Source organism: Chrysemys picta, chromosome 7 (assembly GCF_011386835.1).
Source record: "Chrysemys picta bellii isolate R12L10 chromosome 7, ASM1138683v2, whole genome shotgun sequence".
Classification (NCBI taxonomy): Eukaryota; Metazoa; Chordata; order Testudines; family Emydidae; genus Chrysemys; species Chrysemys picta.
Window position 1 is genome coordinate 56,195,178 of NC_088797.1, and position 264,820 is coordinate 56,459,997.

The following is a 264,820-nucleotide window of genomic DNA, read 5'->3' on the forward strand; positions in this document are numbered from 1 at the left end:
CAGTGGAAGGGTCAGATAGAGCACTCAGGTCTGCTGATGGATGCCCAGTCCAGGATCACTGGACCACACTACTGGGACTTACTCCCGAAGGTTCCACTGCCCATGTCTTTTCTGAAGGTCAGCAACCACCTCTTTGTTATGCATGTAGACCCACATGTACATTAGGCGAAGCATCACATGTGATCACAAATGCCACCTATAGATCTGCTGCTCCAAAAACATAGCTCTGAGAAAAGATTGTGTCTCAAAAGCCTCAAAGCCACATTGTCCCATGGTACACAGAAGAAAGAAATGCCATTCAACTTTATGCCCTGTTTAAATGTTATTTTATTAAATATTTTCAGTTCAAGGTTTCATTGTAACAAAGCTATGAAGGTTCTACCAACATTCAGACCAAACAAACACTAGCTAACTTTGTTTTAATTATTTCTATATCATGCAAAAATTCTGCATCAAACGCCTTCCATTTCCTGTTTAAAATGTGATATTTATAATATATATTATATAGATGCTTATATTAGCCCCGTAAGAGAACATTAAGAATGCTAAAGGTGTACAGCTATGTCTGATAATGGCCATACCAAGCTAAGGTTCTCATTATCTTAAAAGAATAAACAGAGAGCTTGTCTCCAAGACTGTGCAAAACCAAAACAACCCAACCATTTAAGTTTTCTCTGAAAGATGCAGTTACTAAATACAGAGGGTCTTTTTTAATCATTAATAATCAATAGGTAAAGAGACAAGGAAAGATCAGACCCGAAGGCGGCATGCATAACTTTTTGTATTTCTCTTTTTAAAACTGCATAATTGTAATGTCCTGTTTGCTCTCTGCGTGGCTTTTTTTTTTTTTTAAATCTGAATAAAATATCAAAGCTTTTCCCCTCCGCCTGACTCACTAGCTTAGTGCCCTCCTAAAAATGTTCTGAAATTATGAGAGACAGTGTTCACCCCCTCCTGTCTCAGTCCCCACACCACACCCACACATGCAGTTGGGATGGTGGAGGAAGGAAGAAAACTATTTGTCCAGACAAACCCTGGGAAGTATGAATGGTCTTTTCCTGCTTCATGGATTAGCTGCTCTTATCATGGTGTGGGATTGACTTCAGTGTCTTCCTTTAAAGGGGAGTAGAGGGATTTCCAGAGCAAGGCAGTAACTCCACTCAGTGCTATAGTTTACGGGTCCTTCCCATCATTCCACTGAAAAAGGATCAAGATAGAATTTAGCCCTCCTTTTCCCTTAGAATCCATTACAACGTTGCCTTCCTTTTAATATACTGACTAATCTGTCCCTCAGGAGTGTAGGGATAACAAACTGTAAAGCCCCAGGACCAAATTTAGTGATTTGTAGTTGGAGGCACTTCAGCTAAAAGCTCATCCAAATATCCCACAATAATGACCAAGTCCCTGCCTCCCTCTTGATCAGGACACAGAAATCAGGGGGCCTCTCAGTGCTAAGAGAGCCTACTAAAAAGGCCTTTTGCTTCTCTGGGCCAGGATTAATTCATGACAAGTCACAAAATAATTCAACATTCCTCTTCTAGAAAATAAAGGAAATAGACAGCATTCCCCAACAAAGGAAGGAAGATGAATTTGCCCAAAGGACAAGCATCAGAAGGTCTGTAGTAACTACCTTTCCCCTCTGTATCATGAGGCCTGAAGCCCTCTGTCTAGTTTGCTGAGATTCTGAGCAGATTGTTTTATGAATTACATCATCACCATGAAAAAACAGAAAAGCTAGCCAAAAGAACACCAGGACACATGACACTTACAAAACAGATGGGGGGAGGGGAGGGGAGAAGCACCTGCCCTGGGTTGCTGGCTCCCTCTGCTATTTTACCAGAGAACAAACAAACAAACAAAAAATATATCAAACTGGAACCCAGTGAGCCCCTTAATTCTATGGGTGCATATATTTCAGTATCAAACACAAGCTAATGATGCATCATATAGAGGTGGATGCGTGAGTCTTCATAAAAGAACATAACACTAGTTTTCTCATCTGCTTCCTAAGGAACATGTGTTCTGCAGCACTGCGGATCCCAGCTACGCTACAAGAAAAAAAAAAGCAATAAAAGAAATCCCATACACGTACCCTCTTCCTCTAAAAACCTTTGCTCTTAACGCTTCTTTTGTTAGCTGGCTGCAAACCTTCGTGTTTGGCCAGGGAGTGGCCACTTCTAAAACCAGGATCTCTCAAGAGCAAGCTCCTATTTATATTTTTATTTAAACCATTTTTTATAGTCCCCTTTTCCAGCCTTGGTTTTACTCGACATCCCGTTTCGTTTTTAGGAAGTCTGTGGGCTCCGGCGACTGAGCAGCCAGCTTTCTGCAGCATCCGCACCATGCTGAAGACTTAAGAAGAAACTTGGGCTGAAGTCAGTCCGCTGGGCAGTGGGAAGTGGAGAAGTGTCATTCCTTCACCTTTCCCTCCCACTCTTCATTCAGGCCCCTCCAGTGTCTCCTCGCCACCTCTCACGGATTAAAGTCACAGCACAGCCTGAATGCAATGTTAGCTTCCACCTTGCCTTTGTGGAGCAGAGTTCAGCAATCCGCTGCTCAAGCTGCCACCTCCTCCTCGCGCTCTCTCGCCTTCCCTTTTGCTTTCCCCCTCACTCGGTTTCTGAAAGATGCTCCAGTTGATGCCATTTCGTCAGCCCTGGGGGAGGGGGTGTTGGACAGTCTGTCATTTATTTATCATTATTCCGGTTTATTTTATTTTTTAATACAAACAACATGTCTCTCTTAGATTTAAAAAACACCTTCGTACAGCAGAAACAGACACGATGGATCCATGGAAAACAACAGAAAGGCGGCAGCGCCCGGAGCATCAGATGCATGCAGGGTTTCGTGCATTTGGCTGCTGCCGGTTTGTAATTTGTAATTTTTTTTAAACGTCAAAACGGACATGACCGTCGCTGTCACTCAGGCACTCCAGAGCTGCTTGCTAAGAAGATATTGCCCTCCAGCTGAGTATCTCCAAAAGCTGCTGCAACCAGGAGGTGGCAATGTCCACCCAGAAAGGAGAGAAAAGAATGGGGTGGGAGAAGGAAGGGAAATAAAGCCAAAAGTTAGCTGCACAATTTATATAGAAACTCTCCCACAGCATACCAGGCAGGGAGAAAACACTACAAGTGATCCAAGAGAAAGGAACACCTCACCACACACAGTGCGCACCAGAGCTGGGCTGGGAAGGTGCACCCCTGCCACACACCAGGACGGGACCCTTCCTTCCCACCCACCCCCTGTACTCCAGGCTGGGAGGACGAATCTCCACTGGTACGTTGAGAAGGGACACCGCTATTGCAGTTGCTGCTTTGCTATGAGGTTGTTATAGCAGAGGGAAACTCTCCTCACACGGTGCTTTAGAGGAGGGGAAGATGAATCCCAGCACTCCAGCGACAGGGGACAGCGTGGAAGGAATTGTCTGACTGGACCAGACCAAACCTGGGGTCCAAAGCCCAGCCCCAGACGCTTCAGAGGAGGGTGTGAGACACCTCAAAGTGCATGGTTATGGAATGACCTGCCCGTAGGAACAGTTGCTTCCTCACCCTGAGTTACAGGTCAGCTCCTGCCCTGGTGGAGGTTGGTTTATAACCCTGCATATTGTTTTGTTTTCTTTTTAATCTTGTCCCATGTAACTCTGGATGTTCCCCCCATCTGTATAAACCACCTGTCTCTTTCTGGGTCCTGCTAAGCTGCTGGCCTCAATGATGTCTTGTACAATCAATTCTAAAGTCTGTGTGTTGTGCTAAAAAAATGATTTCCATTCAGCAGTTCTAAATGTGCTGCTTTTTATTCTTGTATCATGGAAAGGTAACTAGGACTATCTGATTTACCTCCTCTCTACTACTCCCCACCTTGGATACCTTTATCACGTCCTCTCTGACTCCTCTCCGCTCTATGGTAACAGTCCAGTTCTTCTCTGCCTCTCTTTACATGGAGGTTCTCATATGTCTAAATTATGCTCATCACTGGACTCTCTGTAATTCTGCTATATCCGGTCGAAAGTGGAGTGACCAGAACTGAACTCAGTATTCCAGGAGAGAGTGAACCACTGATGTATATTATGGTATTATAGTATTTTTAGTATTGTCCTCCATCCCATTCCTTCTCCATCTTAATACCTCAGTGTGTTTTGACCATTGCTCCATATGGAGCATGTTTGCAGACAGCTGTCTACAATTCCGCAGCCTTTATCCTGGGGGGTTACAGTAAATGTAAAGCCCAGCAATGGGCACAAACAGTTTATACTGGTTCATAATTTGTTTCAATATTGTTTCAGCCAGCGTGACCTGTTACCAAAGGGAGAGTCCCAGGGCTATCCTTTCCAGGAGCACCTTTTCCAAATATAGCTATACCATTTGCTACCCTCCAGCCCAGCAGCTGATTTTAGTGAGAAATAACCCAGCCTCCACATTTACTCCTAAGGGAATTCTCCAAATATGGAGGCTCCAGCATGGCAGTGGGGAGCACAGGCTACTGGCTGCACAGAGGAGGGCGGTCACCCTGCAATCCTCCCCCACACTTCTCCTCCAGGACACAGACCTCTGGGGCAGGCCCAACCCTTGCGCTGTGTCAGGGTTGGGTGCAGCCTCGCAACCGAGTCTGTGTTCAGGGAATGGGGGGAGGGCTGCAGGGTGATCTTCCACCTCTGTGTAGCCAGTGGCCTGAGCTCCCACTGCCACGGTGGAGCCTCCACATTTATTGACAAATAAAATTTGCAGAACTTTAAAATATTTGGCACAGAATTTTTAATATTCTGGTTCAGAATTCCCTCAGGAGTAGCAGGTGAAGCATTTCACCAGGGTTAGCAGCATTGCGCCAGGAACACCAGGTGTAGGCAGGCAGGCTGGCTCAGTCCAGCAGGATCCAAGTGTGGAGGGATACAGGTGTGGGGTGAGGGGTCTCTGTGTAGGACAATCTGGGTGCATGTCGCTCAGTGCATGTGGGGGTCCGGGTGAGGGGGAGCATCGGGATGCACAGGGGCTCATGGGGGTGGGGGTGCTCTGGATCTGGGTCTGGATGGCTCAGTGAGGGGGTCTGGGTGCTTGGTGGGGTGGGGGTCTGGGTGCAGCTGGGTGGGAGTCCAGGTGTGGAGGGTCAATGGGGTAGTCCAGGTGCATAGAGGGTGGGGCTCGTCATGGTGGGGGTTTGAGTGCAGAAGTCTCAGTGGGGGGGTGTCTCTGGATGCAGGGGGTGAGACTTGGTGGGGTCAGGGTATGGGGAGGGGGTCTAGATTCATGGGGGTTGGGTGGACAGGGGGTGGGTCTGACCTGCCCCAGCCCAAGTGTCCCCAGCCCCACCTCCCCTCCCCTTGCAATGATTTACCTCTCCATCGACTGCTCCAGGCACCTGAAACGACATGCCTGCACTGCTGGGGAGGGGGCATGTGATCACTCTTGCAGCTTCCCTTTGCTTCTCCGTCAGAAAGTCATTTTTCCGCAGGGAAGCAAATAAATCTGCATGGGACAGGAATTCTGTGTGCGCATAGTGGCGCATAATTCCCCCAGGAGTACTCCGTCAGAATTCTTGGGTGCAACCCTCTGGGAATGGTGACCTGTTGCTCCTTAATTTATCCAGTTTGTTCCAGCACCTTCTCTTTTGACACCTCAGTCTCTGACAGCTCCTCATCTGTGTTACCAGAAAAGAGTAGGTGCAGGACAGGGCTCATGCCCTGTGGTGAAAACTGATGCAAAGAAATCATTCTGCTTCTCTGCAATATCCTTATCCTCCTCATTTTCTCCCTGGTAATCCAGTGGATCCACCAATGCTCCTACAGGCTACCCATCTCTGATATACTGAAATTGTTATTACTTTTGTATATTTGCCTACTTGTTCTTCAAATTTAATCTTAGCCCTCCCAGTTCCCATCAGACATACTGCTTGGCATAATTTATGGTCCCTTACATTGTCTTCATTACAGCTGAACTGTTCTAGAACACACTGGAGAAGAAGCTATTCTTGATTTAGGCCTGGTCTACAATAGGAAATTAGTTTGGTGTAACTGTGTTGCTCAGGGGTGTGAAAAATCCACACCTCTGAGTGATGCAGTTAAACCAACCTAACCCCCAGTGTAGACAGTGCTAAGTCGACAGGAGAATTCTCCCATCGACCTAGCTACTGCTCTCAGGGAAGTGGGGTACCTACACCAAGAGGAGAGCCCCTCCCGTCGGCACAGGTAGCTGAAGCAGTGCAGCTGTGCCACTGTAGCATTTTAAGTGTACACAAGTCCTTAGTCCTAAACAATACACCGGACTACATTCAAGACATCACTGTAGTTGAGCCACTTAGTAACAGTGACGGCAGTATAATGAAGTTCAACATCCTCTGGGAAGAAGTCACAGAGAACCTCACCCAGTGATACTCAATTTAGAAAAAGGCATTTTAAAAAAAGGGAGGAATCTAGGCAAAAAGGTTCTGACGTTAGGAAACTTAAATTCTTGGACTCAACATGACAGCTACATAGGCACACATAAGAACGGATGCATAAGGCATGCACACATCTCAACACAAGAGAAAGCAAGAAGATAAGTAAACCAGCAAGGCTAAATAATAAGCTTCAAGAGGTTATCTGAGCCAAACTGGTATTCTTCAGAACCAGCTGTTCCAAGAAGCAATTGTTTGACAGTGTCAACAAATTGATTAGTCAGACTTAGCTCCATTGTGATGTTTGGCCATTTTGTATGTGGCTAGTTCAAGTTGCACAATACTACCATTTCATTAGCTTTATTTGCCTTTGATCTCTGTCTCAGTACATTCAAAATCCTTTTGCTGTTTAGAAAGCCAGTATTAACACTCTTAATATATTTGTATTCTTATGGCTTGGGATTTGTATCCCAATATATTGTAGTCTATGGTCCTCTCTACTTTGACACTGCCTCATTAAAACCCTAGGGAATTGTTAAGCTCTGGAACAACTTCCCCAGCTACCTCTCCAACCTCATCTGTCCTTCCCTGTATTGTTTATATCCAGGTATTAGAGTACCCCACTGACTTAGCATTGCCTCATGCTCCTGGAGCACCTGTCACCTCAAGCTCTCTTGCACTGCCAGGCAGTCTCATTCACATGTTTGCTTTTATGCTCTTCACTGCTATGCAGACGTTTATAGTTTGCATGTGGGGCTGAATACCTATTTGTATTCAACATCTCAGTCTAACTCCCTGTTACTTTCCTGCAATTTTACCTCTGGGATCTCAACCTGTTCAGCTGTAATTTCTGTCTGCTCTTTCCCTGGTTCCTTGCCTTTGTGTGACAGACACTGTTAGAAAAGATCCGTGTTTGACCTACTTGCTCTTCGGGCAACTCTCCCCATGTTCCTACCTTAAATAATCTCCCAAAACCTCATTACATTTTCTGCCTAGCAATGGGACCCGCCTGCACCCCAGAACCAGAGAGGCAGAGCCCAGCACACTACAGCCACGAACCCAACCCCGCCCCAGCCCCAGAGCCAGGCATATGCCTTCCCTCCGCAGTCCAAGGCCAGAGTGCATAACCTGACCCAAGTGCCCCAGGTTAGTGCCTGGCGGCCCTGGGAAGGCTGGCCCAGCAGTAGTGTATCCCTTGGAGGCGGCTGTAGCACTCTGAAATCCTTGGTAAGGGGCTATACCTGCAAAGTGAGACTCCCATCTGCCAACAGAGCGAGATCATCACCTCCTTATGGCGCACGCTCAGGGAAAGGAACACCTGAGGTGGAGAGAGGGCTGAGAGAAATGTTTCACTATCTTAGCTCCACTCTGCCCGCAGTCAGTTAGTAAACGAGCATCCCTCAGAGCCTGGTTAATGGCCTCTCAACACTCTGGCCTTCCGATACTTCATTGCCACGTACAGCCGCCATGGCCCCGTGGTAAGTCATCTGCCCTCCCCGCTGGAGCGTACCTGTGTTCGATCCTCACTGGAGCGGAGCGGCAGGGGCCCCAGAGCAGTGATAGTGGACGTTCAGCCACTTGCCATCGCGACGGTGCCAGACGCGGGTCTCTTCAGACTGCGTGGTGCGGGGCCGGCCCTGGCCATCGATGTATTGAGTCAGGCGGATGTAGGCAATGCAGGCTGCGTCTTCGCCGATGACATGGACATGGGGGTTCAGGATGGTGGTATGGATTGGCTTGCTGTTCTTGGACAGTACTGGGGTGACACACAAAACCATCAGCTTCAAGGCCTTGCACACTGCTACATCTACTGTCCCCGTTTCCTTCTCCTCCCACCTGCATCCTAGGTCGCAGCATCTCCTGCTCCCAACACTCCCGAGGCACAACCCAGCCACCTCTCTTCCTCCCCGAATTCAACCCCCTCATCCCTAGTTTCCTGACCCTTCAGCTCCCATTTGCTCTGCACAGAACACGTTCCACACTCCAGGCATCAGTGTTGCCAGCGCCTCAATTACAGGGCCATTCTCATTCTCAGATGTTACCTGCAGCACAGCTGTGAACGAGGGCCTTCAAGGCTAGCCAGGACCTCCCTGGGCACCAGCAGGCCTCAGTGAGTGACAGGCACTCCAGGGCTGCCATGCAGACAACGAGAAAGAAGTGACCAGGCCCCCTTCACCTCACAAGCCAAGGATCAGTGTGTGCTAAGGGGGCCCTTTCCCCAAGATCAGCCACATGCAGCAGCTCAGGATAGCAGCTCACTTCCCTCGCCCCACACTGTAGTGACTCCTGGGGATGGAGGTGGGACAGGAAACCACAGGGGTGTTATTTAAAGGAAGGACAAACCCACACAAGGGCATTTGCTGGGTTTGCCTTCCCAGCCACACGGACAAGGTGTCCCCCCTCTTACCCAGTTACCAAAGGGTTCACCAAGGTTTGGGATCTGAACCAGGCGTGTGGGACCTCAACTTGGAGAAATTCTGAGAGAAGTACACTGCAAAGAGCTACGTCCTGGCATGTGTGACAGGGAGAACCCTCTCACACCTATGACTGGGCAGGGTTCTCCAGCTGAGCTGGGTTAGCATCTCTTTCCCCTTTTACACTGACTGGAAACCCAGTGTCTTGGTCCCTTTGAACCACCGGTTCCCACTCGGACAATGTACTTTGTGCCAGACTAGCCCCTCTCAGGGCGAAGAGAAACTAGGGAAACAGAAACCTCAGTGAGGGAGGACAGAAAGTGCTGGATCTTAATAACCCTTCACAGTTCACCCACATTAAACCCTGGTGTCCATGGACAGTCTAAGAGAACTGCAGCCATTTCCCAAGATAGGGCAGAGAGGTGTGGAGGAGGGGGCTGCTGGCATTGCTGGAATCTACCCACTCACAGTTCTCAAAGTAAAACTTATGGAAGTCCATCCCCTCGACTAGGTTCCCCAGTGCTTCGGGTTCAAACGAGGTCAGGCCTGGGTCACAGATCTTCCTGCAAAGAAAAAGGAATATTCTTGCCCTAGGGATTTTACCCCTTTATCAACCTCTCAGAGCTGTTGCCCTTTCTCGGACTAGCCCCAAAGTCCAGGGGCTATTTTGTGCCATATTGCTAGCTCCTTGTGCTTATTCAGACACGCCACTCGCCTGGGACTGAGACCCATGTTGACTACCCAGAGCTGGTGTGTTTCCTTCTGTTCTGTGGTCCAGTCAAGCATCCAAGCATGTATCACACACAGTTTGTCCCTTAATCCTATCTCCTTCCATCCCCTACCAATCATCCCCATCTCCCTCCGCTCCTGCATCACAGGGTTTCCAGATGTGCTCCTCTGACGGTAACCCTTTCTGCTGCCTGGAATCTGCCTTATTCCTGGTACCAAGTGTTCATTTAAAGAGCCCCCTTGGCTCTAACCCCCCAGCTGCAGTTGTCAGAGAGTGAAGTATAACCCTCTCCACCCTGTTGCCTGGACGGCTCCCCACTGCGCTGGACAACCTGTGTGACTTGCTCGTGGGCAGGGGCCATGCTGCCTCTCGCCCACAGGCTGGCATGTAGAAACTGAATGCCCAGTGACACTGTACTTACGTGTATGCCTCAAAGTCTCCATTGTTGATGGCTTCAATCAGCTGCTCTGTTATCTTAATGATCTCTTGTTTGCGCACTGTGGGCGAGAAGTAAAGGCAATTTAACTATGCATCTGTCTTGACTGGGAGGAAGTGAGACAATCAAGCACCTCCTACTGGACAATTTGCAGCACGCCATTGACCTGGATCTCACAGGAGGTGCTCCTTGCACTCCAGAGATGCGTGGTAATGGCAGCCATCTACGTGGTCAGTGGTATGAAAGGGAAATGGTGACCCCAGGATGCAGGGAGAAGGGGAATAAAGACATTGTCTCATACTCATTTTCTTCTCCAAACCAGGCCTGTCCCAGGAGCCTCATCATCCCCTGACAGCCCGGGCTGCTTCCAGGGACTGCAAGGAAGGGCTCCTGGTCACTGAACAGGCCAACACAAAGGAAAACGTAAAACCTGGTACCAGCTGTCGGAAGGGAAGCCCCCCGCCCACAACATCCTCGTATAGGAGCTGCCACAAGATCAAGCCGGCCAAAAAAAATCCCTCAGCAATTTACCTATGACCATCACCAACACTCCCCAGATGGCGAGTGCTGCAAACATGCCATCGGGACACACGCAGGGACAGATTCCACAAGCTAGTGAGGCAGCTAAAGCAGAACAGATTGCTGGCTCTACGGGGCTGGGCATCATCCCCCCACAGTAGCCCATGCTTTGCACACAGCTCCCTGTAACTGGCTTCGGGGAACTCAGCACTCAACTAGCACTGCCACTTCAGCTAGTTTTGCTCAGCTGACATTCACGTGGCTGGATCTACTGCCTGTTGCTGTCCCAGTCCTCTCTGGCCAGCACACCTATTTTCTCCGGTCATCTTGCCATCCTTACCACTGATATCAAAGCACCTAGCACTGCAGCAAATCCTCCGCAATTAATGGACTTTATTACAACTCTCAGTAGCAGTCCCTAAGGGCTCACTAGAACTAATCTTTCCCTTGGAGTTCACATACCTGAGTGTACACTGATCCCAGCGCTACATCCGTATACACTGTACACACGCATGCATCTACGCATATACCCAAGGCCTCTTACACCTGCCTCCCCCACGCACACTCTGTAAATGAAGGTATTGTATGAACTGCTGGCACTATCTAGGATGTGCCAACGAGGTGATATCTATAAAGCTACAAAATAAATAACCTAAGTATTGCTATTGTCACCAGCTATCTGAAGCTACCCATCCCCCCCACCGCTTCTAACACCAACTGCCCGAGTTAGGTAATCTCAGCTGGTGTGAGAGGTGACCACACCCACTTCTGAAATCCACCAAGGAAGTTCTACTATGCAACTCCCCACAGATGCATTTTGGCCAGTAGCATAAGCTCGTCACACTAACTGAACAGGTCCTGGCAGTGGGGCTAGTGTACTGTAGCGTAGTGTGTTATTTGTGCACTGATGAGCATGGGAAATGGATCAAGGGGGAGCACTGGGTTACACGGGCTATGAAATGATGCTTCATGAGCAAGTCATTTGGCGTCTCTTCCCTATGAGGACAAATGGGGTCTCCCACCCCGTACAGAGAGTACAGATACATTCAGCATCTCGAGAAGGAACCCCAGGGTCCGGGGGGGAAGAGCAGAGAAAGATTTTCTTTGGGATGAGTGAAGAAGCCTAAAGCTACAAGAGCCTTGGGCTAGCTCATCTCAGAGGGTCTCCAGCTCAACATGCACAGCAGCATTCACTCCACACAAAGCCAGTACACAACACTGTGCCTTGTCCCGGTGTTTACTGTACGCTCTGAGCTACCACGGCGACAGAGGTGGTGTGTACCCTTACCTCCGAGGGTGGGCACCCCCTGGCTTTCACACAGCAAGGCACTCCTGCCTCCCAGTCAAGATGGAAGTCAGCATGGCCTCCCCTGCTTTCTCTTCTAGGAAGGGTAATTGAGGACCAAACAACAATCGTCTCCTGAAACCCTCCCCGCCATGTATTGTCTCACACACCTTAGATGATACTGTCTGGGTGCTGCCAGTGGGAGGCTCACATGGCTGTATCTCCCCTAGTGTTGCCAGGTAGTATCTCCACAAGAGAGGAACACAACACAGTAACTAAGGCCCTGCCCACACTACAACTTTTAAACAAGTTTGTAGCCACTTCAAGGCACGGTTGGCTTTAAACATGGCTTGTGTACACACACACAGAGCATGGTTCACATGCGGCTAGTGACCATGTGTTCCACCACATGGCTGTCCTCCTGCAACCGGTTCCCCACACTGGTCTGCGGTGTACCTGAGACCCAATAATCATGCCTATGTAAGTGGTTTGGGCCAACCCTCTTTCCAGAGCACGTGGCCCCACGTGCTGCTTGTGCCGCTCTGCGTGCATGTCCTTCAGGCACTGCATCCCCTGCTGAGGAAGTATGGGACATCTACCTGGAGTCTCCCAGAATGCACTCACACAAGTGCAGTTGGCAACACAGCTGCAATGGGAGAAACAATTGTGTGTGGACGTGAACTGAGACATGTTACTCAATGTGACTGTGCCTCTAGCCGGCTACAAGGGTCACCCCTGTAACTGTAGCATGGAAGGGCAACTGGCCCCCTCGAGCAGGGACCAGGAGTACAGGGGGCATAAGGGTGAAGAAGAGGAGGGTAACTAGACGTCTAGAATTAGTTGCACTACTCCACTACTGCTAGCCAACCGCTAACTTACACGCTGCACTGTTAAGTACAAACGGAACTACAGGAGTTAGCAAAGGCTCCGACTGAGCACGCTCTAACTCCAGTGTCTGCCCTGGGCTGTCCCAGGCAAGAAGCTTCTCCTCACAAGACTGCGTGGCTGCAAAACAAACGTAAGCATTAAAATAATATTAAAAAACCCAACAACAACAGAATGCAAAATAAAACCAACAAAGAAGCACACCACACAGCCCCAGCCAACCATCTCCACACAGATACCCACCCACCCCCCCCCGCATCTTCCAGACTGGTTCCTGTCACGCCATGTGGGCTGCACAATGCTCAGGGCATTGGCAGGGAAAACCCTTCAGAGCACAGTGGAAATCTCACTGATACCAAAGGGCTTGGCATGCCCTGAAGCAGCCCACCCTCTCAGATCAGTGACTGAGCAGCACAGGGGAGAATGGGGGGAACGAGCAGGAGATCCAAATCACCACAAATCTAAGGCAGGAGGAGCGGGAAGGGAGAATACTTCCTTGCTCAGCGGAGAGGGGGCTAGGCACTTCGCACTGCACCATGGCCAGGGCGGCTGGACACAGGAGGAAGCCATGCTGGAGGGGGCACAGCAGTTTGGAGTTAACAGATCAGCTGGCTACGGAGGACCCTCTCCCTCAGTCACTGCACCTATCAAAGCCACACATTCTTGAAGATGCTTCCAAATGGGAGGTGCAACCACTTCACCAAATGAGCTAACGGGGAGGTCTGAGTGGGGGCAGCAAAGGAGGGACAAGAGGAGAGGGCAGCTGTTCCCTCCCACCCATTACAGACAGCTTGATAGGAGGGCTCCCAATACCCCCAGGCATGACTACACTTGTGGCCTTTTCCACTACGGTCCCCTTTAGGTAGGCCGTGAGGCCACTACGAGAATGGACCCAGACAGATTGTTCCGGGACATGCCTACAGGGAGGGGCATAGATAGCCAAGCCACCTGCTCTTACAGTGTCTCTGCTGTCAGGACGCTACAGAGCCGACAGATTCGGGGAAGACACGGAAGAACACGCGATAACGGACGGGATTTTTCAGCTCCAAACCCACTGAGGCACTGAGCGACACATACAACGGAGACACACACGCAGAGGGAAAGCCCCTCCAGAGTCAAGGCTACACAAAGAGCTCCAGACATGGCAGAAGGCACAGAGAAGAGGTCTTCCAGCTGCCACAGCCCTACTCCCGGAGAACCCTGCAAGGCGACTCACCCTACTACTGGTACTCAGCACTACCATGGCACCTTCCATCTGAGGAGCTCAAACCTCGTCACAAACAGGAAACAATTCAGCCTCACACCACCCCGAGTGTCAGGCCAGTCTCATTCCCATTTTACAGTTGGGTAAACTGAGGCACGAGAGGCAACGTGACTTGTGCAATGTCACCCAGCGAGTGTCACTACAGAGAATGCCATGCCTTATCCACAGGGAAGCAGGGGAATGGAATTATCCAGGATGAGGGTCCACTTTACAGAGGGCTCTGGAGAAATTCAGCATGTGGGGGAGGGGAGATGGATTTATTTATATGCTGAAGTACTGAAAATGAAAATCCACCCTCTGGAAGGGAACTGGGGAAAGGAAGGTCATGGGGAGGGTGGAGGAAGGGTGGGGAGGATGCTATGGAGCGCTGCACCCCTGGACTTACTGGCTGAGAAACAGAGAGAAAGCTGGGACTGCATGGACTCAGTCTGTGTTTTGCTCTCACTGTGCCTCCGTCCTTCAAGCACTGAGCTGCCATCCCCGGTGGAGAGAGGGGGAGCTAGCATGGCAGGGAATTAAAAACACAAAAAACAAACAAAACACGCAGTTCAGTAAATAAAAAAAGAGAAAGGAAGGAGAACATTAAAGAAACCACATTGCTGGGCACAGAAACCTGCAAAGAGCACCCTCCAGCACAAAGGCAAGCAGCCTGCACTACGGCATGGTCCCTCAGTAGAACGGCATGCTCCTTTCAGCCCTTCTACACTCCAACCAAAGGCTCACTGAGGCATCACTGACCACGTGCTTAGAAGCTGTCTACTGCTCCACTGGCATCAGCCTGTCCTCGTACACCTGCCTAGTCTGTCTCATTCAAACTCAGCAGCAACAGCAAAGTAGCTCCTCGTTCCCCAGGGGCCTGGCTGTGTAGGGAGCTGAGGACTCCAGGCTTCGCATAGCAATGGAGGAAGGATGAATTTCTTGGCTCGAGTGACAAATACGTTGTAAACAGGGAAAAATACCCAATAGAGAAAAGGGGGCCCTGCTTCTGAGCCTCTCATTGGATTTCAACTTCTGATGAGCTAACTGCTGTGGGGGAGGAGTTAAATAAGGAAGCATTTGGTGAGTGCTGGCACTCTTAGAAGTAAAGGGATAACAGTACTAGCCAGAACTAAGCACAGTGCAGACAGTAACTGTGCAAGCTTCTTCCCTGCCACCACCCCTTCACCACAGCATCTTCTGCTCTTCCAAGTCCTAAGAAGATAACGCCAATTCTGACAAATTGCCAATGCTATTGGACTTCAATAAAGAGTGACTTCAGAATGTGGACAGTCATCTATTCGAGATTAAAGAGTCCAAATTGGTTTCTGACCCATGTCTCCAGGGATCAGAGGCTACATATTCCACTAGCCATTACTAATCTTCTGAGTCATCCAGTCCCCAACCCTCAAGTTGGCTTCATTCCATCCTCACTTTGGAAAGAAGTGAGGGCTACAGTATTAGCATGTGATGAGGTCAGGTCTCCCCTTGAAATTGGACCTGTATTAAGAGAATTTGTCCAGCCAGCAGTGTGTGTCTCTGGTCCCCATGACTCCTCAGAACAGCTGCCAGCAGCTCACTGTGCAGCAAGTCAGGAATCACCCCAGCTGACTCGTGTGGTATCAGTGAGAACAGCCCCCTGAGCCTGGCAGGGCTAGAACTAGTGCTGTCCTGGGTGTTTGATAGAACAGACTTTGGTTGTAAGGGGGGAGAGAATACCTGTGCCTCACTGCTTCCTACTGCCTCTCCCCCGCCCGAGAGAGAGAGACTTCAGAATTTGCTCCCAGGGAAAGCACTGTCTCCTCCACCACATTCCTCTTCAGCGGGGCAGGAATTTCCCTGACCTGCTTACACCTCCCAGTGTACTGGGCAGCTGCTGAAACACTGCACTCCAGGCCAGGGAGGTCTGACTCATGTAAGCCCATCACAGGAAGGAGAAAGGATTGTACAATGTGGTCCTGGAGAGGTATACAATTTCACCCCCCTCTTTATTAACATCTCTCTCCACTAAAATGCCCCAACGCTGTGGCAGTCAGGGAATTCCATTTCCATCTGCAAAGGGAAAACAGAACAGAGAGAGCAGAGTCCCTTTGCCCTGGACCAGAAACAGTACATCCATCCAAAAGACATGGGTGTGGAAACAGAGAGCTCCTTGGAGAGGGGTGAAACAGGGAGATCTCAATCCCCTGCAAGCTGTGTCGAAACACAGAAAGGAACAGCTAGATTCCAGATCTGGAGAGGGGAAGAAAGAGAGATCCAGTCCTGTAAATGATTGGGAATGGAGAGATTCCAATGCCCGTGAGGACAGAATTCCCACCATGAGACTAACAAGACACACAACTCGGGGCATGGAGGGCACACACACCCTAAAAGCCAGGCTGGCCACTTCCTCAAAGCAGACTGAATGGTGCTGTGATAAATGAAGAGTGAGTGAGTGTGTGTGTGTGTGTGTGTGTGTGTGTGTGTGTGTGTGTGTGTGTGTGTGAGAGAGAGTGTGTGAGTGTGAGAGAGAGTGTGTGAGTGTGTCGTGGGTGAAGCTCCCTTTGATGGACACCCAGCCAGCCAGTTAGCTATAGAATCCCTCTTGGTAGCTGTTCTCTGCTTGCTTTACCTGTAAAGGGTTAACAAGCCCACCGGTAAAAGAAAAGGAGTGTGCACCTGACCAAAAGAGCCAATGGGAATGGGAATTGGCTCTTTTGGTCAGGTGCACACTCCTTTTCTTTTACCGGTGGGCTTGTTAACCCTTTACAGGTAAAGCAAGCAGAGAACAGCTACCAAGAGGGATTTTACAGCTAACTGGCTTGGCTGGCTGGGTGTCCATCAAAGGGTGCATACCCATGACCCCACTGCAATAGGCATGGCAGACAAAGGCATGGCAAACTCAAGAACCAAATCAGATGTACAGCTCTGGGGATGTTAGACCACGATGACTGAACTCTGCACCACCAGTGGCAGGTCAGACCTCCAGAGTCTCCTTCCCACAGCCCCACAATATCACCTACCTTTCAGATCCTCATCTTCAGTGGTGGTGTTACAGCTCTCTGTGGAACCCTGCATGGCACAAGAGAATGTTACTAGATGGCAAAGTCAGTAGATTGAAGACACTTCCGTTTGTCTGTGGAAGAGGATGGGGGAAGTGCAAAACAAAGGAAGGGACAGGAACGGGATTATAGAAGGAGTACTTCTAAGAGGACTGGGATGAAACGGCCAAGTATTAGTCAATATCTAGAAGCAAGATCAATTAGGCTTTGGAGTAGCCTCTCATAAGAAGTGGCACAAGCCCTCAAAGCTGGGGCCATTCAAGAACGCAGCACCAAGCCCTGGGAGTATATACCATAGGGGACAACTCTCCTATGAGGTGAGAAAAGAGGGAATATGGGTCACCTACAACTTTACCTTAGGGTGCACTGAAAGGAACTGGTCTCCAACTCCAGGGCCCACCAGAGGCACACAGGACTCTCCCATCTTGCCCACCATGAGTATGCACTTAGTGAGGATCTTGCCCACTGGTACAGGAAAGGGACAGTGAAATCTGACTTGGGATCTATTATCCCTCCCTGCCCAACTGTTCTAGAGGCCCACAGTCACCTAACACAACCCTCCTAGTGCCAGAGCGACTGTTCACAATCATCCTGTGATGCATCAACAAAGGGGCAGGAACTAAGGTCACGGATGTTTCTCTAAGGAAAAATAATAGCGACGCGCCCCTTACCTTTATGCCATCTGTGGCATTGTGGACAACAGTCGTTTGAGGCTCCTAGGAAAGGAGGAGGGAAAAAAATTAAACTCAGATTCTCAAACCTTTTCCCCCTGTTTTCACTCTCCAACAAGCACAGAACAAGTGACCAACATGGAAACAAACCACAAACAAACTCACTCCAAGCTGCCGACGTGTCTTCAAACACACACTCCCTGCACCAAGGGCTTCTTGAAAAGAGATGCTCAACTAACAGCTACATTCACAAGGAGACAAAGCCCCCAAACACCCACCAGGTCCCAACTCGCCTTTTAAGAACAGTGTTGGCACAAACACCTTAAACCTGTGACCAGCTAGCAGCTGTGAGTATAAATCTCCACCCTCTAGAAGGCAACTGACTAAGCAATGAGCCCTCAGCAGGTTCTCTCTCAGAGAACAGATTTTTGGGGGAGGGAGGCGAGGGGGATGGTGGTGGGTGGGGCATGGGCCTTTGTCTCCCAGCTTTCCATTGAGTTTGCCAGATTTTTTTTACTCTGAAAAGGGACATTGATAATTTCCATAAGAAAAAAGGGGATAAAATAAGCCAGTGTGTCCCAGAGAGGAACTGCTCAGGGAACTGGGCTGCAAAGGAAAATGCAGAATTTGCTAAAACAAACATCTCCCAAATGAGACATCTGTAACACACAAAGGCATCAGAAAGGTGCCTTCAGCACCAAAAGAGTAGCAGGTAAAGCCAATCTGGGGGAAGCTTAAAATTATGACATGTCCCAGGAAAAAAACTCTCTGGAATGTTACAGAAAGCAGCTGCCAGGCCTCCAGGAGCACAAGCTAGTTTCTGCACTCATCCCTTTGCTCTGGAAACAACACGTGGAATCCTGCCCCATTTCACCCACTGTCATCACTCCTCCAGGTAGATTGGCAAGGGCACCAGGGCTGCAACAATGCACACACACCCATCCATCTCCACTACCTACTTGACTGCTGCCTGATCTTCCAAAGGTATCCAGGTAGAACGCACTTGGGCTGGGGTGCTAAACATACCAGGCACAGCGTGCCCTACAACCCCATTGCATGCTGCAGAACATGAATGGGTGATGACAGCACAGAAGGTGATTAACCTCACAGCCAATAGGGCGAGTGGGCCACAAAGGGGGTTCCTTCAAGATGTATCTATCTGCCCACTCCACTCGCTCACGGTGGCCTGAAGTCCATGCTTCCTTTTCCTGGGTGTTAGAGAGTGGCTCCATCACTACATCGTTATCTTCTTCAAAACCAGCCTCCCCCAAGTCAGAGATGAGAATTACACAGGGATGGTGCAAGGGGTAATCCAGGCCAGCTGCAGTCCCCACATCCAACCACCACTCCACTCGGCTTCCGCAGCCCCCTACGGCTGTGACTAGACCCCACAGCAGCAGAGGAACAGACAGAACTAAGCCAAAACACAAGCTCAGACAGAGCAGAACAAGCAGCACTCAGGGAGGTAAGAGTCAAAAGTAACCCAAACAGGAAAGACAAGGAAGTAGTAGTAGTCAGGGAAGATACCATGGACGTCTGCACTGGGGGAGTTTCTTTTGCTGGGCTTACTAGACTGGTTTTGTTGTTGCTCTGTGACTGAGACAGAAAAACAGATTGTTTTAGTTCCTCTGCTGGGTAGCAGTCAGCAAATCTTTACAGTATTGTCCTTGTAATTCCCCGCCATCTCCTCAGCCCCCCACCCCACACACTCATCTTGCACCAAGAGAGGAGGACAAGGGAACCCATCCCTGGTTGCTAGAGACCATCCTTCCCCCAGAGGTGACCAGGTACAAGCAGATGTACCAATACTCAAATATGCATGGATGGTTAGAGTGATGGGAAAGGAGAGCAAAAGAGGCAGCAGCCCAAAGGGGAAAGGGAGGTAGAGAGAGGTGCAAACAAGAACCTCTGGGGCAGGAGGGCTGGGAGCTGACAGTGACTCCAGGAGATGACGACCCCGGGCTGTGTACAGACAGACTACAAGTGTGATAGGTACAGGAAATGAGTGGGGAAATCTCAGATATGGCTGGTCTGGGGTTGTGCCTTTGGGAACTCAGGCATGGGACGATGCTGGCAGGGCCCCAGAGGTGGTGGTCAGGTGGGACAAGGGTCGATGGGGATGTGTGGAGCAACTTTAGGGCCAGAGCATGAAGGAAGCTTCCAGGGGGTGAGCAAGTCTTGCAGGCTGCCTTGCTGGTTTGTGTCTTTCCCCAGCGAGTCTCTCATAGACAGGGCAGGTGAGTAACGCCTCTGTCCTCCTCATTCACACAGCCCAAAGGCGAGGCAGAGTTGCCAACTCCCCTCCTGCTTGCAGCACAAAGACCTTCTGTTTGGTGAGAGTGGCCCTGCTGAATCAGGAACAGGCCCGTCCCCCACACAGGAGACGGGGCTCTCGTGACTGAGACAGTTTCACCCCTTTCCCCTAAGTCTTCCCTTCTACCTGATGCCAGCAACAAGGTAAAATCAGCAGCACCGCAGGCTACAAATCAGACTCATAGGGACTCAGACTTCAGAGCTGGCTGGCCTCTTTGCACCTCCTCCCTTCCCCCCCTTTCAAAAGCAGCACAGAGAGAGGGTGACTCAGAGGACCCCAGTATCTCCACCCCCTCACCACCCAGGAACCAAAACAGAGGCTGGACAATGAAGAATTCAAATGCTAAATCATAAAAGGCCTGGCGAGAGTTTAACCACACCCACTGCAAGCAGATACCATGGGGCTGAGGTTCCTGTGCGGCAGCCCATCACTCTCCTCTCCTCTGGCTTTCCTTCCACAGCCACACACCCTGCTGGAGCTCCATTCAGGTCCCATGGGGACAGATCATGGGGGGCCCAGCCCCCAAAGCTAGGAAAGGAGCAGCATTTTCATGCCACACACCAGACACTCCCTGCATCTTGGTCTGGCCCCACATTACTCTGCTCTCCGGCCTTCCATGTACATACACAGCTTGGGCAGGGGTGTTTCTACCCTGGTGGTGCCAGATATGGGGAGGAGCTGCCGTGTAGGTGAATACCTGACTCAGCTCTGGAACGGCTTCACCCACAGGGTTCAATGAAAAGAACCTCCGAGGGAGTCACTACAACCCCGAACCTCGCTGCAGAACAGCTAATAATCATCCTGGTCTCAGGGCCAGCTGCCTCACTCAACTCAGCCCCACAAGAGTTTTCGAAACGCATGCAGCAGACTCATTCTCCACCCGGTTGCCCACCCCGACCCCACTGCTGTCCCAACAGAACTGAAGGAAGAGGTAGTTCTGCACGGCATATCAAGGTCCCCAATGTTCACCAGCTGACCAGATCCACAGTATCGTACTTAATTCCCGAATGGAGCCATTACGAAATCAAGGACACAGAAAACGTGACTGGTGTGCTCCACATCTCCATACCTTGTAGGGAGTTGCCTGATCTAGTGACTTCTGCTCATTGGGCCTCTGTGGCCATTTAACCAATTACTCTTCACTTTCACAGGCAGGCACCCAACATGTGGACTCCGTAAGCATACAAGTGAGCCACGTGCATGCACACCCCCGCCCCCTCATTGAAACCACTGGGCACCAAGTATCCTTACAGATTCATGCAGTACAGAGGAAGAGCTTGACTTTTAAAAGAAGACAGTCCACCTAGGAAAGTATCAGGCCATTGAGAAGAGCTACCGGATATGACCAGTTTTGGAAGAACCACTGAAAGTGCTCTCTGAGCTAGACAATGAGGGACAGACAGACAGACAGACAGACAACACAGAGGGTGCAAGAGAGAAAACAGACCAGTGACCATAGCACTAAGGACACACATGTGCCAGCCAGCTAGAAGAAAGGAAAGCCACCTGGGCTTGCCCTGTATTCACTGGTTGTTTTTCCAAGCTTCACTGCCCCAGTGATCCCTGAGACGTTGTTTGGTTCTCATTTCCCATCTGCCTTGATGCAACGAGCTGAGGCTAAGGGTAGGGGTAAGGGTAGGCACTGACGTTGAGCAACAGAGAAGAGGACAGATGGACACCAAGAACTCCTACCCCTACGTTTAATACTTTGGGGATTGAGAGAAGGAGGGGCTGCAGCCCCAGGAGTCATATTTTGCCCTGGGATATTCCAAGTGGTACTTTGGGATTTACCACCTGTAAAGTTTTAATGTGACAGAGGGAGGGCAGAATTCCTAGGGAGTAACAGAAAAGCCGACTCCTCTGCTCTGGCATCACTCAACTTTGCTCCCTTTCCTGCCTTAGGAAGCTCCTGTTCTGTCTGAAAGGAGGCAAGAGCTGCAACGCAGCAGATGATGATACAGTAGATTCCTGCATGTTAGTTACTACCACATCTCTGAGACAAACATGGGCAGTAGCTACTGGGCTGCAGATCATTCACTGAAATATGGCACTGGCTGGTTTTCTTTTTGCTCACTTGAGATATCAGCGCATCACCATTTATCCAACATGTTCTAGAGACAGCAAACACATTCGAATGCATGAAGGGGGAATGGATACAGTGGGGAGAGTGTCACTGGGTACTTGATTCATGCTGGGAGACATAACTGAGATCTGGATAACAGGGAGTTCTGGATTACAGGGCTGACAAACCTTTTCAGTATAGAATTTTAAAGAAAATAAATTAAGGGCAGCTTTCAGCCACCAGGTGGTGCTGTGCCCGCACCTTTTATTGTGTGGGCCGTGGAGCTCCATGAGAGGCCTCTGCCATATCAGGGATGACTCCTATTCGTTCCACACTGCAGGGCTACCACCACTTGCTCCTCTTTTGGCACTTCTATAGCAGAATGACAAGCCCATGTTCAGACAACACGCTTTGCTGAGACCCCCCGGGGAGCTGATAACTTCTCCAACTGTTTCTCCTTGGATCAGCCACCAATGGCAGAATATATTAAACTGCATTTTAAGTAGCCAGTTTTCTGTACACAATAGAAGCTGGTGACTGGCCAGCTCCTGATCAATCATGTGTCCCTTTCTGTGAGGGCAAAGACCTTTAAAGTGCAAGATGACTTTCCCCCCACAACCCCCGCACAGACATGCTATGTAGGGTGATGAGCACAAGCTGAACGTGCATGGCATGAGAATGGTGGACGCACGGATCACAGGCGGCTTACGGGAGGTGCTCACCATCAAATGCACACTGGAGCTCGACTTCCTTTTCTGGACACACCATTGAGAGAGGGGAAAAAGAAGGAAGAGAGGCGATGAGAAGAAAAGCACAGAAACTATTCACGCGTTAGTGCCACCAACACTCCCCTGGGGCAGGAAGGAGAAGCAGAAGAAATGCAGACTCACGGAAAGGGTGCAAAGTATAGGCAGTGTTAAAGAACACCCCACCACACATGGGAGGGGAAGGACCAGGGAAAAGACACCCAACATGTGCAGAGATGGGGGCGAGGAAGGAGGCACCCACATGCATAGAGCTGGAGGAGGGGAATGTTCACATGCAGAGGGGTGCCTGCAGATGCACCCAGACTGGGGACGAGGGAGAAGCACCGCTTCCCACAGAGAAGGGGCAGGCAGAGACCCCCCATGCATGCAGATGAGAGGGAGGGGAGCCACGCACTCTGAGGGCAGGAAAAGGAATGCACCTGGGAGGGCTCGGGGCACCTCCGGGTGCAGAGAACAGGCCAGTCCCCCCTCCCAACACACTGCAGACGCTACCTGCCCCAAGCCACTCCCTTCTCCATCCTCCCCTCCCCATACCCAGGACAGAGCCCCACTTCTCTGACTTCAGACCAGCATGACTTTTATGGTGTTGCACTGCTGCCCCCCAACCCTCGTCACTGCGTAAGCCGAGCTACCTCATACATGCTTCCCACCTGCCTGTCTCCTCTGATACCATCCAGTCCCGTCTCTCCTGGCTTCTGCTCTTTCACTATGGGGTGCTGCTCCTCTCCATGTTACGGGCCACCTCTGAGCATGTCCCGTAATGCACAGTACCACAGTGCACCCAATTCAAAGGAGAGGAAACGGTGGCAGGGTTCAGTCGTGCAGACTAGGGGCCCTGCACCACAACACCTCCCACCTCCCCTGCTGTCTCCACATTCTAGCTTGTGGGCCCTTCCATGGATCACTAGACCCCTGCTTTGTTAGCTTATGGGTCCCCATCTGGCCTGGGCATGAATCCAACCTTAATCCATTGCTCTGCCAGTGCTCTCACACATGTACGGAGGAAGTCATACCGACACAGTCATTCAGAGAAATAGATGCTCCCCCAACACACACACACACCCACACCATTTTCAGACACTCAGCATGGTTTGGGACCAGGTAGGCAGAATATGAACAACTGCAAACCAGAAAGCTATTTCCTGCCTCATTCTGAGCCTGTATTTGAGAGTTTGGGGCTCTTGAGTAGTTGCAGACCTGCTCACATGTGGCCCACCATGCGCCCATCTTCACAGAGGCAGCAGGGACTGGCCCTCATTCGGCCTATGTTCCAGGGCTTCTTCTCCCAGGGCATGTTAGCATCTCCACAAGCTTTTCTGAAACTTGCAGGGCCACCCAAAGGGCTGCAATTAATGATCTCAATGAAGATATAACCCCCAGGGAAGAGCATTCAAAGGACCATTTTTGAATACCCACACACCACATTATGGGCTTCAGAACAGGGATGGTCCTTCGGCTAAATCAGCCAGCAAAATCCAGTCTCATTTTAGGCCAAGTCAGAGCAAAGCGATGGCCTGAGTTGGAAAGCCAGCAGCAATGACCTAAGCATCATTGTAGAACATGGTAGTGAACCCTGGGGCGACCAGAACCAAGAACACCTGCAACCGGCAGGGACACCTCTTCTTCTTTCCCCAGGGAGCTCTGTGTGTATTCTGTCATAGCTCCACTGGAGCCAAAGGAGCCATGACCATTTACACAAGCCAAGGAACCACTCCTCAAACTTTAGGCTTCACCCTCTTCTACAAATCTATGGAAGTGTATGGCAGACAGAACTCAGTCTGAGCTGCACCCACATGCTACAGGGAAGCTTCTCCACAGGGGGAGTGGGGGGAATCAATCTCATTCTGAGTTTTGATACATTTCCAATAAGAAGAAAAAAAAAGAGGGGTGGGGAGGAGAGACAGAAGAGACGAGAAATACAGATCTTTCAGGACAGTTTATATTTGATTCCCACCTATACAGCATTATCAAGAGCACTGGCACAACAGACTTAAATAACCAGCTCGTGAAAATGGTTAGCAAAGAAACAGTTGTCTGTCAGATCACAGTATCAATGCAGGGTACAACCAAGTAATACAAAAAATATAAAAACAACCACTCTCTACCTCTCTCCCCAGGAAGAGGGAAGAGGAAATCGCAATCTCTCTGCAGATCTGAATGTTAACCCACTAATCAAAGTACAGCTTAAATTCAAATACCATTAACCGAACAGGAAGGACTCTGGAAATTTGGACACCTCATAATCCCCACCCCATATAACAGGAAAAAAATACCAGATAAACAATAAGAAGTGGATGAACAGATTTTTAACACACACAAAAAAAGTAAGGAAACTAATTGGAATCTAAGATTGTTCCACAAGACAAACCTAGGCATATCTTATGATTAGATACTACATGATTAATCAGTGCTCAAAAACAAGTATCCATGTCAAAATATACTTGAGATCGTGATGACACTTGATAATACTGTCTGGCACCCATGGAGAGAAATGCAACCCATCACAGCTACACCAAATTTCCCTAGTGCAATAAAGCATTTCAAGCAGGGCCAGAATGATATCCAAATCCAGAGCCACTCATTCTCCATTTACATGCACTTCCAGAGGGCCCCTTGCAGTAGTATGAGCACACACAAACAATAATGGTAGGTAGTGCTCTCCATAGAAGTTAACTTATCAACCATATTGCTCTTAAAACAGCCAAATAACCCCTCCAGAAATTATAAAATACTTGCAGTCTCCAATAGAGGAAAGCTTGCAGCCCATATCAAATTCTATGTTTAAATATCCCGACCCTCTAATTTAAAGGTATCGATTAGAACAACCTCCCAATGGTAATTAGCAAAGTTACTAGAGGAGGAGCACCTGTATATTAACAGATGATAAAAAGCAGGGAGAGATTCCTAGTTTGACAGCTAAAGGTGCTTTCTTCTGTTTAACGACAGGGGGAAAAAAAAAAAAAGTGTGTTTCCAGATGCTGGAAATATGCCTCTGAGCCAGTGATGATTGTATTTACCGTTTTCCCTGACCATGTGATTATTCTTATGAGGTAACACTACGTCCTAAGAGACTGCCATAAAGTATCCCCAAATCTCTTTTCCTAACCCCTGAGGCCACAGTCAGGATCAGGGCCCCTTTGTGCTAGGTGCTGTGCACCAGATAGTCCTTGTCCCAAAGACCTTAACATCTAAGACAACAAATAGCCAGCAGCAGGAGGACCAGGATACAATCTACAGCAAACTGGCCATGGGGATGGGAGGCGCTAAGCTTGTTAGGTAACTCCTTTCTACAAAACAGAGGGATTTATCAGCTACACACAGCAGTGCCTTTACCAAATCCTGGGTTGGTCAATTCCTTATCCATCTCCCAGGAGACGTGAGTATTGAGAACGATCTGAAGGAGGGGGCTATGGCCTTACTGCCCTATGGAAAGCCAGGCTGTTCCATGAACAAGGGAATATGCGAAGAAGCAGACAGTGGCCAGCCAAGTCTAGAATCACTGGTGGACTAGAAGATGCCAGGGGCAGGCAATGGGATAAGGGACAAGACTGAATAAGTAGGGAGGGGAAGAAACGTGAAGGGCCTTGAAGAGCCTAACAAGAAGCTCAACCTTTACATGGTGAAAACTAGAAACCATGGGGGGATTCAGAGGGAGAGGTGATGTGGTCAGATTTGGAGAGAGGAGGATCTTAGCAACTGCCTTTTGACTTGATGTATTAGGCATGGTATTTGCTAGTACATAGCTATAGAGGGAAACTCTCTTAGCAGAGAGACAGTTTATACCATTAAAAGATTGCTTTTGCCAGGACAGCTTTTATACAGGTTCCCTGAACAAAATAAGCTATACCAGCAAAAGCACTTTTTACAACTAGGGCTTTGGCTAGTATAAAAATGTCATAAAAAAAAAATCACGCCTCATAGACATCCCTATCCATCAGAAGTCTGACATGTTGGCCTAGCTTTAGGTGGGCTGAGAGTTTTCAATGGGAGGATGAAAGATAAAGAGGCCCAGTCTGTCACTGCCTTATCCCTCGTATCAACACTTGCAGCGGGAGCACAATACAGGTTATGACTGGAGCAGAAAATTGGTCTTGTGGAAGGACACAGGACTTAGGAGACCTAGGTTCTATTCCAAGCAGAGTCCAAGGAGAGGGACTTATGGCAATGGTTTACCCAGTGTGTCCGATGAGTTGGGGATGAGGCGGTGGGGGGGCCAAGGGTTGGCCTTTGGGGATAGGAGAGAGAGATGAACAGAAACATATGTATTGTGATGGGAAGGAGAAGTTGCGGAGGAAAAACAAGCAGCCACTCATAAAAGGAAAGCATAATATCTACATTGGGATCTGAGTAGAATTTTGCCCTAGGTAATCACAAACAAATCCGCAGAAAACAACACTGCCTTATGAATCACCCCCACCCCCACGGCACAACAGCAGTAATCTTAGAAATGGCAGGCAGAAATCATCCCAAGCCCCACAGAAAACACAAAGCAGACTAGACGATGCTGCAGGAAATATACAGTGACTCCAATCAAGTTAGCAAAAGTAGTTCCTGCTCTGGAGAAGCAAACTGGGTTCTGGGGACTTAGCACAATTATTTTGTGCGGCTTCTTGCACTGCAATCATCTGCAGGGAATTTTCTCTCAATTTGAGACTGGAAAGAGCATTCTTGGGTATTAACAACATGCTTACTACAAAACCCACCACTGCACAAAGTGTCATTATTCCGGGGTTTAAAGGAGGGGAATATCATGACACTGATATTGGGCACAGAGCAGCTCACTGAGCAAATCACTTCAGCTCTCTATGCCTGTTTCCTCCCTCACCCTCCATCTGCCTGTGTCTTTCGACTGGAAGCTATGTAGCTAAGATTTTCTTGCTATGTGTATGTAATGTGCCGGGCAAAGTAGAGCCTTGATTTCAGCTAAGGCCTCTAGGCACTACTGTAATACAAATAAATAAGAAAATGGAGCAAGTTTCCCCCATTGATGGCTGGAAGCATGTATTCCTGGACGTTGATAAACTATTTACTGTGACAGATCTAAAGTGTTACCCAAATGCTTTATACAAGAATCTTGGAGATCCCAGGGTGAGAGGTTAAGCTGGACTTTGATTCTTTTTATTTGGTTTTCCTCAACAATCCCTAAATAGCATGGCTTCAACCTCATGCTTTTTTTCCTGGACTTTCCACAGGATCTTTAGATCTTAATTTTCCAAAAATGTAAACTGCACGGAAGGGCGGGGCGGATAGCTCAGTGGTTTGAGCATTGGCCTGCTAAACCCAGGGTTGTGAGTTCAATCCTTGAGGGGGCCATTTAGGGAACTGGGGTAAAAAACTGTCTGGGGATTGGTCCTGCTTTGAGCAGGGGGTTAGACTAGATGACCTCCTGAGGTCCCTTCCAACTCTGATATTCTATGATCCTTGTAGATCTTAAGGCTGAGTATATCATAAGAATTCCTTAGGTGGTTCTTGCTTTTTTATTTATTTATTTATTAATATACACATGGTGTGCCTCCCACGTCAATTGCTGTATTGATCCTTAAACATTAGCAAAAAATTAAAGCAAAAGACATTGAAAAGACTGAACCAGGGGTGTGCGGAGGGGGAGGGGAAGGGGGAAGAGGAGAGGTTGGATCTGCAGCATAAGCCCCACCATACCAAATGCTGAAACTTTTAATACTTTTTAGCCCAGTTCTCCCTTAAGCTACGTACACACAACTGCCATTGACAACAGTGGAAGATACACATGTGAGATATGAATGATGGTGTGGCGAGTTTGGGATGGGTGCAGTATGCATGAGTGGCAGAGCCATGAATAAAATTATGTAGTTCATTCTGAGCACCGCTGAAACCTCCAGTGCCCCCACTATCCCATATATGCTGTATGTGACAGAGAAACTGTTTTCAGACTGGTTGAGAGCGTTCATTAAATGTTAGTGGGACCATTTTTTGGTATCTCCCATCCGGAAAGCAAGGTGCTTGTTACCATGAAACCAAATGCAAAGAGCTCAGAGGCAAAAAAATATAAATAATACATTTTAAACTGCTAAAATACCTCAAATAGCATTTCTACGCATAAAAATGTCATGAGCGTGTAATCAGGTCTCCCAGGGCCCTCTAGGGCTAGGAATGAGTGCTGGACCACGACAAATCAACAGGACTGCCCTTGCTAAATGGGAAATGCTACTGTTTGTAACCATGGGCAGTGACATGATCAACTTTAAAACTGTGATGTATTTATGTAGACAAAGACAATCACTGATGCAGGAGAGAATCAGGACTATCCTTGGTCTGAGCCCAGTGGTTTTTTTGGGGTGGGGATTCTGTATGAGGAAGGAGAGAAGGGGAGTAGAAAGATGCATTAGTGTGGCAGGTAGATTTAAAAACAGCAGCTGTTTGGGATGTTCTAACAAGCCCTGGGGAAATGCAATGCAATGGTTGGCAGAGGGCAGGTGAGAGTTGAAGGGACATGATCCATTTATATTACATGGCGCAGTGATTTATCACACTGATATTACCCTGTAACCAGGTGGTCACTCCCTTCAATGGCCTGAGAACAGCCACCCCTATTCTGGAGAGGTGGCCAGCAGGGAGGCGCTAGGAATCAGCTAACCCAGCTGGGCAGCAGCCAGTGACTGGGTCTGAGTCCCAGCTGGAAAATATAAATGGGGGCCCAGCTCCATGAGGGAGCCTGGGGCAGGAGAGGCCTGAAAGTACACTCTCTGTGGCCTTCTGCAAATCCCCTTCGGCTGGAGGAGGACTCTAGCTACCAGAGGGCTTTACAATCGAAGGCCTTGTCTACACTACAGAGTTTTGTCGATAAAAGTTATGCAGATTTAAAGTGCTTTAATTAAACCGCTGTTGCATGTCCACAGTAGCTCCTTGTATCGGCAGAGTGCATCCACACTAGCAGCTCTTGCATCGACACAGAGCAGTGCTCTGTGGGTAGTTATCCCATTGTGCAACTGGCTGCAGGGTGCTTTGGGAAGGGTTTGCTGTGTCTCATGGGGCAGGTACAGTGTCACTTGATGCAAGTTTCTCAATCCCATCCTACTAGATTCCATGGGCATCCTACTAGATTGCCAGCTACTTTTCAACAGAAGTGTGGGGGAGGAAGCGGGGAGTGTGTGTGACAGGGAGACTGTGTGTGTGTGGTGCATGGGGTGGGGGGGGGAGTGTATAGGTGAGAGAGACAGTATGTGTTGGGGCGTGTGTTGGGGGAGAGTGTCTCGACATGCTGTCTATTTAAGTTCAGACAGCCGCCTTAGCAACCAATCCTGAGATGGGGGAGAGGGGGACATCCACATCAGCCCCCCAGTTCTGCACAGCAGTCTCCCTCCCCTCCCCCCCCCAGCAGCAGCAGCCCACTCTGCCTACCTGCCGCTGTGTGCCCAGGAGAGAAGGATTCCACATTAATGGTTCTCTGCTTCCCTCAGAGTTCTCCCACAGCCTCGTCATTTCACATAATGTTCGATCAGTGCAAGTTCCGCTTGCTGTGCAACCTCTATTGCCATTCAAGTCCTGAATTCAGCCCCCAAACACAACCACAGCACACAAAAAGAGGCAAAGAGTGCATCGATATAGCTGAAATGTAAAAAGTTCTTTCCTCTTGTCCTCAGTTTTGCTAAAGCAGCAAAACATGGGGCACACTGCATCTTATGGCCACTGGCACGCCTATACTTGAAGCTGTGAGTAGGAGCTCTGTAACCCACCTGAAACTTTACAACCTTTATTTCAGTGTGGTGAGCACCATTTGCCATATGTTTCTATTGCCCTTGTGGAATCCCGAAGGAGCCTGGTGATGGCCAATGTCACAGCTCTAAATTCTGCTGGCTGACCAATGCCCCAGGGATAAAGTGCCTGCCTTGACAGGAGTTCAAATCCTGTTCAAGTGTTTAATAATGGAGGTTGGACTGAAACATCACATTGCTTCGCTCAGCCAGATCTTGCTTTTGCTCAGTGACCTAAAACAGAGTACATTAGTTCTGTGCTAATGGCCTCACCATACATTTCACAAAGATGCATGTGGAGGTTTGTTGCTAATCCGGAGGAGTCTGGTCACTGCAAACTGAAAGCCAGGGGAGAAACAGAGATTTTCTCTCTCACTTAATAAAAAGAGAGAGAAAATTATATGTCCCCAAGGAATCCAGTGGCAGAGGCTTCCCAATGGGGGGTAATGTGAGGGCAACAACATTCTGAGGAAGTGTCAGAAGCAGCCTAAAAGTGGGACATTCAGGTACCAGACTAGAAATGCCAACTTCACCAAGCAACCACGTGAAACAAAGTTCACACCTGTTCTAAACCTGTATCTGATGTGCCAGACTCAGCAATGCTCATCTAAAACTTGTCTCTTTTAGAAGAAGGGGACATGGGAGGGACACCCCAAAGCTGACAGGATATTTAGATAGTAAAGAGGACAGCGCTGAAGTTGAGCTATCACAATAGGGGACTGAACGATAAACAGTCAATTACCAGGATCCAGGAACAGACCCTCTACGCATTCCCATCTCCAGCTCAGATCAGAAATGGGCAAAGATGGCCAATCCAGTGGCTAAAAGTACAAACCACACTAAGGAAGCTGCAGTAGGAGACAGTTTAAAGGACCACATCTGTTAGGTCACTGCCACCCGCTCCCTGGTATGGAGAGGCAGGCAGAGCAACAATGGAACCCATCTTTAGGCAGGTGGATCTGATAAAGCCAAAGTTCGGGTCGCAACCCAGTAATGGGTAGCAGCATGTCATGCTGGATCGCTCTGGTCAGCACCGCTGACCAGGATGTTAAAAGTCCCGTCAGCGATGCTGCCCAGCTAAGGGAGGCTAGTGGCTACCTTCTCCAACACCGCGCTACGCCCCGGAAGCGGCCAGAAACAGGTTCGGCTTCTAGGCGGGGGGCCACAGGGCTCCGCATGCTGCTCCCCCCCCCCCCCCCGGGGTGTGTGTGTGTGTGTGTGCCTGTGGGTGAGGTGTGTGCCTCCGCCTAGGAGCTGGACCTGGTGCTGGGCCGCTTCCGGGGCGCAGCGCGGTCAACAGTGCCAGGACAGGTGGGAAGCCTGTCTCTGCACCCCAGCTGTGCTGCTGACCGGGAGCCGCCGGAGGCAAGTCCGCACCCCAATGCCATGCCCCAATCCCCTGCCCCAGCCCTGAGCTCCCCCAAACCTGGAACCCCTTCCTGCAGCCCAAACCCCTCATCCCCGGCCCCACCCCAGAGCCTGCACCCCCAGCCTAGACCGCTGACCCTCTCCCACATCCCAACCCCCTGCCCCAGCCCAGAGCCTCCTCCCATACCCTGAACCACTCATTCCTCGCCCCACCCCGCAGCCCTCACCCCTGCACCTCAACCCTCTGCCCCAGACCTGAGCCCCTCCAACACTCCAAACCCCTCATCCCCAGCTCCACTGGGTCGCGGGCATCAACAATTTTCTTCAACTGGGTCCCCAGAAAAAAAGTTTGAAAACCACTGATCTAGGAGACAGAGGAGTATGGGACGAGAAGGCACCAGCTGCTGGTCAATCAATATAGCAGCACTGAGGTGATCCAATACAAAGCCTCCACTAAGACCAAGATGAGGATGGTATGCGAAGGGAAGATAGGTTAAATCTTTCACGTCAGAAGCCTCTGAAATGGTGCAACTGCGTGGCAATCAGATGTGCCAACCCAGCTCTGAGGGCAGGACACAGATGGATGGCAATGTAGCCTCACTCAGCCAGCCTGTTAGCTGAAGAGAAGAACCACTGCAGTAATGGACACCGCTGGAAGACAGAGAGAGAAGCCACAAAACCCCTAGTATGGAGAAGAATGTTCACACCCAGATAACGTGGGAGAGGAAGAGGTCTGCCCCTAGCCAGAGTGCCTCCAACCACAGCATCAAGGAAGAAGTGATCTGGGTTGGTCAATGGAAAGGCTTCCATGATATTTAGCATTAGACCCACACAAGTAAAATACATTACCAAGCAAAAATATTTGTTTCTCTCTCTCTTTAGCAAGTTTTAGAACTCATGGAAGTAAGGAACAAAGCACCAGCTAGAGCCAGACAACCTTTGGGAAAGGGCTGTGAAGGCTCCAACAGCTCTCTGAATGCCCCTCAATCTTGCTTTAGAGCACCCACTGTCATCTCAGTCCTGCCCCTCCTGTGCACTGCTCTGCTGTTCCCCTCAGTTCTGACCCTTCCCCTCTACTGGACTGCTAAGCTTCCTTCACAGCTAGAAGAATGCACCTTAGCTTTGTTTCTGTTGCAGAGAAAGGAGCATGCTGGTGTTTGGGAGGAGGAGGAGGAGGGAGTTCACATGTGGCCATTTGATTACAGTCCCCAGATATGACACAGTGGCAGAAAGGAGGCTACCCGTTTTCTGTGCATACAGAGCAGTCTGTTTAAGAGAACAGAAATGCCCCTCCTGCACATTCCAGGAGCTTCATTCTCTGCCTTCCCAACAAGCTCATTTGAACTTTAGGGGTTATAATTATTCTGTAGGGCTGATGAACCCTCCATAGTTCTCAAAGGTGAATCCAGTTTTATTCTTTTCAGGGAGAAAGGTACCCAACACCTCAGGGGAACTGCTCAGCATGTACACTCCATGAAGGAGTAAAATCTCTTCCAAATATATGTCTCCTCCCTACCACAATGCCTCCAAGTAAAAGGCTGCATGTCAAAGACTACACAGGTCCCACTTCTGCAAGGGTTTGCCCTAGAGTAATAATATTCACCCACCCTCCCCCAGGGAGCCAGGGTGATAGTAAAAGGTCTCTGAGGACAGCATGATTTCACGAGCCTGAAAGATTCCAATAAGACACGCAGTTGCGTGATCTGCTTCTTTTTCAGCTTTTCCTTTGAGCTGCTGGGAGACGCTGAAGCAGAGCCTGCTGTTCCTAAGTCCACAGCTTTACAGGACCAGCCCTGCCTCCTCCCTGTTTTGCCATGATGTTTTACACCGCAACCAGTGAGAGACTCCTCAGGCTAGTAATCAGCCTCCTTGCATCACTGAACAAGAAGAGCTGGTGCAGAGACATGTGTCTGGTAACAGAAGCAAGAGCATGTGTTCAGACAGGGAGATTCCCCCGTGGAGATGTTTCATCAGCATGCGCTCTAGAGCAGTGGTCTCCAAACTTTTTTGATCGCGCACTCCTATCAGTAAAAAATTTTACCGCAGGGCCGGCTTTACTATTTTTGCCACCCCAAGCAAAAAAAAAAAAAAAAACCGCCTGAACTGCCGAAGTGGTGCTGCTCCGGTGGTGCTCCTCCTGCCATGCACCCTGAAGGATCCTCTTGTGCACCCCACTTTGGAGACCACTGCTCTAGAGAAAAGACTTACTCATTTCATGGTCTTTTTGGCTGGGGGGGAAAGAAGCCTAGTCTTTCACTCAAATCTCATCGGGGAGGACACCCCCAGCCACAGCAATGTTGCATTACACCAGAGCACCTACTACAGCAACACCAAAAATAAACATATCTCCACTCCTCACCAGCCTGCTCTGGGTAATTGCGCCTCGGCTGTGGAGCCTTCCAGAGGCCAAGCCTCACCACTACCTCAGTAAGGCTCAGTCAGTAGACGAGAACAGGATAATTATTGCCTTAGCATGCATGGCATAAAACCCCCAGCAGGAGGAGAATAAAAAACAGTCACAGGGTAAAACAAGGAGAGAAACTGTTCCAGTTACAGAGCAGCATCAGAACATAGCAGCCATACTGGATCAGACCAATGGTCCATCTAGCCCAGTGTCCTGTCTGCTGACAGCAGCTGATGCCTGGTGCCCCAGAGGGAATGAACAGAACAGGCAATTATTTAGTGATCCATCCTGTCATCCAAATCCCAGTTTCTGGTAATCAGAGGCTGAGGACACCCAGAGTATGGGGTTTTATCCCTGCTCATCCTGGCTAGCAGCCATTGATGGGTCTTTCCTCCAGGAACTTTATCTAGTTCTTTTTTGAACCGCATTTTAGTTTTGGCCTTCACAACATCCCCTGACAAGGAGTTCCACAAGTTGTCTGTGCGTTGTGTGAAGTAGTACTTCCTTTTGTTTGTTTTAAACCTGCTGTCTATTTATTTCATTAGGTAGGTTCTTGTGTTATGTGAAGGAGTAAATAACACTTCCTTATTTATGCTCTCCATATCAGTCAAGATTTTATAGACCTTTGTCATACCCCCCCCTTAGTCGTCTCTTCTCCAAGCTGAAAAGTTCCAGTCTTATTAATCTCACCTCATTTGGAAGCTGTTCCATATCCTTAATAATTTTTGATGCCCTTCTCTGCACCTTTTCCAATTCTAAGGTATCTTTTTTGAGATGGGGTGACCAGAACTGCATGCAGTATTCAAGGTGTGGGCGTACCATGGATTTATATAAAACTGTTACCTACCTTCCATAACTGTTGTTCTTCTAAATGTGTTACTTGTGTCTATTCCATTCTAGGTGTGTGCGCGCCCACACACGTGCGGCTCGAGATTTTTGCCTTAGCGGTATCCATAGGGTCGGCAATGGCACCCTTTTGAGTGCCGCGCTCATGCATTGGTGTATCAGGCACCGCCAGCCCTATGCCGCCCCAGTTCCTTCTTGCCAGCAACTCCGACAGAGGGGCAGGAGGACGGGTAATGGAATGGACATGAGCAACACATCTCGAAGAACGACAGTTACACAAGGTAGGTAACCATTTCCTTATTCAAGTACTTGCTCATGTTGATTCCATTCTAGGTGACTCACAAGCAGTATCTCTGTGGCAGGCTCAGAGTTCACGGTCATGCGGCTTGCAACACTGCTCCGCCAAAGCCAGCATCGTCTTGGGCTTGCTGGGTGAGCGCACAATGAAACGTAAACATGTGGATAGACAACCAGGTAGCAGTCCTGCAGATATCCTGAATTGGCACCTGGGCCAGGAAGGCTGCCGACGAAGCCTGAGCCCTAGTTGAGTGGGCAGTCATGGTCGCCGGTGGAGGTACCTTTGCCAGGTCATAGCAGTAACAGATGTAAGCCATGATCCAGGACAATTGTGTTGACTTACGAAATGGCTTGGCGCTGTCTATGTAGAAGGCAAGCGCCCTCCGGATGTACAGGGCATGCAATTTGCGCTCCTCTTCTGATTTATGAGGCTTCAGAAGACAGGTAAATAATATGTCTTCGCCGGTATGAAACTGTGAAACCAGCTTGGGCAGGAACACTGGATGCAGCTACAGCTGGACCTTGTCCTTGTAGAACACTGTATAGGGTGGCTTTGAAGTAAGCGTCCTGATCTCAGAGACCCTACGGGCAGACATTATTGCGACCAGGAAAGAAACTTTCTGGGAGAGGAGGAGAAGGGAGCAGGAAGCTAGAGGCTCGAAGGGAGGCTCAATGAACCATGACAGCACGAGATTCAGGTCCCAGGGAGGGACGGGATCCCTGACATGTAGGTAGAGATGCTCCAGAACTTTCAAAAACAGGACCGTCATGTCATGAGCGAAGACCGACCTGCCCTGGAGCAGAGAGTGGAAGGCCGAAATAGCGGCCAAGTGGACTTTGATTGAAGACAGGGCCAACCCTTGGAGCTTGAGGTGCAGAAGATAGTCCAGGGTCACCTGCAGTGAGGCCAACTCAGCCCAGATACCCCGGTCCGAGGCCCAGCATGTGAACCTCTTCCACTTGGCCAAGTAGGTTGCTCTAGTGGAAGGCTTTCTGCTACCCAATAAGACCTGTTGGACCCGGGCCGAGCATTCCGTTCTTCTGCATTTAGCCATGCAGAAGCCATGCTGTCAAGTGCAGCGCTGCCCGGTTCAGATGCAGAAGACTGCTATGGTTCTGGGACAGCAGGTTCGGCCAGAGAGGCAGCTGCAGCGGGGCGAGCACTGAAGGTCCATCAGCGTGCTGAACCAGTGCTGCAAAGGCTACACAGGAGCTATCAGGATAATCTTTGCCCTGTCCTGTTTGTTCTTCATGAGGACTCTGTGGATAAGCGGCACTGGCGGGAAGGCGGACATTAGAATCCCCAACCACGGGAGCAGAAAGGCATTTGACAGGGAGTCCCTGTGCAATCCCCAGAATGAGCAGAACATGTGGCATTTCCTGTTCTGATGAGATGCGAACAGGTCCACCTGAGGAGTCCCCCACCTCTGGAAGATAATACCGACCGCCTCTGGGTGGAGCAAGTAATTGTGACGAGACGAGAAGGTCCTGCTGAGGCGATCTGCTACCACATTCTTGGCCCTAGGCAGATGCGCGGCCTCCAGATGGATGGCATGCTGCACACAGAAGCCCCAAAGGTGGAGAGCTTCTTGGTAAAGGGTCGACAACCTGGCTCCACCCTGCCTGTTGATGTAATACATCACTGCAGCATTGTCTGTCAGAACCTGCACTACCTTGCCTTTCATGTAGGGCAGGAAAGCCTGGCAGGCCAGGCGAACCGCTTTGAGCTCCCCAATTGTCCCGCGACCAGCGGCCTTGCGTGCTGAACTCCCAGTGGGCTCCCCAGCCCAGGTCCAAGGCATTGGAAACCAGGGTCAGCAATGAGGATGGGGCTGTGAAGGGAACTCCCTCCAAAACCGATTCGGGGCTCAACCACCAATCCGGGGACTATTGGATGTGAACTGGCACCCTGATCACCTGATTTAGATTGTATCTGTTGGGGATGTAGACTGATGCCAACCATGCTTGCAGTGGCCTGAGATGGAGCTGGGAATGCTGGACTACGTATGTACATGCAGCCTAACAACTGCAGGCAGGTGTAAGCAGTGGTGAGTGGGTAGTTTTTCCACATGGGATATCAGGTCCGACATGGCCTGGAAACGTGCCTCTGGAAGGAAGGCTCTGGCTCACGTGGAGTCGAGAACCGCTCCAATGAACTCTATTCATTGCTCCGGCCTTAAGGTCGATTTCTTTTAGTTTATCGTCAACAGGCCCAGATCGCGGCAGGTGGAACGAACCAGTTCAAGGCTCCTTTGCACCTGTCTCTGAGATCTGCCTTTGATGAGCCAATCGTCGAGATATGGATAGACCTGAACCCCTCGACGCCTGAGGTAAGCGGCCACTGGTGCCAAACCTTTTGTAAACATCCTCGGGGCAGACAAGAGACCAAAGGGCAGCACTGGGAACTGGAAATGGCGCCCACCCACCACAAAACGGAGGAATCATCTGCGACCTTGGAAGATGGATATATGGAAATAAAGTGTCCTTCAGACTGAGGGCGGCGTACCAGTCTCCCAGATCCAGAGAGGGGATGATGGAGACCAGGGAGATCATGCGGAACTTCAACTTTTTGAGAGACTTGCTGAGGCGCTGCAGGTCCAGAATGGGTCTTAGACCCCTTTTCACTTTCAGGATTAGGAAATAATGGGAGTAGAACCCTTTTCCCCTCCTGTCGCAGAGGACCTCCTCCACTGCCCCCAGCTGCATGAGGTTCTCGACCTCTTGAACGAGGAGTTGCTCGTGAGAAGGGTCCGAGCAGAGGGACAGGGAAGGGGGGTAGGGGAGCAGCCGAGAATTACAGGGTGTAGCCCTGAGATACAATCTCTAGCACACAACAGTCCAAGGTGACCCACAACCAGGCCGAACGGTAGGGATGAAGACTGGGGCGTCACCTTTGAGTGCACCCTCAAAACAAACGCTTCTGGCTCTCGTGAAGCTTCGACAGGCCGGGTTGTGCAAGTGAGTGGGAGGAAAGAGGGCGGCGATGACTAAAACTCGTGTCTCTATTCCTTCTCCTTGCAGGCCCCTGTCGAGGCTGCCAAGGCCTTGGTGGCAGAGGTGGCTGGAACTGTTTCCTCGCCGACTGCAGCGTATGCAGACCCAGAGAGTGAAGGGTGGCCTGAGTGTCCTTCACTCCGTGTAGCCTCATGTCAGTCTGCTCTGCAAAGAGTCCAGTCCCATCAAAGGGAAGTTCCTGCATCGAGGTCTGCATTTCCCGGGACAGGCCAGTGGTCTGAAGCCAGGAGCTGTGCAGCATGACCACAGCCAATATGATCACCCTAGCTGTCGAATCGGCCGTATCCCACGTCATCTGGAGGGAGCACCTTGCAGTGTCGTACCCTCCTCCACCAGGGCCCCGAATTTCTGGGCCGAGTCCTGGGGCAGCGAGTCCTTGAACTTACAGAGGAGTCCCATAAGTTGAACTGGTACCTCCCCAAGAGAGCCTGGTGGTTAGCCACCCAGAACTGAAGGCTGGCCGTTGAATAAATCTTTCTCCCAAAAAGTTCCAGCCTCTTGGCCTCTTTATTCTTGGGGGATGAACTGGTTTGCCCTCATCTGTCCTTCTCATTGGCTGCCAAGATGACCAGCAAGGTCCAGAGGAGGGTGGGTATACAAATATTAGAATCCCTTGGCCGGGACAAAATACTTTTTTTCCTGCCCTCTTGGAAGTGGGAGGGATGGAAGGAGGAGTTTGCTAAAGGGCTTTTGCTATTTTTAGGACCCCATCCTGTACTGGTAACACAACATGGGTGGGACTAGAGGTCAAGAGCACATTGAACAGGTTGTTCGCCTTTTCGGCCATCTCCTCCACTTCCAAGCCCAAGTTCATAGCCACCCTACGAAACAGGGCCTGATGTTCTTTAAAATCGTCCGACGGGCTGGCACGGGAGGGGCCCGCCACAGCCTCATCTGGGGACAACGACGACAACTGGGTCACCAGGGGACGGGAAGAGGGTTTTGGGGTGGGTGCTTGCTCTTCTCCCCCAGCCTCCAAGTGCGTCTTGAGCACCGAGCTCAGTGCCGCTGGTTGCTGCTCTGAGGCAGTGGCCAAGGAATGGACTGACTGAGGCATCAGCATCACAGGCATGCCCCACATGCCCCAGTAGGGCCATTGCATCAGCCACTGGCCTCGCTGCCCTGACAGCATCATGGAGGTTGAAGCAGCCTCAGGTACCCATCACGCCGATGCTGTCGTGGTGAAGGGTTGAATTCCCTTTCTGAACCAGAGGAATCAGATTCCAGTGACCACGGAGGGGACATCGAAGCTTGTCTCTCACGGCTAACCGTGGCCGCAGGAGACCGGTGCCTCGAGTAGGTGGATCGGGGACAGGGGGATTGTTACTGCAACGCAGACCGCTCCCATGGTCTAGGAGACTGGGATCTGCGCCGAGGAGACAGCCGGCGGGAGGATGATTGGTGCCCACAATACTGTGACCGTGCCTTCCTCTAGATGACCCGCATTAAGAAGTTGGAGATGGTGAGTGCGGTGTCTGTGATCTAGGACATCCTGCAGAAGACGGAGACTTTGAGCATGCAGACGGAGAGCGCTGTCTCGTCTCTGGAAACCGGCGTCATTCGCCTGTACTCTGGGTGGTCTTTACGGCTGGCTTGCCCTCACCAGAAGCCTTTGCTTGTGACCTGCGACACATGCGGTGCTGGTAGAGGCCTCTGCTCTTTGGGCGCTGGGAGAGCCTGGCATGGGCCGTCCCCATGTGGCTCCGTTGTGGGCTGCTGGCCCAAACTGGGTCCTTTGCCCTTCTTGCTCAGTGCTGGTCTGTCGCCCTTCTTTGACCTCCTCTTAGGCATTGGGGCCGCGGGTGTGCTGTGTACCGAGGTGCTCAGGGCAGCGTCTAGCCAGGAAGGCTCAGACGCCGGACAGACAGCAGCCTCCATGAGAAAGACGTCTCACTCTTTCTGAATTCTGGGACGAAAGTTCTTACAGATGCAACACTTCTCCTTCAAGTGCGATTCCCCCAAGCATTTGAGGCAGCTGCTATGGGGGTCACTAATAGGCATAGGCCTGTTGCAGTCAGAGCAGGGCTTAAAACCAGGAGACGGGAGCATGCCTACTTAACAGCTACTTACTAACTACCTACTGTAAACAAACTATTTACAAGGCCAAAGGCTCAAGCACTTGTGAGGCAAGGGAGAGGCGCTCCGACTAACCACCAGGGGCGGTAAGAAGAAACTGGGAGGGCGTAGGGCCAGCGGCGCCTAATATACCAACGTATGAGCACAGCACTCAAGAGGGCTGCACAAGTGGCCGCACACACACCTAGAATGGAATTGACATGAGCAACACATCTTGAAGAAGAAAGTGATTATTTTCTATGTTATTATCTATCCTTTTTCTAATGATTCCCAAGATTCTGTTCCCTTTTTTTGACAACCACTGCACATTGAGTGGATGTTTTCAGAGAACTTATCCACAACTATCTTTGAGTGGCAACAGCTAATTTAGACCCCATCATTTTATATGTACAGTTGGGATTATGTTTTCCAACGTGCATTACTTTGCATTTATCAACACTGAATTTCATCTGCCATTTTGTTGCCCGGTCACCGAGTTTTGTGAGATCCCTTTGTAACTCTTCGCAGTCTGCTTTGCACTTAACTATTTTCAGTAGTTTTGTATGGTCTGCAAACTTTGTCACCACAATGTTTACCCCTTTTTCCAGATCATTTATGAATATGTTGAATAGGACTGGTCCCAATACAGATCCCTGGGGGACACTGCTATTTACCTCTCTCCATTCTGAAAACTGACCATTTATTCCTACCCTTTGTTTCCTGTCATTTAACCAGCAGGGAAAGTCTGGGGCTTCAACTGAAAGCACAAGCCTGGATGAATAAAGTGCTCCCTTCCTGGGAGAGGAGAAGAGTTGCACTTAGTGACAGGTATGGAAGTCCTCATTCCCTGGACTTTTCTACTCATCCTTGCTCTAAACAGCTGGTTACCAGGTATAAGTCGCCATCTGGAGTCATGGCCTATGTCCCGGGGAATGGACCCTTTCTGAACTCCAGAACCAGAGGCTGCACACTATAGCCCATAGAGCTAACATTTATTTTATTCAGCAGTAATGCAAGGAATTTACAGGCCTGTCTCTTGTGTGCCAAAACAGACACACATGAATATAGGCTTGAGGCCTATACACTTTGGCACACATGAATGGCCTGAGTTTGGGGGAACTGGGAACAGAGTGTATTGGGGGGGGGGGGGGGGAATTGTCCATAACACCACCAGCCAGCCACAGGAACATGAGCTAACACTGGCTTTTGGATCTGTTAGGACGGGAACATCTGCAGATGTGTGACCACAAGAGTGCCATGGCAACAAACTGACATATATGATAACAAGTGGAGATCATTAACATCCTAACCTATAGGAGAAGGGCCCCCCAACATGAGTAATATGAGGAATACAAATAAGGAAGAGGGGAGAAACCCTGACTGAATATGCATTAGACAAAGTGGTGTCAGTGTAACATGTTATACAAATTGTATCCCAGCCTGGGGGCAGGAGGAGAGCAAGATGTAGCCCTTGGGAGGTGCCAGGATGATGGCCACTGGTGATGATGATGAGGAAGATGATGGATAACATTTCAGGTTGTTCTACAAGGGATGGTGTGAGTAAATGGATGTTCTGATGCACGTTCTGTATTATCTCTAGCTACCTTGCTGAGTTAAAGTGTTTGTGACTTTGCTAAATGTATTAATAAACTATTTCAAATACAGACAGGTTCCTAAAGTGGGAATGTTGCAGCTGTGCACTTCGGGGTTCCCAACTGACCAGTAATTCTAACAATACTGGGCCTGATCTCGGGACAAGAACCCGTCAAACCTCAGAGCAATCACTGGAAATTCTTAAGTAACCAACATAATGAATATCCGATTCATAGATCAGGCTACAAGACACATAAGGAGAGTGAACTAAGGAAACAGTGATTTCCTTCAACAGGGAGCACAGAGTCCCTGGCCTGTAAGGGTGGAGAAAGCAGAACTGCTTTGCCTTTTCGCCACTCAGATGTAACCGACACAGTGAAATGGTTACATTCTGACCCAACAGATCCCTGATGGGTGGAACTCCCCCTCCCCACAACCCCTAGCCCTGTCAATGGAACGAAGGGGTGAGATGGGGAGATTTCCATGGGTGCTGCTGGCCTTCGTCATCCTCTGACAATAGCTCTGCAAAAAAGCAAAATCTTCCCATGCTCAGGAGCTGAACCGCACAGGCCAGGGCTTGGGTCAGACGGGATCAGATCTTTGGTCCCTCCAGCCCGGTGTCCTGCCTCAGGCAACAGCTATTACCCAAAGCTTCGGGGGAAGGAAATCCTATAACACACCTTGCTAGTTGTATGTTGTGCAGGTAAGAGGTGTAGGGAGCTGCTGGGTCAGATCCCCAACAACCCATTCTTCAGAGAACAGCTCCAGTCCTGGGGCAGCCCCAGGGAGACAGCTGCCTGCTAGTAAATGGACTGAAAAAGGAGCGGGGAGGTAGAAAAGCTTGGACCTACCTTCACTCCATCCGACTTCTTGTTCAATAGGCTTTTGGTAGCTGCAGAGAAAAACATGACAAGCTGGTGAGGGTTTGGTTTTAAATCTCTCTTCCCTTCCCAATTGCAGGAGAATTAAGGGGACACCCCCTGCTAATTTCTCTTGGTAATGATGAAAGCAGCAGAGGTCAAACTGTTGTGTCGCTACCCATCACAATCACATTGAGAGAGGGGAAGGTAGCCTGCCCTTTTTATTCAACAGTCAGTGTTAAGCCAGCAACGCTCCCACCCTCCATCACCTTACTGAGATTCAGTGTCTAACAACAGTGCAGAGCTCCCGAGGTGATTTTACTTCAAGTCCTCTACTCTCTCACAGCCTCCCCTTCCTCCAAAAATGACAGCCATTACAGAGAAAAAGCTGAAGACATCTGCCAGATTCTAATATCCGGACAGAGATTTGCCCTCAAGAACAGCCATTTACATAAGGGAGACTTTATGAAGGTGGGGGAGGTGTTGATAATGCAGAGAAATCCTAATCACTACCAAGATGCAAAATTAGCCAGAGAACGTCTGGGATAACAGCAAGGAATAAAACGGGAGCGAGGACTTTGGTGGGGGAGGAGAGAAGGCAGTGCTGCCAGCGGGTAAAGAGAGAGTGTGAAAAAAGAGAAGGGAAGGCTGAATTTCTTCATTGACTGTGATGGAAGCTCTGCCATGCTTGATCTGAACAACTAGAGCTAGAACTGAGAAACCAACACAGACAGACAGACACACATATACAGGGAGGAGTGTTTGGCAGTGCACAAGAGACAGTGTCACCCCCCCCCCCCCCCCCACACACACACACACCCACCCACCCACAGTGTGCGCATCTGGCCCCGTGCACATATGCGTGATCAGGGTAGGCGGGGCTTACATATGCAACAGGAAAGTGACACATTAACAATGGTTGTCAGCAATGGGCCTCCCTGCCTCCAGTCTCAGTGGATACAGAACAGTTTGGTTAACTCATGTGGACGATGCCCAGCTGTATCCGCTCCCTTGGCAAGAAGCACATGAGGCACCTGCTGTGACAAGGAGTTGACATGCCTTTCCTAAGCAGATATTTTAAAATGTCTGGCCTCATCAGCACAAACAGGCACCAGATTGGGATGCCAACCCCAGTGAGGACATGGACAAAGAGAGAGAAAGATAGAGGAAGAGTAAGTGACAGAATGTGCAACACCAAACCTGCCTTGCTTAGAACCTCTGATGAAACACTCCATTGTCCTACCACTCCCAGAAGACATGCTGGTAAACCGGCACTCAGAGTGTTGTGCTTTTCTCAGGATTTGTCTACAATTAGACAAAAAGGCATTGCAACAAACCAGCAGCTGCAAGGCCTTGAGACTGAAATACCTGTGTAACTCCTCAACTCCACACCCATACACCTCAGTTATCCCACATGGCCGACAGACATCAGTTATACTGTTTAGACAACACTTGGGACAAAACTTTTAGCTCAGCTCAGGCTGAAATGGTATTGGAGAGAAGCAGCTGTTGTCTGCACCAAGAAAAAAACACCATAAACTTGGCAGCTGCCATGGCTGAGCTGGTCCTAACTGTACTCCATAATGCAAGCATCTCATGTCTGGAATTTGCCTTAAAGCTCCAGCTCCCAAAGAGAGCACAGAGCAGGCCTGCACTACTGCTCCATTTCCTGGGGGCCCAGGAACAAGCTGCGAGTCTGCTGATTCTTCACTCTCCCCCCTTCCAGACACTCCCATTTACCTCTGCAGACAGGTAAAACATTATGAAGTTACCCAAGGGACCATGGCTTCCGCAGACAGCTTCCCCACCTGCCTACACTAGCTGGGCCTCTAGAGGAGACAGTCTTCCCACCTGCCCCAGGCATTGTGGATGCCAGCCTAGCCTCTAGCAGAGAACACCTCCCACCCAGCCCAGCACCCTGCAATACCAGCCATGGCCCTGGCAGATACAGCTTCCCCTCCCACCCCTCTGCTGGTACCCACTGTGATCTCAGCATTTCAGTTACATACAATTCTCTCACAATCCAGTTACTGGTCCAGCAGTGCAGAAAGAAATTCAGTTGGTTGCTCATTTAGCTCATGCATCATCATGCTTTTGTGACCAGGGGCTGCTAACAGGGAGTTTCGCAAGGGAGTTCTCCAGGTGAAGGAGGAGCAAATACAGGACCCTTGGGGTAAGTGACTGTCTGTAGTATGTGTTTGTTTGTGTTTGGGGGTTACTTGCTGTGTGCTGAGCTTGTGTTTGTCAGTCTGTTTGTTTGGTTGGTTGTTTGAAGGACCGTGTGCTGTGACTGGCAGTTGGAAGCTGTGAGCTTCAAAGGAAGGTCTGATGGCTAGAAGCCTCTGGTAATTGGCTGAGCCTTAATCAGTGGGCGGGGCATTCACCCAGGCCAGGGCTTTATAAAGCAGCGCACAAGCGACCAGGGAGCTTTTGCGCAGGGAGCTTTTGCAACCAGGGGCTGCTAACAGGGAGTTTCGCAAGGGAGTTTGGAAGGGGAGCAGGAAGGGAGCGCGGGTCTCTTGCTGGTTCTATCTTATATCCTTTATTCCCCTTAAAACCTATAGCCCAAACTACATTCAAAACTTCTTGCTTTAAACAACCCCTTCATTAACTAGGAGACAATGCAGGCAGAAGCCCAGCTGCAGAGTGGGGGCTATCCAGTTTATTGCACTGAGTGTAGCATGTATGATTACCTGCCCCCTGGGCGGGTGGCGTATGTGTGCATTCGGTGCAAGGAGCTCCTGGCCCTCAGAGACCACGTACGGACTCTGGAGGCAAGGGTGACGGAACTGGAGGAGCTAAGGGAGGCAGAGAGGTATGTTGATGAGGCTTTCCGGGACACTGTAGAATTGTCCCACCTCCGGTCAGACAGCCCCTGAGCTGTTGAGGAGGATGAAAGGCCCAGGGAAGCGGAGCAGTCAATGGGAGCAGAGGGAAACCTTCCCATAGTTGGGCCCCTCCTTCCAGACGGTTCTGGGGTTGCCTCTCGCACTGAGGTTACCTCTCCAGGGGAGGGAACTCCAGTTGCTAGGAAAAGGCAGGTATTAGTATTGGGAGATTCGATCATTAGAAACATAGATAGCTGGGTTTGTGATGACCGGGAGAACCGTATGGTGACTTGCCTGCCTGGTGCGAAGGTTGCGGATCTCGAGGCATCTAGACAGACCTATGTGTAGTGCTGGGGAGGAGCCAGTGGTCATGGTACAGGTAGTTACCAATGACATAGGGAAGGGTAGGAGAGATGTCCTGGAGGCCAAATTTAGGCTGCTAGGGAAGAGACTGAAATCCAGGACCTCTATGGTGGCATTCTCAGAAATGCTCCCAGTTCCACGCGCAGGGCCAGGTAGGCAGGCAGAGCTTCAGAGTCTCAATGCGTGGATGAGATGATGGTGTAGAGAGGAGGGGTTTACATTCATTAGGAACTGGGGAAACTTCTGGAATGGGGGGAGCCTATACAAGAAGGATGGGCTCCACCTAAACCAAAGTGGAACCAGACTGCTGGCACTAAACATTAAAAAGGTTGTAGAGCAGTTTTTAAACTAGGAGATGGGGGAAAGCCGACTGCTGCAGAGGAGCATGTGGATCGGACAGAGACTTCTCTTAGGGGAGAACCTAATGATAGAGAATCTCCAGGTTATAGTCAGGAGCAGAGGATGGATGAAGATAAAGTAGGGGCCAGATCAGATGATAAACATTCATATAAAAAAGAATCTGATACATCAGAAAAGGGCAGACAAATAAACAGTGACAAGTTTTTAAAGTGCTTGTACACAAATGCTAGAAGTCTAAATAATAAGATGGGTGAACTAGAGTGCCTTGTGATAAAGGAGGATATTGATATAATAGGCATCACAGAAACCTGGTGGACTGAGAGCAATCAATGGGACACAATCATTCCGGGGTACAAAATATATCGGAAGGACAGAACAGGTCATGCGGGGGGGTGGGGGGGGGGGTGGCACTATATGTGAAAGAAAATGTACAATCAAATGAAGTAAAAATCTTAAGCAAATCCGCATGTTCCATAGAATCTCTATGGATAGAAATGTCATGCTCTAATAAGAATATAACATTAGGGATTTATTATCGACCACCTGACCAGGACGGTGATAGTGATGATGAAATGCTAAGGGAAATTAGAGAGGCTATCAAAGTTAAGAACGCAATAATAGTGGGGGATTTCAATTATTCCCATATTGACTGGGAACATTTCACTTCAGGACGAAATGCAGAGATAAAATTTCTCGATACTTTAAATGACTGCTTCATGGAGCAGCTGGTACTGGAACCCACAAGGGGAGAGGCAACTCTAGATTTAGTCCTGAGTGGAGTGCAGGAGCTGGTCCAAGAGGTAACTATAGCAGGACCGCTTGGAAATAGTGACCATAAGACAATAGCATTCAACATCCCTGTGGTGGGAAGAACATCTCAACAGCCCAACACTGTGGCATTTAATTTCAAAAGGGGGAACTATGCAAAAATGAGGGGGTTAGTTAAACAGAAGTTAAAAGGTACAGTGACTAAAGTGAAATCCCTGCAAGCTGCATGGGCGCTTTTTAAAGACACCATAATAGAGGCCCAACTTCAATGTATACCCCAAATTAAGAAACACAGTAAAAGAACTAAAAAAGAGCCACCGTGGCTTAACAACCATGTAAAAGAAGCAGTGAGAGATAAAAAGACTTCCTTTAAAAAGTGGAAGTCAAATCCTAGTGAGGCAAATAGAAAGGAGCATAAACGCTGCCAAATTAAGTGCAAGAATGTAATAAGAAAAGCCAAAGAGGAGTTTGAAGAACGGCTAGCCAAAAACTCCAAAGGTAATAACAAAATGTTTTTTAAGTACATCAGAAGCAGGAAGCCTGCTAAACAACCAGTGGGGCCCCTTGATGATTGAGATACAAAAGGAGCGCTTAAAGACGATAAAGTCATTGCGGAGAAACTAAATGGATTCTTTGATTCAGTCTTCACGGCTGAGGATGTTAGGGAGATTCCCAAACCTGAGCTGGCTTTTGTAGGTGACAAATCTGAGGAACTATCACGGATTGAAGTGTCACGAGAGGAGGTTTTGGAATTAATTGATAAACTTAACATTAACAAGTCACCGGGACCAGATGGCATTCACCCAAGAGTTCTGAAAGAACTCAAATGTGAAGTTGTGGAACTGTTAACTAAGGTTTGTAACCTGTCCTTTAAATCGGCTTCTGTACCCAATGACTGGAAGTTACCTAATGTAACGCCAATATTTAAAAAGGGCTCTAAAGGTGATCCCGGCAATTACAGACCGGTAAGTCTAATGTCTGTACCGGGCAAATTAGTCGAAACAATAGTTAAGAATAAAATTGTCTGACACATAGAAAAACAAACTGTTGAGCAATAGTCAACATGGTTTCTGTAAAGGGAAATCGTGTCTTACTAATCTATTAGAATTCTTTGAAGGGGTCAACAAACATGTGGACAAGGGGGATGCAGTGGACATAGTGTACTTAGATTTCCAGAAAGCCTTTGACAAGATCCCTCACCAAAGGCTCTTATGTAAATTAAGCTGCCATGGGATAAAAGGGAAGGTCCTTTCATGGATTGAGAACTGGTTAAAAGACAGGGAACAAAGGGTAGGAATTAATGGTAAATTCTCAGAATGGAGAGGGGTAACTAGTAGTGTTCCCCAAGGGTCAGTCCTCGGACCGATCCTATTCAACTTATTCATAAATGATCTGGAGAAAGGGGTAAACACTGAGGTGGCAAAGTTTGCAGATGATACTATACTGCTAAAGATAGTTAAGTCCAAAGCAGACTGTGAAGAACTTCAAAAAGATCTCACAAAACTAAGTGATTGGGCAACAAAATGGCAAATGAAATTTAATGTGGATAAATGTAAAGTAATGCACATTGGAAAAAATAACCCCAATTATACATACAATATGATGGGAGCTAATTTAGCTACAACAAGTCAGGAAAAAGATCTTGGAGACATCGTGGATAGTTCTCTGAAAATGTCCACGCAGTGTGCAGAGGCGGTCAAAAAAAGCAAACAGGATGTTAGGAATCATTAAAAAGGGGATAGAGAATAAGACTGAATATATTATTGCCCTTATATAAATCGATGGTACGCCCTCATCTCGAATACTGCGTACAGATGTGGTCTCCTCATCTCAAAAAAGATATACTGGCACTAGAAAAGGTTCAGAAAAGGGCAACTAAAATGATTATGGGTTTGGAAAGGGTCCCATATGAGGAGAGATTAAAGAGGCTAGGACTCTTCAGCTTGGAAAAGAGGAGACTACGGGGGGATATGATAGAGGTATATAAAATCATGAGTGATGTGGAGAAAGTGGATAAGGAAAAGTTATTTACTTATTCCCATAATACAAGAACTAGGGGTCATCAAATGAAATTAATAGGCAGCAGGTTTAAAACAAATAAAAGGAAGTTCTTCTTCACGCAGCGCACAGTCAACTTGTGGAACTCCTTACCTGAGGAGGTTGTGAAGGCTAGGACCATAACAGCGTTTAAAAGAGAACTGGATAAATTCATGGTGGTTAAGTCCATTAATGACTATTAGCCAGGATGGGTAAGGAATGGTGTCCCTAGCCTGTCTGTCTGTCAGAGGATGGAGATGGATGGCAGGAGAGAGATCACTTGATTATTGCCTGTTAGGTTCACTCCCTCTGGGGCACCTGGCATTGGCCACTGTCGGTAGACAGGATACTGGGCTAGATGGACCTTTGGTCTGACCCGGTTCGGCCTTTCTTATGTTCTTATGATTTGTAAGGATACTCCGAGGATACAGGAGATGCACTCTATCACTGTGACAAAGAGGCGGCAGACATCCCAAGCAAAGAAGAGACTACATAATTTACCCACTGGTTAATCTGTACACGTTATCCGACAGAAATCACAGAGGATGTAGGTGGGATTTCTACAGCTAGCGACAGACAGACAGGACTTACTTTAATGAGAGGAGCAGACAAGCAGTTTGACAAAAGGTCTTGTGCACCCATACTTCGCTGGTTTCCAAGCATGGGACACTGACCATCCCTCCCCACCTCCTCTATGTAAGGAGATTCAAAAACCCCTTCCCTCCACAGTGCTGTTAAAAGCCCCTACTGCAAGTCCTATAATTTAACGTGTACTTCTATTCCTGGTTTAACATCTCTCCATTAATCTCTGATGAGAAGCACAGAGCACAACCCCCACTCCCTCTGCCGGTCAGGCATGTCTTGTATTAGCCTCTGAGGAAAATGAAAGTCAGCCCCTTAGGCTCACAGTCGTGGCATTAAGAGTCACAAACCCCTCATGCTGAACTCATCAGCAATGAACACTGGACACTCTGGATGTGCTGAGGGGCAGCGTTTCACATGGGACCAAAATACCAACTCCAAACAATGCCATAGAATGCTTCTCTGAGCCCCATTCCTCTCACTCTTCTCTCTCAACAACAGTCCTTTGGTCTGTGTGCTCCGCAGTCGCCTCACCTCCGGGTGGCAGGCCTCAGGTCACGCCACACGTCAGTGATTGCCAGTCTCAATTTGGCCACCCAGAATTTCATGGCTTTTACCCCTACACTTAGCTCACTAGCCAGCACTGGCTCCCTCAGCCCTGCAGCAGTGCAGGGCTGAGACACTGTTATGGTCTCAAGGCATTTTTTGGGGGTGGCGGGAAGGAAGAGCACTGAATTCAGCTTTGTGAAATCTGACTGCCCAACAGTAGCCTAACAGAGAGCCTTTCCTTCTTGCTTTAAGCCAATACTGTACTGGGAACAGAGACTCTAGGGCTCTCTACTGTCCTAATTCACCCTATTTTATAGAAGAAATGGAAGCAGAGGGGAACCCAGTCCCATGTCATCCTAGGACATAGTAGCTGGTTATTTCAGAGCAACCTGCCATTGTAGGGTAACAATCAACCCGATCCATCTTAGTACAACAGGGTTCTGAAGAGCGCAGGTAAACAAAGCCCTTTAGTTTGGGTTTCCCAAAGTTTTAAATTCAGATTCTTGAGCTAAATCTGCCCAGCCCCATCTTCTGAAATAGCAGGCACTAGCCACACACACGTCAATTCCCCCTCCCAACTCTCATGTGTAGGTCTCGCTGCAGGGCCCTAGACATGTCTGGCCTGCAGATCTGGTTAGTAATTCAGTAAGATCAATGTGGTGATGGTTCCAGATTAGATGAAATTTGTTCTGCATGCCAATTTCTCAGCCAGCAAGCATGGATGACGTCTCACTGGGTGCGCAGGCACTGCATGCTGTTTTTTATTGGCAGTGAGTGGGTGTGGGCTAGGTTCAGGCACTCAGGAGATAACAGGACTCATGCCACGTACCTTGCTCAGCCAGGCCGGTAGCACTCATAGCGGCTGAAGCAGGGGCGGAGCTCTGCCTGCCAACTGATTGGTCAGAATCATTCAGTGGGAGGAGCCGTAATAAAGCAATAAAGGCCAATCAACAACAAGAGAGAGCAAGATGCAAGTAAATTAGTGTTAAAGAAAGGTGGGGAGAAAAGAATGTAAAGTTCTGAATTAAAATTTATTTATGTCCTTCAAACAAAGACAAAACCAAACTGGACTACAGAGACCAGTCTGGGGGGATTCCAAGGACCTGGGAATGACGTTTGGAAAGCCATGGATTTAGTCATAACAAAGTTTTGAGAACCAATTTTCAAGCTATGGATTTCAATGTCAGCGAAGCCAGAAGGAACAAACAGTGGGGTTCTGGTCTGATTTGTTTATTTTAAAGTCAATGGGCCTGTAGTGAAGTGTTTTGGGAGAGGCTTTGGAGAAGGCTGCAGACATCTAAATCTTGTCATGAAGTTATGTATTAACATACAACAAAACCCAACAGGAGTAAGAATAGATAAACATATCAAATAGAGGGAGAAAGGAACCTCTCAAGCTGGAGGGCATCCATGACAAATCTTTCTGTGGTAGAAGAACTAATTTCCACAAGAATAGCTAACACAACCAACCCTCTGGCAGCCTGGAATTCTCATCCCCAAATGTGTAGAGTTTGGGAATGAAAAGCTCTGGCCTCACCCAGAGTCAGGGGAGCTTAAAGGTGAAGTCAGACCCTTCAGACACAGCATATCCAGAGACAGATCCGGGACTGTAAAAGAAGGTGGTGGTGAAGATAGAGCTACACGCTGGTATTTAAACATGGCACCACAACTTGTCTAAATGAAGGAGCTTCAAAGATTTTTTTTCAATATAGAGATTGCCTCATATCTCAAATTGTGTATCACTTGGAGCTGGGACAAATTCCTCTGATGTCAAGGGACAGTGACAAAGGAAAGACAGGCTGGGAACAAATACACTTTCATGGAGGAGTGAGACATTTGTTTCCCTCCATCCTGCCACCAGGAATATTCAGAAATTTGTTCATAATCTCATAGGGAACAGGACCATCTCAAAGAGAGGAGACACAGTGAATGCTGGCTGTAGAAATACTTTTTTCACCTCTCAGTTTTAGCACTGATTTTCTAAAGGAGCCAGGAAGGAATCTTGGTAAGAAACTTCTAGACTCAGAAATTCTACAACAGGAAATCTCTTCTCTTTCAAAAACAAGATGTCAAATGGACAGTTAATTTAGCAGCTTTTTATAAATCAAAACCACCAAAACCCCCACAAAAACTCACCCAAAGACTGTCAGAGATGAAGCAATTCCAAATTTGACAGACTAGCACTAAAACAGGAACCAAAAGCACTATGGGGATTTGAGCACCTCTTTATCAATCCCTTCTGACCTTGCCTTGTAGTGCACTTCTGTAACACCACTGACTCCACTGCAAAGCTCCAAGAGGTTGTGCACCCTCAAGAATATTTATATACTAAGATCCATTTGTGATTGAGAAAACAATTGTCCTGGCTCATGCCTGGGGCTCCCTACATGCTTCCAAGAATACAAATAAATAATAATAATTTCTCCCTCTGGTGAACACTGGTATTTTTTCTTCCTGTATTTCAAACAGAGTAGAAGAGCTCTAGAAATTCTCTGGTTCAGTTCTTTATCTGTGTGCTAGGATCATCAATGTTAGCAGCTGCAGGGAACACAGATGTGGAAACCATATGTGTTAGTTAACTGCTGCTGCAACACTGACAGGGAGGAGACATCTGTTATTTGTCCATACTATAAAAGTTTGATTTTAAAATAAACTCCTTTGTGATGGAGTGGGGCAAAGAGGTCTTTAAAATAGAGATATTTAGAATCCAGAGGCCATTTCTAACTAGATCTTAATATACACAAATATCTGAGGCCTAAATTACTTGACAGCATCCTCCTTAAGAGGAAAATTAGTGAGGGAGAAGTGGTGGGGAGTGTTGTCTATTGTACACCTGTAACTCTTGAAGGAATAGGAGCCTCCGTGACTACAGCTGGTGGAATATGCATTTCAGGAAGTGTGATCACCTTCTGTGATCTCATAGGATGACAGCAACCTTCAAGAGATGCCCACTAACACCAATCTCACCTCAACTGGCAATGCTCAGCATAAACCAGGGGGTGTGCCACCCAAGTCTATCACAGGGCCTCTCAACACTGCTCCTGGATTCACAGGGAGAATATCCCTTCTGCCACTGGATCAGAAACCCAAGGCCTCCATGCGTCGGACACAGGAATACAAAGACTGGGGCATCCCATGACTGAACTGAAATAACCTGTGTAACCATCTGCCATGATGGCGACTGAGGCACAATTACTCTAGTAATTGCCATGTAAAGTTGCAGTTATTTCAAAGAATAAGTATTCTCCACTGCACTCTAATCATTCTATCTGAAAGTCTCTGACCTTTCCTCTGGAAACATCCACTGACTTGCTATTGAAACATGGCTCAGGAGTAACAGCTCCCAGCGATTTACATAGAATCATAGAATATCAAGGTTGGAAGGGACCTCAGGAGGTCATCTAGTCCAACCCCCTGCTCAAAGCAGGACCAATCCCCAGACAGATTTTTGCCCCAGATCCCTAAATGGCCCCCTCAAGGATTGAACTCACAACCCTGGGTTTAGCACGCCAATGCTCAAACCACTGAGTTATCCCTCCCTCCCTTAGCGTTTCATCTTCCTAAGGTACCAACAGGTCGCTGGATGGGGTGAGTTATCTGTGTGGGACTCTTCCCCCTTATGAAGAGGTATTTTCTAACTCCAGCCTTGCTGTAACAGTCACATATTCAGGCATTAGACCAGAACATCGGAGCGCTTAGGAAAGCGGCAAGCACGTCAGGAAAAGTCAGCTAGACAGAAAGAACTGCACTCAACAACTCCCTCCTCCCCGTGAGGGCAGGGATGGAGGGGGGCATTTATTCCTCAGCACTACTACATTCATTCTGTAGAAGAAACTAATGAAGGCGAGAGAGAACATGAAAAGCAGCCAGTCACTTCGAATGGACAGGATAAACAAGCAGAGGATCAGGGAGAGAAAAGGGGAGGGTGAAAAGGAGAAAAAGCTGCTTATAAAAAGGAGCAAACCTCTCTGTTAATATATAAGTTAACCCTTTTATTTGGATTTTTCCCCCACCTGCACAGGCTACTGCAGTTAGCAGGGGGAAAATGTGCACCTGCATTTTGCCCATATGCTTCATATCGTCAGCTTTCCAAACAACTAGTCCCAGGCACGCACAGGTCTGCAATGCAATGTGATCAAATGGCACTTTCAGAGGAATTAATCTGCTTCAGCTCCACAGGAAAGTCTCATGGGCAGGATCTGAGACTGCCTTTCCATCTCCCAGATGTACCTTGCTTCTCCATACTTCGGGGCAAAGGAGGGGAGGCAGAATTCATTGAGGCTCAAGATTCGAGTACTCAACCCAGGGGCATCCTCTTTAGCTTCTATCATCATCAACCAGGGAAAGTCTGGTTCTCTTTCGTGTGGCTGTTACTGGAGAAGGTGTATGGAGCAGATAGCCCTGTGGTTTTTCCATTAGCCTCTGCCGACCCCACACAGAATCAAACATCCTTAAGTCAGGTTAAGACAGGAAATCAGACATGGAAGACAAAAATTTAGTTTTTAAGGGCCAGGTTTGTAAAGGCATTTAGGTGCTGGTATGTTCAGTATTGCAGTGCCTACCTGATTTAGGAGCCTAAGTGCCATTTTCAAAAGCGAGCCAGGCACGTAGGAGCCTAAATTCCATTGACTAAGTGCCTAAATCCCCTCTGAAAATATTTGGGCTCCTAAATCAGTTAGGCATTGCAATGCTGAGCACAGCAACACCAAAACACCTTTAAAAATCTGGACCCAAGTCTGTTTCAGAAGATGTTTTCAAACATCTCACTACTGCTGCAGAAATCCACCTCCTAAAACACCTACCCCTGTGCATTTATGTGGCACGCAACATGAGAGTTAAGACTTATAAGGTTCAGATGGTCTGACTGCCCCTTGGGCTGGAGTTCTTGTCAGACGCATTGAGTGTTCCAGCCTGTTCCTCATTCAGTAGATTGAGGATACTGCAAGAATACCCTTTTGTAGCATTTCAGCACTCCCCACTTCCTGCCGTAAGCAGGTTGGGAAGAGGCAGGAATGCAAAGATGCCAAACAAAAAAAGTGTTAACGGACTTTTTGTGAACCTCAGAGAAGTTTGGGGGTTGGTGTGACAGGAGGACAAAGGCCGGTGGTGGTCCTCATTTTCACAATTTCATTTGCCCTGCCGAAGCATAATTTCACTCTTACACCAGAAAAAAATGCACAGTTGAGAAAATAATTAAATCAACAGGATCCAGAGATGGGAGTAAAAGGGAAGTTTACTCACCAGCAAGTGGAGTTTTCAGAGTATGTTACCATAGCAGATCCACATTCTAGAAGTCCTGCGCCATTCCAGAACCTTTCTAAAGCATTTTAATAGTGATGGACAAACAATTCATAGCACTGTCTAATTTTTCATTAAATTTGACCTCATTTCCTGTTTGGGAAGTATCCGCAAATAGATCACATAGCTCTCAAAATCTGTTTGTTGTTCAAAATTTCTTGTCCAATTTCCCACTTCATAATCCACCTTCAAAATTCACTTGAGCTGGTGAATTACTTCAGACATGTGGTCTCATTTCAGTTCCATGAATGGACGCTTACATAACACAGTGCAGTATGAATTTCAAATATTAATCACGTACACAATTCAAACTTTGCTTTTGCTAAATAACGGAGTTTAAAATTTAGCCTCCAAGTATTCCTATTAGAAAAGCTCAGCCACTCAAACTTTCATGGAAGGCAAACACAACATGCTTGGGGAGTATTTAATCATATTTGGATTTGGAATTTGAATATTTATTTATTACCATTTGCTCAGGTCTACAGCTTAACATTTATAGGCGCACACACTGTCTGCAATCCAGTCTCCCTGTCACAGTTATAAAGGACTCTATCCTTAGAGCTGTCCTCTGCTCACCTCACCCTCACCTAAACTATAGCTATAAAAATTTCAGATGAGAGGATGAAGGCGGGTCAACATGACTGTAGAGGCAACACATGGAGAACTCCAGTTATTGCCAGGTTAGCTTTCTTTCTCCCTCACAAAGCTGCCTCTGCTCCTCCTCCACACAGATGAGCAAACAATAGCAATTCCCAACAACAGGGCTGAGAAGTGAGTGGTTAAAGATGGAGGATCAAGCACAAGGTCGAAGCACCACTTAAATCCCACTTATGGTCTATTTTGAGAGTTTAAGTGGTGCACAAGACTGGCGATGGCCCACTGCACGGCAGTGAATTTCACCCTGAATGACAACTACTCTACAAATGAGCATCCAGTTTAGATCCAGAGCTGGCAAGTGATGTGAATTGAACTACAAGTGGCAGCCTTACAAATCTTGGTGATAGATACATTATGGAGACAAGCTGTGTAGATGGCCACTCATCTGACAAAATGTGTTCCAAGTTCTCCAGTCTAGAGCTCATTTGGTTGTAGTCGGCTTGGCTACTGAGTTTCATCCATTTGGATGATTTCTGGACATATCTCACTTCCCTCAAAGGCTATAAACAAATAGGATGACTCTCAAAAGTAGTAACTCAGTTTTTGACATCTAATATATGCAGTCTAGCCACTACCCCAAACCCCCATGAGTGTGTTATGAGGATGTAGGGGACGAGCCCAGAAGAGAGAGATGGTTTGCTTCAGATGAACGTCTGAAGCCAATTTGGGCAGAAGTTTCAGGTGAGCAACACAGCACTGCTTCATAAAAAAGGTCCAGTGTCAGAGTTTGGATTTCACTCACCGCCTTGGCAGAGGAGATAGCTACCAGGGAGCTAACAGTAGCTCCCAAGTGGTTCAAGGGACGCAGTCATAGGCCTAGTACCTTGAACTGACTGATAATGTATGGCTGAATGAGGACAAGGTCCTTTGAACAGAATAGTGAAATGATGAGATCAAGTTAACTACCTTAACTGTGGAAAGGGATTAGACCAAGATCTCTCTAGTAACTGATTGAGGATTAGAGGAGCCAAGCAGTGTGAGGGGTAACACATTATTATTACTACTACACACCTAAGAAAAGAAATGTATCCATTTACAAACACATGCTTTTCTGGGGGCAGGAACATGGGACTGCGACAAGCCTGCTGCTTCACCCTTCTGAATACACCATCCTACCAGACATTAAGGGCTCAAGACCCAGGCCTCCAAGCATCGTGACTGAACTGGAGGAGAGTTTGACCTTTGGGAGTAGTAAGACTAGCCAAGGCTTGAGACATCACAGGCAGGTCAGAGCATGACACCTAGCCCTGTCCCATTTCAATCCCTCCAATGGGAAAGGGGAACAGGGTGACTCCAGTTGGAACTCTTCTCCTAGCAAATCCAGGACCCCTGCCTAGTCTCACATGTGAGAGGCACCTGAAGCATTGTTTTGAGAAGTGTACCATCAGGTGACCCTGCCTCCTCTAGACCAAAGACTGGAGGTTCGGAAGAAAAACAAGACCTTGTTGTGTGAAACAGAGTCAGGTCTCCTGGCTGGCAAGGAGGAGGCTGAGCATTGCCAGCCAGATCCCCCTGGCTGGATCTATCAATCCTTTGCTTATAGGAAGGGTGCCTTCTTCATCTCCAGCAGGCCAGCGAGTTTGTGCACCTTCTCCAGGACTGCAGCAATTGGAAAGTCTAAGGCCTAAGCTCAGCATCATCTCTTGTAATGCCTTATTGTTGTCATCACAGCGAGGAGACCAACTTAAACTAAATTTCATCTATTCTTCCTCCTCCTCCAATGCAGAGAGGTCACCTCTCAAATAAGCCTGCCACTGCCAAGAGATGGTCTCATGCCCCAAGAGCCATAAGGCCCAATTAGTCACACAAACCAAGACTTGGGATCCCCACTTTCACTGAAATGTTAGAGGTCTGACCTCTGACCAGGCAAATATAGTAGGGAAGTAGGAGCAAAAGCTAACCAGATACCGGACTGGGTTGTAGATCAGTAAGGCTGCACATGAAGGGGAGACCTCTGTATCAGAAGTATTAAAGTGGCCCAGGCTGGCTCTGAAAGCTCTTCTTTAGAGGAATCTCACATTACAGCAGCCCTTGAAAGTCTGATCTTGTGGAGTCTCCCCCATCAATGAATATGGGAGGATTGGAACTAGGAGACCAGCTCTGTAGCACTTCTTTCAGGCCTCTCTCTTAGAGTATTTCCAAGTCTCTGAATCGAACAGTACAGGGGCTCAGAATAGGCCACCAGACCCAAATATTTCCTCCTCTTTTCATTCAGTGATGAAACCAAAATCTCTGGCTCCAACAACTGGCTCCTGAGATACAGACGAGTGAGCAGACCAAGCCTCCTCCAGCATGCGTCTAGGTCTGGGAATAAAGGATGCACAGCCAAGCACCACTGACTTCTCCCAGGCATTTCAGGTACCCAACATGTTGGTCTACAAGGGATATTTTCTGACCCAAAGAGAAGTGCTCCAAACCCAAACCCTTCCCCAGTCGCACCATAAGTAAATCACACAATTAGTCTTACTAAAAATTAATTCAGTACTATTATTTATTGTAAACACTAATCTAAGAATTAACAACTACGTTAACATTTAAACTAAACAAAGTTGTGTCACTGAGCGAAGGAAACCAGACCCACAACCGCTTGTACCAGTGGGAAGAGGGGAAACTGAGGACGGTTATAGGGGAAAGGGTTTTCACAACCTTAGCTGATGCAATGGCTGCATGAGAGCACACAGGCCCTCCTAACAATTAACCTGCTTTAGAATCACTCTAGGCCCACAAGGTACAGCTTTCAGCTCCTGCAGAGACATTTCTCGGGGTTATGTGCACACCTCAGCTGGGAGGTGCGATTCCCAGCACAAGTAGACAGATTCACGCTAGCACACTAAAAATAGCAGTGTGGATATTACCGCATGGGCGGGGTCGCAGGCTGACCCGAACGCCGACCCAGGGGATCAAGAGGCCTTGGATTTTGGACAGCTAGTCTGAGCCACTGCCCATGCTGCAACATCCACACTGATTTTTAGTGCGCGTCTGTCTCCACGCGCTGGGAATCACACCTCCCAGCTGCAGTGAAGATGGACCCTTTGCACAATTACCAAGGAGTGTGCGTAAAACTGCTGCTATAGCCAGCCTGATCTTTCTCCATGTCCTGACATGCTTACACAGGCTGAATTTATAGCGGGGCCAATAATCAATTCTCAAGCTCCTGTGGGCTGCCCCGCTACAGTTCTGGGGTTTGATGCACAGGTCTTCTATTTGAATAACACCACCAGAATGACATGAATCCCAGCTGGAAGGGAGATGCCACCTAGATTTCACGAGTGAGTGTGCATATGTCCTTTGTTGTTGGCGTAATTAGGAGTTTCCTGCATTATACCATAGATAGTATGTACCTGGTGCCCACCATTAAAGCATTTAGCAAAGGGAAGAGGGATGGAGGAGATTCCATTACGGCTGCTTTTCATTAACCATCCCTAAATTACGCTCCAAATGGAGAATTGGTGTATGGACTAATACAGCCAGGCTCAGTAAAATTTCAATTGAATTACTGCCCAGACACTACCTTTTAAAGAGGAAAACATGGCTCAGGGTGAGTGAGTGGTCTAAGCTGTGACAGGCACATGGGCTCAGAAAGGCCACCCACTTGAAGAGGTGTATCAGTTGGGGATAAACACTAATGATAGCACAACCCAGCAGCTTAGCAGTTTTAACAAACTAAATGTACCTTTCAAAACACTCGTTTGACTGAAATGTTTGGATCTGTGTTTTCAGTAAGTGCACAGAATGTTCAGCAGGCAGCCAAGCTAATGGTCACCGAGCCTCACAGCCACTTCAGAGACAGAGATGGAAACACCTAATAGCTTGCACGTTTGAGACTTTCTGGTTGGGCCAGGGATACCCAGCACCCTAATGGCTATTCTCCCCTGAAATATCATTCTTGTCCAGTGGTGGAGCCAGGTCCCTGGCTAAGGTCTGAGGGAATCATTGTTGCAGTTATAGTCCCTGATAATTAGGGTTTCCAAAGGGAAAACTGATTGATGCCGACTAGAACATCCCAAACATGAGCCTGCAATAAAACATGAGGGGATTTTGGTAGCAGACTGGATTTCCCTCTTGTTCCAGATGCAGGCTCCTCCCCGAATTAGTCTAATGTTTCTCCCTCTTGGTCACTGGCCAGGGCAAAACTAATGGATTTTGGAATGCTAAACAGAACAAGGCCCCTCTCTTCTCTGACTCACCCCTTAAGGGTTAAAATGCATCCAGATCTATGTAGAAATAAGGGGGACGGGATAAGGGTAGGGAGAACTTACCAGAAAAGTTCCGTGAGACCAGCATTGTTGTGAGGATTGCACCCTGCGGGGGAGAAGGAGAGAGCAGGGATAAATAGCGATAAATCTCAGACAGGGGATGCAGAAATCCCAGTGGTTCGGGATTAGACAGGCTACCAAGATCCTCTCCATCTCCCAGCAGCTGCTATTGAACGGTTACGTTACTTTGGGGCTGGGAGCCAGAAGACCGATCAGCATGGTAGGTAACAGGTCTTAAGCATGGAGTGCTCATTTGGTTATTTCAGCTCTCTTTAAGTGGGGGCCAGGTGGGCATTGGGCATGGAGAGAACAGACCCTAAGGGAAATGAATTTCTGTACCTACAGAAATCTCCCAACCCGCAAAGAAACTTCTAGAGCACTTTATATTAGAGGATCTCAAAAAGCACTTGACAAACATTAATGAGCTAATCTTCAAGCACACCTTTGGCAAGGCAGGTATTTGCTCCACAGCACAGAGGGAGAAACTGAGGCACAGAGAGGGGAAGTGATGTGGGGCACACTTCAAGTCAGAGGCAGAGCTTGGAAGAGATCCCAGTTCTCCCAGCCTTGTGCTTCAGCCACTAGACCACCACCCTCCCACATTCCCCCTCCCAAAAAAGGCAAACACCTACTCACCTTCAGCTTTCTTCTGGCATTGAACTTTCTCAAGCACTCCACAGTCTCTTGTCTGTGCATCATGGAGGCCACGGTGGATCGTTGCTGGAAGACCGGAACAAGGAAAGATTGTTAAATAATTGTAAACAAATCAGCAAGTTGAGTTCTCCCTCCAGCTCTCCGCTCACACGCTACAGCCAATATGCACACCAACATGACTGAGCAGCTCAGCTCTGGGTGCCCTGCTCCTAATGGACCCTGCAGAGACCTGGCAGCAGAAACCAACTGCAAGTTGACATTAACCATCCCCCTGTGGCGAGAGGTTCTAAACAAGGTGGGTTGTTATCACAGACCCATGTCTGAGAAAGTGAGTCATTCAAGAGCAAAGTTCTCCATCATTCAGACACTAAAGAACAAAAACAGATCTGAGGCAAAAGTGCATAACCAGCAATTACGCTGGGTGGGAAGAGGGGAGGGGAAGAGGCGGATCTTGTTACTAAATCTCAAAAGGAAAATTCAAGCCAGTGAGTGAAGACCATTGTCTGGCTATCCTGATGCCTCTTGGACAAGGCTGCTCTTCGAACCTGCGAGTACAAAGACAGCCCCCAGCACCCTTGCATCAGATGCGGAATATGATGTTCAGCATACAGCTGTGGAGTCATATGGCTCAGTCAGATAGTTCTACCGCATCAGCTGACAGCCTGAGTGCAGTGTCCAGCCAGCGGGGTGCACTTGTCACCAGCACTCGGCTGGGGTCACATCAGCTGCAAGAGAAGCACTTCCCAGAAGTGTTGTTAGAGAGTCAGGGAACATTCGGAAACCGGAGGCTGATGCCAGACTGGCTCTTGCTCTAACACAGATCTACTAGTCTGCATTCGCTTTACAAGGACAGTGGGCGATGGACTATCATGCTGACCCGTAGGCATTACAGCCCTGCCGTGAGCAGCTCTCTTGGTTCAAACAAATTCATTAAGACCTGGGAGAACAGCATGCACTGTGCTCAGATTCTACAAAGTTACGCAGGGAACCTCTACTGTGACCTCAAACCTAGCCACCCCTGCTCTCAAAGCTGGCTACAATCTGCACTGCTGTTGCGGGGGGTGGGAAGTCTGGGCCGTCCCCTTTGAAAGAGCTTCTTGCTGTCAATTATACTTCAGGATCCTCTTACTAGCTCTGCAGAAAATGTGAGAACCACAATGCTCCTGGTCTGGAAAGGAGAAAGCTCTCAAGGGAGAGAGCTTGTCAAAGCTGCTTCATGGCCACTAGCATTACACTTATGGCTAGTGGCAATATGGAATGTTTGTAGGTGTTACGAAAGCACTTCCACATTTTCCTGTGAAAAACAAAGAGCCCCTATGACAAACTGGGGCTGGGATGCAGAGCTCAGGATACCCAGGGGCCAGGCTATTCAAGCTGACGTTTCCCTAGATATGGCACATGACAATGATCTGCATTGACAATCAATGGCTATTGGATAAAACAGCCTTGAAATTAAAAGCCATTTGTTCTGCATCTCTTCAATATAGCAGTGGTTACATAATGCTATAAAATAGGTGGGCTTTTCCCATGCCAGCACCTACAAGCTCACAGTTCAAAGCATACAAACATGCTTGATTAGACAGCCCCTGATTTCTGCCCCTAGCTCTGCCCTCCTGCTCTAGTAGCCTGTCCTCCTAGCACATGGCTTCAGCATGCACAATGGCATGACCTCCTAACAGGTGAGGAAGGAGACACTTACACAGACCCATGGGTGTTTGAGTGCTTGATCGGCTGTGATGCGTTTAGCCGGGTTTATCGTCAGCATCTGATTGATCAAGTTCTTTGCTTCAGGAGTCACTGTGTCCCACTCAGGTGACGGGAACTAGGAGGGAGAGAGGAGAAGAGATGAGATGCTGAACACAATCCTCCTTTCCCGCTGGAGGAAATCCATTCCAACACACCAAACCCTGATCAGGCTTTAACCCCTTCGGCACCACCACAGCTAGTTTGTACCTGGGGGACACAAACTTTTGGGTGACACCCACAGTGTGAAAATACTATGGGACTTGACAAATACATGCACCATTTTGATGGCTGTACAATGGATGTCCACGGGGCAGCCAAACAGTTCAAGGAACCTTTCAGGATTCAGTCAGGCCTTGGGCTTTTACTCAAATCTGTAAGTCAATTCAAAGATCTGTAGCTTCCTTCCCTTCTTGAGCATTTGGTGCAGACATGTGAAAACAGATGCACAGTCTCCTTTAACCCCCGCCCCCGTCCCCCCCCGTCCCCACACACTAAAAAGCTGTAATCATGTTTGTAATATCAGAAATTGTTGCCTGGGGAATGGGAGACACATCAGAGGCTGGAAACATGTGGTTATGGAGATGAAGGGCAGAGATCTGAAGTCCTTGAACTACTAACACTCCATGTGCAGTTCAGCACATCAGTATGGATGAGGACAGTGCCCCCAGGTCTTCTGGGGTGTTACAGATGAAAGCACTGTGAAACTACAGGCACGTCTGCACAGCAGCTGGGAGGTGTAACCCCCACATCAGGTACTCTGCTCATGCTAGCACCTAAAAATATCAGCGTGGCCACGGTGGTATGGGTAGCAGCTCAGGCCAGCTGGCTGTGTATGTATTCAAGGGTCAGGCAGGACTGCACTCAGGTGCTTAGCCCGAGCCGCCACCTGGGTAGCCGCAGCTACAGTGCTAATTTAAAAGTGCTAGCTTGAGCGGAGCCAGCGCGTGCACGTCCGCCTGAGCTGGGATCCAAGACATACCCTAAGTGGACCATGGCTCAGCCACCTGAGCAGAACATACAGCTTCTGAACACAGAGACGACCCAGAGGGCAGTTAAAGGGTCATGGTCGCTTTAAGTGACCTGTGTTTAAAAACAAGATGTCCTTCCCTGTGCTGTGAACATTTTCTCCAAGTATTAGAGCTGAAAAAAGCTTAAAGAGCTCCTTGACTTTTCCCATTCACAGTTAGCTTATGCTTTGTGCTCCACTCAACACGGACCACAAAAATGCACTAGTCAGGGTCACACTTGCTGTGTGTCAGTTTCACATCCCAGGTCTCAGGCACAGCGCTGCAATGTCTGAGCTGCAAACATTGCGGGGGAATGCTTAAAAACCCTCAGAAAACCCTGAGCTTTCATTGGGAGGTTATTTCCAAACAAAAAAGATTCCTGGTCACATTTCACAAAACCCAGGTACTGAGACTAAACATACCCCATGGGCTTCCTCTGAAACACAAACAACTTGTTTTCTGGAGATTGAAATTCACAATGGCCACTTCCCATTCAGTCAAGAGGTAAAATGGAGTAGTCCAACATACACACCCCTCCCCGGGCAGGGTGGGCTACAGGAGATATTTTCTATTCCTATTAAAGTGGAAGTTGCTCCCTGCCATACATGACACAGAAGGGGGCTGCAGGAACTAGGGTTCATGACAGATAGACACTTGAAAATCTGAAGGGGGTTGAAAGTCAATGGGAGTTAGGGGGGTTGGGCTCCTAACTCCCAGTCACCTGCCAGAGGAGTTAGGTGTCTAACCTCTTAGGCGATTTGAAAATCCCACTCTGCATTCCTGCTGCAACACAATTTAAACATAGCATTTAGTACAAGAACCAGACACACAGAAGAGAAGGAGCCTACGAACAAAACGAGCAGTAAGACAGAGCAGTGTCCTCAGGCCTGGCGGCAGGGGAGGTTACTTGATTCCAGCAGAAACATCCTACCCCCACCATTCCATCTCTGACTGCTCTGAGCTAAGTATGGGCACTGTGACTGCCCACAGAGCGAACCCCGCATCTTCCCTGCAATGCGTATGCCAGCCACTCTTGGATCAATAGCTCCAGGTTTATTTCCCACTTCAACAGACTCCCCTCACTCAGGAAGATTTAGTGTCCAAACTGCTGCAGTCAGAGAACAATCATTAATGCTTAACCTCTCTGGCTCTAACCTCCCCACCAAACCGTTACTCGGTCTGGTCAGACATCACGCTGCACCCTATGACCACCTCTCTGGCCACAGTCCCAAGAGCAGCGCCATGCTGATGCCTTCACCCTCACAACAGCCTCTGATCCCTCATGCCAGTCCCAGTTTCCCCAGTCACACACCTCAGAGCCACCCCCTCCAGCAGAACACTCACTGCTGGGCAGATCAGGACAGTTTTTCCACAACTGCAGGCAAATTCCACTGTGAGGTGCAGGAGGCCATGGGCCACAGGTCAAGCTGTCTCTAGAGAGCGTTTCCCCACATTGTTCTATAAGGCATTGGTGGGATGAGATCCTTCCAGTTCATGCTCCTTGCGTTCCCCTTGGAGAGTCAGTATCTGTATCTCCTCCAGCACTTCACTGCATTAAGCCCACGAGTGTAGAGCAGCTGAGTTTGGTACTTCTTTCCTGACCCAATTATCTCCCTGTACCCACAACAATGACCCCGCCCCCGCAGACCCCAATGGTAGCCCCACACAGTATCATGCTAAGCATGCAGCAAAAAGAAAGCCCAACGAACACAAGGCAGACACTCCAAGCACCACCTGGCACAGCAGCCATGTGGCTGACACTAGTCACCAAGTGAAACCATGCCAGATTTTGGCTGACTAGATGGCACAGGCTTTCTACACCATGCAGGTACTCAGCGAGGATATGTCCTTACATCATAGGCTCCAGCTTTGATCTGCTGATAGAGCTTGTGCTGATCTTCATCCCAAAAGGGAGGATAACCCACTAGCAGTATGTACAGAATCACTCCTGGGGGGGAAGAGAGAGAGACACACAGATATGCTGGGGTTAGGTTAATTGGCTCCGATTACTCCCATCCTCCATCTGTACACCCATTTCAGAGCTGAGGAGAACCCCCTTCCTGCCCTCTCAACATTCCTTTTCCAGCAGTGTCTGCGCTGGGTCTTTAGTACCTTGGAGGTCTGAACGTGATGATGAACAAGGAGCAGGAGCAGCCCCAGGAGCCTCCATCTCCCCTCAGCTGCTGGACTTGGTCCTGGCACACCAAGATCAGCTCTGATCCCCAGCTCCTAGGACAAAGCAGGCGCATGCTGCCCTTCTACCTCCCCATACATCACGGCTAGTGAGCCACAGCTTCCAGCTGCTTCCAGAAACCAAGCCCAGTGAGGACACTGCACAGCAAGGTTCTACAGGTGTTTTCAAGATTCTTCCATGCTGGCCTCACGCGCTTTTTGCAGGGCAGGAAAGCCTAACACCCAGGCCTGCAGGAATAGGTCTGCACCACACATCAGTTCGACATCCTCCATGTCCTAGGGCTTTAAACTGATCAGTCTTCAATTATATGTACACTTATGCTTCCCTTTTAGGGAGGTGCACCCATGGAGCGAACATTATAGAGCTAAATAATGGAGCGCTGGCTCAGTGAGGCAAGGATGGGTTCTGACTATTTAGCCCCAGCAGAAGGCTCTGATGGCTTGTCTGAGCACAGGACTAGGAATTAGGAGCAACTGAATTGCAATCAATGCTCCGACATCAGCTCCATCTGCAACCTTGGGCACGTCACTTAACCCCTGTGCCTTCTTTTCCCTGTCTGTGAAAGCGGGATGAGGACCTTTCTAACAGGGGACTGCAAAGAATGGCTGCTGTTTGTAAACAATGCAGTGTCAGGGCAAAGTGTTATCACTGTTATGAGATCTTACCACATGCCCATATGTCCACTGGTTTTCCATAAGGATCTTTTCTCAACACCTCAGGGGAGAGGTAGCCTGGAGTACCAGCAAACCCTGTGAGGAGAGGAACGACATGGGGCATACACAGTACCCAGCTAGAAAGATCTGCTGGCTCCTACCACAAGTTCTGAAAACTGTAACATTTAATTTTCACAAGCCCATGCTTCCCCTCTTGCCTAGACTTCCCTGAGTTACCTCTGTGGAGGCCAATGGACACAGGAAAGGGAAGGCAAAGGGATGGGTTAACAGTCCACTGGCTCAAAATGCTATAAGCAAGCAAGAGCGAGCAGTGAATGGGATCATGTCACCCTCTAGAGCACAAGCCCTTGTGCCACATCTTAGCCCATGGATACCTGTGTGGTTTGGAGTTTGAAAACAAACCCTGGCACATGGCTTAGCCAAAGGATGTGAACAGACCCACAGCTGTTGCCATCTCTCAGGAATTTCCAAGACACTGATCACTGTGAATCTCAATGCCAATGTTCAGCCAGAAAAGATCTGGTTCCTAACTCTGTTATACCTAGAGAGAGACAAGCCCAGACCCAAACACACCTGAGGAGTCCAGATCAAGGCCTGGATTTTGCAGCTGTCCCCATTTATACAAAAAGGGGAAACAAAATCTGCAGATCCCAACACTCCTGAGCAGTGGGAAAGTTTGTATCAGGGTCTGGACTTTGCAGCTGGGGCAGCCTCTCAGGGCCGGCTTTAGGAAGTGCGGGGCCCAATTTGAACATTTTTGGCGGGGTCCCGGCAGGGATGACTAACAAAAAAAAAAAAGCCTTTCATTTCTTCCATGTATTATTTACTTTCCATAACTATATAAATAATAAAATTATATATTATGTACATTGCATCATATATGCTGTTTATCGGTTATTAATGAGCTCCATTTCACACGTGAGGGTCCCCGCCAACTCCCTTGGGGTGTGGTGTGCACATGTGTGGGTCCCAGCCCCCCTCATTGAAGCAGGTGTGCAGGGTTACTGCCCTGGGAACTGCAGGGCACCAGTGGACATGGGGCTGGCTGAAGGCAGGGCAAGGGCTGACTGGAGATAGGGTCTGGCTGCAGACAGGGCAAGGGGTGCGGGGCTGGCTGAAGACAGGGGTGGGCTGGCTGGCTTCAGGCAGGGCCGCAGGGGGGTACGGCATGGGTTGGCAGGGCTGGAGACAGAGGAGTGCGGGACTGGCTGGCTTCAGGCAGCGGGGTGCGGCAGGGGTTGGCTGGAGACTGTGCAGGGGGTGCGGGGCTGGCTGCAGGCAGGGTGGTGGGGCGGGGCTGGTGTGGGCAGGACAGGGGGTACAGGGCTGGTGCAGGCAGGGGGTGCGGGGCTGGAGCCAGGGCAGGGGGTGCGGCAGGGGCTGGCTGCGGGCAGGGAGTGCAGGGCTGACTGGAGACAGGGGCTGGCTGCAGGGCTGGTGTGGGCAGGGGGTGCAGCAGAGGCAGCTAGAGCTCCGGCCCTTTAAATAGCCCCCAGAGCCCCCCACTACCCCAGGGCTCTGGGGGCTATTTAAAGGGCCCAGGGCTCCCCTGCGTCTACTGTCCCGGCCCTTTAAATAGCCGAGGGAGCCCTGGGGAAGACTTTTTAAATAGCTCCCAGAGCCCCGCAGCCCTACCCCAGGGCTCCAGCAGTGGGGCTCTAGCGGCAATTTAAAGGGCCTGGGGCTTCAGCCCCTGCTGGGAGCCCCAGGCCCTTTAAATTGAACCCTGGGGAAGCCAGGCCACACCGGTACACCGTACCGGGGCTTGGGCACAGGGCCCGATTCAGGGGAATTGGTTGAATTGGCCTAAAGCCGGCCCTGCAGCCTCTGTGACTAACTCCTACTGTACATTTGGGAAGGAAAACAAGAGAGGAGATTCATCCTTAAGGCTCATATATGGTCATATTTTCTCTCTTGCTCCCATTTTACCCAGTCCAAAGGCCCCAGAAGCAGGGGTGCTGGGCAAAGAAGGTGTGGCACTGAACTCGTCTAATAGTTAGTTGGAAGAGGTCAAGCCCAAATAAACTAGACCCTTCCTAAGCCCAGGCATGTACAAAGGAGGCTGGAAGGGGCAGCTAGAAAAGGAAAGGCTCAGATCTTCTTCTTACCAAACCAGGCCTGCTGCTCCCCCTGCACTTCTATAGCCAGTCCAAAGTCGGCCAGTTTGACAGCGGCACTCTTACACTTACTCGCCAGTAGCAAGTTCTCAGGCTGGTGAAAGGAGAGAGAAGAGAAAGGAGGGAGGGGTGGGAGAAAGAAATCCACATTAATCTCCTTTCCTCAGTGTTTCGATCTGTTTAAATTCAGGCAAGGGCCCTGTGTGAAAGCAGCCATTCAGCCTAAGGCCCAGCTATCGCCAATGGCCTCAATGATGGAAGGGCTCATCTAATCTCCCTTTGCTCTCATGTGCAATGCAAGCGCCTCTCCCAGCCCAACCCACACACCCAGCGCTGACACCAGGTGGCGCTGACAGCACAGTCCCTCCAGGACATGATTCCAACACATCCACGCAGAGAGAAAATGATGCAGCAGATACAACAATCTGCAGTGACGGGGCTCCCCACGAACATCACACAGTTCCCAAGGCAGTGGACAAGCAAATATGATAATAAGGACTGCCAAAGAGAGATCTAATGCAGGAAGGCACAGTCTAGTCAGGCAGTAGCTTTATGGAGAGTGCCTCTCAGCATAGCTCACTGCAGTGCTACTGATGCTGCTAATGAAAGCTCCATTTGTTCGAGTGGTGAACCCCCGTCTACAGGAGTTTATTAAATGCTCCCACATCACCCTCTCCACAGATGAGCGACAAAACCTTCCCTGTGCCAGGGATGGGATGCTGCTGTTCTCCCACCTCCCGAAAACACCTTATACCAGAGATGGGACCCCACACCCCCACCTCTGAAGTATTAGGAAAAAGGATGTCACCCAAATAGAACCTCAGGCATTCGAGGAATTCAGTTGTGTTCTGGAGGCTTCAGCTGGAGAAAGCAGTGAAGGGGTTAAAGTGGCTGCAAAACATTCCTCCAGGCTGAGGCATTGCCTGCCAGGGCAGTTCTCAAAGGGGACCCTGCCTCTAACACACATGCCCTGAAGACACTGGCTGCAGCAGCTCAGCAGGAAATGGAGTTCCCACTGCACTTACAGATAGGGACAGGGGTGTGCTGGAAAGGGCAGGAGCGGGAGGAGCCCAGAACCTCACCCATGTTTGTCAGGATATAAAACTATGCAGACTGGAGTCTTCAGCAGGCACCAATGAGAGGGGGGAAAGGTGGCCTCCAGCAGGACAGAAGGCTGGAAATCCAGGAACTGGATTATCACATTCCTTGGAGGTCATTTGCACAGCAGGGCATCTGTCTCCCATGGTGACTTATAACTGCAGTCCTGCTGGGTGAGGGAGGGGGTGTGGCTCAGTAACCTGCACAGTGGGGATAGGGTAGGTGAGGCATGCACACAAAGCCTATCCCTGCCTGCACTGTGCAGGTGATGGTTTAGGTGCATGGGGGGGGGGGGCGATCTGAGGGTGGGATAAGGAGGCAGAGAGGGAGGTCAGATATGCTTAGCCCTCCACTCTGCCTGTGCTGCCAGGAGGTGGTGGGGAGTTAGAAATACATGTCCCCTCATCCCTGCCTGAGAGTCAGGCCCCACTTCACACTGGAGCCAGCACATTTCCCTGGGCCGGCGGGGACAGTGCCACTGCAGCTATCACAGAGACAAGTCCAGTGGGAAATCTAGGATCTCCCTCCCACCCACAACTCACACTGCATATGTCTCAACTAGGGACGGTGGTCACGCTTAGGCTGGGCTCAGCAATTCATGCTAGCTAAATCCCTCTGAAACTCCACCTGTTCCCTGCAGTAATCTACATAGAGAGAAACCCCTTAAGTGGGACTCCAGCTGTGTGCACATGCATATCCACCTGCATGTTCTGTAGGCTAGAATCCTGCTGGCTGAAGTCAAGCTCAAGCTGTTACCATTCCCTAACCCTAGAAACAGGTTGAGTGTAGGTGGGGCTTAGCTCACGTGAGCCAGACCTAAGCATGACCATTTTTCCTAGGCAAGACATACCTGCTGTGATAGCACCTCCTGAAACCATCCTGCTTCTCCTCTCATTAGTTAATTCATGCCAATGCAACACTGTGCTCATACTGCAACAAACCGACTGGAGTGCAGGCCTACAGTGGAAAATGACTCTGCTATCCTGTGGCACAAAGAACCACCCGGGCTTCCATAGTCTCCCTGGCCTTGAGCATTAGCATGCCCAGTGGTCACCTTTTCCACCTTTGAGGGTGCAGGCTTCACTGACACTGTATAGCTTCCAGACGTGTTTATATTGTGCCCTCTGGAAGGTATTTTTTTATATCATGCTTCTGCTGAGGCTGCTGTCTTCAGATTCCCAGGCTCATGTAACCTTCTCACCATAAAGCAGAGCAGTGCCAGAAGGGGGGCGCCACCTTGTAGTAATCTAGGGTATGTCTAGTGTAATGTAGTGTAGATGCAATAAATCGATCCCCGATCGCTTTCCCGTTGACTGCTGAACTCCAGCAGTGCAAAAGGTGGAAGCAAAGTCGACAGGGGAGCCGTGGCCATCGATCCAGCGCCGCAAGGATGTGAAGTAAGTAATTTTAATTCGATCTAAGATACGTTGACTTCAGTTACGCTATTCTCGTAGCTGAAGTTGCGTATCTTAGATCGATTCCCCCCCAGTGTAGACCAGGCCTAGCAGAGCAGCTTCTGGCCATCACATTCCCATGCAAGACAGAGTATGCTGCTGGACAGACAGGCCTCCTGGTGCAAAACTTTCACTTTTTGGAGTCAGATCAACTCCCAGTACAGCAGCAGGTACTCCATGGGAAGGGAGTTGAAAGCTCTCCTGTGAGGGGGCTCTGGGGGCATAAGTGTGCTGTGGCATTGCAGAAGCCTGATTCAGCCAGTGCTTAGTGGATCAGCTATTTGATTAAACTTGTAAGTAAGGCTACATTTTAGCCATGGGTATTTTTAGTAAAAGTCATGGACAAGTCATGTGCAGTAAACAAAAATTCACTGCCCGTGAACTGACCATGACTTTACTAGATACCCCTAACTAAAACTTGGGCTGGGGCACCGTGGGTGCTCAGGAAGGGCAGGCCGGGGGCGCCTTGGGTGCTGGTCTGGGACTCCCGCTGGTGCTGCAGTGGAAGCGTGGGGAGGCACGTGGCCAGGGATCCCCATTGGTGCTGGGGGGGTGGGGGGAGGGGGAGCAGCGATGCGCAGTCAGAGATCCTGCTGGTGCTGCATGGGGGGAGGGATGGGGGAAGGGTTAACGAGGCTGGCAGGCTCCCTATCTGGCTCCAACTGGCATGTCCCTGTAGCTCCTAGGGGAAGGAGTGGCCAAGGGGGCTCCGCATGCTGCTCCTACCACAAGCGCTGGCTCTGCAGCTCCCACTGGCCACAAACCATAGCCAATGGGAGCTGCGGGTGTGGCGCCTGTGGGTACGGGCAGACATCAGCCACCGAAGCTCCTGCCAATGACACCGACTGCCGTCCCCCTCCTGAGTAGTGGAGGCAGCATTACCTTCAAATCCCTGTGCACGATATCATGCTGGTGAATGTGATTCACGCTCTCCAGTATCTGGTGAATACAGTGGCTTCAAGACGAGCAGAAGGAGAAAAGGAGAGAGACAGGGTTACACACACTCTCCGCCTCTAACCTCCACTTCCCCACCCTTCCCAACCGTTGCAAGGGGAGTTCAGGGACTCTGGGTCAGGCCCAGCAGTTACCTGCCCCCAAACAGCTCCTCCAACCCCATCATGCCCACCAGCTGCTGCTGCTCCCAAACTACCACAGCTGGAATTTTGTTGCTTAGCAACAGGGTTTCAAAGACAGTTCAACAGTGGGCTTAGATAGCAGGACCTCACTGCCCCCTCCTACCATCCCACTGACCCCTTTCCCTGCCCACCTCCTTCCCCTCTCCCTGGCATTAGGCACCGTGTTTGTTTTATCAGCTGAAGACATGCGCCCGCGCTTGTGTAAGCAGTAGCTCAGGGTTGGGCTAACAAGGCCAAGCCACAGAAACACGCAGCTAGGCCCGGCCCAAGCTTTCATGAAACAGCAGCCTGCTCCATCAAGCTCAGGACGAAGAATCTGGGCGCCTGCCAATTGACACGGCTTTCAGAGCAGCATTTCAAGCACTTTACATACACAATGTGCACGCACTCCCCCCCCACACACACACGCACCCGCTAGCCGGGCGCCTTTTAAGTACAGATCCCACTTAGGGAGTTAGAAGCTGAAAAACAGACTTGCTCTCTGCTGAGTGCACCGTGCCGCACTCCCCCAGCCCGCAGAAAACCAGTGCCATTCTCAGCACTGACGCCACAGGGAGAGGAGCAAGATGTTATTTACACTTGGCTTGTCAGGGACAATGTTACACCCACAGAGCGCGTGCACCAGACACACACACACACACACACACAGCTGAGATTGCTGGAGGAGGCTAGTCAGCCGGATAGCGGTTCCCAAGCTCTCGGGCTGGAGCAGATGCAGCAGCATTTACGTAGGTGTCATACTGAGAGAGGAAGCCTCTTTAAATCTGTGCTCCTTTCCACATCAAACAGCTCCTGAGGCCAGGCAGTCAGAGCCCATCTGTGGGAAGTGGGGGTGGTCGGCCTCCCTTGACAGTTCACTCTGGAGAAGCCAGAGCGGCCGCCCCACTGGGAATAAGCAGATGTTTTTCCAAGTCTCAGGGGCCCGGGGTTTCTTTATGGATCTTACAGATTGGAAATGCGTGAAGTTGCTGCACTGTATATCGTTAACCCACCAGCCCCTCCCACTGGAATTGGCAGCACAAGCCACCAGGTCAGATTCTGTGAATATCTCCCCGCTCCCAAAACAAAAAAAAAATGTATAATTAGAACAGAGCCAAGCCTGAGCGAGAGACTTTCTGGCCAAAAATGGCAAAAGTGTGAGGTGTCCCAGGCGAGCCAAGCGAGGCGGATTGGCACGAACCTCGCTCTCCCAGCCTGCTCTGGAATTCAGCTCAGCTTGGCGTGCGGCTAGAAAGGGAGGGCTTTGTACTTGCTCAGCAAATGCTGGTCTCCGTGGGCACGGTTCGATCAGCCCAGCTTGAGTTGGAGGGATCGAGCACCCTCAGAGAGGACAAGAGGACATTGTGTAGGCACAGACAAGAAGCAGCCCCCCATTCTCTCCTCTTCCCTTAACCTAACCAGGGTCCCCCTCCTCTGCCACTAGTGGTGTTCCTCACTACTGCTCCTCATTCGCATCCCCCTCCAGGGCACGGGGTGGTTGTGTGTAGGTGGGGACAATCCAATCACCTCCCACCCCGGCTGGACTGAATGGGATGAGCCAGGGAACATCACTTGGTCTGGGACAAACACGCCTGCAACAGCCCCAGAGCTGTTAAATGCATCCCAAGGGCTCCTGGCTCCTAACATCACCCGCTCCCTCAGAGAGCACCTGCCCCGGGGACTTCCTTCACCTTCAGCACACATTGGCCTGTCGCAGCACATCCTGCAGGGGAGAGTGATGTGTAATGCTGCACTTCCAGAGCCAGGCAGCAGGAGGAGGCTCTAACTGAGCCACAGTAGGGGCAAACGAGCACCCAAACATTGCCCTGGAAATGCCTGCAAGGGCCACGCTCTGTTCTTTTATGTATGCCACAGAGCAGCTCCAGGAGTGCATCTCACACCTGAAGGGCCGCACCCTGTCACTCCAACCTAGGCACCCCAAAGGTGCTCGCTCCATCGCTGCCGCACACCGGCTATTCCCGTCTCTTCCCAGGCTCTCCTCAGCTCCCCCTCCAGCCAAAGGCAGGCAGGGATAGCTCGCAGGGGCAGGGCGGGGTTCCATGAAACTTCACCATAGGCCTCTGCTCCCCCCTTCCCATCTCCCCCAGACCAGAGCTGGAGATCCCATTTCAAATGCCCCCATCTCTGGAAGCAGACTAGGTATCCAGAGCCCACACCTGGACTGATGTGAAATGGGATACTGTCAACCAACAATTAAGGGATGGCCAGAGACGTCAGGAGCGAGCCCAGTCCAGACTCGTTTAGGGAAGCCCAACTCTTCAGGGGTGAAGGTGGGGGGGACACAGAGGGGGGACAGGACTTAAGTCTGTTTAAAGTTGAGAATCAAAAGCTTCCCTTCCCATACTGTGCTTTGTGCTTCTAAGCACCTATCAGCAGAGGCTGTGAATGCTTTACACACACTGGGACAAGAAGCACCCCCATTTTACATATGGAGAAATTGAGGCACAAGTCAGTTGCACAGAACTGCCTGAGGCGAGCACGAGTTCCTGGTAGAGCTGAGATAAGAAGTCAGTAGTCCAGGTTTCCAGTTCTCTAATATGACTGAAAACAATTCTTCCTCTTGTGCTTTACCCTTCCAAACACACATCACTGCTCCCCCTTCAGCAGCCAGGTCAGACAGACGCCGGCAGCAGGCCCTCCAGAGACAAGCAATGTATGCAAAGGGGATGGGCCAAACGCCACACTGAGTCAGCTACACTGAATCTGTCACCGCTACAGCTGAAAGGCTGCATTAGTGATGGGATGCGGAGGAGGGGTTTCCCACATGGGGAGCATTTATTTTACAACATGGCCATGTGCAGACATGCCGTACTCTCTGACATGATCGGCATGTGACAGGGAGAGTCTGAGCATAGATTCTTACCTAGCATCAGCTTCACTGTAGTACTCTCTGGCGACAATATCTTCAAAGAGCTCTCCACCAGTGACCCTGGAGGAGACAGACCAAGGGAGGTTAGGAGACTCCCACGCGCAGCGAGGAGGCACAAGGGGTAACACACTCGCTCCTGGGGTACCAGGCTGCCCTCTGCCAGCCTGCCTGAATCTTTGTCTGAGATTATCCCGAGGGAGGGCGAGCCAGGGCCAGAAACCTCAGAGCACCAGCTCCCCACTCACGTCAGAAAGGGCATCGAGAGCAGCAAGGGATCGTTACCCAAACAGCGGGGCATCCTTGCACTCACATCCACAGTGCTCTGGGTTCCACTTCCATAGCAAATAAGCATGGTGGGCACCAGCATCTTGAGCCACATAACTGTAGCCAGTACACATGCCATAAACACACCGGGTGCCCTCCCTCCCCCCACCTATTGTATCTGTGGCATGGAAAGGAAACCTGTCCCCCTTGGAACAATCTCATCATTCCCTAAAATTAGATAGCAGACACAGGTCAGAAACTGCCATACTACATACCTCTCACCCCTACATTTGCTGCCAGGCAGTTCCTACATCCATCCCCACACACAGGACCCCTCTGTCCTACTTTCTGACCTCTCATACAAGCACCCCATCTATTCCCCCCTCCACACCCACATCTTGTACCCCTGTCCACCTCCTTCACATGCAGAGTTCACGCTGCAGAAGAAGCTGGGAAGGCTCAACACTACACACAGAGTCATGCAAGCTAGTACTGTACACCAGCCAATATTTCCAACGGTTTAAGGTCCAATGAGTCTTTGGCTCTAGGATACACTGATCTTCAGCTCCTTAACCCAGCATGAAACCACCTGTGATTTTGTTGCACAGTGACTATTATCCCTGGAGAGAAGACCAAAACCCTATTTTAGGAGGAGGTTCTTTGTCAGCGGATTATAGCCTTGTTGTCAAGAGCTGGGGTACAGGTCCTGGTGGGGAAAGGAGGGGGGAAAATAGAGGTTCAAGGATCTTTTATTCTGCTCTTAAATCAGCACTCCACAGCTTTGTCTCAGCCACGAAGCACCAGAGCCAAAGGGAGGAACTTACAGATCAAAGACGAGGTAGTGGAAACCTTCTTCTGAAATACTGTCATGGAGCCGCACTGCAAAAACACAAACAAGAAACAAGGGACACTTAACATTTTCCAGATCTGATCCACTCCGCTTGGAAATCCACGACCACATTTCCCCAGTCCCATCTGGCAACCCATTGTTCCCTTCAGCCCCTTCACCTTCACTCTGGAATCTAGAGCTCTCCCTCCCACAATACCTTATCCCAAATAATTTATGAGCATCCTTCACCCGCTCCCCCTCTAGCACCAGATCCAAGATACTGGTGCTATTGAGGAGAGAATAAAGCAAAGGGTTCAGGGGACACACCACGGTCCTCAAGATACGGGGTCTCTGTTTTCAAACCTTATGTTTCAGGAATCCAGTTCAGCCGGTTGCTCTTCCTGAAAAATCTGTTCAGACTGTCTGCTAAAGCAAGTCTGCTTTTAAAAGTATCTGTCCTACCAACTAGCCTCAAGAGTGCTTTGCGGAGTCGAAAAGAGTTAACAAAAAAATTACTGTGGGGGAGAGCAATTTCCGGGGGGAGATTTCCACCTGCAATTGGACATGAGAAGGCAAGTTGACAAGAACAGGACAGCTGGCTCCAGATGGCAAGAGCAGCAGAGGAGAAGGCAGTGAGACAAGCAGTGAGATCAATGGGAGCAAGTCAACGGCGGGATCTTACAAACAGCAAAGCTCGGCCAGGATTATGGCATGAGAAGGAAAGCTCCGTTCATGACGCTGTGCGACAAAGGTGGGGCCCCAGAGATGCTGCATGTGTGGGAGGGCAGGCACCGGCAGTCTCCATGCACTGGGGTCAGGAGCTGTCACGGACAGGGTACTGCAGTAGTCCAAGCAAGGAGAGAGGTGGAGGGGTGAAAATTCCAGCAGAGCTGGAGTGAAGCCAGTGGCACACAAAAGGGCAGTGCTGCAGAAGTGGCAACAAACAGGTGTTCAGGCCCAGGAGAGCGGGAAGGAGAAGGAAATTCAGGATCAACGATGATGCTAAGGATGTAGTAAAGAGATCTGGGAAGTGAGTCACAAACACATATAAAGGAGCTAGGTTTGTGGTTCACAGTGCTCTTCCTGGCCAAGGGCAGCACTTCTGCCTTTGATACATTTGGATGAAGGAAGTGGAGCATCATTTGGTCAAGACAGAAAGAACACAGACAGGGATATCTCAAAGATACACACAGTGCGGTGTCCATGCCTATGGTTAAAGGGAAGGCAAAGATGGCAAGTGACAAAGGCAGACAGGAGGATAGAAGGGAGGGCCAAGAATGGAGCTTTGCAAGCACCAGGTAGCACAGGCTGTGGAAGAGCCACCTTCAAAGACAGCCGAAGAGCAGTGTGATCAGTAAGAGTAGAGTCATGACAGGAGGGAACCAGAGATGCCTGCACAGCTAGGAAGATGGAATGGTCCCCAGCATTAAAGGTTGCACAGAGGAAAAGAAGAATGAGCCTTCCCCACCAATCCAGGTCGTTAGCTACACAAAGAAGAGCCATTTCCCTGCTACGGCCCCATGGGATCTCAGGTGGAAATCAGCCTGGAGTCTGGTCATTAGAAGATGACTTAGGAGAGGAGAACCCCTTTTCTAAGCAGCTTGCTGAGGAGACGCACTCTGGGAGACGCTGGCAGCTGGAGCCTCAGGGCCGAGGAAGGGCTGGAAAGAAGAGACTGGACGCTGGCAGGCTGACTGGGGGTGACTGACAATGGCAGTAACGTAACAAGCAACGGTTGGGAGACAGAAGAGGGAAGGGTCCGGAAAGAGCAGGAAAGGAAAAGGGGGACAGGAGGAAGACCATGAGGAGAAGTGGGGAATATACTGAAACTCTCTACCCCTTCAATCCCAGCCCAGTACCACTCCCCCGGCCCACGAGTGCCACTGGTGGGTATTGAGTCTGCTTCTTCCCAGCAATGCAACAGCAGAAGCACTCTTTCAAGGTCCATCTTCACTGGGGAAAAAAAAAAAAAAAAGGTGTGTTCTTAACTCAGGTTAGCCAACTCCAGTTAGGACAGCAGTGAAGACAAAGAAACTCTACTTTTAGCTCAGGTTTGCAGTTCAAGTGAATACCTGCAGAAGACCCGGGGGTGAACGTGAGCTGCTAACCGGAGTTAAAAGCAAGGCCTTTGCTGCTGCTTTAGCTGGAGTTAGCTAATGCAGTGAGCTAATCCGAATGAAGAGAACCAGCCAGCCAGACACAGCCTGTCACTCTGTCCTGTGCATTGCCCACCAAACTGACTCGTACTTTGCAGTCTTGCCATCAGAGCCAGGCTCCTGTTTTGATATTGCCATTAACCTCCACCCTGCCTGATTACTGCTTTGACGTAAAGATTAAATGATTTACTCTCAACGCAACTCCAATTACCAGAGCCTATCAGCTTAACAACATTATCTCCCCTTCCCGCCACCACTCAGCATGTAACCGGCAAATATCTTCCCTGCCCTCCAGGTAGAGCATGGGGGGGGTGTTGGTTACTTAGTTGGTTAAAAGGGTCTCTGAATCCCCTCTGCTTAGTTCACCATGACTTTCCATGCATCTTGCAATCTCCAGATGACCAACAACTCCCCCTCCTTCCAGCCAGCTGTAGCCCTCTCCTCCACATCCATGGCCTGCTAGAGAGCAGATGTTGCATACCAGCAGATGGGGTCCTGGCTCTGACCAGCTCCAAACATGTCCAAGAGAGACCAAAGTAGAGCAGTTTCTCAGCTTCAGACTTCCCTGGGTAAGGGGCAGATACACAGAAGTTGCAGGGAGAGTGGAGGTTTTTCTTGTTCCTAACCAGGTCCACGTGTCCTGTAAAGGCTGCTAGCCCCACCACCCTTGCCTAGTGCTCTCCTCCCCCACACACTGGGGAGGCCTGACATACCATCTTGGGACAACTGCGCAGAAACCCCAGGACCTTTCCCTAACTCCTGACATGGAGTGTGACAACACTGCAGAGCAGATGAAGGGAGAAATGCATGTATAGCTGCTGGGGGCAGGCGGAGCCAAGAAAAAATTCCAGACATGATATCATAGACAAGAGAGATGGAAAAGATGGATTAGTGCATCCAGGCCAACCCCCTGCAATGCAGGATTGTTCCCTACACAGCATTCAATGGTGCTTTAATTATTCAAGCAATGAAGCTTCCATCGCTCCCTTTGAGACTACCGCAAACCTGCAGCTCCTGGCCTCCTACATCGAGCGCAGCAAGCTATCCAAGTGCCTGCTCTGCAAACGGAGCTTTGAGTTGCATTAACAAGGAACCAGGGCACCCAGGAAATTACTGGAGTCCTGCAGACTAGTCATGTGAATGCCTAGCACTTCCCTGAGGAGTCCATTCTCGCTCCTCATATCACACTAACACAGAGGGACGATTACTTTTATTGGCAGATACAGTAGCCACAAAGAGTTAATTCAAACCATGTTCCTTCCCAACAGGGCTGTTTTAGCCAAAGGCTCTTTGCAAAACAAGGGAGGGGAGACGGATGGGGGAAGCATATGATTGCCTGCATCTTGCAGCTGTAGAGAACCACCACCCTGCCAAGGCTGCGTGCTCATAGGCCGTCCCATGATTGCATCTCAGGGTATGTTTACACTGGAGCTCAGGCAGACATACCTGTGTAGCTTGGATCAAGCCAGCATGCTAAAAACAAACGCAGACGTGGCAGTGTCAGCAGTGAGGCAGGGCAGCCACCCGCCCAAGTACATACCTAGGGTTTCAGATAGGATAGTACTCAGGGCAGCTGGTCCATCCTGCTGCTTGCGCCATCACAGCTATACTTCGATTTTCCACATGCTCACTCAATCAGAGCTAGCGCGTGCCTGTCTACTCGAGCTGGAAATCACACCTCCAGCTCCAGGCGAGACATGCCCCCAGCGAGGAGGTCAGAGGTACAGCTGAAGAGACACCTGAGTGGCAGTGACAAGAGGAGGTAAAGCAAGTGAATGAACCTACCACTGAACCAACGGGGGTGGGGTGGAAAAGAAAACAGGAACAAGCCACTGAGGCATTAACCTGGCTACATGACATGGTAAAGGACCTCACTCACTGGTTACAGAATACTGTTAGAAGTCTTAGCTTAAGGTTACTATATTTCAGCAAGCAAAAAAGGATGACGGGAGGAGACCCACCCTAGCCCTGCCCCCATCCTGCCCTAGCCCCGCCCCTGCCCCTCCCACTTCCCACCCCCCTCAGAACTCCCAATCCTCCCCCCCGCTCCTTGTCCCCTGACTGCCCCCTCCTGAGACCCTCCCCCATCCTAACTGGCCCCCTAGGACCCTACCCCCTACCTGTACTCTGATTGCTCCAACCCTTATCCACACCCCCACCCCCAGACAGACCCCTGGGACTCCCACGCCCCATCCAACCACTCCCCACCCCCTGACAGTGCCCCCCAGAACTCCTGACCCATCTAAACCCCTCTACTCCCTGTCCCCTGACTGCTCCGATCACTCTCCCCACTCCTGCCCCCCTGCCAGCCCCGTCCCCAGAACTCCCAACCCCCCGCCCCCCGCTCCTTGTCCCCTGACTGCCCCCTCCTGGGACCTCTGCTCCTAACTGCCCTCCAGGACCCCACCCCCTACCTAAGCCTCCCTGTTCCTTGTCCCCTAACTGCCCCCTCCTAAGACCCCCCCACCCTAACTGCCCCCCAGGACCCTACCCCCTACCTGCACCCTGACTGCCCAAAACCTTATCCACCCCTCCAGAAAGCCCCCCCCCGAACTCCCGACCCCCCCCCAGTCTCTTGACTGCCCCCTCCAAAACCTCCCTGCCCCTTCTCCGACCCCCTGACCCCCTTGTTGTTCGCCTTCACCTAATGTCTCTGTGAGCTTGCTCAGGAACGGCCTGAGCCGTTCGTCCCGGCACGCTGGGCAGCAGTGGAAGAGGAGCGGGGGAGGAGCTCCAGACTGCCGGAGGCGATCTGCAAATGCAGGGAGGGAGGGAGTGATCTCTGCTGCAGGGGAAGTGGAGGAGGGGCTCTCTCTGGCTGTTGGAGCCCCATGTAAGTGGTACCATCTGGCCAGCTCCCCTGTTAGCCGCGCGCGCTCTGCATGGGGGGGGGAGGAGGAGGAGGAGTCCGGACATTTACAAATTCCCCCCGGATGCTATTTTTAGCTCAAAAAGCCGGACATGTCTGGGGGAATCCGGATGAATGGTAACCCTATCTTAGCTACAATATAAATTGTACCAGCATTGTAACCAGGTCCCTGGACTGGACTGAGTTTGTAGAGCGCACAAGTCCAAGGGTACCCTCAGCAATCAAAATACCATAGGTTAGTGATGCACAAACAACCCACAACCAAATTGCAAGGATAACTTAAATGCCTGGTTACATTGCTGTCTGCAGCCATATCATCTGGTGCTGTGATCCAGCAACCTAGGCAGGGCCTGGACAGGTCACTACATGGAGGAGAGCCCTCCAAGGGACATCTAGATGCTCAGATAATTACAACCTGCTACCTGAAACCACCTCTGCAGTTTCAACTGTATACACTATTCTTCACTTCTGGTCCTGTCTATATTGTAACCTTGTGCTATGCTGTTAAACTGCTGCCAGGCATTGCTATAGTTAAGGCTGGGACTAGCTTACCGGTTTTTCAATGTGCTCTAAAATCTAATCTACATGCTTACTCTGTCTTCAATTGCTCTGTCTCGTGGCAATTTGGGTCATTTCAGCAAACGGTTTCTGCAATACAACCTTCCCTAAAAAAGGCCAGGACAACCTGATGTTTCTCCCATTTTTAAACACATTCCTGGAGCTCAAACTATAGCTTTGTTCCCCCCAAACTGATATCATCTGCTCAGAATTGAGCTCAGATAGCATCTGGTGCCCATTGCCCTTTCAGAGAAGCAATATTTTTAAAAAGTTATTCAGGGAAAAGATGGATCTTGGAGAGAGAAGGTGAATGACCAGTATGCAACCTTATTAGGGTAATGTGATCATGCCACAGGCTCCTCACCCCTTTCCTAAACACTGGGAGCAAGTATGATCAAAGAAAAGCAAGTAGCTGCCATCTCAAATGTTTGCAGGATCAGAGGCGTGGTTGAGTATACAGATACAGAACTACTGTTGGGAGCCCTATTTCAAGGACTGGTGTAAGGTCGACACTGACCAAGGTGTGTGTGCGTGCAACTTCACCTACGTGAATAACATAGCTGAAGTTGACATACTTAGATCAATTTACCGTGGTGTCTTCACCACGGTGAGTCGACTGCTGCCGCTCTTGTTGCGGTGGAGTACAGGAGTCGACGGGAGAGCGCTCGGGGATCAATTTATTGCGATAAATCGACCCCTGCTGGATTGATCGCTGCCCGCTGATCCGGCGGGTAGTGTAGACATACCCTCTGACAGGGTCAGGACACCGCTCACTCAAGACCACAATTTACATCAATCACAAAACACCAAAACCAAATTTCTCCTTTCTACAATAATTCATCCGATGAGCACAAACCAAAGATTCTCACGCCTAATCATTTCACACATCCCTAGCCTGTAGTTTCTGTGAAACTGGAGGCTGACAATTCTAGCCCTTTTAAACACAAACCATCTCAGTGCTGGGACGCAGCACGCAGGTACAGTAGGTGTATCTGCCAGACTGTGTCCTCACTAAGGCACCAGCTGCGTTTAGGGTGGGCTGAGCAGGCACCAGCTGGCTATGCCTGGCCTACACTCAATCACTTCACTCAGCCTGCACAAGCCACCGCCAGATGTGACCCTGTCCCTAAGGATTCCCTCTGGAACCTACACTTGCCCCTGCCTTATAGTTCACCGTCATGCACACGACCCAACAGCTACAAAGCCCCACAACAATACGCCGTTGGGCTCCTGTTAGCACAACCCACATGACTCAGCACTGCGATGAAGGGTCCTGATGCTCTTCTCAGAGCACAGCATGAGCTCTGCCAGCCTGCTGCAACCAATCCGGGCCATAGCCAACCCTAACACAGCAAAGGGCGACTGGAGCGCATGCAGATGAGAGAGAACACAATTCCGTAGGACGCCACACGCTACCGGAAATGAAACACATCTGTAGCAATTCCTCATGTCTGCTTATTATAGGACTACACAGGCTATCCCCCAGGGACTGTTGAAAGCTCCAGGGGGCAGAGTTAAGGTTGTAGGACAACGTAGGGCTACACCGTAGCTCTCTATTTCCTGGCTTTTAAGTGCATTCAATGGTTACGAGGCTACAGGCACCGCCAGTCATCCCTAACTGCGTTAACCAAGACTGGGTAGTGATTACAACCATTCAGGCTGCTGAACCATAGATGCCTTTACCGCAGTACCCACAGCAGAGCCAAGATACTGTAATGGAGATTCCTGTCCCATGTCACGGTAATTGCAGCACAGCAACTCGTTCAAGCAGTCGTAGCGGTACAATCTCAAAAGTGCTCTGGGATCTTTTGGAATGAAAAGTGCTGTATAAATATCAGCTGCTCATTCGAATTGGCAGCAGCCTCACCTCTGGGCAGATTCCAGCCAAGCATTAGGCAGCATTTGCCTCCCTCAAGGAGTAAGCAATGTCTTGGATTTCTCCCTCCCCCAGGACTAGCGGGGGAGATGTACTGGAGTGGTGACTTTACTGAGCTCGGTGGCAAAAGAAAGACACTGCAGGCAAGCAGCCAGCAAACCGGGAGAAGAGGTGAAATAAAATGAGTTGTGAAAACTTGCCCCACTCCCTCACCCAAAGCAATGCTCTCACATTAGCCAGAAGATGCTGAAGCTACAAATACAAATACACATGGCTTGACAGACGGCAAACTGAGCACTATCATCTGCAACTACGCAACTAACAAGTGAACTGACACAGATGGCTACCACCCACGCCTCATCTCCCCACCTGCTCACCATCCTAACAGCCTGAGAGAGAAACTGTCCCACCACCTCAGTAACTGTTGGTATATCGACACTCCCAGCACAACTCCCAACATGCAACACACCTGTCCATGGTGAACCTGGGGCTGCTGAGGCAGCTTAGCTCCCACTCCAGCTGTTTCCCTAATTATATTAAACACGCAGAATTCAGCTGCAGCTGCTCAGGCTGCTTCCAAAAAGACTTTCCTTTTAATTAAAAATTTGCTATTAAAAATCATTAAAGTGTGTAATACAAATAATCCTCTGGAAGTCATCTGTTCCAGCAGCTAATGACCAGCTTCGTTAGAGCAGTAACTAACAGGAGCAGGATGGTTAGCTCCTGCTGCTGCTAAGCAGTCCCCTAGGATGATGGCATCTCCCCTCCGCCCCTCCTGGCTCTGACAGAGAGGTTAAAGGATGCTGTATACGTGACAGCTGGTTGCACACTCCCCAAGCCCCAAACATTTCACACTGACTGAATTTTTAAAGCCCCAGAGAACAGCAATGCATTCCCATCTCAACCCACAGTTCCCCTCAGACAGGACCAAGCCTCTGTAGATGCAGCCAAAGGATCTCCACTGAAAGAGCAAAATGAGGTGAGCTAGACTAGTATGAAAAACTACAAGGAAGATTCCACCATGTACTTCTTGTAATTCTTATGGCCAGAGAAATGTGTAACAACTCCAGCCCTGGAAAGTGAGGGCAAGAGAATGATATCCCTGCCACGAAGGGACTCTGGCAAGAGAACGTTCTACAGAGAATAGAATCCGGTTTTCTAGGACACCCCGCTGCACCACAATTTCCTCCCTGTTAAGTATCTGTTCCCTTTCACAGACACATTTAAAAGTAACAAGAGAAATGTACTTCATTGAATAGAAGTTATATTCATGACATTTCAGTTTTAGTTAGCCTTTATTTCCTCTTTTAGTCTTTATTTCGCAACTTCTGTCTTGACAGACTAGAGCCTAACATCTCCCACCTAAACCCTGCTTAATCCCAGGGAACCGGCCAAATGAGTCTACATTAGCTGGGACAGTAGCAAATGTTCTGGTTAAACTGCACTCATTATTTTTCATGAGAATTAGCAACAGTTCCCAATTATCCATGTACCAGCTAAGCACAGTACCTTGCAATTTTCAGAGAGCATGTGAGAGCATGAGTGTATGTATTTAGAAAAGCTGGACACACACAAGTCCATGGGGACGGATGCAATGCATCCGAGGGTGCTGAAGGAGTTGGCTGATGTGATTGCAGAGTCACTCGTGGTGATCGGGTGAGGTACTGGACAATTGGAAAAAGGCTAATGTAGAGCCCATTTTTAAAAAAGGGAAGAAGAAGAATCCGGAGAACTACAGCCTCACTTCAGTCCCTGGAAAAATCATGGAGCAGGTCCTCAAGGAATCCATTTTGAAGCTCTTGAAGGAGAGGAAGGTGATCAGGAACAGTCAACATGGATTCACCAAGGGCAAGTCATGCCTGACCAACCTGATTGCCTTCTATGATGCGATAACTGGCTCTGTGGATATGGGGAAAGCGGTGGATGTGATATACCTTGACTTTAGCAAAGCTTTTGATATGGTCTCCCACAGTATTCTTGCCAGCAAGTTAAAATAGTATGGATTGGATGAATGGACTATAAGGTGGATAGAAAGCTGGCTAGATCATCAGGCTCAACAGGTAGTGATCAACAGCTCCATGTCTAATTGGCAGCCGGTATCAAGCAGAGTGCCCCAGCGGTCTGTCCTGGGGCCGGTTTTGTTCAACATCTTCATTAATGATCTGGATAATGGGATGGATTTCACCCTCTGCAAGTTCATGGATGACACTAAGCTGGGGGAAGAGGTAGATATGCTGGAGGGTAGGGATAGGGTCCAAAGTGACCTAGACAAATTGGAGGATTGGGCCAAAAAAAAAAAAAAAAAAAAAAATCTGATGAGGTTCAACAAGGACAAGTGCAGAGTCCTGCACTTAGGACGGAAGAATCCCATTAACTGCTACAGGTTGGGGACCAAATGGCTAAGCGGCAGTTCTGCAGAAAAGGACCTGGGGATTACAATGGACAAGAAGCTGGATATGAGTCAACAGCGTGCCCTTGTTGCCAAGAAGGCTAACGGCATACTGGGCTGCATTAGTAGGAGCATTGCCAGCAGATCGAGGGAAGTGATTATTCCCCTCTATTCAACACTGGTGAGGCCACATCTGGAATATTGCATCCAGTTTTGGGCCCCCCACTACAGAAAGGATGTGGACAAATTGGAGAGAGTCCAGCGGAGGACAACGAAAATGATTAGGAGGCTGGGGCAAATTACTTATGAGGAGAGGCTGAGGGAACTGGGCTTGATTAGTCTGCAGAAGAGAAGAGGGGGGATTTGATAGCAGACTTCAACTACCTGAAGGGGGATTCCAAAGAGGATGGAGCTCGGCTGTTCTCAGTGATGGCAGATGACAGAACAAGGAGCAATGGTCTCAAGTTGCAGTGTGGGAGGTCTATGTTGGATATTAGGAAAAACTATTTCACTAGGAGGATGGTGAATCACTGGAATGGGTTACCCAGGGAGGTGGTAGAATCTACATCCTTAGAGGTTTTTAAGGCCTGGCTTAACAAAGCCCTGGCTGGGATGATTTAGTTGGTGTTGGTCCTGCTTTGAGCAGGGGGTTGGACTAGATGACCTCCTGAGGTCTCTTCCAACCCTAATCTTCTATGATTCTATGAACTAGCACAAAGCTGGAGTTGTGCAGCAGACACATCAACCAGCAGGGACTAAGAGAGTCACTGTGCAGCCCCCAAGATGAGGCAGTAATGGGGAAATATAGTTCCCAAGATGAAAGAACAAGACTGGCGGGGAAAGGGATGAAGGGAAGAGGAGAAAAATCAGAGAAAGAAAGAAAGTGAGGAGGAGAGAATCCAAGTCAGGAACACGAAGGGATGGATTGGCCAATTCTCAGCACACACCCCCGCCCCCACTGCAGTGCACACAGATAAGCATCAGCATCCCTGTGCAACTGGAGAAAGGGAAACCTGCAGCTCAGCTGGCACAAACTTAAGGGAGGGAAAAGCTCTACTGCTGAAGTGGTGTTTGGCATTTTCGGGAAGAGGGGTGGGAGGAGGAGGGAAAAATGAAGAAGGGGAGACATTGCTATTGTTACCCTACAAGCACTCCCAGGAACCATAGCAACCCACTCAACAGCCTGAGCCTGTTCCAAGGCAGAGCCATTCAAACTGGGAGCTGGGAAAGCAGTGAACTGAGTCTCCTGCTACAAGGACGTAACACAGGCCGTCCCTCCCCCTCCCACCAACAGGTTCTCACAGGAACAAGGAACACGTCCAGCACCCCCACCTCCCCCAGGCAGAAGCAGTCACATGGCAGAGACTCATTTAAACATAGAGGGCCAAATTCTTCCATGGTGTCGCACCAAAGAAGTCAACTGAGCTCTGCTAGGGATGAATTTGGCTGAGCTGCTGGAAAGTACCCACAGCCAGCATTTTAACTATTCTCTACACACATATCATCTTCTCTAACCCAATTTCTAAGGCAGCCTAGATCTCTGCAGTCCACAACATCTGAACTTGCTGCTTATGGCAAACACTGTCCAGAGTTGTTTCTTGCTAGAACGGGGGCAGTTGGAGTTATTTTGTTAAAAAAGGTGGTGGGAAAACATTCCAGAGCACATAATCAATGAGGATCTATTTAACAAGGAATGTGCTTCTCAAGATAAGAAGGCCTGAAGCTCTGAGTCAAACCATTAGGCCTTCAAGTCTGGTCTCCTGCCTCCAGAGGTGGTCAGTGCCTAACCTTTCATAAGCAGGTGAAACTACCCTACAACATTCCCAGCTAACTGTGCAGTGCTGTATAAACAAGAAAAATTTACTTCCTGGTCCCTTCAGCAATCCTCGCATTTGATCACCATAACCTCAGCACGCAGAAACTACAAGCATTATTTACACAGCCACCAACATACGATTCCCTGGGGAATGGACTTCTAAAGTGGTACGCCAGGTGATAAAGGAATATCAAACTGAACAAGATCAGAGAAAATTAAGTTTATCCACAACTGATTTCTCTAGATCTTTCCCCAAATCTTAAAAATAGAAGTGCCCAAGACGGAGAAGAACACAGGGAGACAGCAACAAGATGCAAAAGTTACACTGGGAAAAATAATCAGGAGCACAGATATTTGAACGGAGGGAGAAACCTAGACAGCACTAGTTCTGAAAGGAACTTAGGACAGCAGTTTGAAGGAGTTTGGAAGAGCAGAGTAAAGTAAGCCTGGGACAGTACTGAAGTGTATAGAAGTAAAGAGCCCATGTCATGCAACAGGGAGCCCATTTGGCGGGGCCACACCAGCATTATTACTTGTATTACCACCAGCTTCTTAGGCAATCAGTTCTGGAGGCCACAATTAGCAAAGAGCACAACAGAACAGAAGAAGGCAGAAAACAACAAAAGTGATCAGGGCTCACTTAGTAGCAAAGATTTTAAAAGCTACATTTGTGTAGTTTGACTAAGCACTGTCAAAGGAGGGGAGGACATGATAGAAGTCTATAAATAGTCAAAGGGTGGATACATCAGATTCTAGGAGCCCTTGATTTCTGGGGTAGCGCTTTCAAAAAATTTCCCACCGTTGTAGCTTTAAGGAGTCCTAGTGCAGGCAAGGCCACATTTAGCATCAGGCAGTTGAAACCTGCCCTGAGCAACACAAAGATTCTGGTGATCACCTGTAGCTTTGTCTGCACTCAGGACCCCAACACTACATCTCATACACTAGGGCAGGGATAGGCAACCTATGGCATGCATGCCAAAGGTGGCACGTGAGCTGATTTTCAGTGGCACCCACACTGCCCGGGTCCTGGCCACCGGTCCGGGGGGCTCTGCATTTTAGTTTAATTTTAAATAAAGCTTCTTAAACGTTTTAGACACCTTATTTACTTTACATACAATAGTTTAGTTATATATTATAGACTTATAGAAAAAGACCTTCTAAAAACGTTAAAATGTATTACTGGCACGCGAAACTTTAAATTAGAGTGAATAAATGAAGACTCGGCACACCACTTCTGAAAGGTTGCCGACCCCTGCACTAGGACATTCTGACCTCAGAGAGCTGCACTGCAGTTAGCAAGGGTAGAAAATGGCTGAAATCCCTTCTCCCCAGAACAGAGTATAGACAGTGTCTGAATTAGCAGGGTTTGTTAGGCTATGCCCTACACTACAGACTGTACTGCAGCTGCACCACTGTAAGGTCTCCTGGATAGCCACTCTATGCCGATAGGACAGAGCTCTCCCGTCAGCAAAATTAAAGCACTCCAACGAGCGGCGGCAGCTATGTTGGCAGGAGAGGGTCTCCTGCCAACACAGCACTGTTCGTACTGGCGCTTTTGTCGGTGAAACTTAAGTTGGTCCGGGGTGAGGGGGGGGGTGTTTTTCCACACCTCTGACCGACAGAAGTTTTGCCGATAAAAGTGCTAGTGTAGTTGTAGCCTTAGAATGAACACACCTGGACTAACTTCACATTTGGTTTGACAGCTGAGCTACATGTTAAAACAAGCAGGCTTTTTGTTTGTTTTTAAAAAGGTACATTTTATCTAGGCAGTCTCACAATATTCAGTGATGAGAAGGGAGGAGAGCCTAAATATCCCTCCTGAAGAGACTGGCTAGAACTCCAGCGAGGGAGGCTTGGTTCTGCAACTCACAGCAGGAGACAGTATCTGGTTGTCCCTCCCATTATGTTAAAAAACTTGTCTCTGGTTTTCAAAGAAGTGAAAGGGCTTTGCGAGCCTTTGATGCAGACACAGCTCTGCAAAGCTTTCGAGATCTGTCTGAATGGCAGATCAGACAGCGAAAGAAGAAATCCAACATCCCCTGTGGAGGAAAGGCTCTCACTGATCTCCGTGGGAGTTTTCACTGGACCAGACCTCTCCTGTGTATTTCCTTGCCCTCATTATGAGTCAGATAGATTTGCTTTCCCTTTGAAACAAAGGATGAAGGTGGATTGGTCACCAATTAATCCCCATCCCATTTGACTGCACTTAACTGCCACTCCTGGCCAGCACAGAGCAATGGGTTATGAGAGTGAAGTGGGAATCTGAGTTTGCAAAGGAACTCCAGAATACTACAGACAAAGCATTTAGCCCCTCTGATGCATAAAGCAGTGTGGATAGACTTCAAAGAGTCTCCCTGCCCCAGCAAGGCCACACCCATCGGAAACTGAAGGGCTGGGGAAGGAAATCCCAGAGGATATCACTCCTTTCTCACTGAAAACAGCTAGGTATGAAATGGTAACAAAAAGCCAGACACATTTGGATGGCAGCCAGTTGACAGCGCTTGATACACTGCATTAGAGCAATTTGCCTTTGGAAAGCAAGACTTTCTAGAAGTTGCCTCAACATCAGTCTCTTCCCTCTAGAGGCTGACAGTGTCTCTGGACTGCAGAATAACTGGACCAAAAACTCAGCCCCTCAAAGCAGTATACTGCTGAGGTTACCTCGGCCCCAGTGTGTAGCCCCGGACACAGCAAGAAAATTGCCAATTACATAGCAGTAGTCCATAATGAGTGCTGAGATTTGGTGGCGGCATTTCCAGAGAAATGATGGGTGGCCACAGCACAAAGAAAGAGAAATATAGTAGAAATAGACACACCATCTGCACGCCCTGCAATTGTTTTATACCCAAAATAACCTTTATTTTAGCCATTTTTGGAAAACAATTGACATATGCTGTGGTCATGGTTTTGCACTCTGGAATTACCACACCAGAGCTGGTCTTTTCAGACCCAACAGATCACTTGCAAAGCCAACAACGATGTGTTGCATGCCCCAAATAACCAGGAGAAGAGGGACAGCAAACATACATCCAACTTTAAAACCTTCACTCTGTAATAGCCTGCTTCAGCTCACGGCAGTATCACAGTACTTGTCAGAAGGGTGTTTCCAAACAAAAAGACTATGACTTAACCCACTTCCTTATATGCAGGCTTCAATCTGCAGAACTGTTTGGTGGTGGTGCAATGTCACCAGGATAGTGCATATTGGGGCAATGCAACAAGCAGAAACCTTTAGGCCCTGGCAGGTCCGAATGTCATGGATTTAAAGCTGGTGGTGTACTGAACGTACCCTGTCCCTAGTTATTTGGAGTCTTCAAATTAATTCTATAACTGCTAGTTGCCTTTAAAAATTAAAGTTCTTTCTAGGACAAGAAATCCTCTGCCGAAAGACTGTTGGTCACTGGCCATAAGCGTCTTCCCACATGCGTGGCAAAGCTCACTATACCAGGTAATTGATTACAAGACTGGGACACACCCAATACCAGCTGAAGTCCCTCACACATGGATCCAACTGCAAAGAGAAACTAACTAGGTTTTTGTGATCCTGGTCAGTTTCCATATGCAGCGAGTTTCCGCTTGTAGAGTGTTTCTGTCCTTGAGTGCAGCCTTACAATCTCCTGAAAGCCTGACAAGAGAAGAGATTAGGGTGACCAGATGTCCCGATTTTATAGGGACAGTCCCGATTTTTGGGTCTTTTTCTTATATGGGCTCTTATTACCCCCCAACCCTTGTCCCAATTTTTCACATTTGCTGTCTGGTCACCCTAGAAGAGATGTAGATTAATTTAAAGAAGGAGAGAGGAAAAGGAAGAAAAATTCACACCAGGAGAAAGATATTGAGACAACCTTGATGGCCATTTCTCCTAACATGATTCTCAGTGCAAAAATACTGCAGGTCACCAAAAGTTTGGACATTAGTGACTACCAAAATGAGTCACTGCAGCTTATTACATTACTATGCAAGAGAGCCACAGACCAGCTTATTCACAGAGGCTAATCACTTAAAAAAGGTGGGGTGGGAAGACAGGATCAAGGATCAAGTTTTAAAGCCTCCCGGTGAAAGTCCTCCTGAACTCCCCAAGATATTTCCTCAGGCTGGTGGCATTCTAGAGACATGCACGGCTGGGCTCAGGCACATACTGTCCCATGCATGCTGCAAGTATTAACTGTGTGAGTGGGTGCCCTGACTCGGCTGCTTTTGTACTAAGATGGCCCTGCTGAGTTTGGTACCACTAACCTGGCTCTTTGTTGCTGAGCTTCTGCTCCATTTGTTTCCTGATGGGTTTGCCCTGACAGCATGGAAGCTCAGGGTTTACCTGTGATGCAGCTCTAAACAAAGCTTGTTCAAACTTGTCACTAGTGACATGTATCACATTTTGGATGCCTCCGTTTTCTGTCTATTTGAGGCACCCTCTCTCTCTCTCTCTCACCTATTGCCCATGCCATACTGCCAGAGCCACAGTCAGCAGAGTTGGAGCAGCCTCTGTCAAACCTGCTGACAGTGCATTTTGGATGAGGGGCCCTGAATAATGGAATTCACTCACCACCTCCCTCAGTCTGAAACAGCCTATACCTGTGGGCTTTCAGAACATGCTGCAAGGGCCACCTCCTTTCCTTGGCCTTTAGGGAGGGAGTGGGGACATGTGCCGTGAAGGAAAGACGCTGCACCTAGTGATGGGGGCTTTCCCCCCTCCTCCTGCCTTTTGGGAAACCTGCTGCCTTTTATTTCTGTATTCTCAGAAAATGCCATGGGCACCCAGAGCTTTGGACAAGCACTTTTTTAGTGATCGTATAAATCTAAATTAAGACAAATCTCCATGTCCCAGCAAGGGCCATTCTGTCGTCTCTGTTAGCAGTCTCAGCGAAGAGGCCACGGACTGGCTGGGTCATGCAGACTGAACTACGGCCAGAGCTGCTCCATCCAGGTCAGGATGGAAGCGCCCTGGTGCAGCAGCCTGGGGGAGACTTGTGCAGCTGCTTCCCAGGCAGACCCTGTTCTGAGGCTATTGGGGTTAGTCGTTGGTGCTGTCAAACCTGGCACCATGGCTCCAATTCACTTTTTATAAATATTTGGGGCGAATGGGGGGGGTACAACACCACCACCGTGGATACTTGTGTGTAAGAAAACCCATGTTGTCCCCTAGGGCAGCTGTGACAAAGGTAAGCCTTCCCTATGGCTCACAGCCAGTGATGAGCTACCAAAATCTTAACAACCGGTTCCGCGCTCTGGGTCATCAGCGGCAGGTCCTTCAGTGCCGCCGAAGACCCAGAGCGAGTGAAGGACCCGCCGCCGAAGTGCCACCGAAGACTCGGAGCGCCGCCCAGTGAGTACAGGCTCCACGTGTTTTATTACATTTTTTTTTTAAATAATCCCTGCCGGGGCCCCATCGAAACTGTTTGAATTGGGCCCCGCACTTCCTAAAGCTGGCCCTGCACATCGGGGTTGCAAAATTGTATCAGGGGCTGGGTAGGGAAGGCTGTGCCTCCCAAAACAGCCTGTCCCCCCCCACTTCCGACCCCCACCCATGTCCTGCCCCCCTCAGAACCCACAAGGGCCGCAAGCAACCCATCAAACCCCCCGCTCCTTGTCCCCTGACCACCCCCTCCCGAGACCCCCCACCCTTACTGCCCCACAGGACCCCACCCCCTCCCCAACTTGCCCCGCTCCCTGTCCCCTGACTCCCCCAACCCCAGCCACCACCAACCCGACAGACCCCTGGAACTCATGCCTACCCGAACCCCCGCACCGTTCCCCATCCCCTGACCACCACCCCCCAGAACCTCTGCCCCCTCCCTGCCCCTTATCCACCACCGCCCCCCAGGCTCCCTTACCCCCGCTTCCCCCCTCTCTTGGAGCCTCAGCGCGCCACGTCCAGGAGCGGCCCTGGGCAGCGCTGCAGGGGCATGGCTCCAGCGGGACCTGAGCTCCCGCCACTCGGAGCCCCGCCCCCTTACCACGTGGCTCTGAGCAGGAGGAGCTCAGGCCCCGCTGGAGCCACGCCGCTTTAGCTCCGTCCAGGGCTGCTCCTGGACGTGGCACGCTGAGGCACCAGGGGATGGGGGAAGGCAGAAGCAGGGGGCAGCCTCCAACATTCTAGTGGGGGCCCCTGCGGGGCCCGGGGCAAATTGCCCCACTTGCCCCCCCTCTGGGCGGCCCTGCTGCGGACCGGAGTTGTTTGCCCACCCGCCCAGCCCTTTAACAGCCGGTTCTACACCGGCTTCAAATTTAACAACTGGTTCTTGCGAACCGGTGGGAACTGGCTCCAGCTCACCACTGCTCATGGCACTATGGCTCTACAGGAGCGATATTAGAGTCTGCCATCTGCTCGAAGGTGTTACTCCGCATTCTGCCCCAGAGATGCACAAGCACCTCAGATTAGTTCCGAGGTAGGCTCCAACACCTCTTTAGATCACAATAAAATACATTAATAAAAGCAATGAGTAGGGTTCAAAGTTTTTGCTCAAGGCAGTTTCTAGCAAACAATGGCAAATTTCACTGGAGCGGGACTGACGGGCAAACTTCCATGGAGCTTTAGAAGGCAAAACAATCCCGCTCCTGTTTCTGCAGTTTAGTAAATAACGTGGTTTTTTGTTAGAAGTTGAGTTATTTTTTTCCCCCTCCTTGTAATTCAAGTCAAAGTTGTCCCCGTGACTCCATCACTTATTTTTAGCCCGTCACTAAAGCCTTCAAAGCGGGCAATTCTCTCTCAGTCTCCTCATTTCGCTGGGAGAAAGAAAATAAACCTGCATGCAGGATAACCATGGAAACCAACCGTGCGAGAGCCACACTCAGCAGAAGACAAAACACTTTCAAGAACGGAAACAAAGCATCAGCTCTTTTGTTTCTAGAGCTAGTGACCGCTGTGGTGAGAGAGCTGACAGCTCAGCCCACTGTACTTCAGACTTGGGGATCTCACTGAATGCAGCCTTTTCAGGGGTGTACAGAGGAAGCACCAAGAGGCGGAAGTGGGGTGAATACAGCCACCCGCTCCAGGTGCAGAATGCCAAACAAAAAGGCTACAGAGCCGAATCTGGGACAGTTCTGTGCACAGCATGGAGCACCATGTGTGCGCACTTAAGCCAGGAGGTTCAGGGTTCTATCTTCAGCATCACAGCAGGGACTGGGATGGCTCTGCATGCAGGGACTGCAGAAGGAAGGAATAACTGATGAGGCTTCACTGGCAAATAAGGCCAGAATTGAGCAGGTTAGCAGTGAGCATTCACCATCCATTCCCAGGAATAGTCTAGCAAGCACTAGCCACACCCTCACAGGGGTACTTACCAATATTTGGATGTTTTAAAAGTCGGCAGATTCGGGCCTCACGTTCCAGTTTCTGGTGATCTGGAAAGAGAGAGCGAGAAAGAGGGTGTAAGCTGGCAAACTGCAAACTAGACTCTTGCTTAGATCCGATGGGATAGAGAGACAGTGAATTGACGGGTCAGTGGAAGGCTGAGTGAGACTAGAAATGGCTGGAATGCAGCAGTCTCCCAGGAACTCACCACTGTCACGGGGCGAGGCTGCATGGGGCAAAGCATCTGCAAATAGCGAAGGCTGTGGACGACATCCCCCCCCCACCCCCCGCCACGGTCATTGCTGGGTGGGTTTCCCAACTTGTCTTTAAAGCAAGTAGTGCAGGGGTGGAACGTTTTGGTCTCTTGTCTCTGCCACAGATGTGAAATACCAATTTGAGTTCAATGGCTTCTGAGACTGGCCCGCTTTTCAAGGAGGCGTGAGTGAGTAGATACCTGGGAACTCTTATGTGAAATGAATTTTGCCAGGTCTCAGTGCAAAAGGAACAATCACCTCAGCCACCTTCCAGAAGAGACAATAAGATACATTGAGTCACAGGAATGCACAGCCATCACATGGGCCGAAGGAGCAGAGGGGGGAGCACTGCCAGTTGCGCTCAGCGCCCGTGCATGGGCTCTGTGGTGGAATGCTGATCAAGCACTCAAGAAGTGCTTGCTAAGTGCTAAGCGCATTTATTGCAACAGACAGGCAATGTCAGTCCAAGCAGGGCCGTCATCTGGATTAAAAGAGAAAATATCAAGGCGAGGGGAAAAGGCTTCTCCGCCCCTAAAATTTAACACATGTGGAAGCAGGGAAGGGAGCTGTAGGTGCTTTGCCCATGTTAGCCAGGGAACAGAGGGTTTTTCCAGTCACTGAGGAGCCAAGAGGAAGGAGATGTGTCATTAAATTGACTGAGTCTTGGCTCTCCCCAGCCTCATCTTCCTCTTGCCCACCTCTGCCCGGAGGGAGCAACACTCACCTGAGGGTGTGAGGGGAGAGCAAAGGCTTCACAGAGAGGGCACGAAAGAGCCAGATTTGGAAAGGAACTTTAATAGCTGCTAAACCCCAGTTCTCCCAGGGGAGCAGACCCCCAGAAACAGAGAAGTCAGCATTGTCCCTCTTCCCCGCCCACCAACACAAGGGGAAGGTGGAGGAAACTGGCACTGACCCCCTCTCCCATTCCTACACTTCTTCCTTTCTGCATCTCCATCAGGCTGAGTTGAAAATGTGTGTCCTCCCTGGCCCACTCTCTGGCAAGCAAATCTTCCCCCTGGGAATAACATTGCAGCATGAGCGGCAGCGGCCTGGATGGCTGGACTACATGGTGTGGTCAGTGGCAGGAATGAAACATGCTCTAATTGACAGGCTTCTCCCCAGGCTTCACCACCCTGCCTCTTGCCCCTGAAAGCCTCAGGTAATAACACAGCTGCAACACAGGGAGAGCAAGGCAAGGCTCCACACACAATAGCTCCCTCTTGGGTTGGGAGCAGCAGCCCAGGACCTGCAGGATTTTTGTCTTAGCTTTCCCACTGCTCCAGTGTAGCAAATATCCTGATTTTATGGGTTGAGAGATGCTCACATCCTCATCTGCTGCCGTTGGGAACTACGGGGAGGGAGGGGAAATCTTTTTCTTACCCTTCCCTCCTTCCTAGTCCTAGCAGTTATGTTTTCACTGTTCTGTTCCAGAATCACCCCAAAATAAGGAGCAGAAAGCAGGAATGCCTGGAGGAGCCCTGTACTGATAAAAGAGTGGCTTGGTTTCTGCCTGTAGCAGTATCCCTCACAGCAAAAGTTGTGCAAAGCAGCCGCAAGGTAACCTGCTGCTTCCAGATTGCACTGAAAACTCTGCCCTTGGAAGGCTGGGGTTAGCTATGTGAAACTGTGATGGGTGGGTGGAGTGTAGACACACTTATACCCCCACTTCAATGGGTGGGACCTCAGGAGAAGACATGAGATAAAAATATTGATGCAAGGCCCTCTGAAAAGAGACTCCCAAGTTCTGTGTAACTCTACCCAGAATGCCTTGCACCAGTGCACAGTATCACAGCCTGACTGCAGCTGAAAAAGGAACTGAACGCAGAATATTTCCAGAGGGAAACAGGGCCCAAATGGCCAGAGACTGTACTAGCCTAAAACCATGGCCACAAGCAGCAAAGGGATCTGAGACAGATTGCTGCCTCCCCCGGGCATGAGATGGAGAGGCTGAGACACACCAAAGGCAGAGCATTCCAGAGCTGCAGACTCTCTCCAGAGAAGGCCACACTCCATTGTGCCTGCTGGGTGCCTAATGCCATTCAAACCGTAAGTGAGCAGAGCACCAGGCACCCTTTCCTATCAGCCTCATCTCAGCGGCCAGAGATTAAGATAAACTCTCTCCCCTCCCACCCAGGGCCTCCCAACTCCACATGGCAGCACCTACAGATCAGGGGGCCCTGCTGCCCACACGGATCATGCTGCCCTCGTGAACAAGCGATGCCTGTAGAGAACCTGTTGCGAAGTGTAAGGACACAGGGAAGCCAAAGGCCAAACAGCTGAGCAAAGGAGAAGGGAGAGAGGTAGGAGCGCACCACGTGCTACTCAGCTGCTGGGCCCTGACAGCCAGCTTACAGCATCACAGCCTCAACAGATATGACATAACCACTGAAACACCAGAGGGGACATAAAATCAAGTGCAATTACTCCCCTGAAACCTTACACTGTCACTGCAGGGGGCAGGAGCAGGGGACCAGGCTGGTGACTGTGACCTCACCCGCACCAGAGCTTGTGACATGGGGCCATGGCCTGACACCCCTATCTCCCAGCACACACAAGGGCTGGCTCCAGACCAGGGAAGGAGGAGAGCACTCCAGTCACAAGGTACAGCAAACTATTTCTGGTCCGAGAAAAGCGTTCCACAATGCTCTGTCTCCAGGGTAACCAAACAGGCCAACTCCAGCACAGCTCTGAGAGGGAAGGCACCTCCTGACCATGTGCAGCTGCTCCAACCCCCAACAGCAAGAGCCTTGTTCAGCCTGCGGGACAGCAAGCAAACACAGAAAGGTTGACTCACATGGGCTCTGGAGGATCACAGATCTGATTCCAGGTGGCAGCAGAGAGCCCTTCAGCTTCAGACTCGAGAAGGGCCCCACCAGACAAGAGGGTTCTTTTAAACCCCTCTTCCTTGCCACACACAGTACACTCAATCTCTGACCAGAGATCAGAGGTGAAGAGGCCTGCTTGGTCCTATCTAGTCTAACACCATACCCTGTAATACAGCGTGGCTTCGTATTGCATCTTTTCCTAATGCTCCTAATTTTTATTGGCCTGTTTATTGTGGTCACAAATAAAGCAAGATTACATAAAACCAAGAAAGTAAGAAAAAAGGTAGGCACAGGGATCAGCGTCAAACACAAGGTACTAAACAAATAGTGCATTCATGGAATCTTAAGAAGCCAAGGAGAGAAGTTTGTAAGATTTGCTGATTGCTAAACTAGCTCGTAGCTTCAGCAGGAATGACGAAAGGCAGCCATGTGTTCAAATATCTGTCTTACCAACAGTTCAGAAGGCCAGTCATTTTTCCCATGGATCAAACTTCACAGATTTTCACACACCATCTGTCAAGTGAGGAAATATTCCTTCCCCCATACCCCCCAAATCTCCAGCAATTGTAACTCTGCAGCTAACAACAAATGAAGCAACACATCCTGACCTGGGTTGGAGAAATTCATATTCTACAGCCAGTAGGGACCATGGCAATCATCTGGTCTGACCTCCATAACTTCTGATCTGAGCTACCGCACATCTTTTAGAAAAGATCCAGTCACAATGTAAAGACTTCAAATGATGGAGAATCCACCACAGCCCTAGCTTAGTTGTTTCAAATATTAATTACCCTCACTGTTAAAAATTTTCCCTTAATATCTAGTCCGAATCTGTCTAGCTTTCCAACCAATGGATCTCATGATGTCTTTTTTTGCTAAATTAAAGAGCTATCTACTCCCAAATGATTTCTAATACCTCACAAAGCTAAGGTAGAGTATCCTCTACAATATCTTTCTAAGTCAGCTGCAATGTTTTCCAGCCATAAACCAAAATCTTTTGATTTTTGGACTATTCCACAATCTATGAAGCAGAGAGCACAACTTTATACAATCACGGATGGAAAAGCCCATTCTAGATAGACTGCTTGTGGTGAAGTAGAAATTATACAAAATTTGGTGTTGAGTAATATTATGATTAACACAAAAACTTTCTTGCATGTACCTGAAAACTGAAGGACAAAACTTATTTATATTTAATGTGCACATTAGGACAGTGAATACTGAGATCCCTTTGCCAGGCTGCTTTTAAGCAAGTACAGTTATTGGAATTTTGTTCAACAATTAGGAAGCTGTAGATAATACTACCTCTCTTAGCATTACTATTCTGAAAGAGCAACTCCAAGCTAACAAAAAAGCCTTATGACTACTGTTGCTCTGCAAAACATTGCTTAATAACCAGATAGTTAAATAACTGGTTGTTTTAAAAAAATGTTTTAAAAAGACAACATTTAAATGTTAAAATTATTAATGCAAATACAAAATCTGTATTTGCCCTTCAGTTTTCAGGTGCTATCTAGAATGAGCTTTTCCATGAGTGATTGTGGAAAGTCGTATCCTCTGCTTCACAGGAATTACACATACACGTAGTCTAGGATTACCATACGTCCGGATTTTCCCGGACATGTCCGGCTTTTCGGGCCTCAAATCCTCGTCCGGGGGGAAATCCCAAAAAGCCGGACATGTATGGGAAAATAGGGAGGGAGGGCCCGGCGGTGCAGGGACGGGGGCGCGGGTACTTGGCCGGGGCCGGCGCGGTGCTCGGCCAGGGGCCGGGGCCGGCGCAGTGCTCGGCCGGAACCGGAGCCGGGGCCGGGGGCACTTGGCCAGGGGCCGAGGCCGGGGCCGGCGTGGTGCTCAGCTGGGGGCGCGATGCTTGGCCGGAGCTGGGGCCACGGTGCTCGGCCGGGGCCGGGGGCACTTGGCCAGGACTGGCGTGGTGCTCGGCCAGAGCTGGGGGTGCAGCCACTTGGCCAGGGCCGGCGCCCCAGGGCCCGAGCCAGGCGGGAGACGCCGGGGCCAGAGCCTCTTGGCCTGGGCCGGCCGGCCACTGGAGGGAGCCGCTCGGCCAGGGGGGCCGGACTGGGCCGCGGCGCACCCCGCCCCAGCCCCAGCTTACCTGCTGCCTCCCTGTTTCAGGCTTCCCGCGAACATTTGATTCGTGGGAAGCAGGGGAGGGGGAGGAGCAGGGGGCGGAGCGTTCAGGGGAGGGGGCAGAGTCGGGGCAGGGCCGGGGCCCCATGGAGTGTCCTCCTTTTTAAAAATTAAAATATGGTAACCCTAACGTAGTCTCACTCAACTGAATGGGACTACTCGCAAGTGTCAAGTTAAAACAGACACTTGTTGCAAGACCAGGGTGTAAGGAATTTGGTTGTACACTACAACATATGGACCATCTGCTAGAAACGGCTAACCAGGCTGGGGAAACACACACACACACGAAGCACTGTGTATGGAAGACAAAAGGAGAGAGTGAGCTGAGAAAATTCAAGATCTTAGCAATATGTTCCAAATATATTACATTCAGTTAAAAACCAAAGGGAATGAGTTAAACGAAGTTAAATTAGATTTGGGAACAGATAGAACAATGTACAGCTGATTGTTTTTGCTATCAATTTTTAATAATCTTCAACCAGTGGTGTTGGGAACATGAATGGCTTTGAACTAAGCTGCTAAATAAATAAAATACAAGAAAATACTAATTTTCTCATATTTGATGGCGTATCAAATTCCTAATTTGTGATTTCTAATAAAGTTCGAAGAGCATCTCTGCAAACTTTGTGGGGAAATTAAGGACCACAATGGGGAAGTCTCATTAGTGAGATCTTGATGCAGACCATCCAGGAGAAACATCCAGTAATTTCAAGTAAATCATTTGAAATTTCCAGGAATGGAGTAAAATTAAGCTAAATAAATCTTTTCATTTAGTAGACATTAACTTCTAGAGGTAAGATCTAGACCTTCGCCTACTTGAAGGAAATAACTCAGAGAAAAGAGGCCTCTGGATTTGTGATATCAAGCCTAGAAAAGCTGGATTTTTAAAGACTTGTTTCTCTCTGTGTAGAAGCACATGGACATCAGCTGTGCATAGGAGCCTAATACCCTGGAAGAGTCATGTTTTGATAGGAATAATCATTCAGTGGCAAAAAGAAACAATGTGCAGTTAAGGTTGCATGGTGGCATGTCACACGCTTGCAGAACATGGGAGCTGAGCAAAACTCAAACTTCTGTAAAGCAGGAAAAGCAGAGCTGAGGTTGTGCATGTAACCTGACCCCCACCCTCTTTCAGAAATGCCCCATTAACAGACAGCTCGCTCCCCCACACCTTAACATCAGCAGAGTCCCACCAGCCCCACTTGAGCACATGGCCCCAGCCACATCCGTGACACATTCATTACACTCCCCACTCCAACCAGCCCGCTCTCCTGTGCCCAGCCCACACGTCCCAAGGAGGGAAGGTCTCCATGAAGTCTTCACTCCCAGATACACAAACGTTTCTATTGCCATTAGTTCCCCCTTCCTATAACGCAACTAACCTCCAGTGCCTGGAGTGAAGGACAGCTACATAATGCAGTGGCATAGCCTTGGGGCGCAGGGGGTTGGCAGCCACTGGCAGAGTTGCGCAGCACACAGGGACTGGCGTTTACTGGCAGAGCTGGGGGGAGGGATCATGCCTCCCTCATCTGATCTCCCAACCGCTCCCCTCCCCCACCATCCACCTCCATTTCCCCCCTCCTCAAACCCCCTCATCTCACTGCAGCCCCACAGCCCTCTCACCCTATTCTCCTAGTGCCCCATTCCTCTGCCCTCTAATGCACCTCATCTCCCAGGAAGCACTATGTCTAATCCTCCCACCCAAAGACTTTGATTACATTCCCTCAAAATACAATTGCCACCCACAACTCACAAATTGTAGCGTCTTCCAGCCACGCCATCCAAAACTCCTTTTGGCCTAGGTAGGGGCTTGTGACTGACTTATCCATATATACGTTACTTGAAGAGTGAGTTCACAGCCCTGAAACAGGGCTTTTGGGGGAAAAGGGGGAGTTTGGGGTGGGCCTGTAACTCAGGAACCATTTGGTCATATGACCCCAAATTTGGATCATTAATGCTACCCCAGCAACCCCATGAGGCACACCGAATTTCAAAGTAGCTAGACTAACCACTCAGATTTTAGAGCACTTATAAGAGTCAAGCTTTAAAGCATATAAAGTAGTAGGAATGGAAACCCTCTAGCTGCTTTTCTGTACTGGTGCATGTGCAGTGTAAAAGTGTACATTTTCCTAAATACTGTTCTGAACTTGGATCCCCCAAAGACTTAGTGAGTGCCATGCAATCCCGGGCGTAAAACTCAACAGATTGAGACCATTTTCACTCATAGCTCTTCAACAGTTTGATCTCTGACTTTGCAAAAAGTCCCACCTAGGGACTTATTTTAAAATAGTTATTCTTTTGAGGGCTTATTCTCTGGAACCCCTGGCTCAAATGACTCCAAATTTGGGTCACTACCTACCCTTCATCCTCTTGAAGCACACCAAATTTAAAAGAAATCCAACTAAGCCTACGTAGCATGTCAATATTCGAAAAATGAGAAAGGTCAACCTTTAAACAGATGTCATGATGCAATCTTAACTACAGTGACACTCCTGTACCACTATAATGTGCATTTCCCCAGTCCCAGTCATTTGAAATGTTCAGAAGACAGAACTTCTATCTAGCTTCACAGTCCCCTTGTATTAGATACAAGTAATATGTAAATATTCCAGATGAGGAAACTGAGGTACAACAGGTTTGTCCAAAGTCATAGCTAGGAACAGAGACCAGGAGTCCCACCTCCCTGCTCTAGCCACTAGCTCAAAATGCTTCCCATGAGAATTATAATTAGGAAGCTTTTTCTTGCAGGGACGTCAGTGCCTGGAGGAAAATGCTTTCAGACACATTGTGCACAGGACATCTGCAAGCCACAGCAGTCTAGAGCTGTCAACGGGGAATGTTTACGTAACACAAACAAAAAGATATGATGAAAAAGGTCATTGTGCCTAATCAGCCTGTGGGGGTGAGGGGAGGGAGGGGGGAGAGACAGACGAGAAGGAAGGGGAAAACCATCCATGTTGTGTTTCCTTCTGACTCCAAAGGGCAGACCTGAATGATTTGGAAGCCTGCCATAAACCTAAAAAGGAGCTGAGTCCCAACTGAGCTGGGGTGGAGGTTTGAGAACTTGAGAGGAGGGGGTAGGGAACATTGGAAGAGATTATTAGTTGTCAGGTGCATTACGGCAGCATGACATTCCTGCTATGCACATGCTGCACAATATCAACTCCCTCTCCCAACAGCCTCATCCGTAGCTGTGGATGCTCTGAGCGCCTCTCACTCCCAGGAGACGCAAAGAGGGTCTTCATTACAGCTTTAGGCAGCTGTAACCGCAAACACCACTTTCCAGTCAAAGTCTTTCCAACAGCCCGCAAGGGGATATACTCTGACCCAGGAGATTTCAAGAGTATGTGCACATTTCTCATCCCATCCCCACCCACCTGTCCAAGAGCTCTCTCGATTGAAAGTCCTAGGAAAAGCACAAACAAAAACCACACCAGCTTACGAGGATTCCCACCCTTGACAAACACAAGCAGAGGGCGACATTTAAAGCTAAGCCATTAAATGACTCTTTCAGACCATGAGAATAAAAATTAAGAGGACAGAAAGAATAGGAGAGATTTTGCAGAGCAATCATAAAAAAAAATACAACATACACCTGCAAGAAGATGGCAAACAGGAACCAAGGCAGGAGATTCCAGGGACAAACAGGAAGCCTACTGCTGTCAGAACACACATGCAGTATCATAATAAAGAAAAAACATTGTGCACTGATTGAGGGATTTTGTGTTTCTCAGACTAGGAGCCAAACCATAAAGATCCATTCTCTCATGATGTATGAACTTTCTACCAGGCAGGTAACCCAAACCATTCAAAATCAAAGCAATAACATCTAAGAGCCAGGGTCTTTTTCTAGTGTTCAGCTCAGGACCATCTTGAAACTTATTTCCCACCTCTTGGTAGTTGCAAGTTTGTCAGCAAGTTGGTTCCTTTCATGTTAGGGAGAGGGGGAGGAGATGAGAGTTAAAAGTCCCAAAGAATCCAGAGTGAATCTGGGGTCCAGTAACCTCAAGAAATGGAACCAGGATTTATACCCATCAGAAGTGTGTGGGAGAATCATAGAATCATAGAATATCAGGGTTGGAAGGGACCTCAAGAGGTCATCTAGTCCAACCCCCTGCTCAAAGCAGGACCAATTCCCAGCTAAATCATCCCAGCCAGGGCTTTGTCAAGCCGGGCCTTAAAAACCTCCAAGGAAGGAGACTCCACCACCTCCCTAGGTAATGCATTCCAGTGTTTCACCACCCTCCTAGTGAAATAGTTTTTCCTGATATCCAACCTGGACCTCCCCCACTGCAACTTGAGACCATTGCTCCTTGTTCTGTCGTCTGCCACCACTGAGAACAGCCGAGCTCCATCCTCTTTGGAACCCCCCTTCAGGTAGTTGAAGGCTGCTATCAAATCCCCCCTCATTCTTCTCTTCTGGAGACTAAACAATCCCAGTTCCCTCAGCCTCTCCTCATAGAAGATATGTCTGTTCCCACACCTTCTCCAGAAAGTAGCAAACACCATTCTAAAACAACTTCATAGCAGAGAGAGTGAGTGACCACTGAAAAAACACCTTGTAGCGACTGCCTCTAGATGCAAGTAAATCCAGTAAACAAATGGCACCTCTGCTCTTTTCTCTTCAAATTAGGAACTTCAGGCTCAAGAGAAGTTTGTTTTCCAGTAGATAGTTCCCATTGTGTCAGGAACCCACACTTACAAAGATGGCCATGGAAGGTGAGCTCTATGTGGAAGTTCCAGGAAGGCCAACACTCAAAAACTGGGGTGACTAAAAGTTAAGCATGCAAGAGTATAGTAGGCACCTACCACAGCCTCCTTTTCAGGCACTACGATAATACCCATAATTACAAGAAGAGCTATAGGTGCTGGAAATGTTATCAGCTTTAACAGAGGTGCAGGTGCTCACACCCTCAGGGGCGGCAGTAGAGGGGAAGGCACACCAGAACAGCATCTTAGCCAAAAACCAAATGAAAAATAGTCCAAGTTAGTTTAGATGTATTTTGTGAAGCTTCCGCATGCGAAGCGTCATCCACTGCTCTAACTCCATCCTTCTCTCAAAGTCTAAATACTCCCGAGGGAAGCTAGAAAGGGGCAGGATCAGACTGACACTTACTCTGTCACACACTAAGGCCATGTTTACACTTACAAGCGTACAGCAGCACAGCTGTACCGATACAGCTGTGCAGCCGTAAGATTGCTTGTGTAGCTGTGTTATGCCAATGGGAGAGAGCTCTCCCGTTGACATAACAAAATCAGCTCAACGAGCAGCGGTAGCTATGTCGGCGGGAGAGCATCTCCCACCATCATAGTGCTGTGCACACGAGCACTTATATCGGCAAAGCGTATGTTGCTCAGGGGTATGAAAAAAACACCCCCTGAACGACACAAGTTTTGCCAACATAAATGCTAGCATAGACATGGCCTAAGTGTTATAATTAAAAAACACATGTTGTGTGCCTATCCATGGAAGCAGCCAAAGTCAGCCAATCAAGGAAATCTTCCAACTCTGTTCTGTACCAGTGTCTCACTCTTCCTAATACCAACTAGAGTACATAGTGGAGCTAACCAGTAATGCCGCCTGCGTATTGCCAGTCCTCCTGCACAAGACATATACATGTAATTGTGGTTGTTGTTGGAGAACAGTATCTTCATTCTAGATTACCCTTCTGAGAAAAAGAATGGGAGTAGTCCAGAAGAGGAAGCAAATTCCAGGCAATAATTTCATTTCAATTGCTGTCATTGTGCCAATCCAAGAGACAGTCAATTTGTGCCAGCTGCTAAGATAACTTCTGAGTTGCTTTAAAACGGGAATCAAATTAGCATCAAATAGATTTTGCAGCAAGGGACTAATCTCCACCTCCAAGTCTTCTATGCTTTTCTTCATCCATTTAAGTTTAAACTCCCACTCTCAGGAACCCTTAAACTAGCTTCATCACACTGGACTTGAAACCAGAGATTTCCCCAAGTTCCCTGATTTCTTACATAATGTTGGTGATCAAAAGTATGCTCTTAGTTATTATTAATAAATCAGTAGTAGCAAATTATGCTAGCTGCAGATGCCACTTCTACTGACCAAACTGAGCTTCTTGGTCTCTCATGCAGTACTCTGATGGCACTGAGCAGCAAGTTTAAATGGACTCTGGACACCATAGGATTTCCCTCCACCTCTTATCAGACCACTCCCGGTGGCGTATCAATACTGCACACTGTGTGGTTTTTTGAAGGGAAGGGGCTTCTGGCCTGGTCAAGAGCAAAGAGTGGTCATACCCCCCCACCCCCACCCCCCCAAAGAGGTATTTGAAAGACAGGCAGGTGAGATTTTATTTCACTCTGCTGCTGGCTACAACATGCACCAACAAAACCAGTATGGCACTAATGAAGTTGCTTTTGCCACTCACAAACAGCAGTTTCATGAGGAAATGCTGCAAAACCTTCCTCTATGACAAAGCCTTTCTACCATAACACATGACAATAACAGTCTTCTATCTACCTTCTCCCCTCCCAAAACCAGACAAAGAATACCCCTCGCACACAGTGTTTTATACCTTAAGAAGGGGAAAGGGCCAAAAAGACTCCGTGAAGTCTTTTAGGGACTGCACTTTTGCTTATCAATTATGCATGGAAAGTGCTCAGACACTACAGGGCTGGGCAGCAGTATAAAGCCTGAGGAAAGACAAAGCCACAGCACAGAAGAGCTAGCAGGCAGTTTCCATAGTTGGGTGCGAGAGCTGTACGAACAGGAATACCACATCGCACCATGCAGACAGAGGAGCAATAGCTACTTGGCCCCCTTTACAAGATGGCCGCTGGGAGCAAAGATAGTCCACTGGCTCAGGCACTAGCTTGGGACAAATCATTTATTCCTTTGGTGCCACGGCTCCCACATGGAAAGTGGCAATCACAGCACTTCCCAAACCCACAGAGGGGAATCAAGGACAGATGATTAAAAATTGTGAGGCATTTTAGGAATGAAGGGGAGGAGGCTATGAAGCACCTAAAGATAGACTGATCAAGCAATTGATCCAAAAAGGTGTTCCCTGAGCCTTGCTATTGACACGGCTACCTCAATGCCACAAGCCGCATCCTTACCCATGTGTATATTTTTGTTTCCTCTCTCAGCAAACTTGCTAGGTGATGCACTGGAGGTTTCTCCCCCTCGGGTGGGGTAGGGAGGTGGACTGGAAACAGGAAAGAGAATTCTGCACATGGCACCCTGCTCCTCCATTTCCAGAAGGAACCTTAACACTGAACATCCTCTGCAGCTGGGAGTAGGGGGAAAGCAATGTGATTGTGTTGGAGGAGGAGGAGGAGGAAACTAATGTCTGGGGCTCTCAGACAGACGCAGAATGCTACAATAGCAACTTGCCAGGAGCCTCCGGGGCGAAGGAGGTCAAATTCCTCAATCAGTGCAGAATCGCAGCACCAAGACCGACAGCACAGTCAGGGTTAATTGTATGACTAAATTAATATTAAAAAACAACACTGGAAGGAGGCTCCAGGGAGGAGACAGATTTGCTACATGTCACCCCCAGTCATCGCTGATCTTTCCCTACAGGGGCCGTAGGCCGGAGAGGCATAGATGGGAGCTCAGGAGATAGTAGGGGTGACACTCCTCACAGGTACCCAAGGTGGGGAGGCACCTTGCTACCACCTGCTCTTAACATGAGGGAGCCTCATCTGTGCCTGCCCGGGGTCAGCTCCCTGACACCACTAGCAGCTACCGTCCACACAAGCACTCCCTTCCAGGCCTCACTCTCTCTTCAGGCTAGCATCAGGCACACCCCGATCTCTCCAAGTGTCCCCTGCGCTGTCCAGCCCCTACTCCACTGGACGCTCACAGAATTACCAGCCCCGCTGTTCCCCAATGAACAGTACATCGCTGCCTATTAACGCCCCTTCAAACACAGCTTTGCTCAACACACGGCACTAAGACTTGTTTATAGAGAAAGCAAGTACACGTTTATTTAACAGAGACCAGAGAGTCATGATAGCAAACAGAACGATTGGAAACAAAGGGTCACATATAAAACAAAATCATAACAGGCTTTCTGTGGCCTAAGCTCAGCGGACAAGTTATCCCCCTGTCTAAAGAAGTCTCTTGCCCAAAGCTCTTCCCAGCATTTTCAGCCGAGCCTGGCTGAGAGCCCTTTCTCAAGAAGCAACCCCACTGCTTACGTCCTGGTGAAGGATCCCATGGAGTCTTCTTCACCCCCAGACAGGACAGACCAGATGTTTGATCATCACCTGAAAACAGGGAGCGTTTCCCCACACCTGTCAATTTTCTTCTGAAGTCCCACAAGGTCTTCATTAGCATTTGACTCAATATGCTAATAGACTTCTATTGTGAGACACAATACACAGTGGTCCCCCAGGAAGATAAGTCTGCTGGAGAAGTATGCCTCAAGGCATGCTGCCTTTGACTGACCTGCCTTTAACTACAAGGAAATTATGTTCTTAAGGCCAATAGACAGACAGACACGACAGACACACACGACACACACACCTTCTTACATGCCATCCCCACATGCCTCTTGACATAGGTTTTCATATCTATTCCAGTGACATCATCATAGGACCTAATCACATCAGCCATACCATCAGGGGCTCGTTCACCTGCACATCTACCAATGTGATATATGCCATCATGTGCCAGCAATGCCCCTCTGCCATGTACATTGGCCAAACCGGACAGTCTCTACGCAAAAGAATTAATGGACACAAATCTGACATCAGGAATCAAAATACTCAAAAACCAGTGGGAGAACACTTTAACCTGTCTGGTCATTCAGTGACAGACCTGCGGGTGGCTATATTACAACAGAAAAACTTCAAAAACAGACTCCAACGAGAAACTGCTGAGCTCGAATTGATATGCAAACTAGACACAATCAACTCCGGTTTGAATAAGGACTGGGAATGGCTGAGCCATTACAAACATTGAATCTATCTCCCCTTGTAAGTATTCTCACACTTGTTATCTAACTGTCTGTACTGGGCTAGCTTGATTATCACTTCAAAAGTTTTTTTTCTCTTAATTAATTGGCCTCTCAGAGGTGGTAAGACAACTCCCACCTGTTTATGCTCTCTGTATGTGTGTATATATATCTCCTCAATATATGTTCCATTCTATATGCATCCGAAGAAGTGGGCTGTAGTCCACGAAAGCTTATGCTCTAATAAATTTGTTAGTCTCTAAGGTGCCACAAGTCCTCCTGTTCTTCTTTTTGAGGTTTTCATTAGAGACCTCACATGTCGCTTCTGCAGACTAATGTCACTCATGCTGCCCAGAACCCACCCCCCAAAAACTCCGCCCCCCGCCTGCCTAAGGCTCTGGGACAGAGTTTGTGTGGGGGATGAGGTCTGGGGTAGGTAGGGTGACCAGATGTCCTGATTTTATAGGGACAGTCACGATTTTTGGGTCTTTTTCTTATATAGGCTCCTATTACCCCCCACCCCCATCCCGATTTTTCACACTTGCTGTCTGGTCACCCTAGGGGTAGGGGATTGGGGCGCAGGCTCTGGGAGGGAGTTTGGGGGTGCGGGGGGTGTGGGGATAGGACGCAGGCTCTGGGAGGGAGTGCAGGCTCTGGGAAGGAGTTTGGGGGCAGGAGGGGGTAGGTGGGGAGGGGGAGGATGTGCAGGCTCTGGGAGGGAGTCGGAGGTGCGGCGCTTACCTGGGGCTCCAAGGTGGGGCGGGCTGGGGGGGCCTCCATGCGCTTCTTCCCCCAGGCACTGCCCCCGCAGCATCCCATTGGCTGCAGGGGCGCTCGGGGCAGGGGCAGCGCACGGAGGCACAGCCCCACCCCGCCCCTGGGCCGCAGGAAGGGGCCGGCAGCCACTGGAGTGAGCAGGCAAATGCCACCCAGCTCCACTGCACTGCCAGCTCCACTGCACTGCTGGGACCCCTGAGGGGGGAGTGCCCAGGGGTTGTAGGTGGGGCCCAAGGGAGAGACGCGGCCCCAAAACTGCTGGAGCTCCACGGGCCACATTGGGGAGGCTCATGGGCCGCAAGTTTAAGATCCTTGCTCTACAGCGTAACTGCTCCACTGATAACGCCCGGCTTAGTAAAAATCCCACTCCTCAACATATCCTGGGGGCACATTGGTGCTGTGCCCATCACCTCCCAGGAGAATGCCAGATTCTCCATGTGCCAGACACCTGGATCCCATTTGCAAGACCCCCTGACCCATTGCTGTGGCATAGGACACGCTCCCCTCTTGAAGGTAGAAGGGAAGAGCTGGTCTGTAGCAACACATGCAGGCTGGATGATGAGATGCTGGGGCCACAGTGAGGAGACATGGGTAGGAGAAAGCACCCCCAGTGGACACCCCGGCATAGGGTTCCCACAGATCAATAGGTGCATGAAACACCTTCCCAGGCAGACAGGTGGGAGAAACACTGCAGCACACAGAAACAGCCCATGCGAGTGACGCCGAGGCACCAGAGCAGCCACCACCAACAGGGCAGGGCAGCCAAGAGGAGCTGCACCCACACGTTTCAAGAGGTAAATGCCTGGCATACTGTTTGCTCACAGCTCCCGCAAGGCACTTCCGGGAGCACTAAAGCCGCTCTTCCGATGCTACGGGGAACAGGAAAGGGAAGGAGAGAGATCCCCAGAGACTGGATCATGTGTCTTCATTGTTCAATGCGTTTCCACATTCAGCGGAGGGAGATCATGGCACAAGCTAGTGAGCACCTGACTGTGCGTCAGAAGGTGAGCACGTGCCCAGTGCTCAAAGGGAAGAGGAGGGTCACCTGTGGCTGTGACTCTGGATGACGAGCACAGAGGATGAATCCCAGAGCCCACGTGAGGAGGTTACTTCTTATCCTAAGTCTGGGGTAAAGATCTCACGTCAGAGTCCAAGCATGCCTAGCATTCAGAGGAAGGGAAAAGCCTCTGGAGGCCAAAACACACATGGGAGGGCATTGAATGACCTCAGGGGGCTGGCCCCCATAGGGCAGAGGGCACAGGGAATATGTCACCATTACCTTGGGATCCACAACACATGCCCAGCATGGGGGGGGGGGAGGAAGAGGGGCGCCACGGGGACCAGAGGGCGCTAACAAAACTGGGGGGTGGATCATCTGTAAAAGCCGCAAAGGGGCTTGGTCTCCACCAGCCTCACAGGAGAAAGCCAGCGCCCCTTGTGGGATAGGGGATATTCCTCTGCATTTTCCCCACCCAGCAACACCAGCCATGCAACCTGCCCATCTCTTCTGAGTGTGTGGCCTTCATGCACGCTCACGGTCCTATTCCGTGCCTTGCTCTTCCCCACGAGCTAATTACTGTAGTTGCCATAACAACATAACAAGTCCCTCTGACTGCCTGTCTGACTTGGATTCCTATTTCGATAGCTGAAGCAACTGCTGCTCGCACAGCTCGGAGCTGCTCAGCTAGGCTGCGAATGCTCGGCTTCCAGAAACACCCAAGAAATGCCAGGCAAGCAATCTCCCCATTCGGGTGGGGCAGTCATGGGACTATGAACACTTCCCCTTCAGGCTGGCATGCTAATTACAGCCCAGATTGGCAGCACCCAAGATCCGTGTCCATCTCTGCTGTTTGGTGGCCTAAAGAAAGAGCCCAAAACAACTAACCACCAAAGCCGCCACCATGGCTCACAATGGCTGGCCACCCCCTTGACAGTCCGGGCAGGGAATTAAGGAACTTCTGCCCTCCAGAAGGAGCCCCTTGGGTGCAGGGGCCAGGCTAGGCAGCGCGGGGCGCTAGCCCCGCTGCGGCACATACTGTGCCTCCTCTGGGGCCAGGCAAGGGCCATCCATCGTCCACAAGCATAGACACAAAAGACACGCACTCACCCCTCCCCAAACATGGCCAGACAAAGGGTCAATTAGCACAAAAGCACATGAAGGACAGGGAAGTCCGTGTCACCGTGCCGGTGCTGCTCAGAGACGGTGCAGCTTCCCCCTTTGGCTGGCAGGCTGAGGGGCTTCCACCATGTCTCTCGGGTTGGAGGGAAGGGTTAACTTAGCACCAGCTGGGCACATCTGGTCAGTAAGTCAGGAGCTGAAGGGGCTTTGCAGTCCAGAGGGTTATGTGATTGGGGGATGACAGACAAAAGGTGTACGCGTTTCTGAGTAGAAGATCCCAACCTCTACTGCTAAAAAACCTCCCCCCCTTCTTCCCCACAAGCACTGGATGGGTCAAGCAGGCCTCTCAGTGCACTGCAGAGCAGAGCCAGTACTCCCTTCAGCCAGACTTCGCATCCTGCAGTGCCATTCATTGGTCGAGCCCCCATCCTGCTACTGCACTCTGCAGCGTCACCCCTCCCCACCACATCCTGCAGCACAGAACCCTCCCCCATCAGCCCTACCATGTGATGCTCCCCCCATCCATGTTCTGCACTCCTGCAGCACACTGCCCTCCCCTGCGATGCTGGGCTGCTCCTGCATGCTGCAATCCAGCAGTACAGGCCCCCTCCCCAGCCCAGAGACCCCCTTGCGCATTCAGCAGTGTCAGTGCTGAAACCTCCTCCCTGGCCCACTCTGTAATGCCACCCCTTTTCACACTGCATTTTATAAGCAAGACCATGGTGTTCAGCTGCTAGGTTGGGTACAGAGCCAAGAAACCGTTCCAGTGAGTAGGGGGAGGGGAGCTGAGGTTCTTTTATTGTTTGTTTTGTGTGACCAGCTTACCAGCCACTTCAAGAACAAGAGCGGGACTTCCCCCTCCTGTCCCAGCTAACCTCTTTTCCCAGGCTCCTCCTGACAACCTTCACATCCCTCCTCTGACCCAGGCCAGACAGGACAAAATCTTCATCCCCTTTCTTTCTCCGCACTGTCCCTTCCAAGCTCCGGGACAGGGAGCAGAGTTATTCAACAAAACGGAGAAGAAGATACTAGAGATACCTGGCCCTGGGGAGACGAGGACTAAAGAGAAACACCATGACACAGAGGCAGGGCAGAGGGGAGGGAGTGATGCTGGGCTCCCATTGTGTTTGGGCATAGTCCCTCCCTCTGTTTAGCAGGAGACTCTGCTCACAAGCGGCTGGCAATAAGAGCGAGCACCTGAGACAGCAGCATGCACAGCCCCCCACAATGCTGCAGCGTAGATGAGCCCCTATCCCAGGACAGCAGACTCTCTAGGTTTAGCAATGGGCTCCCATCCCTTCCTCCGCCCAGTAAAATGGAAGCTGGTTTGGAATGAATATTGCAGAAGGTTTGATCTGGCCTCCCCCCTCTCCAGACCAAGAGGAAGACGGGGGGTAGGTTATGGAAATGTGGGGCATGAGGTTTGGACTAAAGATTCCAACTTCCCACACACCACCACCACCCCTGAGCCCAACTGGGTGTCTTGGCCAAAGGCCTAAAGTGTTCCCGAAGGAGAGGACAGAACAGTTGTGGAACAGCCATGTATGCATTTCAACAAACAGCAATCCCAGTCTGTCCCTGAAGATAGAGTGGGAGGAGAAATGATGATTTGGGAAGTAAATTATGCAAAACAAGCCATGCATGCCAACTTCTAGAGCAATGCAGAGGGGTTCTCCACCAGCCAAGGAAGAGCTACCTACAGCCTGACAAAGTGGTGATTTAGGGAAATTCTGGCAACCTTTTACAAATAGCTGAAGGGTGCAAATCCCATGGATGTAGAAGAATGGTTTTGGGGTGCACAAGGAAGCATAATTAGGAGTAATAATAAATTGCACTTGTAAAGCACCTTCCATCAGAGGATCTCAAAGCAAGTTACTAACATTCATTCACTCTGACACTCTCCCGTAAGTTGATTATCCTCTAAGGGAGGAAGAACTAAGAAAATGAGGTGTTTAGGCAGGTTCTCAGGAAAGCCACACCTTCCAACCATGAGATCCATTAGTCTGTGGAACAGTTTCCCAGAGCAAAAGGGGACAGCAGCAGCCCCAAAGCCTGGAACACAAGGACCAGGTCAGACGGGACACTGGGGAATGTGCTATAGGGAACAATCCTACTCTGGGACCTAACAGGTCTGTATCCTAGTGCTCACCATTCAGGAAGTGTGTAAAAAACCTGTACTAAACCGTGGCTGGGTGGGGTGATCTCCCCGGGAAGTCTGTGTCCTTATATCAGAGGGGTAGCCGTGTTAGTCTGAATCTGTAAAAAGCAACAGAGGGTCCTGTGGCACCTTTAAGACTAACAGAAGTATTGGGAGCATAAGCTTTCGTGGGTAAGAACCTCACTTCTTCAGATGCAAGTAATGGAAATCTCCAGAGGCAGGTATAAATCAGTATGGAGATAACGAGGTTAGTTCAATCAGGGAGGGTGAGGTGCTCTGCTAGCAGTTGAGGTGTGAACACCAAGGGAGGAGAAACTGCTTCTGTAGTTGGATAGCCATTCACAGGCTTTGTTCAATCCTGATCTGATGGTGTCAAATTTACAGATGAACTGGAGCTCAGCAGTTTCTCTTTGGAGTCTGGTCCTGAATGGGTTGTAGATCACTGATGATGCGTTGGAGAGGTTTAAACTGAGGACTGTTGTGCGTTGGAGCGGTTTAAACTGAGGACTGCACCTACAGTCCTCAGCTTAAACCTCTCCAACGCATCATCAGTGATCTACAACCCATCCTGGACAATGATCCCTTACTTTCACGGACCTTGGGAGGCAGGCCAATCCTCGCCCACAGACAACCTGCCAACCTTAAGCATATTCTCACCAGCAACCACACACCGCACCATAACAACTCTAACTCAGGAACCAACCCAGGCAACAAACCTCGATGCCAACTCTGCCCAAATATCTACACCAGCAACACCATCACAGGACCTAACCAGATCAGCTACAACATCATCGGCTCATTCACCTGCACGTCCACCAATGTTATATATGGCAGCAATGCCCCTCTGCTATGTACATTGGCCAAACTGGACAGTCACTACGCAAGAGGATAAATGGACACAAGTCAGATATCAGGATTGGCAATATACAAAAACCTGTAGGAGAACACTTCAACCTCCCTGGCCACACAATAGCAGATGTAAAGGTAGCCATCTTACAGCAAAAAAACTTCAGGACCAGACTCCAAAGAGAAACTGCCGAGCTCCAGTTCATCTGCAAATTTGACACCATCAGATCAGGATTGAACAAAGCCTGTGAATGGCTATCCAACTACAGAAGCAGTTTCTCCTCCCTTGGTGTTCACACCTCAACTGCTAGCAGAGCACCTCACCCTCCCTGATTGAACTAACCTTGTTATCTCCATACTGATTTATACCTGCCTCTGGAGATTTCCATTACTTGCATCTGAAGAAGTGAGGTTCTTACCCACGAAAGCTTATGCTCCCAATACTTCTGTTAGTCTTAAAGGTGCCACAGGACCCTCTGTTGGGTCCTTATAGCAAAGGAGAAGCTGCTGGCAGGTCATTCATCACAAGGCACTCAAGACTCGCCCTCCCTTGGTCAAAACTAGCTTTTGCAGCAACACTCTTAATAGGCTTTTTGGGGGAAGTTAAGGGTTTCCCTATAGGGAGGAGGGAAAGGGGTTCTTCTGTTGCTTTGATTTACTGGCTAGCTAAATTAATTTGTGACCCGTTTACAATTAGCTGATGCTGCTGGCTGGCTGGCTAAACATCTCACCTGTCTAGGAGTATTTAAGGCTGCCGGGTGGTAATTACTGTGTTATTGTAAGTCTAATGACCTGTTAGGGTGCGTAGAGCTTTTGGCATGCGTGTTTTTTATTGTTTAGCTCCAATAAATAGTGCATTTAAGCATTAAATTCCACAGGACTAGATCGGGAAGGAGATAATCATTTGCCAGATATTGAGACCAATGGTTGGAATTCTGTGCATAAAAGAACAACGTACGCACAGTGCTGAAGGGTGATTTTAGTGAGGACCCAATACTTTCACACATGCCCGGATGGATGGACAGATAGATGGAAGAGAGTAAGTGAGCGAGATACACAGCACTAAGCTGGACTCCAAGTAAGTGAGCAGACCTTTCATTTGTTGTCTACCCCAAATACCGTATAGACAGGGGAAGGGAAAAGAGGTGGCGTCTCTGGAGAAGAAAGGAAGTGAGCCAGAACAGCTACCAAGCAAAACACTAACACTTATTCACTGGCACTGAGCAATCTTCTTTCATCTAGGTTGTTTGTGAGCTTTAGTTCCAGAGAAGTGTTCAAGTGACAGGTCCAGAGATTAAAGTCTTATTTATTTACAGGAAAAGCAGTACATAGACAGAGATAGTGCAAGCTTTCCCCACTATGCCCAACTAGCATGCCTCAGTTCGGCCCTAGAACAAGTACTTCCAGGATCATTGGTCACAACCTTCAATGCCTATCCACCTGGGCTGCATTCCAATTAGCAACACAGGGGGGAAGACCGTATCCCATGACCAACCCCGAGCCATCCCATCCCTTCCATACCCCAACACGTACCGATCTCATCCAGGCCACACTACCAGAGCCGTTCCCAGAATACCTAACACCCAAAGAAACAGAAAGCACCAGATAAGTGTCTTTGTCCTTTGTTTTTGCAGTTTCAAAATCTGGATGCCTGGCCTGGTAGCCAGCTGGCTTCCCGCTAGCATTCTTGGTGGCTAGATGAAAAGGTGGTCTCCCTCCAAGACAAATACTGGCAAATGATAGCCACTCCAACCTGCTTCCCCTTCTCTCCATTAAAGACCTGTTGGTCCCATTTTGCTGAGGGCCATTGAAGTCCAGGAAGTGCGGAGTGGGGAGTATAGATAGGTCCCTGCTCTGTACTCCATGCAAGTATGTGTTGCCCTGCAGCACAAGCAGACCAACAGGGACTAGGAATCAGGAGACAAAAGGGCAGAGGCAGTGGAGCTGTGTTTTCATGTTCCAAGGACAGCAATCCTGCGGCAGCGAACATACCTCCAAGCACATTCAGAATCTTAAGACTCAGCAAGAGGGCGGCCCAGAATTTGTTCCCCAGAGATCTTGGAAATATTAACATAATGTGTTTGTTTCTAAGATAAAAACACCTGCAGGGACTTGAAGGCGAGAGGGGAAGGAGACCGGAGAGTGTCCCTGAAGGGGAGCCAGAGCAGAAGAGAAAGAAGAGGAAAAAAGAGACGGGAAAGAAAAGGAATGTGGAAGGAAGAGCAGTGCAAAGAAACACTGGGTTGTGAAGAAGGGAGTAAAGAAAATCCTTGGTTTGAGGAAGATGGGAACGAGGGGTAAGGACAGAATACAGCTGTGACCAGCCGCCCCCGGTGAAGGTAAAGAAATTCCAGCTTGTGGGCAGGCTGAGGTAACCTGTCACGTCCATCGTTCAATCAATAGGAACTCTCCACTGCTAGCAGCAACCAAACAAAGCTGCCAGTTCCCAAACGGCTGATGGCCGAGCCACAGTTGTGACAGAGACGCAGCATCCTAGGGTGACTCACTCATTCTCTGAATCCCTGCTGGCCCAGATAAGTGCTGCTGCTGCCATTCAGTTGTGGGTGCCTCCAAACAACTCTCAAGCCTACAGCATTCCTGCTGCTCTTCTCCCAGCCAGCTCGATGCTCACGTCACACATGGCAGCCTTCACACCAACAAGTGAGGCACAACAGCCAACAGGCTTTCTATAGGCAACCATGGGCTTTTACCCAAGTCCCTGCTGCAGCTTCTGAAAGTTCTTCTCAAGGGCTGGGATTTCAGGGCAGGACATGCCAGGGGCACAGGTGATGCAGGGAAGCAGTTAAAGAGGGGAGGGTGACAGATGAAAAAGGCAGGAGAGGAAATCCTGAAAGATTTGTCCTCGACACTGATTAGAAGGGCATTCTTTCTCCTTCAGAGTGACACTAGCTTATTCACAGCCCGCGCTCTCCACTTCCCCCATGTTGTCAAGGCAGCGGTGTGATCTTTCAAATCCCTTATTTCAGGGCAGAAGTTCAGGAAGGAGGTGACAGTGAGGCCATCAAATCCCCCAAAAGCAGAAGAGGCATAAAATTTAACCTCCAACTCTAAACCACACACACAATCTGTCTGCACTGCAAACACAGCTGTATCAGGGACCCAGTTTATAGCTAAGGCCCTGCTTATCCTGCAGAAAGTGGGGGGGGAAATCCCTGGATCCTGCAGCACCTTGGTGCCACAAACTGCCAATCCTTCAGGAGCTTCATTTAAACGAAGACTGGAGGGTTTTAATGAATTAACCCCCCAAATACCACACTCCATTCAGGAGCCTTTGTACTATGTGTTGTGGTGTTCAATTCAATTTTACACTGTCCCCACACTTCAGCTCTGAGGTAAACAGGATGAAGTTTAACAAAGACAAATGCAAAGTGCTCCACTTAGGAAGGAACAATCAGTTTCACACATACAGAATGGGAAGAGACTGTCTAAGAAGGAATACGGCAGAAAGGGATCTAGGGGTTATAGTGGACCACAAGCTAAATATGAGTCAACAGTGTGATGCTGTTGCAAAAAAAAAGCAAACATGATTCTGGAATGCATTAACAGGAGTGTTGTGAGCAAGACACGAGAAGTCATTCTTCCGCTCTACTCTGCGCTGGCTAGGCCTCAACTGGAATATTGTGTCCAGTTCTGGGCACCACATTTCAAGAAAGATGTGGAGAAACTGGAGAGGGTCCAGAGAAGAGCAACAAGAATAATTAAAGGTCTAGAGAACGTGACCTATGAAGGAAGGCTGAAAGAATTGGGTTTGTTTAGTTTGGAAAGGAGAAGACTGAGGGGTACATGATAGTAGTTTTCAGGTATCTAAAAGGGTGTCATAAGGAGGAGGGAGAAAACTTGTTCATCTTAGCCTCTAAGGATAGAGCAAGAAGCAATGGGCTTAAACTGCAGCAAGAGAGGTTTAGGTCGGACATTAGGAAAAAGTTCCTAACTGTCAGGGTGGTTAAACACTAGAATAAATTGCCTAGGGAGGTTGTGGAATCTCCAACTCTGGAGATATTTAAGAGTAGGTTATATAAATGTCTATCTGGGATGGTCTAGACAGTATTTGGTCCTGCCATGAGGGCAGGGGACTGGACTCGATGACCTCTCGAGGTCCCTTCCAGCCCTAGAATCTATGAATCTATGTGCCATAGATTAAAAACAAACACACAAACAAAAAAACCCCAACTACACAAGTGCATTATAGAAGCAGGTGGGGGGAAGCTGAAGGGTCTGGAGATAGGTTGGGGGTTTGGCCCCTAGGGAGGTAAGAAAGGAACCTGGGATCCTGGAATAAGCACATTAGCTGCTAAATTCAGCAGAAGAAGTTAGCCAGGCCGCTGTTTAGATTGTCAGCTTTATGCTTCAGAGTCCTTTCCTAATTGAGATAAATGGGGCAGTTCGCACCTCTAAGCCATGGCTGACATCTCAGAACACCAGTTCCATACAAGGAAGAGCCAGAATCAAGGGAGCTTCCCCTTTCGCAACCTGGTCTCCACTACCACCAAGTTTAAAAAGCAAAGGTCCAGGTGCCCTCGAACAGGGAGGGACAGCCCTGCTGATCATGTCTGAAGGGATATGGAAATAAAGGAAGTTTCACAGGTCTCTGTCAGATGACTTGGCTCCTCCAATCCCAGCCCAGTTTAATCTCTGCTTAATTTGCCTGCAACATGTGGCTCAGGATCACAGAACCCACATCCCATGTCCCAGCGGTTATACATCTGTGGCTAGAGGCAGATTCAGATCAACTAGTTGAGGTCCTGTCTGTGTAATCGATCACCATTTGTCGCATCTGCAAGTGGCGTCTTTATAGCCAAGCTCCCCACGAGCTGGGGCGCAGGAATCCTCAGTAAGCCATCCCTGAGCACTAGTATTCAAAAATACCAAGGCTCTAGAAGGAGAAAAGCCATCTGAAATAGATTGCTGTGCCTGCATGCAACAGGCTCTGCTGCTGAGCACAAGGGGCAGCTCAAAGGGAACCGATGCTGGGTTTAATGGTACATTGCTTTTGTTCTAGTAGTCTGGTTTAAATGTCTGCTCACAAAACAACACATGAGACTGAGCTGTTCTCTGCTTCTCCCCACACACCTAGACACTTGCAGGAGAAAACCAAAGCTTTTCCCCTCAGTTAACTGATGCATCACAGAGTGCTCAGCCACTCAGAAGAGGTGTTATGAGGAGCACTCCAGGCACTACAAGTGGTACTTTGGCTTTTGACCACAAGGTGGAGACATAATTTAGCTCAAACGTTAGAGGCTGTAATCCAGCCCTCTAACGCAGAGGTTCCTGAGCTGTGGACCAAGGAGTACAGCTGACAATCTGTGAAAGTTGGCTGGCTCTTGTTCCCAGCTGTTTGTAAGGGGTCCCAGGTGTTTACCACAAAGATAATCTTGGAGGCCTATAAAGCAGCTGTATGCAAGGAGGGGCAGTCATCCTACTACAGCTGTCTCAGCTATGAGCCAGTGCTACACAGGAGGAGGAAAGCAAAGCCACAACCATTAGGAACTGGAGTCTCTGCATGGACAGGAGACATTGGCAACCAGCAGAAGGGAAGTGTCCTGGGAAAAAAGCAACAGGGTAACACATCCAGGGAAGCAGGGACTTATCTGCAAGGGAGCAGCAAGAAGCTGAGAGCTGAATCAGATGGTGAGTTTTTTTTTTTTTTGGGGGGGAGGGGAATGAAACACGAACAACATTTCTGGCATCAAATAAAATAAAGTTAAAAAACAAACACTTCTTTCCCATCGTTATCACTGCACGCAAGCTACTGCTGTAGCAGACACAGGGGAAGCAAGGAGACTGGGGCAAAGGTGGGTCTGTACAATCGGAATGGGGTGGGAGGTGGAGCTGTCGGACAGGCTTTGAATATGGCACATGAATACATTCATTAACACCTGATCGAACTGATGCTTGCTCCTTCCAGGAGGATCCCTAGTGCTCTGACAGCAAGCTGGGGTGAGAGGGGTGGGATTAACTTGCAGCCAGGGGCTCTCTGGTCCTTCCAGGAGGTGGCAATATGCTTACAGGGCAACAGGGGGTGACAATCCCCAGAGCAGCTAGGCTGTGTTCCTTCGGGGTAGCTTGCCAGCACTGGCGGTAAGCTCGTCAGAAAGATGACAACAGGGCACTTTAAAATCAGCAAACCATTCTCTCCCCCTTACTCCCCAATCAGCCCATCATTGATTCACTTGCAAATCACCCACAAAGAATAAGAAGAGCCCTGGGAACCAGTCTGCAACCTATTTCCCTTCCCTAATACTACCAACACACAGGCGGGGGAGCCAGGAGGGAGCAAGAGCGCCCAGGGACTGACTACAGCCAGTTTCCCTATCGACACCACCACCATGCAGACAAAGCCACCAGGAAGGAGTGATTTGATCATGGTCCAAACACTTCGTACTACAGCCACGTTGTTAGGTTTCTACTTAATGGTCAATGCACTTAGCAGGAAAGTTGAAATAAGATTTTATCCTCCTGAGAGTACATACATCTGTGGCAAGGATACAGAAATCGATATAGGAAGAAGCAGAGATCAGAACGTGAGACAGGAGATCACGTCGGCAAGCAGGCACTAAATGAAAGTCTGCTTATGCGGGCACAGTTTACAATTCAAACTCAGTATAAAGTCCACCCAAGCAGCCCCTCGTGAAGCTCCTGACCACACTGCTGGTGAGGCAGAGGGGAAGACTTCCCATCAATACACACGCTCACACTAACATTTTTTATTTTATTCAGTAACAAAAAACAAACACATTAGTCACCGATAGGGTAAGTTATAAATACAAGAAGTACGGTAGTCAGCACACAGCTAATTTAATTCCAGAGGGACCAGAGGCCTCTGTTTTCCTGGCTTCCAAGGGAGAGGAGACCTCTGTACTCAAAGGCACAATCTCTACCCATGGTACGCTCATTCCTGAGCGTGCTTAGTATCAAAGTAACATCCATACTTCTTTTGCCAGGGACTGCTTCCTGCTCTCAGACACTGACTCAGAAGCTGCAGGTGGAAAACGATCCCCCTACATCACCATCGTCCTACACTGGCTCTGGCAGCTCAGACTATTAAACATCAAAACATACAGCAAGTTCCTTACTGAGGAAAGCAGGGAAACTACTGCGGCTGCAGCCTCTCTAGCAGCTGCTGGAGCTCACATGAAAATCTATCTACAGAGGAAGGCAAGGATGGGGGGCAGGCAGCTCTGAAGCACTCCAAGCCAGGCTGCTCCTAAGACTGTTCCTAATATACTACAGCATGCTGCAGCAATAGACCCAACCACTGCAGTGACCCTACTGTAAGCCAGAATGCTTGGGACGAGGCTCGTACTGTCACATACTTTCTAAAATGGGTGCGCCTACAGATTCTCCCGCCCTCAAAAGACGACTCTCTGGCAGGAGGCAGGAATTCTAGCTCCCTGCTGCACATAATGTGCTTTCCTTTTGCTGCAAATCTCCTTGTGTCACACGGGACGGGCAAGCAGGCCACACTGTGCAATACATAGAAGGTGCAGAGGTGACAGAGGGGCTTTGGCCTGGTCCACACTAACCCCCCACTTCGGACTAAGGTACGCAAATTCAGCTACGTTAATAATGTAGCTGAATTCGAAGTACCTTAGTCCGAACTTACCGCGGGTCCAGACGCGGCAGGGAGGCTCCCCCGTCGATGCCGCGTACTCCTCTCGCCGAGCTGGAGTACCGGCGTCGACGGCGAGCACTTCCGGGATCGATCCAGGATCGATTTATCGCGTCTAGACCAGACGCGATAAATCGATCCCAGAACATCGATTGCCTGCCGCCGGACCCAGAGGTAAGAAACAAAGGGTAAGTCTACACTATCTGCACTTGCAGAACGGTACACGCACATGCCAGTTGGGAGGGGGGTGGGGGTGGAAGGGGCAGGGTGTGTGGCAGGGGGAGGTTTCAAGCCACCAGAGGCAAGCAAGAGTTGTCACAGGATACATATTTGGCCCCCTGGAATCGTGAACCTCATTATGCACCGTTCAAGAGCTTCGGGACTGCAAAGGTTCCTTACATTCAAATCAACTTCTCTCGAAAACTCCAGAGGGCTCTTGAAATCTCCTGGGGAAAAAAACCCCACTTAACATTAATTTCCAATAATGAATTAAAAGGTATTCCTCCCTCATGCAAACCAAACCTGATAACAACGTTTACTTCTCTGTCTCCCCGACTCATGGCAGAGCAACTGGCTTCACGCAAAACAGCAAAGGGATTATGCATATGCTGCCCTGAACTTCTTAACCCTTGTTCCTGCTTCCATTTGTCACCAGCGACACAATGCCCCACAATCATGTCACCTCTATGGCAGAGGCCATTCTCCCTCACTCAAAGGCAGAGGTAGCAGTTCCTTCTCTTGTTGCACCTGTCAAGTGGGCAGAGACTGCTCTGAGCTCCTGCTGCCCTGCCTGAACAATACGGAGCTCTATGGCTTTAAGCCCTCATCTTTGTTGGATGGAAGCAGGAGGACAGACACAGGGGACCTGGGAACTGTGGCAGACAAAGACAGCAGGAATGTTATGGAAAATGAAGGGCTCAGCTGGTGCCTGCAGTGAGGTCACAATCCTGGGCGGGGGATGCTGCAGTCTGTGGCTCTGGAAGCAAAGGAGATGTCACAAACTGAGCACCGCAGGACCCAGCAAAAGGGGAAGCTAGACTGGGGCAAGAAAGCCATGGAAGGGGGTTACCCAAACAATTTGCGTAGAAGCTGTTCTCTGCTCCTGCATGCAAGTCCCTCTCTAAGCCAGGGAGAGGCTACACAAGTCCAGCAAAACACATCAGCCAGGTTCTTGCACCAATCTCTTAACCACACTGCAGACTTAGGGGAGGTCACATCTTGCCCCATGGCCTGCTTCAGGGAGTCCAAGAGGTCCAGAGAAGCTTGAAGCAGGGAGGGTATCATACTGGGATGCAGTGGATGGGGGAGCCAGGGGCAGGGAGCCATCTGCCAAGGATGCCCTATGTCTGATGGGGTTTTCCAGTTCAGCGTTTAAGCCACGGATGCCAGTGATGGGGAGATGGTTAGCTGTCAATCACAGCTCCTGAGGGGTTGGTTCCACCTTCCTCTTCCCGTCACCGGTGTGTGCTAGAAATTGGCATGTCCACCACTTTTCCATACAGCCTCAGTTTGTTAACCTGGTCCGAAGAAGCAGCAGAAGAAATCCCCACCCGTGCCTGGAATTCCTCTCCTGCCGCACCTCAGTGCATGCCCCAAGCACTGCTCCTGGTGTGAGAAAGCTAGGTACACAGCCCCTAAGCACCTGACCTAAGGAGTTGTGTGGCATGTGAGCGCACACATACAAACTATGGAGAGTGTCTCTCTGGGCCTTCAGCAAAGTGGAGCCTCCCCATACCCACTTCAAGTCAAGAAACAATGCGGCTGCTGGGATTTAGGAGGGCCACCATGTCTAATGGCTCTGAGCCATTTCTACTCTGTAGAAAGGTGGTTTGGCACACACCTGCCACAGCTGCACTCAAATTCCTTTGGTTTAGGCAAGGAGGAGAAGTTATGGCACACTGCCACGCATTCAGGGTCTTCGGTATCTCGCAATCCCACCCTTCCCCGTCACATCAATTTCAACGCAACTCCAGACACTGCTCAGCCAAAAGACCAGGGATCATACTCTCCTGTTCGGGTTGCGTCTTGCTCAGCACCATAGGACACTCCCCACCGTTGCACAGTGAGGAGGACCATGTGGGTGTCAAGTAAGCAGCAGAAGGCCTAATTTCAGAAATTGGGCTCCACGGCAGAGCAGAAAGAGGGGCAAGGCTGGTTCTAGGTCACCTGGCCAACTGTGTGGTGGCTCATGCCAAACCCGTGAGTTAGCTCAGTCAAGTCTGACCTATGGCTATGAGAAGATTGAGGGATTTGCTAATTGAATGCAGTGGTTCTGTAAGGAAGCGGAGAGTGAAATACGACAATTTCTTTCAACGGGAAAGATGCAAAAAACTTAACCAGAATGAGGCAGACCCCCATGTTCTAATCCCATCCCCACCATCCACGCAGTCTGTGACTCTGGGCAAAGCACACAGTTCTATGCCTCAGTGTCCCCACCCACACAATGGGGAGAATACCACCTCTCAACAAACAGGTGTTAGCAGTTTGGGAGTCTGAAGACTGGAAGAATTACCCAAGTGCTAAACATTATCACCTCCAAGGACACACCACTGCTCCCTCCACTCCTTCCTTCTGAGCTGACAGCAGTGCTGTCCCTATAGCACCTTTGCTATAGGGACAGCTGGGGGTTTCCCTGGTAGATTTGGGGGTGGACAACTTCCCAGGAACCAGGCTTCAGTGAACGAGACCCTCTGCAAGAGAGCACCGAAGACTGCTATTCTTCACGAAGCAGAGACCGTCACTTTAAACTGCAGAAGTAAACTGAACACTAGAAAAAGAGGGGAGGGCCGAACAAGCTGCAAAATAACTTCCTTTGGAGATGGCGCTCTCTCTCGGGCAGGAAATACAGACACCTGATGTCTGACATCATTCCCGCTGGGCACTATCAGTCCTGAACGGGAGGCTTGCAACCTCGCTTCAAGCCTCGCAGGAACCCAGCTCTCAGTTCCATCCCCTGTAGCACCTCCACGGAGTCCAGCTCTTGATTCGACACAAGGATTCGATACAACACGATGCTCAACTTCAAAGTCAAACCCTGTTCCCACCAAGCAGCTGCGAAGGGGAAGTCACCCTAGAAATCTACCCCTTCAACACCGAACGTCCCCTTGTGAAACCAGCTCATGCTAAATCCTCTGTGGGCAAGAGAGCACAGCACACTCACCTGCAGCCAACTCAAGCGTCAGTGCCACGAGCAAGTGCAGTGCAGTGCAGTACGGTGCTTATAGCAGCACATTTATCGAGTACCCATCACTATGGTATCTGGTCATGAAAACTAATTGCATTCTATGCAAAAGCCTTACTCCCTTTCCCCCTCCACCTGTGGGATCTCAAAACACCATGCACGGGCACACAAATGGGACACAGCTGCAGAAACATTGCACTGTTGAATAGGGCTGATTCTACAGGGAGGTGCCATTAGAATCCAGAAATATGCAACAGGACCTTATCCAGCTTCCTTCCCACACGACTGGTTCCATCCTCAACATGCTCACAACACTGCCCAGTATCTCCTCAGCCTGTGGCTCATACCACAAGGTGAGCATTGTGGCCAGGGGCTCCCTGGAGAACAGGGTCCTACGCTGCCACATAGGTCTAAGGGCACCACTGCTGGTTAGCACTATAGCCTGTGTCTTTCAGACCTTCCGTCATCCCCCTCCAATAAAACAAAACCCAACTCCAAACACACACAGCCTTTAAAACTCATCTGCCCCCACAACCAGAGGAAAGCCAGGTGGAATGCATTTCCTCTCCAAAATCCATGTGCAAAGGGCTCCATGAAATCACACCTGTGCAAAGGCTCCATGAAATCACACCTGGGCATGCAATCAGAAAGGTGTGGGGGAGGAAAGAGACAGCCAGAATCCCAGGGCCTGGAAAATGATCCTCCGCTCATGCTCAATGGCCATTTAGGGGGCGGATGCTCTAATCAGTCTTGCCCCCCATCCTCCCAGGAAAGCAGATGGTGAAGTGGGAGGGGAATGAAACACATGCCTTTTAACAGAATGCCCTATAGAATTTCACAGAGACTGATTTCCCTGCTGTAGACTTCCACAGGATGCTTTAAACCCAATAGAAAGGTGTAAGCGTCCTTCATTACATTCCATAGGTTTCTGTTCCAGCCCTGTTAAGTTATACAGGATTTCTCCAAGGGAGGAGGGAAAAGGGAGATAAAGCAAGGGGAGAGCTCAGGCTGCTCCCTGCCAAATGGGGGGGGAGAGGAGGGGGGAGACAGGCTGGGGAAGGATGGCTGATCTTCCTGCTGCTAACGTGGAGGTCAGAATAAGGGGGCAAATTTCCCCCCCTTGAACACTACAAAATCACACACTTGAGGGCTCCAGCAACTTTGCTGAGAAGAGACTTGAATGACATTGTGCCAGGGGCCCAGGCCAGCCCCAGGGCCCAGGAGAGCTGCATGTCAAGATGCACAGAGAAGCAGTGGCAGCAGATGAGGGGGAAGGCCTAAAGAGATTAACCTGTTTATCTCTTCGGTTAAGTCTCTTACTGGCTAATGGCCACAGACCGATGGCAGCATCAGGACTAAAAATAAGAGCTCAGGCATTACCAGTGACTTCCTGTGCAGGCGATGACACTGGGAGGGGTCACAGAGAAACCTGCTCCCAGCTCCTGAGGCTCAGCTGTAGGCCGGTAGGAAAACCTCTCTCTGAGGCGGCAAGAGGAGGGAAACATACCAGACAGCTCTCACTGCTCCAACAGCCCAGAGCCTGTGCAGTCTCCTGCTCCACCACTGCCACTCCCTTAGGGAAATAGACCCTTCGCACCGGATCCAAATTCTGCAGCAGGGACCCAACAGCAGAAGTGAAGCTCACACAAATAGGACCTACCAGATCACGTCCACAAGGCGGACCAACCAAGGCCCCAACCATGCTCAGCTCAGTCTCCACTTTCTAGAGGTGGTGTGTCTGTGTAAGAGACATTCTCCTTTTGACATACCTGTACCATGGTGAATCCAGCCCAGAAGGCCTGACCCATGGAGGTCACAGGAGGATCCCTGGTAATTACAAGACACTTTACTATTATTCACTATAGTGATTTCCCAAACAGCAGGAACTTGAGAGGTATCTGGGGGAGGGGGAACGGTTCCTCACAGTTCATGCTACTGTTCCCCAAACCTCAAATCCCATGTACCAGAGGGAAAGTGTGGCCCTTAATGTAACAGCTGAGCACCAGCTATCTATCAACCAGCGTTGAGGCTACAGGGCTCCATCAATGGAAATAGAAGCAGCAGAGCCATGGAGTTTGTGTGCACAATAAAACACAGTTGATTTCCTAATTGAACAGAATATGTCCCAGGCAGGGGCCTCCAAACCACACTGGGCTGGGTCTGGGAATGTTTTGGATAATTATTCTTCAGATGTGTTTGGGGAAATTTTGACCATTTGGCTCTCTGTACTGTATGGTCTAAAACCGCAATGAGCAAATGGCAAAACTAGGATTAAAACTCAGGAACCTCTAGTTCCTGTGCCCAAATTCAGTCCTCTACACCAGGGCTGTGGCGTGAGAGCTGGAATAATGTGAGGGAGATGTGGCATGGATTCACTGCTTTAGACATGGGCTACTTAGCCAGCCACAAGATAAGTGATTCCAATACAAAATTTACCCAGGTATATGCATAGCCGCTGATAGTCCAAGTGTATCAGAGACAGTACATATGAACAGTCAGATGGGGTTCACACACCCCTTAGGTTGTCTGCTGCCACGACAGGTACAGCCAAGAATACAGTATCCTCACTCCTGAGCCTACACAACGACTCCCCTTTTACATGTCCTACATTGCTAGTCTCTCATCTTATGTATAACTCACACTGATTTTCTAACTATTTCTAGCTGGTTAGGAGAATTATCAGGCCAGGATCTTAAGGAATTTATCACATCAGAATTTGGAAATGAAAAGGACTTGTTAGAGCTCCCAGTCCTTCACCCTACAAGGGCAGGTGGAGTCCCGTACCAATTAGAATGATATTCGACTGGACTCCATGACTAACAAAGATGGAAGTTTTGGGGAGGGGGGGGGGAACAATAATTGAAGGAGTGACTGATTTAGAAAATACAATATTGAGTACTGGTGGTAGAGACGAATTAATCAACCCAGCGCACAACTCTCGTGAGTATGAGTGGGAAATGCAAATGCAGGAAAGCTGGCATTAGTCATGCAGGATTTACTGAAGGAGCAATGAAAGTGGAAACAGGTCCCACAGAAGTCTCTCCCTCCAGCTGGTCTGTTAAAAAGGGATATTTTGCAGTGGGTCTTAGAGCAAGAAATGATCACTGAGGGTTCCACAGGTAAGGACCAGGAGCCAGCACAGAGAACAGAGCCTTGCAGTGACATGCACCATCAGTCTTAAGTAGCAAGCAAGCTGCAGCATGACAGGCTAGCGATAGCTTGTGTGGCCTTCCTGGCCAGTACCAGGCAGGGAATGCTGCAGGAGTTTAGCTGGAGAGGATAAGTGCATGGATCACTGTTGCTAGGGCTGCATTTGAGAGGGGGATGCAGTCTCCTAGCCCATCACAGATGCAAGGTAGTATTTTGGATCAGTTTGGATGTCCAGGAGTAGCTACAGAGAACCCCGAGGCTGCACACCACCTTAGAAGTCAGGGAATGGGGACGAATGCCCTTTGCAGATAAGCAAGGCTGGAGCTCCTATGAGTTTTTCCAGTCTTCTCTACTTCCTATCACCATGATGTCTATTTGCCATGTCTGAGCCAGCTCCTGACCCAGGAGGCTGTATTTATTTTAGGCCTGCTGGCTATCCTCATGATGCAAATGCACTATATTTGTGCCTTTCCACTGGATAAAACTTGCCTGAACACCACTCCACTCTAGTGATGCAACATGCTCCCAGGATGATTAAGGCACGCTAAGATGGTGGGTACAGTCTGACCCAGACCTGGGCACGAATAAACAGCCCAGCCTAGACAAGCAATTTTAATTTTGTAACAAATTTATTGTAGCAGATTAACCCAACTATTTGCCTTCACTCCTCCAATTTCTGAAAAAGAGGAAGTAACGGGGCCTTATTGAGTGTTTTGGTTTTATGCTATAGCATCCCATCTCTCAGAGCCGTGTTAGTCTGTATCAGCAAAAAGAATGAGGAGTACCTGTGGCACCTTAGAGACCAACAAATTTAAAGGTGCCACAAGTACTCCTCATCCCATTTCTGATTCCAATATGCCGATTGCCTTTTCGCCAAACCTTGTCACTTCCAGCCCATAACTGTTACGCAGCATTGCTCCGTGCTCCTTCCCAAAGGCAGCTCCTATCACTGGTGCTACATGCACGGTCTATTTAGTTTGTGAAGTGCTTTGGGATCCTACAGGAAGAAAGGTGCTAGTAAAGGTAAGATGTTAGAGAAATTCCCAACTCTAGCAATTCGCTCCCACCACCCGAATGTCATTCTGCTAGACTACAGCTCTGTGGGCACACTGTGTCGCCCCTGCATAGCTACCGGAACTGAGATTGGAGTTGCCCTGCAATAGCGGCTATCACTATTAGCAAGGCTAATACACTAGGGGTATGGCTACAGTGCAATCCTGGGGCACAAGGGCAGATAGACCCAAGCTAACTTTAACTAGCTCAGGGACTGGAGCAGTGAGACCATGGCAGTGTGCGTTATACAAAGCCTGTTCAGAATGCCAGCTAATTACTCGCCTGTGCTACCAGAGCTTCACTTTTCGGTATCCAAGCTAGCTAGGAGTAAAGCTAACTCGGGTATCTCTGGACGTGAGTGCAATGTAGTCATACCCTAAGAAGTCACATGGAGAATAGCAGCATCTTTTCTGTAATCTGGACAAATTCATTTCATTTCCCTTAACTTCTGGCCTTTGAGAAGTATTTACAAAAGGGGTGGGGAGGGGTGGGGGGGAAGAGGAGGAAAGGTAATAGTCAGGTTTGTTGTGACACCTAGCATTCTGAAAAATCCCTGGACTTTCTTCCACCTGGAGAGGGAAGAGCGTGTAAGTGCTTCTTACTCCATATGTAAACATCCAGCCCGTCCTATGACATCTTCCAGCTGAGGATCTCACCAGTGCTCTATAAATTACTTTAAATTAATCTCAATATCCCAGTGACAAAGAGGTCAGTTTACAGCAGGGGAAAGTGAGGCCCAGAAGCATCCATTTACTTGAGAAGCCCAACCTGATGCTCCTGGGCCCAAATTTCTGTAAGTGCTGAGCGCCCAAACAGCTCCAATGGACTAACTGGAGGTAAAGGGGCTCAACACTTCTAGAAAAAGAATCAGGTGCAAGTAGAGCACCCAAAATTAATGAAACAGTGAGATGCCCAAGGCCACAAAGAAAACCTGTGGCAGAGCCAGAAACAGGCCCACCTCCCCCCACAATTTCCAACAATCTAGTTCCCTGTTTTAAGCCTCAGAGCTTGGGGCATCTGTCTGCTGCAGACACTATGGTGGCAGCTAAGCAAAATGGCTCCAATTTACCACTCTGCAGTTTTCCCTCCCTCCCCACCACATCCCAATAAAAGACTAGACTCAAAACAGGGAATTCTTTGCTGTTTCAACACATTTACCCTTTTCATTTGAATATTAACATGGGAGCCTGCACTGACCTCGACCCCTATATTTAAGTCCTCCGACTCTTTCCAGTATAAAGGATTTGTGAAACTATGTACTGTAACACAGAAACCTCCATTGCATGAAGCAAAGCTTTGAACTTCACCAGGGGAAGATCCCTGGGGTCAGGAAAGTGCCTTTTGCTGCTGTGGTACAATCCCATTCAGTTTTGACTGAATTAGAAACTCCTGAAACATTACTGTTTCTTTTCTGTAGGTTGTGGTGTTACTGCTCCACCTTGAAAGACTGTTCAGGGTTTTTGCCTTGCTAGGTTTGGGCCCCTGCTGCTGGAGCAGGTGTACCAGACCAGGCATGCAGAGGACAAATTGGGCCAAACTCATCCAGGACACAGCATCTCTCACTTTTTTGGGGTAAGGGGGAAGATGGGCCACCGGACTACAGCACAGAGCAAAAGGGTTCTCTGCCCAAATTCCCCAGGGATGCGGGATGAGAAGCGCCGGAGGAGAGAGAAAATAATGGCAAGTGGGAACCAAGAAAGCATGAATTCTAGATTCACTTCTAATGACTGGTGTTGATTTTTTACTCTTTATAGCTCTTAAATCAGGCCTCAGATGCCCTGGAGAGAGGTTATATAATCTGGGATTAGAATCCAGCTCTCTACAGCAGTCCCAAATCCCATCAATTTAGCCCCACTGCCTCTCAAAGAGCCTACCATAGCTTTGTCCTTTCCTATGCTATCTGTTACATAGAGCTACTTGTGCACAGGGTAACCCATTCTCTCAGTGTGTTACGCATCCTCCTTTAGTGGCTGGTTCGCTAAAGGGGGTGAAGGCCTGCTGCTGCCAGCCAAGCTAGTTATTCCTGTAGCTCAAGTAATAGATGTCTGGCTGAAGAGGCAGGGTTCAAACTCTACTGACACTTAATGAACAGTTGGAGGGGGGGAAAAAAGGCTTCCCTGGGACCATGTATTTGCACACGGAGTTTGTTTTTAAACCTTTTTTCTGCAATTTTAAATATATACCAAAAACAATGTTAAGTACGTTTAGGTTGGTTAAACACTTGAAATCTAGGCTATGCGAAGTTTAATGCTACCTGTGCACTCTTAATTCTATCTCTTGTGTGTATGCATTATGACAGTCTCATTCCACGGTCGGACACTGGATGCCTGGGGCCTGACTGTCAGAAGTGCTGGGCACTCATAACTGCAACTAAAGCTGTGAATACTCCGTGCATCTGGTCATAAGACGGTGTAGTCTAGAGAGAGGAGCACAGGGTTGGGTGTTCGGAATTGCCTATGCTAGTGACAGAATTTGGGATTTCCTAACTTCTGGCATTTCCTGATTTTAAAGCGTTTGACTTTGCAAAAGGTTTTTGTTTTGTGTTTAATGTAAATATTAAAATGCTTAAGTCAAATCCCAGGAAGATACTGCAGCATGTTTCTAATTTCAGCATAAACAAATTTTCCGACAAGACAAATTGAGGAAGCAGAATAAAAACATCCTCTTGATTTGGAAGATTCTCATGGGCCCAACTCACAAAAACCTGGTTCTGTGCATTCAGGATAGTGGCACCACTTACTGGTAAGTAAGACCCACCAAACCGTATACACAAAAGCAGTGGAGGAAGTATTAGCCACGCTTACTGTGCCACTCAACTAACAGGCCACAGAATATTTTGCTCCAAGGGCTAGTTTCTTCTCATCTGCACACTAGTGTCCTGGACAACATCACTACAGGGGTTCATTTCCTCTTTGACTGACAGCCACTTCCTTCTCCACACAACAGGCCACTTCCGGCTCTACACTTTTGCTGCCCTTCAGCACTATGGGGGATACATACTGTAATTCACCAGAGAGCTTTGTTCTGGTTTCGGTATAGCTGAAACCACCAGCCAATCTGGCTGCACACTTCAGGCGTCCATCAGTTTCTAATTTCCGCACATAAAGGAGAGACTTCAAACCACAGACGTGTTTTCTGCTCAGGCAGCTGTGCCTCTCTCAGATGGCTCCACAGTCCCTAGAGTAGGATTGTGGTGTCCTGTGTGCAAATACTTCCCCCTCTTTCCATAAAAGGCAATTGTACACGTACACAACACTGAGAAGTTACACGTTCCAAAGCCCCTGGGCCCCATATGGAAGACGCAATGGGTCCAAGAAGAGGAGAGTCTTGTTTCAAAGACTATCCATATATACAGAAATTTTCCTCGAGCATGGTCTAGAACACAGCACTGCTGTTTATTATTGGTAAATCACCATTCAATGCTAGTCAATGTACTTACAACATTTCAGTTCTTTATTTCACATTTTGGCCAAGTGTGTCAGCGTTAAAAGGGGCAATAGAGAGGTTTTTATTTTCAGCTTTAGCTTTTTAAATGTGAGCCAGGTGGTGAGGAATGACAATCCATTGTGAGGAATCTAAAGTTACACTAGTCCAAGACTTGGCTTTATTTAGTCCCTGAACCAGTGCCAAAACTGACAGATCAAGATCTGAGAAGCAGGTCAGAACTTCAGAAACAGAAGAACTGGAAAGAAACATTTGATAAATAGCAACAGAGGGTCCTGTGGCACCTTTAAGACTAACAGAAGTATTGGGCGCATAAGCTTTCGTGGGTAAGAACCTCACTTGCATCTGAAGAAGTGAGGTTCTTACCCACGAAAGCTTATGCACCCAATACTTCTGTTAGTCTTAAAGGTGCCACAGGACCCTCTGTAGCTTTTTACAGATTCAGACTAACACGGCTACCGCTCTGATATTTGATAAATATACATTTCTGCAGTGCATTCCACCTGAAGATCTGAGAGCGCTTTACAAATATGACAGTACTCCTGCCCAAGGCCATCCAGGGACTCAATCACAGAGTCAGGCATGTAACAGAACTCCTAGACCCAGCCTTTAATCTTCTCAGGAAAGTCTGGAGCAATGACACACAGTATTAGCACCTATGCATATCAAGTCCAAGATATCAGACCTTAAAACTGTGTCAGGTTGATAGCTGTCATATTTCCTCTCACACAATTTTCCATTTAAGTTTAACAATTGCTGTCCCAGGAACAGGACAAGGCAATGCTCCATGCAGCCTGAAACTTGCAGAACTGTTTTTCACAGCTATGAAGTATTTGCTCTTTAATTAGTGATTCATTAACTGCTCAAATCATGTTGGAACTGAAGGGGCAGAAAAAGTAAAATGGCAATCAGAGTGACATTTTAATGTTCCAATACCTTGGAACGTCACAGTGCTGGAAACACTTTGGCAGAGCCAATCAGTCTTTTCCAATCCCCCTGGACCTAGACCAACGACACAGAAAGTCTGCTCTGCCTACCATACAGGTTGGGCCCCGGAAACTTAAAATCCTTCCTTTCATTTCCAGGCTAGCAGAAACACTGCACTGCAGGAGACAGCAGAGAGGTCCAGGGAATGGTGGAAGAACCAGGCAACAACCAGGCTGTTTCCCGAGTAACCCTGCTGAGCTCTGGAGAGATGAATGCCAGGATGAGAGGACTTTGGGGAAGGGGAGTGTGCAATTCAGGGGGGATTTTATAAAGCAAACCTCAGAGGGAAAAGCCCCCCCACCACGCATTTATAAAGGCTGCAGCAAGTTAGGCAGCCAGCAGGGCTCGGATCACACTGCAGCAGGCTCTGGAATTGCCTCAGGAACTGGTTTCAAAGCCTCATTAGCCCACAGGCACAGTTTGTCAGGATTCATGTGTCCCAGGTTTCTTCCATCCCCATGCAGGGGTCTGACACGGTCTGTCTTCATTAGGAGCAAACAGCTGCCTGCTCCTCACACCAAATGGGGAAAGGCCGGAGCTGCCATAAAGCTTCCCATTGCTCTACCTACTGCAGTATCTTGCCACAGGCAGTGGCTAATAGCTTGTGCTTCAATGGAAAGTTGAAACATAACACAACTAGCCCAACAGATGTGGTTGTGCTTGGGGCAAGAGGAAGGGACATTCCTTCCAAACCCTCACAGCTTATGCCCCCAAATGGGAAAACCAATGCACCTTTTACCTCTGAACACTCACTCTCCACCCTAGAGCCTCCCAGCATCCCCCAGGCTCCCTCTTGAACGTGGGGATTGTTCCCTTGGCCACACTCTTTACCACACTTGTTAGAACAGCTCCAACATACACAGGACCCTACACCCGGCTAGGTGGGGCAAATAGAGATTGGCCCCAGATTCTAAGGAGCTTATGATCTAGAGGTACAGTGGGTGGCATACAGCTGTAGATCAATTTCTGATAATTTTTATATGACTTTACATTGTGCCTCTTCATATAACCTTGTGGTGGGTCTACCCACGTGTGACCTCTGTTTTCATGGGACTTTGTATCAAAGCCTCATTTAGAAACTTTGCATTCCCCTTGGTATAATATTATAGCCCCTAAGGATAGAATAAGATAGAAGAAAAATTTCCTTTTGCTAGCAGTAGAACAAGAGCTCTCCCCCCCCCCCCCCCACGACTCTTAATCAATTGCCCTGTTGAATGAATGAGGTGTGGATGAGCAAGGCATGGAAGGCAGCACCTTCAGACAGCCTCAACTATTGGAGAGGGGCTGGGAGCCAGACCCAAGGACAATAAAACGTGTCAAGTGGGCTCATTAAAGACAAGCAGACATACCTACGGCCTCGGGGGGTTAGAAGCAAGCACCTTCTTTTGGAAACACCCTCTTTGCAGCATTGGGACAACACTCAAAAGAAAGCAGCACAAAGGACCAATAAACACAGACACAGAGTTTAAATCTGGTATAGATTTGCATGAGAGGGAAGCTGCTATAAAAGTAAGGTGTCTTGCAGAGGACCCCGGGTCTCGTCTTGTCAACATGGGAGCATCGATCCGGATCGGCAGAAGCCCGGCTCCACCCCCTCCCCCATCTAACTCACCTGGCCAGTGAAGTTAAGGGGAGCAACTAATTGGTAACAACAAGACGGAGTGTGTTTGTGTGTGTGTGTGAGTGTAAGTGTAATATATTATATGCATATAATACAGTGTTAAGGAATACATGTATTACTAATAAATGTGGCGTTTTGCCTTATTCCCCCTGAAAAGATCCTGTGCAGTACTTTAAGTACAACACAGCACACTATCAGACAGAGGAGCAAAAGAAAGAACAAGCTCCATCCATCCTCCTCAAAAGCTTCGTTATTAAAGGAGAAGCTATTTTAGGCCTGCCGTGTGACACAAAAGGCTGCACTGTCTAGAAAGGGCTACGGAAGTTAGGAGAAGGTATCTGGGCACAGTGCAAAGAGAAGAAGGGTGAGAAATGGAAAGGAGTGCTCCTACCTCTCCAGACTCTCCCTGTGGTGTATCGTAGCCCTCACACGGTACTATTATCTGCATGACTAGACTAATCTGTGCAGCCGTTTCTGGGATACCTCAATATCTATTTTTAAGAAGTATAGTACAGCACAGGTTGCCAATCCTCCTCTCCTCAGGCAGAACTATTCATCCATTGAGGAGTAACACACATCCCTCCCAATGAACGTGGCACACCATGTGGGGGTGGCAACACATTAAAGCATGAGTGTAGTCAGATGAGTAATTATGTAAAAACAGCACCTTCTTACCACTGCTCTGCGTTGCTGAGTCAGATCTGTTCACACTACTGACGAAAGCTTTTACTACGGGGAGTCCTGCAGAACCAACACCGCTACAGGAAAGGGAGCTCGAGCATATTTTGCTTCACACAGCAAGACTGTCACCCGGGTTCCAGTGGCAAAACTTTTCACTGCCGGTGAAGTGGGAGCCCAGGAGAGCAGAGCTGGATTTGCAGATCACAAACAGCATTTGCAGCAGAGCAATTCGTATACAAGTCAAAAGGTGGCTTTTTCCCTGACAAGTAAGATCAGTAGGGGTCAGACAATAAATACGGAGCCCTACAATGTCATTCTTAGGGAATCACTTTTCTGACTAGATCTACAGTTTAAGGACTCCCATTTTTCATTACTGTTAATTAACAAGAGGTGCTTAAGCACATGACCATTACTGAATGCAGTTTACACTGCACAAACGCAATGCCCTCACCAAAGCAAGGGCAGGAGAAAGGTGAGAACTGACTTTATGGGAGGACAGAGGCTGATAATTGAAGAACAAGTGTTATTTGCATTTTGTGCGTGTCCACAGCACAGTTATTCAATGTAACTGAAAGGCTTTTAAAAAGGGACAGTTTAAGATCTCCGATCAGCAATTAAATAATACCTGTGTGGGCTTAAATATTACACGTATCAAAACTATTTCAGAATCACCACTTTCTTCTTTATCTGCCTTCTAAGACACATGTTCAAAAACTTCCAAGGGACTCACTTCTGATAGCTGAACACAGACCTTTGAATTCAAGGGTTGGCAGGCAAATAGGAGGAGGAGCCCATTTTCAAACAGACAGAGCCTGGATAACAAACTCTCAGCTGAAGGTCTGAGAGGAGCGCTGCAGTGGTAAGCTGTGCAAGCACTTCAGTCCTGCAGAGCGTCTGGGCCCTGGGAATCTGGCACACTCTCTATAGTCACAGGAGTTACCCCAGCTGATGCTTAAAGTCAGCACTTAAGAATCCAGGAGCTGGGCTGGCTCCCCAAATTATCTGGAGGTTTCAGGTGTCCCACAGAGACTGCAGGGTAACGGGGGCTGTGCTGTACTTTTTTAAATAGTTGAATTTGTAATTTAAAGCTTGCATATTGAACTGGCTAGTGATTCAGGGTCTTACTTTATTTGCAAAAAAGCTGTGCAGTGCACTTTTAATGCTTCAGACTGAAACTAATTAAAACTAACTGGATTCCTACTCCTATGGCTGAAAACAGGGTAGGTTGTTGATTTCAGCGCAGCTCACATTAACGAGAACATTGCTCATATTCACAGTGTAATAATTACTTTGATCCATTTATCATGTCCAGCTACTGTACAAACTTTTATCCTGGGAATATTGCTTTTCACTTCTTCCTTCACCAGGAGAGAGCACCTTCCCATGCTGGGAAGAGACTTATATGACAATAAGAACCACAATTTCTTCACATGTAGTCATACCTGGAAGTGACTATATAAATGTCACAGTGGGTTCCTATGTATGTCCCAAGTCAAACCTGCTCAGTTTCTAGCTAAAGCGAGTTTTCCTAACTGTCAGCCTGCAAAATCCCCCTGGGAACGAGCAGACAAACAAGCTGGGTTCTTTTTGGCTCATACATAACCACCAAAAACAGATTCTGAGTTTGGAACTTGGCTAATAATTGATGACTGGCATTCCACTACACATGCCTGCTCATGCTGTCCTATAAGTCTTGTTGTGCAGTAAACCACCACCAAAGCTAAAACAACACAAAAACCTTGTTACTAAAGTCAACAGACGACTCTGAAAACACAGAGCAGACTGGTAAGTAATTAAGGGATCGTTACTTTGCAGTTACTTTAATTACCATAACAAAATTAATCCTTTTATAATGTGGCAATCTGAAGTTTTCAGCTTCTAGTGCATGAGAGAGTGCTCTTGGGATTACAAAAAAGGAGTCTCCAGGTGGAAAGCCATTCCTTTCAGCCTGGAGCCCAAAAAGCAATGGTCAGTAAGCGTACTGTAACCCCACATGTGTGCATTAGCCCAATAGGGTCACATGCACTTTACAGACTGCTGGAGATGAAATAAATAAAGCTCAAAGCCAAGTGAAGACAAATGCAACTTCTCATCCACAGGTGAAAAAGTTGGCGAAGCTTTGGAAGTAAATATGAGCTCAGTGCCCGATCCAAGGGTCCACTCGGTCTACGATTCTGCCACCGACAGAGGCTAGAGCCTGATGTTTCAAGCAAAGGCAAAACCAGACAAGCCACAGTGTGTAACATACCATGGCATAGGGTAAAAAGGGGATTTCTTCCTGGCCCCGATGCTATGACCCAAAGGGAGAGGATTGAGAGCCCTTTCTACTTGCATCACTGGACATGCTAACTTTAGTTATACAGAAGCGTCTCATCCTTCTTCCTGATCCAAGGAATCTGCCTCAAGAGACTGACAGCAAGTTCTACAAGTTGGCTGTATAGAAGAGTTAATTTTTATGGGTCTCCCCAAAGGTGTCGCTCTTTATGGGACAGGCCAAAATGGAACACTGGCTTTCACAGCACGCTTAATTTCTGTCACATCTTCTCTTACTGTTCTCCCTTCCATTCAATTCCCCCTCCCTCTTATGGAAGCGCCTTCAACACCTCTACATTACTTTTTCTATTGCCTTTCCACTGCCCTCTATGGGGAGTTTTAGAACAGATAATCCCAACTGAATGCAGCATCCAAGGCACATGTAACAAAGTGCACAATGGCTTTAGAATATTTTCGTCATTGTTTTCTATCCCCATCCAAATACCACTTGGCATCTTATTCTTGGGTTTTTGACAACGCACGCACAATGAGCAGATTCACTGAGCTCCAACAAGGCCTAGATCTTTTCCTTGAGAAATCAGAACCAATTCATAACCCACTGGTAGTTAAATTGTTGATTGTTACCTCATATCTTCTTGTCCTTTTGCTAGGTCCCTCTGCAGTTCCACAAAATTTCCAGCTATCCTAAATAACTGTGGAACCAACAAATTTCACCTACCTTTGCTACTCATCCTATCTTCCAGATCATTAACATGTTGAACAAAGCTCCCAAATACTGATCCCTGGGGCCCTTCACTACTAATCTCTTTCCATCCAAGTACTGGCCATTTCCTCCCACTTTTCATTTTCCACCCGACTAGTTTTTAACTTACAACAGGACATCTCACGTGTGGTTACTAGATTCTCATAACAGCTACTTGGAAAGAATTTTATTAGAAATCCACATAAAGTACAGCCACAATTCTGTTAACGATCACAAAGTTGGAAAGGAATGACTTACCTTTAAAGCCATGCTAGTTTGTTAGTATCATAAAATCAAGGTGCTTTCTAGTAGTATATAGCTACTTTCCAGGATCTCAAATGCGTTTTCCATAAGGTCAATCTTTTCAACCACCCCGGGAGACAATACTTCCCTTTCTCCATTTTACAGACAGGCAACAGAGGCACACAGAGACCAAGGCATGATCTACCCTCCATTTAGGTTGACACAACTATAGTGCACAGTTAGGTCGATAGAAGCTCAGCGAGGTGAAATTCCTACAGCAACAGAAAAACCCCTTCAGTCACTGTAGGTTGCGTCTACACTATGGGGTTACGCTGGCATAGCTACAGTTCCATAACTAGACCACTGTAGTCCCTGTAGTGTAGACGTGGCCTAAGTGATCTGCCCAAAGACACATAGCAAGGAAGAATTAAAACCCAGTTTCCCAATTATGCCATCCAAAGTTTCTGTGATTGACTCAGCTACTTTTCCTGGTTCTGAGATAAAGCTATGCTTATAACGCCTCTGAGCTTTTTTTAGTATATGGATGGGGAATATGGCTGTCACACTCAAGTACAGTAGCTTGAATTAGTGACAAATAAGCTTATAGCTAGCAGTTCAGTTCCTTCAGATCTCACAGATGAAGGTTTCCCTATCTGCGTGATTTATTACATTTCAGTTCCTTCAGCTAGCTGTCTCACCATTTTTAAAAAATGATTTGCATCAGACAGGGCCTTCCCTTTCGTAAAGTAGCCCCTGGGTAGGTATTTCCTTCTCAGCCTCTATAGTGATGACTGATGCGTCTATGCAGTCTCTTTTACCCTCTTCAGTAACCCTTCATATCCCACGGGTCCAGCATATCCACATGCTTTTTACTCCTCACACGTACAAGAACAGATTGTTTCTCTCAATATCTTCGAGTTATCTCTCGTCATCTGGGAGAGAGGAGTGTGGAAGAGAGTCTAAAGCTACATGTGTGAGGTGTAAGCCATCCCAGTAATAGGGTAACAAAAGGAATTCCAAATGTTTATGTGATGAGAAGTAACGCAGCAAGGGAATAGGAAGAGGATGGAGCGATATTCCCCTGCTCTGGCCACTAGATTACAACCCCTCTCCCTTCTTCCCCCCGCTTACACACTCACGTATGTTCTTAACCAGATGCCATTTTCCTTACAATCTTCATTTTTTGCATCAGTTTCATATTGAGAAACTAGTCCTGGATTCTCTAACATTCATGGAGTTGCTGTGAGAGCTCAGGCACATCACTGAGAACTGCTGCATGTCTCAGTTTTCCCATCTATAAAATAAGGCTGCTAACACTAGCCTACCCAACAGCAGTACTGGGAGGATAAAATGTTCGTTAAGCAGTTCTGAGCTCTTTGGATGAAAGGCACAAGCATTAAGTAGTCAGTGAGAGTGAGCTATTGACAGAACAGACACTGTTAAGAAGTGATATGGACTCATGTCTTGGTGTTCTAAAGGGGAGGGGCCGGTGCCAGAAGCAGATATCTCCTGAGGGGATGTCGGGGGCTGATGGCCCGTGGAAATGCTGAAGGAAATCATGATTGAGAGAGAACAGATGATCCAGAAACTAAATACTGATAACTGGAACAAGGCAGTTGCCTCCCGAACTTCCCCTAATGGGCAAAGGTTGCTCTGCAATTCCCTGCCTCTGTTTTGTCCCCATCATCAGGATCCTGTAAGAAATGATTACCCCTTCTGGGTGGGGTCCCATTTATTTAATCTTGCACAAAGTCTCCAGTGGTCCTCTAAGCCAGTGGTTCTCAACCAGGGGTACATGTACCCCTTGGGGTACTCAGATCTTCCAGGGGTACTCAACTCATCTAGATGAGTGTTTATCAACCTGGGGGTTGCAGCTCCCAGGCAGGTCATGGGATGGGTTTAGGGGGTGCCAGTGCAGGGCCGACATTAGGGGGTAGCAAGCAGGGCAATTGCTAAGTTACATGCTTCAGCCCTGGGCGGTGGGGGTTTGGCTTCAGACAAGGCTCATATGTGAAAGACCGCCTCAAGCACCACACTGAAATGTAAGTACACTACTTATATTCCAGTCAATTTATTTTATAATTATATGGTAAAAATGAGAAAGTCAGCAATTTGTCAGTACTAGTGTGCTGTGTCACTGGCATGCGTCTGACGAAGTGGGTATTCACCCACGAAAGCTTATGCTCCAATACATCTGTTAGTCTTAAAGGTGCCACAAGACTCTCTGTTGCTTTTTACAGATCCAAACGAACACAGCTACCCCTCTGATACTGTGTCACTTTTGTATTTTTATGTCCGATTTTGTAAGCAAGTAGTTTTTAAGTGAGGTGAAACTTGGGGTACACAAGACAAATCAGCCTCCTGAAAGGGGGACAGCAGTCTGGAAAGGTTGAAAACCACTTCTATAGGCCGCAGATCTTGGGCTTGGGTTGATCTCCTCCCTGGTGCCTTTGATTCACCCTTCACCAGTTCCACTCAGGCTTGCAACAAAGTCTGTCATGAACAGAACTCAATGGTCTCTCCCCTGAGAGTACAAAACAATCAAAGCCTTTACACTGGTTTTAAACTAGGTCCAACCCTTCCTTCCTGAGAGACCTATCTTCCATCCTCTGATTCAATCACCATCCCCAAGGCTTTACTGGATGGGAGCTCAGCGTAGCTGGTAACAGGGTTTTCCTTCCCTGCAGGAGCCTGTCTCACTCTCTGCACTTTCCTGTGCTTTCCCATGAAGGACACCTGTCCTTCATTACATGGCATAGGCGCCGGGCACCCACGGAGAAAAATTAGTGGGTGCTGAGCACCCACCGGCAGCTCCCCATGACCCCGCCCCGCCCCCGTTCCAGCTCACCTCCGCCTCCACTGCGAGCGCGCTGCCGTGTCCTGCTTCTCCCCCCTCCCTCCCAGTACTTGCACCACGAAACACCTGTTTCATGGGGCAGGGAGGGGGGGGAGGAGGAACGCAGCGCACTGGGGGAAGAGGCGGGGCTGGGGCGGGGATTTGGGGAAGGGATCCAATAGGGGCTGGGAGGGGGCGGAGTTGGGCGGGGACTTTGGGAAAGGGGTTGGACTGGGGGAGAGGCTGGGGCAGGGAAAGGGTGGAGTCAGGGCGGGGGGGCGAGCCTGCACCGGCGCCGGAGAAAGTTGGTGCCTATGTTACATGGCCTTTATTTCCCCAATATGGGGATGTGAGTGAACTTGTCACAGGTGAACTGTGACCCATCTCCCTTTAAGGAGCCAACCACCTTGTGACAGCATCTCTCCAGAATCCATGACAAAACCTTGGGTAGATACTCCAGGCTCCATCAAAGTATCTTTAACAATGTGTAAGTGTTAACCTGGCTGTCTCACAGAGGAGGGGCTATGAGAGTTCTTTTCCAAAAGACACTGGCATTTTTAAATCTCAGAAAAAAGAACAGGAGTACTTGTGGCACCTTAGAGACTAACAAATTTATTTGAGAGTTACTGTTTATCTGGAGGAGATGCAGCTCTGGAGAAGGGGTGGGAGTGGGATTCAGATTCAAAGGAAACAAAAGCAGAGAATCCTGCACATTCTAAACACATCCAAGATGCAGCAGAACATGCTTTGCTGGGTGGGATGAGCAGAGATGTGGTCAACGAAACAGAGCCAGTGCTCACTGCATCCCCTATAAAATCTCCTACAAGGAGACAGAGCCACCAGAAAAGCTCCCGCTCTTCAATATTTCAAGGGGTGGGAACTAAAAAGAAACTGGAAGGGTAAGTTAGACATGTAACCCTCTTGGGACCAATGCACAGATGAAGCACTTCTATAGCCAACTGTTAAGCATCCACTCTCTGAAAGGGAAGGAAAACCCTGCCAGAGCATGATCTGGAGGAGGAGGAGAAACTCACAGACAGAAGTCTCAGGGGATCAGAGCAATTAAAGAAAGTCTCAAAAGCTGACAATCTGGCCTAATTTCCCTGAGCAAAAATGGGATGGTTTTAAATTAAGCAGACACCCCTGTAAGTACAGATCAAATTCCCTAGGAATTCAAGTGAGTGAGAGAAGGCTCAAGCCTCAAATCACCTGTAATTTAGATGTCACTCATATCAGCCCCCGCAAAATGCATGTTATATTGAAGGGCAAAGGACACCATAAGGGATTCTTACAGATGTTAAACCCTATGCCACATGCCAACATTTTTCAAAAGCACCTTCTTTCGTAGTCTAGACTCGACCTTAAATTTCGCTTTATTGTCACTAAATTCACCTGGCAGAGGAAGCCAATTGCCAATCTGGGACAACCCTGAATACCACGTACACCACTCTGAAGCATTGACTTTCCAACGCATGGAAACTGGATGCCCTCCACCAACCCTGAAGAATGATGGGAAGAAATGCCAAAAGAACCATGGCAAGCCTTTCATTTCCCTCTACAAGTTCAGATGCAACACAGCACACTGTAATGCATTTCCCTAGAAATGCAGGATGCTACTGGAAGTCTGGGCACAGGGGCATGCATCATGGGGTCCTAGTGGTTGTCTCCCTATTCATGGGAGTGGGGAGGCAGCGGTGGAGTAGTCCCTGCCATTCACCATTACAACAGAGAAGCAGGGATGTTCGCAATGGGCTTGAAGTCCTTTCATCCTGTGCCTCAGTGACATTTTTATCACCATAGCCAGACGTGGGCAGAATATCCCAGGAAGCAGACCCTAAAAATAGCTTCTTGCAGCCAGTTAGCCAACCAGCAAAGGGGGAGGGGCACGGTTCATACATGGTCATAGCAATTCAGTCAGGACAAGAACAGAAAGAGGATGAAAGCCCATGATGAAGGCAAAGGGAGGAGTAAGAGTTTGCCTAATGGGGGAAAAGGAGGGAGATTGGTTGCCCTTTTACAAAACACACCCTCCTGCATTGCCAGTGCTAGCACTTAATCAATAGAGAAGGAGTGCAGGAGGGAGGTGCAAAAGCAGAGGAAGAAAACTCAGAACAAAACTTCCCAGCAGCACTTCTAACCATAGCACAGAGGGTGGGAAGGGCACAGGCAAGAGTGCGCTGCACGGGTAGAGAAAAATCAACGACTTTTTTTAAGAAACAAAAAACGGATTATTTTTATTTAAATTCAATCCACATTTATTATTAAAAATAAAACTGTTTAAAATCCAATTTGAAATCTATAACCCGTGTTCAGGCCTAAACGTATTAAATTTATTTAAATTCAATAAAAAAATAATATTACGTAGTAGATCTTTGCTGCCAAGTTTTAAAGAAAGTCAAATACTGAACTGGTGGAAGTCACCAGACAAACACCTGGAGCCAGAGTTTACTGAAGTGCTGAACCAGCTTTTGATATCAGCAGCCTCTTCTGTAGGTGCCTGAGAGAATACTTCCTTCGTGTCAGTTTATTCAGCTAGTTCAGTTCAATGACTAGTTCATTCAAAGTTAAATAACCAATTGGGAGTTGAAAAACAGGAAAGCTTGTTTTTCTCTTCCAATCTATGAATAAAAACTAGGTGTGAGAATAAGATCTATTAGTTATAAATTCCTGAAGGACATTGTGACCAGGAACAAATCAGTTCAATTCGTTATCTACAGATAATGCTTCCTTTGTTTGATAAATCAGTTACGTTTCAATGCAAAACATGTTTTGATAAACATTTTCTTTTCTTATATATCCAACACTTTTAAGGTAGTTTTATTTAATAAAAAATTAAAATACTGTGCACTGTTAATTTAATTTGAATTTCCATCCAAAGAGTGACACAAATCACAAGTAAAAAAATTAATCTAGTAAATAAGAAATGCAGACACCATTTTCTAAAATAATAATGTAAAAATTAAGAAACTGAATAAATGCAAGTTAAGCTATATAACTACTTAAATAAATGTGTATAGATATAGTGCATCCTCTTGGTCAGCAAAAAGCAGCATCAAGTTTAGCAGAAAGACTATATTTTGTTGTAAATAACATGCTTTAATGTTGACCACATAACCTTAGGAAAATAACTGAAAATTATAAAAGCAAAATTTGATTAAAATCTATAATTTAAATCCAGATTTCCTCCTTACTAATTTCAATCTAATTAAAATTGGTGATGCACGTCAAGTGGACAGAGACAAAGGATGCAGATGCTTGTTCCCCAACTCTCCCCTCCCCAGGCCACAGTTCCAGGCGGGGTCCAGTCTAAAGGTAGCAACAGCCCCAACCCCTCTGTGACAGATACAGCAATATCCTTAGGAGACCTTAATGAATTAAGTCTATTTGAGGTACATTGTATTTAATGCAAAATTTATGTATTGCTGTGGGCTGGATGATCACAGGACTATATTGAACAAAGTGCCAGACTAGAATGGACTTTGGGGACATGTGTGTGAAGTGAATTTCCAAGGAAATATCTAGGGGAGGTGCATGTATATTCCCCACCTCCAGTTACGCAAAAACGCAGCCTTTTGAAGCTACGCCCTGAGGAAGGGCCTTTGTCTGCTGGTTACCTGTTATGTGAGGCCAAGATCTAAGGCCGAAGCTGAATAAGGAAAGACTGAGCTATTCACAGTGGTTCTGGTTCTGAAACTAGATTGTGATGAACTGGTAACCTGGGGAAAAACCCCAACTGTGGGTTTTGAAGGACTGACACCTACCAGAGCCTGAGGCTGGAGTTGGGGTGACCTCTGGTAAGCTTGTTAGCACACGCATAGGTTCTTTTAATATGGTTTCTCTGTGATGCTTTCACCTTAAGAGTAAGCGCTTGCCTAGAAAGAGCTGGGTGGTAACTGTGGCAGTACACTGTTCACAGCCTTTGGAGAAAAAAGCAAAGTGCAGACATTGGCCTGTTTAGGCAGTCTGGCTTACTACGTCATCAGGTAGACAGGGAGCTGTACAGCCTGGAAATATCCTGATCGGGAGAGAGAGACACACCTGTCTCCGCCCTGGAGAGAACAGCTGGAGAGCCAGAAGCCTGAGGGTGGGTCCCCTTGGTGGACACGGAGGGGGAATACAGGTGCAGTTGCTCTGAACTGACACACCCTTGACTCCAGAAACCATGGAGCACTTTTCTCCTTGAACATGCAAGGCAGCCAGCCTCCAGTTGGAAGACCAGGGAGTTCACTCCAAATGTGATACCAGCCCACGCTGATGCGCTGGGCAAAGTCTTTCACAATGACTCAGTTGCTTGTGTGTGCCAAATGGGGAAAGGAATTAAGCAGGAAACTGAATACTGAGTGCGCCTCCTGGGTACATGCCCCAGACCAGTGCCCTGTCTGTTGGGCTGAGGTCCCAAGAGCTCCCTGCAGCCACTGCATCCTGCCCACTGGATGTGCAGCCCCCACAGCTACCATGCTACAGCTGTGCCCTACCCACCCCATTCCCCAGGAGCCCTCAGCAGCACCCTGCTCGCTGGACACACAATTCCCACCCCAGAGCTCCTGCATAGCAGCAGCACCTCAATCCTGCCTGCCAGGTCCCTAGCACAGTCCCCACTTCAGCAGCACCCCACTCTCCGGCCAGACTGTGCAGCGCATGATGGAGCAGATGGAGAGATTAGAGAATCGCAGCCCAACCTGGATTTCCAAGTTTGGGATCAGAGTTCCACACTGAAGCTCCCAGGCCCTTTGTTGTAACAGGTCATCCTGTGTGAGAAGGGGGTGGGGGCGGGCAGGCAATAAAGACAGCAAGACATATCAGTTCAAAGCAAACACCTGGTTAGACTGGAGGGGGGAAGAACGTGGCAGGATTTTCTAGTTCCATGGCTGTTGCCCATTGTGCTTTTCATGCAGCCCCTGAGCAGCTGGTGCACATAGAAACATCAAAGGAGGCTTCTATTATCTGCATCATTGTGTCCCTCCTTCCCTCCCTACTCTCTCACACAAAGCCTCTCCGAAGGAGTTTCCCTCTGCCAGGACAAGGACCCAACCACAACTGCAGGCACTGGACTCGCTTGTGCTCGCTCCCTCTTGATTTACAGAACTTCCCTGCTAACAGCTGCATTGCAGATGAACCCTCTTAAAGTGGACACACTGCAACTGAGACAGCAGGGCACAGAGCTATTCAGAAACAGATGCAGATATGTGGGCTGCCTCTCTTGAACAAGCACAGTGACCTGTTTGTTCCAGGACTTCAACCTCTGCCTCAAACCCACTACCACTTCACGAAGAGGGTCCTGAAGCACTTAACTAGATACAGATGCCTCCAACTAAGTGAGCTCATTTCAGGCCCCAGGAGCGCTCTCCCATCGAATGAACTCGAGCTAGGCTTGGCTGAGGGAATTACGTATCAACCACTAGCTTGAAAGAGGAGATGGTAAAAGCTACTGGCTTAGCAGGGACGCACGATCACTTAGAGGGACCCACACTCTCAGAAAACTCACGCTCCACATTTGTTCAGTCCAGAACGTGCCCCTCTGCCAAGGAAGCCCCTACCCCACTCTGGAGAGTCACGCTTTCCTATACATACATTTAGGGCCTGAACCTCCTCCCACAAGGCTTTGCACTGGTTTAATGCCACTGAACTCTGTGCAGTCACCCGTTTTTCTTAAGCAAGAGAGGGAACCAAGCCCACAGCATCCAGTGTCTCTTGAGTTTCCGCCACACTGCTTCATTTCATCCCTGAGCTGGAAGAAACCCATCTGGGCCAGATCAAAGGCCACAAGGAGCTCTTCACTAGTACCCAAATCCATTTATTTAGTTGCCAGCAGAGAGACAAATCAGCAGAGAGCTCCAAGTCACTGCAAAGCAGCAACCAGGAAGTCAGAGATGCAGGAGGAAGGCAAACTCCCATGTTCTAATCATTCAATTCTGCTCTCCCCTTAGTCCCTCTCCAAGCCACGGCCCTCCCTCTCTCCAGAGAAGTTAAAGGTGTGGATGACACTTGAATTTAGTGCCAACACAGGGCAAGAGTATTTCTGTACAGACAAGTGAACTTCCAAAGCAGAGGTATTCAGCCACATGCTCAAAGGCAACAGAGGAAGTTATGAAACAAGTCATCTGCAAGCCTAGAAACCTTTCCACGTTTATCTGGTGCTGTAGATAAGCAGCCTATTGCATGGTAAAGGCACCAGCCTAAGTTAAGCGTACCAGACAGATACAAAGTGCTAAGGAGGCAACATGTGTCCAGAAAGCTGGGTCACCTGCTCTGCAGCAGCTCAAGATGTGACCAGTGACCAGAATCACCTATACCTTTCAGCAGTATTTGACAGTGAGTGTCAAACATGGCTGCCACGCTCCTCCACCCGATATGATGAATTCTGGGCGGATGGAGAAGAGGGTCGGCTGAGTTATCCCAGATTAACAACGCACAGCGGACCCCACACAGAGGGTGAGCCATGTGTTAGAATTAGCACTCGACTCAGCTGACACTGCCCACAGTAGCTGAAAACCTAGTTCAAACATATGTTGGGGGCAAGGAAGGCCAGTGCTCTCCAGCACTGAAAATTGTGCTAGAATTTTCAGTGCTGTAGCAGAAATGCTAAAACATGTTTGGCAAGCACTGGAGACCTATACAAGAGAAGGTTTAACAAACTGCTTTCCCCAGGAGAGCTTCCAGGGGATCCATGCTATTTGCGACATGCATCTAACAGGCATATCCCAGAAAAGTTGGCTCGGAACAACCATCCCTTCTGAAGTATGAAGTGTGACTGCAGATCAGGTGCATGACATCAAGTCCCAGGCAGCAAGCGAGCCAGAAGGTTGAACACACACATCATCTCCGTGACGGGGGAGAACTTTACACCCATACCACATTCTGCCGCACAGATAAGGAGATCCCTCAATTAGAAGCTCAGCCGCCCATTGCAAACCCCTCTGGAATGTAAGGCGCATTAAAAACAGAACTGTAGTGACAGGAAATAATCCAGGCTCCTCTGCATGAGACCAGCCAGGGGAAACTCCCCTCCGTGGGCTAGTGTGTGCTCAGTCCCACCTGGGAGGGGAGGGGGAACAAGTGCTTTCTCAGATTATCTTTAAGAACATCTCTCTTCACTCCCCAGTCCATCCAGCACCTCTGACTCTACCCAGGGAACAGCTGCTCCCCTTTTTCTCAGAGTGTCCCTGGGATTGGGAAAACCCTGTCCTCCATAACAGCCACCATCTCTAAGCAATAACTCCTCCCCCTCCACCAGCATCACCTGTCAAGAACCCCCATACTGCCAACCACAGCTAGAAGAGAGTTGGAGTAAGAGGGGCAAACAACACCTCCTGCTCTGCTGGTCCAGGGCAGCCTCCACAGACAGTACGTTGCTAAGGACTGCAAGCATCAGCTTCCCTGCATCTTGCAGAAAGAGAAATGGAGGTGAAGGGGTGGGAGCATGTTCCCCTGACCCCTTCCCCCATGTCCCTAGTTCTCACCAGAAGGTCTTTGAACTTTATGATTCTTGTCCTCAAGTCAGGGTACCCTAAAGAGGCCGAAAACCCCCCTCATGAGTGGGGAGACCTGTGCCACAGTTTCTATAGAAACTGTTCATGCTCGCATTTAAAAAGTGAAGTAAGTTTCTAGCTTGTATTGTGAAGAAAGCCTTTTGGGGACAAACCAGGCTTAAGCTGATGCAGCGTCACCTTCCCCAGTCTGCAGGCAGATGGCAAAGCTCTGAGCAGCAGCTAAGCTGGTTAGCTTTGTGCCTGCTATTCTGAACCCTGTGGACACCAGCGAAACTCAAGAATCACACCAATTTCCCAGCATGAGTACAAGGTAGGCAACTGGAGCTATTCTGGTGGGGAGGAGAAAGGACCCCCCCCCCCCCCCCCCACACACACACACACCCCAAAGCAAAGAGGCTGAGAGGAGAAGAGTAGCAGAGACCTCTCTCTCCCCCCCCCTTCTCACTGCAAACTTGCCCCACCCAAAAGGCTCTGGGAAAGGAGACTCTTCTGCAGCTACAGAGCAAAGAGAACTTGAAGTCTGTCAGACCCCTACTCTCCAGGGCCAGATCTGGCAAATGGAGCTCACACGTGGAGTCCAGAGTCAGCACCTGGCTGAAGCGCGGGGCAGCTGGGCTTCTCAAAGCAATGCTCTTTCTTGGCTTTGCTGGCAGATCCCCTTCCCTCCATTGAGTAGCTTGAATCCTATGGTTGGCAGGCATCTGGTAAATCTGTCAATCCCTGTCCCCACCTCCATCACGGCAATACCCCCAAAAGCTAATCCAACAGCTCCACAACTACAGGTTCAATGCCATCCCTAAACCTCTTCTGGCACTTATTGTCTGAATCCCTATGCCCACACTCAACCAATGCTCACCACTGAGCCAGTCTGTCCAGCCACCATTCCCCCACTTTTGTTCAGGCAACTAGGTCCTCATTCCAACCCCCCACCCAACGGACCTGAACTCCCATTTGTACACTACAAAGATAAGTCAACCTAACATAGACCAACTTACAGCCACCCCATTAATTACTGCACAGACACTGCATCACCTCATTGACGCGGTTTTATTGTTGGCATAGCAGGGGAGTTGCACTGGCGGGAGGACCATTTCAGTGTGTGCACCTCCACTGTTTTGTCGGCAAAAGCTGACTTTTGTCGACAAAACTGCAATGCAGACCAGGCCTTAGGCCCAAAGCATGGAACCATGCTAGCAATAACATTTTAACTCTGGGTGTTGCTCCCAGGGCTTATCAGTGCAGAAAGCGTTGTGTATTTGAAGAGCTGTGTTGCAACTCTGCTTGAAAGCACGTGGGGTGGTGAAGAGGGGCTAGCCTACAGCACAGTTTGTTTAACATGATTCTCAGAAAGAGACCAGTAGCCCTGCTGATCAGGGAAATGGAGCACAACAACCAGATTGGTGCATGGTCCTTGATAGTATGATTCCTGCCCCAGTGCAGACAAGGCCTTAAAGCACAGTGCTTGCCTGGAACAGGACTTACCCCCAGAGCAGGAACCTGGCACTGAGACATCAAAACATTACTTAGGACATTGGTAGCTCCAGTTCTCAAGAACTTAAAACACAAATGCTGAGTGAGGCTCCAGTATCGCACCTGGGCACATGAACACACACGTTCCTCAAAAGGTCAGCGTATTTACTCAACTCCCGTCTCAGAGAGAGAATTCTCCTCCTGACTCTACCCTGCCAGTATGAGCTAGAACAGAGTTTCAAGCATACACAGCGAGCCACAGGCATCTCTTAACTTCCTGCCCCCTGGTAACAAAACAGGCTAGATCTGGCAGACTATATCCAACATTAATCAGCTCTCCAGACAGCTCTAAATTATGCTCGCAGTTCTCTGGAGCCAGCCATGTGCACCAACCACCAGCTTCCCCCTTCTTCAGAATTACACATAACAGCAGCTCTGCAACATAATCAGATGGGGTGGGGGGAGGCATCAATTTTAAAAAGGCATACGTTAGAATAAATCGTTAAGATCAATTACTTTACTATTAAATTATCTGCCACTGATGGACACACTGAACACTCACCCAACAAGGACCTTGGTGTCCAAGTAGGAGCTAGGACTGAATCCTGAGGTAGCAGGTGCAAAAAGCCACCAGAGCACAAAACCTCAGGATTAGGGACCAGCAATTCCCTCAGGAGCGACTCAAAGCTCATGCCCTACTAGTCTTTTAATAGTCAAGACACTTATCGCTGAAGATTTTCCACTCTACCAACTTCTTTTCCTAGGAAATACTCTACTGCAATATTCAACGAGCATATAAGCAATGATACTAGAGAGTTTGGGGAGCCATTACTGCAGTATGCGGCGGTATTTCAACATATATTTAATTTAAGAAGGGATGGAAGAGAATCTGAGGTCAACCTGTTTCACAGAACCCCATGGCCTGAAGCATTAAAAGTGTTGTGGTAATGGCTGGCAGGAACAAGAGTTGTATGACTTGCAGAGTTACACTTCCTCTCTTCTTCCATAGGTAGAAACTCCAGTGAGCAAGTGTGTTCGCCCATCACAAACCTGTTCATTCTGGCTGCTTCTCTTCCCTCCTACCTTCCACAGCCAGCTGCTTTGCAAGTAGGCAGAACGAGGCAAGGAGCAGTGAATTGCTTCCTACAACATCCCACATTACCTTCCCATGCTAGTACCGTCCCTGCGCCCAAGTATCTCTCTGGCCAGCAGTTCCCCAGCCACAGGCTGCTCTGAAAACCAGCTGTTTTAGCTCACTCCTGTGTCCTCCCTTCCTTGTACAGCTTACAAATAGTCATTAAGATGTTTGGTAAGTTAACTCTCCCTCAGATTTCAAGAAGTGAGGTGTGCACACTGACAACGTTTACACAAGGAAAAACCCACAATGTGCGACAACCATGAGATGCTCAGAAAGGGGGAAGATGTCGAAGCAGACGGTGGGCAGGTGAAGGGGCTGGAGGGGGGAAATGGACAAAATTAACCTAGGTTTTATATTTGTATGTTCCCCTTTTTAGAGAGAGTCTTTGACAAGTTATTGCATATGCAATAATACCCACAGCCAGTGCTTTAATCTCGCAATTTGCAGGGGTTGGGGAAATAAAATCCTGTGGGGGGGAGGGGAGGAGGCTGGCACAATCCTTCCTTGAGAACGTCTGCGATAATAACCTGCCATTTGGTAGAAGAGGAAAAAAATTCCCTCTTCAGAAGTGTCTTTATGATCCAGGGATAAGCGTTCTCTCTGGCAGGGATGGTTTTAGCTATATCCAGAGAGGGAGATTAAATCCATCCGCAGCAGGGAAATTTCCACACTCCCCCAAATTCAACACAAGCGCTACGTGCAACTTGATTTTGCACAGCATCTTTCACACAAGCAGCACAGCTAATGCTCCCTGTCCCAAGAATCCACAGTGTGCTCCAAAACCCCCACCCATACCTGCTCAGCCTGAGGAACACCAGGACATGTGTCAGACCAGGCTCGCCAACAGGGTTAGTGCTGCAGAGCCCAGGACCTCTGGGACACCAGCAGGAATTAGTCTCATCACATCTGGGCCATGCACAAACCCAGTCTTAAAAAAGGAAAGGAAAAAAAACCCAGCCCCCTTCCCAGACCTCTGCTGGGGCCACAATTCCACACCAGGAACTCCTGCTCAATCTGTGTGCCTGCCACTCTTCCCTTCCCCCTCCCCATTGTTAATGCTGGTAATTTAACACCCCGTGGGATCAGAGAGGACAGACAGACAGTGAGCTGAAATTCTGCCTGCCCTGCTCCAGCTCCTTTATAAAATATACAGCGTAAACCGAGAGGCAACCTGGGGTAACCCTGGCCATTGCACTGAAACCCACGTCAGGCAATTAGCTTCCGGACATTGCAAACCACAGCACAAGCAGTACCCCCACTGCTGGCCCTCCTGCCACACTCAGAGCAATTAATGCTGTTGGTTAAAGTGAAATGCGGCCATCAGTTCCTTCCCCCATCTCTTCTCCAAGGTCAGGGTCTCCTCTCTCTCACCCACACACACGCACACCCCACTTCTCCAGGTAAGTTTCCTGCAGTGATAATCATGACTCAAAACAGTGTTCTTATAAGTGACACTGCAAGATGAAGAGGTGAGCACAGACCAGGGGGAAGAGGTAGAGAGAAAGGCAGCTAGCACAAGGTGCAAGGCTGCAGTTTATGACATCAGCAGATTAATACCCCCCCGTCCCTCCCGGCTTCTTATTTTCCTGCTCCACGCATGTGTATTAAAATTCAGAACAGAGGTGTCCAGCCAGTGGCAATTGATACATTTAATGGAGAAAATGGGCCCTTGAAATATTTTTCAGACCCCCCCCTTCCCTATTAACCCCACCCCACCATCCCACTCCTTACATTTGAACATTATCCACACCAAACAATAAGTGAGCGGCCCAGAAACCTCTACAGTGTCACTTCCCATGTCTCACACACACACACATACCCCCAGCAAAAATCCCAAGTTCTCACTGCAGTCGATTTCTCACACACTCCCTATGCATGCAGTTCAGACAGCTAACAGAGGAGGAAGGGGCTGGGATGGGAGAAGTTAGCAGCAAGGCCCACCCTGACAGAAGAGCTGTTTTACTCCCTGCCCAGACCACCAGATTCCATCTAACACACCCTGATGTCCCAAGTGCAGCCTGACAGGCAGGGTCTAATGCAGTATCTCTGCAAGGAAACACACACAGGCACTTGTACACACCCCAGAATCTGTGCTTCAGGCTCCTGCGAGTGGTGTTGTGGGCTCTCCTCGCCTTAATGAGGAGCCTACGCACTGGGCTGCAGTGCACCACTGCTGTCTGAACCCAATTCAGCTAGACGTGCTGTAGCTACTGAGGAGCCTGGGCTTCTCTCACGATTGCCAGACTGAGGTTTAAAGTAGTCTACGCTCGACTGCAGGCCAGCACACACACACACACTCACTTGGTACCTGAGCCTTTGGAGGCCAGGAAACTGCTACTGTGAAACCCCACCCACAGCCCTCATGGAACTGAGCCCCTTCTGCGACTGAGCTACAGAGGCAGGACTCAATCCATGGGTGATGAGGTTCTCGGAGCCAAGGGCAGGCTGGGAGAGCAATCTCCCAGCCCTCCTACCACAAGACCCCCAAAAGGGACAACTGTCAGACTGCCTCCTTGGCACACCCATGAGCAACAAATGAGGCAGACTACAAGCCTGGGTGCAGCAGAGAATCTCCTCCCCGAGACACAGTGAGCATCATCTCCTGTTTCCAATGGCAGGAGGGCAGGAGAGAGAGAGAGCAGGCATGACTGCCAGGACTCTCCGGGGAGCCTTATCAGGAGTTGCAGAACTTCTGCTGCTTTGAACCCCACAAGGGCCACATCCTGGCAATAAGCCACAAGCTAAGTTTCAGCTCCAGCACCCAATTAGGTGCCACCTCACATCTCAAAGGACATTTACCCTAGTACAGGTCCTGATTCAGAAACAAAGATCAGGCCTAAAAGAAATGTCTTTCTTCATGCAGACGGCAGCAGGCTGCCCTTTTCGTTATGTCCTTGGGGATGTCACCTTCCAAAGATTCAGCCGCAAATACAACAGGGGCAAAGGCCAACAGCAGAAAATCCTGTCCTGCCTCCCATTACTGTGAGGGAACTGCCCCAGATACCTCCCTGCCAATCAAGAGTACAGATGGAGCCGGGGGGATGAAAGAACCACAGCAGAGTCCTGCCCACCCCCTTCCAATGCAGGACTGTTTCGTACCATTTATTCTGGAGGAGAATTGTGCAGCATACTCAGAAAAGAAGCTATTGATGGGGCTTCCATCATTCCCCTCAGGAGACTGATTCCCTACAGAATAATCTCTAGTCTCCACCTCCCTCCAGTAGTCAGACTAAATTTTCCTTGGTTCTTTCCTCTGAAGCAATTACTGTTAGTCAGACCCATTGGCTCACCTTAAGCAATTCACTCACTCCTACTTCACGGGTATCTTCCAAGCCACTCCACACATCTAAAGTCAAAATAAGGCCTAACAACTATCCCGGCAGCCTCAACAAGACACCTCCCCATGAGTCAAGACACGGCTATTTATCGTTACCCTTTAGTCCTTCCAGCCAGTTCTCAGGACACGTGATAGACTGTATCCAAGCCAACCTGAATTTCAGGTGGCTGAAGCACTGTATCCCCACCCAGCATTGGCTACTGTCTAGTACTTAGAACCAGTGGTTCTCAAACTTTTGTACTGGTGATCCCTTTCACACAGCAAGCCTATGAGTGTGACCCCCCCCACACACAAAGTAAAACCACATTTTTTTATATTTAACACTATTATAAATGCTGGAGGCAAAGCAGGTTTTGGAGATGGAGGTGACAGCTCACAATCCCCTACATCAGTGTTTCCCAAACTTGAGACGCCGCTTGTGTAGGGAAAGCCCCTGGTGGGCCGGGCCGGTTTGTTTACCTGCCACGTGCGCAGGTTCGGCCGATCGCGGCTCCCACTGGCCGTGGTTTGCTGCTCCAGGCCAATGGGAGCTGCCGGGACGCGGCAGGTACACAAACGGGCCCAGCCCGCCAGGGGCTTTCCCTATACAAGTGTCGTCCCAAGTTTGGGAAACACTGCCCCACATAATAACCTCACAACCCCCATGAGGAGTCATGACTCCGTTTGAGAACCCCTGACTTTGACTGCAAGCCATGTGAGGGAGGGATTGTCATTCTGCTATGCGTCTAAACGGTGCTTAGTACAGTGGGCCCTGCCTCCTAGACTCCATTGTAACACAAATACCAAGTAGCTTAATGAAGTCCAACTATGACGTCTAATGTGTCCACTGACTCTGCATTTAGAGCAGATTTGTCTGACAGTGTTTATTCTTTATAATGCCAGGAAGTTGGTTTAGAGTTGTGTTGAGGTCTTTACAGATTTGTCCCTTTATATTTGTCTCATTAATTTATAAAGGGATGAGTTTATTTGACCACGATTGCCAGGACTTTGCTTTTTAAAAAAAAAAATCAGGACAGTATTTGCTTTCTACACCTTTAGGGTGGGAAACACTGTATGAGTGCCACGTAAGGTTATTTCTAACCCTCCGGTTCCCCTTCAGTTCATGACTTTCAAGAGAAAGAAACAACAGTTTGTAGTTCGTTAAGCTCATTACCAGAGGCTTTAGTATTCACTTATTTCTCTCATATTACATTTAATTTTCCGTAAGCATTCCCTTTCCTGCTTTTCAGCTACACATCACGATATTCATCACTTCTGAGTCAGTCACACCCCACTGCTTTTCTTTTCTTGAGGAAAGACTCCTTTGGAAGTACCTCTTCCCAGAAAGCCAGAGTGGAAGCAGGTCAGAGCTCCTTGCCCTTAGTAAGCCCTGGGATGGAGCTTGGCTGTTCTCAGTGGTGGCAGATGACAGAACAAGGAGCAATGGTCTCTAGTTTCAGTGGGGAAGGTCTAGGTTGGATATTAGAAACCCTATTTCACTAGGAGGGTGGTGAATCACTGGAATGGGTTACCTAGGGAGGTGGTGGAATCTCCATCCTTAGAGGTTTTTAAGGCCCGACTTGACAAAGCCCTGGCTGGGATGATTTAGTTGGTGTTGGTCCTGCTTTGAGCAGGGGGTTGGACTAGATGACCTCCTGAGGTCTCTTCCAACCCTAATCTTCTATGATTGTACTCAGGGGACGCATGCTAGCAGGTCAACCCCTGTGAAGGGAGCATGAGTTATATTCCTAGCCAGTGGTGTGGTACCTCTGGTTGAAGCAGTAGTAACTACCCTGGGAAAACAGGTTCAAATCCTCTAGAAGCAGGTTTTAAATGTTCAATTTAGCAATGCTACTCGGGGTCAGGGTGTGTGGTTCCCCTGCATGTGAGAGCTCTGAAATGCAGAAGCCAAGCCCAGGGGGACCCTCCTCCAGTGCAAGAGGCAGGTCAGGAGCTTTGGGCTGACCTGTGTGGAAGGCAGGAGCTAAGCAAATGCCTAGATTCCAAGACCAGAAGGGACCATTCCCAGAGCAGATCTTTTAGAAAAACATCCAAGCTGGATTTAAAAATTGTCAGTGATGGAGAATCCACCACGCCCCTTGGTAAATTGTGCCAATGGTTAATTACCCTCATTGTAAAAAATGTGTACATTATTTCCAGACTGAATTTGTGTCGCTTCAATTTCCAGCCACTGGATCATGTTATCATAGAATATCAGGATTGGAAGGGACCTCAGGAGGTCATCTAGTCCAACCCCCTGCTCAAAGCAGAACCAATCCCCAGACAGATTTTTGCCCCAGATCCCTAAGTGGCCCCTCAAGGACTGAACTCACAACCGTGGGTTTAGCAGGCCAATGTTCAAACCACTAAGCTATCTCTGCTAGATAGAAAAGCCCATTGTCAAATATTTGTTCCCCATGTAGGTACGTATAGATTGTTATCAAATCACCTTTTAACTTTCTCTTTGTTAAACTAAATAGCTTGAGCTCCTTGGGTCTGTCACTATCACTATAAGGCAACTTTTCCAATCCTTTAATCATGCTTGCGGCTCTTTTCTGAATACTCTCCAATTTATCAATGCCCTGGAATTGTGGGCACCAGAACTTGACACTGTATTCCAGCAGCGATCTCCCCAGTGCCAAATACAGAGATACAATAACCTCTCTGCTCCTGCTCAAGATTCACGTTTCTGCATCGCAGGATCACATTAGCACTCAGTGGTTCTCAAACTTTTTGTATTGGTGACCCTTTTCATATAGCAAGCTTCTGTGTGCAACCCCCCATTATCAATTAAAAACAAAGTGGGGGGTAATTTAATTTAATTTAACAGGGACTCAGGCTGTCGGCCCCACTCCTGGCAGGGCTGACACCTTGCAACCCACTTTGAGAACCCCCTTTTTTGGACACAGCATCACACTGGGATTATCCACCATGACCCCCAAATCTTTTTCAGAGTCACCGCTTCCCTGGGTAGAGTGCCCCATTCTATAAGCATGGTCTGCATTCTTTGGTCCTAGATTTATACATTTGCTTTTAACCATATTAAAACGAACATTGTTTGCTTGCACCCGGCTTTCCAAGCAATCCAGATCGCTCTGTATCGGTGACCCGTCCTCTTCATTATTTACCACTCTTCTAATCTTTTGTGTTGTCTGCAAACTTCATCAGAGATGTTAGGTTTTCTTCCGCATGACTGATAAAAAGTGTTAAATAGCATATGGCCAAGAACAGATCCCTGCAAGACTCCACTTGAAAAACACACCCACTCAATAAGGATTCCCAATTTACAATTACATTTAGAAACCTATCAGTTATCCAGTTTTTAATCTATTTAACGTGTACCATGTTAATTTCATATCATTAGAGTTTTTTAATTAAAGTGTTGTGGGGACCAAGTCAAACACCTTACAGAAGGTCTGAGGAGGGTGTTGGGAGTGGGGCAATGGGGGGATACCACAATATGTGCAGAAGCCAGATGGGTGTGTGCTCCCAGTGAGGCAAGAGCTAACATGGGAATGAGGAGCAGCAGGCAAGGTAAACCCAGGCTATTGGAGAATTCATCTCACGGTCCTGCTGCCATAACAGACCGCTTTTTAAAAAAAACTGCTCATCAGCTCCGCCATTTTACAGTTGTTGATTTCATCTCCCTTATCATTGGCTAACAGCCCTAACATCTCTCTAATAGTTCTACTTTGAAGAGCCTTTACAGTGTTTACCCATCTAGGTTCTTACATAGCCCCCAGCCCCACCGTATCTGAGCCCCTATTCCCACCAACCGTTTTGACTATCATTAATTCTTTGTTGCCTTGTCTTTCCCCACTTAATTTCCAACACCAGTTCCTTGTGGCCATCAGATATTTCAATAGGACCTCAAGAAGCCTGATCAGCCACTACTTCTTCCTCCCAATATTTCTCTCTTTCAGTCAGTTTCATAATTCCCCCACATTTGCTCTCTCCAAATCAGATACCTTTGGACAGCTGTGTCCTATGAACCTATTCATCAATACCTTGAATTAACAGAGCTCACAATCACTAGCACAGAAGTGTCCTACTCCACTTATGCTTTCAATCAAGAACTCCCTACTGGTATGAAGCAGATCAAGAAGGATTTCTCCTCTAGCTGGATTCCCTACTTCCTGGCTCAAATATTTGTCCTTTAATTAATCTGAGAAGTGATGATGTTCAACACTTTTTCTTTTGTAACTCAACAGCTGTCTGAGTACTTAAAATCCTACATGACCACATTATCTAGAGATTTTGGACTCCACAGTAACTGGTTTAGGAATTTTTTGTTCTCATTTTCCTCTAGCCCTACATAGCCATTTCTTGAAACCTTACCAGATTATTTCGCTACCACTCCGTTAATGGGGAAATTGATTCTTGCTGGTTTTGTTAATTTAGAGTATTACCCCATCCCTCATACAAAGAGGATTGTACCCGATAATGCAGAGAACCATCCCGTCAGCATTATCAGGTTTCAGCTGTGTCCACTACATCATATTCTCCTTTCATTAAGCAAATACTCCCAATTACCCATTGCATTAAGCAAATGCTCCCAATTACCCAGTTTAAAGCCTGTGTAACTAGCCCTGCCAGTTTTGAACCCACAGAACTGGGACCCCTTGTGCTTCAGTGGAGATTTCACAGAGCATTGGCATCCGTCCTGTACATCAACAGCCTTCCCCTTCTAAACCATCCACAGATCCATCGGTTGGTCTCCAGCATCACTCTTGACTTTACTCCCACTAGTTACTAGAAAGACAAAACATCACCTATGTTGACCTCAGTCTGCAGCATTCTTCCCAGGGTTCTAAAGTCATTCTTGATCCACTGATTCTCCCTTTGTGCCTGTCATTAGCTTTCACATGAACTACACTAGGTGAACATTCACTGCTACACTGCAGGCTATGCTTTGCTCTTGTCATCACGTTTCACTCCCTGGCACTAGGAAGATAGTATACCGTCCTTTTCTCTTTTTTAGGAGTCAGACAGCCTGAGCTATGTTCATCGCTACCAAAGTGCTCATCAAAATCATCTGCCACCAACTTCTGCCTCTCCGGTGTCACCCTTCCGGCTGCTGGTCAATATACTACCTGGTTCTCAGCCTCTGGCTGATCATCTAGCTCATCAGGATCATAGTATTTGTCACTTCTATCAAAAGTGAATGACCTAATTGCAGTAAGTCTTCTCTTAGCCTCCTCTTCCACATTCATTCTCTCAGATCTCAGCCAGTTACATCTCTCTTTATAGTTCCTCCTGCTGTAATCCAATTCAGTTTTTTTTCCCCATCGATTTCAGCTCCTGCCCATGTCCCTCCACAGTGGAAGCCACTTCACACTTCATGCATATAGAGCCTGCCTTGTGAAATAAACCAGGGCAAATCACAAAAAAAGTTCAGCAAATAAATTCGGGATGACAGATTCTCTGTTCCTTCCTGTCCCACTATTCTGAGCTCAGCTGACATGTACAGGTTTTGAAGAGAGACTTTGGGAGTTAGGCGGCAGCAGAGAACAGAAATTTAATTTGCTTCTTTCAGAAGCTATAGAGACCTCTTCCATCCAGTTCAAATATGAGAATATTAGACATAGGATTAGCTACAAGAGGAATACACCACCTATGACGACATCCTGAAACTAGAAAGATCCTTTATCCAGCAAGACTATACCCAAAAGCACAGAAGACCTCTAGCAACGCTGGCACATTGAGGACATAGTAGGTCCTCAAAAAGAGAAAAGATGACAGGAAGTGCTCCCAGAAGTTGGGATCCTTGCAACACTCCTTCAGGCTACCATTTGCATCACTACTTATTACTTCATACTACAAGACAACCACCTACAAAGCCCATAAACTTGCTGCAACTAAAATTCCAATCATGTTCTCCTGTTCACAGAGAAAGGCAATGGGATGAAGGACATATCTGGATACTAACCTCGGGCTGACAGCTTTTTGGTGTTGATGATTTTTGCAGCATATTCCTGGGATGAATTTTTCTTCACACATCGGCGCACCACAGAAAAGGCTCCCCTAGAAGAAAGAGGGGGGGGGGCTGTGAAAATGAAAATAATAATGCAACAGGAACGATTTCCACCCCCAACTTAGACATGTCAAGTCAGCAAATAACGCAGAGGAAAAGTGTATACCCAAGTGCTTGGCTGCGGCCTCCTAGGGGCCTTAAGCAGGAAAGCACAAACAGTACACCATGGAGGGGAGGGGAGAAGAGAAGAGTGCAGAGACATAACATACAGGGGCTGAAGAACGAAAGAGTAGCCTAGAAGGTTGGAAACACTTCCGTAATGGTCTAGTGGCTGGAGAAGACAACTAGGAATTAGTTCTCCTAGGTTCTTGTCCCAGCTGGGCCACTGAATCACCGCAGCACTTTGGACGAGACACTAACTCTGCTACACTCATTTCTTTATCGGTGAACTAGGGATAAATACCTCTTCCCAGGGGGGCTGGCAGGCTAATAGTTGTTTGTAAGTTAACATTTTATAAATATGAATTATTATTGCTGCAACAGGCTGTAGGGAGAAGTGCACTGAGTGGCAGAACAGAAAGGGGAAGGATTCTTAGAAGAAAAGGGAGATGGCGTAAGAAAAAAAGGTGTAAGGAAAGACAGCCCAGGCCCTAAGAGGTTGTGGGGAAGAGGGAAAACCTGGAAAGTGGTCCCTACAGAAAAAATGGTGGGTAGAGAGAGACAAGAGAACAGGCTTGATGGAAGAAAAACTCAGGAAGGTCAGAAGGGTGAATAAGGGGAAGTTGACAGGGAAGTATCCAAACCTCTGAGTGGGGAACTAGGTCCCACCAGTCCCCAGAGAAGTCTGTACACTGGAACTAGAAACAAACCAGAACACTACAGCAGCCCCACAGAAAACTTAACCCATCAGAGAGGGTCTGGCCCTAGGCAACTAGGCCCCTCCCTACACTCCAGAGTCCTGACCCCTCCTCAGCTTCTGCTCCCACCCCCAACCTCTCCACATAAACCGAGAAACACTGCAAGCACCATTCCTTGGGCCAGGGCTGGGTGTTGAGACACAAGCTGCAGAAGCAGCCTAGGAATCCGTGTGGGGATGGGGCAAAGAGATGCAGCAGTGCCCAGAGATTGGTGCAGGGAAGGAGGGGGAAAGATGCAGCAGTACTCAGGGATGCATCAACACCCAATGATCCCATCCTGTATACTGCTGCATCACCTCCATGTCCCAAGAGCCCACTGCAGGTTTAGGTGTGTGTTTGGGGGCAGGGGAGTTGGGTGCAGCAGTGCCTGATCCCAAAACTGTGGAGGAGAGATCCCCTATACAGCCGCAGAACCTAGTCCTTCTGCAGGGCTGGGGGAGTATCTCAGGAGGAAGCCAGAGCTATAGCAGGGACAACTGGAGTGAGTGTCCCGGGTTATGGCTATCACCAGGATGGTTTGGGGGAGCAGGGTGCAGCAGCCCCAAGCAGTCCAAGTGCAGAGCTGGGGAGTAAGTCCTGGGGTACACAGCCTCACATGGTGCAGGGATGGGGAAACCCTGGCCTACAGCTACACCTGGGGTTGGGATGGGATGGGATGGGAGTAACCCCGGGGGGCAGCAGCCCCCACTCCCTGTGCAGAACGGTGACGAAGGGGACGCGGGAGGTCCTAGGGTGCAGCAGACCCTCCCGGTCCCACTGTAGGGGCGGCGGGGGCAGGATCCCCGGGTGTAGCAGACGCCAGCTGCCGGTCCCAGGACCAGGGCAGCAGGAGGACCCGGGAGCTCAGGGGCACCCAGTCCGGCACAGGAAGGTGGAGCGGGACAGCCAGGGTGCCGCAGCGGCTCCGGGGCAGGGCTGGGGAAGAGGCAGGCGGGCGGGGGCTCCCGGGCGGGCGGGAAAGGACGCAGGCGGAGGTCCCCGGGGCGTAGGGCCGGGCGGGCTCCGTACTTGCCGAGCTCCTCGTAGAGCTGGTAGTCGTCGGTGAAGCGGGTGCACAGGGCGGTGGTGGCCATGCTGGGCTGAGCTCAGCGCCACTCGGGCATGGGACTGGGCGAGGCGCGGGCTGCTGCCGGCCGACCGGCGCGGGCGGATCGCGCTGTCCTCGGGGCAGCCTCCTCCGGCGGCTGCTTGGCTCCCCGCGCCGCCCTGCACAGTCACCGCTCGCCAGGGAGGAGAAGGAGGCTGAGCCCCGCCAGCACCGCGAGATCTTACTGGGAGACACCCCCCGCCCGCCCCCTGCCTCCGCCCGGCCCTGGGGTGGGGCCGCGCCCTGGCGCTCGGGGCAAGCGGGGCGGTGCTGGGCCCCGGGGGCGCACGCGAGCCGCCGAGCCCCGTGTAGGCTGCAGCTGGAGAGCTACCCCCTTGCCTGACTGCGCGGGGAAAGGGGCTATAGACTGACACCCCCCCACCCCAGCACGGAGCAGGAGGAGACGCAGCGAAGTAAGCGGGGCGCGGGAGCCCCTCGCGTGCGCCTCCGACTCACAGCCAGAGCACCCCCAGCTCAGCAAGAGTCCTATGAGTGTGGATAGGGCGGCTACTGGGGGGCGGGAGGACATAAAGGAGGGAGCGGTAGTGAGGAGGAAATCAGCCCGAGAGCACCCCGCAGGCTGGCCGGGGCCGGGTCTGACCCCTTGTTGCTCCTAGGCACAGGGGCCGGTAGAAGTGCAGCCGGATAAACTTCCTGCATGCATCGAAAAGGGGAGGGCTGCAGCCTGAGATCCTTGCGCGGGGAACGTGCAATAGGGCGGACTGAGAGCTCCGCGCGGATAAATAAGGCTACAGGAGATTAACCCTTGCGTGCACCAAGAGAAGGGGAACTAGTGCAGCCTGACCCCACCATACGCAGATGGGGAAGAGGAAAACTGCAGTCTCTCCCTTCCCCTCTCCATGAGCCAATGGTGTGGGGAGAGGAAGGGGGAGTTAAGAGGGAGAAAACTACTGCTGCCTAACTCCTGCATGCACATAGAGGGTGGTACCTGCAGTCTGACAGATCTCCTATGAAGTGGGGATAACCCCTGCATGCCCTGTGAGGTGGAGAATATGCACCTAAAAAGGGGAACTGCACCTTGACATTGCTAGCTGCAGGCACCAAGGAGAAGGAACTACACTCTGATAAGAGAAACTGGGAGTGCTGATGTGAACTGGAAAATACATCCTGAGCAGCTAGCCCAGTATTCATAGACACACACTGGAAAGAGGAAAAAAACATTCGCTAGAGGGTGCTTTGTCTTGTTGATTACTAGCCTTACCCTGCACGTTCACTCACTCACTCACTCACACACACACTCACTGGTAGGTGTGGCTTGGTCCCACTAAGGTACCCTCCAAAGGACCAGCCTTGCACTCTCCAGGAAAGTAAACCAGACTCCATTCTGTCTCTGCAGTTTGTGCCATTCAGGAGATGCTTTCCATAGCAACTTTATAGGCAAGTTTATTTTCACCTCTCCTGTTAAAGGATTCTCTCTCTGAGTGATTGCCAATAAAAAATTCTTTGATTTATGACAAACCAAGTCTAGTTTGGAAATTGTGTTTTGGGGCAGTGGCAGGCCTAGCTGAAGAGGGCAGATGTTCTTTGGCCTCTCCAAAGAGCCAGGAAAAGGAGCATGTTACAGACACAGGGAGACCAACTCACCCTATCAGTATCGAGCATTAGTATTAAACTGATTTGAAGATTGAAAGCACTATAGAAATGCTAGGTATTATTATTGTATGTGAAAGGACCAGCAAAGAAGCCCTCTTCTATCATTCAGCAAAGTAACAGGAACGGATAGCAGCAGTGAACAGTTGTCTGACTGTATAGGGCTTATACAGCCTGTCTGAGCCTTCCAAGCTGTCAAGGCTGCTTCCCCACTTTGAACTTTAGGGTACAAATGTGGGGGCCTGCATGAAAACTTCTAAGCTTAACTACCAGCTTAGATCTGGTCCGCTGCCACCACTCCCAAATGCTAATTCTCTTCCCTGGGTAGCCTTGAGAGACTCTTCACCAATTCCCTGGTGAATACAGATCCAAACCCCTTGGATCTTAAAACAAGGAGAAATTAACCATCCCCCTCCTTTCTCCCACCAACTCCTGGTGGGTCAAGATCCAACCCCCTTGGATCTTAAAAACAAGGAAAAATCAATCAGGTTCTTAAAAAGAAGGCTTTTAATTAAAGAAAAAGGTAAAAATCATCTCTGTAAAATCAGGATGGAAAATAACTTTACAGGGTAATCAAACTTAAAGAGCCCAGAGGAATCCCCTCTAGCCTTAGGTTCAAAGTTACAGCAAACAGAGATAAACACTCTAGCAAAAAGGTACATTTACAAGTTGAGAAAACAAAGATAAAAACTAACACACCTTGCCTGGCTGTTTACTTACAAGTTGGAAATATGAGAGACTTGTTTAGAAAGATTTTGGAGAGCCTGGATTGATGTCTGGTCCCTCTCAGTCCCAAGAGCGAACAACCCCCCAAAACAAAGAGCACAAACAAAAGCCTTCCCCCCACCAAGATTTGAAAGTATCTTGTCCCCTTATTGGTCCTTTGGGTCAGATGTCAGCCAGGTTACCTGAGCTTCTTAACCCTTTACAGGTAAAAGGATTTTGGAGTCTCTGGCCAGGAGGGATTTTATAGTACTGTACAAAGGAGGGCTGTTACCCTTCCCTTTATAGTTATGACAGAAGCGTAGGCCACATAAATGATAGAAATAGAGCAAGGGCAAATATGGAAAACAGGCAGCGGAAATAGGACAATACAACAATAACGTTACAAAAAAACAACACAATGGAAAGGTGAGTAGGAAACCACAGCATGCCACACCTCCTATTGTGCCCACACTGACTGTGCTGGAAACCTGCTGACAAAACAGAATCATTTAAAGACCCACAAATTATCTTACCAGCCAGTGCCCCTCATTGAGACTGCCTAGTAGCTGGCCCTTTAGTGCTGAATGGAAGCTGCTGTTATGGCCCCATTCATCCACCAGGGTAGACCCTGTATATGATGGAAACTACTTCAAGCCAGGGGGTGCAGGAGCACCCCTAGTCCCAGCATCTATGGATCCAGCAGATGCACACCTAGTAACAGGTTTCTGTGGCCCAAATTCCATCAGATACACTCAGTGCAGAAGAGGTGGGCCAGCAAGAAGCACTTGATTCCCATAGTGCAATTATGCTGAACCTAGAACTTGACGTAAGTTGGAGCAGCTCAGGGGCTGCTTTAACTTATGTCAGCTAGCTCTGGTCTCTTGTATTAATTTAGATGGGACGTAATGCCAGTTGTGAATTGGTGTAGTACAGGCACACTTGAGCCTGTCCCCGCATCAGGGCATTTGGAGGCAGTTAGCAGAGGAGACGATTATGCCACTTTGTAGCTCCTGTATATCAAGTAAATTTTAGGGTGGACACTTAGGGCCCAGTCATACCACTTTGTATTGCATGAATGGTCAGGAGGAGAGAATTTGGGCTTGTGTGTTGGTCCTGGGGTCCTGCAGGAAGAAGAAAGAGGATTTAGGAAAAAGGGGTACAAACCACCACAAATGGATACAGCAGTGGGAAGAACATACCCCAAACCATGTATTAAGCTAGCAAATCTGAGCGTGGGAGCCCAACAATGTACAAAAGAGATCCAAACAATGCAGGTGGGATCTGGGGAGAGAGGGGCAACACCACAGTTAGCAGCATGCAGGGATGGAGAGGTCCAACATCAAGGTAAGGCTGCTTGCTTTTTTCCTTACTGTGAAGGAAAGGTAGAGAGATGGGAAAGAGACAGAGATGTGGAAAGACTCCTAATTCTTAGCACCTTATGAACGTAAAGTGGGCCAGGTTGTACTGGGTCACAGATGCAGCCAAAATAAATAAACAGAGGTGGATCTGACCTGGGTTCAGAGATAGAGCAAGCAAGGAAGAGAGGGCAAGTGAGATGGGAACCTGGGGAAGGAGGATACAGACAGAAAAGGGAGAGAGGAAAGGATAGCCAAGGGAGGAAAAAGAACAAGAGGTATAGAGCAAAAAAAAAAAGGGGGGGGGAAGGGGGCAGAGAGATGGAATAAAATATAAAGAATGAAAACGTTTTTTAAAAAGCCAGAAAGCTCTCCCTTCAGGTTAGAAAATGGTGTTGTTCTAAAGAATGTCATTATTTCTATTGCTGTAGCATGTGAGGACCCCAGAGAGATATTAGCATCCCTTTGTCTTAGGCACTGTAACAACAAACACAGAGACAGTCCTTGCCCCAGACAACTGCCAATCTAGATTTTGTTGAAAATCCATTGTCAGCTCATGATCTAGCACTATATTGAGAGTCCATTTTAAACCCTGTCTCTGACCCTAGCTATCGAAAGGAGGAGTTTGGAACTGGAAGGAAAGGATGAGAGTAGCAATGAGAGTGCAAAGAGAATGCTAACCTGCATCTTTCACCTCCTGGTCAGCTAAGTGCCTGCCAAACTTGCTAAGACCAACACTGGGACACATGCACCAGCAACTAGGCTGAGCTTCACTTCCCAGGCAATATCCAGAGATTAAAAACCCTATACATAGCAACTGTTCCATAAAGAAAGGGACAACCATTGACAGCAAAGGACATACTAGAAACCAGAAAACCTTCTGTAATGAGCAAGGGCAGTTTGGAGGGGAAAGAAGAGATACCAGACTCCAGGGATCAGAAGCAACTGATCTTGTCTTTAAACAAGGGAGGGGAAATGTAATTTTCTTTTAATTATAAGATAGTCACCGGGCCTGATTCAAGGCCCGCAGTGAAGTCAATGGGAACTTTTCCATAGATTTCAATGGGCTTTGGATCAAGCTCATCCAGTTAATAGGGACTCAGTGACTGAGCGCTGTGCTGATCCCACAAAACTAGGTGAGGAACAATAGCGAGAGGAGGGGTACAAAGGAGGATGTTTGCTATCCAAAAATGCTACAAGAAAAAGTGAGGCGTGGAGACAACAAAAGGAGACAGCAAATGTGGAATGGAAAGCTGAACATGTGTTCTACGCTGCCCAGGCTATGGGAGCAGATACCAGATTCCTGATTTTGAAGCTTGCATTAAGAGAGAAGTGCTGTATAAATTGAGTGACAGACTTAATTAAACCAAGTACCGAGTGGGAGACTAAATTATGGGTATAGAATTTTCAGAAGGAATCTAGGCAAAATGAAGCAGGAGGAGGGGAAGCAATATGGATAAGAGAGCATTGTGTCAACAGAAAGAAATATGAGTGTTCTGGCTGACACAGCAGAGTCTACTTGCATTGAGGTAAAGGATAACACTGCAATAAAGGGGAAGCTTGGATGGTGCCTGGACAGAATTATGTTGTAGAGACTAGAAAATATTTGTAGAGATAAAGGAGGCTTTTGAAAAGGGCTGTTCAGTGGTCATGGGGGATTTCAGCTAACAGATACTGGGCCATAACCTGTTCTCAGTTACCCCCATATAAAATCTGGAGACAATCCATTGCCTGTAGTGTAGTACTCCAGATTTACACTGGCTGGGAGGGCAGAATTTGGCCCACCAACTAGGAAAACAATAGTGGAAACTCTAAGGAGGACATGTTCCTGGAGATAGTACAGGTTTGCTTCCTTATACTATACCGTCAGCCAAATCAGGGATTAATCTGTGTTTAATAACTGGCACTGAGTTAGATACGATCAAACAAAAATATGTAAATCATCTAGGTCCTTATGTAAGGCCCACTGGAACCAATGGGAGCCTTTCCGTTGATTTTAATGGGTTTTGGCTCAGGTCCCAGGTACCCCCAGACCCTAATGTTAGGTTTGGAATGTTGATGAGTATCTGTGTGAAGAGCAGGAACATAAAAGCACTGGACCTTAGGAAAGCAGAGTGCAGGGCTACAAAACAAGCGAAAGGAAATTGGCTGGAATTCAACTCACAGTGGAAAATGGGAAAGTACAATATTTAGCTGTCAGGGAAGCTGCACACAGCAATCATTCTAGTAATATTAAACAAGCGAAAAGGGCAATAGGTACTAATGTGCCAAGCAGGGTGGTGCCAAGCTGTGTAAGAGATGAACAGCTGACATTAACAATGATAAAGAAACTGGGAAGGCTGAAGATGGAGCGAGAGAAACAAATGGGGGAAAATTAGGGGGAGCCAAGAAAAAGAAAGAGATAAGCAACAAATAAAAAAAAAATCTAAAACCCAGTGAAAGTATTTAAAATACACGTGTTTTAGTGTATCAGTCGCTGGAGAGGGACTTGAGGTTTTATTCATGCTCTGCTACAGACTCCTGGTTTGACCATGTCAAACTTTTCTGTGCCTCTGTTTCTCCTCCTTCCTTTTGTCTGTCTATTTAGGAAGCAAATTATTTGGGGCAGAGCCTGGTGTACAACACTGAACACGGTGGAGCCCTGCTCTTGGTAGGCTCTCTCGGCACCATTATAATAAATCCAGACAGAGGAGATACAAAATACTGAGCCATCTTACAAATGAGTGCTAAGAGCTTCTATTGAGGCATGAAAAGTAGTGAGTTTGCTTCTGTCTTTGCAGGGGAAGAGTGTGGAGGGCTGTCTTAATCAGGCACAGTTCCCCAGGAATGACAGCTGAGCCACAAAACTGATTCTAAATATATAGAGGGCAGATTTTGAGAATTGACTAGTCATTTCAGATGCCAAACTTGACTTTCAGAAAATGCTGAGAACCCACCAGAAAAATCAGGTTCCTTTAAGGTGTCTCAGGCTGGATACCCAAAAAGTGAGGCAGCCAAAATCACTACTCACTTCTGACAGTCTTGACCTGGGTAAATATAAGTGACTCACAGGTGTGGGTAACACACGTCCCCAAGCACAAAAGGAAGCGACCAAGGAAACAGAGGAACCTTTAAACAGATGAGTTAAAAAATTTTACATGAAAAACTCACTAGATTCTGGAGAGCTGGAAAGAGGCAATCATAGGAATAACCATATTAGAACATACCAATCAACAGTCCATCTAATTCAGTACCTTGTCTCCATTAGAGACTTATTCCAGATGATAAACGTGAAGGGGGAAAAAAATCAAACAAACAAGAGACCCAGAGAACACACCTACATATTTGTGCAATATTGTATCATGGAGGGGTATTTCCTCCTGTCCCCTCCCCAGCTGTTAATCAGAATATGCCCTGAAGCATGAGGATTGGTAGCACTTTTAATTTTAATCCTATCTTGTATCGGTGCAGATGCCATTCTGTTTCATGTCAATGCCTAATCCTTTTTTGATTCTTACTAAAGATATTTAAGTCAATAATATCCTATAGCATGGAGTGCCGCACATTAATTATATGGTTCATACAAAATACAATAACACTATAAATGTGTTCTGTTTTAATGTCACTGAGTGCTCATTAGTTCTCATGTTATGGGAGAAGGAAAACAGGCATGTCTGATCAGCATCCCCTGTTTTATATGCCTATACCATGGTGTTGCAAAGCACTGGAAGGGGCTCAAAGAAATGGGGAGGGGACTAACAGCTACTCTCAGGAATGTTTCCACCTCTGGTTGCTGTGAGTCTCCGTTTAGTTGCTGGGTTGCCCACTGGCTCCTGGGTGCTGGCTCTCCCCCTGGCCCTGCTGACTGCAGGACTCTTTTTACAAGGACTGGAATACAGGGCTCTTAGTAGAAGAGAAGTTTGTTTTTTTTCTCACCTCTAAGGGCTTGAGACTTTGGATTTCTTAAGTGAAGCTTGGATTCTGGCATATGAGATGGCCATCTTCACAATGAGTTTTGGCTCCCTGTGCTGCAACAAGCCTGCTGAATTCACCCTCTGCGCAGTGCTCCTATGTGGGACTTCAGGCAGCACATATCCAGGGACCTGAGGCCAGGGGCACCATTTTGGGGGGCAGCCCCCCCAAGTTTCATACCTGAGGTCTATTCACAGTGCACATCCTAGCCCCAGATGGAGCTTTTACCTGCAACACAGCTTGAGTGTGATATGTGATGAGTTTGGAAGCTGGGAGCAGCACAGCCTTTGGGGCAGGGAGTTCGTTTAAAGGCTTGTCATTAAAGTAAATTAAGGTTTGTTAGATGATCCTGAAAGCATTGTCAGGAACTCCAGTTAAAAGATAGGAAACAAAGGGTAGGAATAAATGGTGAGAATAGAGAGGGGTAAATAGTGGTGTCCCCCAGGGGTCTGTTCTGGGACAAGTTCTAGTCAACATATTGATAAATGATTTGGAAAAAGGGGTAAACAGTGAGGTGGCAAAATTACTTACGATAGTTAAGTCCACAGCAGACTGTGAAGAGTTACAAAGGGATCTCACAAAACTGGGTGACTGGGCAACACAATGACAGATGAAATTCAGTGTTGATAAATGCAAAGTAATGCACATTGGAAAACATAATCCCAACTATACATACATGATGGGATCTAAATAAGCTATTACCCGTCAAGAAAGATCTTGGAGTCATTGTGGCTAGTTCTCTGAAAACATCTGCTCAATCTGCAGTGGCAATCAAAAAAGCAAACAAAATGTTGGGAATCATTAGGAAAGAGATGGATAAGAAGACAGAAAATATCATATTGCCTCTATATAAATCCCTGATACTCCCACATATTGAATACTGCATGCAGATGTGGTCATCCCATCTCAAAAAAGATATATTGGATTTGATAAAGGTTCAGAAAAGGGCAACAGAAATGCTTAGGGATATGGAAGAGCTTCCATATGAGGAGAGATTAAAAAGACTGGGACTTTTCAGCTTGGAAAAGAGATGACTAAGGGGGATATGATAGAGGTGTATAAAATCATGACTGTTGTGGAAAAAATGAAAGGAAATGTTATTTACTCCTTCACATAATACAAGAACTAGGGGTCACTGAATGAAATTAATAGGCATCAGATTTAAAACAAACAAAAGAAAGTATTTCTTCACAGTCAACCTGTGGAACTCTTTGCCAGGGGAAGCTGTGAAGCCAAAACTATAACAGGGTTCCAATAAGAACTAAATAACTTCATGGAGGATAGGTCCATCAGTGGTCATTAGCCAGGATGGGCAGAGATGGTGTACCTAGCATATGTTTGCCAGAAGCTGGGAGTGACCGACCGGGGATCGATCATTTGATGATCGCCTGTTCTGTTCATTCCCTCTGAAGCACCTGGCATTGGCCACTTTTGAAAGACAGGATACTGGAGTAAATGGACCATTGGTTTCACGCAATATGGCCATTCTGATGTTCTTTAATAGAACCCCACTGTAACCCACAGAGCCCCACTCCCCTCCCAGAGCTGAGATTGAATCCAGGAGTCCTGACAGAGTTAGTAAAAAAGTAAGAATATACATTACAATTTTAAATCCAACCAGTGTCCCTTAAGTGACTTGCCACAAGATGTCAAAACATGTTAGTATTAGAGCTGAGTGGGTCTAATATTTATTTAATTTTCTTTCTTTTAGATAGGAATTAGATACAGGGCTCCTGTCAGCTAATTGCTAAGTTATCTGCCAGAAAACTAGAGTTTACAAGTGCCTAAGTAGCCTTGGAATCATGGTTAAAGTTGCGCCCCCCCCCCCCCCCATCTGAAGTGGCACCCCTGCCAGAGGCATAGTCATTTATGGGCATTTGGAGCAGATGGAAAGTCTGTTCTCGATTCCTAACACAAGCATGGCTGGCACTGGCAAAGCTGTGAGAGTCTCCCTGACAATCTCATTACATGTTTCTTGTCTTGGGAGGAATCTAGCCCTTCCATGGTATGAGTCAGCCATATCTGGCTCCCACACTGGTACATGACAGAGCTACAGAAAAAGGAGCAATGGTCTCAAGTTGTAGTGGGGGAGGTCTAGGTTGGATATTAGGAAACACTATTTCACTAGGAGAGTGGTGAAGCACTGGAATGGGTTACCTAGGGAGGTGGTGGAATCTCCATCCTTAGAGGTTTTTAAGGCCTGGCTTGACAAAGCCCTGGCTGGGATGATTTAGTTGGTGTTGGTCCTGCTTTGAGCAGGGGGTTGGACTAGATGATCTCCTGAGGTCTCTTCTATCCCTAATATTCTATGATACAGGAGAGGCTACATTAACTGTCAGCAAGAGTAGCCTTTGTGGCACCCTTTCTCAAGCTTTCAGCCTTGCTAAGGAAGGGACCGCTACTCTCTCCCTGCATCCTAAGCTGCAAACGCCACTGGCTACTCCCCTAACTGATTGATCCCATAGTACATTGATGCTTTTATTATACGGTAACTTTAAACAGCAGCTATATAAAACACCAAGGAGGCATAGTACAGCTGGACTACAGCAGTGCTTATCCCAAGTGGAAGTTCCTTGCTCTAGAGTGAGGATTCAAGTATTGCACTTAGAAAGATATCAAGCTTCCAGTCCTCCTTCCTCTGTCCTCTCATCCACAAACACGGTCAGTATCAATTGTTGATCAAGTCAGCAGCAGGAAACATTGCCCACCATTCACATGAATCTAAAATGAAGACAATCTCACACTTGCAAACACCAATCATGATTCATCCGATAACACTGCAGTTTGTGGGGGTGGGTGTTAAAATTACCCTCAACTGGACATAGTCTCAGATTGGTGCTGTCTCATCCCGTGGCTGGGCAAGTGTGAGGCAGATACTCCTACTATGTAGGTCAAGTGGAAAGGGTCCGTGTTTCTGGAGTGGAAGGCCCTAAAATCTGGACCTGGACCTGACCCTGAAGTCTCTTGCCATTGGATGGCAGCTAGATGAGGGTACAGTGGTGATGAAATACTGGCATGAAACGTTCTGAACACTCATCTTAAAATGGCCATCATGATGGAACGTTCAGTGGCTATTTTGAGATTCGTGTTGTTTGTTGTACCAAGATTAAGCCAATGCATTGGCTGTTATGTCAATGATTAACAGTGTGTGCTCACTCTATCATCTGAAGAACAGATATTGATAAAAAGGGTTCCACTTAGTGCCAGATATGGTGAGTTTTGTAATGTGGACATCTAACCATGGAGAAATAGTCTAATTTCACTTAGGCCACTGAACAACCAACATATGGTTTGGGTCACTATGGTCTGGATTCAACCCCATATTTAAAGATATATTGCTCCATAGATCTCTCACTCAACCCATCTCTGACCCCTTCCTCATATTGTCGTTCACTTATGGTACAAGCTGGTGCCAAGATCAATGCTTTCCGGGAGGTGCTCAGTGACCTCAGCTCCTGCTGGCTTAGGCAGCTGTTGAAGGCATTCTGGCTCAGACCCTTCAAGATATGCGGACGCCTATTTCAATGGAAATTAGGCACCTACATATCATTTGAGGATCTGAGCTTCTGCGCCTTGCAGGATAGGGCCCTGGAGCCCCAATCCTGCAGTGAGTTCTGGGCAGGCAGACTCCTGAGTTTGTGCCGAGCCCCAGGATAGTCAGTGGAGATCCCTGGGGGCTCAGGATCTGCCCACCTAGAGCTCACTACAGGAGTAGGGCCTTAGCTTACTATCTCCTCAGGGCAGAGACTCCATCTTAATCTGTTTTATAAAATGCTATGAACAGCTTTGCAGGTATAAAACAGACATGAATAAATATTAACTGCATTCATTTCCAATTCCTCATACCCACTATGGGATTTTAAACCACAATTGAGTTATTTAAGATTTTTTTTTTTTTAAATAATACATGAAAAAAGTCATAGGTTTTTACTGTCTTCCAACTCTAAACTATCTTAATGGAATTTCATCAAGCTTGAGATGTTTCAGAGAAAAAAGGATTATTTTTGCCAAAGTTAACAACTGAAACATGGGTTTTGAACAGAAACCCCTTCCTAAACCTTAACTGGAGTGTTCAGAGGAGGCCAATATAACGCACTAAATGGAATAATCCTTCAACAGCTATAAATATGGAGTCTTTTTCCTCTGGGACAGTGATTCAAACGTGGCTGAAAGGCCATGACAACCTACTGTTCATTGTGCTGTGAAATGCATTTCATAATATCAGTCCACTCCCACATCAAACACCACTGCCACAGCTAGTGGGCCTCTGCTGGCAGCTTCAACAGACAGCAAAGGACTGGGCAAAAGTGGTCCCTCCAGATCAGGGCCAAGACACAACAGGCAGTGGAGCACATGTGGAAAATTGGCACTACCACTGCCCATGCACTATCTGCAGATGAATAAATATAGAGGCCAATAGGCCATCACTCTCCAAGGCTATCCAGCCAGCACCTTTCACCAGCCCTAAACTCTAAAGATCCATTAATGGAAGATCTTGGTTTTCGTTTCCTCTGAATCCCCGTGATCCAAAACTGCATCTCCTCTGTATAAACATTGACTTGGTTTTAAAATGTCAAGGTCATGTCTAAAGGAGCTGGCATAGCCCTTCCTCTGTGAGACAGCCAGATTAACATTTATGCATTGTTAAAAAAAATAAATACGTTAACCAAAGCTGCCTGAGTGTTTATGCGAGGAGAGACACAGTGTGCATGACTCTTCAAAGAACATTGGCAGCAATTTCCTACCCTGAGTAAAATAAATTAATTAATTAACACACACATCCTGTTAAACATCAAACGAATATTTGGCTCCAGAGAACAATCTGAGAGACAGGCCCTGCGACTGTTTACAAACAGAGGCTAAGCCAACAAATGCAGCAAAAAGGTAGCTGGGATTACAGTTCTCTGTGAACTAGCCTTTCCAGTTTATCGGGGGTTCAGTTATTCACCTATGTGACAGGTACTAGTCAAGCAGACAGGGAAAGGTACATTTCGTTGACTTTAATGTGCCTAAGTAATGATAATATAGTGCTTCACAAACATTCACTGTTAATCCCCACAACACCCATGGGAGAAGGGTAGTTAGTGAGGCAGAGAGAAGTGCAGGAACCTGCCCAAGGCCACAGAGCAAGGCAGTGGCAGAGGAAGGCTTAGCACTCAGTGTCCTTGCTCAGACACAAATAGCCAGAGATGGTCACCTAGTTGTCCTTACTCTAAGGCACTAAGGCTTCCCACTCTCACCAGATTTCCATCAACTCCAACTGCCATCTAGGATTGAAAACTCACTGGCCTTGGGCTCCTAGCCAGGCTCCTGACGCACTTTTTTGTGGAGTGACTGCACATTTTATTTCTTCCTGAGTCTCCTTCTGGGCATATTTCGCATCTTGTTAATAAAAATAAACTGCAAAAGGAAAAAAAACAAAAAAGATAGTTCTTGACAGGTTAAAAACATTACATCCAGGAGCTGTAATTCTGGGTTGGGATCCCCATTAAAAAGCCACCACTGTGACCTCTGCAGTGACAAGGACTTCCTCCCAGTGAAGGGCAGAAAGAACGTGCACCTGACTCTGCTGGAACACAAATATTTGCTCAATCAAAATGCCTCAAAATATTTAAAGGAGCTTCTATGCCGGAGAAGAGGGTATTATTTCAATGTTAAGTGTCCCTTTGGTATGGAACAAAGGCTCTCACAAACGCTGTCTCATAGCTACAGAATAAGGTCTCACCAGACCAGGAAATTGTTTCTGGAGTATTTGCAAATCACAGAAGTGCATATGGATGAAGTGGGACCCTAGTTCCACTCACACAGATGTGAATGAGCTCTTGATATGTGCAGATATGTGTGTGTGTATAGCTGGGAGTAGGACAATCTATATACACAGGTGCAGTGGAGCCCTGAACTGTGCTCATCAAGAGGAAGGAAGTTTACACTTGTGCAAGAATTATGGCTCCAGAGGAAGGGCTTTTGTATTGGTATGGGCCAGCCTTTGTCCGTGTTTTGGCTCTGCAGCATGGTGGAATGGAACCTGCACTCTGAGGTTTTTGGTGGTTTCAGCACTCAGTTATCAATCATTCCCATGAGAAGAGCCACTTTCTCACACAAAAAGAAGAACAGGAGTACTTGTGGCACCTTAGAGACTAACAAATTTATTAGAGCATAAGCTTTCGTGGACTACAGCCCACGAAAGTAGAGCATAAGCTTTCGTGGACTACAGCCCACGAAAGCTTATGCTCTAATAAATTTGTTAGTCTCTAAGGTGCCACAAGTACTCCTGTTCTTCTTTTTGCGGATACAGACTAACACGGCTGCTACTCTGAAACCTTTCTCACACAAGCTGCACTTGACTGGTGTAATAAAACCAGCACCACAAATATCTTCTTTAGAGATTTCACTTGCTTTTGGCAGTTACTAAAAGCTCAATCTTGTAAGGAGCTAAGTGCCCTCAGCTACCAGGAGTTGACACTACTCAACTCAGCACCTCCCAGGAGCTGTGTGCACGTGGCTGAATCTCCAAAACAAATAGTCCGTTTTGGTTGGTTCTAGCGGTGTGAGAAGGCAAAGGCTCCCTCTTCTGGAAGAGACGTGCCACTGGCTGCTCTAGCACTTCAGGAAAATTGAAATTAAACTCAGTGCCTGAAGCCAGTCAGTTTCAGCTGGTTTTTATTCTTCTTCCATTCAACTTCTGGTTCTTTTCCTGCCAGGGGCTTGCACCCAGAGTCCATTCATGCTGGGCACAGAAACCCAGTCTTGGTCCTTTGCCAAGCAAGTGATCACATAGCAGGAGTCCTCTTTCTAGCTGACATGTTAGTTTAGGTGGGCTTTTAAAAACGCATTTGTATTGATTTTTACTTAACTAATAAAATATGACACTGAAAAGGGTATTACAGTTCATGAGTCAGAACTTGGACAGAATATACTGCGGGCATGCATGCTGCTCCTGATGGCTGCTCCATTTCTCTCACCACAAGATGGGCAAGTGGTGCTTAGATTGTATCTATAGATGCATCTCCATATTTGTGTCAAACACTCCTGGAGTTCCCCAAGCCATAGAGGTGATAGTTTCTTCAGGCTGTCTCTTAAATCTGTTATTCAGAAGGTGTTTTCCCTGGTTCCAATGAGTTATGCACCTCTTAGCAGCTGAAAGGGGTTGTTTAGCTTTTTCTTTTTAATATCTATTTGTCAAGATCCAAACCAGACAGGCTACTGAACACAATTTGTGGGGCATGCACACTCTAAGCATTCATCCAATTTTACTGTCAGCTACACTACTCCATGAGATTTGGATCTTTCTGTATTCCCATTTTACATGGTAGAAAGGGCTGTTTTGCACAGGCGCTGGCATGGGGCTCATGTATTCTGTGCCTCCTCTTAGGTGCTGTGTACATTCTGTACATAAAACTTAACCATATTTGTTTGCATCTGGTCTAGATGCTGCTGCTGGGTCAAACTATAGGCAGGCAGAATTCCCAGAGAAGTCAATGGAAGTTTTGTCAGCAGTGGGTTTGGCACTTGCTTGTGTTTGTTGATGCAGCTCCCCGTGGCAAACATCCCCATTATTCTTCTATGACCCCTAATCCCCAACATAGGCTGAGGCCCTCCAGGTGCCTGCCCCATTTGGAGAGCAGTGGTGAACGGGGCTGCAGCCTGCAGTAGTCCCAGTGAGAAGAGAGAACGCCAGTGCGGAGGATGGCAGCAGAGGTGGAGGCATGCCAGGGGTGTGCACGAGAAATGCTGCAGCAGCATTGACAGGGAGTTTGCAGGCATAGAAAACACTGGAGGAGATGCCAAGGTTACAGTTAAGGCAAATGGGAAGTAGGAATGGAGGAAGGAGAGAAAGTCCCTGAGCACAGGCTCAATCCTGCTCCCACAGATGACAGTAGGAGCAAGCGTAGGCCCTGAGGCTTTAAAGAGAGGTCATGAGGGAAGAGGGTTAGAACTGCCGGTTGTACCAATGCAAATCAGGGTTTACAAACCGAGGGCCGGTCCTGACAGCTACTGAGCATCTCCTGCCCCCAAGTCCCCGCAAGTCCTGCAGCGGGACCAGAAGGCCTGCAGCCCCATCACAAGAACAGCTAAGCACCGTGTGAGATCTGGACCCAAATCAAATCAGCTGATATTCTGTGTCCTTAACAACGTAGGTCATCATAAAGCAGGGTTGCAATGGCTAGGCTGGTGGTGGTGGCTAAAATTGGATACTACAAGTTTGGTGTCACCAGCCAGGCTACTTAAGATACCTAGCACAGAATCATCTAGTGGAGAGAAGTGATCATTACATGGAAGAGCCACTACAGAACTGAAAGTGGATGAAAACTATCAATTAATATTAACAGCAAAAGTTAACTGTCATGCAATGTGCAATGTTAAGGTTGAGCCATTTGGCTCGGCAGTCTTCCCCCAGAAACATTTTAAAGCAATATGAGCTTTTGTTCCATCTAGAAAGTACAGATTTAGACGACAAACCATCGGGACACCTCTGTAGGGACAACTTTGTCCTGCAGGGATGGACAGAGCACAGGAAACTGATACATTTGTTAATGTAATGGGTACAATGCCGTTTTTTAACCTGACACTATACTGGAATACAGGCATAGTTAGAGAGTATGGGCAAATTAATAACGGGCCAAAATGATGACTGCTCTGTCTGGAAGACACCCGGGGAATGACCTCCAGCTGAGACAGTTCTAGCACAGCAAATCAGCTTGAGCCCAGGAGAGGTCCCCTTCTAGCTCACCTGGTTCCTGCATGTCCTGAGAGGCTCAAGGACAGTCTGTAGGACACAAGCCATCCAATTGGGGATTTAACTGGCTCTTTTTGATCTAGTGTCCAGCCACCAATGAGGAGGCTCAGAGATCTCAGCCATGATATGCTGGCATGTTAAATGGACACTCCTGCTATATGTAAGAGGATATTAAGCAAACCTTCCCCTCCAGTCTGCAGCGGAATTAAGGCCACATCCAGTTATTTACAGTCTTTAATCCTAAAGGGCTTAATTACAGAGCTAATGGAGACAATGTACTTTCCTCTTAAGGAGCAACCAATCTAAATTACTCTCACCTCACCTCCTGGAGACAGCTTTGTTTTCAGCCAAGGTGTTTGAGAGGTATATTAAATAAGCTACACTCCTCCCAGCTCATGTCTCCTCCCGCTCTGGGCATTGTGCCTCCTATCACACTGTTCTCTATGCCTGCAACACTCTCCCTGTGATAATCTGGCAAATGCCCTCCCTCTTCTGATCCCTCCCTCTAACTCACCTCCTTCACAGAGTGTCCCAGAACCATCCCCTCTGTGGAATTGTCCCTGGATCCTGTCTTGTGCAGGCTGAGCTCCTTGGGGAAGGGATTGAGACTGTGCTAATACACATTTCATAGCAATGAAATAGTAGTAGTGTTACTAATCTTCAGGTCCCCAACAGGCAAGACTCCCAAGTCAATGGAGATCTGCACAAGAAAGGACAGAGTAAAAGCTGGGTTCTCCATATTCTCCTGCATTTCCATGAGTTGAAGGTAGTTACAAAGCAAACTTTAGACTGAATACCTAAACAATCTGAGTCTCAAGGACATTTATCAGAATGTGGACTTATCTCAAAGTACAATGGTGAAACCCCCGCTCCTGAATCATTTAAGAGTGAACTGGAAAAATCTCCCTGAATAGACTGAGGAAAATCCTTCACTGAACAAGATAACAGATAACGCCTTTCCAACTCTAATTTCTATGAGCCCAGTGAAGACATTCCTAATGTCACACACACATACAAAGACCCTGCAGAGGGCAAAAGAGGAAGATAAAGTGTAAGTACCCCCAGGCTCTTAATGTAATCTAACATAATCCAATGACTCTGGGCTGTGTTAGACAGGTCAGACTAGATGATCACCGTGGTGCCTCCTGACCTTGGAATCTAGGATCAATCCCACCTGGTGCCACAGGCAGAGAGTGGGAATCGGAACAGGACAAAGGTGTTGTTCTGCGCCACAGGGACACAGCCAGCACCGTGCCCATTGGCCAGGCGCACTGAGTCCAGGATCGGGGTGGCAGAGTCACAGCCCGAGAGACTGCGAGGGAGAACTGGCTGTCTGGAGTGCACTGCGCTGTCACTGGAAGGCAGGTGACAGCACTTAAGTCTGGAAATGAGGGGTCCTCAGCTGGTGTGAGGTGTATATGGTGTACAGAGCCGTTGCCAGTCTCTCCATCTAGGGTCATACCAAACTCAGTGCAGAAAGGGAGCAGGACCATAGGCTATATGGGGACTGGAATATCTCCAAGGGCACTGGGAGTCACCATTTGGTAGGTGCCGTGCCAGGATTAGGTAGGGTGTTTTACAGCAATGGAGCTTTTGCCCAGAAGAGTTAATATTCTAGATAAGGCCAACATGTGAAGCGACAGTTAATGCCCGAAGAGGCAGGGACAAAGCGACAGGTACTGTCACAATGGTCACGTGAATTGTATTAGCACCTGAACTTCACACGGTATGTGTGTGTGTGATGTAGCATTTTCAAACTGGGAAGTGAGTAGATGCCTGGGGAAGCCAGGTAGAAAGAAGTATGGCAGCCAGGCAGAGGGAGGTCAGGGGAGGATGCGAGGCACCCAAGCCTCAGGTATGCAGTGGGGAACATGTAGGAGTTTGAGCTTCCACAAGGTGCTAGAGGGTGGGAAGAGGAGGAGATGTTGACATGGTGGGGTGGAGTAATGTTAACAGCAAGGACTGGACATGTGCGGAACAGTGCTAATGGTGTGGCTCTGCCCCCTTTAGAGCCTATAGGCAGGTCTGTAAGTCCATCACTGCCTCTGAGATCACAGACCTGGCTCTTTAGTTCCAGTAGTAGACGTACATGGTTTTAGATAGAAACCAATGCTGTCCACAGTCGATGCCCTTGGACGGGGCTGTCTGGGGACTGAATTTGGGGTCCCTAGCTGCTCCCACAATAGGCAAAGACCTATCTGAAGTCCAGCTGGCCAGAGGCTGCAAGGGATGTGGTTATTAGAGTCACTGGCTTTAGCATGCTCAGATGCACCAGTGTTGCCATAGTAACCAAGATTCACCCTGTCACTGGGGGTGTAGCAACAGCTTGGCCCTTCCCACTCCTCTCGGGAAACACAGGGCGGCCTGTCCTGGCTCTGGTGGCTGCACAGATACTGAGGCTTTTGGAGCATCCAGGGCTGGCATGAGAGCAGAGATGAAGAGGAACTGGCCTGGGCCCCCTTGGGTCAGTGGCCTCCTAGGTCCCATCTGTGGAAGGGGAAGGCATCCCAGTGTCTGTGGCAGGCGATTCTTTGGTTTAGGATCTTAAACCAGCTTGATCAGCCAAGACACCCTCCTCAGCCCTGACTAGCCAGAGCGGAGTGTGAAGCTGTTAAGCACTCCCCCCACTCAGACAAGGCTGAGAGCTAACAGGCTGTGGAGGGACAAGGATGTCTCTGAAGATCTCTGCTTGCTATCAGCAGGGAGGGGTGAGGGGGACTGCTGTGACACAAGGGCCACTCCCTCCTCCCATGCCGGCAGCTCCAGAGGGGAAGTTAGCCTCAGGGTAGGGTGACCAGATGTCCTGTTTTTAAAGGGACAGTCCCATTTTTGGGGACTTTTTCTTATATAGGCGCCTATTACCCCCCATCCCCATCCCATTTTTTCACAGTTGCTATCTGGTAACCTTGCCCCAGAGGCATGCTTGCCCAGGGGACTGCTTTATTCTAGCTAGGGGTGAAGTGTCCTCATCACAGAGCAATGGGAAAGGGGCTACTTTCCCGGGAGCAGGGGCAATACCCAGCCAGCTAACCTGGCAGGGAGAACAGGTACTGAGCACCATCTGATGAGAGCCCTGCACCCAGCAGCATCTGTCCCTTCAATCCCAACCCCCAGCAGCTAAGAACCGTTCTGGGTCTGAGAGACCCGTAAACAGTGAGACCATTACACGAGTGTGGTAAGGGCTTTGGGCTCCCCCGCAACCCTCACTCACCCATTCAAAGCCACAGCAGCCAGTACAGGAGGCCGCAGGCACTCCCAAGCCACCTGGGTGGTGTGTGTGACGGATGCTCCACAAGGAGTGCAACAGCCCTTTGGCCCCTGGGAGGGGAGCAAGGAGAGCTTAACCACGAGATCTTGCATGATCTAAAAAATAAAAAGCAGTCATATAAAAAATGGAAACTAGGACAGATTACAAAGGATGAATATAGGCAAACAACACAGGGGCAAGATTAAAAGGCAGAGGCACAAAATGAGATCAAACTGGCTACGGGAATAAAGGGAAACGAAGACTTTTTATCAATACATTAGAAGCAAGAGGAAGACCAAGGACAGGGTAGGCCCACTGCTCAGTGAGGAGGGAGATACAGTAACAGGAAACTTGGAAATGGCAGAGATGCTTAATGACTTCTTTGTTTCAGTCTTCACCAAGAAGTCTGAAGGAATGACTAACTAAGGGCTGGTCTACACTGGGGGTGGGATCGATCTAAGATACGAAGTATCTAAGATTGAATTACCTGGGGTCCACACGGGACGGGATCGACAGCCGCGGCTCTCCCGTCGACTGCGCTACCGCCGCTCGCTCTGGTGGAGTTCCGGAGTCGATGGTGAGCACGTTTGGGGATCGATATATCGCGTCTTAACGAGACGCGATATATCGATCCCAGATAAATCGATTGCTACCCGCCGATACAGCGGGTAGTGAAGACGTACCCTCAGTGAATGCTAATGGGAAGGGGGTAGGTTTAGAAGATAAAATAAAAAAATAAAAAAAGATTAAAAAAAAAATCACTTAGAAAAGTTAGATGCCTGCAAGTCACCAGGGCCTGATGAAATGCATCCTAGAATACTCAAGGAGCTAATAGAGGAGGTATCTGAGCCTCTAGCTATTATCTTTGGAAAATCATGGGAGACGGGAGAGATTCCAGAAGACTGGAAAAGGGCAAATATAGTGCCCATCTATAAAAAGGGAAATAAAAATGACCCAGGAAATTACAGACCAGTTAGTTTAACTTCTGTGCCAGGGAAGATAATGGAGCAAGTAATTAAGGAAATCATCTGCAAACACTTGGAAGGTGGTAAGGTGATAGGGAATAGCCAGCATGGATTTGTAAAGAACAAATCATGTCAAACCAATCCGATAGCTTTCTTTGATAGGATAATGAGTCTTGTGGATAAGGGAGAAGCGGTGGACGTGGTATACCTAGACTTTAGTAAGGCATTTGATACGGTCTCGCATGATATTCTTATAGATAAACTAGGCAAATACAACTTAGATGGGGCTACTATAAGGTGGGTGCATAACTGGCTGGATAACCGTACTCAGAGAGTAGTTATTAATGGTTCCCAATACTGCTGGAAAGGTATAACAAGTGGGGTTCCGCAGGGGTCTGTTTTGGGACTGGCTCTGTTCAATATTTTAATCTACGACTTAGATATTGGCATAGAAAGTATGCTTATTAAGTTTGCAGATTATACCAAACTGGGAGGGATTGCAACTGCTTTGGAGGATAGGGTCATAATTCAAAATTATTTAGACAAATTGGAGAAATGGTCTGAGGTAAACAGGATGAAGTTTAACAAAGACAAATGCAAAGTGCTCCACTTAGGAAGGAACAATCAGTTTCACACATACAGAATGGGAAGAGACTGTCTAGGAAGGCGTATGGCAGAAAGGGATCTAGGGGTTATAGTGGACCACAAGCTAAATATGAGTCAACAGTGTGATGCTGTTGCAAAAAAAGCAAACATGATTCTGGGATGCATTAACAGGAGTGTTGTGAGCAAGACACGAGAAGTCATTCTTCTGCTCTACTCTGCGCTGGTTAGGTCTCAACTGGAGTATTGTGTCCAGTTCTGGGCACCGCATTTCAAGAAAGATGTGGAGAAACTGGAGAGGGTCCAGAGAAGAGCAACAAGAATGATTAAAGGTCTTGAGAACATGACCTATGAAGGAAGGCTGAAAGAACTGAGTTTGTTTAGTTTGGAAAAGAGAAGACTGAGAGGGGACATGATAGCAGTTTTCAGGTATCTAAAAGGGTGTCATAAGGAGGAGGGAGAAAACTTGTTCACCTTAGCCTCTAAGGATAGAACAAGAAGCAATGGGCTTAAACTGCACCAAGGGAGGTTTAGGTTGGACATTAGGAAAAAGTTCCTAACTGTCAGGATGGTTAAACACTGGAATAAACTGCCTAGGGAGGTTGTGGAATCTCCATCTCTGGAGATATTTAAGAGTAAGTTAGATAAATGTCTATCTGGGATGGTCTAGACAGTATTTGGTCCTGCCATGAGGGCAGGGGACTGGACTCGATGACCTCTCAAGGTCCCTTCCAGACCTAGAATCTATGAATCTACGAATCTATAACAATGCTACCTCTGTTAAGTGTTGCATTTTGCCTTTACAGATGCAACCTTGAGATCTCAGCCGTCCATGTTATCACTGGCCAAGAGGCTGCAAAGAATCAGGAAGAGGCCACGTAGAAGCAAAGAGGACATGCTGCACGAAGTCATCAACAGTACCTTAATGAAAATCAAAAAGTGCAGGAGTGGCGGGAGAGTGAAAGGAGGGTCCGCCAGCAGAATGTGGATCGCTGGCACCAAAGCACAGAGCATGGAGCGGCTGATAAGCATCATGGAGTGCCAAACGGACTCGATCCAGGCGCTCGTAGCCATGCAGGCGGAGCACTATCGCGCCACACCCCCCTGCAGCCCTTGTCACAAAACTCTTTTCCTTGTGCCCCCATGTCACCTCCAACCCATTTTCCCCAACATCCAGGTTCTTATCGCCACCCACTGCCACCTGTAGCTTCACCACCCAGTCCTGAAAACTACGACCCTTACCCACTGCACTCAACCCCCATCACCATGCAGTATAGCCAGCCTGAAGTGCAGCACTCATTGCACAGCACTCCAAACAGGAAGGCTGAGTATGATAACAGGACATATGCAAATCTGTGATTGTACCGTTCCCCACCTCACCCCCTTAACCTTTCTGTTTCCCAAGCAGTTGTGTTTCTTTTCAATAAATGCATTTTCTTTTCAATAAATGGATTTTTTTGCTTTGAAAACATTCTTTATTATTGCATAACATAAAAGATACCTTAGTCCATGAAAGCAACAGGCACTGCAAGTCAGTTTATCATATGTAGCAAACACAGATTACTACTCACATTGGAACCACTAAACTTCACTCCCATGCAGTGTACCAAACATTACTGATGGCTTTCAGCCTCAAATTGCTCCCTCAAGGCATCCCTAATCCTTGCAGCCCCGCGCTGGGCCCCTCTAATAGCCCTGCTCTCTGGCTGTTCAAATTCAGCCTCCAGGTGTTGAACCTCCGAGTTCCATGCCTGAGTGAATCTTTCACCCTTCCCTTCACAAATGTTATGGAGGGTACAGCACGCAGATATAACCATGGGGATGCTGTTATCGGCCAGGTCCAGCTTCCCATACAGAGAGCGCCAGCAGCCCTTTAAACGGCCAAAAGTACACTCCACAGTCATTCTGCACCGACTCAGTCTGTTGTTGAACTGCTCCTTGCTGCTGTCAAGGCTCCCTGTGTAGGGTTTCATGAGCCATGGCATTAAAGGGTAAGCGGGGTCTCCAAGGATCACAATGGGCATTTCAACTTCCCCTACGGTGATCTTCTGGTCTGGGAAAAAAGTCCCGGCTTGCAGCTTCCCAAACAGGCCAGTGTTCCAAAAGATGCGTGCGTCGTGCACCTTTCTGGGCCAGCCAGTTAATGTCAATGAAACGCCCACGGTGATCCAGAAGCACCTGGAGAACCATAGAGAAATAGCCCTTCTGATTAACGTACTCAGAGGCTAGGTGGGCTGGTGCGAGAATTGGAATATGCGTCCCATCTATTGCCCCTCTGCAGTTAGGGAAACCCATTTGTGCAAAGCCAGCCACAAAGGGGGGGAGGGATAGCTCAGTGGTTTGAGCATTGGCCTGCTAAACCCAGGGTTGTGAGTTCAATCCTTGAGGGGGCCAGTTAGGGATCTGGGGTAAAAATCCTTCTGGAGATTGGTCCTGCTTTGAGAAGGGAGTTGGACTAGATGACCTCCTGAGGTCCCTTCCAACCCTGATATTCTATGATTCATGTTACCCAGAGTCACGGTTCTTCTGAGGAGGATGCGATTAATGGCCTTGCAAACTTGCCTCAATACGATTGCAATGGTCGACTTCCCAACTCCAAAGTGGTTAGCGACCGATTGGTAGCTGTCTGGAGTTTCCAGATTTCAATAGCCACCCACTTCTCCACTGTCAGGGCATCTTTCAATCTCATGTCCTTGTGCCGCAGGGTGGGGGCGAGCCCCTCACACAATCCCATTAAAGTGGCTTTTCTCATGCAAAAGTTCTGCAGCCACTGCTCGTCATCCCAGACTTGCATGACGATGTGATCCCACCACTTAGTGTTTGTTTCCTGAGCCCAAAAGTGCCATTCCATGGTTGTGAGCATGTCCGTGAATGCCACAAGCAATCTCATATCGTATGCGTTACTCGGAGTCCTCGCTGTCACTTTGGATCTTAAGGAATAACTCAACTGCCAAACGTGATGTGCTGGTGAGACTCGTCAGCATATTCCTCAGCAGTTTGGGCTCCTTTCCCAAAAGGAAAGACAGTGCGCGCAGTACAAAAAAACGTTGAAAGATTGCACCAATTGTGGATGGAAGCAGAGGGATTGCTGGGATGCGAACCGATGCATCACGGGGCGTTGGGACAGGACCCAGAATGCCCTGCACTCCCTGCCCCCTTCCCACAAGCCACAGCGCCAGAATGGGAAGAGGTGCTCTGTGGGATAGCTGCCCACAATGCACTGCTCCCAATGCCGCTGCAAGTGCCACAAATGTGGACACGCCAGTGCGCTTGCAGCTGTCAGTGTGGACAGACTGCAGCGCTTTCCCTACTGTGCTCTACGAAGGCTGGTTTAACTCAAAGCGCTCTATATTTGCAAGTGTAGCCATGCCCTAAGAGGTCCAGTCTCAGGAGGTGGTGAAGCCATGTGGCTTACCCCAGAGGAAGAGTGAAAGCCCTTGGGGGTCTGGCACACAGCAGAGGTTCCTCCTAGAGACTGTTCCAAGGGTGGGGTTGTGAATCTGTGACAGAGGGCAATAACCTGGATTAGACTGAAGCATCTCGGTCTCTTGAGGGCTGAGCTATTGTGTGCCACAGGCAGGAAATAGGCAGGACCAAAGGGCATCCATTCCCAACACCCCTGCAATGGAGCACTTCATCCCACATTGTGCCACCTGCCTGCAAGAAAGGCACTCTGGGCAGCCACATCCCCTCCACTAACTCATTGAAGCTCCATCGGCACACACACATTAGGTCTCTGGTCCCTTTAGGGGGAAGCAAGCTGCTGGAAGGGAGGAGTAGGGCAATCCCTTTTGGCTCACCCCTCTGGTAGCCTACTGCTAGATGCACACGCACACTCACTCTGCTGCCCTCACTTACCCCATGCAATCAGCTCAACGGAACCCCCCAGGCCGGCTCTGAGGCAGGGCGAACTACAGGTGTCTCTGGCCACACGCCAGCAGGCTAGGGGCCTCTAAGAAATCTGCTGCCTCAGCTCCCAAGGGGCACCCACACTGCTACACCCATGAGCTGCTTAGCTGCAAGTGACTCCCTAGAGCCACACACCTTTATGCACTGAAAACCACCAGGACAGGGCCAAACCCAGGTGCAGACACTTGATGGAATGAAGTGAGTCCCCTCCCCTGCGTTCCATTATTCCCCTCGTCATCCCACCCCCCAACGCTCAACTGGTGACTGGGGAAGTTAAGCCGATTGCGCCGTCCCATCCCTTTCACTACAGCTGGCACCAGGGGAGAGAGACCCTTCACTCTGACAAACACAGGAGGCTCCTATGATTCATGCCCCCTCTCCAATTCCATTCATTTCCCTAGATCTCATCTGAGTTTGGGGACTTTGGTTCAGCTCCTCCAAGGTACTGAGGGGCCCAGCTCCATTGGCACCAATGGTTAGCTGCCTGAATACCTTGGAGGGTCTGGGCCTTTTCTCCTTCCACAATGAGGCCTGTGCAGTGCCCCCCGCCCCGCCCTTGTATCGGCTGTTGGTTGCCATCCTATCATGGAGTCCTCCCCCACCACGTTCCTTCCTCGGCCCTGCGCCTTGGCCGTACGGTGTGTCTGGGCTGACAAGCTGCCCTGCTGCAGCCTGTGCTGGAACTTGTTCTGCAGGGCATTAAATCCTGCCTGTTTCACCAGGACTAAACTCAGACACGAAATTAGGGATGGCAAAGGGCTGAAACCTGCCCTGAGCTCCAGGCAGGCAGACCCTGACACAGGATCAGGGTCTAAAACTAGTCACTTGTCAGTGAACATGCTGAGCTGGCAGCCTCTATCTGTGGTAATTATAGCTAGGGGTCCTCCCTTTCCGATAGTACCTGAATCCCTTACACATTAACGGATTATCCTCACAACGCCAGTGCTATTACCCCATTGTACAGAGGAGGCACTGCAGCACAGAGAGACTCAGTGACTTCTCAGGGTCAGACAAGAAGTTTGTAGTGAAGCAAGAACTGAACCCAGATCTCTGGCTAGTGTTTTACCTACTGGCCCGTCCTTTCTCTGGTCTCAGACTGATTTACCTGGCTAAGCCAAACACACGGGATACAGATGGACAGAACCGCGGGCGAGTATTGCATTTCTGTCTCACCCCAGCCCTTGGGGTCCTCCTCTTTAGCCTGTTGTTATGCAGATTAGTCATTAAATGTTTGGAGGTGCCACTGTGAATCACTGAGAATACAGAGTGAGTTTGACCCAAAGAAGGAAAGACAAACAGGACACTCAGGGAAAAGGAGGCTGTGATAAATGAAGGGGGTGTGAGTAGCACCCTTTTGTGGACACCCAGCCAGCCAGTTAGCTATAGAATCCCTCTTGGTAGTTGTTCTCTACTTGCTTTACCTGTCAAGGGTTAATAAGTCCACAGGTAAAAGGAAAGGAGTGGGCACCTAACCAAAAGAGCCAATGGGAGGGCTAGAACTGTTTAAAATTGGGAAAAAACTTTCCCTTTGTCTGTCTGTTGTTGTTCTCCGGAGAACGAGGACAGAACTGAGATGGGGCTGAGACTCTGCTGTAAAAAGCTTTTTCTCAGGTATGGAAATCATCAGATCATACCTAAAACTCCTCATTTGAAACCCCAGATATGTAAGTAGATCAGGAAATGTCTAGAAAGATGTGATTATGTTTATCTTTGTTTATTTCTTATTGGCTTGTGGACTTTTGTTTTGCTTGTAACCTGTAAGCTGAACCTCAAGAGAGCTATCTTGATGCTTAATTTTTGTAATTTTTTTTTAAGATCTAGCAAAAAGCCTAAATTCCAGATGTATTTTCTTTCTTTTTGTTTTTACTAAAATTTACCTTTTTTAATAACAGGATTGGGTTTTTTGTGTCCTAAGAGGTTTGTGCACATGTTGTTTAATTAGCTGGTGGCAACAGCTGATTTCCTTTGTTTTCTTTCTCAGCTCTTCCCTGGAAGGGGGCGAGGAGTACCCCACAGGAAGGAATTCCCAAGTGCTCCTTCCTGGGTTAAGAATCATAGAATCATAGAGTATGAGAGTTGGAAGGGACCTCAGGAGGTCATCTAGTCCAACCCCCTGCTCAAAGCAGGACCAATCCCCAGACAGATTTTTACCCCAGTTCCCTAAATGGCCCCCTCAAGGATTGACTCACAACCCTGGGTTTAGCAGGCCAATGCTCAAACCACTGAGCTATCCCTCAAAAGGTTTTTGTTTTTTTACTTGGGTGGTGGCATCATCTACCCATCCAAAGTCCGAGAGAAGCCATGACGTTGGGAGTTTAATACCAGCCTGGAGTGGCTAGTATTAATTTTTAGAATCCTTGTGGGCCCCACCTTCTGCATTCAAAGTGCCAGAGTGGGGAATCAGCCTTGACAGAGCCCCTGATCCTCTTCTGTGCAAGTGGAAACCTGTGCTCCGAGTGTGCCTGGCTGACTACAAGGACAGCTCCTGCCTGGAGCAGAAGTCCTTTTGCTAAGTGAGGAAAGAGCACTCACAGCCATCCTGTGGGGTGAGAGGGCCCCAAGTCAAACCCTAGAGAAAGCCTGGCACCCCAGAAGAGTCTGTCTCTAAACCCTTCCTGCTGTGCTTGCTGGTGGACCTGGGGCCCAGGGAGGGAAGGGTGAAGGGTCTGGAGGTGTCAGGCAGCCAGGCCCAGCTGCTTAGGCCCCAGGCAGGAAGGGGCAGCTGGGGCCACAGGGCTGGAGGAGCGGGAGCTGCAGTGCAGAGTGAAGAGAGCTGTTCGGCTTGGGGCTGGGTTTGTACCACAGAAGGGCAGAACTTCATCTGGGGCCGGGTTTGCTGCCGACAGGAGTGGCGGGGAGGAACCCTGCTTGTGTCTGGGGATTTCCGTTGTGAATGTTCATATTTCTACAGCTGTGACTCTCCACCTTTCCAGACTGCTGTCCCCCTTTCAGGAGGCTGATTTGCCTTGCATACCCCAAGTTTCACCTCACTTAAAAACTACTTGCTTACAAAATCAGACATAACAATACAGAAGTGTCACAGCACGCTATTGCCGACACACTGCTGACTTTCTTGTTTTACCATATAATTATAAAATAAATCAACTGGAATATAAATATTGTCCTTACATGTCAGTGTATAGTATATAGAGCAGCATAAACAAGTCATTGTCTGTATGGAATTTCAGTTTGTACTAACTTGGCTAGTGCTTTTCCTGTAGCCTGTTGTAAAACTAGGCAAATATCTAGATGAGCTGATGTACTCCCTGGAAGACCTCTGCAGACCCCCTGGCGTACGCACACTCCTGGTTGAGAACCACTGTTCTATAGGAACTGGCCTTTACAGGGTTGTTAATATTTACCATCACGCCGATTGCTATTGCAGGCACCAGAGGGCGTGCCAGGCCTGTGCTGCTCCGAGCTGCCACCATGCTCTCTGGCCAAAACATGCTGACGCACCCGCTGACTTTTGCCTGTTGCTCTTGTTGAGGAATCCTGGGCGTGACTTTCAGGGGCGCTGCACCCCCACTCCAGCTGAAGGCCCTGGGTTTTGCAGCTGCTCAGGGCTCCTGATATCCTGGCTTGTATCCAGGTGGGCACCCACCAAAGGCACTCGGAATTAGCAGGTGTAATCCGCACTCACACAGGATGGCACTCAGTCCCATCTGGGGTGGCGGGGCCACAGGGGGGCTGATGAGCCTCTGACAGCCTTGGCTAACAGAGGTGGGCCCTTTAGCTCAGGCAGTAGAGGTCCATGCTGTTAGACCCAGAGGACCCAGCTTTGATTCTGCTGATGGTGACCAACCCTAGGGCACGTTGTAACACAGGTACTCTTGAAAATGTGTCTCTCCAAGGTGGGAGACTCCTGAGGGCAGAAGAGATGGTCCTAAACCCACAGGCTTTAGTGGGTGAGAGGACTGGGAACACAATCACTCACTGGCCTTTCAAGATCACATTTCCTGCATGGATTCCAGTTTCCCAGACATGCAGCACAAGGTCCAGCCCCAGGTTCAAATCCCAGCAGGTTTAACACAGTCCTTCATCCCCACACAGTTGATACACTCAGATCTCACTTGCACTAGTGCAACATCAGTGCAGTTCTTCCTGCATCACTGCTCCCAGGGCCGAGCAGTAGGGCCAGCCCCTTCATCAAACATCACGATTTAAGCCCCCCCAAATCATGAGATTATAAAAATAATAAACATTGGGTTCGTCTTATGCCTTTTGGTTTCTGAGCCTCTCGGATGCGTTCGGTTCCTTTTCTCTGCAACCAGCAAGACTAGAATCTTATTTTTTATATGAAAACCGAGATTCCCACCTAATTGCAGGATTCGACAAGCTGGAACTTTAAGAGAAACACCAAATGTCACGAGACTTGCAATAACATTGCAAGAGTTGGCAACAATGGGAAGAGAATTGGAGCCCACTCCAAGGAGCTCACTGCGCAGGGATCCTGGCTGCTCTGCATCCATATGAAAGATCCCATGACACTTCCTGAAAGACTAGGCCTTTGCCCTGCTGTCATTGGTTAAGATCTTCCCTTCTGCCTGAATGTGCTTTTTGACTGCTGCTCTTCATTGAGGGAGTGGCTGCGTTCAGTGGTGTGCAACAGACTGTAGCCTGGGAAGGGGTTTGGGATTCACTGGAATGCAGCGAGTGCTATATAACTACCCTAATAAAATCCATAGTCACCCAGACAACCACTGAGCGTCACCACTTGGCCTCTCAAACTTCATGACAACAATGGGAAAAGAGCTCAGATCCTCCTGTTCCAAGAGCACTGGCCTCAAATACTTGAGCTAAAGGAGAATCTCCAGTAATTGCAAGCAGTATAGGGCATCTGACACATGGCTGAGCAGCCTGTATTCTGTCCAGCAAAAGGCAGCAGTGACACATGCACAATAACCTGTTCAGCAGAACACATTAGCATATATACAGAGTTAATATTGTGCTTTTAACTTTTAACTCCATGTGATGGAGCTTTTATTAATATGGGAGTCTCGTGATACCGTGAACGAAAGTTTAAGGGCTACCTGCTGTCATTCACACCAGCCAGGACTGATGAGTCAGTCGGTCTTTTCTGCCAAATATTCAGTCCAGTAATCTCCAACAAACCCAGCTGGTGAGGACTTTGACTGGTGTCTGGGTCACAGGGTGAAAGGAAGACACCAAAGTTAACGTTGATTATGAAATACACTCTACAAATAGCACTGCTGGCAAAGCCAGAGCCAGTTCCCCTCTGAAATCTTGAGCAAGAGCCATAAATGACGTCTGCTGTGGAACATTCTGTCTTCGAATCCTTGACTTCCTGTTGTGCTGTACAGAGAGCCCAGGGAAGCCGTTGTTCTATGAATAATAAGCAAGATTGGCCAAGACCTGTTGTTGGGTACCGGCCTAATGTTGCCTGATGCCAGCCTGATGCAAGTTTACCACAGCTCTGGGTTTGGTCCTGCCAGGAAAGGCCTTACTGAGGTCTAACGCTCTCAGACAGGGTGTTTTCCAGCCCAGCAAGAACTGCTCTGACTGTCAGTCAGAGAGGTGTGCAGACAGGTGGGAGAGGGTCTGCTCCAAACCTCAGTGTAATCAACTGAGTTTACTTATTGCTTAAACCCCAATCGCCTTTGCGAGGGTGACTCTACTGCCATGCAGAAGGCCAGCAGAAGCTCTAAATGCCACTGACACCCTCAGAATAGAACATATGCTTTGCGCGCTCTCTGCACAGAGGGAAATTCACCCAGGCTGCTAAATTCCATTCCTGTACAGTGATGCTCTGATGGCATTTCTTACAGCTGTGTGAAAGTGGTATCACCTGGAAAGAGTCCTCATTTAATTCCAGGCCATTTTACAGACCAGAAATTGTCATGTGTGGTGAAACTTGTGGCTATTTTCACGGTGAGAACGTTTGGAATGTTGAACTATGCGTGTCTTTCCCGTGCAAGCTGAGTTTTTTTTCTCCACAGGCTTAAGAAGTGTTGACAAGTTCACGTATTTCAAAAAATGCAGTAGGGCTCAATTCTGGGTAGAAATGGACTCATTTGCACCTCAGAGCCAACCTGGTGTTTGAGCAAAGAGCCACAACCTGGCTTGTGTTGGTTTTTTTTTTTTTTTGTGGGGTGTAATTAGGCTATTTTCAGAAGTGTGAAAAAAGAATGAATTTGTTTTTGAGGTTTTTCTGATTTCATTTACTTTCTTTGCAATCTGTTCTGGCTAGTCCATTTCCCTGTCCCTTCTGAACATCTCTGCTTGTAGGTACTATCCCTTCTGCTCCCATTCTCATATTCTAGCCTTCAGGACAGTAGCATTATAGCTGCCTTGCTTTGTCTTCATTGTGTTATTATTTACTATTTGTATTGCTGTAGCATGACACAGGACTGGGACTCAGGAGACCTCAGGACTATTCCCAGCTCTGCCACCGGTCTGCTGGGTGACCTCAGGTAAACCACTTTCCCACTCTGTGCCTCAGTTTCCCCATTTGTAAAATAAGGGCGCTGATACTGACCGCCTTTGTAAAGCACTTTGAGATCTACTGAGAGCCTGGTATTATTATTGGGCTAGGTGCTGTACAAAACCAGACCAAAGGCAGTCCCTGTACCTGTTCTTAGAACCACCATGACTCAGGTATAAGGAACCAGAGAGGCCCCTCTAACCTTTGTGTATTTGTTGTGCAGTAATAGGGAAGAGAATTGGATTAATTGCTCAGTGATCTGCCACTGTGAGTGGCTCCTATCTAAAGCCCGGCCCTGTGACCTGCTGAGCAGCCCATACACTGCCTCAGCAGCACCTTGCAGAATCCTGGGAGCCTGGGAGCAGGGCTTCCGCCGTGAGAGAGGGAGCCTAGGGGCTGGGAAAGGCCAATGGGTGGAATCTCAGGAGGGGCCCAGCGTCTGGTGGAAGACTCGGGGTGGCTGAGAAAAGACATCTAGTAGGGCACTTGAGGGGATCCTGAGGGGCCCCAGGGTCCTGGCGGCCTGGGGAAGAAGCTCTCCCTGCCAGCCAGAGGGAAAGTCCTGGCCAGAGCTACCTGCAGGGAGGGGCAGGAGCAAGGCCTATAGAGGGGCTGCTCAGCCTGCAGGGGGTGGGGCATAATGCAAAGCTGAGCTGGGAGGTTCTAGCTAGAAGCTGAATGGCTGGTTGAGATTAATTTAGCCTGCAGAAGGGGAGAATAATTCGAAGGCAGTTTGTGGCAGTGTCTTTGGTGGAGGAAGAGGGGAAACAGGCATCAGGGTCTGACGCTAGAGGGGAGCCCCAGGACCAGTGCCTTTGTAATTGTTGGGAGGGGGGTTATTTTTGGAGGGGGTGTTGATGCTTTTATTCCACGCTGGCTCTGTGTGGTTATTTGGCTGTGTGATGCTATAATGAGGAGCCTAACATTAGGGTCCTAAAACCATGCTTAGGCCTGGATCCTGCAAACCCATAGCCACGTTTACGTGCTTTGCTGGCTCATGGCCCAAGAGGCTGTATTGTCAGAGTTTCCATCGGTCTCCAGGGGAGCCTTTAGATACTTCACGCTTGGAAGTCTGGCCACTTCCCGGTGCCTGAGGATTGCTCTAGCCCGTTTCTGAGAATACGAGTCCCAAGCAAGGAGCAGCTCACTAGCTGGGGCAGCAAATAGAGCTCCCAATGGCAGCAGAATTTCAGTCCTCAAAAATCCAAACAGTTCAGCCGGGGCCGTCCCTAGCTATTTTGGTGCCCTACACAGCCCCCCAGGCCTCCGCGGGAGGGAGTAGGGGCGGGGGGGAGGATGGCCCTAGGCCTCCGTGGACGGGCTGTGTGTGGGTCCTGCCCCAGGACTCCATGGGTGGGGGAGGGGCTGGCCCCAGGCCTCCATGGGGGGGAGGGGGGGTTGGCCACTTCCTGCGAGAAGCGGAGTAACCCAGCCCCAGACTACTCTGCTCCCCTGGCTCCCAGGCTTGTGGGGAGGGGGGAACCACCCCCCAGCACTCGCTGGCGGCACGACTGGAAGCCAGGAGAGCGGAGCAGGCTGGGGCCGGGTTGCTCCACTTACCATGTGTTGAGTGCAGGCCCGACCGCTTCTGGAGTCTTCAGGGGAGTGTTGGTGAGGCGGGGAAGGGGCAGAGGCGGAGCAGGGGCGGGGGCCCTGGGGAAGAGCAGGAGCAGGGGCTGGCGCAGCACATTGCTGTGCAGGGCACCAGGAAATGTGGTGCCCCAAATTTCCTGGTGCCCTACGCAGCTGCGTACTTTGCGTATGGGTAAGGACGGCCCTGAGTCCAGCCTCAAACAGATAAACCCAGTCCCTTCGCCTAAGCAGAGGCCTGACCAACGGGCTGCCTCCTGCTGGCCTTTCATCTGAGGACCAGCTGATCTGCAGGCTAGCACCTGATCCCTACCCCCACACCCATTACCTGGGAGGCAACTAATCAGTCACAGTGAGGGAGGGCTAAGCCCCCTCCCTTAGAGGGCCAGTCCGCCCTATGACAAGGCCCATCAAAGAGACGTTCCTGGTGATGATCTCAGGCTGGGGGGGACCCATTCACTTGCAGTGCCTTGCAAATAATTCCATTAACTTTAATAACCCCGTTGGGACAGCGAACTCCTCTCCCATGAACCCGAGTACACGCTGCAGGCCGGTGCTTGCAGCCCACGAGATCATGAGATGCTCCAGCTGGGCAGTCCTCCTATCACTTGGCACAGATCCTATCGCCCATGAAGTTCATTGAACGTCTGTTTCCAAGGCAGGCTACAGTTCAGCAACTTCCTGCCCACACCCACACGCCCAGGCAGACAGAACCTCTGCTCTGTTGTTATCACCAGCTGGGTCCCAAACGCATTGGTGGTGAGAGGTTTGATCAGCAAACAGTGATCAGAGCTACAACAGCGAGTCCAGGGTTTCTAACTGTGTGGGCCTCTTGTCCCTGCCAACACAAGAGACCTCCCTCACTAGCCCAAGGGCAGATATCCTAGGGGAGTGGTCTTCCAAAGTGGGGTGCGCGCACTGTAGGGAGTGCACAAGAGGATCCTTGGGGGTGCGTGGCAGGAGGAGCGCTTTTTGTTTTTGTTTTCGCTTCGTCAGGCGGGAGTCCGAGCAGCTTTTTTTTTTTTTTTTTTTTTTTGCTTCGGCACGGCAGGGGGTGCGTGCTCAAAAAATGTTTACTAATAGGGATGCGCGATCAAAAAAGTTTGGAGACCACTATCCTAGGGAAAGGGGGCTCAGGAGCCTGCGTCATTGTAGCTGCTGCAAGCTAGACAGCGGAGGCCCTCCTCTCCCTTCCCCCATACTCACTGCTCCCTGAAACAAGTCAGCCACCCGGCCTGGGTGAAAATGAACTCCCTGCCTCAGTCAAAGGATCCCTCAACTCATCTTCCTCTGCTCTGCCCTGCAATCTCAGCAATCTCCCTGGACACACAATAGCAGATTTAAAGGTAGCCATCCTGCAGCAAAAAATGTCAGGACCAGACTTCAAAGAGAAACTGCTGAGCTTCAGTTCATTTGCAAATTAGACACCATCAGCTCAGGATCAGGATTGAACAAAGACTGTGAATGACTAGCCAACTACAAAAGCAGTTTCTCCTCCCTTGGTGTTCACACCTCAACTGCTAGAAGAGGGCCTCATCCTCCCTGATTGAACTAACCTCGTTATCTCCAGACTGATTCTGCATATTTATACCTGCCTCTGGAAATGCATCTGACGAAGTGGGTATTCACCCACGAAAGCTTATGCTCCAATACGTCTGTTAGTCTATAAGGTGCCACAGGACTCTTTGTCGCTAGTATTTCACACTTGGTAATGCTTCTCCCCTGCCTGGGGATGTACAGGTACAGAGCAAACACGTATGTGTTACCTTATAACATGGGATACAGATATTAAAAGTGAGAATAAGACCTGGTCTACACTGCCAAGGTTTTTTTGCCAAAAGGCAGGGGTGGATGTGTGTGTGAGAGAGAGACTCTGTGCTGTGCAGAGCCAGGGAGGGAGGTGCGGGCTGATGTCAGTGTTTCCCCCTCCCCGAGGCCCCTGCCTCAGGATAGGTTGCTTTCTGCGGCTGTCTGAACTTAGGAGACAGCATGCAGACACACTTACTGTCCCCCAACACACACTGTCTGTCTCTCCCCCTCCATACACACACACACCCTGTCAAACACACTCTCCCCCACACTTCAGTTGAAAAGCTTCTGGCAGTCTAGTAGGGTGCCCATGGAATGATGGGATTGAGAAACCTGTATCATGTGATGCTGTACCTGCCCCATGAGGCATTGCAAACCCTTTCCAAATACCCTGCAGCACAGTTGCATAATGGGATAGCTACGCACAGTGCACTGCTCTTTGTGTCAATGCAAGTGCTGCTAGTGTGGCTGCACTCTGCTGACACAAGGAGCTCATGTGGACACACAACAACAGTTTAATTAAAGTGGCATAACTTTTGGCAAAAAAACTTGGCAGTGTAGACATAGCCTAATACAGGCAGCAAGTTACAAGCATTCCATAAAGTCTAAATACATTTATATAACCCTGCTACCTATTTTAACAATACTAACACACAGGTGTTTGTCAGTGTTCATTCGCAGGCTGAGGGGGCTTGGGATGAGCTGGCACCTGGTCTGTCCTTCTCTTGTAGTGGCCAACAACACCAGATGCTTCACAGGACTGTAAACCAGCCTCTGAAAGCTCCTGCTCAATTATGCAATGCTGGGGTGGAGAGGAAAGTAATTACTTCCTGATCCAGGAAGTGATCAGCTTTTGCCCTGAAGCACAGGGGCTGGATAACAGTTTTGGCACTACACTCTAGAAGATTATAAAGGGTGTGACGCTTCTCTGGACACTCAGGGCTGTAATCACCTTGTTGCCACCTTCCTCCACCATGAGGGAGTCTTGCCTGTGCTAGCTGGTTGTTAGCTCCCCAGCACAGCCAGCCTGTCAGCCACTCAAGTACTCTCCTCTGTCAGATGACAGATGCATCCCAACCCCCAAGTCCCTTTAAAGTGTCCTCCCTGATCATTTGGATACCCATAGAAATCCCAGATCCTCTGTGCCAAAGGAAGTGTGCCCCAGTTCACAAGTTTCACCGTAGCCCGCTGCTCCTGTGTCACTCACAGCCCGTGAGTTCAGTTATAGTAAAACAAAAAGAAATGTATTTTACAAAAGAAGTGTTTCAAATAGAAACAAATGTGAATGATGGAAACAAATGGTGACACACAGACCAAAATCAGAGAACGTGAACTAAGGCCTGCACTTGTCAATAGTTACCTTTCCTTGCTAATAAAGTTCATCCTCACCCCAAAGTTCAGTCTTTTGCAGCACTTGCTAGCCTCCAGGAGCGAGTCTGTCATGAAGTACCCCCCACTGTTTTAAGGCACTGCCTCAGTGAATGGATGCAGAGCGTCTTTGCACCCTGTAATATAGTTAATCAATCTTTTGTCATTATTCACAGACAGGGCAATCCCCTCACTGTCTGTTGTTCCTTTTCACTTCCAAGTGATTTCGATGTTTACTGTTTGTCTTTGATGGTTTTCCATTGACGCTTCTGGGTTGTTGCTGTGACAAAGGGGGGATTTTCTGTAATTTCTTTTATGAATCCTAGGCTTGGCTCTGCTTCCCTCTCTAGGTTGCATTGCTACCTAGCAGGTGCAAAAGAGTTAAGCCTTCTTTTGGTACAGCACAGGAGAGAGAGAGAGAGTGTGTGTGCGTGCGTGCGTGCGTGCGCGCGCTCTTGCTGGGGTGGAATGAATAGAATCAGGTGACCATATTGTTCTGAGCCACTCCCTGCCTCCCACCCACATGAGCCGGCCTGAGGTCCCTCTGCCACCTGCCTGCAAGGGACCGGCCCAGCCCGAGCTGCTCGCCCAAGCCCTCCCTCCCATGCGGGGCTGGTGTTGACCCGACCCCTCCCCCCCCCGCACTTTCCACCACACTCTGCTAGGGGTTGCACCCCACTTTTTTGGCAAAACTCAGCATTTGTCCCATTTGCTCTTGCCAACAAAAGCCCAGTTTTGCCAAAAAAGTCGGGACACCTGGGACAGGGCTTAAAAAAGGGACTGTCCTGCCCAAAACGGGACATATGGTCACCCTAAGAATCATTAAAGAACTGGCTCAAACTGACCCAAATCAACAGCAAGACAAAAAGACGCCCCAACCACTGAACAATAAACACCTAACAGCAGGTGGGACTTGGGAGCTGAGCTGGAGAACTAGGTGTCAGGAGCCTGGAAGACGGGCTGCCCTTTTGGAGCCTAATTTCAAACCCGCTTGGGTTCTAAGTTAACCTACCCCTGCCTCCATTTATCTAGCCCTCATGACAGCAGTAGGTAGGCCCCTTCACAGCCAGCTACTGGATTTATCTGCACAGCTCTCCTAGAAGGCAGGGGCATATTGGCCCTGATTTACAAAGGGGAAACTGAGGCATAGGGTAGATTAAGTGACATGCCCAAGGTCACATAGAGAGTCTGTGGCTGAGCCAGGAATTGAACTTGGGTCTCCAGAGACTCCATCTAGTGAAGCCCGTCCTTCTACCCTGGCACTTGTCCCCTCGCTCTTGGCTACCACCCAACCCGCTATGTAGTTACACTGGGATTATATAGTCATTGGCGGGCCCGATCCTTCAGTCCTTCCTGGGCTGAGAGGGCCCATTGAAGTCAAGGGAACTAGTCACCTGACTATGGGCTGCAGGATCAGGCCTGGATGATAGCACAACATTATACATTAAAGGCATCAGCTACAGTACATTGCAGCTACAACATACATGGAAAGGAACCTCAGTGCAGTTACAGGGCAAAAGACAAGCTAAGCATATACCTGTTTGGTACTTTGCACTATGCACTTTGCTCTGTAGCAGAGCCTGAGTCCCTCCATGCGACATCCCCAATGCTGGTGTAGGAGCCTTCTCCCCTGCAGTGCCTGCCATTTGGAACCATCCTGCATCTCCCCACCTCCTACATTTAATCTGAAAGCATCCCTTTGCCCATGCCTCTGAATTTCTCTCGCCTTCTTGAGTTATTTGCATTTGATCTCTGCAATGCTAGTATTTAACTCTGTAAAGCATGGCGACATAGGGACTGCTGGGGAAATGCTGTGCCTGACTCTGTAGATATGCACTACTAGGATATACTATGAGCAGTCCCCACACAACTTGTTAGTATCTTCAGGATCAGGCCCCCACTTTGTATTGTTTCATATATTGTCTGTCTGTATTAATCTGTATTAATTTGGGAAGGAAAGCACTCACAGGGATATAGCTAACAGTATGGCCAAGCCCAAGCGATTAAAACTCCTGAATCTGGCCCCCAGCAATCATAAGGTTGGCTTAAAACTTGTGAGTGTAACAAATAACTGATGGATTCGTTGTCTTTGCCTTGGGGAGTTTGGGTGTTTACAGGTCACGTTTTCAAGCTGCAATCACAAGGGCCAGAGACTTTGTTAAAAAACCGCAAAGTCAAGATTCTCTCCTATTCACCATCAGACTCATGATAAAACCCTGAGAGTTGGAAACGCTGATCCAAAGGGGCAGAGGAAAGTCAGGTGAGTCAAAATGGCTGGTCCAGACACAGGAGGCAATGGGCAATCCCTATGCAGTGCAATGGGAGGTGGAGGAGGGAGCAGCAATATGCCTGCTAGCACAATAAAGCAGGCACAAAAATCTCCTATAACTCAGCCCATCAATGATTCAAATGCATTAAATATTTATACTTGTAATTGGAACTGGTTTGAGTCCCTCAAGGGAGAACGGGCAAAGCCCCGCTGTGAGGGAGGCGTCTCAAGGGAAAGGGTGATTTGGTTTCACTGTTCCCATCTTGTTGGCTGGGGAATCTGGTTCCACCAGGGTTGCTCCAGGGCTATGGGTGGATGGTGTAGGGACCCATGAGCACAAGCGCTCCCAGCATGCTCTGCTAAGTGCTGAAGGGATGGATGGACATGCCCTCTTTCTTCATTGCTCAGGGAGCAGGCACAATTGGGCCTCAGGGTAGAGCAGATAATGCAAAAGGTTCCCACCACAATTATTTGTATTACAGCAGTGCATGGAGACCTCAACCAAGTCCTCACTGTGCTAGGTGTGATGCTGGCAGGCCAGGTGCCAGCTCTTGCCAAGGCTCTAGGCATCAGCTGAGCACTGACAAATTCATAGCTGGAAACCAGACCAGCTCACCTGTATGCTACTATTGTTCAAGATGGTATGTGTTTAGTCTCGATAAAATACTTGTAAGTTGCTGCATGCATTACTCTTACTTGTAACATTTCTATTGCGTGCTATAAGGAGATATGAAAGTTTTGTTTTATAACTGTAAAAATGCCTGCCCTGAACCTGTGACCTCAGGCAGGAGGCATGGACTATCCCACCCACCAAGAAGGACTATCAAAATTAAATGGGCCATTGTGGAACATCATGATACAAAGACTTTGCTAATTTCCCCTGCACAGGCTATGTGCAGAAGGTCTTGTCACATCAGTTTGAATTCTGGAAGAAGGAAATAAAGGTAGCTGGCATGAAGATTTATCAACTCTTCACTGTTTGGACTCTCTCAGGGTTGGAGCTAGGGAACAGAAGCAGAGATCCCCAGGGTCAACTTGGGTTAGCCCTAAAAGACATCCATTACTGACATTACTACAACTCTGTCACATTTGGGAACCATAGACTGTAACTCATTTGTGTATGTGTGTTACCTGCTGTAACCTGTAAATAACTCATTCCTTTTTCCTAGTTAATAAACCTGTAGTTAGTTTATTACAGGATTGGCTACAAGCGGTTGTCTTTGTTGAGAGATCTGAGGTACAAGTTGACCTGGGGTGAGTGACTGGACCTTTGGTACTGGGAACAAACTTGCATCTTTTGTGATCTTTGGTGCATAGCAACCAACTACTGTATCAATCAGTCCATCTTGTGTGGGTGGCAATATAGACTGGAGTGCCCAAGTGGATGGACTGACTCAGGGGAACTGTTACAGTGCTTCAGGTGTTCACATTTGTTACAGGGTTGATGAAATCTAAATATAGAACATACCACAAGCTCAGAGTATCTGCCCTGCTTTTTTGACAGTCTGTTCTATCCAGAGGTTGGCACACTGAGTCATGAACAGCTCCTGGCAGCGTGACACTAGGTGCTGAACATACACGTCGAGAGAGGCAGTCCCTGCCCTAACAAGCTGATAAGCCAACTAGGCAAAAGCGTGGGAGAAGGGAAGCATTATCCTCACGTTACAGCACGGGGACTGAGGCACAGATTCAGTGACTTGCCTGAAGTCATGCAGTCAGTCTGTGGCAGAGCCAGGAATTGAGCAGATCTCTGAGATGCAGGCTGGCACCTCAGCCACAAACCCACCTCTTATCTTCACAGGAATCCCCCCACCTGCACACAGATTAGCCTCCTCCATTCCGATCCAGCAGGAGGGAAAGAAGAATCTCATAAATATATAAAATAAGATAGGCTCAGTAGGCATGAGTGGGCAGAGGTGACTTACATAGAGCACTCCACAGGAGGGCTGATCAAATCTTTATTCCACACCACACCAAACAGCTTGATTACTTGGTGTCTGGAGCTGCTCAGTGGCTTGGAGTTTTAGAATGAACGAGGAGAGATGGTGTGGCTATGCACTCCCCATGGCATGGTGCAGATTGGCAGTGGCTCTGCCTCAGTTTCCCTTCAGTGATTTGCCCAGCCTCCAATGTGTTCTAGGTTGAGGTGACAGCCTTCTGCTCAGTCATGTAACAATTCCTCCTCTCCCAGGCTTTATCCTCCAGAGATTCTCCCTCCACCTAACCCCAGGCTGAGCAGAGTACTAAGAAAACAAATGCTTCTGCCCAGGCTGGGTTCCTACAGGCCTGGGTCTGTCACTGGCAGCCACACAAGCATCTGCCAGGCCTACCTTTCTGCAGGGAGGCTCTTCTAGGCAGCAGCCTCTCCCACTTCTCGGCCCAGCCATGCCCCAACTGAGCTGGGCTCTCCCTTTTTAGCTCCTTCCTCTAACCCTGATACCTGCTTCATGTGTCACAGGATGGGGCTGATTGGCCCCGCCCCAGGAACTCTTTCTTGACTGGTGTGGGCTCTGTACACCCCCTCACAGATTACCCCTTCACATAACACAAGAACCAGGGGTCAGCCAATGAGATTAATAGGCAGCAGGTTTAAAAGAAATATAAGGAAGTACTTCTTCCCACAATGCACAGTCAACCTGTGGAACTCGTTGCCTGTGGATGTTATGAAGGCCCAAAGTATAACTGGGTTAAAAAAGGAACTAGATAAGTTCCTGGAGGCTAGGTCTGTCAATGGCTATTAGCCAGGATAGTCAAAGACACAGCCCCATTCTCTGGGTGTCCCTAAACCTCTGACTGCCAGGAGCGGATGACAATAGTTGCCCTGTTCACTCCCTCTGAAGCATCTGACACTGGCCGCCGTCAGAAGACAGGACACTGGGCTAGATGGCCATGGGTCTGACCCAGTTTGGCTGTTCTGATGTTCAAAGGGAGCTTAGGGGGGGCAGCTGTCAGCAGAGATCATTAATAATTCTCCACTGGAAGGTTATTAGTCCATCTTTGCTGATGTCCCAGTTCTGTTTTGTTCTAGTTCAGCACGTTGGCAGTGGGGGATTACTGTGTGGGCCAATGGGGCCTGTGCCCAGGGGCCCCAGTCAATTTGGGGGCCCCCCCAGAAGCACTGGCACTTTGTCCCATTCCCTGCTCCTCCTGCCCCCCATCCCGGCCCACCAGGATGAAGGAGCCTGTGGTAGGGTGAGAATCTTCCCTCCACCCACTGCCCAGAGCTAGCCGACTCACTTGCCCGAGCCCCACACAGAAGTCGCCTGAGGGACTTTCCCTCTCCTGCCCCTTGCACAGGGCTGGCCCAAGCCCCTCCCTCCCTCCCCCCCCAGTCCCACCACTCTCACACCCCCAAGCTCCTTTTTGGCAAAACTGGGCATTTGTCCTGTTTGCTCTTGCCAACTGATCATCAGTTTTTCCAAAAAAGTCAGGACATCTAGGGCCAAAATGGGACGTATTGCCAGCCTAGGCCAAGGGTCCCCAAACTTTTTCAGTCACCTCCCTCCCCCTTACCCAGTCTACACCCCACTGGGGCCTGGGGCCAGGAGCAGGAGCTGCAGTCAGGACCGAGGCCAGAGCTGCAGCTGGGAGTGGAGCCACAGCTAGGGGTGGGGTGGGACCCCGCCATTCCTCCCCAAACATTCCTGCATGCTCTCTTAGGGGGGCATGCCCCAGAGTTTGGGAACCACTGTCCTAGTCTGTGATAAGGGCTGCCCAAGGAGGCTGGGCAGCTGTGGGGAGCCCTGACCTACGCACCTGCCTAGGGCAGGGGCTAGTGTGCCTGAGAGCAGCCCCTGCCCCATGTCCCTTCCCCCAGAGTGTACTGCCCATGGCAGATGGAGGGTTCAGGGCTCCTGGCCAGTCCAGGGCCTGGGGGAGCGGGGGGAGAATAGAAAGAGAAGGAGCAGGGGGCAGGACCCTTCAGCACAGGGGGTTGTGGGCCCAGGGCCCCAATAAATCTTAATCCACGTCTGCATATTAGCACCCTCATAAGGAAGCTACCCATCCATTTTGCCCAATTCAGGTGTTTGACTAGGGGACCCCCCCATCTGTGATTTTGAGGAGTGGGTAATATTTGGGGGCTTGTGAGAATTGACCCCTCCCAGACCCCACTATGGAAAATCTGGCCCATCATGCATATGTAGGAGCCACATCTGGTGGTCAACAGTGGCTGTGAGAATGACAGCAGAGATCCCTTCTAGAGAAGCCAGACAGTGCTTGCTAACCATGGTCCAGCCCTACTACAGCTTCTGAGACAACTGCTCAGTGATGGGGGGGGAAGTGGCTTTCTGCCCCATTTAATAGAGTTTCTGTCCAGCTGCACGAGAAGAGGGGACTCTATTACAGAAGGAAAATTCCTCCCCTGCCGTGCAGCATGAGGTTACTGAAGTCCTGTGCCACGCTCAGCTGTGCCCAGAGCCAAGCCGCTGGCATTTCGTGTTTTGCTGAGGTACTGTGTATTACGTGTATATCCATCAGCTGCTGCAATGTTTTGGTAAGAGGCCCTGGGGGGAATTTAAACTGAAGTAACCCCTGGTAGAAGGGATGGCTATCATCCCACATCCAGGGGTGTAATTGCCCAGCGCTGTGGGAGGAAGAAAGCCCAAGAGATAAGCCCTTGTATCAGAGGCCTGAGGTGAAGTAGTGGGCAAGCTTTGCAGATATAAAGCAAAGTTAGCAAAAGTCAGGCTGTGAACAAATGTCAGGCTCTGCCTGCTTGCAAGTTCGCAGAATCTGGCAAGAACAGGGCTGATAGCACTTCTTAGGAATGTGTATTTCTGCACTAGGCACAGAGTACTCCTACAAACACATTCCAGAAGAGTGGTACCAGAACATCCCAATATCAAGGATGGTAAAAAAACATTCCCCAAGGATAACAGAAACACACTGACCCCTTCTAAAAGATAAGGTCAGGATGACAGTATGATACTTAGTCCTGGCATGAGTGCAGGGGACTGGACTACATGACCTCTTGAGGTCCCTTCCAGTCCTATGATTCTATGAATAGAAATGTTTTAATCAAGCCAACATGTACAAGGAGATGGCTGATAATTAGCCACATCAGGGGGCAGTAATTAACTATGTCAGAGGCAGTATGTACCTCGTTTGTATCCATGTATAAAGATGTCTCTCAGAGTGTCTTGGTCCGACCGAGGGGGGGAATGGAAAGTCCCGCCATTCACTGAGCTGCATCCATTGTCACAAGCATACGTCTTAGTAACCTCGTAGAGTCTGCCAGGTGCTATTACTGTGCTTCATCGACAATAAGCCTGGCTGGGTGCCTTCGTACCTTAATGGATCTTGTGGTCATTGGGTGGTTTGCTTGAGGTCTGCTGAGCCAAATGTCTGCACGGAGCTGGGGCAGCGCACATGGAGAACACACACACGCAGCCGAACATCAAACAACACTGGTGACCCACGACCGCTGATCAGGTAAGTAAGTGAGCTGTCCTCTGTAGGAATCGTGATCTAACATGATGAAAACCATGAGCGAGGGAATCCCCTATCCTCTCCCTGCAAATCCCCACAGAGTTTGATGAAATTTGGACCCGTTGGGTTGCCAGCAAGGGGGGCCCATATGAATTTAAAAAAGAAAGTGGGGGAATATGGACAGCAATGGCAGAAACTGAAACTTTGAAAAACAATAACAAGAGTACATAACGTAGAATCTTGCAATTAATGGCCATAGCAGTAAGAGGTCTTAAACAACAAGCCACAATACTGGCCAGGCAAGTAATAAAAAAAACCCAGGGAAGTAGAAGCAGCATCCCAGGCTGTCGAGCACTAGAAAGCCCAAGCACTTTTAGCAGGGCACATGATATGCTCGAACAGATAAGGCAGGAGAATAAAAAATTGGAAACAGCTGTGGAAAAACTGCAAAAGAAAGAGGTGTCGTCCCATTACCCAATACCAGACTTCAAGTAGTTTTATAGTGCTTGAAGGATGGGGACAAAAATGGAAACAGGTGGCCCTAGCCAAATTAAAAGATGGAAGGAACATGGAATAATTGGAATGGATGCTGCACTGGGGCCACGTGGAATGACCCATGTCTGCCACCATCCAATGGCCCATGGGCAGGGGCTATCGTACTGCAACCAGCACCTTATAAGAAGAACCAGGTTCAGAAAAAAAACAAACAAAAAAAGCCTTCACCAAAACCTAAATCAATTCCTGTTAAAACGGGAACACTGGGTAAAGAGGGGGAGCCCAGCACTGGAAATGGAGCACAGCACCTCACCAATACCTCGATTCACCCTGAATGTCACTCCACAAATAACTCAAAGCGGATAGGAACTATTAAAAACAAAACTAAACTCAAAAATTAGAAAACAACTTGAAAGGGCCATGGCCCCATAGTGATCGTGAAAAAAGGGAAAATATTGTGCCTCAGTACGGTCACTACACACACCTCACCCACTTGCTATAGTACGCAATAGGTCTTTCCTATTTCCATCAGTATCCTGAGTGATCATACTAACAATACAGAAATTTTTAACACTAGGATACAACACAAAGGGGAACTCATTGTTGGGGGCAGCCAAAGTAGGCACTGCCATTAACCCCCTTTTCAAGCTTTCCCTATGTACTAGCTGCTGCTTCTGTTCAGGTTCATTGCAGTCTTTTAAGCACCTCATACAAGGTCACTGCTTTTTCTCCATATCCCACCATAAATTCTTGGCAAAAGTTAGCGAGCCCCCCAAAAGACTAAGGATTCAGTATCCACTGGTATTGGAAGGATCTGATGGATCTGAAATTAAACACAGAATCCTTTGACAGCAGATAGAAAAACTGGCAGTAGAATTTAGCAAGGTCAGGATGGTCAAAATAAAAGTGCATAAAAGGGAAAGGCCCATTACAAATGGGAAATGAACAGGCAGATAAATTTGCCAAAGCAGCAGCACTTACTGGAACATTATGGGAATTTATGGAATTATGGGAATTTAATAACCAGGCACAAGTAAAACTAGAAAAAACATTTGATAAAAATAACCAGGAAGGATTGCAAGTATTACAGAACATGCAGGCAAAAAATGTCCCTCAAAATGGAAGGCTGTGCCTCTGATAAAGGAAGGGAATTTAATTCTGGCAAAGCCAGAATGAGCACCACTCAAAGCAGCTCAAATCACCACATTTAAAAAGACAGGTTCGCTTTCTCCCGAACTCCTATAGGAGGAAATATCTGCAGGAACAGCAGCCTCTGATGGCTCCAACCCGCCCAGCCCTTTGTAGTCAGGTAGTTGAATTTTAAAGTAAACTTTTATTATGAACAGATACCAGTTCAGATCAGCACAACCAGCCGCCTGATTCCAAATTAGTAGAAATTATTTCAAAAAGTTTTTCAGTAGACAAAACATGGAGATCTTAGAATGCAAAAACCAACCCCGGGAAAGTTGTATCCCACTCACATTTCAATAGCAACAGAGCTTAGACAACGCACAGATTCAACCTTCCAATCCTTCACTACTTATCCAACACTTGCACGTCCCGTCTCCAGGATACCAGAGGGGCTGAGAACATTGTTTGCAATCCAGTCATTTACCACCACCGCCGCCACTACTAACATGTATATTGGGCCTTCCACACCCTGATCTCACTTTACAAGTATTAATTATGCCTCACAACACCCCTGTGAGGTAGGGTGCTATCCCTATTTTACAGAGAGGGAAACTGAGGCATGGAGCAGTTAACTGACTTGCCCTAGATCTCTCAGTAAGTCAGTGGCAAAGCTGGGAATAGAGCTCAGGAGGCCTGCTGCTCTAGCCACTAGACATGCTCGTGCTTTGTCTACGTCCACCTCTCACTCTGACTCACTTTAGCTAAACTCACAGAGAACACACTTAGGATACAAACATGCCACCAAAGAAAGAAATACAAAGCAAACAAGGTTCTATTTAAAATGATGCATCTGTTCCTTAATCTAACAAATTCTAACTCAATACATTCAAAATCACCTGCACCCACAATTTGATAGTGGTAAATAAATAATTAATAATCAAATTTCCATAATTCATCATAGAAAGAAAAACATCCTGCAAATAGCTGTCAATACTCCTATGTGTATTAAAGAAAGACTTAAGGCACCCAGAGATGTATGCCAATTTACTGACAAAGTGACTGGGCAAACACCGGCGCTGTTTGGTTACTTCTACTCCGCTTCCCCACTGTGTCAGGATTTTTGGATGTGATCAATACTCTTGGGATCTAGAGGCAACGTCCAGATCAACCCCTTGCTTTTCTCCTGAGAGGATGGTGGATGCCGTAGCATGTTGTGTCATGTATCTGAACAGTAGGTTGCATCACACAACATGTCCAGATGATGAGGTGAGGGAAGAACTATTGGGGGAGGCCAAATTCACCCAGGGTGTAGACTCCAGTCAGTGGGGTTTGGACCAGGGATGGACCTGGCCCAGGATTATGACATGCAGGTTTCTTTGTATCCGGTTGGATAAAACTATCCACAGCCACCCTATGAGCAGTTATAAATCTCAGCGGTGGGGAATCCCACCCAGCCATCCACCTCCCGGGTATAGAGCCCAGGAATTAAAAGCTTCCCGACTGGTTTATCTGCTGGTGGCCCGCTCCTGAGCCTGTTCATCTCGCTAGCTCAGTTAAAGGGCAGGCTGCATTGCAAAGCTGGACAGTTCTGGTCACAGCAATGTACAGGAACAAGGCCAGGGACGACTTCTTGGCTGACAGCCAGAGCTTTGCGACCGCAGCAAAACATCAGCAGTGCTGTGCTCACCTTGGCCAAAGTGGGAAGGCTGGACCCTGCCCTTGAGGATACGCAGCACAGCTGGGAAGGGGGAAGGAGCATCTCAGCATCATTCCTCCACCCCCGTCCAGCCTTTCCCAGCTCTGCCCCAGGATCCAGCAGCCTGGGCACCTCGCTAGCTTTCACCCAGCACCACAGCACTATCTGGCGAGTGGCTGATGGGAATGGGGACTCACCCTGCCACGCCTGTGCGCGGCATCTGTAAGTGCTATGGGGTGAAACGCACAAGGGTTTTAACCCTTCCCCCCAATGTCTTGAGGCCTCAGACAGCGCAGTCAGCCTGGCATTAGCCTCCGCTGTCAGTGCTGCCAAGGAGTGAAACAGGCCCCTTCCGTGCCCAGGCCGCGGCGCTGTGCAGCGGACCCCCCTCGCCAGAGCAAAGGCCCTGTCTCCAGGGGATGAATTACACATGGCCCAGCAGCCAGCACCGTGTGTCTGGGGGAGTTACGGGAACGGCCGCCATCAGCAATGGCTGCACCAGCACTTCCCACTGCAGTGTGTGCAACAGGCAGTCACTGGCCCCAGGACATCTCTGATTTGCTTTGGAAGGGGCTGGGAGCGGATCACGGGCCACATGACATGCTTTCCTGCCCCCAGCACAGTGGGGCAATTCAGTCCCATCTCCAGCCTGGATCTGCCCAGTAGCCGTGACTCCACCTCCTGGCTTCAGAAGGGCTGTGCTGGGAAGAGGTCACACAGAGCACTGGGCTGGGACCCTGTAACTTTCTCATGCTTTAACCCTCTCAGTGTCCCTGCTTTGGTGTCGGTTTCTATCAGGTACTTGTTAATTGGCTGCAGGAAGCCCATCTGCACAGACACGAGGCTCCCCTGGGTCTTTAACATAGCATCATCCCCGCTTTCTAGCTGGTCACGCACAGGATCAATTTACTTGGATGTGGCCATATCAGTTGCCACTTTGTCTGCCCTGAATCAGCAGCCCTGGGAGGGCAGGAGAGCCAGAGGCAGGAAAGGGGGATTTCTAGGGAAAGAGTCCCTGACTTTGGCTCAACTCTTCAGCCAGTGGCATGATCTGCCCTGGACAGGCTTTCAACCAGCTCCCTGCCAAGGAGAGAATGAAGCATGGAGGGGTTAGAGGGAAAGAGAGAGATCTTGCCAGAGAGAGACAAAAGAACAAAAAGAAGAAAGAGAGGAGAGGGAGGGCTGAGCGTTAGAGAGACAAAAGTTATAGGTCTTAAATACATCATTTAAAATACATTGTGCAGGAGGGGGTTAAAATCATCATCATCTGAAGCAACCTGGTAGCATTATTCAATGGTTAGTAACTAGAACATAAAACCCTGTGCCCAGCTCGCTTGGGGGGAAATAAAACATGGAGGGAAAAATGGGCCCTCAGCCATTGTGGCTCCCATCACCAGTCCGAATTTTCCGAGCCAGGATGGTCTCCTTGGAGACCTTCTTGCGATCGCTGGCCAGCCCCAGGAGGCACATGAGATCAATGAAGGCTGTGGTGAAGTTGTAGTGCCAGCCGAACTCGCTGGTGGAGTAATCGTAGGGGAAGGTGTGGTGGTAATTGTGGAAGCCTTCGCCTGGAACGGAAGAGCAGGGACAAGACACTGTAAATGCATCTGAAGCTGGGTTTGAAACCATCACGCTCTAGAAGCCCCTTCCCCAGGCTCGGGCACCATGTCCCCAGAATGGGCCATCTGTGCCGAATGCAGACTGTGCTCCCCTTGGGGCAGGGACAGCCCCGTGATCCTCCTCCCCTTGCAGCCCACTGACTTTGCTGGGAGCTGGCCCACGCCCTGTGCTTAGCCCGGGCTCCGTGTGCCGAGGCTGTGTCTACACGGAGGGTTTCTAGAAAGTCTCCCAATGTTGGTCTATCCCTGGCACAGCTCCATCAGTGGAAGCGCCAGCGTGGGGTGAGCCCGAGCACTGCTACCACTGGGCCATCGACCGTGCTCTGAGCAGGGTGTGACAAGGCAGTGGCGGAAGCGCTGGCTACGTGCGCACTCCCCCAACGACAGGCTGGTGACAATGCACCGGTGAGAGGCCAAGGTGGGGAGAATGTCAGAAAATACCAGCCCTGTCAATGGGACCTGCCTACAAACGGCCAGTCACAAAGGGACAGCGCTCGGAGCCAGGCACGCAGCACCCTGACTGGGCGGGGAAAGGCGGGGGGGGGAGAGTAGGGGCTGAGCAGCCCCTGGTGGCTGTCTGTCCTGCTGCTCTCCCCTCTTCCAACACCAGCTCAGACTCCTCAGCCTCAATTGCCCATGTGTAACATCACCCACCAGCCCAGTCTCCTCTGCACCGAGTCCAACACCAGAGGAGGACCAGGATGGTGCTAAGGGCATGTGAGGAGGCCAGGGCAGGCTGGAGGGGAGAACAAGTGAGGGCTGGTTAATCTCAGCACAGGTCCAGCCAGACCTCGGTTGGCTGTTTATCTGACCCTCTCTTGAAGCTGTCAAATTGGGTGAGAAAACTCAGGATATTTCTGGCATTTCTGTTTGTGCCTGGGCCTCCCCTTATTAAAGCCCTTAAAATGGGCCCCCTCAGAGAGCCTAGTGAGGCTTGTGGGGGTTTCGGATTCCTCCTCCGTCTCCCAGAGAGAAGCCATCTAGCTTTGGCTGAGCTCCTGGTGAGATCTGAAGTGAGTCCTGGCCCTTCTTGGAGGCTCCATCCATCCATCTTCCATCCCCAGAGTCTGAGAAGCTCAGATCCAGAGGGGAACTGTGCAGCTCCAACTCTCGCTAGTGAAAGTCTGGAGCCAGATCCCCAACTCATGTAAATCAGTGGAGTGCTGCCGAAGTCCACAGAGCTACTATACACACGAGCTGAGAATCTGGCCCAGGAAAGCAGTACAAAGCTAATGGTGATTCTGGGCTCATTTTCCCCAGGTCCTCAGCACCTCTGAAAATCAGGACTTGGCTGTCTCAATTCAGAAACCACTGGGCACTTCTGGCTGCGTGTGTCCAGCTATTTCAGAAGCATCATTTCCCAGAGGTGAAAAGAGAGAGCGGGGGGCAATTATCATAACAAACAGGCAGTGAGACCTTCAGGCAGGGCAAATAAATCTCATTTGAGATAAAGAGGTGCTATATGCAGGACACTGGAGAAGATAACCCCACTGCCCTATGTACCCACTGACTAGAGCATGAGACACTCCAGTGAATGCGCAGGTCTGCAGGTGCGTGGGCGAAATCACCCAGATGGAGTCTATGTGCTTCTGGCCTTCCCGTATGTGAGTGCAGGAACATTGGGGTTCCTAGGGTCAGATCCTGATGTAAATCAGGATAGCTGTATGGACTTCAAAGCAATGTAGATTTACACCAGCTGAGGATCTGGTCCATTTTATGTAATTATGCATCTAAAATTTCCACAGTTTTATAAATGGATGTTATTCCTCTTCCCTTCTCTCCCAGACTCTCCTGCACTGTTGCTATGCCCTACTGAACAGCTGCTGTGTTCCTCCCCAGACACAGCTGCATTTCAGTGGCGGGTGCAGTGATCTCTGCCTGTCTCATTCACAGTCAGTTTGTGGAGTGGTTTGGAATTAAAAGACGCCACCAACGTACCTAAGGCTCCAAATGTGACCAAGCGGTTCTCCCGGGGGTTGATGTTTCGATCATAGGGCCGGTTGCCAAACATATGTGCAGCACTGTTCACAAGCCAGGTGGCGTTGAGCACCAGCACGTAGCGCAGGATGGCGGGGAGGAAGAAGCTGTTGCGAAGAGATTCCCCCCAGAAGCACCAGGGCACTAGGGTTGGGAACAGGAAGCACATGGCCACCACAGAAAGCTTGTAAAACCTGCCAGGAAACAGAATGGGGAGAGAGTTAATGGGCGGGTGCATCCCATGGAGGAGCATTGAGGGGCATGGGCAGTTCAGGTCATCTACCAGGGCTGAGTCTCCGGGGCAGGGAAAAAGATGCTAATTTTAACTATACAAAGAAAACAGCACAGAACCAGCCCACCTCTGCCCCGGTTTGACCCCTGGAGAAAAAGGAAAACAAGGGCATTGATAGTGTGGGCACAGAAGAATAAAGGGGATAGGCTGGGCACACAATGAGAGCCACACACCCGCTGGCAGGGGTAAGAAGGACCCAGCAGATGAGCTGGGAATGAAGTACAGGTGCTTTGAAGCAGAGCTGCCAGGCTTCCTAGGGCTCCATCTATCATTATTGCTGCCAGGTCACATTTGTACGAGGGGTGTGGGGAGGTGTGCGACAGCTGCCATCTTGGCTGATGCACCTGGGATTAAGCCAGGGACCTCCAGATCTCAGGGCATGCGCTGCTGCAGCTTAAGCTCTGGCTCCTTACCTGTGGGCTGCAGCAGACTCCTCTCCTCCGTCTGTCAGGGAACCTGTCACTCACACTGGGGGAGGCCTGGCGCTTGGCTGCCCTGGGGAACCGGGCCGTGTGTGCGCGGTGCGGGAGGGGATAGAAGGAGGGAAACCCAATCCCAGCAAGTGAAAGATTGCACAGGGGGAGACTCGTGCAGGGTGTGTGTGTGCGCATGCGCCCCTGCTAAGGCCGCGGCAGCAGGACATGTTTTACACAAGAGGTTGGCACTGGGCCCTCTGTGCCTTTTCTGACCTCACTTCCTCCTCTCCCATTTAAAAAAAAAAAAAAAAAAGGAAAACATGCAATATAGCCCACTGCTGTGCTGGATGGAACTTGTTCCTCATGGATTTCTGCCCAGGTTTGCAAACAATGGCCCCGATGCTCCAAACACACCTGAAGTGTCCCATTGACTTCATTTGGGGCTGGTCACCTGCAGAAAGGATCCGGGGTGACTCACAAGAGGGTTAGTTTTGCTCTGGAGCAAGGGTAGTCAATTATTTTTTGTCAAGGTCCAAATGTCTTGGTCAAGGTCTAGTCAGGTCCAGACTCCAGAGAAAATAAAAAAATAACGATAAGTAAATAAAAGATTTTGAGGTCCATTCAAACGTGTCTGGCGGTCTGGATTTGGCCCGTGGTTCGCCTACTTACTACCCCTGTGAGAGATTCCTGTAGCCGGATGCCATGCCTCAGAGCCCCTTTGGTGCCCCAGTGATGCATTGGTCAACACCTACCCTTCACCTTGTGCCACAATCACCCTATTTTCTTCCCCTACCTCGGCCGCACCTGGCTCACCTCCTCTGGAACATCACCACTTTGTCGGCCTTCAGGTCAGCCATGTCCAGCTTCCGGCCCTTCTCAATGACATCGGGGTGTTTGCGCACCAGCAGCCAGCCAACATGGGAGAAGAAGAAGCCCCGCGTGGCATTATGAGGGTCCGCATCAGTCTCGGAGAACTTGTGGTGGACGCGGTGATCTCGGGCCCACTCGTAGATGTCATTCTGTAATGAACATGGCTGGATGACTCACCAGATCAGCAAGGATAAGAGCTAGGCCACATTTCTCAACTAAAATTTGTTTTTGTTTTAACAGTATTTGGCCAAGTTTAAAAAAAAAATTTTTTTTTCACCAAAACATCTCAATTTTTCTTAGAACCTTCCACTTTTATTGAATTTTTTTTTTTAAATTGATCATTTTTAGGATTTGGTTTGCCCCTCCTCAGCTGCATTGCTAACTGATTGGAGAGACAATTGGGTGAAGTCATATTTATTGGACCAACTTCTGCTTGTGAAAGACACCCAGAGCTCTTCAGACATTCAGCTTTGCGTAGCTCGAAAGCTTCTCTCTCACCAGCAGAAGTTGGTCCAGTAAAAGATATTACTTCACCAACCTTGTCTCTCTAATATCCTGGGACTAACATGGCTACACCACCTCTGCAAATTACTCCTATTCGTCAGCTTAGCACCAGGGTGGGATTTATTTTTTAAAGTCAAACAGTTTCAAAAAAGCATTTTTTCCTTTTGAAATGGAAAAATTTCAGTTTTAAAAATGTTCAAAAACAAAAAAAGAATCTTTTGGTTTAAACATAATCTCTAGAGAAAGGTTTATAAATAAAGATTGGTCCATTTCAAAACCAGCTTTGAAAATGGTGAAATGTTCATAATTTCATTAAAAATGTTTATTCTGACAAGCACTACTAGTGAAAACGGTTCCCATGTACATTGCCTCTCTCACACAGGAATCCCAAAGCACTTTTGAAAAGCTGGTTAAATCTCATCCCATCCTACAGCAGGGAAACGGAGGCATTATCCAGGCACATTTATGGCACCCGTCACTGCAGAGTCTGAGCACCAACTTAATCTCAATAATATGGGGGATTTCTCCTGACCATCACTCTGCAGGCAGGCAAGTAACGTTATCATCCGTTTTACAGATGGGAAGAGTGAGGCCCATAGAGACTTGCCAAGGTCACACAGGGAATCTGTGGCAGAGACAAAAATTGAACCCAGGTCTCCTGCATCCCCGTCTAGCGCCTTAACCACAAGACCATCCTTCTTGCAGTGAGAGGAAGTGATTTACCTGCAGGACACACAACATGTTAGTGGTAAAGAAGGATACAGGTGCCAGGCCTCAGTTCCAACCACTGGGGTATCCGGACTCCTTTACAGCCCACCACTGGGAGGTGCCAAGTATCCTCAGCATCTCCTGAAGTCAGCATACAGAGGGCGGCATGCAGAGTTGCATGGGTGCACGCCCAATACCCCTCCCCCATCCCAGCAGCACTGAGTCACCCCCTCCCGTGGAAGATATAGACTCAAGCACAGCTGAGGAGATGCAGCTCTCAGAGGGAAATGTTTCTATAGGAGACATGGTAGAATAATGGAATGCGACTGTCCCCTGCTTCTCTGTTGCATGTGTGGCTGCAGCTGGGGGTCTCACTGCTTCGCTCCAAGGCTGAGAACCTGGGAAGAGGCAAAAGGGGTTCCTACCTGAAAAGCCATGGAGTTGGCTATGGCCAGAAAGATCCTGAGGGGCAAGCTGGCTTTGTAGGACCGATGGCTCCAGATGCGATGCGCTCCTGCTGTTATCCCCAGAGCACTCAGCAGGAAACACAGGAACCCTGGACGCAAGAAGAGGGGGTGTCACAACTGCACCTCAGATAGAGGTCAGAATTCACCCCCTTGGACACTAGGCCTCGTGCCCTTACCTTTTCTGGGATGGAATCCTGGGATTCCCCCACCCTCAGACCAGGCTCTGGGCTACAGTACTCTGTGGATTAACCATGCTTACCCAGCAGGTCCGACCGGGCAGACCTGCGATTCTTTCCTTCGGGAGCTGTGTCCAGTGGTGAACAAAGTGTTGTTTAGCCTTTGTATGATTTAATGGTAGCAGCAGGAACAAAGCACAACATGAGAGAAAAAGGACTTAAAGCAACAAGAAGTTGACGCACGTCTTCATGGCTTCTGATCCCTAAGCACATTCTAAAGTCACGGGGACACAGATCATAAAACCATTCCAACCTACGTCTCTCATACAGCTCTTCTAAGGCAGCAAGGCCCCCAACCTTTGCCCACTTGCAGAGGTTCCCCCAGCTAGCTGCCACCTCCATATATGTCATCCCCTTTTTCCTTCTAAAATATTTTCCCATAAGTAGGGCCCTATCAAATTCACAGCCTATTTTGGTCAATTTCATGGTCATATGATTTTAAAAATAATACATTTCATGATTTCAGAAATGTAAATTTGAAATTTCACAGTGTTGTAATTGTAGGGGTCCTGACCCAAAGAGGAGTTGGGGGGGGTATGTGTGTCATAAGGTTATTGGGGGTGGGGGGTGGTACTGCTAGCCTTACTTCTGCGCTGCTGCTGGCGATGGTGCTGCCTGCAGAGATGGGCAGCTGGAGAGCAGCAGCTGCTGGCTGGGAGCCCAGTTCTGAAGGCAGAGCCGCTACCAGCAGCAGCGCAAAAGTAAGAGTAGAATGGTATGGCATTGCCACCCTTATGTCTGTGCTGCTGCTGGCAGGGCACTGCCTTCAAAACTTGGCACCTGGCTAGCAGTTCCCGCTCTTCAGCCACCCAGCTCTGAAGGCAGTGCAGAAATAAGAGTGGCAATACCATGACCCCCCTAAAATAACCTTGCAAATCCCCCTCCAAAACAACCCTCTCTTGGATCAGGATCCCCAGTTTGAGAAACACTGGTGTCCCACCATGAAATCTGTATAGTAGAGTAAAAGCACACAAAAGACCAGTTTTCACAGTCTATGACACATTTTTTATGGCTGTGAATTTGGTAGGGCCCTACCCATAAGCCTCGGAGCCAGCTGAAATGTAAGGAGGAAGGCGCCTATAATTTGACCATGATCCCCAGAGACTGCAGCATCCCTTTTGCTGGAGGCCTCTATGCCAATCTTCAGGGGGGCCTAGATTCAAATCACAAGAGACAGGCATTGATATCCCCACCCCCTTAAACCAGGGAAGCATTTCAGCAGCTATGCCCCCTGCAGAGCTGGCATTCCTGATACTAGCCCCACTTACTGGATCCCTCGGTCCCTGGCTCCTCACTTGTGCAAGATCCAGTTCGTGCTCTCTCTGTGGTTCTCGTTCCGCCTGCTCATGCTGGTGCTGCTTCTCCTGCTCTGCTCTGGCCTGATACCAGTCAGCAAGCTGCTTGGCCTCCAAGGGCAGCTTTTCTCTCTCAAGCTGCAGCTTCTCCTCCTCCAGCTGCACCTCCTCCACCCCCGCCGCTGTTGATTTGAGAGTTGGGCCATTCTGGGCTGCAAGAGAACAGGAACCCTCGTCTAGGTCCTGGGCTGGTGCTGGTGCCCCATTCTGCCTACAGTCATCATCGTACAGCAAAGACACCAGCTCTGACCTTTCTACCTCGAGTTTAGCTTCCTCTCTTTGCGCAACTTGATTAACTGATCTGTCCCGAGCCGTTCGGAACTTATGCTTCCCTTCTGCCCTTCCCTACTCTCTTCCCAACCCGAACACAAGCCCCTTTTTCTCTTGCTTTTTCCTTCTACAATACTTGTTTTTACTGCTGTTGTCACTTATTGGAAATTCACCACTGTCACAATCATCCCACCAGGCTTCCCCCAATAAGTCACATTTACCGGGCTGGCTGCACGCTCTGACCTCTTCCTGGCCTGAGAGCACCACCTCAGGCCTTCACCTTTCCTGGGGTGGAATCATACAATTCCCCCTTTCTTAGACTGGGCCTGGGGTTACAGCACCCTGTCCATCGGCCGTGCAACAGATCCGACTTGGTTCTGCACCAGTAGTTCTGTCCTTCGGGAGTTTGTGACCAGTGGAAAAGAGAGGAAGAATACTAAGAGGCCAATATGGCTGCATCGGGAGCTCTTCAGTGACCTGAAAAATCAAAATAGAATCCTACAAAAAGTAGAAACACTGACAAATTGCTCAGGAGGGGCACAAAAGGACAGCACTGGCACGTTGGAACAAAAATCTGAAAGGCTAAGACACTACTACAGCTAGCAAGGGACATAAAAAGGCAATAAGAGGTTTCTACAAACAAGAGAAAGAGGAAGGAAAGTGTAGGTCCACTATTAGTGTGGACGGACAGTTAAAATGGACAGCACCAGGAAGGCCAAGGTGTTTAATACCTGTTCTGCCTCAGTATTCAGTAAAAAGGTTAACTGTGACCAGATGCTTAACACAATTAATAATAATGAAGAAAAAGGAACACAAGCCAGAATAGGGAAAGAACAGGTTAAAGAATATTTGGATAAGCTAGATGTAGTCATGTTGGCAGGGCCTGATGAAATTCATCCTAGGGCACTTAAGGAACTAGTTGAACCAATCTCAGAGCCATTAAGAACTCCTGGAAGATGGGTGAGGTCCCAGAGGAACAGAGAAGGGCACAGAGAGTACCTAACTATAAAAAAGGGAACAAAGAGGACCCAGGGAATTATAGACCAGTCAGCCTAACTTGGATATCTGGAAAGATAATGGAATAAATTATTCAACATGTAAGCACCCACAGGATAACAGGGTGATAAGTAATAACCAACATGGATTTTTCAAGAACAAATCATGCCTAACCAACTTAATTTCCTTCTTTGACAGGGTTGTTGGCCTAAGGGATGGGGGAAGCAATAGATGTGATATCTTTATTTTAGTAAGGCTTCTGACACAGTCATGACATTTTCATAAGCAAACTACAGAAACGTGGTCTAGATGAACATACTGCATGGTGGGTGCATAACTGGTTCAAAAACTGTACTCTAAGAGCAGCTATCAATGATTTACTGTCAAACTAGCAGTCACATCTAATGGGGTCCAACAGGGGTTAGTCCTGGGTCTGGTACCATTCAATATTTTCATTAGTGACTTGGATAATGGAGTGGAGAGTCTGTTTATAAAATCTGCAGATGACCCAAAGCTTGGAGGAGTTGCAGCACTTTGGAGGACAGAATTAGAATTCAAAATGGCTTTGATAAATTGGTCTGAAATCAACAAGATGAAATTCAATAAAGACAAGTGCAAAGTATTACACTTAGGATGGAAAAATCAACTACAACATGGGGAATAACTGGCATGGTGGTCATACTGTTGATACGGATCTGGGGCTTATTGTGCATCACAAATTGAATATAAATCAACAACGCGATGCTGTTACGAAAAAGGTAAATGTCTTTCTGGGGCGTGTTAACAGGAGTGTGGTATGTAGGACCCAGGAGGTAATTGTCTCGCTCCACCTGGCTCTGGTGAGGCCTCAGCTGAAGTATTGTGACCAGTTTTTGGTGCCACACTTTAGAAAAGATGTGGACAAACTGCAGAGTCCAGAGAAGAGCAACAAAAATAATAAAAAAGTTTTAGAAAAAGTGATCTATAAGGAAAGGTTAAAAAACTGGGCACGTTTAGTCTTAAAAAAAAAAAAAAAAACAAAGACTCAAGGGGACCTGATAATAGTCTTCCAATATGTTAAAGACTTGTATAAAAGAGGATGGTGATCAATTTTCTCCATGTCCACTAAAGGCAGGACAAGAAGTAATGGGCTTAATCTGCAGCAAGGGAGATTTAGGTTAGATGTTAGGAAAAACTGTAAAGATAGTTAAATACTGGAATAAATTATCAATGGAGATCATGGAATCCTAATCATGCAGGTTTTTAAGAGCAGGCTTGACAAACACTTGTCAGGGCTGGTCTAGGTTTACTCGCTCCTGCCTCAGCGGAGTACGGTGGGGTGGGGGGGGTAGGCTGTACTAGATGACATCTCAGGATTCCTTCCAGCCCTACATTTTAATGATTCTATAATCAAATCCACAGTGATGGTTACAATTACACACAAATGGAATTCATACTTAACACAGACATATTCCCTAATCTGTCTCAGCCTCTGCTTACCCCATACCAAGGTGACAGGCTTTGCTGCAGGTATCAGCCACAAACCGTACAAGGCCCCTAAATGCAGCAGGCTCATGAGGATGATGTTCCTCCAGACGTATCTCCTGGCAGGCTTGGGGCCCTCCTTCTCACAGTAGCTCTCGTCAAAGATATCGTCTGTCATGCCCCGGTCTCCTCCCAAGTCCTCTTGGTTGGACAGGGCCTTCTCAATGCCTGCTCCCCCATTCCTAGTCGCTCTGGTGGTAGCAGTGGTGGTGAAGGAGGGGAGATCCTTGGAGAGCTAGAGTTGGGAGGGGACATTAAAAACAAACAACATTGTGATGGTTACAATCCGGTCCCCGACACAAGGATCAAGAGGGGCTGGCTCTGGGCTGCTGATCCACCATCACACCCATCTCCTAGGACAGAGGGGCATTAGGAGCAGGTCTCCCCCAGCCAGGGCTGGCTGTCTCACTCAGACAGTGCCTCTCCATCAGAGCCCCTCCCCCCCCCCATCATATCCTGAGGGGGGGTGTGGGGAGAGAAGGTCATTAAAGCAGCCTCTGAATGGTAGCAGGACTCAGTCTCAGGTTCTCCAGCCAGGCCCAGCAGCACCCATCCAATGACATGTTGTTCTCCTGCGGTGCAATCAACCCCTCACCCCGGGGTCAGTGAGAAGCCTAGATACCACTTCATCCCTAGGCACCACTCAGAATCTGTGGTGCCCTGCACAGGGGTGGATCTCAGCCCTGGGGCTTTGGGGGGCATGGAGAGTGGGAGCGAAGGTGTTTAAAGACACACACTAGCAGAGATCCCCTTGAGGGTGCAGGGAATTGCTCTCATTTGGCTTTGTCAATGAGTGTTTTACATTGATCACTCAAAGGTCCCTAAGAACTTGGGCTGGGCTCATTTCTTTCAGCCACCGATAAATTACATCATGCAAACCAGCAACAGGGGGAATGAGATTCATAATTTGTTCCTGGGGCTGCTCCCAATACCAATTCTTTGCCTTTCTACAGCCCCTTCCAATGGAGAATCTCACGGCAGTTCAGACATTACTGGGTTAAGCCTCACAACCCCTTTGTGGTGTCTTTTCACCTCTCTCTGCCTTACTTTTCTTGTCTGTTGAGTGGGTAGAGTGATACTGGCTGACATCAGTAAACCAACTTGGTTTAGAGGGAAAGTAAAGGCAACTATAAAACCATATTTTATATATATACACACACACAGTAACTCCTCGCTTAATATTGTAGTTATGTTCCTGAAAATTGCTACTTTAAGCGAAAAGATGTTAAGCGAATCCAATTTCCCCATACGAATTAATGTAAATGAGGGGGTTAGGTTATAAACAAAGAGTTTAATATTGTACACAGCAATGATGACCGTGAAGCTTGTTTGAAGTGGTAAAGTCAGAGGGTGGGATATTTCCCAGGGAATGCCTTACTGCTAAATGATGAACTAGCACTCGGTTGAGCCCTCAAGGGTTAACACATTGTTATTAGTGTAGCCTCACACTCTACAAGGCAGCACAAATGGAGGGAAGAGACAGCATGGCAGAGGGAGACAGAGAGACACACACTGTGTGTGTGTGTGTGTGTGTGTGTGTGTGTGTGAGAGAGAGAGAGAGAGAGATATGCACATTACCCCTTTAAGTATGCAGACCCCACTCTATAGACACTGCCTCTAAGTAGATCAGCAAGTTGAGACAGCAGCTGCTGCCAGCAAGCTCCCTCCGTCCTGAGCCCTGTCCTATCCCTGCCCTTGCTCTGTAGAGGTGGGGTACAGGAGCAGGGGAAGGGGGACACTCTTCCCCACCCTCTGCACAGCAAGCAGGAGGCTCCCGGGACGAGGTCCAAGGCAGAGGGCAGAAGCAGCACTCGGAAGTGGGGGGAGGGACAGCTGAACTGCCCAGCAATTGATAGCCTGCTGGGCGGCTGCCACAACTTAGGGGAGCTGATGGGGGGGCTGCCGGTCCACCCTGGTTTCAAGCCCCCACCAGTTAGCTACAACGGACTGCTCTTCCTGCAAGCAGTGGACAAAGCAGGCAGCTGCAAAACAACATAAGGGAGCATCGCACAACTTTAAACGAGCATGTTCTCTAACTGATCAGTGACGTAACGACGTTAATCGGGACAATGTTAAGTGAGGAGTTAGTGTGTGTGTGTGTGTGTGTATATATATATATATAGTGGAAGTTGGTACTAAAGAGTATAACTCAGAAATTAGGAATTGTAGAAAATTGATAAGGGAAGCAAAAGGACTCAAGGAGACATCTATGGCTAACAGAGTGAGGACAATAAGAAGGAGTTTTTAAAATATAGTGGGAACAAAAAGAATCCTGAAAATAGTATTGGTCCATTACTAGATGGAAATGGTAGAATTATCAATAATCATGGCAAAAAGGCAGAAGTCTTCAATAAATATTTCTGTTCTGTATTTGAGGAAAAAACAGATGATACAGTCTCATCATATGGTGATAACATTCTTTCCATTCCTCTAGTATCCCTGGAAGATGTTAAATGGCGGGTACTAAAGTTACACATTTTTAAATCAGCAAGTCCAGATGACTTGCATCCAAGAATTTTATGAACAGCTAGCTGAAGAACTCGCTGAACCATTATTATTGATTTTTAATAAGTCTTGGAACACTGGTGAAGTTCCAGAAGACTGGAAGAAAGCTAATGTGCCAATTTAAAAAAAATGTAAACAGGATGACCCAGGTGATTAGAGGTCTGTCAGCCTGACATCAATCCTGGGCAAGATAATGGAGCAGCTGATACGGAACTTGACTAATAAAGAATTAAAGGAGGGTAATGTAATTAATGCAAAACAACATGGGTTTATGGAAAACAGTGTCAATGATACTAACTTGATATCTTTTTTGATGAGATTACAAGTTTGGTTAATAAAGTTAACAGTTTCATGTAATATACTTAAACTTCTGTAAGGCGTTTGATTTGGTACGGCACAACATTTTGATTAAAAAACAATATAAAATTAACATGGCACATATTAAATGGATTAAAAACTGGCTAACTGATGATTCCCCATTTACAGCTACATTTTGAGATCTATCACTGAGCCTGCCTGTTTTCAGTGGAGTCCCGCATGTTCTCTAACTGATCAGTGACGTAACAACATTAATCGGGACAATGTTAAGTGAGGAGTTAGTGTGTGTGTGTGTGTGTGTGTGTGTGTGTGTGTGTGTGTGTGTGTTCTTGACCCTATGATAAAAATGTTAAATAGCAATCACCTGGAAGAAAACAAAATCATCACCGATAAAGTCTGCAGATGACACAAAAATTGGGGGAGTGGTAAATAACAAAGAGAAAAGGTCACTGACTCAGAGTGATCTGGGTCACTTGGTAAACGGGTCGTAAGCAAACAATATGCATTTTAATATGGCTAAATGTTTACATCTGGGAACAAAGAATAGAGGCCATAATTACAGGATGGGAGACTCTATCCTGGGAAGTAACGACTCTGAAAAAGATTTTGGGGCGTGGTGGAGAGTCAGCTGAACATGAGCTCCCAGTGGGACACTGTGACCAAAAGAGCTAATGTAATCCTGGGATGCATAAACAGGGGAATCTTGAGTAGGAGCAGAAACGTTATTTTACCAACGTATTTGGCCCTGGTGGCACTACTGCTGGAATCCCATGTCCAGTTCTGGTGCCAACAATTCAAAAAGGATGTTGATAAATTGGAGAGGTTCAGAGGAGAGCCGCGAAAATGAGTAAAAGATTAAAAAAAATATTCCTTATAGTGATAGACTCAAGAAGCTCAATCTATTTAGTTTACCTACATGAGGAATAAATATTTGATAATGGGCTCTTCAGTCTAAAGAAAGGAAGAACATGACCCAATGGCTGGAAATTGAAGCTAGACAAATTCAGATTGGAAATAAGGCATAACTATTTAACAGTGAGGGTAATTAACCATTAAAACAATTTACCAATGGTTGTGGTGGATTCTCCATCACTGACAATTTTTAAATCAAGATTGGCTGTTTTTCCAAAAGCTTTGCTCTAGGAACTATTTGGGGGAAATTCTCTGGCCTGTGTTATACATGAGGTCAGACTAGATGATCACAATCACAAACTCATAGAATCACAGGACTGGAAGGGACCTTGAGAGATCATCTAGTCCAGCCCCCTGCACGCATGGCAGAACTAAGTATTATCTAGACCATCCCTGACAGGTGTCTGTCTATCCTGCTCTTAAAAATCACCAATGATGGAGATTCCACAACCTCCCTAGGCAATTTGTTCCAGTGCTTAATCACCCTGACAGTTAAGAAGTTTTTCCTAATGTCCAACCTAAACCTTCTGGACTTGGAATCTTTGAATAAGTGCTTTGAGATCTCTGGGTGAGGAGTGCGGAGGATAAGGATAGTGTTGGGTGCTCCCACTTAGAACTTGGAGTTCACACTTCTTGGCTGCTGGTCAGTATCATTATCCTCCACATTCAGAGAAGAGAAATCGAGGCACAGAGAGGCAAAGCAATTTGCCAGAGGTCACATAGTGAGTCAGTGGCACAGTTAATAATAGACCTTAGGAATCCTGGCTCCCAGTTCCCCTGATACAACCATGACACAACATTCATTCTTCACATGCTCTACCCCTCTGTACTAGCAGAAATGCCAGATCACACGTGCATGATGAAAGGATCACGCACAAGTGACCTCACTAGGCAGGATCTTTTCATTAAATCTGGAGTAACTTCTTCTCCTCTCAGCCAGGCGTGATCACTGCCAACGTGAGTTGTGGGTGCTCAACACTCCTGAGAATCAGCCCCAATGGGCCTCCGCTGCCCTTCACCAAGCGCAATCATTTCTACCCATGCAAACTGGGTGTAAGGCCACTACCCAATTACAATGGCAGGTTCCAGCCCAATATCTTTGGAGATACCAAGGACATCTGAGTGCTGTAGCTGTGAAGGCTATTTTGTATCTTTGGTGGCAGGGCAATAGAAGCTGGCCCCACTGTGATGCAACTTCTTGACGGAGGCATTAAAATCAGACCATGCAACTTACATGACCACCAACTCCTCCCTTTCCTGGGGCAGAATCCAGAGGCTCAGGAATACCTTCCTGCAGTGACTGTAGCAGCTGAGAGCCTCACTCGGACATACCCTACATGCCTTGCCTACTCCCACAGCCATTTGGAATTAAACACATTCCCCTGCACAAGGAAGAGCCTGGCCAAAAAATATCCTGTCGCTTTAAGCGAGGGGCTCTGTCTCTTCCCCTCCATCCCTCTTCTAGTTGCACAGGGAACCTTCATCCTGGTATTTCCTAACTTTTGCATGCTTGAATTTGCACACAACTACTACATTAAAAGAACAGCATTAAGGTTGCAATTTCACAGGTTTTTAAAAACAGCAAACTGAAAAAAATAATAATCAGAATTTCCATCATACCAAGCCAGTTCCAATTCCCCCCTCCCAGATCCCTGTCTGATCGGTCTCTCCCAGCTAGGGCTCCAGTCACCCCATACCCATGTTCCTGTCCCCTCGGTCTCACAGTCTCCTTCCCTGGGCTCCATGTCCAATCTCAGTGCACCCCTTCCCCTCCCCACATCAGCTCCTTGGTCAGTCCCAGTTCGCCTTGTGCACCCTGGCTCCTTATCAGATCTGTCTCCCTCCCTCGTTCTCCTAACCCCGCTGGCTCCCAATTCCAGCCTCCTTGCCCAGCCAGCCCCGGTCTCCCCCAGTCCCTCTCTGATCTCAGTCTGCCCCCTCCCCTCCCCTCCCCTCCCTGGCCGGCTGGCCCCCTGGCTCCCAGTCTCAGTCTTTTTGCTGAAACAGTCCCAATATCCTCTGCTTCCAGCTCCTGACTCCTAGCCCAGCCAGTTCCAGCCCGGGACCCATCCTCTTGTGCGCTCTGCTTTGGAATCAGGCAGCTGCCTCCTCCACACTGCCTGGGGCTGGGTCCAGCAGAAGGGTCCCCGAGAGCACAGGAGAGCCAGGGTCTCTGCTCCCGGCCCCAGACCCAGCCCAGAACAGCCGAGCCGGAAACTGCAATAGCAAAAGCCCGACTCTGTCCCCGCCCCGCCCCGCCTGGAGCATGCCCAGTGCAGGCATCTCCTGGAAATAGAGCTGCGTAGTCTCTCCCCAGTATGTGCTAACTGGGTTTTTTTCAGCGGCTCCTTCTAACCGGGTCGGGGGGGGGAATTTTCAGGGAGCTGGAGGAAAGGCCCGTCCCCGACACAGAGGCGCCCCAATTCCAATCGCTGCTCCCGGCCGGGGGGCTAGGGCACCTGGCTCAGAACGGGAGCTGTTACCTGAGCAAACAGCCTGGCTTGCCCATGGCTCGGTCTCACAAAGAGCTGGGCCATTTGGGCGGAAATTTTCCCGAAAAGTTCAGGCCGAGCCAGCCCCCTGGCACGGGAGATTTAAGCCCGAGCAGTCACCGCCTGGCAAAGTTCAAAGCAATTGAAAATAGGGTCTGAGCAGCACCCGCAGTGCCAGGCGGCGCTACCAGCCCATCATGCCCCCTTCACATACACCTCGGTTACTGAGGTGGCCTGCCTGGGGCTGCGGAGAGACGCCACAGCCGAGCTTACCTTCTCCTCCCGAAGCAAACGCGCAGCCATCCGAAGAGAAACTTGTCTTGTTTTGCTCGCAGCGCGCTCTGATCGCCTCTGCAGGAGCCGCGCTGATAGATGCGTTCTGCGGATCAGGCGCTGCGCTGCACCGCCTCCAGGGCTGACACGGGGGGCGTGATCCGGGCCCCTCCCAGGGAGATGAACAGGGCTGTGTCTCCCTGCCTTGGCTTGGCTGGCTCCGGCTCCCCAGCCTGAGAATGTTCAGCTCTCTGTGCCCTGGGCTTGCAGCCACCCCCGCAGCGTGTATTAGGGCTGTTGTTTTCCTACGACATTAACAGATCAGGGTCCAGCCCTGCAGCTTGCTCCTAAGGAGGCGGCTGGAGAATTGCTCGTGATGCCTTCGCACCTGCAGAGTCGCTCCTCGCCTTCGGCTGGGGGAGGGGGTCTTCAGCTGCCCGCCCACCTCCCGGATCTCAATAGGTGGAATAGCTCACTCCTGACAATTACCATGGTCTTGTCTAAAAATGTGATGTAATTAATGTCTAAGTAAAGGGTGTTCACCAGATAATTGTGTAGGGAATTGCAAAGGGTCACCCCTGTGTCAGTACTATGGCTAATGCTATGTTGTCTACCTTTCAGGACCCAACTTGATGCTCACTTAAGTTAATAGGGTTCTTTCCATTGACTTGAATGGTCATTGGATCAGGTCCATAATGCAGCATTCATTCTCTTTCTGTACATATTAGCTGAAAAAGAAGAACTCTGCCATTGAATTGTCTAGGTTTTCGGGTCTATGAATCATTCAGAAGGTGATATGTTTTAGGAATGTTGTTTCAGCACTGATAGCTTATGATGAGGTATCAAGGTTACATTAGTAAAAGTATATGACCTCTCCAAAAGAAAGCTGTCAGTACACATATTTTAATTGACTTCAGTGAGCATTGAAGAGATTTACAATGAAATTTTGAGTCTGGTTTGTTTTCCGAAGTCAAGAAACAACACTGCAGATCATAGGCCAAATCCTCAGCTGATATAAACTGATGTGGCTCCTGTTGAGCTATGTTGCTCAGCACAACTGAGCTATGTTGATTACACCAGTTCAGAATCTGGTCCCATAATCATCTGTATTTTAAACAAACCAGATTAGTGTACTGCAGAGGTTCTCAAACTGTGGTCCACAGACCACCAGTGGTCCGCAAGCTCCATTCAGGTGGTCCACAGATAGTTCCCCCTAAGGTGCGCGCCTGGGCGGCCGCACACAAGAAAATGAAGGGCCACCCTCCTAATTAGTGGAGCCACGCAGATGTGGCTCCACTAATTAGGTGTCTGGACCCTGGAGAAGACGCACATGTAAGGTGAAGTGGTGGCCTTGGGGGGAATAGGAGGTAGGTGGGAGGGGGCAGTGGGGTGAGAAGAGGGGGTGCGGGGAATTAGGGATGTGCAGGGCTGCAGCGGCCAGAGAAAGGTGACTTTCCCCAGTTCCAGGAACGGCCCTCCTTCCCAGCCTCAGCTCTCTGGCTGTTGTGGTGGGGAAGAGATGCCCCCCTGCCCCCTCATCCTTCCCAGCCCCAGCTCAGGGGCTGCTGCGGCAGGGGAGAGAGGGCACATCCATGGCATTAGAAAGGTAAGACTACTGATATTAAAATATGAGTTGTGTGCTTTTACTTTTTTTATATAGCGCTTTTATCCAAAGCGCTTTACAGTAGTTAGCTAATGGTACAAACAACATTTGGAAAGATCATTAACTGGTCTGCCGAGACTCCCAGCAATTTTCAAGTGGTCCGTGGAAAAAAATAGTTTGAGAACCACTGGTCTGCTGTATATAAGAGGGATTTTCAGAACAGTATGTAAGAGCAGGGTCATGATAATTATTGTGAGGCTGCAGGTGATTGAGCAAACTGTAAATCAGTACCACAGCCCTATTGATTTGGTCATAGCTGAGGTGAATTTGGGGTCAGGAGTTCCATATGAGTTTGTGATAAATGGTTGAGCAATAAGATATTAAATCTGGAATTAATTAATTAAATATTTGCTTAACATGGACAAAAGTTGAAATTCTTTCTCTTATTCACATGAAATTATAAAAAGTGCAGAGGCATCCTTCTGGCTGGAGGACATGTGGTGCCACTTAAGCCCCTCTGTGCCACTGATTCTTGGCTTGTCCTAGGTTCAGTTGCGCAGGTCTGGCTGCAGCTTCCATCTCAGCCATGTCACCAACACAGGCTGGGGGGGCTCTCCCTACCCGGTGTGATCTCCTGGTGTTATGCGGCGGAAACAGCAGTCACTGAAATGTGATAACATTCCTGCTAACCCTTCCAGGGTGCTGGGGCTCACAGTTCCAGATTTTCAAACGTGCTCAGCACCCAGCAGCTACCTCTCTTCTGAGGGGGGCTCTCCCTTCCTGGAGGGAGGGGGGGGGAGATATTGGGTGTAGAATCGGAAAACTTGGGGGGAGGGGACTTCTACTGAAAAATGTTAACTTTTTGTCAACCCCTGCCCCCCTCCCCAACCAAAACTTTTGAAAATTTTTGGCTGAAAATTTCATTTTTTTTCCAAAGAAATCTCATACTTGTCCTCAGAAAGCAGATACTTTTTTGCTCCTCTGGTTTTACATTGAAAGGTGACCAGCAAAAGGGGAAAGAATTGGACCTGTGTCCTTTTACCTTTCATTGTGATGGGGGACAAGACCTGAGAGAAGAGTGTGATGGTTTTTTTTAATGAAAATTTCTGATCTCCTCTAGCCTGGAACACTCTGTGGTGCATGGAGAACTAGTGAAATTGTGACATCCCAGGAGGCAAGAGAGCGAAAGCTGAGCTGGGGGGAGGGGAAGAGACTTTTAATCAGGGTCTTTAAAACTCTTTGTTAATTTTTTGTTAACAACTTTGATGGCTAATGAACACTGGGAAGAAAAGAGTTCTTTGTTAAAGATTAAACAGCCTCACCCCTTATGAGGTGTCAGCGCTCACAACAAACATCTAAAAACTCTCATAAGTCCTTGTGGAAAAGCAAGGAGATCTGACTTGACCTTTGTGGTATTTTTAAGGTAAAAATAAGAAGGAAATGCCTTCTGTTCTATCCTATCTATCTATGCTATGCCCAGCTATTTCCACGGCATTTTCATGCCCTTTGTATCTCTGACCCTTGCTACCTACAGGCAGTTTAGAGTTTATTGGCTATCTGCTTTTTAGGGATTGATTTCTTTGCACAGTTATGCACTGTATATAGCCTATTCCTAGTGCCTTGTTACATAGGTGGGGAAACTGAGTCACAGAGAGGTGAAGTGATTTGCCCGAGGCTGCACAGTGAGTCAGTGGCAGAACTGGCCTCAGAGCCCAGAAGTTCCTGGCTTCCTGTCTGTTTCATGCACTACTCAATACTCTCACTCAATAAACTGTCCCTTCCACGAGCAATAGATACCTATCCACACACCATGAATGTATCTCCATGGACATAGATGCACATCCACTAGTATGGCCAACTCACCCATTCACACATCATGAGCCAGGTCCCACAAAAGCATGAGCTTATTAAACACAATACAATGCTGGGGGCTTTTCATGGGCTTTCTGGGTTTTGAGTCTTTGGAGTGGACTCGGGTCCCATTTTCCAGATTTTATCTGCAGCCACGAGGGTTAGAAACTGACTTTTTAATGAGAGCTGAGATTCTCCAGGATCTCCTGACTCCAGGTGCTGGGGCTTTAAGAGAAACACCAAATATCATGAGACTTCCTATCAAATCGCAGGAGTTGGCAAAACAGCTCCTGCCACTCTCTCCAATACCACATGTGTGCTTCCCCACTAGACAGAACAAACAGCTGCCCTATTAACACCCTGGGTCCCATAGATCCATTGGGCTCCCATGAGCCAACTTCTCTCTGGCAACGTGGCTGCACTGGAGTTGTGTTACTAGGGCTTCCCCAGTGGACACTGTCCCCAGGGACCACCCTTAATGGAAGCTCCCCGAGCAGAAGCTGCCTGTGAGGGGCTTTGCAGGGCTAGTGCGGGGGCAGGAGCTGGTTCCTGTCTCCCCCAGCCTGCCCACTCCTCTGCAGGATCCCAAGGCCGCAGACTGGCTTGGGATGCAGCCCAAGGCTCTACAGTTCTCTGGCAGAGAGCTGCCAGGTTTGCAGCTAGATAAGGGATGACTTAGAGTGGATGAAATCATCAGTCCCACATTGCAGGGCCCTGGGGGAGTAGCTCTGACCCAGGTGCCAGGCTGTCCCTAGCCAATGTGCCCGATGTGGCTAAAGTTCCCACGATCCACCCTGCTATCTTAACAGCACCTATAATGTGCAGCGCTAACAGGCGGGTTATCAGAAAGTACCTTTATGTCTCTGCTTTCCCCTGGCTCATTCCAGTCCCCGCTGCCTGACTCCCTTCCAAGCCTCCCGCCCCCACTGGCCCCGCTCCCAGCCCCGTTCTGGGAGCAGAAATAACCCAGCCATCGTGGACAAGCACAGCTCTACAATGGGTGGCATTGTTGACACTGCATTTCTGCTCTCATTAAGGATGACCTCACAACCCACCCTTGGCTGCTTCGCCCAGCTCCGCAGAGCAGCGAGGCTGTCTTTTGACTTGGGCACATGAATCCAAGGAGGAACAGTGCGCTCATTGTAGAGCCTGGCTCTGTCCCTCTGTCCGGTGTCTTTCTACCCCCAGCACGCACATCAGGATGCTGCCAAGGGCCCAGCGTGCTGGGCAACCACCAGCAGCCGCCTTCGGCCTTCACTGGGAACCAGCATTGCATTGACTGCTCCAGGCAGGGTCCTGGAGCTCTGGGAAGATGCTCACAGGGTGGAGAGCGACCCCCCCAGCCGGGGGCCAGGCAGGGCAGGGCAGGGAGCAGCCCAACACACGCCAAACTATCTCTTAAAGCGGCATCTGCCCCTGTTGTCTGGCTGAGCAGCACATCCCTCCATGTGGGCCCATAGATTTCAAGGGGGCTAAACACAACTCCAGGAAGGGGGAGGCAGAAGGGGGCTCCAAGCGACTAGGAGCACAGGAGCTGCCTGGGTGGATCGGAGCCGGGGGTCCATCTCATCCAGTATCCTGCCACCACAAGTGGCCAGTGCCAGCTGCTCTAGAGGAAGGGGCAAGACTCCCCGTAGAGCCCGATTATGGGGCAATCTGCTCCCAGGGACGGCGCCTGAGCACATTTCCACCAGCCTCGTCCCAGCCCCCGGTTCTCTCTCCGCTCTGAGATCGGAGCGGCCTTTCCCCTGACAGCCCGGTGATGGTGCGCAGGGCTGCGGGGGAGCATTGGCTGAAGCCCCTTGGGATGGATTGGGTCTCACAGGGGGTCAACTTGCAAAGACGCTTTTGGCCACTGTTGCATTTGCACCTGCAGCACCAGCACGTCCTCCCCACAGTGAGTCACAGTCCCCAGGACATCCAGATTGCCTGCTAACTGCCAGGGCGGTGCCCATGAAACTGCCTCCTGCACCAGTTGGGCACAGGAGAGGGGAGCATGAAATTAATCTGACAGGTCTATTTCACAGGTTATGCTCTTATGCAATTGTACTCGGATTCTCTCTTCCGCTCTGGTAAAGCAACACCCTATACCCGTCCCAGCTGGAGTCGGGTGGGGGTGGGGGAGGGGAAGAGGCGGAAGTGAGGGATTTGCCATGGTGGGGAAGAGAGAAAGAGGCTGGTAGAGAAGGAGAGAGAGGGGCCTTCCCCAGCCCTAGAGATGCTTCACTGAGCGCTCCCTGAAACAGCGGCCCTGGCTGACACCAAGCCACACAATCTGCTATGCCATCCCAACCCAAGGCTGCAGGGCCGACATCGGAGAATTGAGGTGTTTCTAACTCCAGCCTGACCAGATATGTTCTAGTGGGTTCCTACTCAGTGTCAGGCATCCACACCTCCCTCCAGCGCCCTTGAGAGGAGCTCCCTGGAAGAACAAGTCCCAGCACATCATGGGTGGCAAGTGGGAAGGGAAGAAGTGAGCTCAGAGGGAATAACACAGTTTACAAAGTATAATTTATCCAGAGTCACCTCTTGGAGCTGTTCCAGAGGGGTTTACAAATTCTGCTGGACTGAGTGTGTAGGCAGTTAGATCTTGGAGAAATGCTGGATTCATTGTAGTTCTTTAGGGAAGCCATTCTGCAGACACTACTAAGTTTTTTCAGCCCCTGAGAGTCTCTGTGCAGATCATTACTTAGCTAGAGAGCTGTTGGCTATGGGATCTCCCTGTAACCCAACACAATCCCATGGTGTCAGCAGCATCCTGCATCATGTTTTATAGCTCTCCACCCATTCCCTCATGAATCATCCCCAGTACCTGGAAGTGAGCTCAGGATTATCCTCCCCATTTGGTACGGTGTTCAAATGAGGTAGAAAGCAGCAAAGTGACTTGCCCAGGGCTGTAGGGATAATCAGTATTAGAGCCACCATTACACTGTAGGGGTTCCTGGCTGTCAGGCCTGTGCTTAGGTACCTGCACCACACCTCAGGTGCAGGCCTTTAAAGGGATACTTGAAGTGATTGAGAAAGAGTCAGTGTCCCAGGAATTGGTAATAGGAGGACAGATTAGAGTAAACTTGCACATGGGTAGCACCTTTCAGCCAGCATGCCCCAGCACTTCACAAACCGTACCCCACAGATTTGCACAGGGAAGCCACACCCCGACTTTGCAGCAGTGCTACTGATTCTGGATGCTCACCCCTGCTGGATTTTCAGCAGTGACCATGTTGGTTTCAGCAGGAGCTCAGCCCTTTCTGAAATCAGCAAGGGTAGGGTAGCAGAGGGACAGACTAGCAGGGATGCTTACAGAGGAGCAGGAACACAGCTAGATATTCAGCAAAAACAAAGAGGCCTTGTGGCACCTTAGAGACTAAAATTTATTTGGGCATAAGCTTTTGTGGGCTAAAACCCACTTCATCAGATGCATGGAGTGAAAAATACAGTAAGCAGCATATATGTATTACAGCACATGATCAGATGGAAGTTGCCTTACCAAGTGTGTGGGGGGGGTGTCAGTGCTAATGAGGCCAATTCAATCAAGGTGGATGTCACCCATTCCCAATAGTTGACAAGAAGGTATGAGAATCAATAGAGGGAAAATTACTTTTTGTAATGACCCATCCACTTCCAGTCTTTATTCTGGCCTAATTTGATGGTGTCCAGTTTGCAAATTAATTCCAATTCTGCAGTTTCTCATTGAAGTCTGTTTTTGAAGCTAGCTCTTCAGTTATTCCCCTCTTTCTGTGTAAACCAGCCTCTGTTTAGCAATCCCCATAGCTGGGGGCACACACGATAAGCAGAGCATGCAGATAGAGGAATGCCCCTGCTAGGAACTCATGTGGGCATCCCTTGAGGACAGCTGTCCCTTGGCTGCTGAAGGACTGCTGTAGCGCAGAGCTGTCCCTGTACTTCTGCCAGGGGTGGCCTTGGCCCTATGCTTTGTGTATGTGCCTCTGCCCTTCACTGCAGGGCTGATCCTACTTTCACCCCACCCACAGAGCTGCTGTGAATAGCTTCCTCTAGCAGCTCTCAACTGTAGAGCTAGACAAAGCTCCCCCCCTCTCCAAAAAAACAAAACAAAACCAAAACCCACAAACAAACGCACGCACGCATGTCTAGGTTGACTGAAATATCTTGCAAGTTCAAGCTGAATTTGAGTAGGGGTGGCCATAAAAAAAGCAATTCCAAGTAGTACAAGGGTTGGGTTACAGCATTTTAAAATGACAGTTTCACTTTGAATTGACTACGCTCTCCTCCCCCCCGAAAAAAAAGGTAAGAAGCCTCAACAGCTAAATAAAGGGATTCCATTTCCAGTCAAACAAAACACTGTTGAACGTGAAACAGAATGTTACTTTTTTGTTTTGCTGAAAAATTCTCATTTTGGGTCAGCCCACCCTGTCGCCCTGCCCCGCTTCTTCCGTTCAAACACTGAACCAAAATACCCCAAACCTAATTTGCACAGCTCTGCCTTGAAGTGTGCAACAAGTTTCATGGGTGCTGCTAAAGGAGAAGCTATGCTACCTAGTCTTGAGTGCCACCTGCTGGCACTTTAAGTATATAGACGCACACAGCACAGGTAGCAGGACCCCTATAAAGGGGATTTTAAAAACACTGGCCCTGGGCTATCAAAACAATGACAGAATTAGGGAGGGGAGTTATTTTGCTCCCAGTGAATGAGGAGCTGCATCCCCCTAATTCCCCAAAGTGAGAGCTAAAAAAGGGGTGGTGAAATGAAGCCACAGGATTGCCTGAGATCTACTTAAAGATTTCCCCAAGTCCTTCAGCCAGTCAGGACAAGTGCCAGAGAGAGAGATTTTGCTGATCAACAGAACACCCAAGCTTCCTGGAAGACAAATATCCCTTTCGTGGTGTAAGGAGGAGGAAAATAATAAAGAAAGAGACAAAGCAAATCCCTCAAAATAATCACTGGATGCAATCTCCACCACCACCACCCTACCTCTCCATTCCCCCGCCCTCCAAAGGCAACTGGGAAGGACTTGTATTGCACACCTTGATCGCCTCCTGCCTTAGAGACTTCATTTGCAACAGGTGTTCTGTAAATGGGGGGTGGGTGGGAAGAGAGAAAGAACGCATGTGCCCTGTGGGGTTGTCCTGCCCACCTGCTCTAGAAGCCCATGGTGGGAAGCTGCTGCGTGTGGACCTTTTCCCACCTCCCTGCAGCCCTCCTCTGCTCAAGGTGCTGGGAAAGGAGACCAAAGCTTGGCTCAAGGGCTGAATTTCAAGAGATGTCAGTGAGGTAGCTGCTGCTACCTACAAAGCCCTGGCCCAAAACCACAACACCTGAGAGTGATTTAGCACTGGGTTCCCCCATGAACACATGCTGGGCTACAGGAGAGAGGTGGCTCCTTTCTGTCTATGCCTCCGTTCCTGACATGGGCCTCCGTTCACACTGGGCTCTACTCCCTAGAGCACACAGTTGGCTATCCAGGGCCATCCAAGACCCCGCTGCTATATTGTTATATTTAAGGGGGATTCTGATTTAGAGGCCTTTGGTCATAATCCCACAGATAGTAGCATTGCCCCTTGACTCGCCTGCCAAGCACATATACCAAGTGTCTGAGTTTGCAGTGCCCTTCACACAGAGCAGGATTACTATTGAGACACTACATCAGTAGGGTCAAACTAACCGGTCTCACTCTAAACCTAGCTCATGTTCCCTAGTGGGGGTGAACGATCCACTGCTTCACGACAATAGTAAGAGCTGATAAAGGATCAGAAAGTGATGTCACAATGAACGCTTGGCTGTCGCAAGCCAGATATCCCTGTGGTAACTTTTCTGCCACTTCCTGCTTAAACCCTCCAAATGCCCACTCTCATGGTTTGAATTTTGCCCTTCTCCTCCACAGGAGATTTCTGTCCTCCCTGAGCTTCCCTCAGGGCACCTGTGTTATGGTTTGACAGGTGTACTGCCCCCATCAGACTCCCCACCTGAATGTCCCCTCATTGGGGGGGGGGGGGGGGAAGAGAAGGAGGAAAGAAGGGGAAGAAAAGGGGGGGGGGAAAAAGGAGAGGTTTTTTCCTCCACCCCTCATGTCTCTTCACTGTGCCACACTAGAGCCATGCTCAACTGAGTTTCCTTTCCCCACTGATTCTGCCAAGCCTGTTCCCTTGGCTGTGGTTTTGCCACACAGAAGCTGGGGAGCGTGGGAGTCTCATTCATCCAGTCACACACATTGCTAATTAGATGAGCCATTTGGCTAGTTTGCAAATACTTTAAGGGATGAACTAGCTCATCTTACCCACCGGTGAGTGGCCCAGCAGTGTTTGTTCCAGCCCACTCTGCAAAGTGTAGTGATGAGATCTCAGCTCCTGCAGTTGAAGGATAGCTGCTTGGCATTGTAAACTGGAGTAGGCTTTTCAAGAGTCTTGTGACATAGGAGCACAAGTGCTCACATCATTTTGAAAATGCAAGTTCATGATGCAGCAGGCAGATGAGATGGGTCCCATTAGAGACAGTGGCTCACAGCCCAAGCTGGCATTAGCCCACCCAGCTACATTTGGCACCGTGCCACTGCAGTCACTTACACCAGCTGATACCTGGCCTACTGCACCCACTCCTGCTTTTCCATAACAATTCCCCAGGTCAGCAGGCACGAGGCACAGGAAACTTCCCCTTGTTAAGAGCTCACTCTTTTCCAGAGTACTTTGACAGGACGTGTTATTTTCTAGGAAGAAATGGAAAAAACAAAACAAAACACAAAAAAGCAACTCCACTACTGCCAAGCAGCTCTGTGGCTCCCTCCCCCAAGATTGTCTGGCCACCCTGTAACTGGATCCCTCTGCCTGTTCTCTGTTGGCACTGCTACCCAGGCCCTATGTGTGGGCTGCATAAGTAGCTCGCATTCTGAAATAAGCAGGGAGAAGCCCCCATGGAGCCCACCTTTCATTACTCCTTCACTGGGGCTGATTAACTCTGGTTGGTTAATCAATTTGTTCCAAAACCTCCTCTAATGATACCTCAACCTGGGACAGTTCCTCAGATTTGTCACCTAAAAAGGATGGCTCAGGTTTGGGAATCTCCCTCACATCCTCAGCCATGAAAACCATGCAAAGAATTAATTTAGTTTCTCTGCAATGGCCTTATCATCCTTGAGTGCTCCTTTAGCATCTCGATTGTCTAGTGGCCCTACTGATTGTGTACCAGGCTTCCGATGTAGGACTAAATGGTCTGCTTTCAGAATGGAGTCATTGTGGATAAGTCTCTAAAAACATCCACTCAATGTGCAGCGGCAGTCAAAAAAGCCAACAATCATTAAGAAAGGGCTAGATAAGGAAAATATAATTACCTCTGTAGAAATCTATGGTACACTCACATCTTGGTACACTCATTAATGATCTGGATGATGGGATGGATTGCACCCTCAGCAAGTTCACAGGTGACACTAAGCTGGGGGGGGAAGAGGTAGATATGCTGGAGGGTAGGGATAGGGTCCAGAGTGACCTAGACAAATTGGAGGATTGGGCCAGAAGAAATCTGATGAGGTTCAACAAGGACAAGTGCAGAGTCCTGCGCTTAGGATGGAGGAATCCCATGCACTGCTACAGGCCGGGGATGGATGCCTAAGCATTAGTTCTGCAGATTATAGTGGAGGAGACACTGAATATGAGACAGTGTGCCCTTGTTGCTAAGAAGGCTAACAGCATATTGGGCTGCATTAGTAGGAGCATTGCCAGCAGATCAAGGGAAGTGATTATTCCCTGTTCTTTGGCACTAGTGAGGCTCTATCTGGAGTATTGTGTCCAGTTTTGGCACCCCCTCCCCCAGGACAGATGTGGGCAAATTGGAGAGAGTCCAGCAGAGGGCAACAAAAATAATCAGGGGGCTGGGGCATAGGACTTATGAGGAGAGGCTGAGGGAACTGGGCTTAGTCTGCAGAAGAGAAAAGAGTGAGGGGGGGGGATTTGATAGCAGCTGTCAACTACCTAAGGGGGGGGTGTCCTAAAGAGGATGGAGCTCAGCTGGTACCACTGAGAACAGATGACAGAACAAGGAATAATGGTCTCAAGTTGCATTGGGAGAGGTTTAGGTTGGATATTAGAAAAAACAGCTATTTCACTGGGATGGTGGTGGTGGAGAAGCACTGGAATGGGTTACCTAGGGAGGTGGTGGAATCTATCCTTAGAGGTTTTTAAGGTGTGGCTTGACAAAGCCCTGGCTGGGATGATTTAATTGGGGTTGGACTAGTTGACCTCCTGAGGTCTATTCCAACCCTAATCTTCTGTGAATAATGTGCATAGATGTGGTTGCCCTATCTCAAAAAAAGATTAGAATTGGAAAAGGTGCAGAGAAGGGCAACAAAAATGATTAGGGGTATGGAACAGCTGCCACATGAGGAGAGAATAATAAGACTGGGCTTTTACAGCTTAGAAAAAAGACAATTAAGGGTGGAGAGGGTAAGAATATGCTGAGGTCTATACAATCATGACTGGTGTGGAGAAAGTGAATAAGAAAATGTTATTTACTACTTCTAACACAAGAACTAGTGGTCACCAAATGAAGTTAAGAGGCAGCAAGTTTAAAAAAAAACCAAACCACACAAAAAGAAGTATTTCTTCACACAATGCAGTGTCAACCTGTGGAACTCTTTGCCAGGGGATGTTGTGAAGGCCAAGACTAACATGGTTCAAAAACCAAACAAACAACCCATGAACTAGAGAAGTTCATGGAGGCTAGGTCCATCAGTGGCTAATAACCAGGATGGACAGCAATGGTCCCTAGCCTGGTTGCTAGAAGGTGGGAATGAGGGACAGGGGATGGATGACTTGATGATTACCTGTTCTGTTCATTCCCTCTGGGGTACCTGGCATTGGCCCCTGTTGGAAGACCGGATACTGGGCTAGATGAACCTTTGGTCTGACCCAGTATGGCTGTTCTTTTGCTGCATTGGGGTAGTGCATAACAAAAAACACCCCCCCCCCACACGACATGGGCAGCAGTACTTTTCCTATTATTAAAATCAGTCATCTGAGCAGTTAGAGGGCTTTTCCCCTCCTCAGCAGTCTTGAGTCTATTGGTGCTCAGCTGCTGTTTGGCTTTGAGACTTCCAGCTCACATCTGCTGTGTGCTCAGAGGGGGCAGCTGAAGAGAAGCACCTAACACTGACTAGCAAGACCGCTAGTGAGGAAAGCTGTCCTGCTCCCAGCTAGCACCCACTACAGACACAGGTGGTAGATGGACAGGATGGCAACGCTGCCCAGGGGACAGATGGACTCTGCATTCTAGTACCATCTCTCTGCTTGTACCAAGCCTGGAAGTGGTTTCCCCAGACTCCCCTAGGGCCAGGCCACACAGCCCCAGCCCAGGAAGCCCAGAGAAAGCATGCTTGCAATAGTGTTTATTGTATCATACTGATCTCACAGGCTGCATTTCTCCATCTCCCCCACATGACTGCCATGAGCATCACACACAGTGCCCCCATCAGCATCACCCCAGCTAAGGTCAAGATCCAGGCTGCTCCAGTGCTCCTTGGTGAACCTGTGGAAAGAGAGAGCTCAGTCTGGAGCAGGTAAGTCCCTTTAGAGTCCTGATCAGACTCCCATCCTGCTCCACTATTTGTCCAACCACCATTTCCTCTTCCAACTTTCCCCAGTCACAGGCTCAGCCTATTATACAGTAGTTACCAGCACTATGCTGTACCTAGACCAGTTCTCTCTCAAATCCAGAGTCCTTCCCAGCTTGAGAAGGGAGAGTGGGTTATTGTCCTAGCCCCTTGCCAACAGGACATGTTCACTGCAGATTGGATGGGTTAGTGCAGCCAGTGGTTCCTCTAGTAGGAGAAGAGTCAGTAGCAGCTCTGCATGCCCCTGCAGTCCTGTCTCTCTAGGCCATGCTGTCATTGGCCCCAGCCTTCTCTGGTGGCAATGTGATACCAGTGTGCTCAGAACACAGGGTTGGGCGTTCCCCACAGGCTTCTAATTGGGATGCCTCTAGAGCAGTTATTCAGGCTAGGAGAGTCAGAGGCATGCATGCCCAATGATGGGTTTAGAGGCTGCCTTCCCTCCAAGTCCATTTGGCCACAGCAGGACGAGGATCAGCAATTAAATATTACTACTAGCCCACACCATAGGGCTGTAAACCCAAGTAAGCCAGCCAGGTTGGAGATGATGTCAAGGAAACAGGAGTGAATTCCCTGGTCATCCTTACAACTGGCCATGGGCAGGTCAATGACTGAACTAGCCTCACTGGCTTGGTGCCCTACCATTGTAGGGTCACCCAGGGTGGCTTTGACTGGAAGGTCTCTTGGAACCAATGGTCCCTGCCATAGGGTGCTCCCCCACAGTGAAGAAGTTGGTTTCAGGCAGCAGATTAGGCTTGAAGGCTTTTACAAAGAAGGATACTAGGCCGGACTCACCAAGTTCTGGAAACACTTCCCTCTTCAGCCTAGCCTGGAGGAGAAGCACAGGCCCCTGGCTAGTGACGTGGGAAAGCCCATCTTGAAGGTGCTGCTCAGAGCTCCTCCTGCCCCCTATGACAGACAACAGCTGTTTAGCTGCAGAGTAGACAAGTCTGGAAGTCCTGTTAACCAAGGAGCATCCATGCTTCTATCACCCCATGTTTGAGGAAAGCCAGTCAGTGGGGCATCTGCTGCAGCAGAGCATCAGCCCAGCTCCCTTCAGCATCTAGTACCACTTCAGGGCAAAGCCAGAGAAAGAGAGCTGCATTGTCAGCCACTCCCACTGGAGGGGGAAGGAGAAGTGAGCCCCTATTCCAAATGGAGTGGAGAACTCTGCATTGGTTTGTTCAGAGAGGTGACCATGCTGTGCAAGCAGCAGGGTGAGTTGGAAACTACTCCCCTTTGATGAGCAGGAAGCCCAGCTGTCATCTGGCCTGCTCCCTCTTCACCACAGCCCAAGCAAGAGGATGGGAAGATACTCACGGGCTACAGCAGGGCAGGAGAGGGTGCAGGGCTCCAGCCTGGAGGGCCAGCACACTGAGGCGCTGCAGTGCAGGTACACCTAGGAGAGACAGACAGACTACAGCTCAGGTTGGACAGGCCCTTCTTGACATGCCCCCTGCTTTTGCTTACAGGGGAGTGAAGCTACACTCCAGATTACAGGGTCCAAAAACTCAGGAGCTGAACCTGTGGGGTGAGTGGCCTGTTAGTGTAGGAGCACTGGAGGGGCTGGGCAGCGAGAAGCATCATGGAGTTCAGGAAGATGAAGAATCTTAGTCAGCCTAAGGTTTGCCCTACACTGTCTCATGGTGTTATTCCCTGATGAAAGGCAAGGAGACTAGCAACATGGAAGGGGGAAAGACTTGTGGAGCAGGCCCAATGTGACAGACATGGCACAAGCATGCAGAGTGCTAGAGAGTATTGATCACATCAGAGACTGATCAGCCCTACTGGAATAGAAGGAAGGTCATACCGGGCCTGTGAGTGCCTGCTGGGAGGCAGACTCCATGAAGGTGAAGGTGCTGATGATGAAGCGCTGGTGGTGAGACGGGAACTGCAGCCCCGAGGCAGCTCCCACAGGCACCAGCTGGGTGCGGTAGTTATCTCCTGTGTATGGGCACCTGGGAATAAGGGGAGCAACTGAGAGATTGTGCCCTGCACTCCCCAGGCCCAAATAGAGACCCTCTCATCCTGGACCCCCAGTCACTCACCCATCCACCAGGATAGGCCACTGCGGCTGCTGCTGGGGGTTGGTGCTGGGGGTGGCCCAGTAGTGGTGCAGGACCAGAACCAGATCTGGGTCAGTTCTCTGCAGGATCTGGACCTCCACCACAGGGTAATCTCGATCTGTGTAGTAAGAGCCATAACTCTGCTCTGGAACAGAGATAAGCAGAGGGGTCACTGCAGGTCAACATGAGATGCAGGTAGAGAAGTATAGTGCATTGTATGGGGCCAACACCCACAGGCTGTTCAGGAGGGCCTGGACTCCCAGCTCAGGGGGCAGTGTTCCCGCAGTGCTAGATCTAGCCCTGCTCCTGCATTGTGGGCTGTCTTTCCAAACATTGAGGACAGATACAGCTCACTTCTGGCTGAGCGAGAGGTTAGTGTAAATCTAAACACATCACTGATCAGTCACAGCCTTGTCTCATGTCTCCACTGCCAAGCTAGAATCTCATGTCCCCAACCCTCCCATCCCACACAGTATTTAGCTCCCCTCCAACTGAGGCCCAAAATCCTGCCCCCAAGAGATCTGCATGAACCCCCCACAGAGCTCTCCTACCTGTGGCAATGCGCAGATCCAGCACCAGGGGGCCAGGCTGGGACACAGCAGGGGGTGGAGGCAGGGTGAAGACCTGGACACTCAGGGGGAGGAAGTTCCCACTGATGGAGTAGCTGCAGCGGACGTGTAACCTAGCAGAGAGCCAACAAGCCTGAGTGGGGCATGGCCAGACATGCACTGCAGAGACTCAATTGAGCAGTAGAAGTGGAAATCAGTCAGAACCTGTGAATTCCAGCTGCCCAGAAGCCCAAGACCATAAGTAAAGAGGGACACCCCAGTATTGCCCTTCTATTGACTTGCTGTGTTTTTAATCATCTCCCTTAGACGCCATGAGCAGATAGAACCCAGGGTTCTGGGGAGAGTCACTGTTCAGTGCCTAGTACCTGCCATGCAACAGTTTTCTGGAGGAACAGCTGGCCCTGAACCACTCCCATGTCATTGCCAGGAGCTGAGCAGGGCTCACATGACAGAGGCAGCTCTGGAGATGCAGGGCAGAAGGGGGCGGAGGTACCAGCCCCAGGAGTTACCTGAAAGTGCTGTCCCGGGTGATGGAGCCCAGACGCCAGGCTCTCACATCCCTGGATGCCACCAGCTCATTCTCATACACACCCTGGTTTCCAGCCATCTGCAAGGAAAGAGCAGTCACTGACCCTCAGCTTTGATTCTTGCAGGGCCAGGCGTCAGCCAGAGATTTGCCCCAGAGAAGCCACTGTTTGTCCAGCAGGGTTTGTCGCTGCATCAACCTCAGAAAGGGACCTGCCAGTGCACCTTGTTCTTACCTAAACCCCCTTCTATTCCAGCAGAGTGACCCCATCCTGGTCTCCCCCAGCTCAACTCTTACCTGGAAAGTGGTGCCACAGGCAGAAAGTGGGAACCGGAACAGGACAAAGGTATTGTTCTGCCCCACAGGGACACAGCCAGCACCGCGCCCACTGGCCAGACGAACCGAGTCCAGGATCAGGGGAGGCAGAGTCACAGCCCGAGAGACCGCGAGGGAGAACTGGCCATCTGGAGTGCACTGCGCTGTCACTGGAAGGGAGCCAGGGACAGGTCAGGGTCACCCTACCACCTGGGCTAGTCAGTCTCAGGACACTGGAGCGGAAGCCAGCAGCTGGTCCTGGAGCTGGATAAGAACCCACCGTATTCTACTGCACCCCTCCAGGGTACCCCGAAGGGCACAGGCTGGCACTGCAAGGGACCCTGGCAGCATACAGCTCATGGTGGAGCTGCAATGGCCATGAAGCATGTGCAGTGGATTCTAGGCCATTGGACTGGGTCTGTTATTGACATGGCTGAAGCATTCAGCCCTCAGTCTGAGCTGGATGGAAAGTGTTGCACATGGCCTTGATATCACACTAACTAGCCCCGCACCCAGCGGTCTGCAGGACTGGGTACATGGAAACCCCACTCAGTTTTGATGCCAGGTATCTCAGACACTGCCCCCCAGACGTGGGACCATTACAGTCAGCTCTGGACAATTCATGTGCACAGAAACTCACCTGTATTGCCATAATAATAAGGCTTCACCCTATCACTGGGGTTGTAGCAACAGCCTTGTTCTTCACAGTCTCCCTGGGCGATGGGTGGGGAGGCACAGGGCAGCCTGTCCTGGCTCTGGATAGCAGCACAGACACCAGGGCTTGGAGCATCCAGGGCTGGGGTGAAACAGGTGGGAAGCCGTATGGAGCTCAGAGCAAGAGGAAGGAACAGAGACTAGGTGGGGCAAGGGGCTGGGCTACAGAACATGCTCCCTCCTGGCTAGGCTGGAGCCTTTGAGGCTCCTTCAGGACCCCAGGGGTTCTGCAGGACAGACATCCTGCTTCCAGCTCACAAACAAACACTCTGCTGAGGGGCTTCAGTCTGAACCATCCAGCATCGGGGGGACCCAGTCTGTGCACTCCCAGCCCTGAGACTCACCATTTACTCCAGGCCTGTTTGAGTAATGGGGTAGTGAAGAAGACATGGCCTCTAGGAGAGCCTCCAGCACCTGTCACCATTCCCCCAGGCCCAGCCTGGAGCCCTTAAGGGCTAATGCAATACAAAGACCATGAATGCCAGGTTCTCCTATGTGAGGAGAGCAGCCAAGCAGGAGAGTGTGCTCTCTGCCACAGGTATTGTCTTGCTCTGCCTGCAAAGAAGGGCAGTCACTGGCCCCACAGTGGCCACCTGACACAAAGGGAGGAGAAGAGGGAGACACAGGCCTTCCCCATGGAGGCAGACCGAGGCCTCCCTTTCTCTAACTGGAGGAGAGCAACCATCTCTAAGAGATCATTCACAGCCACCAGTTGGGGCATTCAGCATAAGACACTAGGCCCTCACCTGGCAGGCTCCTGGGGCACCTGAGTACCTTTTCCTCACCAGCAGCCATCCCCTCAATGCCAACCACCATCAGGTAACCACCATCCTGGAGAGAGAGAGCGACCCACAGAAGTCAGGGCTGGCAGAGCAGCAAACCCAGAACCCAAGCAGGTGCCAGAAGGTTACTCACCCATTCAGAGACATAACAGCCAGCATAGGAGGCACCAACTGTCCTGGAGCCATCTGCAGCCCAGGAGACCCAGACCGCACAGCTGGAGTCATTCTGCAGAACTTGCAGCCTCCCAGCAGTATCTAGGGAGGAACAAGGAGATCAGCAGCCAGTGCAGAGGAAGAGGACACAAGAGCTATCTAAGAAGCTACTGCCCCCCTGCACAGAGGGGTCAGGCTCTTGGCTGGCAGGGGGCTGCCCAGGCCAGGCACACTGCCTAGGCTCCTAAGCTCCAGCAGTACTGCTGGGAGCATAAACTCCAGCTCAGGTCAGCTATTGCTCAGGCTCCCTAGGACTCAGCCAGCTACTGGGCAGGACTTGGACAAGTTGAGGGATCCCTAGGACAGAATCAGTCCCTTCCCCTCTCCCTGGAGCTATACCCTGGGCTCGCTCCAGACACCCAGGGAGGGGTACACAGGTCTGGCCTCACTTACCCCAAGCACTCAGTGCCAGTGAACCTGCCCCAGGCTGGCCAGGAGACAGCATGAACTGCAGGCTTCTCTGGCCACAGACCAGCCCCCTAGGCTGCCAGAGCAAAGGGGCAGTACAGCAACCAGAAGCACACCACTCCCACAGAACACTGCCCCCACCACACCCCAGCCATACTACTCTCCTGCCAGTGACCCATAAGGCACTTGCCCCAGCCTGCCCCCTTTGTACCCTGCAGGCAGCTGGGATTGGCCAGAGCCCAGGTGGCCATTCCTGCAGAGCCAGGGGAGAAGAGCCCAGCTCCTCCCCTGAGATCTGGCCACACCTTGCCCCAGCAAGAAGCAGTCTTGGGGGATAGGATAGAGCTGCCTGGCCCGCCTCAGGAGGAAGCAGAAGATGGGTCTGTGTTCATGGCCTGTTGCTGATGGGAGGTCAGTTTGTTCCTTCCCATTGGAACGCAGGGAGGATTCAGACCTTCCTCCCTCTCCAAATGCTGGTGCTGGGCCTCGCCCTGCTGAGGGGTCAGCCTCGCCCTTTGCTAATGGTCCCCTGTTGCATGATGGGGGCATCTGCCACCAGCCAGCTCTGGACTCACTCTCCAGGGCTGCCATGACACCAGGCTCCCCCTGGAGCAGGGAGGCTCCTTGGGGCCAGCCCTAGCCGTCCCCTGCTCAGTTCACACCCTGGGCTGGCAGGAGCTGGAGCACGGCCAGGTTCATGCATCAGTCCCTGTAGAGGGAGCTGTGAGAGGGGGAGGGCCTGAGTCTCCATTACTATAGTTACCAAAGCAGAAAGTTATCTTCTCTGCTGTAAATGAGGTGCAGGCCAGTGGAGAGTCAGGCCCAGATAATCCAGTTCTAGTAGGAAGCTAGGTTTGGTTCCTCTTTGCACCGTTGCCTCCCAGCCCAGCAGGGAGCCAGGACTACCCGAGTCTATTGAATCCAAATGTAGGGCCTGGACCTGCTAGGACAGCTTGGGCCGAGAGAGGGGTGCATGGGACATGGGATGTGCCTAGAACTCATAGTCCAAATGTTTAAAAAAAATCATCACATGGGACCATATTGCCTTGATCTTGAATCATCAGCAGGGTGTGGCCCTTTAGAGCTACAGCATAGTCCACTACTACTTGAGCTAACAGAGTAACTGGAAGCAGCAGTTGGCTGTTATCCTCAGACCTCTAGGTGGATCTGGGTGCACGGGCATGTACCTTAACTATGTTTTTCCTGGTTATTGGATTTTTGAGTTTTACTGAACTCATTGTTCTGGAAGGGCATGAGATACCTCCAGGCAACCTTAAATCTATGCTAATAAAGCTTTTTTGTCAGTGAGTTTCCTTATTTTTATGTTTGTTGAAGGAGTTAGTGGTTGTTTAGGCAGTTGTAGTTCTCCCTTAGGGTTGCAGTAGATACACTATTATGGTTAAGTAATACCAAAAGGTAATACCAAAAAAGACCTAGTTTTTATGTAGTGTTTGCATCAGTAGATCCTTTGCAACGTTATCAGCAATTTTATTACCCGGTGGTTACAGTAACTTGAAGTGTGTAAGAATAGACTGGTGTGCCTCCTTCCTTCTCCGGCCCTTACCCACCATTCCCCGCACCAACACCCCCTTGCCAACATTTCCAGTTCCCCTCCCCTTCCCAGCCCATTAAGCTGCTATTTAGCACTACAGAAGCCATTAACACATGAGGAAGTTGCTCCTTGCTGGCTCATGCCCTCTGCTCCTGTTTGCACATATCACAGGCAGTGGCTTACTAGAGGCCCACATGCTACCTTGGTAATGTAACACAAGCTGCACACTGAGCTGGGCCCCTCCCCCCCCACTACCTACCACAGCTGGGCCCCCTCCCCCTGCTTCAGCCAGGTTTTCCCAGCCATGTCCCAGGTCCATGCAGTCTGCCTCTCCTCCACACACTCTGGCCAGCCCCCTCACCCCCTGGGTGACATGCACCATAGCTATTAATTTCCTGGATTTCAGTTGTTTTGTTCTGTGTTACCTTCAGCCGCACCATTCCACCCTACCCCTCTGCCAGAGCCTGGTGCACATGGAGGGTAAGGAGAGGGCCAGGGTCCCCCAAATCCCAGGATACACAGGGAGCAGAGAGGGGGGCTCAAATCCCTACAGAGGGCCAGAGCTCTCCCAGAACACACATGGAAGGGAAGAATTCAGGACTGACAGGTTCCCCTCTTCTCCTAAATCCCCAACTTCCTCTGACACCCTCCCCATGTCATCCCTCATATTGTCTAACCCTTCCGGTCTTTCCCACTCCCCCTAGATCCCAGCCCCTCCCCATTCCCAGAGCCCCAACCCCTCTTCCCTTCCCTGCCATCTATTCCCACTGATCCCAAATCCATCTCCCCCTATTCCCCCCACTCCCTAACCCCCCCTTCCCAGCAAGAGTCCCACATCTATTTTCTTTTTCAAAAATACATTGATTACATTCTCCCAAAATAAAAACCACCCCTGACAGACAAATTTTAGCAACATGCCTTCAGAGCTTTTCCAGATTTCCACCCTAGCTGGGATGCAAACTGACACTTGCCTGGTGTGGGGTGGGGAGTAGGATGAAAAGCTACTGCTTATCCCCCTGGGCAGTCCAGCTGAAGTGAAACAGTGCCGGATACTAACCCTAATGGATCCTCTGTCCATACCTGCTCAGTATAACCATGATCATTAGGTGCACACCTAAAATGAGAGCTGAACTCTGGCGAATACATTCTGCATTTTGCTCCTATCATATTTCAGGGTACAATCCAGACTAGCGAGGGGCTCTGTCACCCCTTCCCTGCAACTGGGGGTGCCTCACTATGCTTTGCTGTTGTAGCTCCTAACTTGGGTCACTCGCAATCAGCCTGCCAGCATGAAGGTCACACCCTGCATGTCTGTATATAGCTACGGCCCTGGTCTAGCAGCTCTGTCAGCAACCTGTCAGCAACACTCCAGTCATACTCTGGCTTCCACCAGCCTTGGTTACTACCTGCAGTGTGACCGCCCCCCCCCCCCCCCGACACTCACAGTCCAGGATTTCCCCCAAAACATGTGTTTTATGCTATCCAGCCCTCTCCTGGGCAGTTCAGATAGTAGTTGTCTGTTGCCCTTGTGACTGGCCAGTGTACAACAGTTTGCTACTTTAATTGGAGTTGCCAAACAGTTCAGTTTAAACACAGAGCTGGATTAGTTTTGATTAAAGAGTGCAGTCCCACCTGGCCTTCTGGGGATGTCATCAGGCTGCTAGGCTGAGCTGCCCATGCTGCCAAGGCCACTAGCTGGAGCAGAGCAAGCACATGGATGTCTCCCCACGCTGGGAATCACAGAGCAGCTGGGAGGTGCAGACAGACCCTGTGTGAGTGCAATGCCCTCACATCAGTGAGGAGAGGATGTGGCCCTGTCATTGTTCCCACTGGGCAGTGGGGCCCTTTAGATAAAGGTGCCAGTGTGTAGCAATGGTTCCTCTGAAGAGCTTGGCAGTTAAGGCAGGTCACTAATGCCATTGCTGCCAACTCCATTTCAGGGAATCTCCTTTGCTGAAGGAGATTGTCTCCGTTCTCCGCCCCTAAGCTCTTCCTTGGCTTTGTTCCTCCTCCCTGCTGGCTGAATGGAGTGGTGGCAGTGCTCAGCCCCAGGCCAGCACGTGCTTTAAAGGTGGATGAATGGAGGCAGAATGTTGGTCATGTTCACCGAGGCAGTGGCCAGTCCCTGGTGCTTCAGCCAGTATATCTCCTGTTGGCCACCTGCTGGTTTCAGGCACTAGGGAGAGCCAGATTCCGTGTCGTTCTGACATCACTGCTCAATGGCCTCCCCGAGGACAGATGCCAACAAGTGTGATCTGACATGAGCTATGGGGTCTCAGCCAAGTCATGTGATGGTCAGTGACCATGTCACAAAACCTGCCCCCACCCCAGGTGTGGCTTATTAGTGGACGTGGCAGAAGGGGGAAGGGCAGACTGGGCATGAACTGGAACTGCTGGCATCCACTCTCTCAGAGGCCCTCCAGCTCCATAGGGAGGCCATTGGTGATGGGGATGCTGCTGCCAGCCCATAGCATCCTTGCTGTATGGACAGAGGATTTCAGCCCCAGGTTGCGCCAACTCAGCACTTTCCCACAGCAGCAATTGCACTGGAAGGAAATGCAAACAAGGGCTCAAGGAGGTGCCGATTCCAACACCCCGCTCTCCCCTTGCTCTGTACTTTCTCCGAGCTCATGGGGCCGTGGGGACTGGCAGCACAGAGCGGAACTGGAATATACCCCACATCCTCAGTGGAACTGGACTCCGACTGTCCGTCCTGTCTGGGGTTCAGCAGCCCCAGCCCAGGGTGCAGGGTGTGGGGAGGGGACAGAGAGAGCCCCCTGGGAATATGCAGGAAAATCCATTTGGGATCAGGGAAATCAATACAATGAATATAGCGAAACCACCCGTGTCCTGTGAATCACAGCTTGAGGCATGGAGGAAGAGCCCTCCCAGGTGTCCCGATGCTCCTGAGCACAAGACAGCAGAGGGACTGGTAATGAGCCTGAAGAGTGTCAGCTGAGAGTGTGGCCCTGGGAGATCAGGGGAGGGACTGAGTGATTGGCACCCACCTCAAACCAGAGCTTCCAGCTGGGTTTGGGCCAATCCCATCTCTATGCTGACTATAAAGGGGTCTCTGCTGGACAGGAGCTTTAGGGTTCTCCAGCAGAGAAGTAGAATGTGGGTGTTGGCCTCAGGGGATGATTGTGCTGCTGTCTGATTGTAGGGGTTCAGAGGGTTATTGGCAGGACCCTAGTTGGCTGGTATGTGGCCAGAGAAGCCTGCAGGTCACCCTGCTGCTCAGGGCCGGCTTTAGGAAGTGCGGGGCCCAATTCAAACAGTTTCGACGGGGCCCCAGCAGGGATGACTAAAAAAAAAAGCCACTTAAAAAGAATCCTTTCATTTCTTCTGTGTATTATTTACTTTCCATGACTATATAAATAATAACAAAATTATATATTACATACATTATGTCATATATTAATTAGCTGATTTTCACTTTCATATTAGGAAAATAATTCATGTTTTGATAGTTGTACAACTGATTTTCTTCAATAATTATTTTATTAAAATTTATAAAATATTTCCTTATTAATATAAAATTGTGCCCTCCTCCCCCCCCCCCCCCCCAAGCGCCTCCCGGCCCACGGAAACAAACCCTGCTTTCCCAGTGCCGCCCCGCCGAAACAGCTGTGGGCCGAAAAGGAAGGTTTGGGGAGGGGGGTGACATAGGGTGACCAGATCACAGCAGTAAAATAGGACCCAACCCCTCCCCGCTCAGCCCCACCATCACATCCCTCTTCACCCCCTAGCCTCCCGCTGGCTTGCTGTGTCCCTCCTAGTCAGTCCCCCACCCACCACTTGCCTCCTTTCACCTTCTCCCTCCCCTGCCAGAAACCCCCATGCCCGCCCCTAGAACCCCTGCTGGCTCACTGCTTGCCTCTTTGCCCACCCGCCGCTTGCCCACCCGCTCGCAGCTTGCCCCCCCCCCAAGTATAAAGCCTCATTCAAAGACCCAGGGGTCACTATATTACTGCACACAGCAGTCAATCAGTGCAGTTGTAGATAAATCTCTGCATTATGCATTTTTGTATAACTTTTATATGATTTTGTATTGAACCTTGGTAATGTTATAGCTGGCCCCTAAGGTAGTATAATTAAGGTAAAAGAAAAATGTCTTTTTGCTAGAAGTAGAATAAGATCTTCCCCCCACTTTGTAATCAATTGACCTGTTGAATGAATGAGGTGTGAATGAGGAAGGTGTGGAAGGCAGGCACTTCCAGACAGCTGCAACCCTTGGAGAGGGGCTGGGAGCCAGCCAAGGAGAGCTTTGCCCAGGGCTGAGTGGGACAGAGTTTGGGTGCAGGCTCCGGGCTGGGGCACGCTGTGGGGTGCAGGATGGGTGGAGGGGTGCAGGCTCTGTGAGGGAGTGCGGAGGGGTGGGTGCAGGCTCTGGGACAGAGTTTGGGGGCCGGAGAGGGAGTGGTGGGTGCTGGGGGGGAGGGGACTGCCATCACATGTGGCTTCCTTCCTTCCCTGCTGCCCCTCACCATAGCCTCGGTGGGGGATGGGGCTGCCCCTTGCCCAGTATTTGCAGGAGTGGTGGCTGGGGGGAAACCCAGTCAAACTCTGGTTTTACTCTTTCATTGGGTCACTTTAACCCCTTACAAACCCCTTCCCGCCTCTCTCACCCCCCTTTTCTACTGGGCTTGTTTGATCTTTTTGGTGGAGCCAGATGAAAACCACAAACCCCAGCGAGAGCAACAGGCTGGAAGACTAGAGTGAACCCACCACCCACCCAGCCTAGTCCATCCCAGAGCCCAGGACTGAGGGCAAATGTCCCCCCACCCCCGGGCCACCTGCTTCCACTCCTGGCCTCTCCCAGCGCCGCCAGCGATTCTGTGTGGCTGCATCGGGTGGGATTTCAACCGGACCCTCCTCCCCCCCCCCCCCCGCTAAATTCACCCCTGTTTTGCGACCACTCTGCACCAAGAGCACCTTCCTTCCCTACCCTAGAGCTGCTGGATGGCTAGAAAGCTGAGCGGGCATTTGATTGATCCGGAATATTATTGTGCCCCCCCCCCCCCCAAAACTTAATGTCCACACAGCTTGGGGGGGGGGGATATTCTTCCCCTCCAAAGCCGGTCTATTTTATTGTTGCAGGGCAAATGAAGGAGCCAGAGTTTAATGGAAATATTCAGCCCCTACAGTGGTCTTGCAGCAGGGGAAGCAGAGTTGATGGAAAGGGAACTGGTGTGGATAGGAGCCCCCCGTCCCCCTCCTTTGCAAAATAATTTGGGGAGGGGAATCAGATCACTCCGTGCCTCAGTTTCCCCTCTCTTGGGGGAGAAGGGAGAGATAAAAGTCTCAGCCTGACGTGTTGCAGACCTTTCACATTCTCCCCTCTTGATGTATTTGATTTCCTCCTCCAAACCTCCCTCTCTCTCTCACCTGGAATTCACAGCACTAAGTACTGGCTCGGGGCTTTCTTCCTGGGTTACATGATCCCGAGTTTAGTTTTGAAACAGACACAGGCAGGCACAAATTCACCCTCAAACAGTAACACCACCGAAAACCACAAAACCAACCCAATATTACACACCTAGGGGGAATCACAGGGTCAAACACTCACCGACCGAAGCCCCAGCAGCTGCTAAGGTGAGTGAGGTCCACTGCAGAGATTCCTGTCTCCCACCGGACCGGAAGCCCCCTCGGTGTCTCCTCCAGGTGAGTGCTGGGGGGAGGGGAGGGGAAGGCTGCAAAGCACATGTGCCTTCTCCCCCCCTCCCCCCTCCTGACCTGCAACAGCTGCTGCTGCCTCTGCCTCAGCTCCCCCCCCCCAGCGTCTCTCGTTGCCTAGCAGCAACAGCTGTTGTTTCCCGGAGAGCCATGGAACTTTGCTTCAGGCAGGGACACTGCCTGATCTGCGCGGGGCCCTCTTAGGGGCGGGGCCCAGTTCAGGGGAATCGGTGGAATCGGCCTAAAGGCGGCCCTGCTCAGTTGGGTCCCACCAGAACCAGCATCGTTACAGGCCACCCCGGTCGTCGGCAGTATTTCGGGGGCGAGACTTTCCGCCGCCTTTGTTGGGGGTGGCATTTAGGGGGCGGGAACTTCCGCCGCCTAGGGCGGCAAAAAAGCTGGCGGCGCTCGTGGGTGAGGAGCAGGAGATGAGCGCACGGGGCAGCTGAAAAGGGATGAGCCGGAGTGAAGCTTGAAACACAAATGCAGGGGCCAAGAATCCCAATTCATCCATCCCGGACAGAGGGAGTCAAATACTCGCTGATGGACAATTGGTTCAGATTCTGGGACTGGTTCCTTGTGCAGCAAGTGAAGTTAACTGCACCTCAGAGCCGTGACAGAGCACTGTATAACCAGTGTCTAGTGACTCTCACCCTGGGCTCTCCCCAGTATAGACTCTTGTTCACACTAGTCGAATGATGTTCAAATGCTGAGAAGGAGCAGGGAAGAGGCACAAAAATGACTTGTGGCCTGGCCAGCACACCTTCGAGCAGGCAACCCGAGGGGCTGCAGCTAGTCAGCTTGACTAAGCAGTTCCGAGCTCTGTCATTAAGGTCTATAGTCACTCAGCAGGAGGAGGTAGCTGCATTTCAGGTTTTTGCTCCAGCAGACAAAGGTGTAAGGAGAGCTGGCAAAGCTGATGTTAGAAACATTGACACTGGAAATCCATGTAAGTGTAGAAGAGTGACGGAACCAATCGTGCGGGGACGTGGGAATTCACTCTCATCTGGCCTCTGGGGATGGAGGCAGCACGTGGCTGGCACTTCTCGCTCCTGCCGTACAAGGGGCAGGTGCTGCTACCAACTGCTCCCCCTAACCCCCGCCCTGCTGCGCTCTGGGGATGCTGCCCTGCTGTGGAGCTCTCAGGTGTCTTGAACTGGAATTTGTTTGGAGAGAAACTGCTAAGGAGCCTTATCAGCCCCGAGCAGAGAGTACCTGGGAGCCTGCCTGGGTCGGGAGGGTCTGGTACAGCCTCTCCCCAGATAAGGCTCTTCCCTGGACCTGCCACTCATTGGAATCTGGGGAACGATTCCCTCCGAGGTAACACCTGGGGCAGCCAGGGCAGGGCAGGGCACGGCCTGCTCCCCTGGAGCGCTAGGGCTTTCAGGAGTCAGAGGTGTCAGCGGAGCAGGTTGAACGTTAAAGGAGCGAAGGCAGTTGGGGGGCAGAGGAATTGGGTGCTTTGCCATTGCACTTGATCAGCTCAATTTGAAAATTCTTTCAAAGGAAATCCAGATGTATACATCTGACTGGGGTACATGTACACATATACACACGCACACTCACATGTGCACACACTCATATGCACATACACGTACACACATACATACGCACATGTACACATACACATATGTACAGACGTACACATACACGCACACACGCTGTCCCTGGAGCGCCCCAGGATGCTGGCTATTATGGAGGCACAAAGGGGTTGGGAGAAAATAATCAAGAAGAACTTTTGCTGAAAATGCAAACCTAAGCTAGAAATCTGTGCAGGGCTGGGCTCAGCGAAAATGATCTTTTGAGCTGCTCTTATTAACCGTGGTCCTGTACTTCCTGGTTTGCGTCGGACCCAGGCAGGAGACTGGGCTGCTCTCAGATGTAGAAGCCATTGGAATGAGCCAGGTCGGAATGAGCCAGGCCCTCAGAGCCTTCTGCCACCAATCGCCCCAGCAGTCACTGATCCACACCAAACCACGTCCTTCCAGTCAGGCAGTTTCACATGCACACGTCAAACCCTTGGTTTGCCACTCAGACACCACGGTGATGGGCACAGTAAGGACCGAGAGACGCTAAACAGGCAGACAGACAAGGAAATAGTGGCCCTGCCTACAGGTGTGTGTGTGGTGCAAACGGATGAACACCAGTTGCTGGCTGAAGGCACAACCTTAATTCCTGCATCTCCTGTCTGTCAGCTATCATTCGCTTGGCAGCTTGAACTCCGATTTCTAACACAGCATTTTGCTCTGGCCTATTGTGGTTCTCATGTCCGGGGGCGCCTTGGCCCCTGGTATCAGGAGCGGTGCTAAGGAGGCTGCTTTTCAAAGGTCCTTAAGTAGGGTTGTCAACTTGCTACTTGCACAAAACCAAACGCCCTTGACCCAACCCCTTTCATGCCCTTCCCCAAGGCCCCACCCCCACTCACTCCAGCCCAGCCCAGCTCCCTCAGTCGCTCGCTCTCACACCCTCACTCACTTTCACTGGGCTGGGGCTGGAGGTTGGAGTGCAGGGAGGGGTGAGGGCTCCGGTGGGGATGTGGGCTCTGGGATTGGGCTGGAGATTAGGGGTTTGGGGTGCCAGAGGGGGATCCGGGCTGGGGCAGAGGGTTGGGGTGCGGACTCTAGGAGGGAGTTTGGGTGCGAGAGGGGGCTCAGGGCTGGGGTAGGGGATTGGGGTGCGGGTGCGGGTGTGGGGTCTGGGAGGGATTAGGGTACAGGAGGGGGTTCCGACCTGGGGCAGGGGATTGGGGTGCCGGGTGTGAGGTCTGGGAGGGAATTTGGGTGTGGGAGGGGGTTCCGACCTGGGGCAGGGTTTCTGGGTGCGAGCTCCGGCCAGGCGGCGCTTACCTCAGCCAGCTCCTGGTCAATGGCACACCGGTGCTAATGCAGGCTCCTGACCCCTGGTCTCCCTCCGCTGGCAGGCTCTGAGCAAGGCCTGCCCAGAGAACATGGATGACGAGCTCTCGATCCTGCTGACAGCACCCCCCAGCACAGACAAACTCCAGCACATCTTGGAGGTGAGCAGAATGGGGAGGGGCAGCAGGGGTTTTACCTTAGCCCCGGGGACTCCTAGAAAGAAGAGACTGGAAAATCCATGTTTCTATTGGATCCTTCCGACTATGCATTTGTGATATAAACTCACTGGGTGACCTTGGGGTAACTCACTTCCCCCTTATGGCATCAGTCTTCTCCACTATCAAATCTACACTGGGGAAGAAGGACAGAAGCCCCGACAATTACCTTCACCTCTGGGTGTCTGGTCCTGGGAGCCGAAACCAACTGGACTATCTGCCCCATCTCCTAAACTGCCCTGTCTTTCCCTCCTAGGGCCTTGTCCTTAGTGCTCAGCCTGGCCCCTTCCCAGCTTGTCCCTGACCTTTAAAGGACTCTCCAAGCCCCTCCCATGCCTGCTTCCCTTGGGGTCTCTCTCCTGGCTGAGCACAGGCTGCCCTTCTATCTCTCAGCAGGCCTGGGTCCTAGTCACAGGCTGCGTCTTGTCACGTGACCCCCACACTTATTCCCTTCACCCTAGGGAGCTGCATCACCTGGGCCAGAGCTCCAACCCCTTTCCTGGCCATCGCAACCAGGGACAGGTTGAAACTGGAAACCTGTGGGTAACAGTAACTGGTTGCTCGCAAAGGTGCTGAAGACACAATGAAAGAGGAAATCCTTTGGCCTGGATTGAAATTATTCTGACTGAAAGTGAATGAGAGAAAATAGGTCCAGAGTTCTCTTCCTAGCAGCAGAAAATGTAGCGATTGATAGAGGTTCAGGTCAGAAAGGACCATTATGTGCATCTAGTCGCCCCTCCTGTATAACTCAGGGCTAGAATGTGACCAAGTGGTTCCTTCAGCCAACCATAGCATGGGACTGAGCCAGAGCATGTCTTTTGGAACGACGTCCACATGCAGGAGAGCCAGTTGGCTACCAGAAAATCTCTCTTCTGCAGTGACGTGGGGTTAAGGGACACGGGGGAAAAGACATGGAGGCTATGACTAAACTTAGAGCAGCAAGGCCAGGAAAACCAGGGTTAGGTCCCAGGCCTGGCTATCAGATCTGCTGTTTTCTATTCCTGGCTTTGGGACCATGAGCGAGTCTCTGCACCGCTGGGTGCCTCGGTTTCCCCAGCTATCAAATGGAGCTAATCAAGGTTTTGTTTGTTCTCCCCATTTTACAGGGTGGGAAACCGAGACACAGTTGGGACCTGTCTACACTACAGGTCTGTTGTGCGTTTGTAATCTGCTGACCCCCACATGTTGTTCAGAGCCTATGGACAACACAGCTCCTAAAGGTACGTTTCTTCTGTGCTTATCCCCTATGTACCAGCAGGGCTGGACAGCATTTCTCACTGTGATGTGGGGAGCAGGTCCTGGGTACTAAGGGTCTGAAGAAGCTCTCAAGGACTAAGTTTTAAAAATAATTGTTATCAATGAATTGGGAGAAAACATACAATCACTGCGGATAAGATTCGGAGGGTGACAAAATACAGGCAGAGTGGTAATTCCTGATGGGGAGAGGGCAGTGATACAGAGCGATCTGGCTCATTCAGCCAGCTGGACCCATTCAAAGAAAACAAGTTTGAGCAGAGCCCAATGCAAGGTCCTATGCGTGGCAACAAGGCACGCCGGCCACACCTCCAGAATGGGGACGTGTATCCAGGAAAGCAGTGACTCTGAAATGGATTTAGGGGCCAGAGTGGAAAAGCCACTCAACATGAGCTCCCAGTCTGATGCTGTGGTGAACAGGGCTAAAGCCATCATTAGACGTAGGAGCAGAGCCGTGAGTAGGATAGGGAGGTGACACAGCAGCAGTGAGACTGCTATTGGAATACTGCCTCCAGTGTTGGTGTCCTCCTTTGAAAAAGATGGTCCTAGAAATTGGAGCTGGGCAGCAAAGAGCCACCAAATGTTCTGAGGGCTGGAGAAAAATGCCTTCTAGTGAGCTATTGAAAGAGCTCAACCTGTTTAGCTTATCAAAAGAAGATTGAAAGGTGACTTCACTGAAGTGTTGAAGTGCCTTAATGGAGAGAAAATATTGGGTATTAAAGGGCTCTTTAATCGAGCAGAGAAAGGCAGAACAAGACCCAATGGCTGGAAGGTGAAAAGAGACAAATTCCTATGACAAATAAGGCACAAATATTCAACAGCGAGGATGATTGACCACAGGAAGAAGCTACCATGGAAAGTGGTGGATTCTCCATCTCTTGATGTCATTTAATAAAGACTAGATGCCTTTCCGGAATGTGTTTGCCCCCAAAGTAGCTATTGTGGTAGACAGGAGGCCTGTGATATGCAGGGGGTCAGATTAGATGCTCTAACGGTCTCTTCTGCCCATAAAGTCTACTCATTTCTGAGAAACCGAGTGTAGCATTGGGAGCAGCTTGCGATGTTTTACTGTCTAGCTGGCTTGCTTCCTAGAATGAACACTCATTGAGCGGGGTGATCCACAGGGAGTAGCTCAAACCTCCAAAGTGTCTGCCCTGTGGCAGGACATTAGCACTGCAGGGGAGGGGTGGGTGTGGCAGTGACATCACAAAGGCCTTTTGCAGGACCTCAGCCTATTGGCCAAAGGTGTAGGGCAGGTGGTGACCTCACAGAGGGATGCTGACATCAGCCAGGCAGGACTGGGGCGCAGGGCCAGGGAAACCTCAGAGACCCCTGTGGCTTTGCTTCAGCAAGTCTCCTTCTCGAGGTCTCTCTTTGAGGTCTGAGAGAGTATTAGGGGTCACGTACGTGAGCACCAGGAGGAACCTCTTTTGAGTTTTCTCCTTTCTTTTTCCTGATTTCACTAGAAAACTGACATCCCTGTTTAGAAGGTAAGAGCCTCTGAGAGATTTGGAACCTGTTCAGTCTGATGCATCTGGCGCCATCTGAATTTTAGGCATGGAAAACACTAGCTTAAGGTGGCCAAATTTTATTCCCCACCTGGGATTTTGTCCCTTAGAATCTCTGGGGACATTAAGGTTTGTCCTTTTTCTTTTACCTTTTCCTCCATCCCTCCCTCCTTTCTCTTCATCTCTTACTTCTTTTGTCTGTTCCCCTGTTCCCCTCCCACCACCAGGAGAGGTGTGTGTGTGTGTCATGGGCGGTGCTCTACAACTCCCATTGTGGGAGGTCCACCGAAAAATGTGGGGCTGAAATAGTGCTCAGACAGTGATCCCCAGCGGTGACCTGGGCCATCCTTTGGGCTCTCTGGTGAGAACCCTCATCCTCCCGCCCCTCGGTCTCTACCCTGATTGGCTGAGCAGGGCGTTATTGACAGGGAGGAGACTCAGGTCCCTGTTGTTTTCTTTTAAGACCAAGTAAATAGTCATAACCAGTCATATGTTCGACAAATTTTGCTGCTTCTCTGCAGTTCATTATTTTCTCTACCATTCCAGTTCTCCTAATATACTTGCTGAATAATTACTATGAACCCTTGCTGGTCTGGAACTCACTTGAGAGCACTTTATTCAGGTCATTCAATGTCTGAAATTCAAGATCCGATGGTTAGTTTGAAAATCAGGGCTCTTGGGTCCTATTCCCAACTCTGCCACGGACTGGCTGTGTGACCTAAGACAAGTCAATTCTCCTTTCTCAGCCTTAGCTTCTCCCTCTTTCAAGTAGGGATAACAATCCGCTCCTACCTACCTCCCGACAGGTGGAGGATGGGGATCTATTGGAGAGTGTCACTAGGAGCAGTGCATAAGATGAGGTGTCCTATCATGTTTACTCAGATCAGATTAGGACATAATAGAATGGCTGAAATAGTCTATTTTATTTGTATTTTATTATGTTGCAATTGTTAAGAGCAGCAACTACTTAGCTCAGACTGAAACATCTTATCTAATTTTTGAGATCTAAGTGTCTCCTCTTTGTGTGCGACGAGACAAACACGTACTCCTGTTCTTTTTGTGACACAGAAGATGCTTTTGTTTTGCAACAAAATATTTTTGCAAAGAATTTTCATGCCACTTGATATGATTTCAAGAAAGAAACTGGTTTAGTTTGAATGGGATTTTCGGACAGAAACGGTTTCAATGAAATTTCCCCACCATCTCGATTCCTGGGCTCTATCCCTGTCTTTGGGGGGTTCGCTGTCTGTTAGAACAGGAGTCTGATTTGGATAGGGATAGAGACCTCTTTAATGTTTTTAATGAAGTAAATACTAATGGGAATTGTGTGATCATGGGAGACTTTAACTTCCCAGATATAGACTGGAGGACAAGTGCTAGTAATATAATAGGGCTCAGATTTTCCTAGATGTGATAGCTGATGGATTCCTTCACCAAGTAGTTGAAGAACCAACAAGAGGGGATGCCATTTTAGATTTGGTGTGGGTAGTGAGGATCTCTTAGAAGAAATGGTTGTAGGGGACAGCCTTGGTTTGAGCGATCATGAGCTAATTCAGTTTAAACTAAATGGAAGGGTAAACAAAAATAGATCTGTGACTAGGGTTTTTGATTTCAAAAGGGCTAACTTTAAAAAATTAAGGAAATTAGATAGGGAAGTGGATTGGACTGAAGGACTTGTGGATCTAAAGGCGGAGAAGGCCTGGAATTACTTCAAGTCAAAGTTGCAGAAACTATCAGAAGCCTGCATCCCAAGAAAGGGGGAAAATTCATAGGCAGGAGTTGTAGACCAAGTTGGATGAGCAAGCATTTCAGAGAGATGATTAAGAAAAAGCAGAAAGCCTACAAGGAGTGGAAGATGGGAGTGATCAGCAAGGAAAGCTACCTTACTGAGGTCAGAACATGTAGGGATAAAGTGAGAAAGGCCGAAAGCCATGTAGAGTTGGACCTTGCAAAGGGAATTCAAACCAATAGTAAAAGGTTTTATAGCCATATGAATCAGAAGAAAATAAAGAAAGAAGAAGTGGGACCACTAAACACTGAGGATGGAGTGGAGGTTAAGGATAATCTAGGCATGGCCCAATGTCTAAACAAATACTTTGCCTCAGTCTTCCAGAGGCTAATGAGGAGCTTAGAGATAATGGTAGGATGACAAATGGGAATGAGGATATGGAGGTAGATATTACCACATCTGAGTTAGAAGACAAACTCGAACAGCTTAATGGGACTAAATCGGGGGGCCCAGATAATCTTCATCCAAGAATATTAAAAGAACTGGCACATGAAATTGCAAACCCATTAGCAAGAATTTTTAATGAATCTGTAAACTCAGGGGTTGTACCGTATGACTGGAGAATTGCTAACATAGTTCCTAGCTTTAAGAAAAGGAAAAAACGTGATCCGGGTAACTACAGGCCTGTTAGTTTGACATCTGTAGTATGCAAGGTCTCAGAAAATGTTTTGAAGGAGAAAGTAGTTAAGGACATTGAAGTCAATGGTAATTGGGACAAAATACAACATGGCTTTACAAAAGGTAGATCGTGCCAAACCAACCTGATCTCCTTCTTTGAGAAGGTAACAGATTTTTTAGACAAAGGCAACGCAGTGGATCTAATTTACCTCGATTTCAGTAAGGCATTTGATACGGTTCCACATGGGGAATTATTAGCTAAATTGGAAAAGATGAGGATCAATATGAAAATTGAAAGGTGGATAAGGAACTGGTTAAAGGGGAGACTACAACGGGTCGTACTGAAAGGTGAACTGTCAGGCTGGAGGGAGCTTACTAGTGGAGTTCTTATATTATGGGAACAAGTAAATAACTTTTCCTTATTCACTTTCTCCACATCACTCATGATTTCATATACCTCGATCATATCCCCCCATAGTCTCCTCTTTTCCAAGCTGAAAAGTCCTAGCCTCTTTAATCTCTCCTCATATGGGACCCCTTCCAAACCTCTAATCATTTTAATTGCCCTTCTCTGAACCTTTTCTAATGCCAGTATATCTTTTTTGAGATGAGGAGACCACATCTGTACACAGTATTCAAGATGTGGGTGTACCATGGATTTATATAAGGGCAATAAGATATTCTCCGTCTCATTCTCTATCCCCTTTTTAATGATTCCTAACATCCTGTTTGCTTTTTTGACTGCCGCTGCACACTGCGTGGAAGTCTTCAGAGAACTATCCACGATGACT

General features: G+C 49.1%; 3 protein-coding genes and 2 long non-coding RNA genes across 58 annotated transcripts; 1 reads left to right on the top strand and 4 right to left on the bottom strand.

The window, feature by feature from the left end:
- Positions 1-309: 309 nt before the first annotated feature.
- Positions 310-165,078, bottom strand: CAMK2G (calcium/calmodulin dependent protein kinase II gamma). Of its 50 annotated transcripts, none has more exons than XM_042850153.2 (25): positions 164,815-165,026; positions 162,845-162,939; positions 95,584-95,643; positions 79,276-79,359; positions 76,634-76,688; positions 75,540-75,605; positions 72,423-72,495; positions 68,980-69,082; positions 66,863-66,946; positions 65,857-65,951; positions 62,950-63,072; positions 61,233-61,316; positions 60,600-60,642; positions 51,215-51,277; positions 42,890-42,930; positions 22,686-22,718; positions 19,115-19,183; positions 17,588-17,632; positions 16,878-16,926; positions 14,285-14,398; positions 12,630-12,755; positions 9,932-10,007; positions 9,249-9,343; positions 7,877-8,122; positions 310-2,986 (listed from the first exon to the last, which is right to left on the bottom strand). In XM_042850153.2, the coding sequence occupies exons 1-24, from the start codon at positions 164,877-164,879 to the stop codon at positions 7,890-7,892; spliced, it is 1,974 nt and encodes a 657-aa protein (XP_042706087.1). In that variant the 5' UTR covers positions 164,880-165,026; the 3' UTR covers positions 310-2,986; positions 7,877-7,889. The 50 variants fall into 50 exon arrangements, with proteins under 50 accessions (XP_042706087.1, XP_042706084.1, XP_042706083.1 ...); XM_042850150.2 differs by lacking the exon at positions 22,686-22,718 and adding an exon at positions 30,108-30,251 and having other exon boundaries at positions 310-2,983; XM_042850149.2 differs by lacking the exon at positions 22,686-22,718 and adding an exon at positions 30,108-30,251.
- A 41-nt stretch (positions 165,079-165,119) lies between these two features.
- On the top strand, positions 165,120-187,515 carry LOC135972686 (uncharacterized). The gene is made up of 2 exons (XR_010589165.1): positions 165,120-165,306; positions 186,874-187,515. It is a non-coding gene; the product is annotated as an uncharacterized LOC135972686 (long non-coding RNA).
- Positions 187,516-210,695: 23,180 nt separating this feature from the next.
- LOC101952464 (acyl-CoA desaturase-like) lies at positions 210,696-230,354 on the bottom strand. Its single transcript, XM_005285553.3, has 6 exons — positions 229,944-230,354; positions 223,399-223,678; positions 219,021-219,151; positions 217,327-217,532; positions 215,767-215,999; positions 210,696-213,777 (listed from the first exon to the last, which is right to left on the bottom strand). Exons 1-6 carry the CDS (start codon positions 229,971-229,973, stop codon positions 213,581-213,583), a joined length of 1,077 nt encoding a protein of 358 aa, XP_005285610.1. The 5' UTR covers positions 229,974-230,354; the 3' UTR covers positions 210,696-213,580.
- On the bottom strand, positions 220,601-221,284 carry LOC135972685 (uncharacterized). The gene is made up of 2 exons (XR_010589164.1): positions 221,145-221,284; positions 220,601-220,805 (listed from the first exon to the last, which is right to left on the bottom strand). It is a non-coding gene; the product is annotated as an uncharacterized LOC135972685 (long non-coding RNA).
- A 6,406-nt stretch (positions 230,355-236,760) lies between the features above and the next one.
- LOC101949442 (zona pellucida sperm-binding protein 4-like) lies at positions 236,761-256,029 on the bottom strand. 5 transcript variants are annotated; one of them, XM_065551515.1, is made up of 12 exons: positions 255,684-256,027; positions 248,075-248,196; positions 247,906-247,990; positions 247,086-247,241; positions 246,428-246,615; positions 246,114-246,211; positions 245,587-245,717; positions 245,018-245,180; positions 244,780-244,927; positions 244,290-244,368; positions 243,765-243,878; positions 236,762-242,887 (listed from the first exon to the last, which is right to left on the bottom strand). In XM_065551515.1, the coding sequence occupies exons 3-12, from the start codon at positions 247,973-247,975 to the stop codon at positions 242,748-242,750; spliced, it is 1,287 nt and encodes a 428-aa protein (XP_065407587.1). In that variant the 5' UTR covers positions 247,976-247,990; positions 248,075-248,196; positions 255,684-256,027; the 3' UTR covers positions 236,762-242,747. The 5 variants fall into 5 exon arrangements, with proteins under 5 accessions (XP_065407589.1, XP_065407585.1, XP_065407588.1 ...); XM_065551512.1 differs by lacking the exon at positions 255,684-256,027 and adding an exon at positions 248,548-248,727; XM_065551517.1 differs by lacking the exon at positions 248,075-248,196 and having other exon boundaries at positions 236,761-242,887; positions 255,684-256,029.
- Between the last annotated feature and the right edge of the window lie 8,791 nt (positions 256,030-264,820).

Bases quoted from the DNA above. Each gene is read 5' to 3' on its own strand.
- CAMK2G (XM_042850150.2), bottom strand. From the start codon at position 164,879: ATGGCCACCACCGCCCTGTGCACCCGCTTCACCGACGACTACCAGCTC. The intron at 79,360-95,583 runs GTAAGTACCCCT...CCCCTTACCCAG, and splicing joins TTTAAAACATCCAAATATTG to GGAAGTCTGAAGCTGAGAAA. The intron at 75,606-76,633 runs GTAAGTTCCTCC...TGTCTCCTCCAG, and splicing joins CACTACCTCGTCTTTGATCT to GGTCACTGGTGGAGAGCTCT.
- LOC101952464 (XM_005285553.3), bottom strand. From the start codon at position 229,973: ATGGCTGCGCGTTTGCTTCGGGAGGAGAAG. The intron at 217,533-219,020 runs GTAGGAACCCCT...TGTTCATTACAG, and splicing joins CCAACTCCATGGCTTTTCAG to AATGACATCTACGAGTGGGC. The intron at 216,000-217,326 runs GTGAGCCAGGTG...GTTTCCTGGCAG, and splicing joins GTGGTGATGTTCCAGAGGAG to GTTTTACAAGCTTTCTGTGG.
- LOC101949442 (XM_065551512.1), bottom strand. From the start codon at position 248,599: ATGCTGTCTCCTGGCCAGCCTGGGGCAGGTTCACTGGCACTGAGTGCT. The intron at 248,197-248,547 runs GTAAGTGAGGCC...GTTCCTCCCTAG, and splicing joins ACTGGCACTGAGTGCTTGGG to ATACTGCTGGGAGGCTGCAA. The intron at 246,616-247,085 runs GTGAGTTTCTGT...GCTCCCTTCCAG, and splicing joins TTATTATTATGGCAATACAG to TGACAGCGCAGTGCACTCCA.